This window comes from Podarcis muralis, chromosome 2 (assembly GCF_964188315.1).
Source record: "Podarcis muralis chromosome 2, rPodMur119.hap1.1, whole genome shotgun sequence".
Classification (NCBI taxonomy): Eukaryota; Metazoa; Chordata; class Lepidosauria; order Squamata; family Lacertidae; genus Podarcis; species Podarcis muralis.
The window spans coordinates 24,611,939-24,892,532 of record NC_135656.1 but is presented as its reverse complement, the minus strand read 5'-3'; the positions used below and the strand labels follow the sequence as shown (position 1 = coordinate 24,892,532).

The window sequence follows — 280,594 nt, the reverse complement described above, 5'->3', positions numbered from 1 at the left end:
ATATGCATCGCGTAATTAAGAAATTAATTTTTATTTACAAGACATTTCAGATAACAGCAGGTCCAAGAGGACAGTCGGTGAATTTATGCCTGTTCTGAAGGTCAGTTGGTGAATTTATGGCAGCCAAGTCGAACCACACCTAAGACAGATCACTCAAGGAAGTGAGCCAAACCACAGAGGACAAATGAGGCTACAGATTCACAGAGCGAACTGAAGACCGTTACACAGCAGATCACTCGCGGCTGAGTGAGCCATCTTCACCACAGACTACAGTCGAGTCACAACGTAGCATTCAAGGAATGAAGTATCTATAAAACTTCTGCGAGTTGCACACTTCCTCCCGTATACTCGCTTAAAACAATCCTTCTCTTTCACACACATACACAGTCTCTCTTTCTCTTAATACACAAAAAACAAATACTCTCACTTTCTCACACATATGGCTTCTTGCTTGTCCTGTGGGTTTGTGCTTCTAGAGGAGGAGACACAATCAACTCTGTAGGACTCTCGCTTGCCTTCTTCCAATGTTTATGTTGTACTGAACTCCGTTGACTGGGAAGCTGAAGGCAAAAATGGGTCTTCATAGATTAGGTTAGTCAAGTGTCCTGAACCCCCGGCCTACCTCGAAGGAAGTCAGTATGCCAAGTCCAAAACTCGAAAGTCCAGGGGTCAATCCACACAACCGATGTTCAAAGCTCTGGAAACAGAGTCCAACGCCAACCCAAGTAGCCAAGTCTGAAGTCCAGCAGTCCGGATACAGTCCAGAGTCAAACCCGAAACACAGTCCCATGGCGGTCCAGGAACATCCAAGCCAAGGTCCATCAACATGGGCAGATGAGCAGGCACAGCCCCTCTTTTGTACAGTGGTACCTCAGGTTACAGACGCTTCAGGTTACAGACTCCGCTAACCCAGAAATAGTACCTTGGGTTAAGAACTTTACCTCAGAATGAGAACAGAAATCGCGTGGCAGCGGCACGGCGGCAGCAGGAGGCCCCATTAGCTAAAGTGGTACCTCAGGTTAAGAACAGTTTCAGGTTAAGAATGGACCTTCAGAACAAATTAAGTTCTTAACCCGAGGTACCGCTGTATCTTACCGCATCTGGGCTTGTTGAGCCATGTGACCCTCAACTGCTCCAAGCCTACAGCTGAGGCATCACACACCTCACCCCAGAGCTAGCAAGCCCCACCTGGCCACCTAGGGAGCTGGGCTATGGGCCCTTGCCTGCCTCAGCCTCCTAGAGTGCCCCTCCCACTGCTCCCTAGAATCTGAGAATCTTTCCTAAGGGTGAACATGCTCCGAGTGTCCATCCTTATGTAGTTGAAGTGGTATTATCATCATCATCATCATCTTCATCATCATTATCATTTTATACCCCTCCCAATCACTCTGGGCGCCTCCCAACCGAATATTAAAACATGATTAAACACCAAATATTAAAAACTTCCATAAACATCATGCAAAAGGAGGAGGTATCAGCAGCTGTGGCGCAACTCCAGAATTTTTCTTAAAAAATATTTTTAAAGGTAGCTTAAATATATATATATAAAAGGAAGACTGAAAATCAGGCCGGACACTTAAGTGTTTGAAGCAGGAAATAGCATTTAAATGAGAAGGGTGCATGGTGCTGCTAATTCAATTTGTGAGCTCCAAATAGGAAACAAAGTCCAATTAGTTTTGAAGTCTTAAACCTGAAGGACTGCTTGGCCCAGGTTCTAAGATCAGTTGAGAGCCTACTGTCTGTCCATAAGAGATGTTAGGCTGAGAGGATCCAGGAACAGGGCCTATTCAGTGGTGGCCTTGCACTTCTGGAATGCCCTCCCGAATTATGTTGGTATGGTCCAATCCCTGTGGCTTTTTCAGAAAACCCTTACGAGGTTTTCAGTTCACTCTGCTTTCTATTAATCTCCATCTAAGTGAAGCTGTCCTGCTTAATTTAAAGGGTGCAGCACAGATATGAATCTGATTAATGTTGATATTGTTGTTCTTGTTTATAATTATTCAGGATTCCTTGTGAGGACAAAGTGGTTGGAAAGGCGGTTGTGTTTTGTTTTTTTAATTAATAAAAATAAATGTGAACTTTATGGCAGAGTTGTACATACATAAAAGCCGTCTGGAAAGATTGTGTTACCACAGAAATATATTGCAGGTTATGAACTGACCTATGCACTCCAGTCAATCCAGAAAAAAAAGATTGCCCAAATTTTGTAAATTACCTTCCCGTTCCATTACATGTAGAAGTTATGCAACACTACGGGGGAAAAACATTAGCGTCTCGAGGGGAATGTGTGACAAACAGTGGTTAAACTGGCACATTCTAAAAGACTATGGGAAAATAGAAATTCCTTCCTTTAGAAACAATTTAATACTGGTTATAGTTTACTGGAACATAGTTAAATCTTTTGGGAAGGTTGAGCAGGAAGTATTGGCTCTTTATAAGATAATAGCCTGCTTGGAATTACATGCAAGTTCTTGTACTTGTGTGTATGTTTTTCTCTTTCTTTCCCCTGTTTTTGTATGTATGATATTTAAACCTACATTTTATACTTCTGTTTTAATATATTAACTTTCATATTATGCCAGCACAATTATGTAACTTTAAATGCATTAAATTTAATGGGCTGGATTCACCTAACAAGGGCTCCTGCTAGCACAACGTGGCTTTCTCTCTCTCTGTTCAAATGTGCCTTCTGTGTCCACCCCCCCCCCCAAAAAAATCAGTCTGTAGGGTCAGGAGGATTCCCCACAACAGCTTGTAGGGCAGAAGGAGAGTGAAGATCATGCCTCTTTGCAGACTGAAATGCTTTTGCTGATGGAATGATCAGAAGAGTGTGATGTTGAATTCCACCCACCCATAAAAAAACCAAGATATTTTTGAACTGCATGCATGAGACATTAATGTTGTTCTAGGGAAACCTTTGGTGTTTGCAGATGTTAATGTAATGTTGGGACGATATTCGGGTGTCGTGGGACTTTGCGTGGTATGAGATGTGTTTGCGAGAATAGAAATGAGTTCATGTCCTCTTGTTATGATGTATTGACTCTCCTTCTATTGAAAGAAATGTGTCGGTCCTAAAGTGTTTTCACTCTGCACAGTTTAGAATTTGGAGGAAGAGCATCCGTGGAAATTATTGGTGTGGGATACCCACTGTTCTACTTCTTGTTTTGATTTATGTATTGATTATTCACAGAATCACTGACTTGTAGAGTCTGAAGGGACCACATCCAATTCCCTGCAATGCAGGGATCTTTCACCCAACATAACACTCCAACCCATGACCCTGAGATTAAGAGTCTCCTGCACTTTGACTGAGCAATCCATAAAAAAACATAACCAGAGCCAGGGGCATACAAAGTGGGGGACAGAGGGGGTAGGCCGCCCCGGGTGCCACTCTGGGGGGTGACAAGATGGCTCCTGCCTTCCCCCAGCCGTAGAGTGGCCGAGGGCGTGAGCAGTCGTTACGGGCTGCCACTCTCATGTGCCATCCATACGGGCGTCTGTACGGGTTGTCTCTCCCACGGCGACCGTATGGGCTGCCACATGTGTGCACTCCGTACAGAATGCCATTGCGCAGCAGCCCATACAGGCACAATGCAAGCGGCAGCTCATAAGAACGCCACGCGCGAGCAGCAGCCCGTATGGAGTGCACATGCGCGGCATCCTGTACAGTCGCCACACATGCGCAGTCCGTACAAGCTGCCGCTTGCGCGAGGCGGGTGTACGGGCAGCCGCTTGCCCAAGGTGGCCACATGGGCTGCCGCACATGGGCACTCCGTACGGGCAGCCCTGCCATGGGTGCCAGAGAGGGTTCCTCCACCACTGAACAGAGCCTGCTGAATCTGGCAAGGGGCTCATCTTGCCCCACATATTGTTGCCACAGTGGCCAACCAGATGCCTATGGGAAGCCGACGTTTGTCGCCTTTATTACGTTGGAAAGCATAGGTCTTAAAGGAAAAAAACTTCCAACCTAATGTGATTTCAGCTTGCTGTTAATGCCTGCTTCATAGACATTACCAGAAGAAGATATAAAAGCTCAGAAGCTGGCAGAAGAATGAAGAATGATAAGCATTAAGCAATGGCATCAAAAGCCCTCTAATGCATAATTTGGCTGATGCATGGGGGGGGGGGGAGCAGGCTGAAAGGATGTTGTCCACCACAGACGTATTTCCCCTCCTAAAATGCCTCCATACAACCCTGTAATGCCATCACCATTTGGCAAGAGGGGAACATTGGAGATGAAAGAGTAGCAGCCAATCATGTGAGAAGGAGCCTCTCCCCCAACAACTGGTGTTGCTGCGACTCATTTGGGTAGGCATCTGCACAGCTCCAACCTCACCACCAACCTGACCCTCCCCTGCTCAATCCAGGTAAGCTCACAGCGACACCAATGTCAGGAGGGAAGCTCTGGCCCACCACATGGGCTGTTATGGCTATACAGTGGTACCTTGGGTTAATTCGTTCCGGAGGTCCGTTCTTAACCTGAAACTGTTCTTAAACTGAGGTACCACTTTAGCTAATGGGGCCTCCCGCTGCAGCCGCACTGCCGCTGTGCAATTTCTGTTCTCATCCTGAGGTAAAATTCTTAACCTGAGATACTACTTCCGGGTTAGCGGAGTCCGTAACCTGAAGCATCTGTAACCTGAAGCGTCTGTAACCCAAGGTACCACTGTATAATAAAGGCAAGGAGAAAGCGGTGGCACTATGGTCTAAACCATTTAGCATCTTGGGTATGCCGATCAGAAGGTTGGCAGTTCGAATCCCCACGATGGGGTGAGCTCCTGTTGCTCTGTCCTAGCTCCTCCCAACCTAGCAGTTCAAAAGCACACCAAAAAGTGCAAGTAAATAAATCGGTACCACTCCAACTGGAAGGTAAACAGTGTTTCTGTGCGCTCTGGCTTCAGTCATGGTGTTCCATTGCGCCAGAAGTGGTTTAGTCATGCTGGCCACATGACCTGGAAAGCTGTCTGTGGACAAACGCTGGCTCCCTTGGCCTGAAAGCGAGATGAGCGCCGCAACCCCATAGTCGCCTTTGACTGGACTTAACCGTCCAGGGGTCCTTTACCTTTACCTTTTTACCTTTTAGAATGAAGGCAACTACAAAATAACGGATATTGGCAAAATATCATCCGTGAAACTGTAGCTGTGTTGTGCTCGTCAGCAGTGGCTATCGGTTTATTATTATTATTATTATTATTATTATTACTATTTACTTAAAAAGAAACTTCACATTCCAAAGCTCACACAGGATCTGTTGCATGCCAAAATTATACCTTTGAGCAACATTTTAATGAATAAGGAATGAACCCCTTAAATTACAGTTTGCCAGCATAAAGAAGCAGTAAATGAATGAATGAATGAATGAATGAATAAGAAATAAATACATTTATTCCCCACCTTTATACCCATTGGGCTCAAGGCAGCTCACGGGTAAAAATGAGAACTGCTAAAAACATAGAACGAGCAATCAATAAAAACAATTGAAACAGTAATAGAATCAAAACTATATACATATACAAAATCTATTAAAACAAGAAAGATGATAAAGATTTATATTATATTATATTATATTATATTATATTATATTATATTATATTATATTATATTAATGTTTGTACCCCACCCATCTGACTGGGTTGCCCCAGCCACTCTGGGCAGCTTCCAGCATTTTCAAAAACATAATAAAACATTAAACATTAAAAACTTCCCTATACAGGGCTGCCTTCAGATGTACGGCACTAGCCCGTTCATTAAAAGCAGTCAGTTCCCAAAAGCCTGATGGAACAGAAAAGTATTCAGCTGCCACTGGGAGGACAAGAAGAAGGAACCAGTCTCACTTCCCCCAGAGAAGGAATTCCAAAGTTTGGGCACTGCCACCGAGAAGGCACATAAAATAAATAAATAAGGCAGAAGTGCTGGCAAAGCCTTTGCGCATCCATCCTCAGTGCAGTGTAGCACATAACCATGCCTATAATCTTAATGTCATGTGATGTGAGCAGCCCATAGGCAATGTCCGCGGCAGAGTTCTGCAGATTCAGCTGATCCTGAAAGCCTGTGCAATGTCTGAAGTTTCTGAAGGCGTCCTGTGTTTATCATCTTTTGCAATTTCCATATTTTAAAACCATCATAAAGCACATTAAATCTCTGCAGAACTCGGGGGCTTTATCGTACGTTTGTCTCACTCAGACAGCAAATGGGAATGACTCTGGGACGGAAAGGAGCTCTGTGGGTCAGTTTTCAGCTATCAAGGTGATACTGTCTAGCTTTTTCATGGTGACTACCTGTGCTTTGTAGTCCTGTACAGTGGTACCTTAGGTTAAGTACTTAATTTGTTCCGGAGGTCCATTCTTAACCTGAAACTGTTCTTAACCTGAAGCACCACTTTAGCTAATGGGACCTGCTGCTGCTGCCGTGCCACCGGAGCACGATTTCTGTTCTCATCCTGAAGCAAAGTTCTTAACCTGAGGTACTATTTCTGGGTTAGCGGAGTCTGTAACCTGAAGTGTCTGTAACCTGAGGTACCACTGTACTGTTAAGACAGACAACTTCTCTGTGGAGAAATCTGCTTAGGGGGTCAGAATTCCACAGAGCAGGCTAACAGGAGAGAACCTAGCCCAGAAGCAGGGGAATATTATTCTTTTACTGCCTGCCATTTGCAAGCAGGAGAAAAGATCTGGAGGGCAGCAGCTTGCGGAAGTCTGCTGTAACAACTATAAAGGTAAAGGCTGTGGTCTAAACCACTGAGCCTCTTGGGCTTGCCGATCAGAAGGTCGGCGATTCGAATCCCCGCAACGGGCTGAGCTCCCATTGCTCTGTCCCAGCTCCTGCCAACCTAGCAGTTTGGAAGCACGCTATGCAAGTAGATCAATAGGTACCACAGTGGTGGGAAGGTAAATGGCATTTCCATGCGCTCTGGTTTCCATCACAGAGTTCTGTTGCGCCAGAAGCGGTTTAGTGGTGCTGGCCCCATGACCCGGAAAGCTGTCTGTGGACAAATGCCAGCTCCCTCGGCCTGAAAGTGAGATGGACGCCACACCCCATAGTTGCCGTTGACTGGACTTAACCTTCCAGGGGTCCTTTACCTTTTTACCTAACAACTACTGCACACTGGCCCACTCTCATTTTAAAGTAACGTATTAAGTGCGAGGATAAGCATTGTGTCAGCTTATTAAGTGCGGGGATAAGCATTGTGTCAGCTTAGGAGCAGAGAGTGTGAGGGCCTTATAATCTATTCAGTATTACAAATATAGATGTATTCTAGTCCCACTCTGGCAAGCCCAGGAAGTTCTCCCAGGGTATTAGACTGGCACAAGCTGGATACCAGTCGTGATGGCTGTATGCTCCATAATCAAAGGGAAATGGGTCTCTGAATAGCAGTTGCTAGGAGACAACAGCAGGATAGGCCTTTTGTCCCTCACTTTATCCTCATGGACTTCCCTGAGACATCTAGTTGGCCACTGTAGAAAACAGGAGACTCGATTAGGTAAACCTTTAGTCTAATCCAGAAGGCCTCTTCTTAGGTTCTTAACCATTGACAGCCCCCCCCCTTTTTTTTTTTGAAGATGATGATGAAGAAGAAAATCCTCCATTGATCCAGAGAGAACATGGACCTCCCAGCTAAGCCTTAGGATGGTAAGATCATTCTTTATGTCCTGTCAGATGACCAGAAGAAGATGGGTACCTGTGCTTTGATAGATGAAAAGGAGAGGGCATTTCCACGACTGCCACTTTCCTCACTGTTAATGACAAGGTGAAACTAGCATTTTGTGAATCTGTTAGTTCTGGTTTCTCTCAGTTTCTCATTTTTCCAATCGTAACTTCAGTTCTCTGCATTTCCACATCACTCTGTGGTGTGTGTGTGTGTGTGTGTGTGTTTAAGTCCGATACAGCATTTTGGTGTGAATGTCTCCTAAATACTTTCATATGCATCTTCTACACATTCTTGTTGTTTTCCCCAATATAACGCATTTTGGAGGCTTTTTTTCACCAATATATGCATTTCTATGCACATTACTTGCTTGGAGAATAGCACTGCAAAATTTGGAGAAGTGTGAATTTTAAAGGGTGGCTGTGTTTCAGTTTGTGTATTGTTTCAAAAAGTGTGAATTAGGTAAGTCCACATTTAAATGAGAGATTAATTGAATTCCCCCACCCCATTCCTAGCTCCAACTGCTCTGAAATTTTCACTTCAGCACACCTCTTGAGAACCCAGCTGTCCTTTGTATCTATTTGCCAAAGCTCCCCACAGGTCAACAGAAGTTGGTGTAGATGACTTACCTTTGCAGCTAATTGTCCATTTGTCAACTGTGGCTGTTGTCATAATCCGGCTCCTTCTACCACTCCCAAACAAGAAAAATGGGCCTTTTGCTTTGCATCAGAAATGGTAGCTATTGAAGAGTCTGTGTTATTTATTTGTATTTATTATATTTCTTAGTTGCTTTATGTATAAATAAAAGTCTCAAAACAACTTAAGAATTTCCAGATTGCTTTTCTTTTGTCTCGCAAAAATAAAACTAAGACAGGAGGAATTGCTAGATTCTACTTTGTGGTTTATAACCAGATCAATGTGTGTGTGTGTGTGTGTGTGTGTGTGTGTGTGTAGCATATACATTGCGACAAGCTATAAAACCCTGGGAAAGAGTTGTAATTCATAAAAGTAACAGGAAATCAAGCCCGTTCACATTTTAAGTTGCCCTAATACAATCTTGGGAGTGAGGCTAGAGGAGAGGAGGGAACTTCCAGGTAAGTAATGATGGAGGCAAATCTTAGTGTAACTGAAACAAAAGAAGGAAAAAGTGAACTTCCAGCAAATCAACCTTAACTTGCCAAGAGAAACAAAACTCGTCAGCTGACTCAGGGTATTAGAGCTGCAAAAGATATTTGAGATACACTGGACAGGTCTGCCAGACAAAGACTTATTTTTATTAGACTTGTGAATCTTGCATTTAGTTTAATAGGATGAAAAACACATTCTTCTTTTTGCGATCTGGAATCTGCCAAGGTAGACAGGTCTGATGCCACCAATGGTTTAGCTGTTCCTTTAAACGACTTTGAAATTGTTATGAAGTCAGAAGTGCAGTGCTAGAAATGCTTTGCAGTGGTTCTCAACCTGTGGGTCCCCAGATGTTGTTGGACTACAACTCCCCTCATTCCTGAGCTCTGGCCTTGCTAGCTAGGAGTGATGGGAGTCGTAGTCCAACAACATCTGGGGACCCACAGGTCTCTAATTCTGGATCCAGGCAAATGCCTCAAGTATCTCAAGGAAGCTTTGGGTTTCATTGCAGGCATGTCAGTCTTCTAATGTCAGGAAGATAGAAAATACCTGGTGTCTGCATTCAGGGGCTAAGGCGCTCATGCCCCTTTGCACAAAGATCAAACCTAGTTTGCAAAGATGCAAAACAGTGTCTGCTGCCACATCTTCTTGTTGCTGGTTATGGGTCCAACCAAGGCAAGGTCTCGCTGTCAATCAGCTCCATTGACAGACTGTCCCTGTCTGGACAAGCTACACTTTCTCATTCTTGCTCTCCTGTGGAGGGAAGGTGATTTTGGTAAGCTGAGAATGCCAAAGTATTAGCCTCGTTCTGTCATTCTTGTATGCGTAGAGGTGGAGCGCTTGGGTGTGGAGGGAGGGTGCACATGTGAGAAATGTACACCTTTCGGTGTTGCGACTTTTAATCTCTAAAAGAGCACGTGTTGATAACCCTTGGTGCCATGTGATGCCACGCTTTATTTAAATATCATGTGGAACCCAAGAGCGTCTGAAAGTAAATCAATCACAATGAACCTGGAGAACAGATATATATACAGTGGTACCTCGGGTTAAGAACTTAATTCGTTCTGGAGGTCCGTTCTTAACCTGAAACTGTTCTTAACCTGAGGTACCACTTTAGCTAATGGGGCCTCCTGCTGCCGCCGTGCGATTTCTGTTCTCATCCTGAAGCAACGTTCTTAACCCGAGGTACTATTTCTGGGTTAGTGGAGTCTGTAACCTGAAGCGTCTGTAACCCGAGATACCACTGTATTGAGAGATCCTCATTACAAATAAAATAGCAAGCACCAAACTTGTACATTTTTAGTTTCCATGGCTTCTTGTGTTTGTAGCTTTTGTAGGAGCACAAGAACAGGCACGTTTGAGATTTGCATGTGAAGTTGGACCTTGGTACTGTATATTGTACAGTGTGTTGAGTTCATGTTTGTTCAAATGATTTTATTACTTCTTGCTACGGATGGAAGAGAAATATGCTTTGGTTAGGATTTTAACGTGATCCTACCTAATTTACACTATCCGGAACAACATGCAAACCAAAATTCAACTTAAAATTCACCCTTCTCTGAATTTTGTAATGCTGTTCTGCAACCAAGTAATGTGTACAATAATGTGTCTATTAGGGGAAAGTGTGCATAGAAATGTATATATAAGTGAAAATGATATGAAATGCATTATATTAGAGCAGAGCTTTCCAAACTGTGTGTCGCAACACGTTAGTGTGTCAGCTGCCGTATGTATGCATGTCGCTTGTAGCCGGAAATGGGTTAGTATAACCTCTGGTTTGCTAGTAAAACTGAATTACTGTGTCGCAAAATGATGCATATCTAAAAAGTGTGTCACCAACATGAAAAGACTGTATTGGAGGTCATGGCATGCAAAAATGTGCATACCAGGCAACATTTCATGCAGAAATGTGTATACTTGGAGATATTTGCACTGAAATGCAGACAGAGCTTCATGAGAACTTTCTGGGGGGAGAAAAATGCAAACTGATGCAGAAACGTGGAAAAGCAAACTTAAGATTGGGAAACTGAGGTAAACCAAAATTGGCCAGCCCTACTTCTTGCAAGATTGATGTCAACAACGCACTGTATGTACAAGAACTAGAAGTGGGAGGATGCTGAGTTTATCCTAGGGCAATGCTCAGCTGGAATCAAAATACACGTGCAAAGGTACCCAAGGCACCAATGTATGAGTAATTGCACCCTTTGTGGGGGTGGGAAGAAATTACCATTTTTAACTGAAGACACAAATAATGTGGGGGGAAATCTTAAATCACAACATACCATATTTCTTCCATGTGTAAGACAATATTTCCCCCCAATTTTTTAAGTTTAAATTTGGGGGTCATCTTATACACAGAATACTGCAATTAAATATATAAATAAATACACGTCGTCATCCATATTCTTTCCCCTCAACCTCCCCTCACTATTGGCCTCACGACAAACTCTGGTACCTCGGGTTACAAACGCGTCGGGTTACAAACGCTTCGGGTTACAGACTCCGCTAACCCGGGAGTAGTACCTGGGGTTAAGAACTTTACCTCAGGTTGAGAACAGAAATAGCGCCATGGCGGCAGCAGCGGGAGGTCCCATTACTAAAGTGGTGCTTCAGGTTAAGAACAGTTTCAGGTTAAGAACGGACCTCCGGAACGAATTAAGTTCTTTACCAGAGATACTACGGTACTCTCCCCAGCAGCCCCCACTCCGGACATTGTCCCTTCCACCATAAATACTAAGACAAAAGTGCAACACACAGGCAGGAGAGCTGGAGCCACAGCTACAGTGGAGTTACACCGAGCTGACAGAAGCAGCCGCCATTACATCTTGTCTCACTGTTTGATGTTTAAATATACGGTTCTAAATATACCGGTGTTTTGAATATTTAATAAAATGTCAAAGTTGTTCTGTTTGGCGTTTAAAATGTTTATTTCTTAATTTTGAGCTCTAAAAATAGGGGCCGTCTTATACACGAAAAAATACAGTAAATGCTGCACTGCAAAATCTCGCAAAAGGGGCGTAAATTTGAGTTGCAGCCTTTGTGCTGTTCAAACCTTTTCTTTCCCCCAGGAGGTAAGAAGTCTAGGGCAGCCCTTACAGGACAAGTTTAACAAAAAACAAGAAGCACAGTGGTAATAGTTTTGGTTCTCCCCCCTATATATGTGTGTGTGTGTGTGTTGAGCATGTGTTGCAAGAGTACAGAAACAAGTATACATGCAGGCAACTTTACATTTGTCAATGCTGCCACTGGCCAGCTCAGGAAATGAAATTCTAACCAAATAACAACCGCAACATTTTCAAGCCAAGGAAAATTCACTGTACGTCCGCTTTGCGTGTTTCATTTATGGGCTCTTCTTCACTCTTCTCCAGCGGCGTTGGCCCTTGTTCAGTGCAGTCTTCTCTGAGCCACCCTGGGGAGGCTGTTTGGACTGCTCTACATCAGAGAGACAAGCCAGAGTATTTTCAAACGAATCCCTTGAAGTTACTATAAGATTAGGGTGCTTTTATGTTTAATTAAGAGAGCGCGGCATATCATTTCAGCAGTGTAATTGTTTCCTGCTATTAAATGGAGCTGGAGGTTGTTTATCTGCTCAACAAGAGACATCAATCCTGAGATGCTCCCCACTCCACCCCCCCTTCTTTCTGGACAATGATGTGATTTTTTTATTTGGCTGCATGATAAATGCAGCTGCAACCTTTGCTTGTTGATGGACTAACCCGCCCACTTCTGACGTTATTTCTGAGCAGATCATTTTATATTTGTTCCATGAGTAATGGTGTTGGTCTCTGTACCTCTGACTTCTGATTCTTTTAGGATCATCCTGGCCCATCTGCTGCACTCCTGAAACACAAGTTTCTAGCGCACAAATCTGGCCTCTCTATAATATTTTAAAGGTATCCTCTGCTGTTCAAATACATAGTTTAATTCAGACATGCACGATATTAACCTCTTCTGGTAACAATGAAGTCGGCGCCTGAGTTCTGTGGAGGGGGAAACAAGAGCCTACTCACCCAGGCAGGGACGCGGGTGGCGCTGTGGGTTAAACCACAGAGCCTAGGACTTGCCGATCAGAAGGTCGGCGGTTCGAATCCCCGTGATGAGGTGAGCTCCTGTTGCTCGGTCCCTGCTCCTGCCAACCTAGCAGTTCGAAAGTACGTCAAAGTGCAAGTAGATAAATAGGTAGCACTCCGGAGGGGAGGTAAACGGCATTTCCGTGCACTGCTCTGGTTCGCCAGAAGCGGCTTAGTCATGCTGGCCACATGACCTGGAAGCTGTACGCCGGCTCCCTGGGCCAATAAAGCGAGATGAGCGCCACAACCCCAGAGTCGGCCACGACCGAACCTAATGGTCAGGGGTCCGTTTACCTTTACCTTTATAATATTTAAAAGGTATCCTCTGCTGTTCAAATACATAGTTTAATTCAGTCAATCACTATATGAACTTCTTCTGGTAACAATGAAATCGGGGCCTGAGTTCTGTGAGGGGAAAGCGAGAGCCTACTCACCCAGGCTCGTTCACTCAGGGTTTGGAGACCACTCAGAAGCAAAACAAGCAAACAAAACAAAGCCAAAAAAAACCACAAAATGGTGTTGCAGGAATCATGCGCACCTCATTTTTGCACTTCTGCTATATTGCCCCAAAGATAAATGATTGAAAGAGGACAGGGCTATTCATGTTGAACAGTTATGTAGCTTGTCAAGCTGAGCTACAACCTGGAGATCTGCCCTGAACCTTGAAATTGAGGGGAGTACATGGCTTCCACCCCCCCTCAGTTCCTTCTCCAAATCTTTCATACACCCAAGCTGTGCAGCACATCTGGAGTTATGTTTGCTTACTACAACAGGCAACAGAACGGAAGGGATGGCAGGAATAAGCAGAGGAGGATGCTGCGCCTGCCTCCTCTCCAACGTTGCTGGGGAATTTAAATGCTGCTGCCCAGAATAGCAGCAAGTAAAATCCGCTCCTAACGTCAGCGACTGATAAGACTTGTCAACCAGTTCTTCCAAAGTCTTCCTAAATTATAAAGCTCCAAAATACAGGCCAAAAGAGAGCAGGTCTTGGAAGAGCGAGGCATACAACAGGCACCACCAGTGAAAAGGCCCTGCTCTGTGTAGCTCCTGTCCTGACATCTGATAGAGTGCACATTTGCCCTCCTTCTTGACATGGGATGCTCTCTATTGGAGTCTCCAGGTCCATACGCTATCTTCCAAAGTCTTCCTAAATTATAAAGCTCCAAAATACAGGCCAAAAGAGAGCAGGTCTTGGAAGAGCGAGGCATACAACAGGCACCACCAGTGAAAAGGCCCTGCTCTGTGTAGCTCCTGTCCTGACATCTGATAGAGTGCACATTTGCCCTCCTTCTTGACATGGGATGCTCTCTATTGGAGTCTCCAGGTCCAGTATAAAGACCATAAGAAGGGAGAGCAGGGACCTTGAAGTTCCCAACAGCTGTTAATCAAGCAAGCACACAGGTCACCTTTGTCACAGTCAGGACGCCTATGTCCTGGCCAGGCTGCCACCCAATCTTGTTTTTGTACAATCTTGTTTGTCCTCAGTCACCAAAATTATATTATCAACATATACAAGCAGAAAAGTTGTTTTCCTTCATTTGCAAGGAATCGTACAAAACCAAGTGGCACTAATAAAGAAAAGTTCCACGGTGGCAACAGAAAACAAACTAAAAATGCTTTTGCAGTTCATCAAAACTATCCAGCAATATCAAGGTATAGGAAAACTGGTGCTATTAACAGAAATCCTTCTAGTTGGTTAATTGGTTTGGCAACTTCCATGCACATGACGTGTGATGCTAATTATTTTCCCCAAGAATTGCGGTAAATGATAACTAATCAGAGGCAGTTACAGATAGGTAGCCGTGTTGGTCTGCCATAGTCAAAACAAAAAAAATTCCTTCCAGTAGCACCTTAAAGACCAACTAAGTTAGTTCTTGGTATGAGCTTTCGTGTGCATGTGTGTATCTGAAGAAGTGTGCATGCACACGAAAGCTCATACCAAGAACTAACTTAGTTGGTCTTTAAGGTGCTACTGGAAGGAATTTTTTTTGTTTTAATCAGAGGCAGCTAAAGTTGCAAATGGCAATAAAATATCTGTGAAAGGAAGAGGAGCAGGTTTGCTCAAGTGTATTGCAGGTAGAAATACTGTTTGTAATGAAGTGAGAGCAGTAGTTTACTTGCTCAAATTAACAAATAAGAAAGTTTTGAGAATTTAAATTCTAGATTAAAATTGATTACTTAATTGAGAAGGGGGATTGTAACAAAAACACTGGGGCCTAATTTGAATAGTAGAGTGCCTGGTATCTGGTGGGCAGACCAAAGCACTCGTCAGGAGAACTATGAGATTCAGGTGAGGGTCGTATGCCTTTTCAATCCCAGCTGGTATATGCCCGGCTTAGAAATGTTGCCTCCTTGGTAATGGCGTTGCCCTGAGTAAACTCTCCCCCCCCCCTTCCTTCTCAGTTGTCAACATCACCACCCCCCTTGCAGTGGCTACTTAAGGCCATTTGCCTCTTCACCTTCTGCTCTCCCACTTTCACTGCTCTCCAGGTTCTGGGAGAAGGGGGGGGGGTCTGGAATGCTTTCTAACAATAACATGTCAGTCAGCAGCTCTGGTTCTGCTCCTCCCCCCCTCCTCTTCTTCCATGATCTCCCAGCTTTGTCCCTCTCCTATCTCTGAGCCGTGACCTTCTGCAAACCACTGTTATAAATCCATACTGTCTTCCTCTTCTCAGGAAGGTTGAGGAGGAGGAGGAGGCGGTCTTCACCATTCCTCCTCAGTCCAGTCCCTGACATAAATATAGATATAAAGATATAACTAAAGATATAAAGATACTGTTTCTGCACCTAACCACCTGTTAGGACTGCTGAATGACTTCCTCAGGACGAGACTTCTGCCTGGCTCTTTAAACGTGGTCTTCCTTTTGGGATTGTCCCTCCATGGCTGCTTTCTGGAATTTGTCCTTAGCTCACTTTGGACTATGATGTGACACTGTTGAGAGCTTGTGAGGAAACAGCAATGCTTTCAAATGTGGTGTGTGTGTGTGTGTGTGTGTGTGTGTGTGTGCAAGAGAGAGAGAGAGAGAGAGAGAGAGAGAGAGAGAGAGAGAGAGAGAGATGAAGTTCCCACCATCAGTGTATCAACACAGTTCTACACGCTGGATGCTCACGGGCAAAATCATTACCAAATTTGTTTTGCAAAGCTAGTCAATTAAGTGGCCAATTATTATACATTTAGCAATCAATAGACAGGTCAAAAGTTGTCAATTAACTGGTCATTTGAATGACTTTATGAGCAGAAACAACATAAGAACTTATCTAGCAGATTACCAGTAGATAAAGAAATGGCTTATTCTTTTCTTAGGTCCACTGTGTGTGTTTGTGTGTAAAACCACTGTCTTATCTCTGGTGGGGCTGCACAACCTAAGTATTTGTAATTTTTCACAATGCATTCCTCTCCCAACCACCAGATTCTTTGCTCCAAAAAGTGCTGGAACTTTTTGTTTTATTAAAAATTACCCATGCTTCTGAACACAAGTAAATGTACAAAGAAGATGATCAAAACCACAAGGAAACTTACAAACAAGATAATTCGAATCACAATTAAAAAAAAAAAAAAACCTAGCAAGGGCAAGTGATTTGGGAGATCAGACTCCCAAATGAATGGGGTGGCATTTATCACCAAAGGTTGGTTCACACAGGCGTTTCCAAAACTTAATGGCTGTAACATCAAATTAACAACAACAACAACAACAACAACAACAACAACAACAACAACAACAACAACAACAACAACAACAATAATTTATTATTTATACCCCGCCCATCTGGCTAGGCTTCCCCAGCCACTCTGGGCGGCTTCCAAAATAATATTAAAATACTGTGATACATCAAACAGATTGTGACTTGTGTGCTTAAATGGGTCACCACAGATCTGAAAGTCGAAAGGAAACTTCTCCAATGATTTTAATTACTTTCCTCATATTTTTTTTCCCCTGATGGCATAAGTAGATTCAGGCCTTTTTTCAGCCAGAACTTGCCAGAACTCACTACCGGCACCTCTCAGATGCCATTCTAAGAGACAGGTGTTCATGGTGAGTTCTTTTCCTAGAAAAATAGCACTGCTTATATTCATAATGGAATGTTGAAACTATGAATGTATTTTCACCCCTCAAGTCCTGGAAAGAGAAGACAAAGGTCACAGCAGATTTACCAGACTCTAGTCCATGAAGTAAACAGTTACCAGTGATTCCAGGACCAGGGGAAACAGAAAACAAATTGAAGCCATCTGCAGCCACAATAACTTTATAATCCATTGAAACCATCTTTCCATCACTCAAAACACCTGTGGTGTAGTGGTTAAGAGCGGTGGACTCGTAATCTGGGGAACCGGGTTCGCTTCCCCGCTCCTCCGCATGCAGCTGCTGGGTGACCTTGGGCCAGTTACACTTCTTTGAAGTCTCTCAGCCTCACTCACCTCACAGAGTGTTTGTTGTGGGGGAGAAAGGGAAAGGAGAATGTTAGCCGCTTTGAGACTCCTTAGGGTAGTGATAAAGCCGGATATCAAATCCAAACTCTTCTTCTTCTTCTATTTCAGGGATGGGAGCCCTGTGGTCCTCCACTTGTTGTTGAACTACAACTTCCATCATGTTCTTCAGCCATTGGCTGATGAGAGATGTAGTCTGGAGGTTTCCCCAATCCCTGGTTTACCGGTTCAAGAATTATATTTGGGGCTTTCCATCTGCTGCCCAACCTACCCCCTGCCCCCCATGAACCAGCTATTCTAATTGAGTAATAGTGAATACTTCAGTTTAGCACTGGTCATCTGGAATGTTTTCCATGACAATGTTTTGTTCCAGTTTTTTTGGCGGGGGGGGACCCATTACGTAAAATTCATTTGGAAGGGCTTAGCATTTTCTGGTGCTTTTTCTTTGTTGGAGCTGAGCAATCATAATAATATGCCCACGCCTCAGACTAATTTTCAGCCAAACAAACAAAAACTAACAACAATAGCAGCAGCAAGAAAGCAAAAACTTATTACTGATGTTCTATTCAGAGCCAGATTTGTTCTGTAAATTCTGCAACACAATAACAGATGTTGGCCACTGATTAAACAAACAGGAGCTGAGACACAAGAAAAACACCAGTTTAACTTCAAAGGTAGCTTAGCTTGGAGCCTGACATTACATTATATATTTTTTCTTCTTCAAGAGTTAAGTGGGAACGAGATCTCTTTATTGCCAGACTTTGATGATATCAGATATCAAGATAATTTTATGCCAGGTCTCCACCTGAATAATTAAAAATATATCTAAGAAGGTTCCAATATCAGGGATTAGAAATAACTCTTCTAGGCAGAACAGTATTTGTATACTGGCTGGAACAGATTATTATGGGACATATAAGACGGCCAAATTTATTAGTTTGACTTTAAGGAAACAGAAATTGCTTAATATTTTAGATGGGAATATGTGTTAATGATTATAGCCTTGGCAGATGGTAGGGACATCGATCGCAAAAGTTCCACTGACAGCCCGGGTTGCTGTACCTTCTTGATAAACTGTTGTAGCCCTGGGGAAAGAAAGGGGTCTAACAAAACTTCGCTGAGGAGAGGATCTTTATCTGATGTAAGGCTGATGTTTAACCAGCATAGAAGAAATCTCGCCAGGTGACAGTCTCTACCTTGTGTTGACCTCCCTAGACACAAGGCTGCATAGGGTACACATCATGGGACAGTAAAAATCTTGAAGAGGAAAGCTGCCTGCACTTATTCTACCAACTGGGTAAGCCCTGGCAGCCAGACTGGAATACCATAGAGCAATTGAGCTATAATTTTGGCGTTGAAGACCTTAAGGGCAGAAGGGATATGCGAATTACCTCTTATTATGAAAAAACGCATTATGGCCTGCATAGACATCTTACTGGCATTCACCGCCATTGCACGGTGCGTGGACCAGAGAAGCCTATGATGGAATGTAATTCCCAGATAGTTGAATTTGAATACCTGCTGCATGGGTTTACCACCAAATACCCAGCTATAGCTCTTGTGTGAATTCCCAAAAACCATTATTTTGATTTTGTCAAAGTTCAGGTTAATGAATCACTGTAACAAGTCCAATTTTTCTAGAAAAAGAGGTGCTGGAACTCACCATGAATGGCAATGATAATGGCAATGGCGCCCACCTGAAAAAAGCCCTGACTATGACAATATCATTATATTCCAATACAGTTTAATGTGTTTTGTATGTATGCATCTTATTGTTGTTTTTATTGCCTGTTATCTTTTATTTATGGCCTGATGGACTAGCAAGCAATAAACTGGGTTGGCTATGTCTAGGAAAGATGCCTTAGACATAGAATAAGCAGGTGTCATTTGAAAAACAGTGGAACCTTGGTTCTCGAACGTAGTCCGTTCCGGAAGTCCGTTCGACTCCCAAAACATTCAAAAACCAAGGTGCGGCTTCCGATTGGCGCAAATGCCCCGGAAACAATAGCTGACAACGGCACCGGATGTTCAGCTTCCAAAGAATGTCCGGAAACCGGAGCACTTACTTCCAGGTTTTCGGCATTTGGGAGCTGATTTGTTCGTCAACTAAGCTGTTCGAGAACCAATATTCCAGAATATTTCCACAAGCTATGGTAGGACCTCATGAACTTTAGATACAATGAAGTTACTGGTGTATATGGGTAGGATAGGTATAAGCCTAGGCAGTTGCTAAATAAGGAAATGTCAGCCTGATAGAATTGATGCTCCATTATTGATTGCATTTATAGATCACCTTTTAGCTGTAACATCTTCACATTTTTATTTTTATTTTATTTTTAAAACACTGAATCTGAGCATATTACCTCTGAGTCTATCACAGTGCTGTGATTTTTGTCCAGGAAAGGCTAGCTGACTTGAACAACCTTCCCCACCCATCAACAGGAGGCAGACAGAGTCCCTAACTGGCTCTGTGTTTGATGGTCAAGCTCTCCTTGCTAAAGTAAGCTCATAGATCTTTTTCTCTATCTTTGGAGAGGAAGGGTTCTGCAGAAAAACAAATCAATTTGAGTCCCAGGCAGATGGGAAGGGAGCAGATTGCTGCTGTACTAGAACAGAAGATACTAAACATGTTTGTCTGTTTACTATGACACTCCATGACTCAGGCACCTCTGTGGATAATAAAACAGGCAAGCATCTTCTATTGGCTTTTTAGGAGTCTGTCTCATTTTGCCCTATCTCTGGGGCTCTGTGAAGCAAATCTTCATTCACCGGCTTGGGGTATGTGGCGATCGCACAGGGTCCCTGGACGTTTAACGGTCTATTGATCCCTGTGCCACCACTGTGCTCACTTCCCCGCTGCCACCAACCAGTTACTCTCTGGTAAAACACTGAGTCCAGTCAGTCGTTAAAAGTGAACCAAAAAAACAAGTTTATTTTACAAACATTAACAAGTTTATGGTTTCTCAGATAATATTAATATCAGTATATTAACTTTTGTTTCTTTACCGACCTAGACCTTCCCCCATCGTTCTGCCTGGACACTGAGGTCCAGTTCCGAGGGCCCTCTGGCGGTTCCCTCACTGCGAGAGGCCAAGTTACAGGGAACCAAGCAGAGGGCCTTCTCGGTAGTGGCGCCCGCCCTGTGGAACGCCCTCCCATCAGATGTCAAAGCGATAAACAACTACCTGACATTCAGAAGACATCTGAAGGCAGCCCTGTTCAGGGAAGTTTTTAATATGTGACATTTTTGTGTATTTTTCATCTTTGTTGGAAGCCGCCCAGAGTGGCTGGGGAAACCCAGCCAGATGGGCGGGGTACAAATAATAAATTATTATTATTATTATTATTATTATTATTATTATTATTATTATTATTATTAATCATTTATCATTTATCATTTATCATTTATCATTTATCATTTATCATTTATCATTTATTATTATTATACCTTCTGACTGATTATCTCAACTGACTCCTCTTAACAAATTCTCCCACTCTCTCACACCAGACTAGCCCAACCCACAGACTTATCTTCTCTGTCTGTTGTAACTCCAGACTGTCTTCTCAACAACTCTAACTCCCTAAAAAACCTCTGTGCTTAAAACTTATACACAGTTAACTCTGCTCCCTGGGTTCCCATTGGTTAGTCATTTTACAATTAGTTAACCCTTTCCCTATGAACCCAGTATGATGTCACACACATAGGTGGGCAAACGCCACAAGTAGCTCAGTTGGTAGAGGAGGAGATTCTCAATCTCAGAGTTGTGGGTTTGAATCTCACACTGGGCAAAAGATTCCTGCATTGCAGGAGGTTATGGTAGATGACTCTTGTGGTCCCTTCCAACTCTATGATACTGCTTCCCAAATAGGGTGCTTCGATTTTAACAGCACTGTTTAATTCCTGATCTGTTTTCAGCTCGAATAGTAATTTTACTCTTTTTCCTTTTCGTTCTTCCTTTTTGGTGTGACTAAACTCATGGTACAGAATACTGGCACCTCTTTTTCTTTTTCTTTTGCTGCACATGGCAGCCATTTTGTGCTGCCACCCACATCACTTTTATCAATACTGTAGTAATGGCACCTCATATATATCTTTTACCAAAAAAAGTGCTGCTTCAGCCAAGTGAGTAGTCCTAATTTTTTCAGTCCCAAATGTTGAGGGGTGTTCATTGGAACCATTAGGGGGGTGAGGGTTAAATATTCCTTTACCCCCTCACTGCCCCAACATGATAGATTACATTAAGACACTTCGGTATGGAAAGGGAAAAGTTGAAGAGTTGATTTCTTGAGAAGCGATACAGACCATAGGGAAGGGAATGTGCAGAGCACTAGTGACTTGGGGAAATTGTGCAGGTGTTCCATAACATTGGGTGTTCTGAGGGGAAAACAAGCTGAACAGAGAAAAAACATGAGTTGGGAGATGTTGTGTTCAAAATGTCATGCAGGTGCCTGATAGATACATGAAATACAGATTTCAGTTGTGTGGGTGTTGGGAGTTTTCAGTTCTTATCTCTTCTCTGCAGTAATGTAAACAGCTAGTGTTCTAGCTTGCCATTCCTCAAAAATACCGGGGGGGGGGGGGGTGGAGTTACAAACTCAACCCACCAGTCACTGATACTGTTCACTTTTTATCCAGCTATTTTCAAATTCTATTGACCATGAATTTGGTGCACTAGGATTTAAGATGCACCCAACCTCCTTCCCTTCAACATGGCTCTCTTTTTTATTTATTTTACAGTGGACTTGGGTCTGTTGTTTCATGTACTCATTTTTCTCCCTAGGTGTCAGAGAGCAGAGATAATAGGCTGTCGTTTTATCTGTATGAAGAGGCTGAGTAATGAAGACAAGAAGAGTTTGGATTTGATATCCCGCCTTTCACTCCCTTTTAAGGAGCCTCAAAGCGTTTAACATTCTCCTTTCCCTTCCTCCCCCACAACAAACACCCTGTGAAGTGAGTGGGGCTGAGAGACTTCAAAGAAGTGTGATTAGCCCAAGGTCACCCAGCAGCTGCATGTGGAGGAGCGGAGACGCGAACCTGGTTCCCCAGGTTACGAGACTACTACTCTTAACCACTACACCACACCGGATCTCAAATGTTGGTAGTTCTCAAATGTGCACTGAATATCTATTTCCATACAAGATCTGTTTAGAATTTAAGCTGAATTTAAAACAATTCCTCCATAAAGCTGCAGTTTAAAATAAACAGACATGTTACTTATGTTTTAAATGCAACGATTTCCAGAGGGGTGATCATATTAGGCAGCGTTGCAGCAAAAACAATAAACTGTCTTGTGGCACTTTCAAGACTAACTAATTTATTATGGCATCTGCTTTCATGGGCTAAAGTCCACTTCACCAGCTGCCCGAAGTATTATCCTCAGTTGCAGACATATACACATACAGTATTGGAGTGGGGGTTGTAAGCAGTAAGCAGTGAGGTCAGAAGAAAATGAATTATCACAGTTTGTACATTTTGCACTACATTTCTATTTGACCTCGCTGGTTACAACTCCTCCCTCCCATTAATATATACCTGCATTATCTGCAAATAGAAGTTAACACTTCATAGTTATTTAGCGGATTAGGTTTGGAGGCATATTTTAAACTGGTTTTAACATCATGTTTTAATTGGGTTTTTTTAATTGCTAATTTTATTAGTTAAGCTCTTGCAGTTCTTCTTTAGCTTTCCTAGCAAACAAACCTGCTAAATTAGAGTGTCACAAAGCAACTATATAACTACCCCAGAAAAGCTCAAATGGGGATGACTGTCATTCCTTTTTGTGTTCATTCATATTTTTTTTATGTCACACTAGTGATATCTCCCATAAACTGCACCACACACCAAGATCTGGGAAATGATTTTCTCCTCTATTAGATGTTGTTGCTTTGTAACGAAAAGAAAATGCAATCCCACTGTAACCATCAACTGCTTTGTCTCCCCGCCACCTCCACCTCCCAAAGTTAATTCACTGGTGCACTGGAATAAATTACTTCACTACTTCAACCACCCTTCCGGCCCATAGACTGGCGTGGCAAATGGCAAAGTTCTCTGGTGAGAAGAGCTACTTTCCTTAAATACTTATTGCCAGTGCCGGATTTATGTATAAGCTAAACAATCTATAGCTTAGGGCCCCACTCTCTTGGGGGCCCCCCAAAAAATGAAGGGGGAAAAACTGGATGTACATTTCCAAAATATAAGATAAAAAACAAATAAAACCTACATACAGCAACAGTGTATTGTGTTGTGTAGGCTCATATGATGTAAGTAATGGGCCCTGCCTGCTAGCCTGCTCCCTAAAATATCACTGGTTTGTTCACTTCTATCCCAATTACTTTGATAAAATACAGTGGTGCCTCACAAGACGAAATTAATTCGTTCCGTGAGTTTTGTCATCTTGCGATTTTTTTCGTCTTGTGAAGCACGGTGTCGGGAAAGTTTTGGAAAAGCTTCAAAAACCACCAAAGTCTTTAAAAACCTCAAAAAAGGCTACCACACCGCGTTCTATGAGTTGCTCCTCGAAGTCAAGTCGCAACTGTATTAACGGTGTTAAGAAAAAGGAAACAAACTTGCAAGACGTTTCCGTCTTGCGAAACAAGCCCATAGGGAAAATCGTCTTGCGAAGCAGCTCAAAAAACAAAAAACCCTTTCGTCTAGCGAGTTTTTTGTCTTGCGAGGCATTCGTCTTGCGAGGTACCACTGTACATATTTTGTTATGTGCAAATGGCTTTAGATACCTATTAGGTCCATAAATTACCATATAGCATATATTCAACACAAAAAACAGTGACAATTTGTTGCTGACAAAGGACAGCTGGACATACAAAGGGCCCCATTACCTTCAGTAGCTTAGGGCTTCATCAGACCTAAATCCGGCCCTGCTTATTGCTATTCCCCTCCGATTCCATTTATCTCCAGAGCTCCCAGGGCTTTTAAAAACAATTCACCTGTTCTGCTTGAGTGCAGTGCAGTCTCTTGCGTAATGATTGACCTCTTTTGTGAGTGCTGCAATACCTTGACGCTCGGGCGGCAGCTCGGTGAGAATGTCTTCTGATGTCGCATCGCTCACCTCGCTCCCCCTCCCTCAGCGTTCCCAGAAGCAACTATGTGATCCTTTTACGTTCTAGCCACAACCGTTCCACCCACCCACCACAGATTACAATGCGCTAATAAGGATGGCTGTTCTCGACATGCACAAAAGGTAAGTGCTTTGCTGTCAGCTGAATGACACATTGCTGCTCTAACAGGATACATACCCAACAGATCTACAGCCCTTATACACCCAGCTGATCACTGCGTCTGAGGGAGGGCCTCCCACAAATGTCATCAGGAGGTCCATTCTGTATGATATAGGAATTGGGCCTTTAGCACGGTAGAATTCCTTTGGAATACCCTCATATTAGACAGGCACAATCTTTGCTGCCTTTTCAGCACCTATTGGAAACATTCATCTTTTTTCAATGAGCTTTTTAAGTACAGTGGTACCTCAGGTTAAGTATTCAATTCGTTCCGGAGGTCCGTTCTTAACCTGAAACTGTTCTTAACCTGAAGCACCACTTTAGCTAATGGGGCCTCCTCCTGCTGCTGCACCGCCAGAGCACGATTTCTGTTCTCATCCTGAAGCAAAGTTCTTAACCCGAGGTACTATTTCTGGATTAGTCGAGTCTGTAACCTGAAGTGTACGTAACCTGAAGCATATGTAACCCAAGGTACCACTGTAGAGACCTTTCTCCTATTCTGTTTCTGCATTGGATTTAAAATTCTTTTCCCATATGAAAGTGTTTCTAACTGGGGTCTTTTTAAAATCAGGTTTTTTAAAATTTATTTTCATTTTGAACTCCTATCATTTTCTTCTCTCTCAAAGTTAATTTGGCACATCTTGCAGTGTAACTTATTTCAGCTGCCACTGTCACAGACAGAGTCCGTTGCCTGCATCAAGTGAAGCGAACTGTTATCCACAATAGCTCTTGCCACAAGGAACTTAGGGTTGTATCTAATGTAGTGCTAAGTAATTCACATAACAGAAGGATTTACGCTTGCACAATGGAATTCCCCACCCCCTTCCCATCATGCTCCCTAAATGTGTTCTGGATTCTTACCAACACTCCAGAGTTGATTTGGAGAGGGTGTGGTCTCTGAGGAGAGGGAGGGAAATCCGACTGCACAAGCATAAATACAGGTACTTGCACTGATGGGACACGTTAATTGGATACTGCTCTTCATCTTTCTAACAGCATGTGTCTTATTGTTATTAAGGTATTTTCACTTGGATTTGTTAGGATTCTCACTCTAAACCAGGGTTTCCCAACCTTGGGTCTCCAGCTGTTTTTGGACTACAACTCCCATTATCCCTAGCTAGGAGGGCCAGTGGTCAAGGATGCTGGGAACAGGAGTCCAAAAACCAGTGGAGGCCCAAGTTTGGGAATCCCTGCTCTACACTGAAGACTAGGACCAGAGCTACTATAATCTTCCATTATCTGTGATTTTAAAATTAACAACTCCGCTTCCTTTGAGCAGCAAATTGCAATTTTGCCAAATTGCAATTTTCATTTGAAAATCCTTTCATTTTGTCATGTCGCATGGTGAGCCACTATTTTAAGAACTCAAGTCCAAAGGACCTTTGGGCATGCAGAGCTTCGTTTTGCTATTCTTTGGATCTCTGTTTGGGTTTATTTTTGGCTTATGTTAACAGGTGCTGTCCGTGGTGCTGAAGATAACATTCCATAATTCAAACGTGGGGTATTTTCCGAGTGGGGCTTAAATAGCTTTGGCTGTCCAAGGAGCAGACATTCAGTGCAACAAACTGGGCAGAATCAAAGCACACTCTACACTCCAATACCGGGATACTGAACCTGGTCTCAAATGGATCAGGGAGCTGCTTAACCCACATGTGAACCTACAGAGTTCCCTCCAGGTATCTGATTCAAAGAGAGGATTGCTCATTTCCAATCAGCCCTATTGCATCTCAGCACAAATCACTTCCCTGAGCTTATCTCTTTCCACTCAGGACAGGAGTTATTCTCAGAACAGTTCTTCACACAAAAACACATAGACCGGTGGGCTCCTTTGAGGGTGAGCAAACTTTTTAAAACTCTAAACATAAACTGTTTCTGGGTGCAAGCCAGTGTGGTGTGGTGGTTAAGAGCGGTAGACTCGTAATCTGGGGAACCGGGTTCGCGTCTCCGCTCCACCACATGCAGCTGCTGGGTGACCTTGGGCTAGCCACACTTCTCTGAAGTCTCTCAGCCCCACTCACCTCACAGAGTGTTTGTTGTGGGGGAGAAAGGGAAAGGAGATTGTTAGCCACTTTGAGACTCCTTAGGGTAGTGATAAAGCGGGATATCAAATCCAAACTCTTCTTCTTCTTCCTGCAAATTTCAACTCAATACAAAAGCGCATCTCAGCAACTAGAGATTTAAACACTGGGCATTAATGGTTGGGGAACACCTCTTGCAAATTGTGCTTTTTAATCTTACCCTCTTCCCATTTAGGAGAGCTTCACGCCATATAGCACCCCCACCCGTTTTCTTATCTAGCGAAACAGATATTAAGTAATATCATATTATAAAAGCATATTTATTTGAAAAATTATATCGCTTAGGATAATTAAACCTCTAAGTGGTTTACATAAAAAGTGGTTTACCAAAACTCTTTAGGGGGAATCCTAATGGGGGGGGGACCCTGACAACAGCCCAATGGGGCCTGAGCATGCTCAGTGGCCATGAAATTGCACTGGGGCAAGAGGACAGTGAGGAAGAAATGGAATGGAGTATTGTGGAGGAGGGCATGGTTGATTTGATTAGCAAGAACACTGATTCAGAGCATGGCAGGTTCTACTCGCTTGTATATAAAACATTACAAAAATGTCACAAGTCCTCAGTGTGCTCTGATCTAAAGGAAGTCAAACCCACATTGCTCTTATCACTTGGCAAGGTGGGGAGCATGTACCATTACAAAAATTTTAAAGATGAAATATCATAGTATCACTAAAGTGGGTGCTAGTACTCTGGACTGGACTGGACTGAACTTTGCTCTCGCTTGCTTGCACGCGCTCTCTCTCTCTCACAAACACACAAACACAAACACATTGCCTGCCTGGCATGGCAAATAGGTCCTGTGCCTGAAATTTGGTTCCTGCTGAGTTCTGACATGAATTTGAGCAAAACATCAGTGCTGACTTGCAAAAGGCAGCATCTCTATGCCTTTGCAAAATTTCGTTTCTGATTGTGAATGCTGCAAATGCACATCGGAAGGCATTGTGCCTCTGAGGTATGCCATCGCACAATTCATCAACACGAAGCTTCAGCAAAGTTCTTACATCCCGGCTACATACACACACACACTGTGATAATCTCCCTTCTCCATCCCTCACACCTTCCCCCAAATCTGTTTGGCAGGATTGGGCGAAACCTCAAAAAGACTGCATGGTGAGTTGAGGGGGGAAATCATTCTGGCAAGCAGAAAAGCTTGCATGGATGGAACAATCACCTTAGTGTGACATTGAATTCCACCCTAGATGTATTTAAAAAGTGAATATATGGGTTGGATTCAGCTAGACAGTTGCACAACCCTCACATGGCCCAATCCTGCATTATTTCGTTTGATTGTGTCCTATTATGCTCAGGCCTCCATTATAGCATGCTGGATCCCTAGCACTCTCTCCCCTCTTTATATGGCAGCCACAGTTTCCCTCCCTCTCTCCCTCTCTCCCTAGGATAAGTCGATTGAACTGTCAGTCCAGGCCATGCTGTGTTTGTGTAGGCCTGTGCATGAATGTGGGCAGGGTCACAGCCCAAGGGTACAGTACTGTATACACTTTATATGGAAAAGGACCCAGGTTCAATCCTCATCATCTCCAGCTAGAGCTAGGAAATACTGTGTTGGAGACCAGGCTGAGGAGTACTGTTCTGATGAGGAATGGTGGGATTCTGAAGCTGCTCGGGAGCAGTGGGACAGTATAGATTGGGAACAGTGGTTTGCAGAGGGGCATAGTTCAGAAGACAAAAGATGGGACAAACCAGGGGGTTGAGCAGCAAAGTGAAGAAGAACTGGAAGAGAGAGAGCCAGCAGACTCTCTCACGCTAGAAAGCCTATCAGTCCAAGGTCACGTAGAGTAGATAAGGTAGTGGTTGTGAGATCAGGTTGCAAGGCGAGGAAGTTATGAGGGTGGGGATGTGGGTGTAGACATTAATTGGGAGCACCTTTACTCTGAGAATGGACGCTTTGTTCTTTCGCGGTGATCATCAAAATCTATTTAAATGGTAAGGGACTATTTTGTTTTGTTCTGCTTATCCACGGGCAAAGGGAGTGAGTGAGCTGCATTCCCGAAGCCTGACATACTGTTCCCTGAAACTTTGAAGTGCCACTGCCAGTCAGAGTTGGAACTATTAAGCTAGATGGACCAATGGTTTAAGGCGGCTTCCTGTGTTCCTACACATATTTCACAGCTATTAACTGCCTTTCTATTTTGTAATAACTGCAAACCTTTGCTTTCCATATAAATGGTTGTCTGTGTTCTGTTGCCAATTTCTTCCTCATCTTAAGTGTGCAGGGCAACTTCTCCTGCAGTGTGGGGTTATTCTAGGCCCAATATCTTATAAGACATCCTTCTGTTGATGGCATGCATGTGTGCTTGTGTGGCACATGTGATGAGGTTCATGTGTTAACAAGCAGTACACGGGGAGAAGGAATATGACACAATTTAACTACTTCTATCATGCATTTATACGTGGCTGGCGCTGTGGGTTAAACCACAGAGCCTAGAACTTGCCGATCAGAAGGTCGGCGGTTCGAATCCCTGCGACGGGGTGAGCTCCCATTGCTCGGTCCCTGCTCCTGCCAACCTAGCAGCTCAAAAGCACGTCAAAGTGAAAGTAGATAAATAGGTACCGCTCCGGCAGGAAGGTAAACGGCGTTTCCATGCGCTGCTCTGATTCGCCAGAAGCGGCTTAGTCATGCTGGCCACATGACCCAGAAGCTGTACGCCGGCTCCCTTGGCCTATAAAGCAAGATGAGCGCCGCAACCCCAGAGTCGGTCACGACTGGACCTAATGGTCAGGGGTCCCTTTACCTTTATCATGTATTTATGCTGTTTGCGCTGAATGAAGTGGGGTTTCGAAGTTTGCCCTTACAATATAATATTTTTACTCTTTGGGGACATCTAGTGGAGTGACAGATTTGTTACATTGCTACATCAGGAAGGCTTCATCCCACATACAGTGCTTTAATTCAGAAATTGATTAAAAGGCCTTGGGGAGTAGGGCTTCTATGCCAAGTGTATAGCTTTAGCGTGTCAGGCACTGTGTGTTTCTCTTGGGACTGACCATGATAAGCATATGGCTAAGGAGACAGGTGTTGGCATAGCGGGTGCATTTAAGTGCAAATAATCGTGGATCATCTAAATTTTCACTCGTGTCAATGAAGCTTCTTGGTGCTCTGCTAACTTCCTTGGAATGAGCTGTTGTTTTGCGTTACACTTATGGGAGTAGTAGTCAGCTATGTTTTGCTCAGAGTAAACCTGCTGAGATTAACGAGCACGACTCATAAATTAGATTCGTTAATTTCAGTGGGTCTACCCTGCCAACCTAGCAGTTTGAAAGCACATCAAAGTGCAAGTAGATCAATAGGTACCGCTTCGGCTGCTCTGGTTTGCCAGAAGCAGCTTAGTCATGCTGGCCACTTGACCCGGAAGCTGTACGCCAGCTCCCTCAGCCAATAAAGCGAGATGAGCGCCGCCACCCCAGAGTCGGCCACAACTGGACCTAATGGTCTGGGGACCCTTTACCTTTACCTTTACCCTGAGCAAAAACTCTGTTGAATACCACCCGTAGTGTTGGAGATGATAAAAGGCACCTCTGGTCTGCTCAGTCCACCAACTCATCGCAAATCCTTAGTTCAACCTACACAACTGAGACCACATATGCCAAGTATAGGTACATTACCAAAATATATTTTTCAAATTACATTCCCATTTCAAAGAGGCTCAAGAGGAGGAAGCATAGCTCCCTGACACAGCACAAAAGAAGGGTCAACCCCCTACCATCTCCAGTTAAATGTTATTTGGGGTTGGTGGTTATTTCAGTTTGGGTATAACTATAAACTGTATATTATAGTTATTGTTGTTGTTGTTGTTGTTGTTGTTGTTGGTATCTATTGATTTATTGGTTGGTTTGTTGCTTGTATAGGATATTTTGGTTTTTAACATTAGATGTTTTGTTGTCTTTTTATATATGTTGTAAGCCTCCCAGATGGGCGGAATATAAATTATTATTATTATTATTATTATTATTATTATTATTATTATTATTACTACAGTGGTACCTCTGGTTACGAACTTACATTTGTTCCGGAGGTCCATTCTTAACCTGAAACTGTTCTTAACCTGAGGTATCACTTTAGCTAATGGGACCTCCCACTGCTGCCACCGCGCAATTTCTGTTCTCATCCTGAAGCAAAGTTCTTAACCTGAAGCACTATTTCTGGGTTAGCGGAGTCTGTAACCTGAGGCGTATATAACCTGAAACGTATGTAACCTGAGGTACCACTGTATTTAGTAGCAGGTGGGGGGGGAGAGAGACCTCCCTCTCCCTCCCTCCCTCTCCTTGCATCACAGCCCTGATCCAAACTGAATTCTCCACACAGCTATATTTAGCCAAAATACCCCTAGAGACTGTGACTCTTGAAAGAACAAAGGCTACCTCTGTATTATAATATGCATGCAAGTGTGTGTGTTTTCCAGATTCACTATTATGTCCTAAATAAAAGAGTTGTATACCTGTGCAAAAATCTCCCTTGCCTGTTTTAGCCGTGAGAGCTTCTTCCTCCTCCTCTCCCATTATTTCCCAGCTTTCCCCCTCATCTACCTCTGCGATGTGATCTCCCTCAAAGCCCTGTTGCAATTCTGAACAGTCTTCTTCTTTTCTGGAAGGGTCGGGCTGGGGAGGCGGTCTCCACCACTCCTCCTCTGCAGTGTCTCTGACATTTACTCAGCAAAAGGAAAAGAAAAAACTTATCCTCTTATCTCCTCTATTATTGTTACTGACCACTTGCCCAAGGGAAAAGGCTGTAACTCACTGGTAGAGAACATGCTTTGAATCCAAAGATCTCAGGTTCAACCTCTGGCATCTCTAGGTAGGACTGGGAGAGAATCTTGAAACCCTGGAGACCGACTGCCAGTCAGTAAATACAGTACTGTGCGAGATGGACCAATAGTACAAAGCAGCTTCCTATTTTACAATGCGTGACGGACACAATTTTGGCTTTATGTACTATCCCCAGCATGTATACCCTGTGTAAGTTTAGAGTCGCCTGTAAATACTCTGTAAATACTCTGTATACCTGAAGGAGCATCTCCACCCCCATCGTTCTGCCAGGACACTGAAGTCCAGTGCTGAGGGCCTTTTGGTGGTTCCCTCGCTGCGAGAAGTGAGGTTACAGGGAACCAGGCAGAGGGCCTTCTCGGTAGTGGCTCCTGCCCTGTGGAACGCCCTCCAAGCAGATGTCAAGGGAATAAACAACTATTTTACTTTTAAAAGACAACTGAAGGCGGCCCTGTTTAAAGAAGTTTTTAATGTCTGACCCTGTATTGTTTTTAATATTCGGTTGGAAGCCTCCCAGAGTGGCTGGGGAAACCCAGCCAGAAGGGGGAGGGTGTGTGTGTGTGTGTGTGTGTGTGTGTGTGTGTGTATTTACTCTTCTTGATGGTAAAATTGCACCATTCTTTGGTGTGTGTGTGTTTTTAAACTGTTGATGGGCCCATATTTATAATTTTTCTTTGACCATTTTAAATTTATTTCGTCTCTGCTTGGATCTTTCATATTAGCATGTTAGCTTATGCACTTGATCCCAGTTAGCAACAGAGTCGAATACCATGGCAGCATCAGTCTCGAGGCACATTCAGTAAAGCCCCAGAGCTCAGACTGGGCCAAGCTGCTTTTGCCAAGCATGAGGCTTTCTTACTAAGCAGCAGACTAATATTTATTGTGCATGCAATATGCAACAGTAATAGATTATTTGAGGAAACCGTGGAAGGGAAGTCAATCACTAATGGAATGTATATTGGAAAATGTTGGTGTAATTGTATTTTATTTTTGGATAAATAATAATAATAACTATAAATCGAGCCAAGAATCCCCGCCAACAGTAATATTGGAGAAACGGGGGGGGGGGGGGGGAGAGACAGGTTTTTTCCAAAATGCTAGTCAAAAGAGCAAAACTGAAAATCTCTTGAAACTGGCAAGTTCCATTGAACCATGACATGAGTTCTATTATAACTCAAAACATTTAGTCAACTAAACATTTACTCAACTATTTGATGAAGAAAGCATGCAAGAAATCGGTTTTCTGTCAATAAAGATGGTAATTTAACATTACTATGTTGAAGTTCTTTTGCTCAATACTGTTAGGAGCTCTTTTGTCTATTTGTAAGCTAAATGGAGACAGTCTTACTACTTAGATCCCTAGTTGAGAGCAGAATACAAATGAAAATCACTGAATCCAACTCTAGAAATCTTAGAAGAGGAAGTTAAGGAGTGATATTAAAAACAACAAACACTGGGATTAGATGGATTTATTTAAAAAAAAATTGTAAAGATGCAGCTAAGGAAAGTTGGAGATATCCCCCAGATGCAGAGAAAAACTGGAATAGCAGCTATTCCTAAGCCTAGAACAGGATGCACGTACAGTGGTACCTCGGGTTACATACGCTTCAGGTTACAGACTCCGCTAACCCAGAAATAGTACCTTGGGTTAAGAACTTTGCTTCAGGATGAGAACAGAAATTGTGCTCCAGCGGCACAGCAGCAGCAGGAGGCCCCATTAGCTAAAGTGGTGCTTCAGGTTAAGAACAGTTTCAGATTAAGAACAGATATCGAGAACGAATTGAGTACTTAACCCGAGGTACCACTGTATCTGGAATCTTACAGGCCCATCGTTCTACTAAACAAAGATGCTAATTTATTCAAACATCCTTGCCAAAAGCGTTAAGTGCTATATTAAGAACCAAAAAGGTTTGTTCACAGTGGACAGAGGGTTCAGTATATACAATATAGCCACAGAACCTGCCTCTGAACAATGGCCTCCCTGGAGGAAAACTGCCATGGCATTTATCTGAGGCACTTTGTCTATACAGTGGTACCTCGGGTTACATACGCTTCAGGTTACATACGCTTCAGGTTACACACCCCACTAACCCAGAAATAGTGCTTCAGGTTAAGAACTTTGCTTCAGGATAAGAACAGAAATCGGGCTCTGGCGGCGCGGCAGCAGCAGGAGGCCCCATTAAGCTAAAGTGGTGCTTCAGGTTAAGAACAGTTTCAGGTTAAGAACGGACCTCTGGAACGAATTAAGTACTTAACCCGAGGTACCACTGTACTGTACTTCAAACTGTGTATAATCTGTTCCTTACATCCTTACTGCTCACAGGAAACTCTGCAAGCAATTTAGCAACTCCTGTCTATCTCACTTTTAATACCAACAGACAACTCCTTTTTCAAGATTCGGAAAAGTATGGTTCAAAGAGTGGGGAACTCCATTCTCACGAACAACTAACTCAAAAATAAGGGGTTGTGAAACCTACTTGGTCCCACCTGTTTCAAGCAAGACATTTGTGCCTCTGACAAATTTTCAGCACTGGGTAATGAATAGGTCGCATATAGCTGTAAAAAGTTTTCGCATTATATAACACGCTGCTTGGTATTGCAGGCAGACGGCACAGAAAAGGTTGAAATCTGCATGGCAAGAGGATCTGTAGGAACCCGTTGTCTGCAGGGGAGAAAGCTGATCCAGCATCTGGGGACAACAGCAGCCTTTCAACATGGGTTAGAGAATGCTCATTGATATCTGTCCAAAAGCTGACATTTGTCCTCACTGCAACTGCACAGCGTTTATAAAATCCTACATCCCAGTGTTGGAGGGCTTATAGGAAAACAAATACAATACTGAGGCCAGTGTTGAGAACAAATATTTAGTGCTTCTACTTGAACCTTAATGCTCTCTTCAGAGACCCTGCTCTGAGGGTCCTCACCAAAAGAAATGAGGTGGAGGACCACCTTTTTGTGGTGGCACCCGTTATAGAACAGCCTTCCCAGAGAAGTTTGCCGGGCACTATCTTTATGGTCGTTTAAGGTCCATAAATAACAACACCCTAGAGGTCCTGGGCCCTAAGGAAGTTAGATTAGCCTCAACCAGAGCCAGGGCCTTTTCAACACTGGCTCTGGCCTGGTGGAACGCTCTGTCTCATGAGACCAGGGCCCTGCAGGATCTGATTTCTTTCCGCAGGGCCTGTAAGACAGAGTTGTTCCACCTGGCCTTTGGCTTGGAGTCAATTTGATTCCCTCCCCCTCTTTCTTTTTTTCTTTCTCCTCCTATGATCAGGCTGCATTTTAATTTTAATGTCGTATTTTAATCTTGTTTTTAAGTTGTATTCATTCAGCTTGTTTTTATTATTGGTTGTTAGCCGCTCTGAGCCCGGCCTTGGCTGGGGAGGGCGGGGTATAAATAAAATTTATTATTACTATTATGTCTCCCACCCTGCCAAAATCTGTTTTCCAGGTGGGGCTATACCAGGGTTTCCCCAACCTGGGTCTCCAGCTGTTTTTGGATTACAATTCCCATCATCCCTGACCACCGGTCTTGCTAGTTAGGGATGATAGGAGTTGTAGTCCAACAACAGCTGGAATTGGGAAACCCTGGGCTATATGAATAGACAGAGACCAAATCCAAATAAGGCAAAAGCGTCCATGAGGGTGATCTTTACAGTGGTACCTCAGGTTACATACACTTCAGGTTACATACGCTTCAGGTTACAGACTCCGCTAACCCAGAAATAGTACCTCGGGTTAAGAACTTTGCTTCAGGATGAGAACAGAAATTGTGCTCCGGTGGCACAGCAGCAGGAGGAGGCCCCATTAGCTAAAGTGGTGCTTCAGGTTAAGAACAGTTTCAGGTTAAGAACGGACCTCCGGAACGAATTAAGTATGTAACCCGAGGTACCACTGTATTTCACTGCTGCAGCAGGATCCCTTGCCCGACAAGTAAGGAGGGGGGCAAGAAATGCCCATGGCGTAGAACAAAGAACCCTTATGCATCTTCTCAAATGAAGAACTTTAAGCTAATTGGTGACATTTTGTTGTGGCCTGCAAGCACTGCTCACGGCCACTTATCAACAGCTACATTCCTACCCTATCAGGCTACTTTTGAAGTAGACTTTGCTCCACAGTGGGGGCTCCTCTTGCTTATCTTCAACCTCCCTCCCCATCTGTCTCACAACTATCAGGTTGCATAAACATTAGACATTCAATTGTCCGCCCTTGGCCTTGCTCAAATGCAAGCATTGTTCAGACAGCTGCGTTGTTCCAAATTAGTTCTTCACAGGTACCGGGTTAATATCTTTTTATTCACATGAGCCTCTTAACTAAAACTTACGCCAGGTATCCCCAAACGTGGCCCTCCAGATGTTTTCGGACTACAATTCCCATCATTCCCGACCACTGGTCCTGTTAGCTAGGGATTGTGGGAGTTGTACTCCCAAAACATCTGGAGGGCTGAGTTTGGAGGTGCCTGACTGATGCTTTTCAATCTGGGTCTCTCAGTTTTAAACTAGGGTTTGTTTGCTTTAAAAAATAATAACATAGTTCAATATTAATGGCACCTTCAATATAAAAATTTTAAAATAATGATTGCTGCTGCAGGACATTCATGTTTGCTGGAGATCTTCAGTCATTGGGACATTGGTAAGAAATATGCAAACTAAAAGGGAAAATTACACTAATATTACACTAATGTGGCATAGTAGCCTGGTTGGCTCAGCAATGTCATGAGGGGAGGAGAAGGGACCAGGTGGGAATGAAGTGGTTCTGAACTCCTCTCTGCGAGCCCGCACATTTGCTTAGCTCCATAAGCCATAGTTTTGCTTACTCATGATTCACAACCCAGACTAGCATCTGCCTGGCTTGTTATTTGCAGCTGACATGGATGGCACAATTTTATAAAATATTACGGAGTTTACTTGCAAGGGACAATGGTTCAAAAGTTCCTGATAACTGGAATAATAATTCCCCATATTTAATGAACTGGTATTTCATACTTTGGAATGTTGCTTGCATGGCAAGACACTCTTTGGTTAAAAATGGTAGAAAGGTTTGTTGTTGTTTTTTACTAGTTTGCAATTACACATATGGTGACAGCGTCAATTTGATTTCTTGTAACTACTACAGCTATATAATAATAAACATAACAAATATACATGATTTCTACTCAAGATGCCATTGTTTATATAAATATCAGGTGGCAAACTGTTGTTGTTTTCAAATGCAACAGAATTTGGTAAGAAGTATGAGGATGACTACATGTGGCTCACTAGCTCTTCCTAGACTGTAGGGCTAATAAGCATCTTCTACGTTGAAGAATTATTATGTTCAGCTGCTCAGTTTTCCTCCTGCCAAAGTGTCCTGAAATAGCAACAAATTAGACCCCTGTCTTTGAAGCTTCAAGTTTCTGCCTGGAATGAAATTAAAAGGGAAGAACGAAGATTCAGACCTAAAGCATCTGTAATCTTGCTAGGAGTCTCTCTCCACTCCTGTTAGACCTAGGTTGTTTATAAAGCCTCAGATGCCATCTTGCCCACACTTCCTTGGGAGTAACCATCACAAAACCCAGTGGGACTTACTTCTAAGCAGGGGGAAGGTTCTGGATTTACAGAAGCCATCCCAGTTTCTGATTTGATCCCAGAATGTCCCACTTTTCCTTAGGACGTCCCTATTTTGATTGGAGAAATGTTGGAGGGTATGGAGTTATCCGAGCCCTGAGCTATCTGAAGGCAGCCCTGTATAGGGAATTTTTTTAAAAAGTGTTTAATGATGTTTTTATATATGTCGGAAGCTGCCCAGAATGGCTGGGGCAACCAGGTCAGATGGGTGGGGTATAAATATAATTAATAATAATAATAATAATAATAATAATAATAATAATAATAATAAAATAATAATAATTTCATCAGAGAAATGTTGGAGGGTATGTACATTTAAAGCACACAACTTCCCTCAAAGGAAACATGGCAACTACAATTCCCAGAATCCTTCAACTACGGTTCCCAGGATCCTTCCTTTTGTGAGGAGAGGCATGTGCATTGAACGTGCTTTGAATATATGGTGTGTCTCTGTGTTCAAAGAATCGTAGAGTTGGAAGGGACCCAAGGGTCATCTAGTCCAACCCTCTGCAATGCAGGAATCTCAACTAAAGCATACGTGACAGAGGGCCATCCAACCTCTGCTTAAAAACCTCCAAGGAAGGGGAGTCCACAACCTCCCAAGGAGGACTGTTCCACTGTCGAACAGCTCTTACTGTCAGAAAGTTTTTCCATACATTTTGTCAGAATCTCCTTTCTTATAACTTGAAGCCATTGGTTCACATTCTACCCTCCAGAGTAGAAGAAAACAAGCTTGCTCCATCTTCCATGTGACAGCCCTTGAGGTATTTGAAGATGGCTATCCTATCTCCTCTCAGTCTCCTCTTTTCCAGACGAAACGTAGCCAGCTCCTTCAAGGGCTCCTCGTAAGGCTTGGTTTCCAGACCAACTGATCATCTTAGCTGCCTTCCTTTGCACACATTCCAGCTTGTCAACACCCTTCTTAAACTGTGGTGCCTAGAACTGGACACAGTATTCCAGGTGTGGTCTGACCGAGGCAGAATTATTATTATTATTATTATTATTATTATTATTATTATTATTATTACCCCGCCCATCTGGCTGGGTTTCCCCAGCCACTCTGGGCGGCTTCCAGCAGAATATTAAAATACAATGATTCATCCAATATTAAAAGCTTCCCTAAACAGGGCTGCCTTCAGATGCATTCTAAAAGCCCAATACTGTAGTTGTTTATTTCTTTGACATCTGATGGGAGGGCAGATGTGATATCCTGACTTCCCTTCATCTGGAGACTATACTTCTGTTAGGACTGTCATATTTCTAAAAGCCAAAAACATTTGCCGACTTCCACTTTTACCTATGGAGCGCTATGACGGCTCTCATTTCAAAGATCCATGAAGAAGAAGAAGAAAAGGACTTGTCCTAGAAAAAGAGGACATAGAGTGGTACCTCGGGGTAAGAACTTAATTTGTTCCGGAGGTCTGTACTTAACCTGAAACTGTTCTTAACCTGAAGCACCACTTTAGCTAATGGGGCCTCCTGCTGCCATTGCGCCGCCGCCGCACGATTTCTATTCTCATCCTGAAGCAAAGTTCTTAACCCGAGGTACTATTTCTGGGTTAGCGGAGTCTGTAACCTGAAGCGTCTGTAACCTGAAGTGTCTGTAACCTGAGGTACCACTGTATATGGCCACCGTTTTGATGCAGCCTAGGATAGCATTAGCTCTTTTTTGCTGCTGCATCACCACACTGTTGATTCATGTTAAGCTGGTGGTCCTGGTGTTGCTCGTGCTCTTCCTATGGGTGGCCTGGCTTCTCCACCCAATCCATCTCCCCGTTGCCCTAGGGGTCGCCACCAGCATTGGGTAGGCTCTTTAGAGTATAATCCAGGGTGTGTGTGTGTGTGTGTGTGTGTGTGTGAAGAAGAGGCCACCGAATGCATTGCCTGGCAACGCGTCTGGGATCTGCCGCATTCCGACCCGAGGACTCGGCGGGAGAATGTTTCTTTTCTGTCGTTACGTCTAAAGCGGCGCCTGCGGAACGGCGCCTTTTATTTCCATTTCTTCCCTTCCCTCGGAGCGGGGAGGAGGAGAGGAATTCGCTGGGCTTGGAAACTTGCTCCTACCAGCAGACGACGCTCCTTCCTCTCTGCTTTCCGTCCAAGCCCGGCGGAAGGCAGCTCGCCTCCCTCTCGCTCGGCAGAGCCAGGTAAGCTGCCGGCTGCTGCCCTGGGAACGAGGCTGAGGGGGCAAAGGCACGCAAGGGCAGCTGCGCGCCGTGTGCGCCGGCCGCCGCCTCCTCCTCCGCCTCCTCCTCCTCCTCTCAGCCCCCTTGACGAAGCGGGCCTGAGGTGGAGGAAGCGGGGCCGCCGCTGCGTCTCGCCGGCTTGGCTGTTTTGGGGAGCGGCGGCTGCTTCTAGGCGAGGCTGCGGCTTCTCTCAGGTACAGGCTCGGCGGCGGGGAGGAAGGCGCCGTGTGGGGCCGCGCGGTGGCGGGAAGGGAGCGAGAAAAGACGCGGGGAAAGGGGAGGCCAAAACGAGGGTGGAAGAAGAGATATTCAGGGGAAGGAAAGGAGGCGGCGGGTTGGTTTGTTTATTTGCCCCCCCTTTTTTTTGGAGAGGGCGAGCAGCACCCCCAGGCCCAGGCCCCTCTCCTTCCCACGTTCCTTTGCTGGAGAAGCCCCTCGGGGGCTGCAACCCGACGGCCTCCTCTTCGCGAGAGTTGCCAAGGCCACGGGGCTGTCTTGGGCATGTCGGCGCACGCGGCTCCTCTCCCAGCCCAGACAGGCTTGGCTGCTGTCGCTGCAGGTGTATATGGGGCTGGAGCTGTCAATAATTGAGGAGCAACCCTCACGACGGCGTCGGGTTTCTCCGCTTCTCGGCGCGGAACGCAGCGCGTCTTGGCTGGGAGGGAAGGAGTTTGCTTTTTGTAAGCTTGTCCGAAAGCATGCCTTTCGCTTGCGTGCGCTTATGCGCTTTTCCCTCCCTGCCCCTTCCAGAATCGATGCTTTTGCACAACCTCATTATGCTGCCCATAGAAACCAACTCCTATAAAATATTTGACGGGGGGGGGGGCAAACCACCCCCTCCCCAAGTTGATGGGCATTGCAATTCAAATGGAGTGTGATCGATTATGCTGGGCAGGGTTACCGCCCCCCCCCCCACTTACAGTGGTACCTCGGGTTAAGAACTTAATTCGTTCTGGAGGTCTGTTCTTAACCTGAAACTGTTCTTAACCTGAAGCACCACTTAAGCTAATGGGGCCTCCCACTGCCGCTGCGCTGCGGCTGCACGATTTCTGTTCTCATCCTGAAGCAAAGTTCTTAACCCGAGGTAGTATTTCTGGATTAGCGGAGTCTGTAACCTGAAGTGTATGTAACCTGAAGCGTATGTAACCCGAGGTACCACTGTATTTTGTTCAAGTTGGCATCCCGGATGCTGCATATGAATTAGGCATCAAGTGGACATCGCTGCAGTTTTGCAGATAATGAGATATGCACGCAGGGTGGGGAGGGAGAAGAAGAGCAATAGCAAGCCAGGTCCAAGGGATGAGGCTTTAGTAACACCTACTGCTTAAATTAGAAACATCCATTCGGGTGGCATGAGAGGGCAGTGTGCCTCCTCACGTTTGGAATGCAGACTGTGGTGCTTTAAGTACAAATCCCAAGGCTGTTCTTCTAGAGCCACAGCCAGAGTGGATAGCTGTCAAGATATCAATGCAGCCACCGTCAGTTATCTTTTGAATGCGGTCATGCCTACACATACTTTGATTATGGGAAGGAACAGTCCATATCTAGCTGCAGACAAGGAAAGGCCATCTTGTTTTCCTTTGAGGAGCAGCTGTATTTTACAATTCGCTTCTACTGTAGTCGTTCTGGGTTCTGGTTAGGATTTTGGGGACTGATTTTGTTTAACCGTAAAGAGAGGCTGTGGGGAAAAAATAAGACCAACAAGAGCACAAATTAATTCTCTGGTTTCCCTATCACCACCAGCTGCTCTCTCTGCAATGGCATGCCAAGCCCTGAATTGATGCTGCATCTTCCTGTGGCGCAAAGGCATAAGATAAAAGTGAATAATGCAGATTGAACACATGTATGTTAGGGCTGCTGTCTTGTCAAGCCGTTTTGGCAGGAGGTTCCAGAAGCAATAAAAATAGATGATGGGATATGATGTTCTGTTAAATCCTAAAGGACTCTTTCTGGGATGTTTGAAGGGTCACACCTGACAGGAAGACTTGGAAATTTCGAAGAGTTTTACGTGCGATAGCAAGATAAGTGGTAGCTGCATCTTGGAAATCCTCGAGAATATTTTGGTATGAGGAAATTTGACATTTCTAACCAAAATGTACAGATTAATAGGAGGGTGCTCAACAGACAGGTTTATTGAAAAGTGGTGTTTATTTATAATCAGTGGAATATGAAATACCATGATAATTGAACCATATATATTATTTTGATAGGTCCAACATGATGTTGTTGTTGTTGTTTTGTTGTTGTAAATTTAAATCATATCTTCATATGCTGTATATTTTATTATCTAAAAGTAATACGGTTTTTTATGTTTGCGTTTTCACAAAAACAAAAATTGTTTTACAAAAATGAAATATGGTAGATTTGAATTGGAAGAGCAAATAAGAACGGTCAGCTAATTAACTTGCCATTAAATTTGTGTTATCGTCAACACAGCTTTGCAAATATGAATGGTCACTATAATGATTTTACCGTTAATGTAATTGTCACAGTCTGGTCTTGTATTGCATTTATCCCTTATCGCTTACACATTCCCACTCCCCATCTGCATTCCCATGCAACCTTATGTATGTATAGATCGGTCAACTTACATAAAATTGAATGCATCTGAAGTGGAGACTAGTCTGCAAAAGCCTATGCTATATATTACAAGCCTTTCCGTAGCTTTTAATGCAACAGGCTTGCATGGCTAACACGCTGGATATATGTTAGCTGATTGACAGTGATTGCCTGCTTCATGTGGAAAGTTGATTGCATTGACAAAACGTTGATTTTCCTCTAGCAGGCCATAAGCATAGTGTCAGAGTAAGTTTTTGGCAGTACAGTCGTACTTTGGAAGTCAAACGCCTTGCGAGTTGAATGTTTTGGCTTCTGAATGCCGCCAACCTGGATGTGATTGTTCTGGTTGGCAAACGTTCTTTGGAACCTGAACGTCCATCGCGGCTTCCAGTTGGCTGCAGGAGCTTCTGTGTCTTGGTTCCCGAACATTTTGGAAGTCGAACGGACTTCCGGAACGGATTCCGTTCGACTTCCAAGGTCTGACTGTACTGCATAAGAACGTAAAAGCTCTGCTGGATCAGACTAAAGGCCCATCTAGTCCAGCGTTCTGTTCTCACGGTGGCCAACCAGTTGCCCTTCGGAGGCCCACAAGCAAAACATGAACCTTAACTGCATTTTGCCAGTGGTGATTCCCAGCAGCTGTCAGCCAGGGGCACATTGCCTCTGATGCTAACTGTAATATAGCTGTTGTCTGTAGTAGTGAAATACTTACCGGTATGTTGAAGTTTATATTTCAGCCATTCTTTGGCAGTTCATGCCACTAGGGCTGCAACACTCGGCCTTCTCCTTTTTTAAAAAAACAAACCATAATCCCATTAGAACTACTGTTTTATTAATGTGCATATTTGTGCATAATTAATCAGCAATTAATCAATTAAACCGCATAGCTTATTCCACTATGATTTCTTCAGACAAGTGGCCATTCTGTTTGCCAGCAGCTCCTACAGTTGCTCATTGGGCTGGCTCACTGTAAAACTGTGTTTCCCTTGTTAAATGGCAACTTTAGCAGAAGCCTGCTTTCTTAACCTTACTTTTTTGCAAGTGACTTCAGCTGAAATAAGCGTAACTCTGAATAAATATTGTTAGGAGTGCTTGTGTCTGAGAGCTGTCAGGCTAGTTGGCATGAGGGAGAGGACATTTTCAGTGGTGGCTCCATACTTTTGGGTTGAATTGCTGGCTGGGGTTCTTCAGGCTTAAGGAGAATCCCAAAACTCATGTTTTTACTACCACTTCTTTGAAATATATTTTTTGTGGTTCCCTCCTCCCCTTTATTGTAACTGTCTTTTGTTGTGTTTTTATTGTTGTTCACACTGTATTTTTTATGGTTCACCATATCAAGTAGGCTTGGACCCTTAATGACAGTTTAGAAGTATTTTAAAAGAAATAAACGAATTAGGAGTATGTTACTTTAAATAGTTCATATTAATGTTTGGACTGAAAAACAAAATGAGCATATGACTGAGGTACTATGCTCTTTGTACTGCATCTTTTAACTGATTCCTGCCCTGTAAATTGTGATTCTACTTTTAAAGAGTGCACAGCTTTTCCTAATCTCTTGACGTATTGGCAATATTCTGAGCAGATTTAAGAGTAATCCTGTTCCATTTGCTAAAAAAACAACAACCAGGCAGTTGACAGAAAAGATGGGATGCGATCTGTAATACTCACAGGTTGATCATGTGTGGATATTGGATTAAGAGGAGGGAGAATGACAATGTATTATCTTGCATCTTTTCCTACAAAGTACAAGTACGATTGTACGTGAGAGCTATACAGGCTAATTTCAATTAACTTGTGTTACCAATAAACTATAGACGGATTTTAGATGAATCATTTTGCTTCTTCCGTTGTGTAGTCTATATAGACCTTGGAATTTTCTCTCTCAGAAGCTGTGGGTGAAAAGCATTCAAACAAAGACCTACAAAATGCTTGTAGGTTACCCCTAACATTAGCTCTAGGTTTCTAAAATCATATTAGCAAGGAGGTTTTTTTGTGTGTGGGGGGGTAATGTCTCTGGTTCACTGCACTGCAGCTGGGCTGACTGATTGGCTGAGTACCTTTGCGTGACCTCCATGCTACACTTCCCCCCTGCTTTCTTCAGATTTGCATCGGATGCCGCTGCTAATTTAGCATTACAGCACCACGTAGAAAGGAATGAGAGGTTCCTTTGCCGAAGTCGCCTGTACTTCTTCTGTAAGCCAATACTGTACATGTGAAGTTATCTGGATCTTTAACAAAAGGGGGTAACTAGAATACAGTTTAGTTCAATAGAGGCTTCAGTCAAACATGACGGGCATTAAATATGTAAACAGAATGCCTCTGTCTGGTCAGGAATTGTCTTTCTTGAAGTAAAGTGTATCTGCCTACTATAATGACATTTAAGTCTGCCTTACTGGCCCCCGGATGAGGTTTCACACAGTTTCTCCTCCTTGAGTGCTTTTATTTCAGTACGCCCAGATTGCAAAGTGCTGTGATCACAATGCTGCGTGTCCACAGAGAGACTCTAAAAGCCTCTTTCCTTTTTGTGCAAATTGCCTCATCCAGCCAATGTTGTCAGTTTTGTCAGAAATCCCTTTAACCCGAGTTCTTCACAGGCCAGATCCTTATAGAGAGGAATTGCTGTCAGATTACAGAAATGTGCTTGAAGGATAACTTCCCTTTCAAGATATTGTTGTTGTTGTTGTTGTTGTTAAAAACTATTCAAAGAGGGGAAGCAAGATTAGTGATGTAAATCAACATTGATTTCATATAGCAAATGTGCCATATCTGTGCACATATGGTTAACTTTCTGCACCATGTTTTAAAGAGGTTTTGGGCAGGAGTGACAGATAATTTTAAGCTACAGAGGTGAGAAATAAGTTACGGTTTGTTTGCTCATCTTTGAGATGACTTGTTGAACAAATCATGGTAAAAACAAACCATAGTTGAGCATTACATGCAAACAGCCTGTGAGTTGAACTGAAATAAGCATTTGTATTGAATGCTCTGTTGGAGGGGGGTTTCCAGCTGGTGGCAGAGGACCGAGGACGAAGAATGTTCCCTAACATGCTCCTCTTGTTTACTTGCATGTGCCACTTTGAACAATCTTTTCTGGTTGCTTGTCTCACTGTCACCTTTTTTGTCTGCAGCTTGAAATAAAATCCGATTTCATTTGAAAGAAGCATTTCCCGGTCTCTCATCAGTGTTCGGACTAAGTGATTTGGCTGTGCCTGAACCCCTGGCGGGCTTTTGCCCATAACAATTTGGTGACCCCAAAGAGACCACACTGCTTGATGTTACCAAGGCCCTGATACTCTTAGACCTGACAAAAGGAGCAACACAGGTGAGTTCACATTCCTGTGGTCTTTTCTTGGGAGTTTGGACCTTTGTATGAACCGCCAAGTTTGTCCCTAAAATTGAGAGACACTTTTCTGGTCTGATTTTGGAAACCTCTGGACCGGTGGGGTCTGGAATCCATGCATGGGTGGTCTAGTAATGTATTTGGTTTAGTTCTGCTTAAATGTCTGTAGCTCAGAGAGTTGGTTTTGAAACAGGTTTGAGACATGTAAAAATAAATTGGTGATCACAAGTTGAAGTTCCGTAGCCTGTTGAGTAAATTTTATTGGAAAATCCATGGATTGGGTCAGTACTGTGTGTTTTGTTGGTACTTTTAATATGTATTTATTGTACTGAGAAATACAGATTGTGATGTGTATATATACAATACCATTGCCTTGCTCTTTGAGTCCTGAGAAGGCAGGGGCAACCTTTGGTTTTGACCTCTTGATCTCTGGGCAAGACAGAGATATTGTTTGTGACTGCTGGATGCTAGAAGTTAGTGGATGTTGTGTTAAGAATATTTGTTTCCTTCCTTTAAAAAAACCAACCTTATATTTGTTTTATTCCTTCCTTGTTTCTCTAGAGAGGGGTTCCCAGCGGTCCATGTCACTTGAGTTGCAGTGGACAGTTCATAGATTCTTCTGCAGATGTCATGACTTTCAAGTCTGGGATGCCAGAAAGATGTTGTAAAAATAATAATAATTAGAAGTCATTGGCTCCTTATATTCTTTTAGAGGCACACTTTTGCCAACATCATATGCAGTAAACAGAAAATCAATATAAGGACTTGTTTCTTCTTTTTAGGATAACAAGATTCCAGAGATTACTAATGTAGATGTGTCAGGCAGGCAGATTGATAAAAGTGTTTCTAGGCAGCGGTCCGTCGTTCCCCATGCCAACCAGCTAGTGGTGAGTGCTTTGAAATGATGCAGAGCAGCAGGAAGACTATGCACAAAATCCAGTCCTTGCTTGAAGCTTTACTAATAAGCAGAGCAGTCTGTTGTCAGTGAGCTGAGTCTCTATCTGTGTAATTTCATTGCCTTGGTAGTTTCGGTAGCAAGAGAGTAGAGTTCTCAGATTTTGTCTGTCTGTGGCTTATTCAATTAAAAAGCAATTAATAGCAAGCATTTATTTCAGGAAAACTTAATGATTTGATAAATTGTTTGTTTTTGTGGAGACTAGGTCAGGAGTGGAGCCATAGTTGTATAATGTTTGCGATGGGAGTAACATTTAAAAACACGCGCACACTTCAATGTTGTTTGGCACTGTTGTCATTCAGTCACACTTGGCTTCTCAGAAGACAGTTGATACGCAGTATTCCTAAGGGCAGTGCATTCTCTTTCTAAATCACAGGGATTTTCAATCTTTTCCTTTCCTTTTCTTTTTTCAAAGTTCCTGAGGACGGAGGCTTAGAAGAGATGCAGACATTAGAAACCTAACCATGCCTTGTCTGTAATGCTTACCATAGAGCACCATTAAATTCATTGATGGCATAATAAGACATGGTAAGCCATCTACCATGGCGTACCATGGGTGAGCAGTGCGCTAGCGTCAGGCTGGATTGCTCCTTCTGCACTCCTCCATCACAGCAACAAATAAGCAATTGTAACAACTGTACGTTTTCTTTTCATACGCTCCCAACATTTCCCGAGAGGAATTCGGGACACTCCCCATCCCACTGCTTGTCTTCCCACACACACACCCGCCTCCACCTTATCTTCCTCTCTCCACCACTGTTTGTGGCCTGTGGTTGCAGGCAAAGACCATGATGCATGGTTAGGGAAAAAACAATGTTGTCCAGGGTTGTAAAGACTGCAGAGAGGATAATTGGGTGCACTCTTTCCACCTTCCCAAATCTATGCTTCCAGGTGCCATAAGAAAGCTGCAGAGATAGTGCAGGATAGCTCGCACCCCGGAAATGATCTCTTTCAGCTTCTGCCTTCTGGAAGAAGGTACAGGGTTATAAAGACTAGGACTAGCCGCCTGAGAAACAGTTTCTATTCAAATGCGATTTGGGTTTTAAAAGCAGTGTAAGGTAGTCTCTATGGGAGTATATTGTATTTAATTATGGGGTATCAGAGTTTTTAGGGGGCTAACCAGGTTGGGATAGCAGGCTTGTTGGTTTCTCAATGTCTGATGTAGATTTTCAATTTCGTTGTTCTATATGGGACAGTGACAATAAAGACTATTGTATTGTATGATGCGGTAGAGGTGGAGTTTGTGGTGCAGCAGAAGTGTGTTGTCAGCACGCTTCTGGAAAAGCCCAGAGCCTTGGCTAGGGCAGCACCAGCACAGGTGGAGACTGTGGCAGTGGTGGTGTTGGCCAAAATGGGACATCCAGGATTACCTTCAGAAGCTGGGGTTGCTTATGTAAATCTGGGATGTCCCGGTAACATTGGGGCACTTTTTTTTAGTATTGTTAAGTCCAGTTTTACAGCGGTACCTTGGTTCTCAAACGTAATCCATTCCAGAAGACTGTTCAAGTTCCGAAACGTTCAAAAACTGAGGCGCAAAGGGCTGTCTGCAAATTCAGTTGAGAAAATTGAAAAACACTCAGCGGAAGCTGTTTGACTTCTGAGGCGCATTCGAAAACAGAAGCATTTACTTCTGGGTTTTTGGTGTTTGGGTTCCAAAACTTTCATCAATGGAGACGTTCGAGAACCGTGGTACCACTGTAGTAGCTTTTCCTGTGCTTGCAAAGCTGGCTGGAGAGAAGAGTATTTCTGATCATGTGCAAACATAAAGCTTGATGGAATTCTGCTAAATAAATATAGTGTTATAACATCTGGACTTGGAGGGTTGTTTGTTCATCACAAAATTAACTGAAGTGTGGGGATACGGACCCTTTTTGTGTTCACCACCCATATTTGTCTTTAAAACTTCCACAGGCCCTATGTTATGATACCAAAAGGTTTTTTACTTCTACCAAGTCTCCCCTCATTTCCCCCTCCAATTTAGACTTTTAAATTATTCTTTCTTGATTGCTCCCTTAGTTTCTTAGTTTCTGTGATGTCTTGCTTAAAATATGTGATTCACCCCCGCCCCATTTGACATTTACAAAAAAATAATAATTGAATTTTGTAATAAATGACTCAAAATAGTGTAGAATCTTTGATGGAAAACTCTTATGGAAGGCAGCCTTGGGTAGTTATGAAATTATTCAAAGCTCCTGTAAGAGTCTGCTCATTATTCTACAATTAATAATATGCACATTGGGCATTTAAAAGGTACAAATTCGTTTTATGTAGCACGCCTCATGCTTTTTGCTTGCTTTTCAGGCCACGTGTGAAAAATGCCTACAGATGCTCCGAGACATGTGGGAGTGTGGCGACAAACCAGAGCTCTTTTATACAAGAACTGCCTAGTTAAATGGAGGACGAAAAAGAGCAGTGTTCAGGTGAGCTGAACAGCAGTATTCTAATGTTTATGGCTGTCTGTGTTTTCTAGATTTATCTGAAAATGTTGCTGAAGGTTTAACGGCATTGCTTTAATTCTTGGGGCTGTGTTTTAAAGAGATCTTTCAGATTTGCCCTTGGGTTCCTTCATCAAAAAACAAAATTGCTTAAATGTGATGGGCTATGCTAAAGGCAGTGTTTTAGTTAGCCAATTTTAATCCTTTGTGCTCCACGTTTTCTAAAAAGTGGAACTTGCAAGTATAAGGAATGTATACGATGATTATCATGAGCTCAGTAGGAAAACAGTGTAACCATGTGAATTGCTGTAATCACACCGTCATTTCAGTACTGCCACAATCTCAGGAGAAGCCTTGGTGCTTTTCTACCCATGCTGCAGCTGACTGTGCTTTTTGTTATTATGAATCATCAAGGGCACACTGACTGCGAGACAATATTAGGAGCAATGCTGTAGACCAAGAGCTGTTCTGCAAAGAGCATTTGCCAATGGAACTGCCAGAATGGGGCAGAATCATGCAAAGGACATGGGTGCTGCTAGAGTAGAATAGACATGCCATATCCTATACCCTTTCAATCTGCAGTGGGTGTAGCTGTTGACAGAGCAATTTTGCACCAACCCCAGACTTGGTGTAACAAATTTCCCTCCCGCTGGTTCTCATTTAAGTCTGTTGAGATGCTGTACCCACTAGTCATGATTATTTGCTTCTAAGGGTTTTGAATTTATCTGAATAATGTTGATTAATTTGATGTACTTCTTTTATACTGAGCAAGTTTGTGCAAAGGGTACAGTCCTGTTTATTATGCATATTTAAGCTTATTGCCTACCATGGGGTTAGCTACAGGAATGCAGCCTTAGGTGGCTACTGTTAGTTACTGTTACCCATTTAACTTATTCATTTCATTTGTGCAGGAAGTCCTACTTCCACTTTTCTTTTTATTTTGGCTAATATTAATGAGCATGATGTATCCAAACAAGAAATATGATGAGGTGCCTGATTCTGATCTTTATTCTGTGGATCACTCCAGCATCTCTGAGTTAATTGTTGGCTACACACCAGCGAATGATGAGACAAGAAAAATCATGCACAAAATGTCTGCAGAATACTTTACAGAAGGTATTGTGAGCTTTCATTCTACTCTGTTTTTTGTTTGTTCCATAAACGTGTTTTGCCTTTTCCCTTTGCATTTACTTGGCAGATGCAGTTATCAGAATGATTTATCGGGTACGTTTTCTGCATGGAAGAGTGTTTCTCCTGTATAAACACTACATTCTCAAAGCCTTTGACTTCACATTTTGTTCATAGTATCTAATCCTACACGACTACTGAATCCCTCTTGCATCCAGCACAGCGACATATAAGGTCTCAGACAGACATATTTAAGGAGGAAGGTTTCTTTTCTCTCTCACTAGAATCTTATCTCCCAATGTGCTGTTCTCCATTGTTTCCCACTATTCAACTTGTCATTGATGTTAGAAGGCTGCCTCAGAGGCCCTGAAGAATACAGTGTTCTCATTGCTGCATACCAAGGGAGTTTTCACTACTATTCCTGTGCCACTGCCTGAATCACATTAATAAGCCACATAGCAGCTATACCTTCCAGGAACAAAGAAAACAAGTTCAAGATTTGTCTTTCTCCTATTGGAAAAACTGGGTGAATATCCCTCCAGGGATGTTGGCATCCTGAGTCTTAAGTGACCTGCCCCCATGCCTTATGTTACTTGAGAGCAAAAGATCTGGGCTCTGCCATTATATTTCCAGTTGCTTGAGTAGAAAACACTTGCACTTCATTTGCCAGGGGCTCAGAGCCCTAATCTATAGAATCGGTCCACGGAAAAAGCACTTTTCTATTTTTGAAGCATACAATTGCTAGGCTCATGTATAGGACATGATATTCATACGAGTTTACAATTTTCACTTTGCTGTCTGTTGCTTTGAATAACTTCAGGGGTTCCCATGCTGCCTGAAAAGCTAGAGCTGCCCTTTCCAGCACATACTGGTATTTGTAAAAACAAAAACGGCCTTCTAGGCTGTGGGCTAACAAATGAGGCAGCAGCTAATGTACTGAATTGTCCTTCTGTTGATATAGATGTCCATAGTTGAGAGTAGCTAAGAGAGACTTTTATATTTTGCAGGAATAATTACAGAAGAATTTCTAAGTGAGGAGGGAATGCAAGAGGCTAATCTTCGTAACCCTCGAAAATTTGTGGGTGTGATTTTCAAGGATTCTATGTCCTACCATCTCAGATTTCCTCCTGCAAAGGTTCCAGTATCTGCAATTTATATGGAATCCAGAGGTAATACCTGTATGTATGTATGTATGTATGTATGTATGTACAGTGGTGCCTCGCAAGACGAAATTAATTCGTTCCGCAAGTCTCTTCGTCTTGCGAGTTTTTCGTCTTGCGATGGACGGTTTCCCATAGGAATGCATTGAAAATCAATTAATGCGTTCCTAGGGAAACCGCCTTCAGACCAGGTCCGGGGACAGTCTGTCCCCCGACCTCTTCTGAAGGCTGGGGGGGGGGGGAACAAGGGCCTTTCTTCCCACCCCCAGCATTTTAAAAAACCCCGGGACAGCGGAGGACGTCTCCGCTGTCCGGGGCGATTTAAAAGCCCCTGGGAAGGCAGGCAGGGGGGACAAAGACTTTTGCCCCCGCCTGCCTTCAGAAGAGGTCCAGGACCTCGTTCCGATGCCGGGCGGCAGGGGGAGGTGTTCCCGCCCCGCCGCCCGGCATCGGGGCATCGTTCCGATGCCGGGCGGCGGGGGGAGAGGTTCCCGCCCCGCCGCCCGGCATCGGGGCATCGTTCCGAAGCCCGGCGGTGGCGAGAGGAGGTGTCCCCGCCCCGCCGCCAGGCTTCGGAGGAGGTCCGAGGACAGCGGGGAAGACGCGCTGCGCTTCCCCGCTGTCCCTGAGATTTCCCTATGGGCTGTCGTCTTGCGAAGCAAGCCCATAGGGAATTTCGTTTTGCGAAGCGCCTCCAAAACGGAAAACCCTTTCGTCTAGCGGGTTTTCCATCTTGTGAGGCGTTCGTCTTGCGAGGTACCACTGTATGTGTACCCCTTATAATATTACAGCTTTAGTCATGGGAGCAACTTGCAACAGTAATTTTCAAGACAGTTGTTTTTGGTTGAGCAACTGCTAATCTTTTTGCTGATGCTTTTTCTTTGTTATTTTATTGAATGTATTTTTTGAAGCTGTCTAGAGTGTTTAGGTAGAAGAGTGCATTAAGTAAGACAACCAAACCCACATTTTTGTTCCCATAGCATAGAATCACTGGGCAAAATCTAGCTCGGTGACAATAAAACAAATTCATAGGGTTTTGCCATCAGAATTTATGTCAGCCTTTTTGCTTTTGGCTAATTAACAGAGAAAGTTTAGGTTTCTCATCTTAGAATTTGTTTTTCCACAGCCAGCTGCCCAAGCCCTTCCAAGATATGTGAAGCTGAAACGTACTGGCGCAATGGATTCACTGCTCTACAGATCAGTATTGATGCAGCAATTATACAGGTAAATGAAAAGAATGAGAATGTGAAATGCCCTGAATCATTGTTGTTCAAGAAGAGTTGATATATTAAAAATCATTGCACTTTCTTCCTTGCATTGTAAGGCGTTTCACATAATGGAGGGCTTTTGCTCAAATGAATGGCAATAACATTTGCCTTCATGGTGACTATCAATCAAGTGTATATGATGATTTCCATAAAGATATCAAGGCCAATGGTTAGCCAAATATAAAACGTTTTTTTCTGAGTTATGCCATATACGTCCACCCAAATGGGTATTGTGGATATACGTGCAAGCAACATTAACTGTGTTATGTGTCGATAAAGTTGGTTAACTGGATATTTTCGATAAGATACAGCAGACAGGTAGGTGGAGAGTATCATCATAAGAAATGAGAAAACAAGAGGTATGGCACACATGACTTACAAGATATGCAGAAACATCAACCTATAACTGAAACCATTAGAGGCACAAGGAGAACCAAGAATAAAAGGCTCTGTATTACATCAAGAAAATTTTTCAACCAATTAGATGTTACTTATCCCAAATTTCTTGAGAAGCTTGGAGAAGGGACAAATGTAATTTTTAATTTTTTTATGTATTCGATAAAATCTCACCAAACAGAGGCAAAAAAAGGTGGCCTTTGTTTCCCTTTCAAAAAAACAAACACATGAAAATCATATTACATGAAACATTTACCCACAGGTAATGCAATTTTCTATACATCACTCCGCCATCATGTCAAAAACAGCATTTTGAATTGGACATGGAAGCAAGACTGGAAGCCCATAAACACAACAAAGCACTTGAGAATCTCACAGAACTCAAAAAGAACTTACTTCTACTGCACTGTATGGATGCTTTCTGAGCATTTATCATTTTTGCTTGTGAATGTAACATCCCATGCCAGTTTTGGTTTGGTTTAGTTTTCATGTGCTTGTCTCATGAAGTTCTATTTTGCTATTTGGTTTATATGGGTAAAATAAAATAAAAATAAAATAAGGCCGTTCTTTGTTTTGTTTTGCTTTTAAGTGGATTTTGGCATGTTGAACTAGTTCCAGGAATGCTTTGACATAGATATGAATCAGTTTTTGGAAAACCTGAAAAGTTGGTGATAATGCAGCGTCACAGGTTGCAGTATGGACATGTTTTCTGTCTGAAATTCATTTTTTATTAATTTATTTGACTTTTCCTCTGCTCAAGAACCCCAAGATTCATAGAGTAAAATAGATAAAGCAAGCAAGCATTGAAGAAATCAGTTTTGTGAAACTCAAAAACGTTTGAGTTCCATGGGATATAGCTGGATTACTAAACTAGGTTAAAGCACACATATTGTTATATTTGTTTTAATGATTTTGGAATTAAAGTTTACTTAATAGGGGCAGCATAGAAACTGATTTTAACATTCCCTTCCTTTTCTTTCTTTCTTTTTTAGCTGAAGACTAATCATTCGCTATTGGAAGACCTGAAACTAACAAACGCGGTCATGATGGGAGAGTCTGCCATTATGGAAATAGACAATTTCCCTCGTGCAATCATTTTAATTTATTTAGTAATTGCCTTTTCCCCCTTTGGTTATTATTTGGCAATTCATATCGTGGCAGAAAAGGAGAAGAAATTGAAAGAATTTTTAATGATCATGGGTCTCCACGACACTGCCTTTTGGTATGTATGTGCCTTAGTTCTTTGATGTTAAGTAAACAGCATGGATAGTAATGCAAAGCCATGTTTTAGTGTGATTGCGTAGGCTCTCAGAGACGAGATCATAGCTGCTTTGCTCCTTCTAATCCTGCTACTTTGAGCTAAGCTGTGGTTTGGGTTAGCATGGTTTACAGCATGTGGTTTGTCTGGAGGAGACTTACCTTGAGCATTTCTCCTCCTCCTACCACAAACATGGACAAACAGATCACAAGGGCTTAGCTTACTCTCAAAGCCATTGTTGATTTTTCATATACCACCATTATTGATATGAGCTCTGCCAAAGGCTCCAAAATGGATCCAATGGTGCATGGCAAAGAAAAACCTGTTATCCTAATGATGCTGCCACCCTTTTGCTCAATATGAATTACAAGAGGCCTTGCAAACTTTTTCCCCAGGCCTGGATCTTATACCTCATTTCCAGAGGTCAACTAACACTTAGATTGGGTACCATTATGTAGCCCTGGTCTTGGGGGGGCAGGGTTAGTTCTGACTGCTGCAGTTCCTCTGTTGTGGAGAGGTCTGGAAAGGAAACCTCTCTCTCTCCCCCTGCCCCCACCCCCATCAATGTTGTTTTCCTTATCTTGAGCCAAAGGATGATGATTATGATGATGATAATTTATTATTTATACCCCACCCATCTGGCTGGGTTTCCCCAGCCACTCTGGGCGGCTTCCAACAAAAGATTACAAATACATGAAAACATCAGTCATTAAAAACTTCCCTAAACAGGGCTGCTTTCAGATGTCTTCTAAACGTCTGATAGTTGTTTATTTCTTTGACATCTGGTGGGAGGGCGTTCCACAGGGAGGGTGCCACTACCAAGAAGGCCCTCTGCCTGGTTCTCTGTAATGTTGCTTCTCGCAGTGAGGGAACCACCAGAAGGCTCTCGGAGCTGGACCTCAGTGTCTGGGTTGGACAATGGGGGTGGAGACACTCGTTCAGGTATACTGGGCCGACACAGATAGTTGGCAAAGGTTTAGATACATTGGCAGAATTTCTGAGACAGCTGTTTTGAAAGAGTTCGGAAGAATTATGTACTTTAGAACCTTTTGGATTAAAATGTTATTGAACTCATTTCAATATCTGTGCCACAATGTGCTCCATTCATTTGAGATTCACGCGAGGGCTCATTTTAGGGCCTTATCACTTCGTGCAGCATTGAGTAGCATGTATTGCATTTGGCTTCAGTTTGTTGTTCTTCATGGTCTCTGGGGTATCGCACCTGAGTTCTGCACCTATGTTGGGCAAGTTCAGGATTTTCCTAGAACTACCCTTCTGTTTGGATAGAGCAGTGAATTGAGAGACAGGGCAAGCACCTTCCAGTTCGGTTCTCTTCTGGCTGTTCTTACAATAACAGCATTGATAACTTCCCTCTGTCAGTTCCCTTACAAAATTTCTTCTAACACGATCCTTTGCATGTTTACTCAAAAGTAAGTCCAACTGTATTCAGGTTGGCCAACAGTAATTTTGTCTTGTTTTGTTCCAGCCCTGGTTTGTTAGCCTACGTTCAAACCACCCCAACAATGATGTAGAACCTTTTTGGCTTTAGATGAAATGGAGAAATATTGCTGGGTGTCAAAATCCCTGGCCCACCATTTCCTGTGAGTTCGTGAAGATGCTAAATAGTATGAGGGACAAAATAGGCCAATGCCAAAGGGGTGAACGGTGGTCCCCCCAAACCACCTTCTGGGGACACTTCACCAGTGTCTCCAAGCCAAATGGTGTCTCCAAGCCAAATGTTGGACATAATGGCCAGTGACATAAAAAGCCACTGAGCATTCTAGTATAACTAAGAGGGACCCCATTACTTCCCTGTCTATTATCTAGCGTAGATAGTTGGCAAAGGCAATTTTAGCCCCAAACTATATCAGAACCGAGATTGGAAGGCTTTGGCCTTCCTAGAAAGTTCCCAACTTGCTCTTCTCAGGTACAGAAACCAGGTTTGAGACGTGCCCAGATGACCATTCAAAGGACTCACAGAAAAAGTATCTTTATCTGTATAGTTGTACAGATGACCTTGAAATTCATGAACTTTCATTGTGTTTCTCCTCTTTCTAGGCTTTCTTGGGTCCTACTGTATACCAGTCTGATATTTGTCATGTCCCTTCTCATGTCGGTCATTGCAACATTCTCTTCGCTCTTTCCCAAAAGTAGCAGCTTTGTGATATTTCTTCTTTTTTTCCTATATGGAATATCTTCCGTAAGTGTGTGTATGTGTTCGTGCTCATTGTCAGTATATTGAGAGTACTGTGTTTTGGAGTCCTTCTTGCTATATTGGCATAAACGATTTGTTTATGATATGTTTTTTTCCTCTGCTGTGAATAGCAGTAGGTACCCTACCTCTTTGACGTAAGAGGTCCTGAATTTGCTTATACATTTGTTTATACATTTTGGCAGACATTATTTTTCATTTGCTGTTGAATGTATTCAAATGGCTACTTACCACATAACCCTTCCCTGATATTAGAATGAACTGCATTACTTATTCACTGCAGTCTTATTTTAAGCTGGCAGCTTTTAAAGAGTTATTAATTATCCATTAGCCAAGGGTACAGTTCATCTTGGAAACATTACCACTGATTTTTAGTGGGCCCGGAATATTCCAGTAGTTCCTGAGTGTTTTAAGTCTTTTGACTTTTAAACAATTTATTGCAGGCATAGGCAAACTCAGCCCTCCAGATGTTTTGGGACTACAACTCCCTAGCTAACAGGACCAGTGGTTAGGGATGATGGGAATTGTAGTCCCAAAACATCTGGAGGGCCGAGTTTGCCTATGCCTGATTTATTGTTTCTTGATGCTTGCAGGCATTTAAATAAATCAATGGTGGGTAGCAGAATGCACTCTGTGGATACTAAGATTAATTTATTTACAAATTTATCATCTGTGAGGCCAGGGGTTTTGGTTTTTCAATTTCAGAACAAACATCTTCAAACAATAGGCTATGAAGCTGGCTTGTTTATCTAATCACTGTCCATTTCAAACCACGATTCCTCGTTTGCATGTCATGACAAGCCACAAGTTGTCAAAAATGAAATGTAACTGGCAAAGACCTTAGCATGCGACCCCAGGTTTTTGTGTGGTCTCATTTCTGTTCATGCACACAGTAAACAATGGTTTAACATCATGTGCAAATTCAGCCAGCATATCAAAAGCTATAACACTCTTAGGAAAAGATCCTCAGGATGATGGCCAGTTGATTTCTTGGATCAGGTACATTATAGATATTAAGAGAGCAATACGTTGTAATTGTTCCAAATTGTCTACACAAATTATGATTTCAGCAATTTTAATCGAGGTTTCTTGTGCACTGAAATAAATGTTCTGTTTCTGTTCAGGTTTTCTTTGCATTTATGCTGACCCCTCTCTTCAAAAAATCAAAATATGTCGGTACGGTTGAATTTCTGACCACCCTGGCTTTTGGTTTTGTGGGCCTGGCAATCGTCCTGCTGGAGGATTTTCCAAAGTCATATGTCTGGTTACTAAGTCCTCTGTGTCAGTGCACATTTTTGGTTGGTGTTGCACAGGTTAGTAAAGTTCCCTATTTAATCAGTGCTGGTATATGGGTTTCCATGAATAGTAACTTCACTATCGCTTAAATACCAGATAGGATAATAAGATTTCACCTCAGTGTAAAAAATGTGTGACACGGAGTTGTCATTTCTTAAACTTGCAGTGAACATGTTGCTTGTTTATTATCAATGGTTTTCTCATCAGCTAACATTGGCAGATATTTTGGGGGGGGACCAGAGCCAGAATAAATCTGCAACCCACACCCAGCACTCTCTGGGATGAGTAAATTTGGAATAGCTGGATCTTGGGCTCAGCCAGGGCTATGCAAGCTGAATTCCCTCATCTTGGCTCAGCTGGAGATATGCCAGTATAAGTCCCATAGCCAGCTGAAACCTGCTGAATTGAAGTCAGGTCAGGGTAAGTCCCCCCCCCCCCAAAGGGCATTCTGTGGGTATGGTAGGGGCAGGGCAGGGGAAGACTTAGCGTTATTCCAAACTCCTTTGAGCTCAGTCACATGACCTAGTCAAACTTGTATTTTAAAGGCTTGTTTAAAGCCTGACATCAGCCCTACTCCTGAATGGAGTTAGGAATAAGATGTTCACAGACGTGTCCGGGATTTCAACTAGTGTCCCAGGGGAATTTCGGAAAACCGGCCAAATGTTAACAACTTCCCCCCAAATAGCTCAACAACCCTGGGATATGTCCCAAAGCATTTTTTTTACTCTGGGACAAATTACACTGGCTTCCTGTCATTTGCATCGCTCTAATTAGCCTTTTCCTTTTGCTATTATACAAACCAATAATAATGTGTCTGCACAATTATTGATGTAGGAGAATTAATGGTTTTTGTTTTTGTTTTTGTTTTGTTATGTATTTTGTGTTCTCATTTTGTATTTTTATCTTGTGAAGCGCCTCGTGATCTTCAGATGAAGGGCAGTATACAAATTTAAATCATCATCATAATAGTCTTTAAGGTGCCAGAGGACTTAAGCAAAAACAACAAACATAGATAGCCCTCCGAAAGGAGGTTTCTGCTGTAAACATTTGTACTAAGTGTACTGTTTTGCCGCTGTGAGAATGTGACTGCTAACCTTTTCCCAAGATAGTCAGTGGTTAGGTTCACCACCCATGCACTATATAAACCTTTCTCCTTCCATGTTCTGAGTAACCTCAGCTGGAACCTGCTAGGGTCTGCATTCCAGCAAAATACGGCAGGTAGGACCAGAATAAGTGCACATTCATACCCTTCTATTCTCCTCTTCCCCTCCCTCTCTTATGCAAAGCTAAGTAGAGACAGGCCAGCTGCCTGGCTTGGATTCTCAGTCATGGAATGTGGGGGTGGGGGGGGTTGAGTGTGGCATTGTGGCCTTGTTGCTTGGGCTAGTGTGCTTGTTTACATCCCTGCTTTCCTCACGGCGCTACAAGCCAAGAGGAGGCAGCCAAGGAAGCCATGGGAATTGGGGAAGTTGCAAAGTTGCACTCCCCACTCCCAACTGTGGTGGAGGTATTCTGGTCCCCTCTCCTGTTGTATCATTGCTAGGCTGACCAGAGCAGGCATGGCTTGAGGTGAGGCCGCTGAGGTCTGGGTGAAATGATATCATGGTCTGGAGGTTCACCATTCCTGTTACAGGGGCAATGTTCAAGCTCTCATTTCCCATGGAACATGTGCTTACTCTGTTCCCCATGGGATGCCATTCACTCTACCTGCAACAATCATTAATGGTTCATTTTGAAGCTCATTGTTTCCTCTCAAAAATGCAGGGTGTTGTGTGTCCAGTTTCACACAAATAACAACTGTAACTTCTTCTTCGTCGTCGTCTTCTTCTTCCTCTTCTTCTTCTTCATTTATTTATTTATTTATACCCCGCCCATCTGGCTGGATTTCCCCAGCCACTCTGGGCGGCTCCCAACAGAATATTAAAAACACAATAAAACATTAAAAACTTCCCTAAACAGGGCTGCCTTGATGGCCAGTTAGAAAAGTTCCCCTGATAATATTAAATAAAGTAATTCTGTTCCATAGTATCTATAACTTCTATAGTCAGTCAGTTTTATTGCACATAGCCAAAGGCTGCTGCAATGTACACAGAATCATTCAAGAATTAAAAGGAAATACGCTGGATTACTATAACTTCTGTATTTGTTTGCAGGTGATGCATCTGGAAGATTATGAAGAAGGAAGCATTTTCTCAAATTTAAGCCATGGTCCTTACCCTCTAGTCATTGCACTTTCACTATTGGCCCTGGACAGCATGCTTTATCTACTCCTAGCACTTTACCTGGATCAGGTGATTCCAGGTATGATTGGTTTTAGCATACACGCACGTATGTGCTAAACATTGCCTAACACAGCATAAAGTTGGTAGCATCTGGTAGGACAACATCCGGTCGGTTCAATGCCCACCTGTATAGGTGCATCCCTGTTCTAATAGTTAAGTGGGAAATTGTTCAGTGGGTTATCCCCATCCTTCATAAGAGAGAATGAGAAAGCATAAATAGGATTCCACCCCTGGATCTTGAGCCAGAGATGCTCGTGGGTGAAAGAAGGATTTATATGCACCACTAGTATTGTGCAATGCAAAGCATAGTGCAGCTGCACAGACAGCAGATGTGTATTCCCGAACAACTGTCTGAAGGCATTTGACACAAATGCATTACTGGAGGTAAGCTGGTGTGCCTGATAAGTTGCCTGGGTGGGAATCTGTTGTTACTGCTTGGATGGGCTGGGGCCTTTGCACATGCCCCAGAATTATGTGGTTCTTTTAGCTTTGCTTAGCAGGTGACTATGCAGTGTGTACACTCGAGGTGCAAGTGCACAGAGGGGGTGAACCATGGCATAAACTGGCGGCTGTAATTAAAAAGAGATTGTTTGGGAATTGAGAGGCATGTATGCTGACACCTAATTAGGCGTGTGATAGTTTGCTATCTGCCAACACCAGCATGAGCCTCTGTTTGGTCTTCATTAGCCCTGGCGAAAAGGAAAAGAACCTCCTTTTGATTTACACTGTCATGGTGGGGACTGAATCAATAGCCATTTGCGTTTCCTAAGATTGAACACTTTTACCTTCAGTTTCCTCTGTATCTTAGAGCCATATATAGCATGGACTCGAGACAACTGAGTTCTGATTGGTTGTTGCCAATGGAGGCTGATCCATTAGGGCAAATGGAGCTCTTCTCCACCAACTCAGTCTACCATCAGCCAGTCCCCGTCCGTCCCCCCCCCCCCCCCCGCCTTACAGCCTGTCCTGGGGGTGGCACTGTCTGCCAGACTGCTGCTCCTTAGTCTCAGTGCTGCACTTGCAGAACTCGGCAGGGAGGAGGATGGGGGCAAGAGTGGAATTAGTTGGCTCTGCTTGGCTTTGGCGCCACCTGCTGTTGACCTCCCTGTCTCCCGTCATACTAATCCCAATGGGCACTACCCACCGCTAGTTTTTGCCTCTCGCTCTTACCCTCTAGGTTGGCCCAGTCTGTGGGGTGAAATTTGCATGGCCGTGTTGCGAGAACGTAAATAAATTTGAAACAACTTTCCCAGGCAGCTGTTCAAAATGGTTCCATAAATACTTCCAAATATGTGTTTCTGTTGGGTTCAGAAAAGGCAAATACACGTATCTCCTGATTCATTTGAGCAGAGCAACTGGGCATTAGTTTATGCTGATAATTGAAGGACGTGCATGCTCTGTAGTACTGACAAACTTTCCTTAATAAAGACCTAAACCCCGAATAAACCTTACAGTTTTCTCAGCTATCTAAAAAACCGGTAAGCCATAATTGGAAATCAGTGAACATAAAAGCACCTAGCATTGATATGCTTTGATCAGCCTGTAGTTAATATTTACAGGCCTTTCTTCCTCTCTCTTTTTTTTATTTCTCAGGAGAATATGGACTGCGGAGAAACTTTTTTTTCTTCCTGAAACCATCGTTTTGGTTAAAGCGAACCAGAAATTATAAAGAATTGTATGAGAGCAGCATTAATGGGACCTTAGATTTCAATGAGATAATTGAACCGGTATCCTCTGAATTTCAGGGGAAAGAAGCTATCAGGTATGGACTGATTATGCTTCATTCTAGCTTCTGTTGCTAATGTCAGTTAATAATACATCAGGGCATGGGACACGGATGGCACTGTGGTCTAAACCACTGAGCTTCTTGAGCTTGCTGATCAGAAGGTCAGCAGTTCAAATCCACGCGACGGGGTGAGCTCTCATTGCTCTGTCCAAGCTCCTGCCAACCTAGCAATTTGAAAGCAGCCAGTGCAAGTAGATAAATAGGTACTGCTGCAGCGGGAAGGTAAACAGCATTTCTGTGCGCTTTGGCACTGGTCACGGTGTTCTGTTGCACCAGAAGCTGTTTAGACATTGTGGCCACATGACCCAGAAAGCTGTCTGTGGACAAACGGCAGCTCCCTCGGCCTGAAAGCGAGATGAACCCCGCACCCCATAGTTCCCTTTAATTGGACTTAACCGTCCAGGGGTCCTTTACCTTTACCTTTTTTACATCAGGCAAGTCTGAAGTAGCAGTGATTCAGTGATTGGAATGTGCAGCTACTGCAAGTAGCAATTATTTTCATGGTTCAACTAATGTCGTGTAAGAAATGTTATGTAGTGGTTTCCGCATGTTACTGTGAACCAACTAGTTCTTTTGAATATGCAGGTTAGCTTTCACTGCAAACCAAAGCAACCATTATTTATGGTAAAATAAATATTGATCCCTTTATACTGTTCACTTTTTATTTTGCTAGGGAAATTCTGCCAGAGTTCTGTGTTACCTTTTTATAAAAAAAATTAAAAAAATAAAATTAGCTTGTCTTTTTTCAGAATCAACTGTGTACAGAAAACATTTGTTAAGAAAGGTGAAACTGTCGAGGCTCTAAAAAGTAAGAATTTCATCCCTCTGCCACAAGTGGGAGTCCTTGTACTTCGGTTGCTGCTGTTTATTATATAGGGACAGCAGAAGCAATGATATAGCACTTGAACAAGCTTCTCTTAAACCTCACTGATTATTAACTCTTCTGGAAGTTTAAATATATTAACTAATATATGTTATATTATGTTGTGATAGTTTCTTAAGGGTGAGTGGGACTGTACTCTGTATGGCAGGGTTTCGAACATTTAATAAGGAGGCATGTAGAAGCACTTTCTTACAGCTTTTATCTCTGTCCCTCACCCCCACCCCAAATCACTTCATTCTTCTTTCCTTTCCTTTCCTTTTTTTAGGTTTATCCTTTGACATATATGAGGGTCAAATAACAGCATTACTTGGACATAGTGGAACAGGAAAAACAACCTTAATGCACATTCTTTGTGGATTGTGTCCACCTTCTGATGGTAAATAATCATCAAAATGTGTCTAGTTTATCTGATCTGGGGACTAGTAAAGAAAAAGAAAGAGTCTTTCTAGGAAGAATTAAACAGGTAGAACTACTTGAATTAATTCATAGAACAACGAGTGCTGCATCACTCCTGCAGAGGGCCTTCTCGGTAGTGGCGCCCTCCCTTCTGATGTCAAGGAGATAAAGAATTACACAACTTTTAGAAGACATCTGAATGTAGCCCTGTATCAGGAGGTTTTAAATGCTTGATGTTTTTATTGTGTTTTTAGATATGCTGTAAGTGGCTGGGAAAACCCATCCAGATGAATGGGGTATAAATAATAAAACTATTATTATTATTATTATTATTATTATTATTATTATTATTATTATTATTATTATTACTATTACTACTATTATTATTATTATACAGCTAAGTCCCTGCTGCAATTCCAGTGGTCCACACTTACTATTTTTTGTCTTAAGATTTCTTTTCTGCATCATTGCCTATCTTAATTGTATTTTTTCCCCATTAGGTTTTGCATCAATCTATGGATATAGAGTTTCTGAAATAGATGAAATGTTAGAAGCAAGAAGAATAACTGGAGTTTGCCAGCAGTTAGATATATATTTTGATGTATTAACAGTGCAAGAAAATTTGTCAATAGTTGCCTCAATTAAGGGGATACCCCCCAATGATATGATACAAGAGGTGAGTTAATTGGATGCAAGCTGCACAGTGCATGCAATCATGTTTAATTAAGGTCAACATATTATATTTAATGTTTTCTAAGCAAGCTTGGTAGATGTCCCAGTAAATTGAGGTTACCGCTAAGTACTTTTAATCCTTATTTTTAAAGGTCCAGAGAGTTTTACTAGATTTGGATATGCAGCCCATAAAAGATAACCAAGCAAAAAAGTTAAGTGGAGGACAGAAAAGGAAGCTGTCAATTGGAATTGCGATTCTTGGAGATCCAAAGGTAAATGGCAGCGGAACTGAATGTCCATAATATTTTGTCTTCCGCATGCAAAATAGATGTTTCTTTGCCTTGCATGTAACAGTTAAGCATCTGTAGAAACATTTTACAGTGCATATTCATTATTCCCATTCATTATCCTATTTCTGCTTTTAAAGTGAAAATGCAAAATAGCCAAGCGTTGTGGTTTATTGGAACTGACTGGGATTTTTACATCCAGTTCTGTTGCAATAAACACTCTTGGTGAGAGTGCTGAATCCTAACCAATAGACCACCAAGGAACTCAATAATGCTCTTGGAAATGTATGTCCATCTCTGTATACCCAACTTGCCAAAAAACTTATGTCCACCTCCCCATACATCTGTCTTGAGACTGAGTGCTCTTGAGGGTCTATTGTATCTAGCACTATTGTTGAGGGTCCTCTTTCAAATCATTTTTGGGCTGCAAAGTTCAGTATTAAAGGAAATAAGTTGGTAGCTTCCAGAATTGTGGGGAGTAGAGGAATAAGCAATTGGGAGTTTTTCTCTCTCCCTCTAACAGCTTCCAGCTGACGAGCCCGGAACCTCAGCAGCTCAGCACTATAATGCTTTTTTCCTGTAGTGTTGACAACTGAAATACAGTGCTTGTGGAGCATCCAAACTGAAAGGCACTCAATCAGTTTGTCATTAGATGGAGCAATGGGGATGTGGGGGGTGTTGTGGTCTAAACCACTGAGCCTCTTGGGCTTGCCGATCAGAAGGTTGGCTCTGTTCCAGCTTCTACCAACCTAGGAGTTTGAAAGCATACCAGTGCAAGTAGATAAATAGGTATCACTGTGCACTTTGGCTTCCATCACAGTGTCCCGTTGTGCCAAAAGCGGTTTAGTCATGGTGGCCACATGACCCAGAAAGCTGTCTGCAGACAAACGCTGGCTCCCTTGGCCTGAAGCGAGATGAGCGCCGCACCCCATAGTCGCCTTTGGTTGGACTTAACTGTCCAGAGGTCCTTTACCTTTTTTACCTTTTAGATGGAGCAAGTAGCTATTACCTCTAGCATGCTGATAGCTCCCTGTTGTACGTTAGTGGTGCCATTTTTGGTACCTATCCCCCAGCACTCAGAATTGAGATGACTGTATGATGGTGGTGAGGATAAGTGCCTGCCTTATTGCTAATAATCTCACTGGCAATTTGAAATGAATACCTAGATATTCAATCTATTGCTTTCCTTGGCCAATAATTCAGGTATTACTCTTAGATGAACCAACTGCTGGCATGGATCCGTGCTCACGGCATACAGTTTGGAACCTGTTGAAAAACGGAAAAGCCAATCGCGTGACGGTGTTCAGTACCCATTTCATGGATGAAGCAGACATTCTTGCTGGCAAGTGCAAAACATTTTGGGGGGAAGTGGGGTCTTTGTTTGTTAAATATGTGTTTGGCAATATGACCAGCTTTTTACTCCATTGGTTATTACTGTATCAACTGGAATAACTGATGGTAGCCTCTGCTTTTGTTTCTAGATCGGAAAGCTGTGATTTCTCAAGGAATGCTGAAATGCCTTGGCTCCTCTCTGTTCCTTAAAACAAAATGGGGGATTGGCTACCGCTTGAGGTATCTGTAGTTCGAAAGCCTGTTTCACTGTGTGTGGTAAAGGCCACAGCCCAGCCCAGGGTTAGATGCTATTAAACCTAATGAAGTCAATATATTGCTGCTCACAGGGCCGGCCCAAGATATTTTGGCACCTGAGGCAAACCACAAAATGGCATGCCCCCTCCCACCCAGGGAAGAACGGGTGAGTGAAGATCTACATCAGAACAAAGAAGGGTGGAATAAAGATCTACCCTGGGATCTGCTGCCTCTGTGTATCCTGCCGCCTGAGGTAGTAACCTCACCTTGCCTCATGGGTGGGCCGGCCCTGGCTGCTGATATTTCCTTTGGCTTTGTTGGAATATTAGAAAATGGATACATACTTATAGATTTTGTTCTTCAGTTGGATTAGGAAAATACAATTTCTCTTGTAAGTCGGCTTTCAGTATGTTATTATTCCTAATTGTTTCTAAAAACAAGACTGAGACTCGCTTTGTAAACAAAAAATGCTTATATTTTGTATCCCCCCTTAGTATGCACATAGACAGGTACTGTAACACAGAAGGTACAGCATCTTTGATCAGACAACATATCCCTGGAGCCAGTTTGTTAAAGCAGACTGAAGAGCAGCTTGTGTATGCCTTACCTTTTAACGACATGGACAAATTTTCAGGTATAACTTAACTCTCTATGAAATTTCTAGTGAATCACATGGATGGCTTTTTAAAAATAAATTGCTGACACAGGAGGAATTGGTTCAGATTGGGACCCCAGTGCAGAGAAGCCTTAACACTTTGGGCCACATTGTTGTCCCAGTCTGGATGACCCCCCCACCCCATCGAATTGCACTGGGGAGGAAAGTTCCCATTGGACTCTCTAGTTTGGCCTTTATTTCAGGCTTTGACTTATGTCCTGTTATGTGGAACAAAGATACGGCAGTTATTCTGGAAGAGGACTGCTGACTCTCAACTCTTTCCCCCAAAAATAGCAGTTCTGGAAAGTAATAGGAAAGTTCCCTGCAAAAAAAAAAAACAACCACCCCCCAAGGCTTCAAGCCTTAGACACACTTTTGTCCCTTACATGAACGCATTTCTGGACTACAACTCCCATCAGCCCCAGCCAGCATAGCCAGGGATGATGGGAGTTGTAGTCCAGAAACATCTGGAGGGCCACAGATGTTGTGCACCCCTCCCTTAAACAGTAGTGATAACACAAGCCATGTTGCTGTTGTGCTGAGAACAACTTAAAGAAGTAAGAGAGCATCATTGCAAAGAAATGTATTTCCAAGCATTAACTTAACTACTTCTTCTTACAGCACTGTTTGCTGATCTAGACACTCACTCTCATTTGGGTGTCATTTCTTACGGAGTAGCCATGACGACTTTGGAGGATGTGTTCCTCAAGCTGGAAGTTGAAGCAGAAATCGACCAAGCAGGTGAGAAGCAAACTGCAGTGCTTTCTCTAGTTTTCTAAAATAAAACACCATTATTATTTAAATGTAGATCTATCTTTCCGCCCAAAGAAGCCCAGTGCAGCAAAAATGATCAGTATCGAGTTTATTAAGGTTGTATTTGCAACTGGTAATAGTGCACAAGATCCCATTCTCGTGATATATTTACAGTGGGAGAGATCATTAAGACTTCAGTGCCAACCATATTTATTGGAAAGCTGCGCTGAACTCATTGGGTCATTCTAATGCAAGGGCTAATATATTGCTCTATTGTATAGAGTTGTTTTTGATTTTCAAGATTCTGGTTCCAACAATGCCGCCCTCCAAAAAAGAAAGCATTTTCTATTTCCTCCTTTTAAGTAATACCTCATCCCTCTGGGTACAGTCCTGGCACTTGGCACTGCCAAATTAATGCGAATCCCAGAGTATAGTGTGGCAAACTTAAATGTAGGGTGTTACTGACAATCATAGTATAAGTGTGGACCCAAGCTTTATAGAGCTGTGGTTTGATCAGAGGGGATAAATTGCCAACCTGTTCTACTCTTTCCCCCTTAGATTTCAGTGTATTTAACCCAGAGCAAGCTGAAGAGGAAATGGATGAGAAATCTGTTGATGAGTTAGAGCAGAGCCTACTACTGCTATCCGAGACGAAATCTTGTGCAGTGAGCAATAAGTCTCTTTGGAAAAAGCAGGTCTTTACCATGGCGAAAGTACACTTCCTTAACTTAAAACGAGAGGTTAAATCAGTGGCAGCGGTGTAAGTATTTCAGCTTCGTGCTCCATAGAATTGTAGAGATGGGAGGGACCTCAAGGGCAATCTAGTTCAACCCCCTGCAATGCAAGAGTCGCAGCTAAAGAGTCCCTGACAGAAAGGCAAGGTCCAACCTTTGTTTAAAAACCTCCCAATTTTTCCCCAGAGGGCAAAGTATGTGGCAAATGGAGCATCATGCCACACCCACTTCTCTTTATATATGTTTACTTGATTAAATGCTGGGAAGCATTGGAAATGGTAAGGTAAAGGGACCCCTGACCACTGGGTCCAGTTGCAGACGACTCTGGGGTTGCAGCGCTCATCTCGCTTTACTAGCCGAGGGAGCCGGCGTTCATCCGCAGACAGCTTCCGGGTCATGTGGCCAGCATGACTAAGCTGCTTCTGGCGAACCAGAGCAACACACAGAAACCCCATTTACCTTCCCGCCGGAGTGGTACCTATTTATCTACTTGCACTTTGACGTGCTTTTGAACTGCTAGGCTGGCAGGAGCTGGGACAGAACAACGGGAGCTCACCCCATCGCAGGGATTCGAACCGCCCACCTTCTGATCGGCAAGCCCTAGGCTCTGTGGTTTAGACCACAGTGCCACCCGCGTCCCACTTGGAAATGGTGGGAGAATGGAAAACTTCTTGTTTACAAGTAGCATTCGTTCCACAAGCCAAATATATATACAGTGGTACCTCTGGTTACGAACTTAATTCGTTCCAGAGGTCCGTTCCTAACCTGAAACCGTCTTAACGTGAGGTACCACTTTAGCTAATGGGGTCTCCCGCTGCCGCTGCACGATTTCTGTTCTCATCCTGAGGTAAAGTTCTTAACCCAAGGTACTGCTTCCGGTTAGCGGAGTCTGTAACTGGAAGTGTTTGTAACCCGAGGTACCACTGTAATAGGGATGGCACACCTTATTCATCCCAAGGGCTGCATCGCCAAACACAGCATTTTCCCAGGAGTTGTGCTTACATAGGAAGCTGATAGCTGCCCGCTGATAGGCTGTTGGGGGGGGGGAGTTTAAGGGGTGAATATAAGAGGAAAGTGTGCTTGTGGGATGTGTTAAGATGCTGGCCCGCTGGCAACTGTCTGAGAATGTGGATGAAGGATATGATATCATTCCTTTAGACATGGCTTGTGTCTGTGTTTTCATTATTAAGTCGTTTCAGTGTTACAAACTCTATATCTTTATCTATTTTTTTATCTATCTATGTATTGTGATTTTTTTTAATAAAAAGACTTTTGAACACCACAGTAGTCTCAAGTTAGGCTCTTCACTGATCTAGAGAAAAGTAATTATTAAATAGACTTACATATAATCTGGATCCGTTTTAATTATGCTTTTTCTTTCCTTTCTTTCAGATTCTTGCTATTCGCAGTGTTTCTTCTTATTCAGATTCTTATGTTCCTTATACACCATTCCTTCAAAAACGCAGTGATCCCTATCAAACTCTCCCCAGATTTATATTTTCTTAGCCCCAATGAAACTCATCACAAATACAAAACCAGCCTCCTCATTCAAAACTCTACAGGTAAGATGTATTTTATAATGTATTTCAATCACAATTTTAATGTGAACTGTCTTGGAATTATTTTTTAATGAAAGGTGGTATGAAAATGATTTTTAAATAATTAAAAACATCCAAGTTATAAAATACAATTGATTGTGATGTACAGTGGAAATAAAGAATAGTATGTGTTAGTTCAGGTTGAAGAGTGGCTGGTGTGGAGCATGGCAGGCAGGTGGCAAACTCAGTCCTCAAAAGCAGAAACAAATCTGGGCATTCACTCTCCTCCCAATTCATTTGCAAATTGTTCTGACAGACATGTTTTGCACCAAGAACCATTCTTCCCCCTGGTCCTGTTAGCTAAGAATCATGGGAGTTGTAGGCCAAAACATCTGGAGGGCCGCAGGTTGGGGATGCCTGGTTTAGGCAAAGCAGCTCTTGCTGCTGTAATAGCTGCTGCTGGTGAAAAGGTGGAGGTATTTTTTGTTTGTTTTAAATGAAGATTTCTGCTATTCTCAAAGGTGAGCAGCCCATTTAAATCTTGCTACTGGGTTTCTGGGGGTTTTTCCTGTTGTTATTCTGTCTCTCACAACTACAATAAACCTACCATTAAAATTATGGACTGGTCATTTCTTCCTCAGAGGGCAAACGGGCAAATTTAGCAGGGGATCAAATAGTTTCCCCCCTCACTGCATATTCAACACAAAAAACAGCAACAGTTTGTTGTTGACAAAGGACAGCTGGACATATAAAGGGCCCCGTTACCTTCAGTAGCTTCGGGCCTCATCAAACATAAATCCAGCCCTGATACTTGCGTATCATTCTCTTCGTTGTCTTTAACCTAGGGTCAAACATTGACGACATCCTCAGATCTCTTAGGAGCCAGAATATTCTGACAGAGATACTCAATGGCAGTGACTACGGATCAGCTGACTCCCATGGAACAGCATTGAATGGCAGTGATTACATCTCATTTGCTCCACATAATGCAGTATTAAACGTGTTGCATGATGACAAGGTGAGAAGAAATTCTGGTCCTCTTGGGATTAGAGACAGGAAGGCCTGGGGGGGGAACGGAAAAATGGGGGGGGGCAGGGTTTTTCCCCGTTTTCTTCCAAATGGGAACAAACAGCTTTTTTGGGAGGAACCCTGTCCCCCCCCCCCCCCAAATTTTCCTGGGGTTTTTTTCCAGGCCTTATCCCATCTCTGCTTGGGATATAGAGAGCTCAAGTAAACTGTTGCGCGTGTGGTTGCAATATGATGGAATTAACTTGCTGGAAGCCAAGTAGGCTGGGTCACTGCCTGGATGGGTGGTTATCTGAGAACCCTGTGTACAGGCCCCTGAATTCTGGGATGGAAGAAATGTACTAAATATAAAGAAGCAATACTTTTAATGTTTTATTTTTAGTGCATAAATGTTTATTAAATGTATGAGTCACCTAATAAAGTGACATTCAGAACATAAAAAAACAGATCCCTCCCCCGGTTGTAAGCGATGGACGATTACTTCTAAGAAGTGGGAAAGAATCCTACAATTAGTCCCAAATTAGAGCCATTGCTCCTTGGAATAAACACAGGGGAGTAACATGGCTAATCACTATTTTTGCAGTGTGATTTGACCACCAACAACCATGCAGTTGCATTATAACATTTGTCAAGGTGGAACTTGTAATGTTGTGACATGCTTTCTAAAATCCTTTTAGAAGCACATGATAGATACTCTATAGTCTGAGGGCATTCTCGCGCAGAGGTATTTGCAAACCTGATGTCCCATAAGTAGTATTATCTGAGTCTTCTCAACGCTTTGTGAAACTGTGTACTTTTGATTCTGGAAGCTAGTTTTTACATTTTTGCGTTTTTTTGTTTGTTTTTTTTGCAGAACTACATGTTTACAGTGGCTTTTAACCGTACAATGGTGCATTCTTTACCTGTTATGATGAATATCATTAGCAACTTGTACCTGCACAATTTAAACGTAACCGAAAGGATCCATGTCTGGAGTAACCCTTTCTTTCAAGTAAGTGAATGCAAAACCCAAAGACTAATAATTGTAAATTGAAGTGGTAAGGGAAATGTAGGTGTGTGTTTTTCTTGGGGATAAGCAACCCCCCTGTTTTGCTCCTTTATTCCTTTATGGATCCACTGCACTCCAGTCTGGTCCTGTAGATATATGCTCAGTGGCGGAGCTTCATGCTCCAGCACCGAGGGGCGGAGAGCAGGTGGGGGCGGGGCTGGTGTGTGTCCTGGGGGTATGGCATGCCGCCTGCAGGGGCATGGCGCCCAGCGCAGGTGGGGGAAACAGCCGCAATGGCACTCCACTGGGATCGTGCTGCCGGGGGCGGTGCGCTCACCCCACACTCCTCTTCCTCCACGGTGTGTATGCTAAGAACTGGGAATGTCTACAACATTAATTCCACCCTCATATTTTTCTTGCTGCAGTTTCACCATTTATATTTATTCGAATTAAGCACACGCACACACACACACACACACACACACACACACATTTTCTTCTTCTTTGGCAATCACTTGTAGCCGAGTAAGGTAGTCTTCCATAAACACGGTTTTAACAATGAGTCTGTAAGTGACTGTGGAGGCCAATTCTGGATCCACACGTCCTTCCACAGTGGGGACATTGGTTTCCAGGCGGGAGTTAATCACGGTGTGGATTTGCCAAGTGTGCCTTCCTCTTAGCACATTTCTCCCTTGAGTCCTGAGTTCGAGTGTCTTCAAAGCCCATGACACCTTTGGTAAAGGCTGTTCTCCAACTGGAGCGCTCGCAGGCCAGTGTTTCACAGTTGTCAGTGTTTATACTATATTTTTTAAGATTTGCCTTGAGACAGTCTTTAAATCTCTTTTGTTTCCATTTTTAAGTTTGGAATAGAGTAGTTGCTTTGGAAGACGATCATCAGGTATCTGCACAACATGACCAGTCCAACAAAGATGATGTTGAAGAATCATTGCTTTAAAACTGGTGATCTCTGCTTCCTCCAGTACACTGACATTAGTTCGCCTGTCTTCCCAAGCGATGTGTAAAAAATTTTGGAGACACCATTGACGGAATCTTTTGAGGAGTTGGGAGATGGCTTTTATAAGTGGTCCATGTTTCAGAAGCATATCACACATGAGCACAGCCAGCCAAACACAGCCAACCATCTAGCTGTGTACTGTGGCCTAGCAAATGTTTGACAACCCTTCTATACCTTTCCAGTAACTAGCAGACAGCAAAAACAGGGTGTTGATTGAGTCCATTTGTGGACACATCCCCTTCCATGTCTGCAGACATAAAATTAATGTTCCAGGTGATTTTTTGTTTTGTTTTTCTTACACTGAAATCTTTTGACTTGCAGGAAATTACTGACACAGTTTTCACACTAGTTCTGTACTTTGAGGCTGTGTTACTAGGAGTCATTGTAACTGGGATGCCGCCATATTTTGCCATGGAGAACGCAGAAAATCACAAGGTAATATATTTCAACCACAGTATTTAAAAAAGGAACATAAGTCTTATTTACTGGTTCCCCCGGTCATCTGGCCAAACATAATATGATATGAATGAGTAGATAATCAGGCCATCTAGTTGTCCTCATGACCCACATTAATTGATCTCACTTTGTAGTGTACTAATCCATAATAGACACAAACATATTATATGAAACTTCGGGAGTTTGCTGCTAGGGCAAAATTAACTCATTACTTCACATTCAGACGACAGGAAGGTATGATAGCTTTGTAATATAAGATGGAATAGTTTTATTGAATATAGCAAAATTAAATGATTGTGGCCACAAGTAATAATAAATCAGTTTGTAATGCAATTCAGAACAGATACAAATATTTTTCAATATAAATCAGTAGTTTTTCAGTTCTTCAGCAGGACAGTACCCTCTCTTTGGTGGTAGAGCCAGTGTGGTGTAGTGTTTAGAGTGTCGGACTAGGACCTGGGAGACCTGGGTTCAAATCCCCACTCAGGCATGAAACTCACTGGGTGACCTTGGGCCAGTCATTGCCTCTCAGCCTAACCTACCTCACAGAGTTCTTGTAGGGATTAAGGGAGGGGGGAGGGAACCATGTACGCCACCTTGAATTCCTTGGATGTGGGGAAGGTGGGATAGAAATGCAATAAATAAATATTTGATAATGATGAAACAGTACAAATAAATTAGTAGTATGCGATTTATGTAAGCTTATAATATTGCAATTAACTATAGTTTCAAATTTAAAAGATGCTGCACGAATTAAGTATATGCCCATATTTGGTTTTTTTTAATGGTTTGGGACCACACTAACTGAAGACCACTTGTACCTGCCTAGCCTTTATGATCAGTCACTGAGGTCCAATTCTCAGCAGTAAGAGATGTTAGGTTAACAGATTACCAGGGACAGAGCCTTTTCAGAAGTCATTGGCATTTGTAGACCAGGGATTAAATCTCCTTCTCTAACCGTATAAAATCCACACGCCGCTCTGGAGGATTTTTATTTATCTTATTTGGGCTTCCCTCTCTCTCCGGCACCAATGTATCTGTCTTTCCTTCTTTGAGCTGCTCTCTACTTACTATATAGCTTTGTTACTAAATAAGACCTATTCTTATTTGATCTGTGTTCATTCATCGCTTACTGGTGTTTTGGCTGCTGTACTTCAGTCCAGGAAGTTCTGGGCTTCCCGGAGGCATCTTGTTGGTGAGAACAGAATACTAGACTCGATGGGCATCCAACAGGGTTTTTCTTACATTCTTACATTTCTGTGATGTGCATAAGCCATTCAGCTCTGTTCATCCCAATCCAAAACTGCTGAAGAGCAGAAATCTGGTTAGGCTAATCTGGTTAGGCTTGGTGCCATTTTCCGTGTTTGATATGTGTTTTAATGTGTTTTGCAGATCAAAGTCTACACTCAACTTAAGATCTCAGGTCTTTATCCATCTGCATACTGGTGTGGACAGGCGCTAGTTGACATTCCTTTATTTTATATTATTCTCCTCCTCATGATGGGTAGCTTATTTGTATTTCACCATGGAGTTTATTTTTTCCCTGAAAAGTTTATTGCTGTGGTAAGTTTTGCTTAATTTCAAATAAATTTCCTGTATTTTACTCATTCTTTGTTGTTGTTGTTGTTAATACATTTGGGTTACTAACCCACTTCTCAAAGGTGGAGACAAGATCAAAAATACCTAAATCTTAATTCCTACTAAAATAGAAAACAATGATACCACTTAGCCCCTCATACTGGTTTCACTATGGCGGTGAAAATCCAGCACAGATGCAAACATCTGAGCGCTTCCCAAACAGTTTCTGTACTGTCTTGGTATGCAGGTGCTATAAACATAAGAATTATTTTCATCTATTTTTTTCTGGCTCATGGCTTTTAAGTATTTGTATGCCATTTCCAATCCAACATGGCAAATTGTGTCTGAAAATGGCAGTAGAGATACAACAGTGCAGCTGTGAATTTACTTTCTAGTAGCTACTCCCATTAGGGTACGGGCTGCTGCTTTCTTCATGCAGATTCATGGGCAATTTTGAGCAAAGCGCATATTTTTACTAATAAAAAGTAAGAACATCATCAGTGTACGCAAGCATGGTGTAATGGTTAAGAGCGGTGGACTCGTAATCTGGGGAACCGGGTTCGCTTCCCCGCTCCTCCACATGCAGCTGCTGGGTGACCTTGGGCTAGTCACACTTCTCTGAAGTCTCTCAGCCCCACTCACCTCACAGAGTGTTTGTTGTGGGGGAGGAAGGGAAAGGAGATTGTTAGCCGCTTTGAGACTCCTTAGGGTAGTGATAAAGCAGGATATCAAATCCAAACTCTTCTTCTTCTCCCTCCCCTGTTTCCCTTATCAAGCGGTCGTAGTACACATGTGACCAGCCATTTTTGGTAAAAAGTGGTCTGTGTTTTCCTTTATCACATGGATCCCAAATCCTTCCCTCCTTCTGAAATCTCCATGTTCAGGCTATAATCCCGAGTAGCCTGCAAGACAAGCCCTGGACAGGAGCAGGGTTGTTGGCTTAATGCATGGGTAGGCAAACTAAGGCCCGGGGGCCAGATCCAGCCCAATCGCCTTCTAAATCCGGCCCGTGGACCGTCTGGGAATCAGCGTGTTTTTACATGAGTAGAATGTGTCCTTTTATTTAAAATGCATCTCTGGATTATTTGTGGGACCTGCCTGATGTTTTTACATGGGTAGAATGTGTGCTTTTATTTAAAATGCATCTCTGGGTTATTTGTGGGATATAGAAATTCGTTCATTCCCCCCCCCCAATATATTCCGGCCCCCCACAAGGTCTGAGGGACAGTGGATCGGCCCTCTGCTGAAAAAGGTTCCTGACCCCTGGCTTAAGGTCTGTGAGGGAAAAATAACAGAAAGGGGGAACTTAAAGGACGCCATTGAGCCCTGTAGGGATTTCCTGCTCGGGGATTTAGGGGAGCAGGGAGTGCCTTAGTTTCTTAACTGCTGTTACCTGTTTCCACCTCGGAACATGTTTTAATTAACACTAATAACTTTCCTTTCCTTACAGATTTTTTGCCTCATTGGCTACGTACCATCAGTAGTTCTGTTCAATTATGTTGTCTCCTTCACCTTTAAAACGATTCAAAACACCAAAGAATTTTGGTCATTCATTTTTTCAGTGGTAAGTTTAATGGCTGTGTTGAAGTTGCCTTTCCTGCTTACCATAATTTTGCAATGAGTATTGTATCAGTTACACCCCCACCCCACCCCACCCCCCCAGTAATTTGGATGTGGCCCAGTCCTGCAAGCACACAAACCCTGTTTAGGCGCTTGGTAGCCTTGGCTACCAAATGCAGGATAGGACTACCAAGAACACATGGAGCGGCCATGTCCTCTGTATGATGACACCGGCCATGCCTTCCCTCCCCAATCTCATAGGTATGCACACACAGTTCCCTCCATGAGAATGTGAAGCCGGTTGTTGAAAGTCCAAGTCTTTATTTTAATTTCTTTTCCCTTTCAGGCAGCCTTGGTTTGTTCTGTTGTCATCGAAATAGCGTTTTTTATGGTGTACTACACAACAGCGGCCGTCCTTCACACCTGTTTTTCTGTCTTTATTCCAATCTATCCCCTTATTGGGTGCCTCATTTCTTTTATAAAGGTAAGTTTTCAAGGAACTGAAATAGGGGTATGTTCTGCTTGTGGTGTGTCCTAGGGGAGGGAATATATTAAACTGCAATGTGAGTGCAGGATAAAGACATATCCAATAGTATTACAGTGGTACCCCGCAAGACGAATGCCTCGCAAGACGGAAAACCCGCAAGACGAAAGGGTTTTCTGTTTCGGAGGCGCTTCGCAAGACGAATTTCCCTATGGGCTTGCTTCGCAAGACGAAAGCCCATAGGGAAATCTCCGGGGACCTGTTTTAAATTGCTGGCGGTCGGGAGCAAAGACTTTCGCCCACAGCCGGCCTTCAGAAGAGGTCCTGGACCTCTTCTGAAGGCCGGCGGGGGGCAAAAGTCTTTGCTCCCCCCCGCCTGCCTTCCCGGGACAGCGGAGACTTCTCCGCTGCCCCGGGCGATCTTAAAATGCTGGCGGGCGGGAGCGAAGCGTTCGCTGCCGACCCCCAGCATTTTAAAATCTCCCCGGGACAGCAGAGAAGTCCCGCCCCGCTCCAGATAGCCGCGCAAAGCTGCCTGCAGTCGCGGGACTGCAGGCAGATCTGCGCCACCATCCCGAGCGGGGCGCTAAGTCCCGCCCCGCTCGGGATGGCGGCGCAGAGCTGTCTGCCGTCCCGGGATCAGCGCAGCTCTGCGCGGCCATCGGGAGCGGGGGCGAAGCCCGCCCCGCTCCAGATGGCCGCGCAAAGCTGCCTGCAGTCGCGGGACTGCAGGCAGATCTGCGCCACCATCCCGAGCGGGGCGCTAAGTCCCGCCCCGCTCGGGATGGCGGCGCAGAGCTGTCTGCCGTCCCGGGATCAGCGCAGCTCTGCGCGGCCATCGGGAGCCGGGGGCGAAGCCCGCCCCGCTCCAGATGGCCGCGCAAAGCTGCCTGCAGTCGCAGGACTGCAGGCAGATCTGCGCCACCATCCCGAGCGGGGCGCTAAGTCCCGCCCCGCTCGGGATGGCGGCGCAGAGCTGTCTGCCGTCCCGGGATCAGCGCAGCTCTGCGCGGCCATCGGGAGCCGGGGGCGAAGCCCGCCCCGCTCCAGATGGCCGCGCAAAGCTGCCTGCAGTCCCGGGACTGCAGGCACATCTGCGCCGCCATCCCAAGTGGGGCGCTAAGTCCCGCCCCGCTCTGGATGCCAGCGCAGAGCTGTCTGCCGTCCCGGGACTGCAGGCAGATGTGTGCCGCCATCCCGAGCGGGGCGCTAAGTCCCGCCCCGCTCTGGATGCCAGCGCAGAGCTGTCTGCCGTCCCGGGACTGCAGGCAGATGTGTGCCGCCATCCCGAGCGGGGTGCTAAGTCCCGCCCCGCTCTGGATGGCGGTGCATATCTGCCTGCCGTCCCGGGATCAGCGAAGCGTTCGCTGCCGACCCCCAGCATTTTAAAATCTCCCCGTGTCCCAGTGAGATTTTAAAATGCTGGGGGTCGGCAGCGAAGCCCTTGTTCCCCCCCCCCAGCCCCCCCCAGCCTTCAGAAGAGGTCGGGGGAGAGACTGTCCCCGGACCTGGTCTGAAGGCGGTTTCCCTTGGAACGCATTAATTGATTTTCAATGCATTCCTATGGGAAACCGTGCATCGCAAGACGAAAAACTCGCAAGAAGAAAAAACTTGCGGAACGAATTAATTTCGTCTTGCGAGGCACCACTGTATGTGGGTTAGCTCCTTCCTCTGATACCCACTACAAAATAAGGGTAGACCTTTTTCAAAGAGCATCATGGAGGTTGCCTGGGCAAGAGGAATGGTGTGAAGAGGGGCAGTTTCTCCTTTCACTGACAGGAAGAGTGGAAGAGGAAACTTACTGAGGCAATATCCCCAACCATAGCAGCCTCTGAAGTAACAGACTGGCATTGTATTAATGTATGCAGTACTACCAACCTTATTATATGCTTGTGAAACATGGATCACTTATAAATGCCACCTCCAACTCCTCGAAAGATTCCATCAACGGTGTCCCCCCAAAATTTTACACATCACTTGGGAAGACAGGCGAACTAATGTCAGTGTATTGGAAGAAGCAGAGATCACCAGTGTTGAAGCAATGGTTCTTCAACATCAACTTTGTTGGACTGGGCATGTTGTGTGGATGCCTGATGATCGTCTTCCAAAGTACTCTATTCCGAACTTAAAGATGGAAAGCGTAATGCTGGTGGTCAACAAAAGAGGTTTAAAGACTGTCTCAAGGCAAATCTTAAAAAATATAGTATAAACACTGACAACTGGGAAACACTGGCCAGCGAGCGCTCCAGTTGGAGAACAGCCTTTACCAAAGGTGCCGTGGGCTTTGAAGACACTCAAACTCAGGATACAAGGGAGAAATGTGCTAAGAGGAAGGCACACTTGGCAAATCCACACCGTGATCAACTCCTGCCCGGAAACCAATGTCCCCACTTTGGAAGGACATGTGGATCCAGAATTGGCCTCATTGTTAAAACAATGTTTATGGAAGACAATCTTACTCAGCTACGAGTGACCGCCGAAGAAGAAGAAGAAGAATCGTGCATTTTAGTCACAGGCAATTATGGGAGCTCTCTTTTACCGTGTCATTTAAGCATCATGAAAACTTTGATAATATAAACTGCAGCTGAATCGAAGAGAAAAAGGGGCGTTCTTGGGCCGCGCTGTCCTTAAATGACCTTAGCCCCGCCCCTGCAGCCAGCCGATTGGCTGGCCCGGGGTATGACGCGACCCAAGGATTCCCCTGATTGCGCGGGGCTGCAGCCAGCCCCGCGTGGGTGGTGGTGGGCGTGAGCCCGCAACTCCCCCCTCCTGATGTTGGGAGTGGCTTTATCTTTGAAATATTCTTGTTATATTTAAAAAGGAGGGGAAGCATTTAAACAGCATGGTTACAATCCAGAAGAGACATCCCATTGGAATAAACTGGTATTTTAAGTTTATGGTATCTTTAATAGTGGTATTAACTGTATTGATTCGCTATAATTCAGAAGAAAAGTTTTATCACTCTTTGGGAAAGCATGCAGATTTTCTGAATTGCAGTGTTAAAATTAAAATTGGCATCATCTGCAAAATACATTGAAAAGAGTTGTATGAATAACTATTTGTTATCTTGTTAGATAGCCCGGAAACTTGATAACAAGATGGAAAGGAATTCAGAAAGATTGCTGGTTTCAGTAGTGGCGGTAAGCATGCTGTTTTTCTTTTGATATTCGGGGGATCGGCTATTTGGTTACATTTTGGAGAGTAATTATTGTTACTGTTTATCATTTGTGCAAACCCATCATATTATTGTGTGTTTAACTTTTTTTGTTTGTTTACATGCAGTATTCTAACATCAAGTAGTATAGTTTCACCTTTTCAATCAGAGGGCATGTGGTGTTTGTTCCAGACAATCCTGGAAATCAGTGTGCTGTGCCCATAGATTACTTGGGTTTTTGTAAGATCCCAGTTGAACTATTGCAATGCTTTATAAAGTGGGATTTCTTGAAAAAGCATTCAGAAATTTGGACTAGTGTAGACTGTGGCAGATTATTGACTGGAATTCACCACAGGGAACATATTACCAGAATGCTGAATGATTTTTCTTAAGACTTCCATTCAGTTTCCGGGTACCATTCAAAGTGTTAGTTTTAACTTTCAGTGGTGAGTCTAGAACTTTAAACGGCCAACTTCTCTTATGTGAGAGTTCTATAATTTAAGAGCTTCATCTGAGGTCCTACTTTGAGTGTCTTTGGAACTTAGGCAAGTGCCTGCAGAAGAGAATTGGCACCCCAATTATGTAGTTTCTTTTCTACACTGCAGTCGAACACATTGTTATCTTTTAAAGTCTTGTGTGTCTGTCCTGATTGCCCATGCTTTACTATAGCTCTTGATATTTATTATCTGGTCTTTACTTGGTTTCTTAATTGTCCAGTTTTAATTCTGATTTTATGAGAAAAAAAAATTTTTTTACATAAATAATTTAATCTACAGGTGGGTCCAGAAAGTGCAATGACAGAGTGAAAGATGTTCTATCAGAATAATTTTACTTTTACGGTGTTTTCCTAAGTACCCCTAGCATTTTCCATGCCTATAAAATTGAATGAAAAAGTCAGATTGCCCAGAATATTTATGCCACATTCTATATCACCTGACTATCATTCAGATTGATACTATTTAAAAGTAGGAGGTTGTATCCAACCAAGTTCTACTAAGAGCAGATCCGTTAAAATGAATGTACCCAGGTTAGTCATGTCCAGCAATTTCAAGGGGTCTCTTCTGCGTAAGTCTCTTCTGAGTAAACTGGAGACATCCCAGTGAATTATTCCACTTGTGAACTTGTCTTCAGACTTGGTAAAAGGGAGGGAAGAACTTCACGAGAGTGGTTGGTAGCAACAAAACCAAAAACCTCACTCCTCCATTCTTCGTAAAAATGTGACCAACTGCACCACCTTTTCAAAGAACAATTAGGATGCTATCCTTCATTCTGGGCAGTGTAATTCAGAAATATTATTTCACGCTTAAGGCTGCTGCTTGAAAAATCAAACCAAGGGTTCAGAGGTCTCACCTGAGGTCTCATACTTAGGAATGATTGGACATTTATTGGTGCAACAGGCCTTGTTTCCAGTGCCAACATAAGAGCAGCCATTTTGCCTGAACCTGCCACCACTGTGGCATGTAAGTGCTGCTCAAAACGGTATTTAGAAGGGATAGGGTGAGACAAACCTATTTATTTCTTAAATAAAACAATAGTATTTATTTTATTGATCTTTGATCAAAACATTTGAAGGTCACCTTTTAGAACTTGGTCCTTTTAGGCTGTTTAAACAAATCAGCCTACAGATGTATGCAGAAAAAAAGATGAGTGTTACACTCTCCTGCAATCTATAATTTTAGGTGGTATACCCATCATGTCTTCAAAGGGCATTTGAAGCACATTCTTTCCCTCACAGAATTTTGGGCATTGTAGTTTACTGCTCACTGTTACGATTCCCAGCTACCTTTAACAAACCACAGTGCCTCAAATTCGGGGGGTACGTGCGCTTCAAATGTGCTTTATATGTTTAGTGTGTACCACAGCTTTACATTACACTGTAGAACGGGAGGAGTGTTAATAAATGTTCAGATCCTGAAGTTCAGTTGAAACCCAGAGAAAGACATGTAAGAATACTGTGGGAGACCTCAGATCAGGAAATATATCTAGTTGTTTTGGACTAGTCTCGATGAGCCCCAGCCAGCATAACCAATAGTCAGGAATGAAATGAATTGTAGTACAAAACAAGCATTCCATGAATGATGAAGAAAATCAGAAACCTCTTTCATGACAGGGAAATGTTCAAGAAATTAAGAGAACAGATTTCAGCAGATTACAATTGGGAAGACTGTGATTTCCAGATTGAACATTTTTTAAAATAGAACTTAAAAAAAAAAAATCACCACAGAGCCTGCAACCTTATCATAAAGGTTTGCACTAAATGTGTCTGCCTGCCAGTGCCATAGTCTCATAACCATACACAATACCATGGATTATAAATATAGGAGTACAGCAATTGGCATGCCCCATTCTATACATTCATGTTTAAGTTTCAATAAACTTGCAGTTACTAATGCAAATCAGCACAGGACCAAAGCTGTTTCAATTAATATACTTTTTTCCTTTCTTCAATTTAGCCTTATTTGCAATGTGTAATTTGGCTCTTCCTTCTACGATATCTTGAGGTGAAGTGTGGAGGCAAATCGTTGAGAGAGGACCCATTTTTCAGGTTTGTTTGTCTTTGAAGTAGCAGTATTCAGAACAGTGTGCACCAACCAAAAGAATCAGCACAGATCGATGCGGAGGCTGAGATCCAAACCTGATTTCAGGATGATATTATTAATAGTATTCGTATTTGTATTAGTATTAGTATTATTTGCACTTATTAGCCACTTTTCTTACAAAATAGTTCAAAGATTAAAAACAATATAAAACCAAAGCAGAAAAAAACCCCATTCATACGTATTAAAAGCCCATTCATTTCTCCACTCATTTCACATGCGCCTTGGATGTGCCTCCTCATGTGAGGAGAGGCAGTCCTTAAAGTATTGAGCCACATAAGGCCGAAAGCTTGATAGGCCCAAAACCAGCACTTTGAATTGAGCCCAGAAGCTAATTGGTAGCCAGTGTCATCATGCCAGAATTTTTATATGCTTGGAGTGACTTGCTCCCATTCATCTCCCATTGGCCAACAAATTCTTCACCAGCTGCAATTTCGGAACTGTCTTCAAAGGCAGCCCCCTCCCTATATAATGCATTGCAGTGACCTAACCTAGAGGTTGACGGGACGCGGGTGGCGCTGTGGGTAAAAGCCTCAGCGCCTAGGGCTTGCCGATCGAAAGGTCGGTGGTTCGAATCCCCGCAGCGGGGTGCGCTCCCGTTGTTCGGTCCCAGCGCCTGCCAACCTAGCAGTTCGAAAGCACCCCCAGGTGCAAGCAGATAAATAGGGACCGCTTACTAGCGGGAAGGTAAACGGCGTTTCCGTGTGCGGCTCTGGCTCGCCAGAAGTGGCTTAGTCACGCTGGCCACGTGACCCAGAAGTGTCTCCGGACAGCGCTGGCCCCCGGCCTCTTGAGTGAGATGGGCGCACAACCCTAGAGTCTGGCAAGACTGGCCCATACGGGCAGGGGTACCTTTACCTTTACCTTAACCTAGAGGTTACCAATGTAAACATCAGAATTTAGGCTGTCCCAGTCCTGATAGGGCACAGCTGGGCCAGCTGCCAAAGCAGATAGATAGCACTTGGTGCCACTGAGGCCCCTTGAGCTTCAAGCAACAGTAATGGTTACCAGAAGCTTGTAGCAGCTCCTTCAGAGGGAGTGTAACCCCACCCAGAGAAGACCACATCCTCTTCATCTGGTCTAACATATAACCCTAGCAGTCATGTCTGGATTAGGTTCCAGTTTATTGACACTCATCCAGTCTATTACAGAGGTAAGACATCAGTGCAGCACATTCATTGCTATGCCTGCAGATGTAAAGGAGTAGGGCTGGGTGTCACCAGCGTATTGCTCACGGTGTACTGCAAAACTCCTGGTGACCCCACTCAGTGGTTTCATGTTGGTGTTAAGCAGCACGGGGGATAAAACTGAGCCTTGCAGAACCCCACACTGAAGGCTCCATGGAGCTGGACAGTTGACTCCCCAAGCACCATCCTTGGCTGTTGCTCCTCTTCAAGCCAGAACTAGATGACTCACAGAATCTGCGAGGGACTGTGCTCACTGCCAGTTCTGCTGCAGTGATGCATCGGATAGGGACATATCAGCAGGGTTGCATGTATGGAACTTTCCATATTATGGACTGGCCTGTTGAGCTGATGGCATTACAGTGGTACCTCCGGCTGCAGACGGGATCTGTTCCGGGGGTCCGGCCAGATCCCGAGGTTTTGCAACCCGACAACCGCTTCTGTGTATGTGGCGGTAGACCACTTCTGCGCATGTGCGCACAGCAAAACCCGGTAAAATACTTCCGGGTTTGCCACTTTCGTGTCCCGAAATTTACGTAACCAGAGGATTACGTAAACGGGGGTACTACTGTATTTCTGTGAGTGCTATGTATCCAGCGGTCCCATGAGCAGAGTTTAAACCTATTTCCCTACCTTCAGAACTCCCGTGAAAGTGAAGCCCTGGAAGTTCCCAGATGTGCCACATAATGAAGATGAGGATGAAGATGTTATGGCTGAGAGGTTGAGGGTTAAGGAGATGACAACCTGCCAGAGCTGTGAGGAGGTAAGTCTTTCCCTTCAGTGAAAAATCATACTCCCTAGTTTGCACCCAATGATGTGCTAAGATTTAGGGAAGCTGGAAGTCTTTCTCCTGGCAGCACAGGAGGAAGACAGGTGAGTGAGGAGCAGATGAGCCTGAGACTTCTGCTTAACCTCAGGCTCACATGTGTGTGCCTTAGGCTCATGTGTTCCTGCACATCACATTTAACCAGGGTTTGCTAATCCTCACTTCAGTGGGCTAATTCACCCCAATATTGTTTTCTGCTGATTTCGGTGTTGGTGATGTAAAGAACAGAAATTAAATTAGACACAGCACGCACCGGGGGGGGATGGAGCTCAGTGCTCGGATGGATTATTTTTTAAAAAAATTGCATTATATAATCTCATTCAGTATTCAACTCTATCATCTTTTGTTTTATTAGAAACCAGCAGTTTTGGTCAGTAATTTGCATAAAGAGTACGATGAAAAGAAAGATTTTCTTCTTGGAAGGAAAATAAAGAAAGTGGCAACAAACCATGTCTCTCTTTGCGTAAAAAAAGGTTTGAGTTAAAGTTAAATTGTTTACTACGGAATCAATACTCTTTTTTAGAAAATACAACACACCCTCTTGTGAGGCACAACTGCAGGTGCTCTTTCTTTTTATTTCAGGGGAGATTCTGGGACTGTTGGGCCCCAATGGAGCTGGGAAGAGCACACTCATTAATATATTGGTGGGAGAAGTCGAGCCAACCTCAGGCCAGGTATTCAAATGCAACCTAACCTGTCTGCTCACTCTTCCTTCTGAGTTTTATTGTGTTCACCATTACAGGAGTTCTCTTTTAATTAAAAAGTTTCATAGCTCAGGCACTGGTCCCTCTTTCTAGATTGAAGAAACTGATATCTCATACCGAATCTACATACAGTTTACGGTTTGATTTCAGAATGAATTGTCCATGCGGCACTCTGCTCACGCCACACCCTGCATTGAGTCGCTTAAGAGCAGTAGCTCCAATGCCAGTCTTCCTACTGCCACAACAGCAGTGTGGCTCACTAGGAAGCGTGATCTGACATGCCAGCCAGCCAGAACAAAAAGCGTACAGAAAGAGAGAGAGATTGTGGTGGGTTGACAAAGAAAGAAGGGGGATTGTCAAAGAGCATGGGGTGTGTGAAGTGTCCCTTTTCTTCAGAAGCTCAGTGTGCTGATGCTGGTACAGCTGTTGGTTTTCATTTGCGCTGAAAAGGGCCATACAAAACTGAAATGGTTGAGCTGAACAAAACAGCGTTACGAGTTACAAACAGACTCACCCTCATCTTGATTCTGGCAGCACTCCAGTAGAAAATAAAGATAGGAAAAATGGATTCCCCTCATGCATATAACACTTTATAAATTCAGAAATAGGCTCGTAGGAGTGTTGGAACTTGCCCAGCTTCCATAGGATTATCATGTATCAGTAAGATGAAAACTCTTCAGATAGTATTTCTTGCCATTATTTTAATTTAGCTCTTCCTATCGTTCAGTATTTCCTTGCAAACTTTATGTAGGAATTTTAAAACCATAGACTGTGTAGTTTATTTTTATGTACACCATATTGGAATGCTAATTACTAATTGGTATAGAAATGTTTTAAACAAATACATTAACAATAATAATGATAACAACAAGGTGAAAATGTTAACTAAGGATTGGTATATCCACAGGTGCTGATGGGAGATTATTCCTTAGGTGAGAATAATGAGGATAGCTCCATGAGATTTGTGGGATACTGTCCTCAGACAAACCCCCTCTGGCCTGATATTACATTGCAGGAGCATTTTGAAATTTATGGTGCCATCAAAGGAATGAATGAAAGCGACATGAATGAAGTCATAAAATGGTAAATATTTTATTTTGAACACTTGTTGTACAGTAGTTTATCTCCCCCTCCCCGTCCTTCGGTATGGGTATCTTACTTAATTGCAAAGTATAAAAGCTTTAATTGATGGTGATCAAATTGTACTTGTAAAACTTAGCATGTCCCTTTAAAATGCAGCTTTCAAGTATTAAAGTGGTACATACAATATTTAACAGATGTGTTTCCTTTACACTTGACAAATGGCTCAAAAGGGAGATAAACCCAGAAAGAAACAAGATTTAGGAACCTCAGAGTGGTGTAGCAAATACATACCAGGAACTGCTCTAAGTTTTAAGATACTGGACAGTTCACAGGGGGTGGCAGGGGGAAAGGATTCTCTGAGAGCTGCTAAATCCATCTTCCATGCCCTTCTTTCTTTATTGGACAGTTTTCACCAGGCACTGTTTGTTTTACTACTTTTGTTCAGATAAATCACATAAATCTCACTAGCACACTGAAAAAGATATAATGAGCGTATAATGAATTTATTGATGTTCTCTCATGTAGGCTTTTTAGAATGCTTAATACTGTAGTGACACCCCTTTCTAGACTACAAAAATGTTGGCCATGTGGTTTTCTGCAGCGTTTCCAGTGCACTTGACTTCAAGGAACATCTTCAGAAAAGGACAAAGAAACTTGGAGCAGGAATCAAACGGAAGGTATTTTATTGCTTTAAAACGTTGCATTTCTAATTCAGGCTACATGGAATAAACGGGCATTTGACTATATGAGCACCCCCTGTTCAAGCTGATGTAAACAAGCAGCCCTCTGTCTTGATGCTTCTCAAACTCCATTCTCTGCCTGCCTCTTCCCCAACAACAATAAAACCTCACCTTGCAAGAAGCGGACATGGTAGCAAGTGGAGGAGAGCTCAATTGAGAATGAAAAATGCCTGTCTCCCTAGGTGATCATCCATCAGATGGGTAGATACTGACATCTATTGTCCAAAGGCAGAAAATGCAGAATTGAGGAAGTAGATTGCCTCTCAATGTACAGAACCTCCTGTCCATTCATGAGATTTTCATGTCATAGTGCCTCTTTCCCCCTCCCTCAACCCCGAGCCCTTTCAGTCACAGTACAGTGGTACCTTGGTTCTCAAACTTAATCCGTTCCGGAAGTCTGTTCCAAAACCAAACCGTTCCAAAACCAAGGCGTGCTTTCCCATAGAAAGTAATGCAAAATGAATTAATCCGTTCCAGGCTTTTAAAAACAATCTCTAAAACAGCAATTTAACATGAATTTTACTGTCTAATGAGACCATTGATCCATAAAATGAAAGCAATAATTAATGTACTGTACTATAAAATCAATAAGACAGTATTGTAGATGATAAAATAAAATAAAAAAATTCTTTCCTGCACTGATGATAGTCATTGTTTGGCTGGGAGGCTTTTATCTATTTCCGCAGTCACACAATCAATCAGTTAATCAATCAATCAATCAGTAGCTGAAATGGGTTCCACACAGTCACAAAAACAAATTAACTGAAAAAGCCTCAAAAACAAAAATGCAAAATAACTAGCAAAAACAAAAGCACCAGACTTAATCCATTCTGGAAGTCTGTTTGACTTCCAAAATGTTCGAAAACCAATGCGCAGCTTCTGATTGGTGCAGGTGCCGTGAAAACAATAGCCGACAACCGCATTGGGCGTTTGGCTTCCAAAAATCGTTCAAAAACCGGAACACTTCTGGGTTTTCAGAGTTTGTGAACCAAAGCGTTTGAGAACCAATACATTTGAAAACCAAGGTACCACTGTGTAGTCGTTGTTTGCTTTTTAGTTAACCTTCCTTCCATCTTCCTTTCTGTGAGTGGTGTGTCAGCTCCTGGCAATTTATGCTGGGTTTCTTGGTGGCATGCTTATCTATTTAATCTCCAGCATTTGCAATTCCACCTGCACAGCAACGTTTTTCTCCCTTGCCAGCTTCCCCCCTCCAAAGTAAGCCTTTTTTCTCTGAGACTCTTTTCTCTTACTTTTCAATGTCACTTGATTCCTCCTTTAGACAAACAAACAAACAAACCCAATCTGTCTTTCCTACTTTCTTCTTCTACTCTCCTCCCAGTGGCAGGCTTAATAGGTTGGAGCCCTCCTCTACCTACCACCAACTTCAGCTCCCCCAAAATGAGACTCTCCCCCCCCCCATTTTGGGGGAAGAGGCAATAGACAGAAAGATTGCCATTGCACCCTCTGGCATTAAATCAAATGCTTGGAGATCCCCTTTGAGGGTTTCCAAGTGTTTGCACACTTTGAGGATTAAAGGCAATGTAGTTTCAGTGTGTACACATGTTTTCTTCATCTGTAGAGCACACGGCCATCAAATTAATCTTTCTTTCCTACCCTCTTGTTTTAGCTATGTTTTGCCTTAAGTATGCTTGGTAACCCTCGTATTACTCTACTAGATGAGCCATCTACTGGTATGGACCCCAAAGCAAAGCAACATATGTGGTGAGTAACACCAAACGACATGGAGAATGTGTTTTAGAATGGAATATCACAGCTTTTTATTTAGAATTACATCTCACCCCTTACTGCATCACTTTCAATGCAGCTAGCAAACCTGGAATAATCATCTGAAAAATCAGCACAGTGAACAAACATTGACAGCAGGAACATAATATAGTTGCAACACAAAATAACACTGATTCTATTATTATTATTATTATTATTATTATTATTATTATTGCTGCTGCTGCTGCTGCTGCTGCCTCCCCCACCCCCAGAATGCCCAGGGTAATTTTGGACAAAGGAAAATGGGCAAAGTAGGTAGCAGCTACCTTAGGGAACCTCAGCTACCTCTGCCACCTCAGAATCAGCAAAAAGTTGAGAAATATAGATATTGTGCTACCCACAGTAAACTCCAATCTCTTAAGAACCCTCCTGCTGATTATCAAGAACTTTCAACTCCACAGTACCAGAAAAGGGAGTTTTGTGCCATTTTTTCCACATACCCCAATGAAAGGATTTATCAGAGTATTGTGTAAATTGTAACCTATGGCCAGTGCGCTGGACCTACCTGTCATCCCTGGAGAATGGGCACAAAAATACTTGGATATGGAGAAACAATTGGGGTGTGAGAGAGATTTATATTTGATTGCATCTCCAGCTGATGGAAAGTCCAGCAGATGACTTTATAACCATTATATGCTATTCCATAGAGGAATACTAAAAAAGTGAACCATTTGCAGGTTAGCCACTCCACTTTTCCACTGTTTATTACATCTGACAGGAAAGCAATTCGTGCAGCTTTTAAAAGTAAAGAGAGAGCAGCCATTCTGACAACTCACTATATGGAAGAAGCAGAGGCTGTGTGTGATCGTGTTGCAATCTTGGTGTCTGGAAAATTAAGGTACCTCCTCCGCGTCTTTGGGATATCTTGAATAAAAGCATATTGGGCTTTTGCATTAAAATAATGTGAAGGGTTTTGACATTAAGTTCCCCTTTGTCTGCCTGCCTGCCTTTTCTTCCCCTTCCCCTCCCCTCCGCCCAAAGATGCATTGGTACAGTTCAACATCTCAAGAGTAAATTTGGCAGAGGATATTTCTTAGAAATGAAACTGAGACATGTGCCGCTTACAGAGAAGAAGGAGTACCTTCAGAGGGAGATTCTGCGCATCTTTCCAAATGGAACTTACCAGGAAAGGTAAAAAAGCAAGTCGTGTAAGAGTTCTGGGTATTAAGCTAAACAAAAAGAAGCTTGATTTCCCCCAACACCCCAAAGTGCACAACATGGGGAGGGAGGATGAAAAGCGAGGATTCATTGGTCAGCTGGCAACACACCTGGCAACAGTGACACAGAACTTAGCCCACAGGTTGGTCACAACAAATGCCTGACTTCCAGCTGATCAGCTCTACAGCAGGTAGCCTTGGGAAGGGATCTCGGAAATAGATTAGAGTGGGAATTTCTCTCCTCTGGTCTTCTCCCGAGCCATAAATTGGGCCCTGATGCAGGTTTAGGCCAGGATTTTCTTGCCTGTCCTCCTACTTAAATTTGGACACTCATTATTGCAAATATGGTTGGATAGTGTTTTCGAGGGTACCAGCATGAGTTTGACCAAACTGCGGGAGGTAGTGGAGGACAGAGGTGCCTGGCGTGCTCTGGTCCATGGGGTCACGAAGAGTCGGACACGACTAAACAACTAAACAACAACAACAAAATTGCAAATATTGCTTGTTACTGTAAATACAGTTATGTGTTTGTTATAGACCCAAAGTAAACTGTGGTTGATGTGGCTGGCAGAAAAGTTTGCTTGGGTCCCTGACAGGCAGCTAAGATCTGCTTGTTATGTTTGGTTTTCTCTTTGCAAATCACTTTGATTGGTACTTTTCTTTGTAGGACCCTCAACTGGCTGTGTTAAAATAAGTTGATAGAACAGACAAAAGCTGCAGTCTGATCCAAAACGACAGCCTGTCCAGGCGTATTACGACATTGTACGCTTCATTCCAGTAACATTGCTTAAGCCACGGGTGGTTTTCATTTCTGCTTAGTTGTTGCTGAATGCGCTGATGCCTGTTTTATCTTTGTTGCAGTTTTGAATCTATTTTGGCTTACAAAATCCCAAAGGAAGATGTCCACTCACTTGCATTATCGTTTTCTAAACTGGAGGAAGGTGAAGTAACAATTTACTAAGTAGAACCTCCATCTGATTCTCAATTTTCTATCCAAACCACCTGTTAACCTGAATTCATCTTAACCTGAATTCATCTTGTCAATCGCCACCCCCATCATCATGTCTCTCAGAATCACAGTTCTCTCTGTAAATAATATATTCCCTTATCCAAACCCCTGGTGAGTGGGTATGTTGCCTTCCTTATTTGCCTTCCTGAGACACATTGAAGTCTGTTAGCTTTTAGAGCATTTAAAGAGGTACAGGATTTCCTCTTGATGCATTAACTTGTTGTCTCCTCACAGCCATACACTATGCTTGACTAGTGCTTGCATCCTTAAACATTAAAGTCTTCTGGAAGATCCTAATGTGCAGAAGAGGTACCTTGGTTCTCAAACTTAATCCATTCCGGGAGTCTGTTAGACTCCTGAAACCGTTTGAAAACCGGAACACTTACTTCTGGGTTTGCAGTGTTTGGGAGCCGATTTGTTCGACAACTAAGCTGTTCAAGAACCAAGGTACCACTGTATACTGTACTGCAAAGCACACAGTGGCTTTCCTGATCACTGGAATCTTAGGGAACAGCAGGGTACATGTACCCCGATGTGTCTGTATATGCGGGAGCCAGAAACTGCTAAGAGCTTTAGGATGTGCACATCTTAATGCTTCTGACCTTCAGATTGATCAGTTTTTTCTATTTTTACTGATGTTGAGAGACAGGTTTCATTTTAAAATGCGTGTCCTTGTAAAGTAATTTTTGATGTATAATTGATTACTGTTGAGGAGTAAGGAGTTCTTTCTATCACTTTTAACAGCAAAACATGCGTTTGATGTTGAAGAGTACAGCTTCTCTCAAGCAACACTTGAACAGGTAATTTAAACAGACTTTTTCAAAAATATAATGCAGCGTTCCACAGAACATAGTTTCACTGTTTTCAAATTTATATTTGGTAAAATTGTTTGCTTCTGTAAGCTAGCTATATTTACAGAAAACATGGTCACAGAAAACATTCATACCTCTCATATCTGGCGATGATTTTATTATAGCTTTCCAAGTTCACAAAAGTTTTGTAAATTAACATGACACATAATTTTTGGACCAAACCATGGCTTAGCACAAATGTGCAAATGTTTGGGTTCTGGGAGCAAATATCATTGTCGCAACACTCCTGCTTCTTCTCTACTAACTAAAGCTAAGTCATTCTTTGGCTTAGTGATACGTCTAAACGCGGGCTTATGGTTTGCAACCAAAGTTTTAGTCTTGGTTTACTGCTTGTGGAGATTTCAAACTCTCTATTAACTTGGGCTACCATTTTGCCTGCAAAATTCTCACATGCATTGTGGTTGTAATTTAACATATTCATGAAGCTCTTACTTGTTTTAGGTATTTGTGGAACTTGCAAAAGAGCAAGAGGAGGAAGACAGTGGTTTTGGAACACTAAACAGCACTCTTTGGTGGGAACGAGCGCAGGAGAGAGTGGTTTTCTGATCTGGTCCGCGTTGTAGAATTTTACCTGTTTCATTCTTCAATTTTTTTTTAAAGGACTGCCCCCCCCCCCGTCTTTGTTTCCTTCCTTTGGAATGTGTATGAGCACAGTGAATCGGAAACATATTTCCAAACAATTCTAAGTATAAATAACACTGATTTCACCTAAAAATGCAAAATGGAGCCTATTCACCTTCTTTGCCTTACATACATCAACATTATAAATGTCTTTTATCTATGACTTGCTCTTTTTATGTGAAACGTTTTGTAGCCATGGCAGAAAGAGGGCAGATTAGAATTTAATTTTTGGGGTACAATATATGCTTTCTACTCTAGAATTTCATATACCAAATTGCATCAGTCAGTACAAGTATGTGGTATCCTCTTTAGCAGAAGACAACTACAGATTTTTAAAATTTATGATTACAAGGCATTTAAATGTGCTGCAGTTCATGAAGCTTGACTTCAAGAACCACCTCTGAAGAAGTTGTAGGGAGAACATTTTGCGACACTACTGAGCAGTCTACAGTATAGTAATCGGTTTATATGGATATTTTTCAGAGGAGATTTTTGCTAAAGACCATACTGACATGGTTCCGGTTCAACCTGGTAACGCCTGTCAGTTTGCACACATTTTTATGTAAGCTAAATCATAAGAGAAAGCAGTTCCCTAGACTAGCAGGTATTATTCAGGTGGCTCAAAGCTCAGGTACACCTCAATTTGTAATAAACCACAAAATAGAATACTTAGCATTTATTTAGTCTTCTTCAAACTTCTGGGGAAATTCATATTGGAATTTTCTTTGTATGCTAAGTGCTCAAGTTGATCTTACTGTGCAACCCAAAGTAAGGAAGTCTGCCCGGGGACAGGAACATTGGCAGTTCTGGCATCACAGACTCCCATTTCATACAGTCCCCATTGTATGATGGCTGAGAAAAGGGGAGCGAGAGCATCAGAAGGCACAAGGACACGTCCATGATAGCCCCACCCACAGCAGCAAATTCAGACACAGCTCCCAGCAGCAAAGGCTGATCCACCCAGTACACACATGACCAGACAACACATGACACTCACACTCACTGTGATACTGTAAATACACTTAGCACCAGCAGTGCTGCAGCTGGGTGGAAATCAACACCTTGTCATTTCCACTTCAGGTCCCTAAACACAGCACTCACACCACCAAAACACACAACAACAGGCAGATCATTTTTTTAAAGCCCTTTATTGTTACGATGGAACCAGCTACACTGTCAAACAATCGACACCTTGTCATTTCCACTTCAGGTCCCTAAACACAGCACTCACACCACTGAAACACACAACAACAGGCAGATCGGTTTTTTTTAAGCCCTGTATTGTTACGATGGAACCAGCTACACAGTCGAACAAAATATCTCTGTGCACCTTGTTGGGAATCCCTCTAGAATGACATGTGTGCATGTTGGCTTGGTGTGCTTACATCTGCAACCTGAGTGGAGTAGCAGAAGTTTATTTACATTTGTATCATAAAAATATATATCAAAGTGGTTTACAGCAATAAAAACATAAAATGGGGCCTGTGGTTGTCCATGGGTGGGCTGGCTCTTTTGTTGCAGGGGGCTCGGTCATTTGCTTACAAAGACAAGCTCCCTTTTTCTGGACTAGTTTTGCTGGGCGGGGTTGCTGTGGGAAGTCCTCTCCGACCCGGTTACCATTTTTTAGTGGCGTTTCCTGCTGGGTCCTGTTATCTGTAGAGCTGCTGCTAAAGAGCCTGGTTGGGATGGAAGCCCAAGAGTAGTGTTAGCTTTGCCCCATGAGCTGTAGAGGTAAACTTTGAACAAAGTGCCTTCTGTTTATGTTCTGTGCAAAATGCCCTTTCACCCTCAAGTTCCAAGTCCACAGACAGAAGCATAGCCTCATGCCGTTTTACCTGTTCTGACATTCTGAGTAGGGTTTGACACGTCACAGGTTTGTATCCAATGTACTGCAGTGGTTGGCTGTCTGCTTCTGCCACATGGATGAGAGAGGGAGGGAGAGCAAACTGGGAAGTCTGGTTTTGACATGTTTGTGTCTTACTGGGTTTCCCTTCCACCAGACCTTTCGGTGGGATTTGCCAGGTTGTAAGGGTGTGGCCAGCAGCTATGGGGTCTGGGCAGATGTGGAACTGTGTCTGTCCCTAACCACGCCCATTCTTCACCAAAAGCACCCCATCTGTGTGCTTTTCACTAGGTCAATTACCAGCAATTATGTCTTCTGCCCTCTCCATGGCCAGGGAGACACTTTTCTGACAGCTTGGACCCTCTCTGCCAGTACAGGGCCCCAGTACTGCCACATCCAAACCCATTTAAATGAAGCTATGCACTATTTGAGTTAGAATCTACATTGTCAGTTTGCAAATTTTAATGCTTTTTTAAAGCAAGTTGTGCATCAGAATTAATGACATTTATGCTCTAGCCCCCATCTCCAAGCCCCTTTCCTTTTGTGTTGTATGGGCTAAATACCAGCCACATGATCTTATAGCACTGCAGGTCAGTTGGGCATAATCAGCATTTCACTAGTTTAGAAGAGAGATTTATTGGGTCAAGTCCCAGAAATATATTGCACTTTAAGGCTGTGTAGGATTACATTATAAACCACTCTGAACAACCACATACTAGTCAACAAAATCCAAATACATGTACATAAAGTGTAGTATAAGGCTGCCAGGTATATAAATTGTTTGTTTTGAATGGTAAGTCTAAATTGTGTCACTGTTGCAAGTTGCACAGAAGCCTATACTGCATGCACAAGTACATTTAAATAGTTTAAATAAATAGGTTTCTTTCACGTTTACAAATGCAGATTGTGAAAACCAAATAGCTAAATCTATTTGTACATTCCTTAATAGCCTATAGCATGTTGAACTGTTGCATCATTGTGGTTATTTCTGTTGAGAGTTTCAACACATTAAGATCTACCACTTTTGGCAGGCAAACTTTTCTGTGTTCAGTTTTCAAGGTCTTTCCTTGACAGTGAAATTGTAGCCACGCACACCACAACCTTGTATTTATTGTGATGTTGATGATGATAACTATGGAAAAACATAACGAAGCTGTTCCAGTATCACTGGGAAGTAATAAAGATCTATGTTTCGTATAGCCATACTTGAATGTAATCAATTTATTATTGGGATATAAAGAGAATTCTTCAAAAATGATAAAGAGGAGATCACATTAGCACACCCCTAGTGTAAGCTGAATTCCATGCAAAGGCCTAAAATATCTGTACTTAATTAAAGAATGTTAACCTTTGACTAAGCACTATAGTATGAAAGTTAAATGCCGGATTCTAGCAGACTTACTGTTGCTTCAGCATGTACTCTTATGAAAAGTCAATTTTTCCATTAGGTTCTAGAGACTCTTGCTATTGCTACTTCGATTCTGACTTTGCTAAATGCACAGTAGAAACGCAAAACTAAGATGTGGAAAAATATGTGTATATATGACAAAAGATCCTCCAAAATCTTGTTCCTATAAAATCATGTTATTTTTGATGTTGGAAGGCTGTTTCTCAAGCACAATTTTCGCTTACATGATTTGTCATGCCTTCCTGTTTGAAGAAAATTGGGAGAAGGGTTTTTTACACAAGTCAAAGTTATGCTGCTATTGTTTTAGGGGGCTCTGTACTTTAAAAGGATGGTTGAGATACCACAAACAGGTTGTTGCTAACTGGTTGGTATTTTAACCAGGCAGATTTCCCCCAGAAGGGGTAAATCTGGATTGAATGGGGGAAAATGCTGGCGGGCATTTTGATGTCAAGGACTATCATTGTGGGGGTGCTTTAAATATGCTTCAAAAGTATGGTCTGTATGCAGCCTAGGAAAGCTTCGTCACTCCCAAATTTACAAAAGAGGTATGTAAGCAAAAACACGTTTCTGAGCAAGACTCTCTTAAATGAGACTTTGGGGGCTTTTAAGAATTGATTTAATCTTCCGCTGCACTAGATATGTAGCTTTGGTTCTCTACGATTGTCTTTAACTTGAAATTGGTAGCAAGGAGGTGAAGACCAGAGTGCAAATTGCTTGGCCTGCAGAGGTATGAACAGCTGTTCTAAAGTTAGGGATGTGAAAGGGGAAAGTCAGATTTGAGGGGAGAGAAATAAGTTGAAGGGCAGGCGTTGCCTATTCTAAAAGCAAAGATGTCTTCTTTAAAGGGCTATTTGCAAGTTGGAAAATGAGCTTTAACTAACAACAGCTTAGTGATTCATGTAAATCAGCTACATTTCTTCTTCCACACCAGGCTTTCTCCTTTATTGGGGACCTGTGCCCCTGGCAAGGAAGCAGGGGGCGAGTGGACACTCCTTTGCCAATTCCTATGGAGACACCTATAAGGATAGAACAGATTGGGGAAAGAAAAATAGTACAAAGGAAACAAAATCGATTTTCAGGACTTCTTACTACATGAACAGTGAGCTGCAAATGAATTATCTGACAAGGAAAGGCTTTTAAGTGGGAGTTGGTTTGGGAGAGTTGGTCGTGGGGAGGGTGGGGGGGTTCCCAAAGATGAAAGAGAGTGTAGAGGCGATTTAGATGGCACTGATTCAGCAATGAGTAGTGCAAAAATGTTGAGTGCAAGAAGAGGACTGTGTGCACATTTCGGATGTAGTTCCTTAATCTTGATGGATGCTAATGGGTGACTAAGTACCCACGGTGGATATTCCGGTGGGCATGCTATTACTGTACAATTTAAAGATTTGAATAATTTATTTGAATTATAATGCTAACAGCGCTGAAGCACTTTTGTGCCGGCAGCTGGAAGCAGAGTAGGAGGAAACTGAAGATGAGGACTAACACAGGACTTAGGTATAACAAGCTGCACTTGAATGCTTACAGCTTCCATAAATCTGCTCTCGTACGTATACATTCCAGTGTTACCGACAGCCTGTTTGCTGGCACTGGATGCCCCCAGCTTTCCTGCTGAGGGACACAGGAAGGAAGAATGGCATCAGACAAGAGCAGACAATTTAAACAGCTCTGGCTGCTTACCCTCACAAACCTCATGCCATCTCAGAGAGGAACTGAGAGATGTCTGAAGGGTTTCCCCCAAATATGGTCCCTGCCCTATGCCTGCACCCCAAGACAGTTTTGATAGAAACGAGAATCGAAAATAAAAGGTGGTGCAAAAGAAAACAAAGCACCCAGCTAAAACTGAGAAGGTAAAATTCCACACTGGGTATTCACCTCATATTGGCTCCCTCTAGGCTCTAAGTGGACCAGAAAGAAGTCTCCCCTCTGGTCTGCCCTGATTGCCCCATCCATAGACCAACCAGGGATGAGCCAATATGGCTGTGAGCAGAGACTGCAAGTGATAGGGTAGCCGGGTCTCAGAACTGAGTGATCCCAGCCACACCGACCCATATCTGACTTCCATCCTCCTGCTCCCTTCTCTGGAGGACAGGGGACTTCGCTTCCGCTAGCATTAAAGCATTTGCTTTATGTGTGTTTGCAAATTATTAGACTCAAAACTATCAGCACTGCATCGCTACTGGAACCTTGTCTTAAAGCACTTTTTGTATCTGGCCTTCCTGCCATGACTGAAGTGTTTGAATTATGTAATCAATAATATTAAAATAGTCATTAAATCATACCGCTGACAGCTTTATGGGGAAGTCAGAAGCTGGATCAGACCAAATGTCTATATAATTCAGTAGTTTGTTCTCACAATGACCAGCCAGATGCCAATGGGAAGCCCAGAAGCCTAAGAGCACTTCACTGCTTGTGATTTGTTAGGAACTTGGTATTCAGAAGTAATATAGTAAAAATACTTTGGCCATCTCATGAGAAGAGAAGACTCCCTGGAAAAAACCCTGATGTTGGGAAGATTGAGGGCACAAGGAGAAGGGGACAAGAGGATGAGATGGTTGGATAGTGTTCTCGAAGCTACCTGCATGCAGGAGGCAGTGGAAGACAGGAGTGCCTGGTCCATGGGGTCACGAAGAGTCAGACACAACTAAAAAACAACATCTGGCTGGGTTTTAGTGTTAATATAGCCATTATAACTAATAATATGTATAGCTTACTGGAGGAATATAGCTAAGGTAATTTGGCCTTCATAAGGTATAATCATGGACAGGATCCTCTGATCCCTTTTTAAAGCCATCTGAGTTGGTGTTTCAACATTTGATGTAACGGAAGCAAATTTCAGTTTGAGGATGCACTGTGTGAAGTACCACTTTTGTGCTTCCCATAGGTACCTGGTTGGTCACACTGAGAACGTAATGATGGGTTGTTGGGCCAATGGCTAGATACAGCAGACTCTTGTTGTACTTGTTTCTTTTCGTCTGCCTAGTTCCAGATGTCTTGAGATGCATTTGGTATTGTGTTTTTTGAGCCGTTGTGCCTATCCCCTCGAATGCTGTGTCTAATCACTTTTGAAACTGCCAGGGGTCTTTTCAGAAGCAATGCCAAACAACACAGGACTTGCTGTTCAAAGCTGCATGCACGGAGCACAACAATATTGCTTCAAACCTCCGAACACAGTTACCTGATGCCTTTTTATTTAACTCTACACATTTGGGACTACAGTACTCCTCCTGAACGCAACAACCCACTTTACATAAATTGTGAATCTAAATTTTCTTCTCACCGTGAAGGTGCATCTCTTCATTTCAGATTTTCAGAAAGGGTTTTTTGGAATCCAAACAAGCTTTTCGTGCTCATGAAGGAAGAGTAGTGGTACAGAGCTAAATAAAAAGTCTCATTATCAGTAATCAGTTATCAGTTCCCCTCGCCCTCCCTCCTGCACCTCTTGTTTAAGGCAAAGAGGCCATATTCTAAGGAACCTCGCTTCAGAGTAACATGCCCTCCAACGCTTCTCGGTTGAAAATAGGGACGTCCGATTCCATAATGATAATTTTAATATTTATACCCCACACATCTTACTGGGTTGCCCCAGCCACTCTGTGTTACTTCCAACATATTTAAAAAATATAATACAGTAAACATTAAAAAAAAAACCTATACAGGACTGCCTTCAGACTGCTTGGGAGGGTGTCAAATAACTCCACACCCTCTGACATTTCTTCAATGAAGATAGGGACATCCGACCATACCCTCCAACATTTCTCCAGTGAAAATAGGATGTCTTAAGGAAAAGTGGGACATTTCGGACTCAAATCAGAAGCTGGGACGGCTTCTCTAAATCAGAGATGTCCCTGGAAAATAGGGAGGGTCTGGAATAAATCAAATGAATACTTGAAGTTAATATCATGGGCGTAGCTGGGATTTTTGTGGGGGGGGGGACAGCAGAAGTTTCTGGGAAATCACGGGTAAAAATAACATTAACAATAACAAGAAGAGGACATTAACAGAGGCGGGACAGGCTTCTGCTGGGTGAAGGAAGAAAGTCAGTTAATTGAGTACCCCTTGGTTAATTTGCACACACACATTGGAGCGGGGAGGGCAGAACCTCAGTTGATTGAGAACCTCAGTTAATTGAATAGCCCTTGGCTACGGCCCATGGTTAATTTGTTTATTGGCCGCAGTACACACACGCAGAAGACGGCAAAGCGAGAGCGGCGAGGAAAGATGCTGGCCGGTCTTTGCCTCTGATTTGGCGGCTCTACCGACGACTTAGGGCAGCTAAGGCTCCCCCCCCCCCGCCCGCCCCAAGGACAGGTGAGTTCGGCTCCCTGGTCCCCTCACCAAAGGCGCAGGTGAGTGAAAAAGGGCGGCGCCGGCGGGAAGTAGCTGCCGCTCCCGCGTTCCCCTCCCTCCCTCCCGCCGCTCGGGGCCTGGAGAGACGCCGCCGCTCGCCGCTCGGCCGGGAGCCTGCGGCCTGACGCAAAGGCCTTCTTCCCACCCGGAGGCAGCAGCTGCGCGCGCAGGCCGGGAGCGGTGGCACGGGAAGGAAACCGCCGTGAGGAGGAGCGACGCTGCGGTGAGGCGAAAGGGAGGGATGCTGGAATCGTCGAGTCGGAAGGGGGCACCCCGAGGGGTCATCTAGCCCAACCCCGTTTGCAAAGCAAAGGGTTCTCAGCTAAAGCATCCATGAGAGGAAAGCAAGCGAGGGAAGGCAGGATACGTTAGTGTGGGGTAATAATAATAATAAAAATAACAATAATTAAAATTATTGCACCCCGCCCATCTGACTTGGTGGCCCCCGCCACTCTGGTGATAAAAGGGAGGAGAGGCTTTTGTGTTTTTTGGAGGGGGGGGGACGCATGGGCGTAGCCAGGATTTTTGGGGGGACGAGACCTCAGATTTGTATTGATTTAAGGGAAGCAGCTTCCCCCCCTCTTGGATACACCCATGGGGCCGGGGGGGGGGCTGTCCCACCACCACAGCAGCAGCAGCAGCTGCACCTTCTCCAGATGCCTAGTTGCCCTTGGCTTGAGGGGCAAGAAACCGAGCTTTGTGCTTTGAAAGGCGTCGCAGAGGCTGGTGCATGGGTTGCCTTTTCGGGCATGGAGCCAGCGCCCTAATGCATCCCTCAAATCGACTCAGTCAGGCGTCGCTTGGAGACACAGTGAATAGGAAAAAAAGAGAGCTTAGGACGGGATGAAGGCCAGCGAGGAAACAGGCGCTGTTTCTCTTATCCCCATTATCCCCTCCTTTTCATTGCTCCTCTGCTCCAGTACCTGCCTGCCTCCTTGAGTTTTAGGATTGCCTGCTGCTGCTGCTGCTGCTGCTTGAATCCTCTCCTCTCTGGGCTGCCATTTAGCTCCAACCCATTAAGCTGCCTCCGCTGCCACCGCCTGGTCTGGCTCCTTGGAGGCTGCTTGCTGCTGCTTTCTATTAATTGTCATCTTCCTTTCCCGGACTGCAGTGAGGAGGAGGACGTGATTGGCACGATGCTACGTTGGGGACTGAAATGCCAACCAGGAGACGGCATGGGAACACCGTGGCTGCGCTGCTTCCTTCCTGGGGTCTTTTAACGGCCTCCTGCTGACTCCTGTTCTTGCTTGTCCATCTTAAGACTTTCACATCCACGGGTGCGGCTTGTGCCAGACGTCATATAGGGTCAGGATTCTGATGTCTTGACTTCGGGATCCCAGAAGAGCTGAGACACAGGGATCCTGCACGTTTCTCTCCCTAGCAGATTGTTTTCAGTCTCCACAGGTTGGTTAATACTTTTAAATTAAAAGGCATTACTTTTTAATTAAGCATTTAACACCTGGCTGTTCTGAAAGGCTGCTGTCCAAGGAACTCGTTTAAGCAGGTGCTGTTGAGAGAGAGATGTAAGGTGGAAACTGTTCAGGTGAAAGGGATTTTATTTTGGCCATGGAGAAAGTAGAAAGGTGTTTTTTTGTGTGTGGGTTTTTTTGTCTCATAGGAAGGATTTTGCAGAGAAGATCTGTTGCTAATTCTGGGCAAGTAAGGGAGGTATGTTTATTAGCCTGAGGTGGGGAGAAGGAGATTGTGCCAAACTATATAAGAGGAAAGTTCTCCTGGATTTAATCCTGGATGAAGGGATCGATCTGGCATGTGCTACAGAAACCTAGCTGGTGTGACACTGTGTCTTATTCTGTCCCGGAGATGTCCAGCTGCATTATCTGCAAAGCATCACAGGTGAATAGATGACTAGGGTCAGGCAAAACAGCTGTATTTCATAGGAATTCCTTTTTCTTTTCTGTTTTTTACCCATCAGTGTTGGGCTGTGAGGAGACACTGAGGTTCTAACCATCTCTGTGGTGGTCTCAATTTTACCATGTTGGAGATTTCTGGGCTGTTTGTCTGAGTGGGGGCTGCAATAATCCACATGAGGCCTTATTATACGAGGAGTGACTCAGGATTTCATAGCCACCATGGCAACCTTTGGACTGTCCTGTTATATAGAGAGAACAGATACATGGATCAGGTCATGCACTTGATGTGTTTGGTGCCTTATCTGGATTGAGGCAGAACTGCTCTAGTGAAGGAACCCTTTAGAATTAGTTCACTGTTGTGGGCCAGTCATTGTTTGGTAAAGTTCAGAATCTTGCAATATCTGATTCCTTCAAGTGTGAGGAAATCTGTTCAGATGGTTGATAGCTATTAGTTTTCAGAATACCTTAAGAGATTCCTTATTTGGAATTACTTGCAACCCTGCCACCGAGCCTTTGGGAGAGGGGGCTTATGTGGATAATCAATATGAACTTGTGATAGGTATGTTGATTGTATGGTGACTTGCCTGCCTATTAGAAAAATTCCAGATTACTACCCTATAAATATGTGGTGAATGTTCACAGTGCAGGAGAGGGGTCGACAGTTGTGGCACTCAGACACAGATGCATTGTGCACTCTAGGAAGAAAAACTAAGGTAAGACAATGAAGTTCAGAACCTCCTCAATAGTGTTTTCGTAAGTGTTACTTATTGTTGAATATATTTCCTCTAAGTAGCTCAAGGCTATATGCACTCCTCCCTTATTTTCCTTACACCAGCTCTGTGAGATGACTTAGTATGTGAGAAAGTGACTGTGCCGAACTTGAGTCTCCCTAATCCTTATATAGCACACTAAGCACTATATCACATTAGCTTTCCTACTTGCTCCATATGCAGGGTGAACTAGATTGGATCTGTGAGGGCTTGTTCTACACACAGGACCAGAACTGTGAGGGTCTATGTGTCTGGGTGATGAGTGAGTCAAGAGAAAGAATTTAGCTTTCTTTTCTTTTTTTTATAATATTTTTTATTGCGTTTCTTTTCATGATTTTGTACATTCCAATCCATACAGAATAAATTAAATACAAGAAACAATTTTTTGATTTTTTTTACAAAAGAAAACATTGTACTTCCCCACACCTTCCAGATCTGCATTCTTTATAATAACCATGTCAGCAATTTGTTACCTTATTTCAAACCTTGTTACCACTTTCAATTATTATGTAACCGTTATTCAATAAATTATATCTCAAATTTGATGCCTTTAAAATAAACATAATATGGTTGGTTCACTTTGTCTTCTTTTCTCTTTTATCACTTATTTTGCCATTTACTTAATCATATTTGCTAAAGCATAACATTTCCAATAACATGCACTATCTTAGGATTCATACAACTTATAATATTTTTGCAAACGACAAGGGTGCCCTCTATCCCCTCTTTTATTTATTTCAGTCCTGGAGGTGCTACTGAACATGATTAGGGAGGACCGGCTGGTACAAGGGATAGAGGTCGGAGTGAAACAATATAAATTGAAAGCTTTTGCAGATGACTTAGTTTTGACACTACAGGAGCCAGAACCCAGTACAAAAAGAGTCTTAGAACTTATAGCAGAGTTTGGTCGGGTGGCGGGATTTAAGTTAAACAAACAAAAAACAAAGGTTTTGACCAAAAATTTGACATCTACAGAAACAGAGGGGTTCCAGAGAGAAACAGAACTAAATGTGGTTAAAAAAGTGAAATACCTAGGGATTCACTTGTCTTCCAAAAACTTGAATTTATTTAAAGACAACTATGAAAAATGTTGGTTGGAAATTAAAAAGGATTTAGAAATTTGGTCAAGATTGAAACTTTCCTTGTTGGGTAGAATCGCAGCTATAAAAATGAATGTATTGCCGAAAATGTTATTTTTGTTCCAAACCCTACAGATCGTGGACAGAGTGGAATGTTTTGGAAAATGGCAGAAGGACATATCTAAGTTTGTCTGGCAGGGCAAAAAGCCTCGAATAAAGTTTAAAATATTAACTGACTCGAAAGAAAGAGGAGGGTTTGCCCTGCCGGACTTGAGGTTATACTATGAAGCTGCAGCCTTCTGCTGGTTGAAGGATTGGCTTTTGCTGGAAAACACTGATGTCCTAGATCTGGAAGGTTTTGATAATGCATTTGGTTGGCATGCATATTTGTGGTATGACAAGGTTAAAGTTCATAAACTGTTCAAAAACCATATTGTCAGAAAAGCAATTTTTGCAGTCTGGATGAAATATAAAGACTTATTAGAGAGTAAAACCCCGAGGTGGTTATCACCGATGGAGGCCAAGGCCAGAAAAAGGCCCAATATGGAGGCTTATTGGCCGAAGTATTGGGAAATAATTGAAAAAACTGGAGACAATTGGAAGCTGCAGAGCCAGGACAAATTAAAAAATAAGGTGCGAGACTGGTTACACTATGCTCAAATTCAAGAGGTTTTTAAAATGGATAAAAAAGTTGGGTTCCAAGTGGAAAAATCGAATTTGGAGACAGAACTGTTAGAACCAAAAACTAAGATATTGTCAAGAATGTATAACTTGCTGCTTAAATGGAATACACAGGATGAGACAGTTAAATCTGCCATGATAAAATGGGCACAGGATGTTGGACATAACATTATGTTTGAACACTGGGAAAGGTTATGGAACACCGGAATAAAATTCACGGCATGTACTGCCCTGAAAGAAAATATTATGAAAATGATATGCCGGTGGTACATGACCCCAGTCAAGCTAGCTAAGATATATCACCTGTCTGATAATAAATGTTGGAAATGTAAGGAGGCAGAAGGTACATTTTTTCATCTCTGGTGGACCTGCCCAAAAGTGAAGGCTTTCTGGGAAATGATTTATAATGAATTGAAAAAGGTATTTAGGTATACCTTCCCTAAGAAACCAGAGGCCTTCCTGCTGGGCATGGTGGACCAGAAAGTGTTAAAGAAAGACAGAACGTTGTTTATGTATGCTACTACAGCAGCAAGAATTCTCATTGCAAAGAACTGGAAGACACAAGATTTACCCACGCTGGAAGAATGGCAGACGCAGTTGATGGACTACATGGAATTAGCTGAAATGACCGGCAGAATCCGAGATTTGGATGAAGAATCGGTTGAGGCGGACTGGAAAAAATTTAAAGACTATTTAGAATTTAGCTTTCTTAAAGCACCAAGGAACAGTTTGAAAATAGCTGTGCCTGTTGAAAAGAGATAAGACTCCATTTGATCTGTGATGGGATTATAATGGTGGTGGTTAACATCAAACAAGCCCTAGAGTAGCTTATAAACTGATTTAATGGGGGACTACTTCAATGTGACTCATTCCTAAATGAGGATACGGTAAATGTTTATGGCCATTTAAATGAGGGATAAAATAGAACTTGTGAATGAGCATCCAGAAAGACCCAATATGTAAGTGTTGGTTGTTTTAACTATTGTTGGGCATTTTTAAAGGTGCAAATTAAAGTGCATTTTTAAAAGTGCAAAGGCACTCATGTAATGCTTTGCTTTTCAGGCTACACATAAAAAATGTCTCTGGATCCTCCGAGACAAATAGGAGTGTGGCGACAGACCAGAGCTCTTTTATACAAGAACTGTCTAGTTAAATGGAGGACTAAAAAGGCTAGTGTTCAGGTGAGTTGATTTTTTTTTATATGCAGTTATGAGTTTGGAGTGCCAAGCTGTGTGCCAGACCACTCCAATCCCTGGATCCAGAGAGTGTTAAATTAAATCAAGGTGTCCTATTCTGGGAATAGACAGACTAGCCTCCTGGTGAAGTGATACCCTGGGTGGTGAGCTGTTAAGGGGTTCAGTGTGAGATGACAAATGTCAACAGACAAAGCCAGAGTTTGGAGTAGAGTTTTGGAATGATGTGACCTAGAAGTAAAGCAGCAAGCTGGAGAAAGGGTAGGAAATGTTCGACTTATGTTTGAATCCAAGGCTTTGGCTAAGGGAGACAAAGACAGAGCTGTGGATAAGGGAGAAACAAGACACTTTTGGGGTGTTAATGCTGTGAACATCATAGGCTCGGTTTATATATGTGTGTAAATAAACCATATATCATAAAGACATCAATCTCTTTTTCTTTCAATTCTAAGAGTTGTTAATATGTTCTTAAACTATTCATATCACATGATGCAGAATTGCGAACCACTCTGAGGTTTTACTGTTGAGCAGTATGTACATTTTGTTACACATATCTCATTCATCTTTACGTTTTGTCGTAAATGCTGCAGCCCCCCCCCCCCCCCGTTATGTGTACCTAAGCTGGTTGTCTTCATTGGGCCTGTGTGCATAAATGCAACTGTGGCTCTCTCGTTTCGTTTCTTCTTTTACCATTAAACTTGTTTGTTCCCTATATACAGGAAGTCCTGATTCCACTTACCTTTTTAGGTTTGCTAATAATAATAAGCATGATTCAGCCTAACAAAAGACATGATGAAGTTCCAGATTGTAATCTTGATTCTACGAGTTGCTCCAGCATCTCTGAGTTTATTATTGGCTACACACCAGTGACTAATATGACAAGAACAATCATGCATAAAGTGACTTCAGAATACTGCCCAGAAGGTACCATGAGTTGTCATGCTGCACGGTCTTTCATAAATTTGTCTTGTGTGGTTTTCCTTCTTGAATTTACTGGGGAAAGTATGTATCTTATTGCATGGATGCTAAAAGTTTAAACCGCTTGAGTTTGTTGCATGTTTTTCTCATACTAAACTTAGAAAGTAAAAAAAAGGATGTAAAGCTCTATAAAACCTAAACATAATTATGTAGCCAAATCTTCACTTCCTTTACTACTACTAGACAATAGAGTGGTGTGCTTTTAAAGCTCAGTTTCACGGTTGTCATTTTGACATTTTAAAACAATTTGTTTATTTCTTATTTGTACTGCATTTATATATTTTTAGTATCAATTCAGGAGCTGTGAGAACTTTCTAAGATACTTTTTGTCTTATCCATTCTTGATATTTTAATTATTAGAGCCTTATGTTGTATTGGGGGTATTACTGGATACTTGAAAGAATTTGGGTATAGGTTTGTGACACAATTTGCATAATGTTTTCTTATGTTAACATTTTTAATAATGCTTTTAGAGAAGGAAAAAGTTGTGGCTCTTGCTGTCAGCAATTGATCTGATCTATGGGGCACTAGCAAGATTTTCTTGGCCCAGCTCACTATATATGTATTTTACACTCTTCCCACCTCACTCTCCATAAGCAGAATAGAGTTGACCCCCTCTGTAGGTTGCTTCTGTGTGAAAGATACGGGCTCTGCGATGATATTGCCAGATTTGGCAGTGCTTCAGTGGGTGACACTTGCACCGTATCTAGCATAAAGTGCACAATACACGACTAACGAACAGAATTGAGCCACAAAGGAAAATGAAAAAATCCTCCCATTTTGGAAATAAAAGAAAGCCATGCTCATCTACAGCAGGGATGGGGAACCTGTGGCCCTCCAGATGTTGAATTACAGCCTTAGCTTAGTGACAGAGTATCTCCTTTGATACAGACAGCCCTGGGTGCAATTCCCAACATCGTAAGGTAGGTCCAAGAGAGATTCCTGCTTGAAATCCTGAATTTGTCAGTATAATAATTATCATTTATTTATGTGCCATCTTTCCATAGGAAGCCACACTCAAGGCAGCTAAAAATATAAAAATATGTATAATTTACTAATTTGCAAAATACAACAAAATGTAAACAGTCAAACAATAAGCTAATTAAAACACGTCACTAGGTAATATACTAAGAATTATAATTCATAAAAGGTCTAACAAACAAAAAACACAAAAAACAATCCCAATAACAGTAAAAAAAACCCCACACCTCTTGAATTAAATAGCCCCTGAACATCCCATCTCCCTGATAGTCTCTGGGCATTCTGAGCAGCATGTCTTTCTGGACTCATGGATCTCTGTCACCTTCAACAGTAACAGTTTCTGTCGCTCCCCTAGTACCTTTAGCAGTAGTAGCTTTTGTAGCTGGAATTGGTCGAAGCCAGCACAGAGATCTCTGAACTAGATGGACTCAGTGGTTTGACTCTGTATTAGGCAGCTTCCTGCAAAAAAGTAATCAAGTAACTTTGCTATTTTGCAGCAGAAGATGCAAAAGAATTTCTGAGTGAGGCAGAAATGGAAGAGGCCAGTCTTCAGGACCCTGAAAACTTTGTTGGTGTCATTTTCAATGATTCCATGTCCTATCACCTCAGATTTCCTACTGTAGGGGCTCCAAGATCTTTAATCCTCCCGACATCAATAGGTAAGTTTAAATAAATGAATAGATAAAATATGTGTGCTTGTTAATTTTAAAGTACAAAACGTAGATGTTTGACCTTGTCTTGAAAATGGAGACTCGAAAAAAGTCAACAATAATAATAGGAGAAAACTGTTTCAATAGAAATAGATATTTAGGAATCCTTTGCACATGCTTATTTTAGGTCCTGTTTGCAGGCTCCCAGATTTTCAAAATACTTGCACAATTGGCATTACTCATTGAATAGAGAAATCTCATTGTGTTACAATTTCAGTTGTAGGAGTGGCTTGCAATAGCAAGATTATTTGCTACTTGTTTTGCCGATTGTGTATAGCTCTGCATGGCTATTTTATTAATTTCTGAGCATCAGTATCTTGATCCTCTGCATGAATTGTAGGGCAATCTATCCATGCTGGTATGGTATCTAGAATGGTGGAGATAAGTTTTTAGAATCTGCATGTATACTGCAGAAACCTAATGTCAACCCAGTTTTGATGCTTTTTAATAATTAACAGAGTTTAGATTTTCCTTCTTAAGCTTTGATTTTTTTCCCCATAGCCAGTTGTTCAACCCCTTCCAAAATGTGTGAAGCTGAAACATACTGGCATTATGGATTTGCAGGCATACAGATCTACATTGATGCAGCAATTATAGAGGTAAATATAAATAATCAGAATGTGAGCAACTCTGAATCACCATTATTTTGTAATAGCTGACATATCAAAAGGTATTATGGGTCCCCCACCCCCTTGTATTTCAGGATATTTTATATAATGGTGTGCTTCGCACATCATGTTAAGCCAAATCAGCAAATGTGTGGGCTCCTGGATAAGATCATAGCTGCTTTCATGATTTAGCTCTCCCCAGACAAACCACGAACTGCAACCAAGGCTGCTTCTGTGGTTTGCAGCTCATGGCTTGTCTGGGAAAGCGAAACCACAAATGCAAGTTTGGATGACATGCTAAGTCAGCAGCACAGTACAAAACAATTAGGGAAGAGCAAAGCAGCTGTAATCTCCTTTCTGAGAGGTTTGTTTTTGTTTGGCTTAATGTGATGTGTGAACAAATGCAGTGAGGTGCTTTCCCCTAAGCCTAATGCATGATAGTAACAGTTCCATTCATCACTCAACGTTAAGTTTAGGCAGTGATTTCCATCAGGATATAATCAGGATATCTGTGTCAACCGTTAATGGCATATAATTTATTCTGAGTGTTACCATATACATTTATGCAAATGAATACTGTATATATACCCCTAAGGAACTATGGCCAGTTATGGATCCCTGTGTATATACGTAGTATAAATATTAAAAGCCATGATTTGAATCTTGAGTTACCTTTCTGCAAATGGAAGTATTCATTCTATTGAAGGACGAAATAGTGGGAGGAGGCAGTTTTTTTCTGATTACCTCCTTTCCTATGCAGCTCACCTTGCATGTTATTTTAGAGAGTTGTGGAAGCCTTTGGAGCAGAATTGAGGGTGGGACATGGGGGTTTTATAGGCATGGGACAATTAGTCAAAATTGCCTCACCCCTCTTCTTCTGCCAGTGGGAGTACCCTCTGAGTGGAGTTCTACTCACATGAATTTGACTCCCATATGTATCCTTTCATAGACACTGTAGCAATTACCAATATGTATCCAGCAAACACTACTTTGTATTTTTTCCCTCACGAACCAAGTGAGAAAAAAGTTTGTGAGAGTCACCATTAAAATTTTATTTATGAAATTTCATAAACCACTATTTAAGCACGGCACATACATTTATCAAGAAAACACTGTTAAAATTCACAAAGCTGTCAAATACCATGGTACCTCGGTTTTGAAACATCATCGGTTTCGGAAGACAGTTCGAGATCCGAAACGTTCAAAAACCAAAAACTCATTACGGAAGCCTCAATATGGAAGCCGCATGGCATGTTCAACTTCCAAGGTGAGTTCGAAAACCAAAGCATTTACGACGTTTGAAAACCGAAACGTTTGTCAATGGAGATGTTCGAAAGCTGAGGTACCACTGTATACATAAAATAATAATCAGTAAAACTTTTAAAAACAAATATAGATACTTAAATTATATGTCTGAGTAGGCTTGCTGAAATAACAGTTTTCAGCTGGCATTTATATGAAGTGAAAGTGCCTGCCTAATGACAATTAGAAGGGAATTTGGAAGTCTAGGCGCTGCCAGACCTAAAAGACTGCTTCACTACACTGGGCTACTAGATCCAGCAATTGCATCCTGCCACACTGATATTCTAGAACTCTGAGAAATGAAGATTTCCAGTTCATGAATATCTGAGTAATAATGAATGCTGCAGAATTTATGTGCCCACTCTTTCATATAATAAAATAATTTGGTACTGATTTTTTAAAGAGGGATTCTGACATATTGAACTGGTATCCTGAATGTACAGTAGGGGGGAAAGTATTTGATCCCCTGCTAAATTTGCCTGTTTGCCCCCTGATGAAGAAATGACCACTCCATAATTTTAATGGTAGGTTTATTGTACCTCTGAGAGACAGAATAAAGTGAATAATCTATAAAGATTGCCATACCCGCTTTTGGAAAATGTGAACTTGGTGAAAGCAGAACATGGCAAACTCTGGGCACTCACTATACCTTGTAACCAAAATGCTGTTGTGAAGGATCCCTTTTTAGTTTCATGGCAGTAAGTTAAATTTGGTATAAAAACTATTTAAAGCAATGAGATTGGTATTTGCAGATTTACAGTTTATTTTGGAAATAAAAAATGCCTGTTGAAATAGCTGCTAGAGTAATTTGAAATCTGATTTTAACATTTCATTTTTCTTAGTTGAAGACTAATAAATCAGTTTTGGAAGAACTGGAATCAGCAAAAGCAGTCAAGATGGGAAAGTCTGCTGTTGTGGAAATAGATAATTTCTTTCGTGCAGTAATCTTAATTTACTTAGTTATTGCCTTTTCACCTTTTGGCTATTTTTTGACTATTCATATTATGACAGAAAAAGAGAAGAAACTGAAGGAATTTTTAATGGTAATGGGACTTCAAGACACAGCTTTTTGGTATGCATATTTCTTAGTTCTTTGGTGTTAATTCAACTTTTGTTCCATTTATTTATCTCATATCACTGCATTATGCTACTCCAGGAAGAAGCAGCACATAATAAGTTAAGCCAACTTAAGAAAGTTCATAAAAGGAAAGTTTCCTGTGCCTTCCTCCCCTGCTGCAGCCATCTGAGACTTGGTACTGGTTTACAAAGCCCTATTATAACAGCTTGGGACCAGGATACCTGAAATATCATCTTGTCTCTGTGGCTGTACTCTGCACTTGTATTTTTATTGGTAAATCACTTTGGGATGTTTTGTGTGAAGTGATTCACAAGTGTGTGTGTCTCTGTGTGTATGTGTGTATGTATGTATGCAAGCAAGCGAGCCTCTCCAGAGGACCAGAGGTCTCTCCAGAATGCTGCAGTGCTCCAGAACATGTTGCACCTGTTGAGGGAAGGGAGAATCACTAAAAATTAGAAACCCTCCATCAACCCTCCCACATTGTTCAGGAGGACACCCCCCAACGTTGCAGTTGTTCAGCAGAATCTCTTATCTGGATCTTGCGTAGAGTTGAATTTTCTCCACCACAATTATGAGTTTAAAAGCTTTCCTGCGGAACAGTCATAAATACTAGTTGCAATAAGATAAATGTTACGAAATAACAAAGTAACCCATTGCAAACAAGCAATGGGGTTCAGTCCTTTATACTTTCCTCTCTCTAGACCCAGAGGGAGAACCTGAATTTACTCATCTTTGCAGAGCTTCTCTGCAGCTCTTCTGATGATGATACTGCTGCTATCAAACACCAACAAACTCACATACAGGCTTAAATTTCAGCTTCCTGCTGTGAATTTCTGGTAATGAGTCATCAGGTAGCTTATCTTACTGAACTGGAAAAATGCCATCCTTTTCTGCTGCTTTTGCAGCATTTTAAATGTAGCGCATTCAAACACAGCATGTTATGTGTTTTTAAACTTATAACTTTAACACCCTACACCCCCCACAACCCCTCTGGAAAGGTTACAGGAGTGAGGAAGGCACAGTGTTTTTTTTCTTCTATGAATTTTTTTGTTTTGTTTTAGGATCAAAGCTAACATCATCATGGTGTTCTTGTGACAGTTTCTCTATGTGAACATCTTTGGTTAATTTAAGTGGTCCCATTTGTGTGCTAACCTTAACCTTAAGACAGTGAGCCAAGCTGCATGTGATATGCATCATATGATCAAGGAAATGGGCATGTAGAAGACTTTGGGGAAATGATTTCCCCATTTTATATATGGGAACACAATGCCAAAGCCTGAGAAATGGCAACACACAAAGCCGCCTCTCTGTCTCTGTCATGCACCCAGAAGAGCTCATACAGCCACACATAAAATAAAAACTGTGTTTCTGTCTCTCCCTAAGTAATCAGATGTTAAGGGACCACGGGGTTGCTATTGCCCTCATGCCTGTCTTACAAGCTGCGTGGAACATTTGGTTGGCTATTCTTGTGAAAAGAATGCAGAACTAAATGGGAAAAGTCAATATGTCCAGTGAGTAGAAGACAGAGGTCAGCTTTGAGCTCCAAAAGGTCAAACACCTCCTTTCAGTTAATATTTGTTGTTGCAACACAGCATATATTTGCATTACAATTCCCATTATAGAATTTACATGTGTAGGCTACTTATACAGATATTAATAAGAGTGTAGGGCCCAAAGTAGTTTTTCAGATATCATGCGTAAACTATTGAGACTGTGTCTTGCTTCTGAGCAGGTATGCAGACGCTCATTCTTCAATCTACAGGTATTTTCTGTGCTGTTACTGTTGGTGATCTTCTCTATATTATCTGTCATTCAACTGCACACTTTTAAGCCTTCATTTCATCCCTACTCTCCATTTCAGTTTGTCTCCATTTATTTCCTCTAGTTTATTTCTCTTCTCCATAGCCAAATCAATTTCATTTCTCTTCTCTAATTTTCTGTTCAATTTTATTTCATTCCCATTCATTCTTTCTTGTAGCCAAGTTTATGAAAACCCCTCTTTCTGCAGTTTATTTGAGATTACCACATGATTAAAAAATACCTATTATAAAATATTGCTGCTGTAATAAAACACTTGTGGAATGACCCCCACTCTGAGGGGTGTCATGCACCAACATTGTGCATTCACTTCTTGTCAAAATTTCAACAATCTTTTTGCCCAAGGTTTTGAGACAAGTTAGATAGAATGTCAATTATACCAGCTGTTTTATTCATTCTCTGCTGCCATGAAAAGTTTGAGTGATTTATTAAAATAGACAATATCCATTTTGCCAGGTAACATCATTGTGTGAAGTGAATGATATATTAGGAAGGGAAATAGAACTACATGCAACTAGAATATATGGGTGAGCGCTCCCAAGATCACCTTGGATTAAATTGGAAATGATCCAGGGCTGGCCCAAGACATTTTGGCACCTGAGGCGAACCACAAAATGGCTCTCCCTCACCAGAGAGGAAGAGAGGAATGGAAATCTACATCAGGAACAAGGGGGAAGGGAATAAAATCAATCTTTCTCAGTGGTTAAATTGGGAGTCAAAGGGGCCAACTTTGAATCGCCAAGAAGCTGCTGTGGAAGCAGCATGGGAGGGGCTGCCGAGGAGGCAACAGATTCAGCCTCTAAGGAGCACATTGCAGCCATCACTGCCACCATGGCAGCAGCTGTAGCAATGGGCGATGCATTCCTTGGAGGCCAGATCTGCTGGCCTTGTGGATCCTACCACCCGAGGCAGTCACCTCACTTTGCCTCATGGGTGAGTTGGCCCTATCGAAGCCCTTCCAAAACCCTTGGATCACTTTTCTGAGCCAATTCAAAGCTGGCAAAATGATGGAACTCCTCCCAGCTTGTGAGGTCTGCAGGGACAAGTCCTGCTCACTCTTCACTTTTGGCCCTGCCAACTCTTAATCTCCAGCAGACCTCACAAGTTCGGAGGACCTCTTATCATTTTGTCCTCAAGTCATATGTATCACTTGTGACCACAGTGATGTCCAAATGATTCCTTCCCAGAGAAGCTTTTCACTGGCAGCAGACAATACATGTACCACTTGTTTATTTCAGTGGAAATGCCCCCATAAGCTCTAAGCCTAACATTAACTAGTTATTTTCTTCCCATGGGCAACCTACCCAGCAAAACATTACTTTTCTTGGTTTGTGGCTTACTATGTACATTGCAAATATTTTAGATGAATATGAAATAATTCATCTTGTCATACTTACTGCGATTCTGTGCTTCATTAATTTCAGGCAAGAGTTATCACTTTTTAATAGTATTGACTAATATTTAGCTTCAACTTAGTAGTTCTTATAGATAACTTTGAATTCATGAGCCTTCATTGTGTTTTCCCTTTTTCTAGGCTTTCTTGGGTCTTGCTCTACACCAGTCTGATTCTTGTCATGTCCCTTCTCATGTCGGTTATTGCAACATTTTCTTCGCTCTTTCCCCAAAGTAGCAGCTTTGTGATATTTCTTCTTTTTTTCCTATATGGATTATCCTCCGTAAGTGTGTATGTATGTGTGCTTGCTCATTGCCAATATGCTGAAGCTACGTGTTTTAGGATTGTCCTTCCTGTTGACATAGAGGTATCCCATGATGGTGTTTCACAGGTACTCACTAATTTAGGGATAATCCTGGGGACGTTTAGGCAAGATGCCATGGATTTCCACCAGAATAATGTTACTTCTACCCAGATAAAATGTAGCAGGTCTAACAGACACAACTACAGCCTCCATGGCAATTCTGCCACCCCACCAATCACAACACTGAATGCTGATAGCTTCCCCATATTAGCCATCCATGGATCTGGTCAACAAGAGTGATGGCAGAAGGAGCCCATCATGTCACCTTAGCTAGAACACATATAAAATATAACCCTGCAGCCCCAAAGTCACCACAACACTGTTCCCAGTATAGACCACTATGGTTTAGTGAGCAGGAGGATAATAGCTGATATGTACAGTGAAACCCTTCAGGAATTGCTTCTTATTGAGAAGGGTTATAAATCCCCCTAATAGTGCTACCCAGGCAGTCTGCAAACAAGCATCTTTTGACAGACAAGCACACAAAGTCATTCAAGGAAGGACCAGCTACTCTGATCACAGCACCAATGCAATGCCTGCATGGAGGACCCATGGATTCTCAAGAAGGTTTAAGCTGAATTGTACAACAATGCTCCCCCAAAGATACAGATTTGGGGATGAGCAAGCTATTTGGAAAGGACAGGAACATAACACATAAGGAAGAGCAAGGACCTCAACAGGCTGCTCCTGGAGGCCATTTCTAGGACCTGCTTTTTAACGCAGCAGAAATGAGCTATGCAGTATGTAGCGGGAGATAGCAGGACCCAACTACATAAACCAGTACTAAGGGAATTCTTAAAGAACCCAGCGCAAGTTTAGTATGCATGAGGTCTCATGTTGTGGGTACAGTCTCTCGCTAAAAGGACTGGAAGATGGCATACCTGAGGCAAAGCAATGTGACAGCCAATTGAAAAAGGTGATGTGTGGACCTTGTGGAACCCATAGAGCCAATGGTTTGTCACTTTTGCTCAGCCCCCTTTATCCCATCCTGTCTGTTTCTGCCTTTAGTGCTGTTTGCCGCCTTCCTTGCTCCATCTGACCTGGCAAGGAAGAGGGCCTATACTAGGCATCATTGGCGTCGAGTGCTCCACTTCTCAGTCTCAAAGGTAGCTGTGCTTCTCATTGCCTCTGCTGGTGTGCGTTGAGGTCCCACCTTCATGGCAAACATCCCCTCTTCCTGCAGAGCGTGTATGTACCCTGAGTTGGAGACAATATTGGTTGCCGTTGAAGGAGAAAAGATTATTGGGAGTTTACACTGTCCATATTGTAGCAGTGGGTGAGGATTGGACAAAAATGGGAGAGATCTGGAGAAGTAATGTTTCAGGCATGGGTTCCTGCCTTTCCCCCCACCCTCCAGGCTTCCGTTTAACTGTGTGTGGTGCCCAATGGTAGCAATGGAAGTTATTGTGCATTATCTCGGACCCCGAGAGACAGGGTATTTGCAAGAATTCTGAAAAGATAAACATGATCGTAACCTTTTTAACTTTGCACAAACAGAAAACATACAGGGCTAATAACAAAGAGGTTTTTTATCATAGTTTCCAGAGTTGTTCTGTGATTTAAGTTCTCTAGACACATGCACAGAGTAGTGTCACTTACCTAGTTGTCTGAACTGTGTTGTCCCTGTCTGAGTCTTATATACTGCTGGTGGTGTGTCATGATTGCCTGCAAAATTTGTTGAATTCCTCTCCTTGTGTAGTGCAGAAGGCAGTAACGTTGAAGTGCCCATTTACTGCAGCAGGAATCTCTGAACTAATGCAGCCTCTTTTGTTCTAATGTTACACCACAATCAGGATTAACATTTTAGTCAGAACAGGATTCCACTCCTTCTGTAGCATGTTATGCCAGCACAGTCATGGCGCTGTGGTCTAAAACACTGAGCCTCTTGGGCTTGCCGATCGGAAGGTTGGTGGTTCGAATCTGTGCAGCAGGGTGAGCTCCTGTTGCTCAGTCCCAGCTCCTGCCAACCTAGCAGTTCAAAAGCACGCCAGTGCAAGTAGATGGGAAGCAGATGGGAAGTCAGGGCAGGACTATTAACATTGGTGTTGTGTGTGGGCAGTAGTCTGTTCCCATCGCCAGTCTATCCACAGCATTCTGCACAAGGGTGGCCCTACATAAAGCATGTTGTTTCTGATTTATCTGTGTTTCTCGGGACCAAACTGCATGTGACAGGGTTGCCACCCATCTGCCTGTCTGCCATTTTTGTTCAGATGCCAAGTGCAGGGAGATGAGTGAAACTTGCCATCACCTTCACTGTGCTTTGTTTCATTAAGCAGTCTTCTTCCAGCTCATCTTTGATACTGGGACAATTGGGTAGAAGAATTGAGCTGGGTAGAATTGCTTGAAGCAATGGAATGTGGTGCTGGTGGGAGTTGGGGAGAACAGACTGTATTTCTTTTCATGTAGTCCTCTTTCCCACCATGACATGTGAATGTGCCTAAGACCCTTATGATTGCCCCATCTCGGTTATTTAGACCAATTTGTCCATTCCTATTTCAGTCCATGTGTCTTTTGCATGTATTCACTTATATGCCCATTCTGTCCCATTTCTGTACTAATTTACTTTCTTTTTTAAAAAGTTTGCACAATTTGCATATAAATAAGTGTTATTGAATGTATTTTATCTCAAAATGTTAAAACTTTTTTGGGATAAGCGCTGTGTTGCAACATTCAGAGAAGTGATTAAAATAGCAATGTTCTGTTCCACACATTAGTCCAGGAGTTTTGGATTAGGTCAATTCATATTGGAATTTGTAAAGTTCAGATTTCTCAAGCATACCTATGTTTAGTTTGGCCCAAAGTCTTCTGGCTCCTAACATTTAATGTATGGAAACATCTATTTATAGCAAGAAGAGAAGGTGACCTGTGGATACTGATTTTGCACTTATTCCGAATTTATGATTATAGCATATGTAAATGGACTGTATATTCAAGGGCCTTTAAAGTCAAATTCTGATCTGCTCTCTGTTCTGCACAATCTGCCCATTATTTACATGAAAGGTTTATATAGGGTGCATATTGTACAATCAGGCCTCTACTATAATGTGTATAGTCCGTACATTTGGATGAAGTTTAGTGGAAAGACCGCTTCTGTGGGCTGGCATCTTTACCATCAGCCAGTGCCTGAATCTATCTGCAATTCCTTCTGCCCCTTGAGAATATGCTGATTGGGTTGAGAACAATACCCCCCCCCCCCCGGGAAATAATAACATATTGTTTATACGGATTTTAATTTTAAACTTCTTTGGGAAGCAATCTTGGCCAGAAAATGGGATATAAATGTAGAGTTCTGCTCATGGGACATCTCATTCATAGAAGGGCATGGCAGGTGACTCAGAAGGCTGTCGTGGGAAGGGAGAATTGGAAGTTCCCTCCCATCCCACTTCCATGAGCAGCAGCTTCTGCAGCCCGTCCTTTCATGGAATCAAAGCAAAATACATAATTGCTTAACTTAGAAAACCTCATTAAATGTAAGAGCTGCACTGTGATTTGAATTGCATCTTGGCCATTCACTGTCTTTCTGAACCTTGAATCTGAATTGAAAGTGATCATTTTTGAAAAGGTGACCTGTTTTTACTGCAAAAGAATCATTCCTTAAAAATCATGTTATATTTTGTTAATGCGCTCCTTGCAACCTTAGATTTCCCACTCTGATTTCATAACCAATTTGGGAAATTTTGATGTTGCAGTTTGCCAAAGGAGATAGTACTCTTAGGAAGAAAATCCTCAGCCTGTTAGCCAGCTGATGTCTTTCATTAGCATATTATATTGTCTTTAGCAAATACTAAGTGATACAATAATTATGATTTTCACATATAAAAATTTAGATTCTAGCAATTTTAATCAAGTCCTATTGTGCACTGAAAATACGCTTTCTATTTCTGTTTAGATTTCCTTTGCATTTTTGCTAACCTCTCTTTTCAAAAAAGTGAACTATGCTGGTTCAGCTCAGTTTTTCACAACTGTGGCTTTTGGTGCTGTGGGCCTGAGCATTGCCCTGTTGGAAGATTTTCCAAAGTCTTTTGTGTGGTCACTAAGCCCACTGTGTGAATGCCCCTTTTTAATTGGTGTTGTACAGGTTAGTAAAGTATTTGTTTGTTACTGTGGCATGCACCCATCACTGTGGTTCTAATATGAGATGTGATAATACTTTAAATCTTTCATCTTGGAATAAAGTATGTAATACACCTAGAACTTGCTTTGAACTTTTTATATATGTGTTTCTAGTTGTTTTCTAATCCGTTATTAAGTAGACATTTTAACCGATGAGAAAAATCAACTGTAATAAGTAACACAATTGTCAGAAGTTCAAAGAACACTGTTTGTTGCAGACTTTTTATGTTAAATTTTGCAGCTTCCTGTCATAAATGTGTAGTTTTCAGTATATCACAAGCAGTCTTTTGCTAGCATAGCAGGAGATCACCTTACGGTCTCCACCTCTGCAGTCTCCCGTGCACCTCAAACATTTTCTCTAGAGGCTCCCCCAACTCTCTGGAGCAGATTTTGAGGATGCAGGGTGGGAAAAAGGAAGGTAGAAGAAGATGGATTTGATATCCCGCTTTATCACTACCCTAAGGAGTCTCAAAGCGGCTAACATTCTCCTTTCCCTTCCTCCCCAAAAACACCCTGTGAGGTGAGTGGGGCTGAGAGACTTCAGAGAAGTGTGACTGGCCCAAGGTCACCCAGCAGCTGCATGTGGAGGAGAAGGGAAGCGAATCCAGTTCACCACATAGGCGCCGACTCCATGGGGCTTGAGGGGGCCCGAGCCCCCTCAAAAATTCGTTTGGGGGGGCTCCGCCCCCCCAATAATCTCCGGCGCCCCTCCAGCAGAGCGCCATCGCCGCCCCTCCCCAGCCCAAAATGCACAGGGAGGGGCGGGCTGCATGCCTCCTGCCCTCCCTCCCGAGCAAAAGCTCCACCCAATTTCCTTTGGAGCTGATTAATAGGCGCAGCACGCTCTCCCCTATTCGCTCACGAGGAGGCGGTGCCACTTTATTTGCATATTCATGAGCTTATTTATTATTCATGAGCTTTCCCGGGCCCCCCCAATATTTTTTATAAGTCCGCGTCCCTGGTTCACCAGATTATGAGACTACCGCTCTTAACCACTACACCACACTGGCTCTGTAGTGGAATCCCGTTGTATGAGCAGAAGTCAGCTTTAAAGCCACTGAGTTTTTCTTCTGGGTCAGATATTAATCCAAACTTTAGAAGAACACCTTCCCACTCCCATCCAGCAGCTATGGTAGTAACAGTGAACTTACCTCCACACTTCTTTTTCTCTTCCGCTTTCCCTGGTGTCTGGAATGCTGCCACAATAGCATTCCATGTCTCTGAAACCCTGATGTTAGTTTGGGCATTTCGTAGTTGGAGGAAATTATGCTTCCTGGGGATCCAGGAAAGGGAAGATCTGGAAGAGAGGAGGCGGATAATGGTTGGGAGAGAGAGAGACAGGCACATTCAACCTCCCCTCCTGCTGCTGTGGCCACAACTGTCCTAAAGGTGGAGGAGAGAGAATAATGGCATCTCACTGCTCAACAGTCTTTGCTGCCTTACCAACCATGAAATAATAGAGGGGATCACAGGGGATCAGCAGTTAAGAATGAATTTAGGACTTGGGGGGGGGGGGTAGCTTGAATGTTCTCTGCTTTAGCTCATAGTTGTCTGCCCAAATGAGGAACTTGGCCCATCACCCCTACTTATGATGGCAACTTGATCATCATCATCAAGGTTTATATAATGTTACATTATTTACCTTACTATTTTAGTAAACTAATGCTGTCACGTAGCTGCAATTTTTATATGTCTTTGCAGGTGATGCATCTGGAAGATTATGAAGAAGGAGCTATTTTCTCACATATAACTCATGGCCCTTATCCACTAATTATTGCTTATACGCTATTGACCCTTGATAGTATGCTTTACCTGCTCCTAGGGATTTATTTCGATCAAGTGATTCCAGGTATGTTAGACTCAAAGAAAAATACAAAAAAACCTGAGCAACATCAAGGGTTTGGTTACATATTAAGTATTGTGACACATATTATATGTGGTGAAATACTCATTTTAAGTGTATCATCATCCTTACTGAAATTGTGTCCATACTAGAAATCTTCATTCTCAACCTCTTTAAATTCATTCTAATCATTTGGGAAATATGTTGCAGAACCAAAATGCCTGGATATGTTATGACCTCTGGGCACTATCGAAATTGCCAGTTCATATACAATGTATGTGATTTACAATCCCCACTGGGATTAATGCAGACTGGAACCTGTTAATCATATACTCCAAACTACCCAAACTATTAGTTATATTTCATAATTCTGGTATATATGCTTCTGGTCTACTAATAAATAATAGTAAATCACCCACATATCTGTCTGTGCTTAAAAAAACCATCCTGATCTGAATGAACAACTATTATCACCACCACTGGCTGAACTCTATTTGACAAAATCACTTTTAGTATCTTCTGTGTTAATTAAAGAAATTTGCCTATAATTTGCATACATGGTTTACTATTCCTAAGTGTGGTACAAGTCATACATCTACACATCATAAATTGAAGTTGACTGGGTGCCTAAGCATTTTGATAAATACAGAAAAGCTTAGGGGTCAGAAAGTTTGAATGTGCCTTTTACCATTCTATGCTGTTGCTCTAATACTCCTGTAGGATTCAGAAATGGTTGTTAATCACGGGCATTTTAAATGCAAAACTTTTATATCCCAAACCTCCTTAGATTTGGAGCCAAGAAATAAATAGCACCTCAATATAAAATTAAAGCAGAATTTCAACTTGCACATAGTGTATATGTATGTCTGTGGCACCAGAGATGTATTTGTAATTCATGCTAAAAATTACATGCCAGTCTGTAGTACTGGAAGATTTCCTGGGTTACAAAATAAGGGATATAGTTTGCACAAGTCTAAAAATTAGCAAACTATAAACAGAAAACTGTCCAAACCTGTAATTATACTGTGTAATCCATATGTTTACAGATTCTTTCTATCTTTTTTTACCCCTCAGGGGAATATGGATTGCGGCGAAGCTTTTTCTTCTTCCTAAAGCCCTCATTTTGGGTAAAGCGAACAAGAAATTATAAGGAATTGTATGAAAGCAGCATTAATGGAAGCTTAGAATTCAGTGAGATTGTTGAGCCTATATCTTCCGAATTCCAGGGAAGAGAAGCTATTAGGTATGACGGATGGTGCTGAAGTTTAACTTGAACCTATTGTCAGTTAAAACAAAAAAAATTCCTTCCAGTAGCACCTTAAAGACCAACTAAGTTAGTTCTTGGTATGAGCTTTCGTGTGCATGCACACTTCTTCAGATACCTATTGTCAGTTACTAATTGTTTTTGCACTTAGAAAGAAACTGGCTGCGTTTGCATGAAACGATAAAGAACCTTGGCTTAATAAATAATTTTGTGTACAAGCAGCATGTACACACTTTCCGATTGCTGCAAGCAAATCAGCTCAGCCTGACATTTGAATGCAGGAGTGTTGTTCATTTCTCCCTAACAAGCAATGCTTGGTAGGCAGCCTTAAATCAAGGCTTGCTGTTGGCTTTCAAATTCTGGTTCATTAGTGATAAGCAAACCACACTCCTAGGTCACATGAAGGGGGGAGGAAAGAGTTGAGTAATCCTCTGCATGTACATTATGGTTTATTAAGCCAGGGTCCTTGGCTTAACATTGCAAGCAAACATGGCTGCTGTGTGAAGTATGCATGCAGTGATAATTAATTTGTCAGTTTTATTATGCACACTCAAGTAAGAGGAGCAATGTGATAGTTTTCATATGCAAATATAGTTTGTCTTTGTCCTGTGAAGTGATACTTCTGTCATTGATTACTGGCAAAGAAAAAAAGTCCATATTGAGAAAAGACAGTGTTAATCAGTTTTGGTTCTATCAAAACATACATTGTAGAGCAGTACCTGTGCAAGTGATCTGAAGCTCCATGTATTGCTTAAGATGCAAATGTTGCATGTTGCACGTACTAATATTTCTTTCCTGATAAGAGTCAACAAGGAGGTCACTGCATGTACAAATCTGTTGCATGTTGACTAGTCAGTTTGCAATTGAGGCAAGGAAGGTCATTTTGCTAAGCACTCAAAGTACTATGTCTTTGCATAGGAACCAGCTTAGTTTCAATCAGAAGTGAGGCATATTCAATCCAATTAACCTTGGGTGCCATTTACCCATATTTTCCTTAGTTTGACAGGAAGCCAAATAGCAAAAAGTGGTATTTGTGGTTTAGAAATGTTCCATTTCATCTTTTTCACTGTATTCTGTGGTTCAGACTCCTCCTCATTGCATCCATTTCTCAAAATGTTTCATGAGAGATCAAACTCTGGAAGAAATCATAGTCAAATTATATGTTCAGGAAAAGTATGTGGTACTTTCTTTCTGGGAAGGGGTTGTGGCATAGTTTCCCAGGAGCATTGTACTACTTTTGAATATGAAGATCACCTTGCATTGTAAACCAAAACAAGAATATTCAAGATAATATAAATATGTGGTACCTGCATATTCTTTGATTTTATCTTGCTTGGTAAATTTTTACCAAAATTCTGTGTTTCTTTTTGAAAATAAATTTATCTTTTCTTCTTTCAGAATCAACAATGTTCAGAAATCATATATTAAAAAGGGTGAAACTGTGGAGGCTTTGAAAAGTAAGACTTCTTAGGTTTTCAACTGTCTGCCACAAGTGTGAGCCCTTGTTCTTTAAGTGTTGCCTGTTTGTTGTTTTCTGACAGTGACTATTTGCATGTCATGCTAAACCGTGGTTGAGCACAACATGCACTAGCAGAAATGAGTTTCAGCAAGACTTGGGCTTGCACACTCCTTCTTTTCCTCCCATATGCCTGGCAGGGTGAGTCCAGAAGATTTTGCTTTTGCTTTACCTAAATCACATCTTAACCATGGTTTAGCATGGTGTGGTCAAGGAGAAATAAACTGCACCAAATCTTAGGATTGTGCACTCCTGTTCAAACTGGGGTTCTTACTTCCAAACTGCTCTTGACCAAACCAGAGGAGGAAAGCAGAGCACATGAGGCCAAGGCTCAATACAAACATGGCTAATGGGAGCAATGATAAACCAGTATGCGGGTGAGTTTCTCTTTACTGACTACTCATCTGTAATCAGTAAATATCTCGATAAGGAAACATCAGTCAAAACAAACTCAATCTGTACACAACTGTGTGTTTGGCTTTATTAAATATTAAATGTTCTGTTAATGGTGGGGGTTTTCTTAAGAATAATTGATAGTGTATGTAGCAGTGGCTAAATACTTCCTGAAGCTTGTAGCAATACTATATAATGCCATTAATTAATCCCCTTCCTTTTTCATTTCTTATTAGGTTTATCCTTTGACATTTATGAGGGTCAGATCACAGCATTACTTGGACATAGTGGAACAGGAAAAACAACATTAATGAACATTCTTTGTGGATTGTCCCCACCTTCTGATGGTAAATATGTGCCTACTTCTGTTCTCTTTCCATTTGGCTTAAAGAGCCTTAATGGAAGAAATCCCCTGGAAGCCTATTTTGTGGTTTTTGTTTTGAAGTACCGTATTTTTCCCTCTATAACACGCAGATTTTTTCTCCTAAAAAGGAAGGGGAAATGTCTGTGCGTGTTATAGAGCGAATGTGTGGTCCCTGGAGCCAAAAAATCAGACAAAAATCGAATCGGGCTTCACGGAGAAGGGAAACCTGAAAAGAGGAAGTTGCAGCTTTCCTGCATTCTGCCTCAGGGTCTTACTGCCCACCCTCCTCTGTTTCCTTGCTGTGTTTGCTGAAACGGAACAAAGAGCAGGGAAAGCCCCTCCCCTCCAGGCAAGTAGAGTGTCGTTCTTTCTAATTCCTCTCTGTGCTCCAGGGCTGCTGGGGGAGAGGGAGAGGGAGGGGGGAGGGAGAGGGAGGGGGGAGAGAGGGGGAGAGAGGGAGGGAGAGAGAGAGAGAGAGATGGCTGGCTTGGGGGGAAAATTTTGCCTTTCTTTCCTCCTTCCAGTTAAATCCCTCCCTCATTCTTAGCCAGCTGCTTCTCTGCACACCCCTCTCATGTCCCTTCTTTGTTTTTCCTTCGCTCCCCACTTAAAATGTGGTTACAAAGCATAGATCAACATGGATCCTCAGGATCTTTGCATTGGGTCACCCCAAATTCACCATCAGATCACATAGCATGTCCATGGCTACAGCCTGCCCCCCCAAAATCACGCACCCACTGTTGCCTGGGGCTGCAATGGTGCAAAAACGTGGTTAAAAAGCATGGATCCACATGGATCCTCAGGATCTTTGCATTGGGTCACCCCAAATTCACCATCAGATCACATAGCATGTCCATGGCTACAGCCTGCACCCAAAAAATCACGCACCCACTGTTGCCTGGGGCTGCAATGGTGCAAAAACGTGGTTACAAAGCATGGATCCACAGGGATCCTCAGGATTTTTGCATTGGGTCACCCCAAATTCACCATCAGATCACATGTCTGTGGCCACAGCATGAAGCACAAAAATGATACATCCACTGTTTCATTCAGAATGTTTTTTCCCTTGCTTTCCTCCTCTAAAAACGATGTGCGTGTTATGGTCAGGTGCGTGTTATAGAGCGAAAAATACGGTATGTAACCCTTGGGATAGGCTTAATGTAGGTTCTGACTCAAGACCCCACTCAGGAAACCTGGGACATTTGAATGTTTGAATAGAAGCCTTTTCTCAACAAACACACACACACACACACACACACACACACACGTGCAGGCAGTGCTATTTATTCAAATAATAGTGGATCAACAAGAGATTAACAATGTAGGGAGCAATACAAAAATATATTTTACTCTAGTTCATTCCACTGTCTCTCAGGGTCCATCTATGCCAAAGGAAGTTTGTGCCCTTAGGTCTTACTCATGGTCGGTTAAGGGATTCGGCCCATAGATGTAGAATTTGAGAGCATCACAATACTGTACAGTCATACCTTGGTTTTCGAATTTAATCCATTCCAGGAGTTCATTCGACTCCTGGAACAGTTCGAAAACCAAGGTGCTGGACGTTCAGCTTTCAAAAATTGTTCGAAAACTGGAACAATCACTTCTGGTTTTCAATCGTTTGGGAGCCGAAACATTCAAGTTCAAAGGTGTTCGGCTTCTGAGGTTCCACTGTAATGAAATCCAGCTAGCAGGTCACAGCAGAGAGGCTGCAGTGCAGCGGCAACTGAGGCGTGCTGCAGTTAAGAACTACAGCAGATGGTGGCCCCAAGGTTTCTGTGACTCCACAGCTGCAAACCAGTAGTAATGGTTAATTCAGCCAGTAAAGCTTAGCAATTCCTCATTTCAAGCAGTGTGCAGGAGAACAGTTCAGCTCTCTTCCGAAAGATTCCCCCTCTCTCTGATCAGGTCTGTGATCCCTGCTTTCCAGAGGTTACTTTTTGGGCATCCAGCATCACTCTTATTGAGGGTAGCCAGCTGACAAGAAGGCACAAATAGTCTTCATTAACAAGTCATTCATTAACTAATTCCAACTTTTACAATAAAACATAGAGTGCAGCTCTAGCCAACATGCTGAGTTTGGACACTGTGTTTTCTCTGCACTTTCTGCTTCCAACTCTTTAGTGGCGTGCATTCTTTTCTCTACAGCTTTACAAATCAGTTCCAAGAGCTGTACTGTTTCTAATGTTTTCTGATTTGTGTGTGTGTTGGTGGCAGTACATATTATTATTTTTTTATCGCTTTTATTTTAAAACTAACTCTGCATGTTCAACGATGTTAGACACCTTGACTTTTGGGGGTGTTCTGCCTCAGGTTTGAGCTAGCTGCCTCTAGATATATATTCTACGCTGGTAGCCATCACAGTGTTAATATTTCTGCTCTTGTTTTTCATGCATTAGGATTTGCATCGATTTATGGCTGTAGAGTTTCGGAAATAGATGAAATGCTAGATATAAGAAAGGTAATTGGAGTCTGCCAGCAGTCAGATATATATTTTGACGTATTAACCGTGGAAGAGAATTTATCAATAATAGCTTCGGTTAAAGGAATACCTCCCAATGATATGATACAAGAGGTGAGTGCAGGCTAATGACCATATTCCATTATGCTTTCATAAATATATTCCATTATGCTACCATAATGTCTGCAAGCGATCTTGAGCCTTAAGGATAGGACATTTAACATGAAATACTTCTTGTCCTTGGTTTAAGGTCCAGAAAGTTTTACTCGATTTGGATATGCACCCCATTAAAGATAACCAAGCTAAAAAACTAAGTGGAGGACAGAAAAGAAAACTGTCGGTTGGGTTTGCAGTTCTTGGAGATCCAAAGGTAAGCAACAGAAGGTCAAAACAGTTGATTGATGCAGCAATAATATGTAATTTGTATACAAGAAATGTGTTTCTCTGCACTGCTTGTATGGTAAAGTAGTAGATATATAGAATCAGTTACATGGCGTATTTATTATTCAAATTTGTGCGCCCATTCTAGTAATTGTTGAAACTAGAGATGGAAGCATCTGACTGTCTTATAGTGGCATCTCACAAAGTTAAAGGATGCAGATTTCAGTCTGAACCCCAGGTCTAGTCTGTGAATTGGCTAAGGGGTATCTGTCTTCAAATCCTAGTTTGTTGGGTAGCTTATTCCAGCTCTAGTTGAAATGGATCAAGGTAGTCTCTTCCTCTTCAGTTCTGACAACATGCTTGCCCATCTCTCAGTAACAACCATGCCAGAAATATGGGCAGGGCCACTGGGACAATCTAGCAAGAAATCTGTGAGCCAAATGCTTGCCTTGCTGGAGCTGTATTTCCAACTGTATGTCATGTGTTGTTGTTGTGGAATGAGGATGTTTTATCAGAGTTAACCACCTATATTTACCTGCATGCATTATTATTTCTTACATCTGTACTACTACATTTGATTGGTCATAATATGGCTTGGTCATAATATGCCCTCAACTTCCTGTTACCAACATTGAGGTTGTTGGTTAACATTTCCTCATTGTTACTGATCAGAGCCAGTTTAGCAGCTGCATATGTATTTAAGTCATATTTAAGCTGCGTATATATTTGAGGCAATCCTACATAACACGAGGCCTGGAGGCCTATTACATCCCCTCCCTCTGAGTGTTTGAAGCCTCCTAGGATAATTCCAAGCACAGTTGTTTGCAGCTCTCTTCCCACTAATTTGTGAAAGCATCTTAGGCACTTTTATACATAACACCAGATGCAGTTCCTTCCCATACACTGTCATAATTGTAACAATTGTTGCAAGCCCCAGAACAGGGGAAAGGAGCCCATGACATGGTCCCTGCGCTTGGTTTTAGGAAAGGCAATACTGGCACGGTTAGAACCCGTACAGGCTCCAGTGTGAGCTAGGGCTTCTGATAGTCTTTTCCCACATCAACATGGCTATGCTGAAATGGTTTCCAGAATAACATAAGAAGTGAGCTAAAGATCGATTCACAGTCCATCAGAAGTGGTGATAGCACTGAATAATGTCTATGTCACTGAATAATGTCTATGTCACAATCTACATTGCTCTTGGAATGGTGCCAACATTTCTCCCCAGAGTTTTTGGAGTTCTTTACTAATGGAAAGGTTAATGAGAATGTGGGACCAATAATGCCAGAATCTCTGATGTTGTTTGATTTGTACTTCTGGACTGTGTTTCTTTTGGTAGGAGTGGATTTGTCATAATTATTATAAGGGGTGGGTGTGGGTATGTGGGTGTATGAGACTTCTCAGTTTGCAGGAGCTGAACAGGATGTGTTTCATGAAGCAGAGTGTTTTAAAAATTATTTTATTTTTAGTATATTCCCAAACTACAGGTAGGCAGACTGAGAGCGTGAAATAAAAACTTACAATAGCAGGAGATAATGTGCTTGAGGAAACAGTAGGGTTGCCATATTTCAAAAAGTAAAAATCCAGACACAAAACTTGTTGAGCTTTTTTCTTGGGACCTTATCTGGTCAAACTGTTCACATATCTGATAGACGTGATGATAATGATAAACAATATTATTGATAAGGGATAACTGTTACTTTCAAAATGAATAGCTAGTCCATTGTTTTCCATGGCCAATATTTAGGTATTACTCTTAGATGAACCAACCGCTGGCATGGATCCATGTTCACGGCAAACAGTTTGGAACCTCCTGAAAAATGGAAAAGCCACTCGAGTGACTGTGTTCAGTACCCATTTCATGGAAGAAGCAGACATTGTTGCTGGCAAGTGCAATTTGGGGGCCTTTGTGTTAGTACCAGTTTGGTAATATGGCCAGCTTATCGCTGTATGAACTGATATAACTGAAGGTACCTTCTGCTCTTGCTTCTAGATCGGAAAGCTGTGATTTCTCAAGGAATGCTGAAATGCCTTGGCTCCTCTCTGTTCCTTAAAACAAAATGGGGAATTGGCTACCGCTTGAGGTATCTGTAGTCTGAAAGTCTATTTCAATGTGTTCATTAATTTCCACTTTGCCTGAATTTTACAACTGACTTAAAAAACACCCAGTTTGGTTAGCTGGAAGTATAATAGCAATGAGTAAACCTGGTAAAAATGAACACTAGTTGGTTCATACTGCCTTATTTTCTTTCTTAACTATCACTACAAAGCAACTGTCGCAAGGTTATAAAAAAGCATTTGACAGAACAATTCTATGTCCATCCACTCAGAGTTCCCACTAAATTTAATACCACATACTCCCAGGTAAGTGAGTACAGGATTGCATTCTGAACAAAATATTAAATAATAATAACTTTTTTGGATCAAGCAGACTTATACCTGCTAGAAATTTCAGTAACATCCACAAAGTACTGAATGGAAATATGATTGAGTGTATCAGGTAGAGTTGCCCCTAAACGCCAAAACCCCTGCAATTTTTTGATTGCCTAGTATCAGGCATGAAGAAACGGGGGGTCCAGTTTGGACTGCCAAGCCATTTCCCCCAAACATTGCCAACCTGCCCATCAGCTACTATCGTTGGTGATGTCAGAGGGTGGGCTGGACCTTCTTGGAAAGCCATCTCTTCAGCCTCTGAAAAGGATCAGTGTCTTCCAAGAAGAAAAAGGAGTCTGCTACCTTTTTCCTGCTGGAGAGCAGCAGCAAAAGTGGGAGAGAGAAAATGCTGCAAAGAGCACTCAGTGTCCACTCTCCTGTGCTCAGTCAGGAGCGTGGATATTAATTTAAAGCAGCCATTCTTTTTTAAAATATATATATAATTTTTTTATTGAATGATTTCATGTTACAAAAACATTACAACCATACTACCACAAAATATAATTGAGAAATAAAAATTACATACATCAATCTTTTGTTTGTTATTTGTTATTTGCCATCTTATTTCCTCCCAAACTTTCCATACAAAACACACACATTCTTTGCAGTAGTTTCCCTCCCCCTTTAAAGTTTGCTGGAGCAACAGCAGCAAGGAGCACTGCAAGCAGAAGGGATTTTGACAAGTGGGCTGGGCAACCCATTTGTCAATCACATTATGTCATAGTGAGATATGTTTGACAACTGGATTGGCCTGCTCATCTGTCAGAGTCAGCCTGCTGAAAAGAACTGACACGTAGAAACAAAAAATGGTTCTCCACCTCTGAAATATATCTCAAAACGTTTTTGTGATTTATCTGTTGGATTTTTAGATACAGTGGTACCTCGGGTTATGTATGCTTCAGGTTACAGACTCTGCTAACCCAGAAATATTACCTCGGGTTAAGAACTTTGCTTCAGGATGAGAACAGAAATCGTGCTCCAGGGGCGCGGCGGCAACAGGAGGTCCCATTAGCTAAAGTGGTGCTTCAGGTTAAGAACGGTTTCAGGTTAAGAACAGACCTCCAGAATGAATTAAGTTCTTAACCCGAGGTACCACTGTAATTTATGAATACTTATATGTAAATTTTGATTTTCATTTGGAATAAGGAAATTAAAGTTTTAACATATGGTTTACAATATGTTCTTTTTGTTACTTAAATAAACAAACTATAGAGTCCCATTTTGTAAATAATAATTAAACATTGTGTGTGTTTGTTTTTCCTTAGTATGCAAATAGACAGATACTGTAACACAGAAGGCACAGCATTTTTGATCAAGCAGCATATCCCTGGAGCCAGTTTGTTAAAGCAGACTGAAGAGCAGCTTGTGTATGCCTTACCTTTTAACGACATGGACAAATTTTCAGGTACACCTCATCTCCCCTTTGAACACCAATGAAAATTGGAGAGCAGATGAGGAAAATAATGAAATTCATGGAAAACTAAATTGAAATGGACTTCAAGAGAAATAACATAGGTTTTGGGCCTGTTATGCAAGGAAAAGAGGTGGTATTTATTGTGAAAGGGGTCAAAACACCCCAAACTATGTTGTTTGGTTTGTGTTTTGTTTTTTGTAATCTTCCTTCCTTTCTTGGCAAGCGTTTAATAAAAATTATATAGTAGCAAGACAGTTCCCAGAAAACAAAACAAAAAAAAAAACCCTCAATTTCAGACACATTTTTGACACTCTGATAAATGAAGGAAAACATTCACCGTTTGTTTCATGTGACTTTGAACTGTTACGCTATATGCAATCATTAAACAATAGTGGCACCAAAGGCTTTTTTGTTGTTACACTCAACGGCAAACAGAAATAAGGCAACATGATTGCAAGAAATGTAATAGCTATAAAGCTCAGTGGGAGAGAATAAACTTTGCATGCAGAAATCTCTGGCACCATCAGGTATGTCTGGGAAAGACTTGTGTCTGAAGCCCTGGAGACCCACTGTCATCGTAGACCAGCAGAGAGACATAATACACCCATCCAGATACCTAATTTGGTACTCAAGGCAGGCTATTTTTCTCTAAACCACACTCGCCTGTTCCACCCCTCATGCCATATATGATATGCAGTCATAGAATCGTAGTGTGTGTGTGGAGGGGTGTCATCTAATTCAATCCCCTACAGTGCAAGAGTCATAGCTTAAGGAATCCCTGACAGATGGCCATCCAACTTCTGTTAAAAAACTTCCAGTGAAGGAGAGTCCACCCACCTCCGGAAGTAGTCCATTCTACTGTCAAACAGCTCTTGCCATCAAAAAGTTATTCCTAATGTTTAGTCAACGTCTCCTTGAACATCTCTGAGGGAAGGTAAAGATGCAACTCCCTGCTGAATTGTTTGCAGGCACTTGCAAAGCCCAGTTTGTTTGCCTGCATGGTTTGATTACATCACGGTGATGTCAGGTGATTGACCCGTCAGCAATCCCATCCATCAGCAATGCATCCAGTCCCTGCTGTAGGTAGGGTGCATCCAGTCCCTGCTGTAGGTAGGGATTGATCAATGGTATAAGACAGCTTCCTGTATTTCTATTTCCAAGCAGTAGCACGGCGGCGGCTGCTGTTGCTACTATTACTACATCTATTCCTGCTTCTTCTTCTTCTAGCACTGTTTGCTGATCTAGACATGCATTCCCATTTGGGTGTTATTTCTTATGGCGTTTCCATGACTACCTTGGAGGATGTGTTCCTCAAGCTGGAAGTTGAAGCTGAAATTAACCACACAGGTGAGAATCAATGACAGTACTTCCTGTAGTACATTACAGTTCAATGATTTGGTGACGAAGGATAAATTCTAAGTTGCCTAACCTGTTATCCTCCTTAGATTTCAGTGCATTTAACTCGGAGCAAGCTGAAGATGAAATGGATGCAAAATCTATGGATGAGTTAGAGCAAAGCCTGCTAATGCTATCTGAGACAAAATCGTGTGTACTAAGCAATAAGTCTCTTTGGAAAAAACAGGTCTCTACTCTGGCAAAAGTTCATTTTCTTAATTTCAAACGTGACATCAAATCACTCACGGAAGTGTAAGCATCTTGGCTTTCTGTTTCTTAGTCCAAAATGTATGAGAGTCAGAAATGGAAATAGGTTAAAAGGTTAAAACAGACCACAGCCCAGAGTGAAGGCTGCATCTCAGATTGGTGCCTTGTGTTGCAGCACCTGATAGGGAAATAGTGAATACAGCCTGTGTGTGTGTGGAGGAATTGCTATTGAGTCTCTTCGCTGCTTCCTATGCTGCACACTAGGGAACGCGGGTGGCGCTGTGGGTTAAACCACAGAGCCTAGGACTTGCCGATCGGAAGTTCGGCGGTTCGAATCCCCGCGGCGGGGTGAGCTCCCGTTGCTCGGTCCCTGCCCCTGCCAGCCTAGCATCTCGAAAGCATGTCAAAGTTCAAGTAGATAAATAGGTACCACTCCAGCGGGAAGGTAAACGGCGTTTCTGTGCGCTGCTCTGGTTCGCCAGAAGCGGCTTAGTCATGCTGCCACATGACCCGGAAGCTGTACACCGGCTCCCTCAGCCAATAAAGCGAGATGAGCGTCGCAACCCCAGAGTCGGTCACGAATGGACCTAATGGTCAGGGGTCCCTTTACCTATGCTGCACACATGTAAGCAGCATGCTGCATCATTGTGGAGAGTGGAAGGTCTGTGTAGTTTTCCCTTATCTCTTAGTGCAAGTTAAATTTGGGACTCAAATAGCTAGCATCCAGAAAAGAGAGAGCGAGCATACGTATGTGCATGCGTGCTTGAGAAACACAAAGGAGGTGTATGCATGCCTCCTAATCCCTATATTGTTCTAGTGTGCCAAGGAGAAGCCAGGAGATAGTTGGGGGTTGTGTGTTCATTTAGCTTTATTATATTAGATTATTTCTGTCCCACCTCACCTTTGCCAGCAATATCTGTGCGAATACTTAATGCGCTTCAAGAGGGAAGCTTGCCACATCCTGAAAAAATGTTTGAAAAGAAGTTCCAGTGAGGAAGTGGTAAATTTCAATCTGCACATTACGAAGCATTCACAAGGATAGAGTCGTTTGAAAAGAAATTGCATCATCAAACGTCACATTTGGCTGCAAGTTCTCTTAGCTAAGGCTTACACGTGAACTTCAGGAAATATTTCCGTCTTATGTTTTAACGATCCAAAGAGAAGGAGCCCGTGGAAGGAAAATAAGTGATTGAATTCATGTGATGCTCCAAGAAGGACAGGTGGCTATTGTTTGAGACTGGGGGCTTATCCACATTTTACCTTTCCTCACTTTCAAGGCATGTAAAGGTAAAAGTAAAGGTACCCTTGCCTGTACGGGCCAGTCTTGACAGACTCTGGGGTTGTGCGCCCATCTCACTTAAGAGGCCAGGGGCCAGTGCTGTCTGGAGACACTTCCGGGTCACGTGGCCAGCGTGACAAAGCTGCATCTGGCGAGCCAGCGCAGCACACGGAAACGCCGTTTACCTTCCCGCCAGTAAGCGGTCCCTATTTATCTACTTGCACTTTGACGTGCTTTCGAACTGCTAGGTTGGCAGGCGCTGGGACCGAGCAACGGGAGCTCACCCCGCCGCGGGGATTCGAACCGCCGACCTTTCGATCGGCAAGCCCTAGGCGCTGAGGCTTTTACCCACAGTGCCACCCGCGTCCCTTTCAAGGCATGATCCGTGTGTTAAAGCTGCAGGTCTGAGCACTGTTTTTGTTTTTAATCCTCTGGAGCTTTCCCCACGCAAACCTGCTCTTTAAAGGTCCGTTGGAGCAAGTGTCAATGTGTGGAAAACCCAACTTGACATTGGCTCTGCTTGAGCACTAAATAATGGGTTTCTGTGGGGAAAGCTCCAGGACAAAATAAAAAATAAAACTCTCAGACACAAGCACAGACCTGTGCCTAGGAAGAGCAGGGAAAAGGTAAGTGTGGATAAGCCATCTGACTACAATGCTAGTTTTTCAATAGCACTCCCTGCCCCTTCACCTTTCTGAACTTTTTAAATACCACACAAGGTGCCTTAGATATCATACTCATGGACTGCTGTCTCAATGTAGCTGTTCACAGGCTTGTACTTTTAGTATGTGGATGAGTGAAATCATTATTTAATGACTTGTCATCCAGAGCAAGGATTGCAGCCAGTTTTACCAGTGGATACAGTTTAAAGGGATTCTTACAGAGAATGCTTGAGCAGGTCAACCTGGTTCTGATCTATCAAGGTCCTTTCCTTTGTTACTGCGGAAGAGTACATGCTTGTCATCCTCAAGATATCTTGAATATGTGTTTTGTATTGAGCAAACTTAAGACAGATTAGTGTTTCCAGTAAAACAATGCAAAGTCACTTAGAGGTTTTACATAAATTAAAAAGCATACCGATTGTGTTAAATTAAATAAAAAATAATATGGAGGATGGCTATTCAGTCTACCCCTGCTCTAAAGGTCACAATTCTTTACACTAATTTGTACCAGCTTTATGTGTACTTTTTTCTTCTTATTTCAGGTTTTTGCTATTAACAGTGTTCCTTGGTGTTGAGATTTATATGTTCAATATGTATCGGCAATACTTCAAAAATGCAGTGGTTCCTATTACGTTTTCTCCAGACTTATACTTTCTTAAACCAAATGAAACTCATCATAAATATAAAAGCAGTCTCCTTGTTCAGAACTTCACTGGTAAATTACATTTCAATTTATTCGCTTTTATTCAATTCACCATATGGCATTTCCTTTTTTTTACTGTATGACATACAGTAGGAATAAATTAAAAGTGTAATTAAGTTTAACAGTAATCAGTGTAATGAATGGTTAGCTTGAGGACAAGTAGAAAAATCAGCCCTCTGGCAAGTCTGGTTTGACCCCCCCCCCCCAATTCAATCACAAATTGAATTTAAAGATATGTTTCTAGAATTGCATCTGGCCAACTTCACGGAACAGACTTTAAATACTTTCATTTTTGACCAAAAACCTGAAAGCTTTACAGCAGCATCAGTTAGTGGGCAGGGTATAAATATTTAAAAATAAAATAAGCAACATTATTTCATAATTATAGTGATTAATGACAGCACAGTGTGTGTGTGTGTGTGTGTGTGTGTGTGTGTGTGTGTGATAATATATACACATATTGTCAGTGCTTCAAGAGTATTGATCTCAGTCATGCACAAAGCAGACCCACTGAAATCATTAACTTTCATTTATTTCAATGTGTTGGGTCTGAGTATGACTTAATTGGAATTCACCCTAAAACTAAGGATATTTTGATGTTTATACGGGACTTCTGGAGAACATGAGCCTTCTTGTTTGCTGCAATACCAGTGCTAACTCTAAAGGTTCAATAATAATATGTAACTTTGGCATAGCAGGGAATGGGGAAACTCTTTGCACCTGTGAGACTAACCTTTCAATTTTATTTATTGTCTCAACCTAGGATCAGACATTGATGACATCATCAGCTCTCTTATACGCCAGAATGTACACACAGAAATATTCAATGGCAGTGATTATGTATCAGTTGCTCCCCACAATGGAGCATTAAATGTATCTCATGCAGGCAAGGTGAGAAGAAATAAAGGTTAAATATATTGGTTCTATGTGGGCATTGGTTCTGTTTGCTGGCAGGGAGTTGGGGTGCAAAATGAATTTTTCTCCCAAGTGGGATAGGGGAGGTTTTGAAATTTGAAGAGGGAACTTGCCTTAGAAGCAGGGTGGTAGGTCTTTTTCCTCACTGTCAACCTTGGTGGCAGCAGCAGTGGTAAGATCAAAGCTCACAGAGTTTTCTTTAATAGCTCTCATGTCATTTCCTTTCTCCCAGACTGCCCTGGTGTTGTTCCATCAGCACATAAAGTGCTAGGGGAAAGGAACAGTGGCACTAGAGATTTGTCGCTGATTATGCTCTTCTTGTTGTTGTTGTTTTCAGAGCTACATCTTTACAGCTGCTTTTAACTGCACCATGAAACATTCTTTACCAGTTATGATGAATATCATTAGCAATCTGTATCTGCACAATTTAAATGTCACAGAAAACATCCATGTCTGGAGTAGTTCGTTCTTCCAAGTGAGTAAATGCAAAGTCCAAAAAAAGTTCTTGTAAAATGAAGTTGCATTCCAGTTCATGACAAGGTGGCCTTTGTGTACATTGGATTGCATGACGTGATCTCCAAAACCAAACACATCTTTAATAATAATAATTTATTATTTACACCCTGCCCATCTAGCCGGGTTTCCCCAGCCACTCTGGGCGGCTTCCAACTGAATGTTAAAAACAGTACAGCATTAGACATTAAAAACTTCCCTAAAGAGGGCTGCCTTCAGTTGTCTTTTAAAAGTAAAATAGTTATTTATTGCTTTGACATCTGGTGGGAGGGCGTTCCACAGGGCAGGCGCCATGCCATGTGTTGTAGTCTCCCAGTTATTCCCTGTTTTGCAGCCCTAGTCAGGCTGCAAAACAGATTTATTTATTAGTTTTAGTTTTCAAACTTTTATTGTACTGTCTTTCAAAAGAATTAAAAATGCAAAATATGCAAAGTTACATAACTGCAAACTAAATATAGCAAAAACAGACTGATTTATCAAGCCACGGTTAGACACCCCCCCAAAAAACACACCCTTAAAATTATATTTCACAGTGGGTTTTTTCCCTTTGTATTCTAATATTGCAATCTGTTATTTTGCAGAAAATCACTGACAGAGGTTTCATAATGGTGCTGGTTGTTCAAGCTTTGACAGTAGGAGTCACAATAACTGGATTGCCATCATATTTTTCCATGGACAATGCAGAAAACCACAGGGTAACTTTGTATTAGAACATACTTTTTAAAAAAGCAATGTGAAATGTCCTGTACATTGGTTCAACACAGTGATTCCTCAGACCAAATTGATCAGAGGGAAAATCAGGAGTCACCATAGTTATTCCCTTGCCACCTATTTGGCATCATAACTTATTTTAACTGATTTCATACATTGTAGTGAATCAATTCAGGGCAGATATGGTTGTACGTAAAAGTGTTCAATTAGAATAAGGAAATAGCAGCAATATTTATAACTCCTCTGTTCAACATAGTTACCAAATCGTATTGTTCAGCTAATTGATTCTATGCTGTCATAACTTGGGCTGGTTGTCATGCTGCATTCTAAAGAGCTTATTTATTGGGTTTGATTAGTAGGATATTCTGGTTCAAATTCATTGCCACACTAGGACTCAGGTTGAAATCACAGATCATTCTGGTGAACTTTCATTTTACCAATCATCAAGAGTCACTGTGCTTTTTCTTCCTCAAACTACGCATTTGCTACTACCACCCAAACTGTCCCGTTATTCAGTCTCAGAAAAAAAACTATACCTGCTCTTAATTTTAATGATGCAACTATGTTTCTTTTCTTTTTCTTTTCTATGTGTCTTGTTTTTGTTTTTTTGCACCATGTATGCCTGTGTTGACCAAACCTTAAGTTCAGAGAGCAAACACAAATTTAAAAACTTCCACCCAACCTTTCATATATTCTCTGCAGATGCTTACATAACTGCTTGTTTCACTACTTACAAAGAAACTGGCATAAAAGTAATTATTTAGATGGAAATGATCCAAAAGCCTGTATCTTCCTTACACACCATGTTTCTTGTAGTATAACACAACTACGGATATATTTTAGCGTTGTACACTGTTGAGGAGTCTTCTGCTAGCTTGCCCAGAAAAGTTAACAAACGTTTTCTCTTTTCACAAATGGCTTTTTGGATCCCAACCTCTGGCTCTCTAAAAACCACAGCTATAGTAACTGCGGTTGCAACCTCTTTATTCATTACATTTACTTGGGAGTAAACCACATGGAATTATATGGGATTAACTTCAGAGTAGACATAAGAGTCTAAATGGGAGTGTGTAATTTCGCTACATGCTGCTTACATTTATCCTTTTTTAAAAAAATAATCTAATTGCATTTGACCTCAATATTCCTAACTAGGACTGTGCAGGCAATGGCCTATTGATCCCATGTTGTGCTGCCAGCCATATAGGATGAATAATAATAAATAATGCTTCTTAATTCCAATGTCTCTGGGTGGGAGGCTGCAGGCATTACCTTTATTTGTTGCTTTAATATTATCTTCAGTGACTGATCTTGGGCTAGGTACTCACTGTTGTGCCCCACTGTAAAACAGGACTAATATGATATAAATGAAATATAGTGCATATATGTGTGTGTGTGTTATGCATTTGATTTGCCTTGTAGCCTGTGGCTTGCCTCCCTGCTTTTGCCAGCTGGAGCCACCTGCTTGCATGCATATTAGTTCCTGCTTTCCTCTTGTGGCACGTTTGACTCTGGATTGTGTTGGCCCTGCTATTGTCTGCCAAACCACACTGCTGAGCTGCTGGACTCCGCCCCTAGCCCTACCCACTCCTGTACAGGAATGTCCCTATTTTCACCCATGAAATTTTGAGAGGTAAGTACTCCCTGGTGTGCAGGACTCTCTGCCATTGCTGTACTTTTCTTTGAGCTGCTCCCTAGTTGTAGATCATTTTAATTTTCTTAATAGGATATGTTCTCCCTCCATCTTGGTTCATTTATCAGTTAGGGGTGTTTGAGGTGTCTTGTTTCAATTAAATTAGAAGGACCCTTGATGTATGCTCCCAGTGCTTTTCTTCTAGAAAACCATATGTTCCAGCCCTACAGATAAGCTAGTGGCCGAGGGCTCAATCACACTTCCATATGTCCACCACTTTCCTCCAGGAAAACCCACCGAATCAGAACAAATAGCAATCTGCCGAAAATCTGGTTGCTGTTTGATCTGATTTAGTGCTGAAGAGTGGGTTTTCCTGGGGAAAGTGGCAAGGCAAAGCCAAAGGCACTCAGACCCGTATCTATAAAGTACAAGAAGTGTGGGTGAGCCCATAGAATGTTTTGTACTGTATTTTTTAAAAAATAGTTCATTCCAGATCACATTATCAAAAGCAAAAGTACAATTGTTGGATTTCCTGCCATTCCCCATATTTGACCTGGATTTTCATTTATTTTTTGCACCTTTGCAGATCAAAGCCTATACTCAACTGAAGTTATCAGGTCTTTATCCATCTGCTTACTGGTGTGGGCAAGCACTAGTTGACATTCTTTTATATTACATAATTCTCCTCCTGATGGTTGGAATCTTGTTCATAGTTCACCATGGGATTATTTTTTCCCCCGAGGAGGCTCTTGCTGTGGTAAGTTTTGTTTTCTTCCAGATACTTTTATCCCTTCCTTGCTCCCCTTATTGGCGTCACCTCAACAACAGAAATCCAGGAGGATTCAGAAATGATTTTCCTAAGGCAGGAAGGAACTCTGTTGCCATGGAAAGCCCCATTGCACCTGTTGAAGGGGCGGGCAGGAATTATTAAACTCCTGCTGGCAGGAATACCTGGCACCTTTGAAGGGAAGAATAGGGCCAGCAATGGAGCCACTGGATCAAAAATCAGTCTGTTTCCCTCGGAGGAACCGATCCACGACTCTTTGCTACACCATCCACAAAGAATAAAAATTAACTGCCCAGGTAGGCAGGAGCCGACAGAACTGCGGATGTGATGGCAAATCTGCCATTCTTCAGCCCTGGTAAAGATTCTTCCCCATGGCACCATTTTATTTTATTTATTACAAAAGCAGAATAACATCGTATTCAACTTGGAGTTCCCAAAGCATCTTACAGAGTACAGCAAGCCACAAGCCACATAATTACTAAAATCAACAGAGCAGCAAAGTGAACATAAAGCAGAAATTGCCTGCGTAGTGGCATTGCCTGCCATTTTACATGCTGCACTCACTGAAGTGTATTTCAAACATCCTGCAATGAATAATGTAGTATACTTATGTTTTTCTGCTCTACTTTTAACCCAGAGAACCATCAACCTTTTGGCTTTTAAATTGGCATAGGAGCAGATGGTAACACTGTAAATGAATACAATGGTACCTCGGGTTACATACATTTACAGTGTTACCATCTGCTCCTATGCCAATTTAAAAGCCAAAAGGTTCCGAGTTCTGATATATCTACAGTGGTACCTTGCTTTACGAACTTAATCCATTCCGGAAGTCCGTCCTTAAACCGAAACCGTTCTTAAACTGAGGCGCACTTTCCCTAATGAGGCCTCCCGCTGCCAGTGCCCTTCCACCATTCGGATTCCATTCTTAGACCGAGGTAAAGTTCTCAGACCGGAACACTACTTCCGGTTTTGCGGAGTTCGTAAACCGAATTGTTCATAAACAGGACTGTTCTTATACTGAGGTACCACTGTATATGAAACATTCCTGCATTGAGCTCTATAACTTGAGTCACCTTCCCTCAGGAAAGGTGACAGACTGTATTCTGTGTTCTTAATCATTTAGTTGTGTTTTCATGTTATGCATAACTCAAATTTAATTTCCCCCCTGCAGGTTTTGTGCCTTATTGGCTACGTACCATCGGTAATTCTTTTCCATTATGTTGTCTCTTTCACCTTCAAAACAATACAAAACACCAAAGAATTTTGGTCATTAATTTTTTCAACAGTAAGTAAAAGTGCAGTACTTGATACATCTTTCCTAGTTGATGCAATTTAGTATTTTAATGGATTGTTATATTTAAGAAATAATTATATATCTTTTTTTCATTTGGGTTGTAGCTCAGTCCTGCAAGCGTACAGTTTGCTGTGCAGCATGTACATGCTGCATGAAACCAAACTTTGCAGGATTAATTATTTGTCTCTTAGGCACTATTTACTGTTCCTTTTATTCTGGGTATTACTTTTCGCTTTCTTAGCAAAAGCAATCTATATAGCTGGTTTTTCAGTTGCCCACATGCAAATGAATGCTACAATATTTTTTAAAGATGGATAAAAAGAAATCAAATGGTGCTCTAATTTTATTGTAATTATCTTTATTTCTTTTCCCTTTCAGGTAGCCTTGATTTGTGTTATTGTTATTGATGTAGCTTTTATTCAGTCGTACGCAATAGCAATTATAATTCACACGTGCTTTTCTATCTTCATCCCAATATATCCTCTTATTGGGTGTCTCATTTCTCTAACAGAGGTAAGTTTGCAGTGAACTGAAACAGTGATAAATTTTGTCTGTCATTTCAAAAGTCTGGTGTGCAGGAGGCAATACATTTGATCAAAATTTCATTCCACATCACTCACTCATGTAGTGACTTAAGACTAGTTATGAGCAACCATAGCTGGGCTCAGGAAACTGAACTATTTTGAAAGTTGGAAAATAGGTTGTTATTTCTTGCAAACAACAACTGTTCATATATAGCATTTAATATAGCAATCTGATTTTAGTGGTATTCCAATAAAAGGGTAATTCAGATTGAAATCCACTTTGTGTTGGGATTCAGGGTGTGTGTGGATTGGGTCGAGGTGTCCTTCCATCTAGCCCTGTTGGCCTCCATCTGTGTTGGAATTACTTAAGCTATTTTCTTATTTTGGTGGACAGGGAGTGCAATAGTTTGGTTTGTCAAACACAATTCTGAATCAAACCAGCTAGTGTATACCCTCTGCTAGTCAGCAGTAGACTGATCTTCTTTACAATACCATGGATTATGAGAGGTGCCATATTTACTCAAATGTAATGCACATCTTTCCTGGCCAAATTGCACTGTGAAAATTAGGGTGCGTGTTAGATTTAATGGCATATTTGCATTCACTAGCAAATGCTTTTTTGGTTTCAAGGTTTTGAAATTTGACGTGCGCCTTAGATTTGATTGTGCATTAGATTCGCTTAAATACAGTATTAGATAGCAGTTCAAGATAGATGTTCTCAGTAGTGACCCCTGACTTTGGAATGCCCTCCCCTCTCAGATGCAAGTTGTACCAGCACTGATGGAATTTCAACACCAGCCTATTCATTCAAGCATTGTACCAAGTGTTGATTCTCACCTTTTTGATCTAGTTATGTTATGTTAACTAGTTATCTAGTTATTGCTTTTATTTAAGTTGTATTTAAATGAAATCTACTGTTTTTCTTGTATTTTGATGCTCTCTTTGAAACAAGGAAAAGCAGGTTTGTTTGTTGTAAAAATGTATGTTTTTTGATGAGCTTCCTGCAAAAATCAGTTTGTGGAAGAAATAATTCAAATAAATTAATTGTTTCGAAAAGCATTGTAAAAGCATTTTCTAAATGGTAATATTATATAAATGAACTCAGAATGACCTGTAGAAATATGAGGTGGGAAATATTGAAATAAGCATTTTCTATATTGTTAGGTAGCAGAGAAGCTTGGTCGAAATATGGAAAGAAATACAGAAAGGCTATTGGTTTCAACAATAGCGGTAGGCACCATATTTTCCCTTAAGAATTCAAGAGATGGATTGTCTGGATACACTTTTACACATAATGATAAGGTGTTATTGTTTTTATTTTATTTATTACTTGCATGTAAAAAAGCTCAAAGTGGTTTACAAAAAGGTGTGGGGCAGGTGAGCATGGTTTGGAGAAAGCTGCCTCTTGGGTCATATTTGATCCCCTGGCCGATCAAGTTTGATCCATGGGTCAAAGGTTTCCCATCACTGATCTATGGGGAAGACATGGCCGTAATCATGGTCATTAAACTGAGCTTAAAGGGTTCTTTTAGAGTTATTTTTCTAAAACATAGAAGCAAGTGTATGCTGATGCAACTAGTCTTGCTTCTAACACTAGCTGAAGATCTGCCATTTTTGATGCACCATTCCTGACCCTCCCACTGTTGTTGTTTAGTCGTTTAGTCGTGTCCGACTCTTCGTGGCCCAATGGATCAGAGCACGCCAGGCACTTCTGTCTTCCACTGCCCCCCGCAGTTTGGTCAGACTCATGTTTGTAGCTTCGAGAACACCGTCCAACCATCTCGTCCTCTGTCGTCCCCTTCTCCTTGCGCCCTCCATCTTTCCCAGCATCAGGGTCTTTTCCAGGAAGTCTTCTCTTCTCATGAGGTGGCCAAAGTATTGGAGCCTCAGCTTCATGATCTGTCCTTCCAGTGAGCATTCAGGCCTGATTTCCTTAAGAATGGATACGTTTGATCTTCTTGCAATCCATGGGACTCTCAAGAGTCTCCTCCAGCACCATAATTCAAAAGCAGACCCTCCCACTACTGTGGCATATAAATGATATTGAAGGATGTTTAGCACAAGCTGAGTTCAGGCGTCCTACTAATTGCTTAAAGAAATAAATAGTTGTGGAGACAACCGACAGATGGGTGCAGAAAGGGAAATGTAATGAAGGTCTTAAGATGCTCCATCAGTCTAATTGTATTGTATATATTGCTGTGTGATGCCTCATGTGAAGTGTGATACATGAAGTAAATAAATAATAATATTTTATTTATCATTGTATTTATATTCTACTTTTTCTTCAAAGAGTTCAAGGTGGCGTACACACTTACTCCCCCCCTTTTATCCTCTCAACAACCCTGTGAGGCAGGTTAGACTAAGAAGGAATGACTGACCTAAGGTCACCCAGTGAGATTCACGGCCAAGTGGGGATTTGAACCCTGGGCTCCCAGGTCCTACTGGGACGTGGGTGGTGCTGTGGGTTAAACCACAGAGCTTAGAACTTGCTGATCAGAAGGTTGGCGGTTCAAATCCCCGCGACGGGGTGAGCTCCCGTTGCTCGGTCCCTGCTCCTGCCCACCTAGCAGTTCAAAAGCACGTCAAAGTGCAAGTAGATAAATAGGTACCGTTCTGGCGGGAAGGTAAACGGCGTTTCCGTGCGCTGCTCTGGTTCGCCAGAAGCAGCTTGGTCATGCTGGCTACTTGACCCAGAAGCTGTACACCGGCTCCCTTGGCCAATAAAGCGAGATGAGCGCCGCAACCCCAGTCGGCCACAACTGGACCTAATGGTCAGGTGTCCCTATACCTTTACCTTACTCCCAGGTCCTAGTCCAGCACTCTAACCACTACACCACACTGGCTCTATCTTACACTGTTTTGTGGGAAGAGAGTGGAGCAATGTGCAATCCAAGAGGGGGGATGCATCTAGGGTCCTTTGCAAAGGAGAAAATCCATTTTATTTAATGTGCTTATTCCTTTCTTCTCTTTTAGCCCTACTTGCAATGTGTCATTTGGCTCTTCCTTCTACGCTATCTTGAGGTGAAATGTGGAGGCAAATCATTGAGAAATGACCCATTTTTCAGGTTGGTATGCCTCTATTTACAGTACTGAAATTACTACACCAAGCCAGTGTTAGTCAGGAGTGAACTGCAACAAAGTATACACATTTAAAGTCTCTTGGTCCATGGAGAAGTGACCACTTGCTGATGTTTAGGGTTTAAGGGAGGGCTAGAGTTATTACTTAGATAGGCAATACTTTTAGGGACGATAGTGAAGCAATTGGAGTCCAAGAGTTTGCCCTGGGATCCTTGCAATGCCAAAACTTTTACTGTTCACAATCTAAGAGTTGTGTCTTTGACATCCTTTCTGACGCTACTTTATTAGGCAAACTAGTGTGTGTGCTTTCCTAGTTTGTGGATATTGTAGCCATCAGCACCAGAGAGTTTATTTGAACTTTCTCCCAAGTCAAACACTTCAATATGCTTTAGAATAAGGAAAACAAAACCTTCACACAGCTTCTCTGAACACCCACCCATCATCCAACCATTTCTTTAGCTGATTGAATATGTATGATTCTTGCACGAAAGAGCATTCTTCTTCTTGTTGCACATAAGAAACTGAATCAGGGATAAATGGGATATTATCAGCGATTGTAGAGTGAATGCCGCCACCTTCTCATTCACCCAATCGCTCTTTGATCTAGCAAAATATCTCACTTGTCTATTTTAGGTGTTTTTCTAGCCAATTCTGTCACAAGGTCACATTGGACAGGGAAGTATCATAGAATCATAGAGTTGGAATAGACCACAAGGGCCATCGAGTCCAACCCCCTGCCAAGCAGGAAACACCATCAGAGCACTCCTGACATATGGTTGTCAAGCCTCTGCTTAAAGACCTCCAAAGAAGGAGACTCCACCACACTCCTTGGCAGCAAATTCCACTGTCGAACAGCTCTTACTGTCAGGAAGTTCTTCCTAATGTTTAGGTGGAATCTTCTTTCTTGTAGTTTGGATCCATGGCTCCGTGTCCGCTTCTCTGGAGCAGCAGAAAAGTCTATATGACATCCTTTTATATATTTGAACATGGCTATCATATCACCCCTTAACCTCCTCTTCTCCAGGCTAAACATGCCCAGCTCCCTTAGCCGTTCCTCATAAGGCATCGTTTCCAGGCCTTTGACCATTTTGGTTGCCCTCCTCTGGACACGTTCCAGTTTGTCAGTGTCCTCCTTGAACTGTGGTGCCCAGAACTGGACACAGTACTCCAGGTGAGGTCTGACCAGAGCAGAATACAGTGACACTATTACTTCCCTTGATCTAGATGCTATACTCCTATTGATGCAGCCCAGAATTGCATTGGCTTTTTTAGCTGCCGCGTCACACTGTTGGCTCATGTCAAGTTTGTGGTCAACCAAGACTCCTAGATCCTTTTCACATGTACTGCTCTCAAGCCATCTTGTATTTGTGCCTCTCTTTTTTTTTTTTTTTGCCCAAGTGCAATACTTTACATTTCTCCCTGTTAAAGTTCATCTTGTTTGTTTTGGCCCAGTTCTCTAATCTGTCAAGGTCGTTTTGAAGTGTGATCCTGTCCTCTGGGGTGTTAGCCACCCCTCCCAGTTTGGTGTCATCTGCAAATTTGATCAGGATGCCCTTGAGTCCATCATCCAAGTCGTTGATAAAGATGTTGAATAAGACCGGGCCCAAGACAGAACCCTGTGGCACCCCACTAGTCACTCTTCTCCAGGATGAAGAGGAACCATTGATGAGCACCCTTTGGGTTCGGTCAGTCAGCCAGTTACAAATCCACTGAGTGGTAGCATAGTCAAGACCGCATTTTACCAGCTTCTTTACAAGAATATCATGGGTATCAATATGGTTTCATGTAGGTCTACCTGATGGCATTATTTCTGTTAGTTCTATCTGTTCAGAGGTCCCAATGAGCAGATTTCACATATATTTCCTTAACTTCAGAACTCCTGCGAAGCTGAAGGCCAGGAAATCGCCAGATGTGCCGTTTGACGAGGACGAGGATGAAGATGTTGTGGCTGAGAGGTTGAGGGTTAAGGAGATGACAACGAGCCAGAGCTGTGAGGAGGTAAATCTTGCTCTTTAGTATCAACCCTGTGAACCTACTGGCACCTGGTCGTATTGTAAGACCTGTATAAGGGGTGATGTGCCTTACCTCTCGTATAGTGATAGTCTGTTTCAAAAAGCACATATTCCAAATCACGAGTTATGCACCTTGTTTAACTAACAATCCCTGGTTAGCAGAAGACATGCTAAGTTTATGGGAACTGAAAGTAAATGCCCCTGAAATCCTTCTCCTGGCTGCACAGGTGAGCATGTGAGGTTGAGGCTTTGCTCAGGCTTGTTTCAACTTGTGCACGTAGCAAGAAAGCATGGTTTAGTTTTCCATGTGCGTTATTAATTAAGCTCTGTTACCTTTTGTTTCACCAGAAACCTGCCATTTTGGTCAGCAATTTACATAAAGATTATGATGAAAGGACAGATTTTCTTCTTGGAAGAAAAATCAAGAAGGTGGCAACCAATCAGGTCTTTTTTTGTGTAAAAAAAGGTTAGTTGTAAAAATAAATAAGCCGGGGAAATAAAATGCACCATCTCATTAAACAGAACTGCACATTTTACGTGTTTGCCTTTTCTTTTTCCAGGAGAAATTATGGGACTGCTAGGCCCCAATGGAGCTGGGAAAAGCACACTGATTAATATGTTGGTGGGAGAAGTAAAACCAACCTCAGGCCAGGTATTCAAGTGCAACCTGAAGCTGGTGTCCCCCTCTTCCATCCAGAACAGGTTTCATAGCTCAGGCTGTAGTCCTTTTGTTTCAGAGGGTTAAAAATGTTATTTCATACTGAGGATCCATATTCTTTTCTGGAGATTTCTTTCCAGCTGGCACGTAAATACCTAAACATCAGCTAGATGCCCAAAGAATATTATGAAAGAGTGGGGTGCCCATTATTGGAAATGTTCATGCATATGAATTTTTAGTGCCTAACTCCTTTTTGGTTTCATAGATAATCTCAGAAGTATGAACTGGGGCGGCGGGGTCACAAGACCTACTAAAATACATGGTTGGCTCATGTTTGCTTTGCTTGTAAAGCTAACGTTTTTAGAGGGGGTACAATGGGTTTTCCGTTCATATGATATATGGCTTAGATTCAGAAATAGGCACCGGGATGTTGTGACTACTCATATGAAGGCTATATCCCAGATGGCTCCTGGTATATAAGAGTGTTCATGTAGTAAAACCAAACTAAATACTCCTGTGCATTTATTGTCATTTTTTTGAATTTAACTTTACATTTACAATCAGCTTTTCTGTATGTTAACTGCAAACTTTATGTAAGAATGTTGAATAAGGACTGGTATATTCACAGGTGCTGATGGGAGATTATTCTTTAGGCGAAAATAACAAGGATAGCTCCATGAGATTTATGGGATACTGTCCGCAGACAAATCCACTTTGGCCTGATATTACATTGCAGGAACATTTTGAAATTTATGGTGCTATCAAAGGAATGAGTGAAAGTAACATGAAAGAATTCATAAAATGGTAAATATATATTTTAAACCCTTTGTTTACATTCAGAGAAGTTTCTTCTCTCTTACTTTGGTATAATGTCTCCCTGAAAATGGTTGTTAGCTTCAACTTAAAAAACACACCACACAGATTCTTGTAGATACACAGATATATCTAGGACATAAATTTGCATCATTTTATTTTTAGGCTGATTAACACTGTAGTTCAGATTCTGCTTTCTGTTATGTATCAAAATCTTCTGCACTAGTTTGAAGGTAATCTGTAGTCAACAGTCTAAGTTACAGACAAAATTGTGAGGTTGCAAGACTTTTCTGGTTGCATCTCTTAAAATACCATTAAAAAAAAACACTTAAGCTACCTGTAGCATACATCTTGATTATTTTTGCAGGGAAGATCAATCCAGTTAAAACCACAAATAGTGTAAAGTTAACCGGAGGTCAAATAATACTAGCTAAAACACAAAATGTCATATGAAGTAATTTACTTGAAAAAGAACTAATGAGCATACGCTAAAGTTCTCTAATACTGGTTTCTTAGAATGTTTAACACTGTATACTTTTGTTTTTCTCCAGCATTTCCCATGCACTTGACCTCAAGGAACATCTACAGAAAAGAGCAAAGGACCTTGGAGTAGGAATCAAACGAAAGGTATTTGATTGTTGTTTTTAAGCTGAATTGCTAAACCAAAAATCCAGGATCAATAAGCCTGGATATGCATGACCACTGTGAATCCACACATTCTTGTTTCATATGAGCGGCAAAACAAACCATTGCTTATTATTGTGTGCAAACCCAGAAACTATGGTTAATCACCAAAGCAAGCCAGGGGGCATTAAGCCAAAAGACATTGCTTAATAACCTGGCTTCTTTTGAAGCTACTTTCTAGGTTTGCTCATAATGGAAAGCTGTGCTAAAAATCTTGGCTTGTTCTGCCACTAGTAGGAAGGAAGGAGCAAAGCAGTAGGAAATGGGCTGCATGATGATGCCCATCACTTGTGCATATCCCAGATTTAAGTCAGGATTTTTGGCTTGGCATTAATGTTCAAATGCAGCCAATGGTGCACTGTATAATGGTCACCCTTCCCTTACTCCCCTTCTCTTTCAGTTATGCTTTGCTCTTAGTATGCTTGGTAACCCTAACGTTACTCTATTAGATGAGCCATCTACTGGTATGGACCCTGTAGGGATACAGCAGATGTGGTGAGTAACCTCAAATATCATGGAGCCTTTATGTGGAAAGCAGTATCACATGTGTGCGTTGCTTATATTATAACCATGCTTTGCTCATTATCTCTCTTCTGCTTCTGAACAGTAGGCTCAGCCTTTTTGTACAGTGGTGCCCCGCAAGACGAAAAACTCGCTAGACGAAAGAGTTTTCCGTTTTTTGAGTCATTCCGCAAGACGAATTTCCCTATGGGCTTGCTTCACAAGACGAAACGTCTTGCGAGTTCTTGCGAGTTTGTTTCCTTTTTCTTAAAGCCGCTAAGCCGTTAATAGCTGCTAAGCCGCTAATAGCTGTGCTTTGCAAGACGAAAAAACCGCAAGACGAAGAGACTCGCGGAACGGATTAATTTCGTCTTGCGAGGCACCACTGTATCTTTACAATATACATATCTTGAAGATACGTGCTTAGATAATCTATGCCATATTATTGGCTGCCTTCCTATTAATACTGTAGGTGTATTCATTTATATATATATATAATGGATGTTAAACAGGGCTAAAACAAACCTTCTCCCATGAAGAGTTTATGGTCAGAATTGGGTGTGGCATTGGGGAACACTATTAGCTGATCCTTTCCACCCTCTTTGCTGTTTCCTCTTTCATGTTGACCAGGCATAGGCAAACGTGGCCCGCCAGATGTTTTGGGACTACAACTCCCATCATCCCTAGCTAACAGGACCAGCTGTCAGGGATGATGGGAATTGTAGTCTCAAAACATCTGGAGGGCCGAGTTTGCCTGGTGTTGACACACAGTGGCTTTGTTCCCACTGGCTGTCCTTTTTCTTTCACAGAACTTCCATGGCACCAGCTGCATGTCACGACTAAGTGCTCATCCAGACTGCCTTTTGTGCCATGTTTCTAAGGCACAGGTTTAAACCTCTGAGCGTGTCTTGTCACTTTCCCCAGGAAAGCCTGCATTTCACCGCTGCATCAGAACAAAGGGCAGCTGGGTTTTCCGTGAGCTGCCATTCATCCAATTCAGCAGTAAAATGTTGGTTTTCCCAAGGAAAGCACCAGGACAAAAAAAAACAAAGCAAAATGCTAAGACATGGGCCTTTAAAGGGCAGACCTGTGTCTGGAAAGTGCAACGTAACAGGAAGTCTGGATGATCCCTAAATGTCAGAGGGAATGTGAGGAAAGAATGTATTTGGTGGCTACTCACAGTATACCACTGCCTGTACATTTCCCATCCTCTGTTTCATCCCCCACTCACTTGCGGAAGATCCAACAAATGATCTTATGCCCTTTAAATGTAACTGCACACCGAAAGAGCAACAATTTGTAACTTATTCACCATAGGAAAGCAATTCGGGCAGCCTTAAAAAGTAAGGAGAGAGCAGCAATTCTGACAACTCATTATATGGAAGAAGCAGAGGCTGTGTGTGATCGAGTCGCAATCTTGGTGTCTGGAAAATTAAGGTACTTCCTTGGCATCTTGAGTGAAGAAGCTCAGATTTTTATTGTTAAAAACGAATTTAATGCCAAAATCTATTATTTTGTTTGCCTGTCTCTCTCCCCCAAAACTGATAGGTGCATTGGTACAGTTCAACATCTCAAGAGTAAATTTGGCAGAGGATATTTCTTAGAAATGAAATTAAGAGAAGTGCCGGATTTACAGCAGAAGGAGCGTCTTCAAAGGATGGTTTTGCGCATCTTTCCAAATGCAAGTTGCCAGAAAAGGTAGAAATCAATAGTTGAAGTTTCTGAGCATTAAAAAGAAAAAGTGCTTATCATTCTTTTTTCAAGCAATCACTTTAAAAATAAAAGCAGAGAGAAAATCTTACAATTAGAAAAGAAAACACTATTGCTAAAATGTATTATTTTTCTATGAGAGCTCTTGTACACTTTGGGCTTTGAGTAATGCTTACTAGAGAAACATACCTTATAGACCAGAGGTTCTGGAAATGTGGTCCAAGGCCCACCAAAGAAACTGGCATAGTAAAGCAACCAGCATTCCCCTTGTCTATTTTGCTATCATTTACCCAGCCATAGCTGCAGAAGGCAGGAAGCTGGCATTCCTGTCAGCATTTGCTGTGCCAAGGATCTGTCCAGGCATGGAGTTCACTACCCCCCACCCCCTTCAGCTTGGCTGAATCACCCATTATTATTATTTTCTTGATGTGATGGGAGCAGAGAGGTGCAAATCTAAGACTGGTGCTGATTTAAGCTCTCTCCTCATAGTGTTTGAGTGAAAGAACCCTTAATTAGAGTGGTACCTTGAGTTACGAACTCCGCTAACCTGGAAGAGTTACCTCGAGTTGAGAACTCTGCCCCAGGATGGGAACGGAAATCGTGTGCCGGCAGCGCAGTGGCAGCAAGAGGCCCCATTAAGAACAGTTCAGGTTAAATCGTTCCGGAGGTCTTAAGTTCGTAACTAGAGGTACCACTGTACTGCTATGGTTAACACATTTTCATTCTCAAAATAGATGGAACTTGGTACATGGAAGGTTTCATCAGTGAATGCTTTGGCAACTAGGCAAGCACCTTGAATGCCTCCCTCTCGTACCATCTAAAACCTTCCTATTAGATAAAACCTCTAGTTTGATTCAGTTATTGTACCTGTTTGGCTACATTGTACAAAATGCTTAACACCTGCAACTTTACTCCAAGCAATTTTGTGATTCTCATTTCTGCTTAGTTGTGGTGGTATGTACTTGTGTATGTTTTTTTGTTGTTGTGTTGCAGCATTGCCTCTGTTTTGGCTTACAAAATTCCAAAGGAAGATGTTCACTCGCTTGCAGAATCTTTTTCTAAACTGGAGGAAGGTGAGGCAACAATTTACTAAGTAGAATCTTCATCACTGGGTTCTAAGTTATCCATCCAAATCTCATAGTAATCTGAATTCACCCTGCCAAACTCCCACATTGTCCCCAAACACTATGTAAACAACACATTCCTTTATCCAAACGTTAGATTACCTACAAGCTTTTATCGTCTCCCAGGCCATTTGCCTTGGTGCGTGTGTCGCCTTCTTCCCTTGCTTTTGTGAGGCATGGTAAAGTCAGAGCATTTTAAAGAGGCGCAGGATTGCCTCCTGAGAAATAAACTTGCCATTCCCTTAGAGCCACAAGGTATGTTTGGCAGGCTGCAGTGTCCTTAAACATTTAAATCCACTGCATTACAACTTGACAGTGGCTTTCCCATTGAGGACAGCTGGGTTCCTGCACCCTGTTATGGCCACTTCTGGCCATACTGATTTTAGTTGACTGTGTGTGTGTGTGTGTGTGTGTGTGTGTATTCTTTTGATGCCTATGATTGTAAATACTTCTTTTTAACATTTCTAACAGCAAGACATGCTTTTAATATTGAAGAGTACAGCTTTTCTCAAGCAACACTGGAACAGGTAATTTAACCGTTTTTCAAGAACAGAGCATGCCAGCCCTAGAAAATAAGTTTGAAACGCGGTGTCTCCATTTACATTTCTTAAATAAAATTGTCATTTTATAATTCATAAATTGGTTACATACCTAATGGTGTTTTGTCACATAGTGGGAGGTGTCATTGGGAATTGATCCCGCAGAAGAAAAACCTCTATGTTTACATGTACAGATGATTTGTAGTATAGCACTGTTGTCTGGTGGAGATTTAGAAACCTATACTAGCTTAGAGCACTATTCTGCCTGACTGGGCAGAATCAATGTATTAATTCATGTATCTTCTTCATTTCAGGTATTTATGGAACTTGTCAAAGAGCAAGAAGAGGAAGAGAATAATTTTGGAACCCTAAATGGAACAATTAGTTGGGAAAGATCCCAGGGGGAGAGAGTTATTTTCTGATTTGTTTCACATTGCAGAAATTCAAGAGCTTCGCTTGTCAGGGTTTTTGCTAAATATTTGTTTGCTGTGGCCTAGAGAACAAATACCTTACAGAGCCTATTCCTGAACAATTGAGTAAACCTTCTTTGCCTTATGAAATACCTTTATTTTGGAATACTCTTACTACTATTCTAAGACTTGCTTCTTTTTTAAAAAAGTAATAATGAAAACCTCTATGATTTTATCCTTTTGTTTTGTTCTGTAGTGATGGTGGAAAGAGGGCAATGTACTTAATATATTGTTTGGGGGCAATTTATTTTTCAAGAAACTCATTAGCTTTAAGAGAAGGACCATGGCTGGGCCCCAGTGAACTCTTTCTAACCCAGTAAATTTAAGCTTCAGGTAAGACCAATCGTCCTATTTCAGTGGGTTAAGGAAGGGTTAACTGAGATGGGACTTACCACAGCGATTCCAAACTGCAGTGCGAATACTAAAGAACCTGATACAACACTGTGCTAGCATCAGCTATCAGCATCAGCACATCCAGTCTGTAGTGCCTAGGGAAGATCATGTTGCCACTTTACAAATATCCAGCAATGATGTGTTCGCAGCAAAGGCAGCATTAGCTGCTGCTGACCTAATTGAATGAGCATGAACCTTTTTTTGCTAGGGTCATTGTTGAAGTGCTTGTTAACACTCTATTGCACTACAGTACTTTAAAAAAAGCAATTGCACTTCCAGAAATCCCCTCATCTCAGTCAAAAAACAATGGGAGTACAATATGGGTTATGAAATAAACCCTGCCCAATGGACTAAACTGTGGTCTAAACCTCCCTTTAAATCCATATCAGCCAAAATAAGGCAACTCACATTGAAACTTAATCTCTAGATGGTACCTAACAATGCAAAAGGTGGTTCTGACACACCCAGGAACCCCACCAAAATGCTGGAGCGGTTGTACCCTTTTGGACATCAGTCCTACAAGAAATAGGCAAAATAACAAAACAGGTACTAGAAGCCACCCGAGAACTGGCCCTACTGAATATTTTCCAAGGCAGTAGGCACATTCACACTCCAAAGAACTCATAACCCACCTATGCTCAGCAGCCAGGATCATCATAACTAGACACACGAGGTGTGAACATAAGCCACTGGGACCAAACTGTCTGGGAAAACCTAAGCAACAAATTGAAACTAGCATGGGGACAAACAAAAGAGGATGCCTTCACCCCATTGTGGCTCCCCTTTATTACATACAAAGCCCAACAAGACAAGAACCCACCGACTGCATATGAATTGATATGACTAACTTGACCTAACAACCCTTGCCCCTCACCCATGCAAACAAAACTCACTGCAGTCAACTGAAGGCAATCAAGCAGGCCTTGCCTCCCAAATCTCCCTCACCGCCAGTGAAGACGAATGAATAGAAAGAGAACCTACCCATGTGACGCTGACACAAAATCTTGCACATAACACTATGTAAAATAATGAACATTTAATACTCCTCCCCCCCCTTCTCCCCCAACCTTTTATTGACTAAAACATTAGCGTCTCATGTCGAATATGACTGATCTGTAGAAAGGACTCTGAACTGAAAACAGATGCTGTTTGTACTCATGTAACCCAATAAAAATTAATTTTAAAAAAGCAATTGCACTTCAGAATTAGTGACAAGGCATTTATGGCATTGTTCTAGCTCCCCCTTTTGGGTTACATGTTCTGAACAACAGTCACATTATCCAGAATAGATCTGGTCAGATGGGTATAGTCAGCATTTCATGAGCTCGAAATAAGTATTTTGCTTGCAGCCAATCACTTTAAGCCACTATGAATTACATTCAATAATGTCAAAATACATTTCAGTATATGTGTAATGTGGTATAAGACTACCAATGCTCCATTTTGTTTTGGATGGTTTAAACCATTACCATTGCAAGTTGCAAAGAACCCTGTATACTGCATGCATGCATACGTCCATTTATTTAAATGGGTTTCTCTCACTTTTCCAATGCAAATTGTAAAGGCAACATGACTAAATCACTTTATACAGCATATTAAAGCATTGCATTATCTTTTGCCATTTTTAATGTCAACACACAAGATGTACTACATGTTTGACAGACTTTTTGTGTTCCTTTTCAAGGTCTTTACAATTTGTAGCAGCACACCCCAGTTCTAATGTTTTGATAACCATGGCAAGCAATGAATCTGTTCCATTGGCCGCTGGAATAACAAAATAGAGGAATAAACATTTATATGATACAATCATACTTGCATGTAATCAATTTCGGATTAGGTTGTAAAGAGAATAAAGTGGAGATCATATTATCACACCCCATGAGAAACTGAATTTGAATGAAAGCCATACCTTATATCTCTTCTTATGAAATTAAAGATGTTCCAGCCACTGATGCACTCTATAGTTTGATGGTTAAATTGTTGGTTCTAGCAGATTTGCATTTGTTTTAACATGCGTGCTTCCGGTAGACTTGGACAGATGTACGGTGACACCGTGCTGGCTTCATGATGGTAGTGCTAACAAATCTTCCATCCAATCTTCCATTTTGCTTTTTTTTTTTAATTAATAAAAAAAATGTAGTACTTGCAGTTTACAGAAGAAAGATTAGTCCTAGGAGCTGCTTGTCTGGAAACAATCTTAGAGAAGTATTGCCACTTTATTTTACATACATCATTTTACTTCAATCTCTAACAATATAAACCCATGAACAACAGCACCAGAAACAGAAATTATGCTCCGTTACAAGTCGTAACTTAGTACAATTTTCACAAATATATGTTCTGTAAATGCAAATATAATTTTTTTCAGATAAAATAAAAATATAATAATCTAGACCTCTTTATGGTTTGGCATTACAGATTAGTAAAGCATTCTTCAGCCTTAGCTGTCTTTCACTCCCTCCTTTCCTTATGGTTTCTATTATCTATGTAAAGTGAGGTACTGTATTAGGTAGTTACAATTCATGAATCTTGTGGGGAATGTGCAACCCGTTAATTTTCCTGCCAGCTTTCATACAGCTTTGATCCAAAAAGAATATGTGCAGAGCAGCTTGTCTGTGCCTGGAAATGTTAAATAGTAGATGAGCTTTTTTCATTCATGCAACCCTTCAGTTCTCTGGAGCTTATGGAGATAAAAAGGAAAGCCTAGAATCGGAAGCAAATAATCTTCTAGAAAGTGCTTCTGGTGAAAGAAGGAAGCATGAGATGGTTGGATTTTAAGCGGCATATTATTTCAATGAAGTTATATGGGTTGATGCAGCTAATTTTGTCCACAGTTCCTATTTCACATACTGTATGAGATGATGATACACTACAAAAGTGTTCGATGTTACTATGAAGTGTGATGAAGTAATGTTTATTTGAATTAAGTTTTAATGGGTGTTGGGTAATATGTTCTGACATTTGTACTACATTGTGATGCATTTGACATGGGAAGTTTTCTGTCTGCTCCTGTGGAAGTTAGTTTACCTGCCGCTTGGGGCCTTAACTAACAGCTGCAATAATTTTTGAATTTTCAGTTTGGCACCATTGGCTGGAGCTAGACTAGAGGGGCCAGAAAAAAGTACATATTTAGCCAGGTGCTGGTTAGTTGGCGACAGCTGGACTTGTTGGTGCTTGGTGTCATGGAGACAGCCAGAAGAAGACAGCAGAGGAAGAGCAGCAGTGAAAAAGAAGGAAGGCCTGGGTGGAGTGGCTTGTGGGAAAAGACTTGCTGGGGATAGCTGAATCACAAAGGCATTTACCCTTTTCCAACCTGATAAATATGCCAAACAGTACAATTTTATGTGCTAAGCTATACATAATGCTTTTTTTGGTTTTTAAGTAGTAAATTAAGCTGAGATGATATAAGAATTATGTACTGCATATATTTCAATTCTCACCCCCCCCCCAAAAAAAAATTTCAAAACATTTTTTCTGGAAAACAAAAAAATTCCAGGGGATGAACATGTCCAGAAATGGTACATTTCATTCTCTACGTATGACCAATATGGGTTTGGGTCACACAGACCTGTATGTAGAGCTATATGTAAAGTCCTCCCATCAAAAGGCTGGACTCCAGTCTCACATGCCAAAGGAGACACAACATTATTCAGAGACGGGCTGCTAGATCCTTTTTATATCCTTCTTGTTTCAAGGGACCAGCACTTACTCCTGTAAGCATCAGTTTCATGTCTAGGTTGCGAACAACTTAAATATCAGCCTGCTGCAGCTGTTGCCATTCAAAGGCTGAGCTCAGAGACGGATCGAAACAATCACGTTCCTGCTCTTTGACAAGTTCTAGGAAAACCTGCACAATACAGTAAAAAAAAAGGGGGGGTTTCTTCAGCTAAGTAGTGCTTGAAAGGCATCACATTTCTTTTCTTTGGATCATTCTGATGAAAATGAAGATAATTAAATTTCAGTCCTATTATGTACAGATGTGACCTAAATCTGTCATTGTTTTTAAGGAAGGGACCCTACTCCATCATGTCAGTTGCCATTTCCTTTAAATATGGCAAATTATTAGCAGTCTCAATCCAGAATGTGTGCCTAACTGCTCAAAAATTGTAAGCTGAACATTTTCTTTAAAAAAACCCCACCCTGATGAACTCCATATTTTTTTAGCTAATCCAAGAACTCAAAAAACAACAAGAAAACACTTCATGCATCTCCAAGGAAGTGGGGAAATCTTTCTACTGTCTGTACACAAACTAATGATCACGATAAGGAAAAGATGCTACAGGGAGAAAATCAAGGGTAAAAAAAAAATCACCCTCCCTTATTCAGGACCTGCAAGAAACAGCTAACTCGCCCCATGGGCTGGTTTCTCCCCCTTTTGTATGCAATGGAATCACATAGCTACACAATATATAAAGCAGAAGAAACCAAGGAATCCACCTGTGGGGCTCCTCCCCACCTCCCAGTTCTTCCCAGGAAGAATCTCCATTTCCCCCTGTTTAGTATGTCAGAGCAATGCCATTCCACTGACTCCAGTAGGGGCAATCTGAGAGGCCAGAAAAATCTCCTCGGCTGAGGTTTTAAGGGTGACCCTTTGCCTTGCCCCACTTCTTTTCAGAGCCAGGCTCAGGAGAACTTCACCAGATCCCTAAAAGTGGTTTTGCAGAAAATTCCCAATTGGATAGATAATCCTTCGTTCTGGATGCAGAGATCCAGCACTGCCTGGGGAGGCACTTGCCAAGCTCTCTTGGCACCATAGCTATCAACTTTCAGATTTGAAAATAAGGGATCAGCAGCCTCAAAAATAAGGGATCAGCAGCCTCACCTGTCCCAGGGACAGTCTACAGGATATCTAACAATCTGGGATAGCAGCGGGAAACGGCGCTGGAATAAGGGAATTTCCCACAAAAAAAGGGAAGGTTGACAGCTACGCTTGGCACTATTTTTCTAATCCAGCAGAGGAAGCCCACGAGGAAGCTGAATTGTGGTGATTGCAGTGCTACAAATTCCACCATGCAATTGTATTTGAAAATCGCATTACCTGCTCCAAGGTGTTCAAAGAAAAGCTGTACTCCTCAAAGCTGAAGCTTCGTTTAGCTGTGTGGATAAAAAGCCAATTATGGTTTGGTTGACCCAAATCAGCTTGATAGGTTCTTTTCATGGGAATGACTGAATTTCAGTGCCAGAGGATCTGCTTTTTATTTAGAAGGTTCTTTCTGGGTTACTGGAGAACCTTTGCCAGTCAGCAAAGACAATGCTAGATGGACCCGATGGTCTGACTCTGCATAAGGCAGCTTTCTATGTTCCCATGATGCACCTTGCACCTTCATTCATGCAAGATGGGTGTCTCTTCAACACCCCAGATGTCTGAGGGTGCAGCATTTGGAGCAAGAGCACACAAATACGTAGAAAATAAATAAATAATAATAATAATAATAATTTATTATTTATACCCTGCCCATCTGGCTGGGTTTCCCCAGCCACTCTGGGCGGCTTCCAACAGAATATTAAAATACAATAAACAGGGCTGCCTTCAGATGTCTTCTAAAAGTCTGGTAGTTGTTCTCTTTGACATCTGGTGGGAGGGTGGGTGCCACTACCGAGAAGGCCCTCTGCCTGGTTCCCTGTAACTTGGCTTATCACAGCGAGGGAACCTCTGAGATACAATATGCCTCTACATTCCCTTAATGTGCTGGGTGTTACACATCTTTCTAGAGGTAGGAAAGGCCTACCTAGTGAGTCGGAAGGAGGGATCTTCTCTGCTGTGCATAGAGGGAAGGAAAGGGGGCAATACCTAAATCAGGTGGGCATTAAAATATCTTCCACAAACAACTGCACAGTCTGTCTGGACGTACCTTCCTCTAACATGGAGAAGGCCTTCGATAGAGGCAGCGCATCTTCCATTGGGATCTTGTAGGCCAACAAAGTGGATATCCTAAGGGCAGGGGGAAATCAACTCAGTCACCAGAACGGCTTTGATCCAATTGGAGTAAGTGTAGTGCAAGCAGTCTGTGTGTAGACAGCCCTGGTTAAAAAACCAAAGTCCAGTATGGGGGAATGGGGGGAGTTGAATCTAGCATGCACACATACATGCACACACACAGAGAGAGGAGAGAAACTTTTCCTGCTGAGCAACAAGACTAGATTTTTATATGGTCTCCTTGTGCACAGCCTTGGCTGTTGGCAGCAGCGTGCTTTGGGCTCTCAAATTTCAATGGCACCCCCCACCTCTCTCACTCTATTCTACAGCCTTCTGGTGCTTCCTTGGGCAGCGCACAGTGCAATCACACTGGTTGCACGCCACCCTAAAACCGCCTCTGCTGTTGGTTTCAAAAGGGAGCCACACGTGAGTTTCCTCATCCACCCATGGATAGAAACAGAAGCCACCTGAAATGGGGAGTGTGGGGCCGTCTCCAGAAATAACACCTGCTCAGTATGTGGCAGGTCCACGTGCTGGTTCATTGGGGCCTAGAGGGATGGGGGACAGGAAGATGCAGAAGGGCATTCTGTCCCCATCTTGTTCATCTGGCCCATTACCAAAAGCTCAAGGAGGGTAAGTAAGAGGGTATACAAGAACATAAAGGGACCCCTGACCATAAGGTCCAGTTGTGGTCGACTCTGGGGTTGCGGCGCTCATCTCGCTTTATTGGCCGAGGGAGCCGGCGTACAGCTTCCGGGTCATGTGGCCAGCATGACTAAGCCGCTTCTGGCGAACTAGAGCAGCGCACATAAACGCCGTTTACCTTCCTGCCAGAGCGGTACCTATTTATCTACTTGCACTTTGATGTGCTTTCGAACTGCTAGGTTGGCAGGAGCAGGAACCGAACAATGGGAGCTCACCCCGTCACGGGGATTCAAACCGCCGACCTTCTGATCGGCAAGTCCTAGGCTCTGTAGTTTAACCCACAGCGCCACCCGCATCCCTCTGAACATAAACTATAGTAACCAAAAATAATTCAGGAAATTATGTGTCAAGCTGCAGGAAAAACACTGCAGTTACCTTTCTTGACGAGCTGCATGTGGGAAGATCTGTAGAATATGAGTATTCAGAAGCTCCCCGTGGTCCACGCCCTTAACTTTTATTTGGAGCAAATAATTTTTGCCAAATTTGCTTTTCAGATACTGAATAGAACCAAGACACCTGCAGAAGGAAGGAATCAGCATTTGTGACATTTGGATTTGGGGATTGAAGATAATGTTTTGTTATAGAAAGTGGTTTTGTTGAGTGTTATATTGGAGTGGATGAAGTTATTATTGTTTATATATAGCGGACATATGAAGAATGGGAAGTTCTTTAGTTTCTGAACTTTATCTTTTCCTCTTTCTTTCTTTCTTTCTTTCTTTCTTTCTTTCTTGCTATGTTTTTATTTTATTTCGATCAATGCTGATAAAAAAGATATTTGATATTAAGTTTTGTATTTTTCTTTATAAACCCTAATAAAATTTATTTTAAGAACACACTTTAAACAGTTATTGTCAAAAACGTAACAAATTATAAGTTGAACACAGCGAGCTTCAGAATCAGAAGAATCTTTATTTGCATCAGCCACTAGCCATAGCAATAAAACAAAATACAATGTACAGTGGTGCCTCGCAGGATGAAAACCCGCTAGACGAAAGGGTTTTCCGTTTTTGAGTTGCTTCGCAAGACGATTTTCCCTATGGGCTTGCTTCGCAAGACGGAAACGTCTTGCGAGTCTTGCGAGTCTTGCGATTTTTTTCGCTCCCCCCCCCTTTTTCTAAGCCGCTAAGCTGCTAATAGCCTTTTAGCCGCTAAGCCGCTAAGCCTTTAATAGCCGCTAAGTCGCTAAGCCGCTAATAGCGCTAATCCGCTAAGCCGCTAATAGGATTGCTTCGCAAGACGAAAAAAACGCTAGACGAAGAGACTTGCGGAACGGATTATTTTCGTCTTGCGAGGCACCACACTACTGAAGATAGAGGTAAAAACTTAACTATACGGAAAACTTCTTATGAGAAGGTGGAAAAAGAGTAAGAAGAAACTTTTGCCCCATCAGCACAACAGCTGTTTATGGCATCCTAATATGCTGGAAAACAAAATGCAAGTTGAAGCTCACCTGAGCTGTCCAGTCACCATGATGGCTACTCTGTCACACACTGCCTCAGCTTCTTCCATGTGGTGAGTTGTCAAAATGGCTCCTTGGTCTTTGTCCTTCAGCGCAGTGAGGATTGCTTTCCTGCAGTCAACATAAGATTTACTAGGGTGGAGTAGGGTTGAAGGAGCCGTAAACAGCCTGGTTCCTAGCAGACATTATTGTCTGGTACAGTGGTACCTCGGGTTAAGTACTTAATTCGTTCCAGAGGTCCGTACTTAACCTGAAACTGTTCTTAACCTGAAGCACCACTTTAGCTAATGGGGCTTCCCGCTGCCACCACGCCGCCGGAGCATGATTTCTGTTCTCATCCTGAAGCAAAGTTCTTAACCTGAGGTACTATTTCTGGGTTAGCGGAGTCTGTAACCTGAAGCGTACGTAACCTGAAGCGTATGTAAGTACCACTGTATTTCAAAAAGGCACTGAAGAAATTCACAGTACTTACTCGGATTCCTAAATGCAAGTACATCATTATAAGCATACATTTTGTTTTGAGTGATATGCTGTTATGTATTGCAAATTCACAAACTTGCTTCGAGATATTAAGTGTATGAGTCACTCACCACACTTGGCGCTTTCCTTTAGGATCCATTCCTGCTGTTGGTTCATCTAATAGCATCACTGCAGGATTACTCAGCATGCTCAGGGCAAAGCATAACTAAAATGAAGGAAATAATAATAACCATTTAAAGTTGCTTCAAACATTTGATAGGATATAGTTTTTTTGGGGGGGAAGTAAGTACAAATACAACTAATAATATTTGCAGAGGGTTCTGGACGACAGATGAGTCTGTGGTGACAGTTGCCCAGGTGCAGAAACCCAGAAAAGTATCAATATGTGAGTGAGAACTGCATTATCCGTCTCACAGTCCACTGTGGCAAAATTATTTGTTTCAGTGCAAAGGAAACAACGGGGGAAAGAATAATGAATTATGTATTGTTTGTGGACTGAAACAACAACAACAGCAAATGCAAAACAAAGTGGTACATGCTGGGTTCATTTCCATTTCGGAAACAGGATGGATAAACAAGCATTGGCAATTTCTGTTCTCATTACCACTTTTGTCAGAATTCTCCTACGTCCCTAGTGAGACCAAACTAAAACATGCCGAATGCTCGGACAGGCAAATAAGCCAGTAAGAGATTTTGATAATACATTTCATTTTGGAACCCTTTTTCCTTGAAGAAACTGAGGTTGGTGGACAAGCAAGGCAATTAGGACTTCCAAGGATAATTTTCAGTCCCAAAGTTTTGAATGGACACACCCTGGTAAGACTGCAGCATATTTAGAGCAGAAGGTCTGTTAAGAACTAAGGTGTGGATATGTTGTTGAAATCACCGAGACAGCAATCTGCACCATGGACTACATTGTTCTGTGATCCTCTTGAATTGCATCTTCTTATTCACAACCAGTCCAATGAACTCAAAAGACAGGCTAATCTCCCAGCCAGCATAACATAATGACATACAATGTAGATGTTAATAAACCACGGCTGGCTCCAGGTTTGCACACTGTATCCACCTGCCATGCGAGTAAGCCGCCCTCCTTGTAGTGGGCCGTGGATGGCCCTGATTTTTAATGTTTTGTATTCAGTGGTCCATGTTTGCCTGAGCTTGAGTCTGGACTAAGAACTCTGAGCTCCTGTGTTCTGATTCGATACAAGATATCCAATCATAGAACATTTCAGGATTTGATTTGCAGCCAATCACGTTAGGAGTGGGAGTGGCCAAGGCCTCCAGAAATGTATATAAGCAGTTGCTTTGCCCCTGTTATCCAGTTCTGTAGTTCAATAAAGGTTCTTGCTGTTATCACTGTGTCTTGCCTCATGGGAACCTACACTTCAGTTAACAGAACAGGGAAGTGGGAGAGAGCAGTTTCTCTCTGTAGACAGGCAGATGAGATGGACTTCCCCGCAAACAACAGCAGCGAAGAGGTGGAGGTGGCAGTGTCGGTGAAGACCAGGATGCAGCAATGTGGGGAAGGAGGAAAATAGGCAGTGCAGTGGCAAAGAACTAGCGCTGACTGAGCAACAAACCCAAGTACCTTGTGATGCCGCTTGGGCTCTAGCCATTAAGGTAAAGGTAAAGGGACCCCTGACCATTAGGTCCAGTCGCGGACGACTCTGGGGTTGCGGCGCTCATCTTGCTCTATAGGCCAAGAGAGCTGGCATTTTGTCCACAGTCATGTGGCCAGCATGACTAAGCCGCTTCTGGCAAACCAGAGCAGCACACGGAAACGCCGTTTACCTTCCCGCCGGAGTGGTCCCTATTTATCTACTTGCACTTTGACGTGCTTTCGAACTGCTAGGTTGGCAGGAGCAGGGACCAAGCAACGGGAGCTCACCCCGTCACGGGGTTTTGAACCGCCGACCTTCTGATCGGCAAGTCCTAGGCTCTGTGGTTTAACCCACAGTGCCACCCGCGTCCATTAGCCAACATTAAATATTTGGCAACCGCTTCAAGAAACTAACAAAACACAGAACTTACTTTCCTTCTCAGTCCAGCAGGTAATGCCTTAGCAGCCGTTTTCAAATGGTCCTGGAGTTCTAGAGCTTGAACTATTCTGAAAGAAAGGGCAGAAGAAACGACATCTGGAGTATTCTAGAATGGATCTCTTTTGCATAAGAATTACAGGGGAGGTTGCAAGTGAATCTCAGGGATGCTGTTATGATACTGGATGGAGATGAACCACGTGTGCTATTTGTCAGCGTAAGAACTTAGTGCTAACTGCCCACCTCCCAAGGAGAAATGTCAATGCTAAAATCAATTAGCTTTCAAAGTCCAACGATTCTGTCAAGTATAGAATGAGACGCTTTGCACTCAGTAGCCCAAAAACTAAGAGATAGGAAGTGTACCATGAAAGCAGGATCTTTTGCTGCCCTTACCGACTGATAGCAACACCAGCTGAGTCTTTCTGCATCCCTTTCACAGCTGCATTAATCTCCAGATGTTCTTTCATGGTCAGGCTGGGCCAGAGGGCATCCTCTTGGGGACAGTAGCCAAGAAAACCGATAGCATTTTCTTCCGTTGCAGCTGCATCAGCTCCTTTCATCAGGATCTGTCCAAAATATTGTGGCCCCATTTAAATTTGTCCAACATGAGTCATCTTTTGAAATATAAAAGTCCTATCTAGGAAATTAAAGGCCAGCCCTCAATCTTCTACCTCCCATGCAAAAATCCCTCCCTGTTACTAGTCCTAGATGGGAATCTGCTATTGATGCCATTGACATACTACTCTTTGTAATGCATTGAAGTTGACTTTTGCAGTGATAGTGCATCTGTTCATGAAAAAGAAGAGTACATTTTAGTGCTCACACCTACCTGTCCAGCTGTTGGATCTGTGTCTCCAGTTATCATATTCATTGTTGTACTTTTACCAGCTCCATTGGGTCCAAGTAGCCCCAAAATTTCTCCTAGAACAACACACATACACTTTTGTAAGGATACTACACATTATCCCAGCAAATAAAATAAAATATTAAAATAAAATAAAATAATTTATTACTTATACCCCACCCATCTGGCTGGGTTTCCCCAGCCACTCTGGGCGGCTCCCAATAGAATATTAAAAACACAATAAATACATCAGACATTAAAAACTTCCCTGAAAAGGGCTGCCTTCAGATGTTTTCTATTTCCTTGACATCTGTCGGGAGGGCCTTCCACAGGGAGGGTACCACTACTCAGAAGGCCCTCTGCCTGGTTCCCTGTAACTTCGCTTCTAGCAGAGAATCAACAAAAGACTCTCAGATGAGGACCTCGGTGTCCGAGCTGAACTGGGGGTGGAGATGCTCCTTCAGGTATACTGGACCAAGGCCGTTTAGGGCTTTAAAGGTCAGCACCAACACTTTGAAATGTGTTGGAAACGTACTGGGAGCCAATGAAGGTCTTTCAGGACCAGTGTTATATGGTCTCAGATAGCTATATTTATAAGAAATATTGCAAGGATACTACACATTATCACAACAAACAAAATAAAAGAAGGGTAGCTATATTCATAAGAAATATTGCACTCTCAGTTGCCTCAGTCATCTTCCCAGGTACTACTCAAAGTCTTTACAATTGGATATGATCATTAGATTTAGGTTTAGGTTCCCTATAATTATTTTAGACTCTAGAGAAGTGTGTTTTTTAATGTTGATTTTTGATATAGTAAAACGGCTTACACAAAACTTAAAATAACTTTTTAAACAGCCTGATTCCCTGGGAGCAACAAATGCTCTTCTTCTATAAGTTCTGCTTAGTTTTAACTTTCTGCAACAGTGAAGAAAATTTTCTTGGGTACAATGGAGAGAAAAGTGACGAATCACCCCACTATTTCCAAAGCCCTGCCGGTTTGCATCAGCCGGTCTGGGAGTACCTTCCACTGAAACCAATACAGTGGTACCTCAGGTTAAGTACTTAATTCGTTCTGGAGGTCCATTCTTAACCTGATGCACCACTTTAGCTAATGGGGCCTCCTGCTGCCACCACGCTGCTGCTGCACGATTTCTGTTCTCATCCTGAAGCAAAGTTCTTAACCCAAGGTACTATTTCTGGGTTAGCGGAGTCTGTAACCTGAAGCGTCTGTAACCTGAAGCGTCTGTAACCCAAGGTACCACTGTAGTGATGAAATTACCCAACCCATCTCCAAGCTGCCATTGGTAACAAGCCCAATCCTGGTTTCCATCTAGGAAGAAGAGGGTCTTTTGGGTTCAATAGATTCAAGTCTGGCTCTGCTTCTGGCTTTCCTCAGTAACACCGCCTTTCTGGGGCTACTGTGTTACGAAAAAGGAGCAATGCAGCAGCGAGTTGCAGCTGGCTGGAAAGCCAGACAGGATGTTGATGTTTGGGACTGTACCGTGGGAACAAAGGGACAGTCTATTCACTGTACTGAGCATCGGATGTTAGCTCAGAGTGTCATCTGACCTGTACTGGAAGTACAGGGGGAGGAGTATTCTATCTTTGCTGTTGGTGTTAAGAGAGTGCAGACACGTTTCTCTGTACTGCTGGAAAGACAGAAATAAAGACATGTAAATACATTTCTGTATGTCTCTTTCCCCTCCCTGGGGATGGCAGGGAAGAGGGGAAGAGTGGTGTGTTCTTCTCACGTTTGAGGAGGATCGCCGATAGAGATCTCGCCTGATCTTGCCGGGAGACGCAGACGGGGAGGTCAACAAGGAACTCAAGCCGGGTGCCTGGAGAGTGGCCAATTCCTCTGATAAGGCTTGATTCCGACATCCTGCCAGTAAAAATGCTGCAACTGGTAGATCAATGGCAGCGAAACTTTCAACAGCAGCTGTGGCCCCATGCCAGCAAAGGGGCACCTGCACCACTCAGAACCCAAGCAGCCAGCAGATCTGGGGTTTAGGATTGGGCTGCCCCTATACTGATTCCTTTCCTTCCTATCTGAGTCCCTTACAGTATATCCAAATGTCAAGCACCCCCCAAAATGACTACAAAGTCAAAGTTATGCTTTTCCTTGGCCAAGCTGTAACAGTAATTTTCCATTGCCAGCAAACCTTTTTTAACACAGAAGGAGACACTTTTGGTGGCCACTTTCCCCAGCGTCTTGCTTTTCTTGCCACAGGAACAAGCCTTCTCACTTCTGTATTCTTTGCGCAAGTTGCTGACTAGGATAACTGGTCTCTAAATAGGTGCAGAAGAGAGAAGCTTGCTTACGGCACATATACATACAGAATAATAATAATAATAATAATAATAATAATAATAATAATAATAATAATAATTAATAAATAAATAAATAAATTGTATTTATATCCCGCCCTCCCCAGCCGAAGCCGGGCTCAGGGCAGCTAACAACAATAAAACAGTACAAAAGTACAGCACAAACAACATTATAAAATTAATTAATTCAAGCCACTGGCAACCATTGGGCCAGAGCTCCGCAAAGATTGCCGAGGGAGGGAGTCAGGCTGTGCCCTGGCCAAAGGCTCTTGTGACAGAATGTTCCACCAGATCGGAGCCACAGCCGAAAAAGCCCTGGCTCTGGTTGAGGCCAGCCTAACTTCTCTGTGGCCTGGGACCTTCAAGATGTTTTTATTTGAAGACCGTAAGGTCCTCCGTGGGGCATACCAGGAGAGGCAGTCCCGTAGGTACCTTTGGTTTAAGTGGGTCAAAGCAAGAACCATGGAAGACATTCTGCTTCAGACAGAAACATAGGAAGAAGTTGACTTATAATAAGCCAGGCTATTTGTCTATTTACTCTCTGACTGGTGGCAGCACCCCAAGATAACAGGCAGAGGATTTCCACGCCCTCTACCTGAATAGTAAAGAGAGGCAGAGGATTAACTCTGAAGCCTTCCTGTACGCAAAGCATGAGCTCTATCAGTGAGCTGTGATCCCACTCCAAAGCTAAATGCCTCACGTATACATCATTGGATAGTACTAACTGTGCCAGCATCCCCATCACACACCTGTGCAATCCAAACAACTGTCAGAACTGTGGCATATTAAGAAACCAGATAAAGATGATGTAAGAAAAGATGATGCTTCAAGACCCAGATCCCAGAATTATTGTTAGGTCAAGTAGCTCACCTTAACATTAATATGTTAATATTAATAAGCCAAAACAGTGGTTCCCAATCGGTGGTCTGCATAACCATTCACATAACAAAAGCTATTGTAGAGATATCAACATTTTCAAAAGTATGGGGGTGCATGGCTTGGCTTTTGAAAAACAGGGTATCTGCGGTACTTAGTTTTCCAGCACCTAAGGTACTGACACTCTTCTTCCGGACACTAATATCTCATCCCTACATAGAGCTCTGTTTATCTAGGAGGCCTCAGTCCTTTTCTCTTAGCATCTCTTCCTCCACTTTTTCCAGCTTTTATAAGAAGTACCCGTGGAGTGCCAAAAATGTTAGGTGTTTGAGCCTTAAAAGCTTATTTTCCAGAGTGACCATAAGTTGGAGCAGGCATCAAGTTACAGTACACAAGCAAATCACTGCAATGAATATCAGAGCAAGCTATAAAGCCTTTCTAAAACAAGGAAATCACAATAATTCTGCTTTACCTCTTCCTGATTTGCAGAGGCCAGTGCACTCTGAACTCTTGCCCTTTCCTCTTGAACATCTCTATCATCGCCCTGACTGTCCTCTTCAGGATTCCGATGGCTGCTCTTTCTCTGTGGAGAAATCCTACAGATCAAAGACACCACACAAAGTGTTTCAAAAGCACTGCACACCAAGGAATGAATTCCATTCTTAAGTAGGAAAGCAGAAAACAGTCCATAAGGAAGCGAGAATCTCTGAACTTAATGTGCAAACTCGTCACAGCCCAGAAAATGCTGCCTTACAAAACTACATCTGCCTTTGCAGATAACTGTCCCAATATATAACTGTCCCAATATATCTAGCCCCCCCCGATACACATATCGGGGGGGGGGGGCTAGGCAGAAACATATGCATAATTATAGTTTGTATATCCCTAGCCACAGTATTATTGTTGTATGAATTTTGTTGTGGTGGTGGGGGACAGTCCACATGATGCCCCAAGTCCCTTCCAATCTTTTCCTTCCTCTATCTGTAGGGGGGGTAGGAGGTATGAGAGCAAGCTCATCAAGCCAATCTCTCTAGGCAATGGCTGTGGCTGAGTAGATAAGCAACACAATAAGCATGATTGCTCTGCGCCATACCACAGATCTGGATCCTGTCCGGAGCCTGGGTGTAGGCTAGGGCCATGGCACGACTCCATCGGTGACCCTGGCGGTGCTCTTAATTGATGTATATCATAGGGCTCCCCCCTACCGGTGGTTTACCCTAATGAGACTCCCTGCAGACGGGCAGAAATCAGGATATAATTTCGCCCTATGCCTAAGGCAAACCGCTCACATCTGTAACCAATAAAGGTAAAGGTAAAGGGACCCCTGACCATAAGGTCCAGTCGTGACTGACTCTGGGGTTGCGGCGCTCATCTCACTTTATTGGCCAAGGGAGCCGGCGTACAGCTTCTGGGTCATGTGGCCAGCATGACTAAGCCGCTTCTGGCGAACCGGAGCAGCGCACGGAAATGCCGTTTAGCTTCCCGCCAGAGTGGTACCTATTTATCTACTTGCACTTTGACGTGCTTTCGAACTGCTAGGTTGACAGGAGCAGGGACCGAGCAACAGGAGCTCACCCCGTCGCGGGGATTCAAACCGCCGACCTTCTGATCAGCAAGTCCTAGGCTCTGTGGTTTAACCCACAGTGCCACCCGCGTCCCTTCTGTAACCAATAAAGTTGTTGCCTATTTTATCCCACTAAGCTAAGCATTTGTGTCTGTGTGTCTATTATCTAAGGGAACTGTGGAGCCCGGGGCCTCGCCAGGCAAATACAAGAACAATAGCCAGTGTAGTATAAGCTAGGCAGAAAAGAGGTGGAGAGGCTGGAGACACAAGAGACATGCTTGCTCTGTGCTGGGCTTTGGGGCTTCCCTGGAAGCTTAATGGGAAAGCAAGATCTGTTGGGAAGTTAATGCTGTTAAGGCCCCTCCAGTTCCGGCCAGTCTCAAGAAAACTGAACTTGAGAATGTGCTGAAACCCCTGGAATCTCTCACCATTTGGAGACTGGGGTGGTGTGTAACATTATTAAGATCACCATTATTATTATTCTATTTATAAAGTCAGCTCCTGGAGCTAAAGATTGATTGTTAACGATGTTAACATTGTTTTAAAGATTATAAATGCTGTATTGATTTGTTAATCATATAATATGGCTTGCTTTAAATGTGACGTTTATCTTATTTTTTAGTAGTTGATTTGTAAGCAGTGTTTTATAGATTGCAAATGTTCTACGGATGATTTGTTAATTATTCTATTTCATTTATGTTGTTATTTGTGATGTTCTATTATGTTCTATCATGTTATCACTATATATATTTTTTGTTTGTAAGCCGCTTTGGGATTCATTTGAATGAAAAGACACATAGAAATATAATAAATCAAATCAAATCAAAACATATATTCTGCCTATGTGAGGCAATTTTTAAAAATCATACTTTAACAAAAAAATAATATCCTCTTTTTTCAGAAGTTTGGCTCTACGAAAGAAAACAAGCACTCTCATGAAATGAAAGATTCCTAAAAATTATGAAGGTGTTTGTTAAAACTTGCATATCCTCTTTAAAACAACAACTGTGAAATGCATCTTCCTTTGTTGTTTAGTCGTTTAGTCGTGTCCGACTCTTCGTGACCCCATGGACCAGAGCACGCCAGGCACATCTGTCCTCCACTACATCCCGCAGTTTGGTCAAACTCATGCTGGTAACCTCGAAAACACTATCCAACCATCTCGTCCTCTGTCGCCCCCTTCTCCTTGTGCCCTCCATCTTTCCCAGCATCAGTGTCTTCTCCAGGGAGTCTTCTCTTCTCATGAGGTGGCCAAAGTACTGGAGCCTCAGCTTCACGATCTGTCCTTCCAGTGAGCACTCAGGGCTGATTTCCTTAAGAATGGATGTGTTTGATCTTCTTGCAGTCCATGGGACTCTCATCTTCCTTTACACATTGCCAAACACATCAAAGCAGAGTTTTTCAAACCTTTCACACTGGTGACCCCTTTTTAGACATGCATTATTTCGCAACACAGTAATTGAGTTTTACTAGCAAACTGGAGGTTAAACTAACCCCTTCCCAGCCCCAGGAGGAGAATTGGGGTTTGGCTTTTGCTGCCCAACTCCCCATGGGATTCTTTGAGTCCCCTAAGTCCATGATTTTTACCTCAGCATGGGGAGCATTCACACGACACACCTACACACTGCAGCCGACACACTAACCTTTCGCAACACAGAGTTTGGAAATCTCTGCCTTAAAGTTTTCATGAAATAAATAAATAAAGCGAACCAAGGGCTGGGTTAAACTAAAAAAGCCCCGCCAGTGGAAACCTGTTCAAGAACTTCCAAAAGTACAACAGGACTACCCCAACTCCTCCATCCATTACTGCATCAAATTGGCTTGGGGAAGGGGTCCAGAGAACCCCTGGAACAGTAAGTGGGAGGAGAGAGAAGTTGATTCCCTCAGGCCAGCATAGATGCAGAGCCATTTGCTTAGTGCTACACTGAATTACTCCCAGGGGGTATTGGGATTCTTAAGCGCAGAACTAGGAAAACTTGCTTTTTTAAAAGAGAGAGAGAGAGAGAGGAAGAGGGAGAGAGGGGGAGAGAGGGGGAGAGAGAGAGAGAGAGAGAGAGAGAGAGAGAGAGAGAGAGAGAGAGAGAAGAACCTATGGATATAAAAAGTGAGGTACAGATGTACATTGGAAGTCGAACGGAATCCATTCCGGAAGTACGTTCAACTTCCGAAAAGTTCAGAAACCAAGGCACGGCTTCTTATTGGTTCCTGATTGCGCAGGCGCTCCGGAAACAATAGCGGAAGCTGCACCAGACATTCGGCTTAAAAAAAAAAAACATTCGAAAACCGGAACACTCACTCATAAGCAGGTTAACCATATGTGTACAAACCTAAACACAGGATCTCTTCTCATAACTGGCCTGCCATATTTTGCCGTCAGACAGCGAAGTAAAAGAATGAGAACCACAATGTGGAAGTAAGGCTAAACAAAACAAAAAACAAAAAAATCAGAAACAACCAATTATGTTCAAGAAGTGTACAGTCCTATAACCAATTTAAGTCACTATATTTGGGCTACAGTCCTATAAACCAGTAGCGGGGGTGGCCTCTTTCCTCTTCATTTGGCCCATGCAGCCATCTGGGGTAAACCAACACACCTGCCAATCATCTGACATCCTAACCATACCATGCCTGGGGCAACTAAGGGGATCTCCCATCTTAACACCACAACACTAAGATCAGAGACAAGCAAGATGCTCTTATCTACAATGTGGTCTTAGTGTTCTAGTGCTCATCAGTAAGATAGGGAGATAAGATTCCCTTCCTTACCATTTAAAAACCAGGTAGAGAGATCCATTGTAGAAAAGGATTTTGTATGATGTAGGTACACTTTCAGAGCTCTGCGCACATCCAGGGAGTGCCAGGCTTGCTCCTTAGGTTATTTTGGATGCAGACGGAAAGTCAGAGAGTCAGATCTTGTTGGACGTGGAACCTAGATAGACTTTTGGAAGGAAGGAAAGGGTCTGAACATAGCGCCACCTTATCCTTGTGGAAAATACAAAGACGTTTAGGTGTAGAAAGGGCTGAAAACTCTGACACTGTGTGCCGAAGTGATTGCCACCAAAAGAGAACTTTGAAGGAAAGGATCCTTAGGGGTGCAAGACATATAACTGATATAATAGAAAGGTTGGAAGTGAAAAGAAATTGTAAAGCAATGTTAATGTTTATTGATGCTGAAAAGGCCTTTGATAATGTTTCTTGGTTATTTATGATGAAAAATCTAGAAAGAATTGAGGTTGGCCAGGAATTTTTAAATGGTATTAATGCGATCTATTTTGAACAAAAAGCAAAAATCATAGTTAATAATGTGGTCTCAGAGGAAGAATTGAGAAAGGAACCAGGCAAGGGTGCCCGCTTTCCCCTCTGCTATTTATTTCTGTTCTGGAGGTTTTGTTAAACATGTTGAGGAAAGAGGAGGAGGTTAAAGGCATTGTAGTAGGATCCAAGCAATATAAATTAAAAGCCTTTGCTGATGATTTGGTTTTAACATTACAAGATCCAGAAACCAATGAGGTGAAAGCACTGGAGCTGATTCAAGAGTTTGGGCAGGTAGCAGGATTTAAATTAAACAAGAGCAAAACCAAAGTTTTAGAAAAAAAACTTAGATAATAAGGAAAGAAAAAAACCTTTTTGAAAGGACAGGCCTTGTTTTGGTGAAAAAAGTTAAATACTTGGGTGTGAACTTATCGGTAAAGAATTTGAATCTTTACAAAGATAACTATGAAAAATTATGGAATGAAATTAAGAGAGATCTTGAGGTATGGTCAAATCTAAAACTCTCATTGATGGGCCGAATACCGGTGGTTAAGATGAATGTATTGCCGAAGATGCTGTTTTTATTTCAAGTTTTACCAATCATTGATAATGTCAAATGTTTTAAAGAATGGCAGAAGGTATTGTCTAAATTTATCTGGCGGGGGGGGGGGGACTAGAATTAAATACAAATTACTTACAGATATAAAAGAAAGAGGGGGCTTTTCCCTGCCAGATTTGAAGATATATTTTGAAGCTGCTGCATTCTGCTGGATCAAGGATTGGATACAATTAGAGAATGATGATGTGTTAGACTTGGAGGGACTGGATAATCGATTTGGATGGCATGCATATCTATGGTATGACAAGGTAAAGGCCCACAGGGGTTTTAAGAATCATGTAATTAGAAAGGCATTATATAATGTATGGACTAGATACAAAGATCTCTTAGTAAGAAAAACATCAAAATAGATTTCACCAATGGAAGCACAGGCCCAAAAAAAGTTAAATATGGAAAACAAATGGTTGAGGTATTCAGATTTGTTGTTAGAGAATCAGGAAGGTTTTAAATTAAAACCATTTGAACAAATTAAAGATAAAGTTAATTGGTTGCAATATTATCAAATTAACAAATTATATAAGATGGATAAGAGAAATGGTTTTGCAACAGAAAAAACCAAATTGGAAACTGGAGTTGTTAGATACTAATGATAAGAATGTGTCTAAAATGTACAGTTTGTTGTTGGAGTGGCATACAAAGGATGAACAAGTTAAATCGGTCATGATTGATTGGGCAAGGGATGTGGAACATAATAGAATGATGGAGGACTGGGAGGGGCTATGGAGGAAAGGGGTTAAGTTCACTGCATGTACAATGTTAAAGGAAAATATGAAGATGATGTATAGATGGTACTTGATCCCTGTAAAATTAGCAAAGATTTATCACAAAAGTGATAATCTTTGTTGGAAATGTAAAGAAAAAGAAGGTACTTTTTTCCATATGTGGTGGACTTGTCCCAAGGTGAAAGACTTCTGGGAGAAGATTTATAATGAACTCAAAAAAATGTTGAAATATACATTTATTAAGAAACCAGAGGCCTTTCTCCTTGGAATAACAGGTTTAGAATTGCCCTAGAAAGATGTTAAGTTATTTTTGTATGCCACAACGGCCGCTCGAATATTACTTGCTAAAAATTGGAAAATACAAGAACTACCAACAGTGGAAGACTGGCAGATGAAGATGATGGACTTTTCGGAGCTAGCTGACCTGACTGGAAGAATCCGCGACCAGAAAGAAGAGGAGTTTCAAGGACTATTTGAACAAATATTGTAACATAAAAAATTAGAAATTACTTGAAAGAAACAAATAGGCCTAGGATAAATTAAGTTATAATTAAATAAATGGGATTCAGAATGTCAAGAAAAGTGAATGACTATAATTGGAAATTGTTTTAGTTTAATAATGATATTGGAAAGCTGTTACTTTTAAATTACAATGAAACTCAGAAGGGAGGGATTTGAGGAAGTCAATCAAGGTGTTTAAAAAGTTGGATTTGTGAAGAATTAAGTTTGTTATTATTGTTTATTTGTTTATTGTTCCCCCCTTTCCCCCCTCCCTCCCCTTTTTTCTTCTTCTTCTTTTTTTTTTGTTTTTGTGTATTATTCTGTTTTGTGGCTTGTGTTATTATGGTTGAAAATTTAATAAAAAATTATGTTTTTTTTTAAAAAAAAAAAAGAGAAAGAAAGCATTTGACTAACCAGTTCTGGGATAAGGGCAGCCTACCGGTAGCACTCAGAATTGAGGAAATGGATGAGACATGTCTTTTGAGTCGCACATCTCACCAGGCACTGATTCTGGAAAATTTATCAATATAAGTAAACAACTAAGGAATAAAAGAAGAGTGGCAAATAAGCAGAACAACCAAACAGAAAGAACAAAGGAAAGGGTTTCATTTGTCTGTCTGTCTGTCTGTTTGTTTGTTTGTTTGTTTGGTTAGTTGGTTGGGTTTTGTGTGTGTGTAAGAAACCACAATGCATGGACAAACAAAGAACTGTAGAACTAAAACGACGATAAGGGAAATCTAAAGAAAATGAGGGTTCAGAAACAAGTAAAAAACTTAGTTGAGTCAGGAGAGCTGGGAGGAATGTACTGTACAGGTGAAACTAGGAAAATTAGAATATTGTGGAAAAGTTCATTTATTTCAGTAATTCAACTTAAACCATGATCATCACAATTATAACAAATAAAGGCTTGACATATCTCGCTTGGCATGTCATGATTCTATCTCATATATTAGTTTCATCTTTTAAGTTGAATTACTGAAATAAATGAACTTTTCCACAATATTCTAATTTTCTAAGTTTCACCTGTACGCATCTAGACAGGAGGAAAAACTGAGGAAGTCCAGCCTGCTCCCCACAAGTCTTTGCTCCTGTCTTGTGTCTCGCAACAAGGTGAACACCCATTCCATTGGATACAACACCCTACGAACTAAAATATCTCCCCTACAAATATTGAATTCATTTCTCACCATAAAGGAAGCCGCCCAGATCAGATTCACTAATGGTCTCTCTCCATCATAAAGCGGTACACTCAACATCTGTAAGGAAAAAAAGGTGATTATGTAGATTATTCCCTCTAATACTGAAGTCAGGTTGTGCCAGTGCCTGTCAGCTTGAAAGTTAGTGTCCCGCCAAATTAAGTTAATTGTTTCTGCTTACTCAGAAGTATACTAGTTTGTGAAGTAAAAGAAAATGACTTCGAACGACAGTGACTTGAGGACCTGTGAGCTTCTAAGACCTACATTATGTCGAGTGTTTCTTGTTGTGGGAGATAGGAAAATTGGGAACTGCAGGTCTATGCAGGATTGTTTTTTATGTATTAAATCTGTATACTGCCTTTCATCTGAAAATTGCAGGGCAATTCACAGCATATAAATACGAGACAAAAGATACAAAACGCATAATAAGGACAAGAACAAACCAAAGCAACAAACATTCCCCCCTTCCAAAAAAACATGTAAAAGGACAGAGGATGTTAGTCAGCCAAATGCCTGGCTGCAGAGGATAAACTACACTTCCCAGAATCCTTTTCATGAGGCAGAGGAGAGGATGGGCTCCAAATGTATGCCCGGTGGTGTGTGTGTGTGTGTGTGTGGGCAGCCAGAATCAATAGATGGGGGGGTGATTCCCAGAGGGCCTGGAGCCCCCTCTCGACGTGGAGGGGTGCAACAGAGCAAGGGAGGAATCCTGGAATTTAGTACCAAAATGTCCCATTGGATCTCTGCGAAAACAAATTTGCTAGTCATTTTGTGAGTAAAGTCGCTCAGGTTTGTTTGGAATTGAATGCCATGATTAGGATTAAGCTATATGGAGGCATCCAAATGGAGCAGAGCTGTTGGATCACTTTCAGTTACAGTGGTACCTCGGGTTACGAACTTAATTCGTTCCGGAGGTCCGTTCTTAACCCGAAACCATTCTTAACCTGAGGTTAATGGGGCCTCCCGCTGCCACTGCACCGCAGCCGCGCAATTTCCATTTCCATCCTGGGGCAAAGTTTGCAACCTGGAGCAACTACTTCCGGGTTAGCGGAGTTTGTAACCCAAAGCATTTGTAACCCAAAGCATTTGTAACCCAAGGTACCACTGTTTTACCGTATTTTTCACTCCATAAGGCGCACCGGACCATAAGGCGCACCTAGTTTTTAGAGGGGGAAATCAAGAAAAAAAATCTTATCCCCCCCCCTCAGCCCCAAAGAGCAAAGAAGCCAAGACAGCGAGCGGGAGGCCCTATTAGCTAAAGTGGTACCTCAGGCAAAGAACAGTTTCAGGTTAAGAATGGACCTCCAGAATGAATTAAGTTCTTAACCCGAGGTACCACTGTATTTTTGTTAAGTGCAGGGGAAGCAGAATCTCCTCTTGGATCTTCTTGACCTCCGTGCAGCTTTTGATACCATGAACCATGGTATCTTCTGGTCTGTCTGCCAATTTCAACACAACACTGCCGCGCATCAGAACCTGCACTGTGATGGTAGAACGCAGTCAGGGAGCAGCCTCAATACTTCAGCCCTGAAATCCCTTGACAAGTAACAACAGCTGTGTATTTCTGGGATTACAGACAGATTACAGATGTGCCATTATGAATCTGGTGACCCATGATGAGCTACTGTTTCCTTAACCCAAGAGCGCAGTTGCAAAGCGATAGCCTAGCGGACCCAAACCTTTTCAAATTGTGTGATAAATTCAGAAACTGGACACCAAATAATGCCGATTTCATAGGTCGAAAAATTGGTCATGTTTGGAACTCCCCCACCCTGCAAAAGCACAGACAAAGCGCACAGACAACACCACATAAAAACAGGAAGCCTCCCAACCCAAAAACATCATTTAAAAATGAAAATAAAATTGGAATGGGCAGGTGGTCTTGGTACATGACAAAGGTACCAAGGGCTCTTTGATGCACTAAGGGGCAAGTTCAAGATACCAGGAATAGGCTGCACTTTTGCTTACCGCCGTGAAACTAAACATAAATTCTGTTGCTGTAAACAGGGGAAGAATTATTATTAGTAGATAATGCACATAGTCGATTGCAAAGACTCCATTAATCAAAGCAAGCACGTTCACCTGAAATGAAACAAGAAAAAGGTATATTAAGCTTTTGAACAGATTAAACAGCTTCTTCCCCTTTTGTTTTCCATACTGAGGCTTAACTCCTTTACACCCCAAATGAAACACAACCAAGTGTGTTTAACTACATCTCTCAACTTACGTGGGGGTTATGTTCTGAGAACAGAGTGTGAGGCCAAAATCACGTATGTCAAAATATAATGGGTTCTATGGTGGGTGGGATTGCCAAAGTCTTTTTTCTTGGATACCTGCCCTGCTTTCTGTCCCCTTTCAACTTTTATTATTATTATTTTTATTTGCCAAGTGCATAAAACCAAATGCTCAGAAGTTAAGTGTGCATAAGTTGAGAGTTACCACTCTGTGGGTAGTGGGTGAATCCCACCTCCCACCCTACTGGAAGATGCAAATTGCTGGGGTGGGAGGTGGAATTCACCCGATACCCATAGAATGCAATCTATACCTCAGGGCTAGCCCAAGACATATTGGCATCTGAGGTGGACCCCAAAGTGGCTTCCCCTCCCTGCCAGAGAAGAAGGGGTGGGGGAAGATCTATATTGGGAATGAGGGGGAAAGAAAGTTTGACACCGGGAACTGCTGCCACTGTGGATTCCAACGCCTGAGGCGGTTGCCTTAGCTTGCCTCATGGGTGAGCTGGCCCTGAATAAGATCTACATTGGGTTCTGTTGCCCCAATGGATCCTGCTACCTGAGGCAGTTGCCTCACCTTACCTCACAGCCACTGGCTTAACAGGCATTATTGAGAAAGGGGCAAAATGATAGTATCCTATTCTAATGGCAAGAAGAAAAGTTTTTTGTGGCAGAATATAAGACAGGTATAAGGTATAAGGGACACGGGTGGCACTGTGGTTAAACCACAGAGCCTAGGACTTGCCGATCAGAAGGTTGGTGGTTCGAATCCCCGCGACGGGGTGAGCTCCCGTTGCTCGGTCCCTGCTCCTGCCAACCTAGCAGTTTGAAAGCACATCAAAGTGCAAGTAGATAAATAGGTACCGCTCTGGCGGGAAGCTAAAGGTGTTTCCGTGCGCTGCTCTGGTTCGCCAGAAGCGGCTTAGTCATGCTGGCCACATGACCCGGAAGCTGTACGCCGGCTCCCTCAGCCAGTAAAGCGAGATGAGCACCGCAACCCCAGAGTCGGTCACGACTGGACCTAATGGTCAGGGGTCCCTTTACCTTTACCTATAAGACAGGTACAGATCTCTTTGGGCAGCTCCTGAAGAAGGGTCCTCACAGTCCCAAGCATGGAATAACTTGGCTCAAATGCAGACAGTTTGCAGGAAGTATTTAGAACAGGGTTTCCCAAACCTGAGTCTCCAGCTGTAGTTGGACTACAACTCCCATCATCCTTAGCAAGCAGGAGCAGGGGTGAGGGGTGAGGGCAGTTGTAGTCCAACAATAGCCGGAGACCTAATTTAGAATACTGCTCAAGTATGCACACTTAAAGGATCACTGCTCATGCTCTTTTCTGTTCAATGTGTCATTCAGTCTTACATTATTTCACATTATTATATTTGAAGCATCCATTGATTTGTCTACTTTAATGGAAAATTATAAACATTTAGAGGTATTGTAAGATTAAGGATATAAGGAAATAAATGATCAGTCAGTGGTCTGGTCATAAAACTTACCAAGATTAAGATGAATGACCAAAAACTGCTAGCATGCCATTTGTTGCGAAACACGAAGGCAATTACATATAGGAATAAGACCATTGACGTGCTGTAGCCAAACAGAAATGACACCTGTTAAGAAGAAGGTTAATATTTATTGTTAAGACTGGTATCTGAAAACACGGGTTTTCTGGGAACTCATTTCATATGACCAAACTATACAGAAGGCCCATTATGTTCGGGTGAGTTTACTCCCTTGTAAACTATTGAGGATCGCAGCCCAAGTTTATTATTCAGTGGAAATGGTTCAATGTTTGTAACATTTGTAAACATTAGTTTGTAAGCATTGTAAACATTAAAGGTCATTTAAAGACTACTTTTAAAAAGTAATGTAAGTAATTATACTCACCAAACATAAAATTGCGGTAGCAGGGACATGAGATCCCACAATGTCTAATAGTCTGAGCCACGGCCAAAGCAGCAGCAGGAGGAGAATAAAATGCAAAGGGACGTCCACCAGAGCTAATCCACACCAAAAGGCAGAAGGGAAGAGTCCTGAGACCCGCAACTGAGAACAAGCTTTTATCTAGCAAAGAAAATTGCAAGAGATAATTATGCCCTTCAGTATATGATATATAGCAGGAGCAGGGACTGAACAATGGGAGCTCACCCCGTCACGGGGATTTGAACAGCTGACCTTCTGATTGGCAAGTCCTAGGCTCTGTGGTTTAACGCACAGCGCCACCCACGTCCCTAAGATACATAATATTTTTCATCAATTACTTAGTCCCCCCTTTCTTTTATGCCCCTCCACAAGAGGTTCAGATAAGATGGGAGTGGTGGTTCCCCACTTGTGGAATGCTCTCCCCAGAGAGGCTCACCTGGTGCCATTGTTACTTAACTTCAGGCACCAGGTAAAAACATTTCTTGGATTTTAAATTGCCTCCTTGTGTGTGGGTGTGTGGGTGTTTTATTTCAACTTTTTTAAAGTAGAGTAGCCATTTAGATTTTTCTTTCCTTCCTTTTATGACAGATTTAAGGTATGTGTTTGTTTATTTACTGTAAGACTCTTTGAATGGCTTTGGTTAAAAAGCGACTAGCAAATTTAATAAATAGAACTAATAAACTTTGTGTTAAACCACAAAGCCTAGGACTTGCTGATCAGAAGGTTGGCGGTTCGAATCCCCGTGATGGGGTGAGCTCCCTTTGCTTGGTCCCTGCTCCTGCCAACCTAGCAGTTCAAAAGCACGTCAAAGTGCAAGTAGATAAATAGGTACCACTCCAGCAGGAAGGTAAACGGCATTTCCGTGCGCTGCTCTGGTTCGCCAGAAGCGGCTTAGTCATGCTGGCCACATCACCCAGAAGCTGTACGCCGACTCCCTCGGCCAATAAAGCGAGATGAGCGCTGCAACCCCAGAGTCGGCCACGACTGGACCTAATGGTCAGGGGTCCCTTTACCCTTTACTTTTACCACCAGGGGACCATTCTAAAGGGTTTGGGCTCTGCAATTTACAAAACGTTAATGGAGAAGGAGATGGCAACTTAAGGATTTAGGGAGGCAGTTAGAAAATCAAGGGTGGGCTCAGGTTTGGGAGAAACCTCCTCTCTGTACCACTTTGGCCAGGATTGAGGAAGTAGCATTGAAGACACTGCTGAGGTGACCACTGGTCTCCTAGTAAGTTGTCATGAATTAATAGGGGTATCAGCTGAAATGTGAGCAGAAACAATGAAGTTCTGAATAGGAGTGTTCTGAGGAAACAAGAGGGTGAGGGGAGGAAATGAGCAACCAAAGACTAAAGAAGGAGAAGTCTGAGAAAAGTGTCCCTTTCCTAGGTGAGATAGGGAAGGAACTACGGGAGCTGGCAACTTAGTATGCCCTTGGATGTCAGACAGAGGGAATGGTGTATCAATACTTCAAATAAATACCCGCTCTCTCCACTTGAATGAATTGGGAAATCTTTGCACTGACTGCAAGAATACTGAACTGATCACCTCTTGCCACACTTACCTACCTGGAGATCATTGCAGGAGGCCCTTCTACAGGTGCCCCCACTAGGACAGATGCAGCAGGGGGCATAGAGTGAAAGTGCATTTTCAGTACAGTCATACCTGGGGTTACAGCCACTTCAGCTTGCGTTTTTTTGGTTGCGGACCACCAAAATCCGGAAGCACCGGAATGGGTTAATTCCGTGTTTCAGCGGCCGAGCATGCGCAAAAGCACTAAATCATGCTTTGGCATGCACAGAAGCACCAAATAGCAACCCACACGTGCACAGACGTGGATTGCGAACGTGCATCCCACATGGATCACGTTCACAACCCGAGCGTCCACTGTAGTGGCATCACAGTTGTGGAATGACCCCCACGAGAAGGCGCACCTGAGACATCTTTTAATGCCCTTTCAGAATTTAAAAACCTTACTACAGTGGTGCCTCGGGTTAAGAACTTAATTCGTTCTGGAGGTCCATTCTTAACCTGAAACTGTTCTTAACCTGAGGTACCACTTAAGCTAATGGGGCCTCCTGCTGCCGCCGCGCTGCCAGAGCATGATTTCTGTTCTCATCCTGAAGCAAAGTTCTTAACCTGGGGTACTATTTCTGAGTTAGCAGAGTCTGTAACCTGAAGCTTCTGTAACCTGAAGCGCCTGTAACCCGAGGTACCACTGTATAGCAGTTTTATCCCCCCCCCCTTTTTTTGGTGTACTCATTTTTTCTCAATTCCGAAATGTATATTGTATTGCTCTTTTTTATCACTGTTTCAGCTTGTTTTTAAAAACTTTTTTTAATAGGGCAGTCTCTACATTTCAAAAACAAATAATAAAACATTCAAAGGGAGATCTGGACTGGGATATAAGAGCTAGCATAAAACTGAAAGTTTTTATTTCTTCCATTGTGGCACATTGGAATCAATAGAATCGTTAGCTCCCCATTGCGATCTCCCAAGGTTTGAACATAAATCCAAGAGCTATATCCAACTCAAATAAGTTATCATAAAAACAAGAATGTAAGGGTGATAGGCCCCAAAGATATGATTCTGTCTTACGCACATTTAACTTGCGCGATTTCAACCATATGCAGTTGAACACTGGCTGATTGACGTTAAATGCTGGTGTGTGGAAAGGGCTTTGCTTGGGAAGTGAGGCAGAGAACTTGGAAACTATTTTTACACTGGATTTTCCTGGTGCACATAGAGCTTTTAAGCTATCTGGCTTGCTTTCTGAGCAAGGCTATCTCCTCTCACCAGTCTGGGATGCTCCCACAAGATCTCATAAAAGTTTGGTTCCAAGGGTTTGAGTTCATGCTTTTTGCCTATACGGGCAACCCTTGGAACTAAACTCCCACATAAGACACAATTGTACTGCAATGCCAAGGGTGCTGTGGGTGCTTGGACAGTAAACTACAGTGGTGCCTCGCAAGACGAAATTAATTCGTTCCGCGAGTTTTGTCGTCTTGCAATTTTTTTCGTCTTGCGAAGCACGGTGTCGGAAAAGGTTCGGAAACGCTTCAAAAATCACCAAAGTCTTCAAAAACCTCAAAAAAGGCTACCACACCGCGTTCTATGAGTTGCTCCTCGAAGTCAAGTCGCAACTGTATTAACGGTGTTAAGAAAAAGAAAACAAACTTGCAAGACGTTTCCGTCTTGCGAAGCAAGCCCATAGGGAAAATCGTCTTGCGAAGCAGCTCAAAAAACAAAAAACCCTTTCGTCTTGCGGGGTTTTTGTCTTGCGAGGCATTCGTCTTGCGAGGTACCACTGTATATGCAGATCCAAAATTGATAGATAATCTACTGAAGTTGATGTCAACTGGAGTGGGGGAAATCAAAAGACTGCATTCATTGCAAGGGAATAAGTTTCATGCATGTTTAATTACTTTACCTTGTAGTAACGACCGCTCATCATCGCAAAATGTGCTGGAAAGGTAGGGTATATAAATACCCCAAACATGCACATGTTACAGAAAAAGATCCATAGCTGTTTGCTACTAAATTGCTGGGAAACAAATCAGAAAGATAAAGTTTATAAACACTGTGTGACAGTATATATGATTAGAACAGCTGCTATTATTCTCTGCACTTGGTAGGCTTAAAAATGATATTTAATTATAGGAATAAAGTTGATCATTGCTTATTTAAAAGTTGTCTTTAGGTTGATGATGTAGTACTGTTAACTATTATAAACTCACAAGAATCAACTGAATTCAGAGACTACAGCAGAGTCTCTGAGTATAAAATCGGCTCAGGTGGTACATATATTATGAGTATTAATATACTGTACTAGAAGAAATTAAAACTAAAATATCAAAACAAATGAATATTAAGTGGACAAACGTTTCTATCAAATACCTTGGAATATATATAACACCAATTAATAAAATGATGTTTCAAACTGAACGCATGATTTTTAAAAATCACAGAAGTTCTGAAAAATGGATGAAATTAGAAATACCTTGGCTTGGAAGCCTATCAATATTAAAGATGAATGCAAATCTATTAAAGAGAGATTGTGTGTGTGTGTGTGTGTGTGTGTGTGTGTGTGTGTGTGTTTTCACACTTATTCAGCACTACAACTAGCCCGCCTCTTCACACTACTGTAACCATTCTTACAATCCAGTTGAAAGACTTACAAATAGAAACATGTGACTCCAGATTCGAATATGGGCAGCGGAGTTTAACATTCGCAGGCGTGCATTGCTGATGATGTTGACAAGCACTGGAAAGCAATTGGTCACTTCCATGTGGCATATAAGTGTGAATCTGTATTTCTGAACCGAGATGAGAAATGAAATACAAGTTAGAAATTCAAGCGAGTCAGTGAATGAATGCTGAGAAAATAACAGCCTGTAATGAAAACAGAAATTCATAGGCCTGCTTTATGTGTTATTTATAATGAAGGTGTCCTACATCACTAAGTGCCTTCAAGTGTGGACCTTGGGCAGCAGATGGGGAAGAGTGGGGACAGGAGCCTGAGACAGCAGAGCAAAGTCTTGTATGAAGAAAGATGGTAATGCTGGTACTGGAGTCTCTGTTGCTGTTTCCCTTCCTGTCGAGGAGAGAATGTTGCCAGAGGCTGTGGAGAGCTCAGAGCCACAGCCTGGGGTGAGGCTGAAGAGGATTCACAAGAGGAGGCAGGTCTGCCATTGTCTCCCAGGGTCAGAAGATGCCTTCACCAGTGGGAACAGATGCACCCACCTTGATGGAGTCTGCACCTGCAGGCTAGACATTCTTACAAGGCTGATTCTTTCAAGGAACGTAAGTGCCATGCCTTAGCTATAAACGGGGTTGTTGTTTTCAGCCAGAACTCACAGGAACTGAGCTCCAGCACCTCTCAGGTGGGATCCATTACCATTATAAGATAACGAGCGAGGCGTTCATGGTGAGTTCCAGCACCTCTTCTTCTGGAAAAGAGCTTGCTGGGTAGGTATACGAACTTGTTGGGACAGCTTCTGTTATGTACTAAGCTTGGATCCTAGAACAATAGGCAAGTAGGATCCTAGAATGCAACAACTGATTGGCTTGCAGGAAAAGACCAATCAGGCTCCAGGAGGAAGTTAATCAGCCTATTAGGCTGGTAGGATCCTAAAATGCAACAACTGATTGGTCTGCAGGAAAAGACCAATCGGGCTCCAGGAGGGAAACAGAACCAGCCAATCAGACGGGACTCATTGTGTAATTAATGTATATAAAAGCCTGGGGTTTGGGGGGCAATTCAATCACTGTTTTACAAGCTGCAATAAAGAGCATGAAATCACTACAGGACTCCGAGTATATTTCAGCTTCATTGCTCTCATACAGTTGTGAACTTTGTGCCCCCATATTTTGGAATCGTGGCCTTGCTTCTAATTTGGCTGGGATGGAGCTAGCTGTTACCTGTTACCTGATGCTGCACCAGTATTATACTCTGCTTAAAGAGCATTTCTCTTTAACTGGGAAAGGCATTTAAAAACAGGCTTGCAAAACAGCAACGCTCAACACCACAAGATGCTGCTTGCTTTCAAATTCAAAACATGTACAACCATATTTGGTTACCAGGATTTTTTAGTATTGTTTTTATGAAGAAACAAGGACAGTCAAAGCTCTCCTTCATTGTCAGGGAGCCAGTTTCACACGATCCTAACCCCCTCCAGCCAGCGATATGGGGCTAAAGATTAAAAAAGGAAACCACATGGAAATGCAAAGAGTAAGTCTGCCCTGACATTTCCTGCCCCTGCACAAGCTGGCACAAGATATGGGGCTTTGCTCCCCAGTTTTATCCCACTTAGGATTACACCCAGGGGGGTTCCCCCCCCCCCAGTCAGAACTCAGTTCTGGCACCTCTCAGGTGAGCACCATTGCCATTTTAAGAAAACAAGGGAGGCGTTCGTGGTGAGTTCTGGCACCTCCTTTTCTAGAAAAATGGTACTGATTGCAACAAAAAATAACTGAAGTTACCTTGTCTTCAAGGGCTACCATTATAGCCCCATTGTGCACTAGTTGGTCACTGACATTTTTGCCAGAGACAACTTCTACGAGGACATTCTGATTCTTCACTGCTTGGATGAAATTGTCAATGCTTGCACCTGAAAAAGAAAACAAGGATTCACAGAATGACCGGAGGACTGTGGTAGAATCTTAATTTCTCAAACAGGAGAAAACCAAAATGAAGTGTAATACAGAATTTGAATTATCTTTGTGTAACATTTAATGCCTATTTATTTGCTAAAATGGGTTGTGTTATCCCACTAGCACAAATGGGCTTCCCACACCCTCTCCTCCCCAAACTGACTTGAGGGGAGGGAAGTTTGGGGAAAACCCCTAAAACAGCATGAAGGAGGAGATGAGCACTGACGGAACAATCGCCTTAGTGCCATCTTGAATTCCACCCAAAATTCTTAATTTTTTATTTTTACTATTGAGGTAATATTGGAATTATCTTATTCTTTTAGGACTGCCAATAGTTCCAGGCTCCATGATTTGACCCCGTCAGTGAAGCAAGCTTTGAAGAGCCATATCCTGGTTGGCTGTAATCAAAATTTTTGTAAGCAAATATCTGATACCTTACACAATCTGGCATCTCAGACAGCCCTGGAGGAATCCTCTTCAGAGGAGGACTTGGCACTCCCCAAAGCTAACATTATAGAGGAGCACGATGTATAATGGGGCAGTGAGACACAGCAGGGGGATTTGGCGCTTTCAGGGATCACGGCACAAGACCTTTCTCCACCAGACCTTTGCTCAAAATCAATGGTAGAGGCTAAACCACTACTGAGTTCAAGGGAGTACGGATTCCTAAAGTTGCAGGCTCAGTCAGCTGCCTGATGCTGAAGTTTTCTCCAGAAGAACATGTCTCGTACGGAACAAAGGGTTATTTGTAAGGAACCTACTCCTTATGAGTAGACCAAACTCCTCAGGCAATCCATAGAGCTATGCTATAGTTGGGGCTCTGGGTGCTCTTAGTTAAAAAGCCTTCAGTTCCTGATAGAGAGCTGGAAAAACATTTTTCACTCGCTTTCTACTAGTCCATTAAAATTGTATGAAAACTTCATTTTATTACATTCATATTCTATCCTTCCTTCCAAAGGGCTGTTAGACATGGTTCCCCCTCCCCTCACTTTTTGCTCACAACACTGAGACAATATTGGATTAAGAGATGATTATTGTTCAGGGGGGTGCCACTAGGGGCGCATTGGAAGATGGCCGACAATAACATCTCTCCGACCCACACAAGGTAATTAAGAGGCTGTGATGGGAGTAAGCAGCCTCCCTGCCCCCCCCCCAAGTGAGTGGGGGGACTGCCCTTGCCTGCTGTGCCCTATACCACCCCCAAACTCAAGGGGGTGGGGGCACTAGGCAGAAAGCCCTTGTGCGGATTTCGGCTCTCCTGGACGCTGTCTCTGATTCGCGCCTCTAGCTGCAGCAAATTCAAAAGAAATAATTAGGTAGAAGCAAATGCACATAATTTAAGGAAGAAGGGGGAGTAAAGACTGCTAATTGAAGAGATCTCTGAGAAAGAAGACGGGTTGGATAAACAGGAATATATCATGAGAAGACACACCAAGGCTTGGTATGTCGGCAACGGGACTGGATGGGGGGGGGGGACTTTCCTTTCTTTTCTCTATGTGATTAACCAAGAATCCCCCCCCCCCAAGTCAGAAATGCCGCTTAAATGACCTAAGCTGATTATTTAAGACTGTGTGGAGATAATCTCTAACCAAAAGCATGTTTTAAGGAGATCGTGGAAAGTTTAAGATCTTTGGGATGACGCAGTAAAAAAACAGCGTCGCCATTTTGGCAAGTTCTGTCGAAAGACTTATGTCTGGGAGGAGGAATGGATCTGTTTTCATACTGCGGGTGGCCTCCTCAGAGGACTAAAGAAGGCAACAGATTTGCGAAGATGAATGATGGAAAGAGTGCTTTTATTTATGGAAGTGATGATATATGGAAACCATCTCGATATGGTGATTGGACTAACGGAAAAATTCACACAGGATTATAACTGGTGTTTACCTGCTTAAGGAGATTATCAGAAGAGATCACAAAGAAAAAAGAAAAATATATGAATAAGATGAGACGTGGGAACAGCAAGATAGGACTGGATAGAAATATGAACATTATTTGGACAGATTTGTGGATATTAACGCAGCAGCAAGAAGATGATTGGAATCCCCTTCAGAACTTGAAATATGGGTACCCCCAACAAAAAATTTAAAATTCGGGTTTGTAATTCGGAATTTATGTGATGTGATTTGATTTGATTGGTCGGTTAATAAAAATTATTTTTTTAAAAAAGAGAGATGATTATTGCTCAATCACTGTGCTTTATGCTGAGGAGAGATTTGTACCCAGGTTTTCCCAGTCTGGCCATGGTGTATTGGCATGTTGGCTCTTGGTCGAAACCTGATTGGGGCGGGGGGGGGGGGGAATCTCAATATTCTGTTCTTCACTCTTACCTGTATTATTAAGGATCAGAAGTCCAGCAGACCCTCTGAAAGACTCCTTTCCTGGCTCAAAATAAAGCCCAGGATGTAGCTCTGCACAATGCAGGCTCCCCCAGATAGTATATAACAGCACCTGGATGACTAAAGGTGCCAGCAAAATTCCAAAAAGGAGCAGTCTGTAATAAAGAAAGGATAGTAATTAAGCAAATGAGAATGATTGCAACTGGTATTGAATCTATTAGTGGCAGCAACCCCATTTCTGTCACTGGCCAAACCAGCCTATCCCCCATTGCTAACCTCTCAATTCTGCCCCCCACCTCAGTACAGTGGTACCTCGGGTTAAGTACTTAATTCGTTCTGGAGGTCCGTTCTTGACCCGAAACTGTTCTTAACCTGAAGCACCACTTTAGCTAATGGGGCCTCCCACTGCCTCTGCGCCGCCAGAGCACGATTTCTGTTCTCATCCTGTAGCAAAGTTCTTAACCCGAGGTACTATTTCCGGGTTAGCCGAGTCTGTAACCTGAAGCGTATGTAACCTGAGGTACTCCTGTAGACCAGCCCCCTCCAACCGCATGCACCTACTAATCCCCATTTCCACCTTCCCAACCCCATTTCTGAAGCTGCTTCTCTCTTCTACACTGCAGTCCACTTGCACCCCCACATTCCCCTTTCACCCCCATTTCCATGCCTCTTCCTCCCCCTCATTTTCTGCCCGCTCCCCTTGATGGGAACAGGGATGAAGGTGAAAATAGTGTATGATTGTGGCTGCAAAATTGGAAGGGTGGTTGATTCACAATTGTGGTGTGTGTGTGTTAGTGGTTACAGTGTGGTGGAGGAGGCTAGCGATGCTACGTATACAGTAACCCAGATTGCGACGGCTTTTAAGCAATTATCTTGGCACTTACAGCGTTCCCCAGAGTTTGCTCTCGCGCTTGAGATTTAAAAAATGCATTCTTGCCATGGCGCAAACTTGTTGCCTCCAGAGTTCTGATCCGCTTATGGTTGCCTTTCCCGTGTCTGAGAGCAATAGCAGATCTTGTTCCATTTCGTCAGCACCCTTTGGCCCCTCTTTGTAATCAAATTTCAAAAGCACAAAATCAGAACTTTGGTATTGGCCAAAGGAGAGACTACTTGCTTATACAAACTCAGTTCTGGCTTCTTCTGATGCTGGGTCAGTCAATCCCCTACTTCCCCCCAGCTCTCCTCGCTGCTGCCACCACTACTGCAGATGTTTTTCCCCTGTCATTGATAAACCATCCCAGCTCTCACTCCCAGATTCAAAAAAAAACAGGGAAAGGCAGCTGTAATGCAACACTTTTCCAGGGACAATCCTGGATTCACAGAAGCTGTCCAGGTTTCTGATTCGATCCCAGAATGTCCCGCTTTTCCTTAAAGGTACCCCTGCCCGTACGGGCCAGTCTTGACAGACTCTGGGGTTGTGCACCCATCTCACTCAAGAGGCCGGGGGCCAGCGCTGTCCGGAGACACTTCTGGGTCACGTGGCCAGCGTGACATTGCTGCTCTGGCGAGCCAGTGCAGCACACGGAACGCTGTTTACCTTCCTGCTAGTAAGCGGTCCCTATTTATCTACTTGCACCCAGGGGTGCTTTCGAACTGCTAGGTTGGCAGGCGCTGGGACCGAGCAACAGGAGCGCACCCCGCCGCGGGGATTCGAACCACCGACCTTTCGATCGGCAAGTCCTAGGCGCTGAGGCTTAGGATTTTCCTTAGGATGTCCCTATTTTCATCAGAGACATGTTGGAGGGTATGGAGTTATGCAACCCCCAAGCCAAGGAGATAAGTAACTATACAGAAGACATCTGAAGGCAACCCTGTATAGGGAAGTTTTTAAACGTTTTATAGAATCATAGAATCTTACGAGTTGGAAGGGACCCAAGGATCATCTAGTCTAATGCCCTGAAATGCAAGAATATATGTTTTATTATGTTTTATATATATTTATTGGAAGCCACCCAGAGTGGCTTGGGCAACCCAGTCAAATGGGTGGCATATAGATATTATTATTATAAAATAGGAGAAGTGTTGGCGGGTATGCTCCCACGATGGTTGGATGCCAACAACAGATATGGTCCCAAACTCATATTTTCCCTGCTGTAGCAGGGAATCACTACTAGAAAGTATGTTATTTGGAACAGCATGTTACCTTTCTCATCAATCATCTCATTTCCCTCCAGCTTCAAGAAGACATCTTCCAGAGTTGTCATGGTAACCCCATAATTAACAATTCCTAGTTCTTTCTGGCGGTCCATGTCAGAGAACAGATCTACATGACAGGGAGAAAGAAACTCAAGTGCTTACTTCTAAGTTCAAGATTAGCATTTCCAATCTCCATTACGGCCTTGTGCAAATCCTTTTTATTGTACTTACAGCCCAAAGTAACATTTTGAGGAACATCTCCATTAATAGCACACTCAAAGATGATAGCTATGATATCATTTACATATTCAAGATGATAATTACCTGGAAATTTATCCACATTTTCCAAGGGCAGTATATAACTCAGCTCATTTTCATGTTGTGCTGATAATTTGGCAGCAGGGATGTATTGCTTGACCAGGGATGTTGTTCTCTCGGGGTCATACAATTCATTTACATGCATCCTGTTCGTATTCAGAATGGATTTAGATGGACACCAGTTACCAAGTATTGCATTCCTTTAATAAAACTTATCTGAATCAAGTATTTATGACATTACTAAAACCATAAGAGTTCTGCTGAAAGAAACAGCAGCACAGCATCTTTACAGCCTGATCTCTCCCTTTCCTCTTTTTGGTCTGAGCTTGGACCAAGAGACGTTGAGCCAGAAAGGAGGAATTTCTTGACATACTTGGATTTTTTAAAAAAGAAGAAGAGTTTGCACAATTTTATAAATAAAATAGATAAATATCTGCGATTGCCCACCAGAGATTGCAAAATAGGTAAGAGTACAAGATTGCCAAACTCAAAAGTACCTTAAATGGTAGCCAACACCCCATTTTTTCTTCAAGAATAAAGATGAACCAACACAAGACAGCCTGCCCTGAGAGATAAATGCTTTCCGGTCTGGAAGGAAAAACACATAAAGTTCTGGTTTTACTTATCACATTCTGCAGAAATAAATTCTTCCCCATATCCACATCAGAAGCAGGAAATATCTGGAGGGGAATGTGCAGTGAGCTGAGATTCAGAAGGGTGATGCAGAAAATAAAACGAGTTCCAGAAATGCTGCCTTAATTTCAAACAATCCTGTTTCTTTACATGCACACGAATCAGAGGCGTATGTTGCACACACAAACAGGCAAGCTGTACAACCGTCACAGCAGGTCTTGCAAGCAAATCTCTTTCATTGGGGTAGGGTTAAGTCAGCATAATTGTCCAGGTCACAAAAAGCAGTCTGGAGCGAGTCAGAAGCTGAAGACCAAGGTGCAATCTAAGGGAAGCTACATATCAGGAACCCAGAATAAGATAGGAAATGCAAAACACATTTCAGCTAAGGCAGAACTTGTTGATCAAGGCTCAGCTGGAAGAGATCTATTTACTCCTTGTAACCCAGGTGGAGCCAAGCTTGGAAAATGCAAACACTTGTCCCCCAGAGTGATGGGAGGGATTATTTCACCTGTCCTCCCAGTACAGATTATTTTACAATCACATGTCAATTGTTAGGGCAGGGCAGTTGATGTCATGCAAAAAGAGATGCAACAGATAACAGGGAAAGGATCCAAAAGCTAATGAAGGTGATGGAATGAGAGAAAAGATTGGTCACCCTCAAACAGCTGTGAAGACTGCATTGAAGAGTAGTAGCTGCAACCCATTAAACCAGCATTTCCCAAACTTGGGTCTCCAGCTGTTTTTTTGGGACTACAACTCACATCATCCCTAACTAGCAGGACCAGTGGTCAAGGATGATGGGAATTGTGGTCCAAAAACAGCTGGAGACCCAAATTTGGGAAACACTGCATTAAACGCTTAGCCCAGGCATCATCAACCTTCAACCCTCCAGATGTTTTGGACTACAATTCCCATAATCCCTGACCACTGGTCCTGTTAGATAGGGATCATGGGAGTTGTAGGCCAAAACATCTGGAGGGACACAGGTATGGGATGCCTGGCTTAGCCAGTGAAGCAGAAGAGGTAAGAGTAATTTGACATTTCACAAAGGCATTGGAATTTCCAAGGCTAGTCCTCAGCACGCCTGTTACTCCTGGAATAACAGGAACTTGGTGAATGACAGCATAGTGAAAGATGTGAAGGAATCATCTAGGGTGCTATGTGGATCACCTCCTTTACGCAGTGCAACGGAGGAGCTTTTTGTTCCAACAGATAGAAATAAGGATAGTGCAGATCAGTGCGGGATAAGTTCCCAAGTCACATGGTCTCGGTTATTTCTCTCTCGCTTCATGCCTATACTTGTCACACTGTTTTTACCGTGAGACATTCTACTAACCAGCAAGAATATCAGCTTCATCCATTAACTGAGTGGTGAGCAGAATCACCCGACCTGCTTTGCGCTCATTCAGGAGGGCCCACACTTGGTGTCGAGAGTAAGGATCCAGCCCTACAGTTGGTTCATCTAAGAATAAGACCTGTAGGCAGAACATGCGATGATTGCATTTTCAGACTCGGAAACCTTGAGAAATTAGCACATAGCATTCCATGTTGAAGTGGATTCTTTAAAAAGAATTAATGGCAACCCAATTGGGTCAATGATATTTTTGAATGCCACCCCAACTGTGGAGTGGTGCAAGAGCGCAGGGGTTCCGGGATCTTACCCAGAGTTCACTTTCCTTGGAATGAGGGACAGCAAAGACTGTGGTGCCTTTATAATATATGGTTTATATCAAGTAGTGGGTTGACAAAGCAGACGACACAGAGATTTCTCCAAGTGGTTCTTTATAGTAAGCTGGAACTGAACTGAACTGAACAGCTCAGCCGGCCTGCTTTGATAGGCAGCTGGCTGTCAACATTGTAACAACACCACCCCAGGGTTTCCCGCCTAAATTAACTGATGTGGACCTGAGTGAAAACTATATACAGTGGTACCTCGGGTTAAGCCAATGCAATTCTGGGCTGCATCAATAGGAGTATAGCATCTAGATCAAGGGAAGTAATAGGGCCACTGTATTCTGCTCTGGTCAGACCTCACCTGGAGTACTGTGTCCAGTTCTGGGCACCACAGTTCAAGAAGGACACTGACAAACTGGAACATGTCCAGAGGAGGGCAACCAAAATGGTCAAAGGCCTGGAAACGATGCCTTATGAGGAACGGCTAAGGGAGCTGGGCATGTTTAGCCTGGAGAAGAGGAGGTTAAGGGGTGATATGATAGCCATGTTCAAATATATAAAAGGATGTCATATAGAGGAGGGGAAAAGGTTGTTTTCTGCTGCTCCAGAGAAGCAGACGCGGAGCAATGGATCCAAACTACAAGAAAGAAGATTCCACCTAAACATTAGGAAGAACTTCCTGACAGTAAGAGCTGTTCAACAGTGGAATTTGCTGCCAAGGAGTGTGGTGGAGTCTCCTTCTTTGGAGGTCTTTAAGCAGAGGCTTGACAGCCATATGTCAGGAGTGCTCTGATGGTGTTTCCTGCTTGGCAGGGGGTTGGACTCGATGGCCCTTGTGGTCTATTCCAACTCTATGATTCTATGATTCTAAGTACTTAATTCATTCCGGAGGTCCGTTCTTAACCTGAAACTGTTCTTAACCTGAAGCACCACTTTAGCTAATGGGGCCTCCCGCTGCCGCCGCGCCACCGGAGCACGATTTCTGTTCTCATCCTGAAGCAAAGTTTTTAACCCGAGGCACTATTTCTGGGTTAGCGGAGTCTGTAACCTGAAGCGTCTGTAACCCGAGGTTACAGGGGTACACAATACCCCTGGTGGCCAGGGTGAGAACTTCAATACATAACAGTTTATTTACACATAAAGTGGTACCTCGGGTTACAGACGCTTCAGGTTACAGACGCTTCAGGTTACAGACTTCGCTAACCCAGAAATAGTACCTTGGCTTAAGAACTTTGCTTTAGGATGAGAACAGAAATTGAGCAGCAGCGGCGCGGCGGCAGTGGGAGGCCCCATTAGCTAAAGTGGTGCTTCAGGTTAAGAACAGTTTCAGGTTAAGAACGGACCTCCAGAACAAATTAAGTTCTTAACCTGAGGTACCATTGTATATACAACCTGAGTCTACGATGGATATGGTCACAGCATTAACACCCCAGAAGGTCTTGCTTTTCCCGTAGCCAAAGCCTTGGATTCAAACAGAAATCAAACATGGCTCTCACTCTCTGACTTCTGCCTGCTGTTTGCTTCCCGCCCAGCTCTCTCTCACATACCTCTGGCACTTGTCCTTCTCACCACCAGCCAGGTGAGGGAAGGGGCCCACTCATTTGGCCTCTGGTACAAAGCCCACTTCCTTTGTTACCCTAAGGACCCATACTTAAGGGCCATTAACTCACCAAGAAGCTGGCCTGGCTATTCCAACAGTTGCATCCTCCATTACATTTTAACCCCTTGCTGGGTGCAGGGTTAACTCACAACAATATAAACAGTTATGTGGCTTTAAAAAATGTTTTGGGGAAAATAATTTTATATTATTATTTTTTAAAAAATTGAAGCTAATCTTGTACTAAATGTGAAAGCTTCACTTTACATACAGTGTTTGGGGAATGGGAATTTAGAAAGGAAGTAAAGATAAGACTGAAATTAGGGAGTTTCATGACTGACCACAGATCAGTGAGAGATCTACACACTCCATTGCTTTTGAGAGGAAACAGTAGATGCATTACAAGATGGAGAGTACTTATGAAATATGTTCAACAGGTCCTTTTGTCCTGACCTTGCTTCACCTACCTGTGGCTCTCCCAAGAAAGTAATCGCGAGAGATAATTTTCGCTTTTGCCCACCACTTAAACGATTAGCTTGGGTGTCTTGAATGGCATCGAGATCCAAGAGGGTCACTAGCTTTTGCACCTGTAAAGCATATAAACACATGTTTCAAGCACCAAGATGTTGGATTCTTTCGGATTTCTTCCTATCTTGCTTTTCAGTCGCTTGCTTGGTTGAAAGCAACAAGCTATTTTATAGAGGTTCGAATCTTAATGGAATATTATGCAACCTCTCATATTTGAAGTATAAGGCATTTCCAGATGAGATGTTGTTCCTGGAATTAGGATCATTTGCTCAAGCAGGTTTTTGGAAGAACCCAAATGGCATTGCTCCAGACTGTTGTATTCCAGGGTTTGCTTGGTTATGCAACGATGCTTGTGCTATTATTATTTTTTTTATGAATGCCAATGGGATTACAGTACAGTTTCATGTGTGGACTGGAAAACGCTATTGGTTCATCTAGTGAAGAGTGGTCCATGAGGCAGTTCGGTATTGCTCACGCTGCATTTTCTGGATGCACAGCTGTCACTCAAGGAGCCCTTCAAGAAGGTTTAGAGTTTGAAATCAGCTCTTGAGAAGCAGAAAGTGGGATTGCATTAAGCCCCTGCTCCTTGTTCCCTCCCAAATACATCAACACTAGGACTTTAATATGCACCGGCTGCCTGAATATCTGCCGCTAAATGTTCTACAACATGGTCCATTCCTACATTATTTTTCAATCATGTCTTTTTCTGCACCCATGCTGTGATATTTAATAACTAAGGAAAAGGCATTGCACACAGCATCCATTAGGTGACTCCTGCTGCAACATTCTGCCTTCATTTTTGCCTTCAGTCATGCACCAAGCATTATTTTGCAAGTCCTTGTTTTCTATAGATTTCAGCTGGGCAGGAAAACCTTAATAATTTCAAACTGCTGATCAGGATTTCATTAAAACAATGAAAAGGTCTGGTCCACAACAAGCATGGATAAAGTACACCAGTAGTTTGCAACATCTAAAAGAAATAATACGAAATGATTTGTTGCCAACTGGGAAAAAAGAGGTCAAAGCGCCACTTTTCAGCACTTTGTAACTTGCTGTAATCGCGGCCATTTTTACTGGATCAGTTTAAAATGTGGCACTTTTGTAGACGGCATCAGGTAGATTGTAAATGCCAAGTTTCAAGTTATGAGCCCAACAGATGCCTTTTTATCAGCTATAGAATTTTGTGGCTAATCATTCCTGAGCCTTGTTTCTGCTACTAATCTATGCACTCTTGTCTTTGCCTTACACCCAAAAATAGCTTTTCTTTTATCAATTTATTACTGTTCTGCTTTGTTTAGTATGTGTAATTGAAAAGTCAAAAATACAATGCTTAAACAAACAAAACTAAATCAATACAAGGTATATACTTGTGGTAAACATCCATTTATTCAGCTGGGAAAGTCTGTCAAAAAATTAAATTCATTTGTTTCTGGAAAGAGCAGATAATGGGCGCCTGTCGTATCTTGACCATAATACTGTTCCAAAGAAAGGGGGCAGCCACATGAAGGCGCTGCTCTGAGTTATACATATACTCAGCAAGAATCTCAACATACCCTCCAACCTGCCACAGAGGAAAATCAGGGTGCATGTCACATGACTCAAGAGCACAGCCGCCCAAAATGGGCATCTGTTGAGGCCACACTCTTGTGGGAGCCAAAATAGTACATCCCGGGATCCAATCAGGAGCTGGGATGGCTTCTGTAATTCTGGAGGTCCTGGTCAAATCAGGACAGTTGAGGGGTTTGCCTCAACTCAACTCATCTCAAGAGAATCTTCAAATAATTCCTCCATAGTATGATAACAAAGACAGTGCTGGAAGAATTTTCATTTGTGTGGATCTCAAGGCTTACATATTTTGTTCAGTTATTGAATTAGTCCCAGTCTAGTGAAAATTTATTGCACCTCTCCCATTGCAATTAACAGGATTTAAATTGGTCTCAACAAATTTGTCCCATTGACTTCAGCGGGACTTAAGCACAATGAGTTTTCTCTGAATTAGGCTGAGTAAACCTCAAATACAAAGCAGAACAAAAGATAAGGCAGCAATCCCTTGCCATGAACCTGTTTTACAAAGAAAATAGACAAAGAATATAGAGAGGCGGAACAGAAATACTTGCCATATAAATATATCCTTACCTCATTCTCAATATCATTGTTTGGAATCCCTTTTATTTTAGCAAAAGTCCGTAAATTTTCTTTCAGTGTTAGGAATTCAAATTGCACATTGAATTGTGGGCACACAGCACTTATCTCCCTAATTTGTTCCATATCTTCCCTTGCTGATATATTGTACTTGAAGATGGTCGCAGAGCCTGTACACATAAGCAAATAGGAAGCAAATAGGTAGGCTTAATAAACAGAGTAGGCTGCTTGAATTCTCATAAAAGTTTCAACATATCCTATTAACTGCTGTCCTGCTAAGAGTGGAAATGAGACCTAGACTGCAATTTTAGGTATGATTGTTTGGAATCCTCGCAGCCTCAATGACAACAACGAATCTCAGTTCTCCACAAAGCACATAATTAAACTACGGAAGTTGCCGCCATACAGTATAGCAATGGCCCCCAACCTAAATGGCCTTAAAAGGGGATTTGGACATGTTTTTGGCTGCTAGTCGCAATGGCTAGATCAGAAGAATAACTGTTGGAGAACTGCTATTGCCCCCTTTGTGCTCCTCCCAGTGGTGTGTGGTGGGCCTTTGTGGGAATCAAATGATGGACTTGATAAGGCTTTGGTCTGATCAAGGGGAACCTCCTCCTGTTCTTATGGATTTGGGTGGCAGCCTCCTTCATTTTAAAGTTCTGATACGTACCATCAGATGGCTTCAGAAGTCCACTAAGGATGTTTAGCAGTGTTGTTTTCCCAGCTCCACTACAACCAAGAACTGCAGTGATTTGACCTTCATAAATATCCAAGGACAAGCCTAACAGAAGAACAGAAGTTAGCTCTTAAAACGGCCAAGGTACACGGAGGCTGCATTCCTAAACCCTCTTACTAATAAGTTCCATTGAAATCTCACTTCTGAGTGAACCTACAAAACTTCCCGTCATGGCTCATTTTTAATTTCCGCACATCACATCAAGCACTAGGGATGCTGCCAAAATTCTCGTTTGAATTTTCGGATGGATTCTTGGAATTTCATACTGCAGAATATTGCTTCTCCATGGAATCAATCGGGAATTAGGAAGAAATCTTCCACTGTTACACCTCCCCGCCCCATCCTAAATTTTGTACAGAGAGCTGTGCACGTATAGTCCTGATGTCAGTTTATTTCATTTGTCTCCACTTTTCAATATCTGTATGAATTTTTGGCATGCATTGATAAAGCACTGCAAAAAGTCATATGATTGCATCAAGAGGTGTTTTTGTTTTTTACCACTGTGCATGCAGTGATATGTAGTATGGGGGGGGGGGAGTACAATACAGTAGTAGAGTACGTGTTTTACATGAAACAGGTCCCTAGTTTAATCCCTAGCATCTCCAGGGCTGGGAATGTCAGTGCAATAAGCCCTTGTGATCTGCTGGACAGTCAGTGCAGATGAGCCAGAGGTCTGATTGGGTATAATACAGCTTCCTATGTTCCATATATACATGTACTTTTGTGAGCTCATAAAATAGTCCAGAAATGCTGCTTGATGTGTTTACATAGAAGATCGGATCCAATTGTTTTCCAATTATCATGAATTCCTGCATTGCAGATGGCTCTTGGGTCCCTGCCAACTCTTAAGATTCTATGATGGAAACGAGACACATATAAAAAAAATTGTGAAAACACTTTTTTAAAAAGGTTTTGAAAAATGTATTGAATTTGCCATAGCTCACCATCACCATCTAATGTAAGATTGTATAATGCACTTCACAGCACACTTAATTTATTTATTTGTTTGTTTGTTTGTTTGTTTGTTTGTTTGTTTGCAGCTATACAGTATAGCTGAGTCCTAAGATTCAATTTACCTTCTGTCCACCCCAGCTGTAGGTTTTGTCCTGAAGTTATCCACTTCTAAATTGTGGATGTTAGTGACAGTCTCAAGAAGTCATGTCTCCTCAAGGGTGACAAATGAACTTTATGAAGATTATTTTTGCATTTGGTATTTCATGTGCAAATGAGTAAAAAAAAAAAAGGCATAAAAGGTTTTGGAATATGGTTTTTGTATGCAGTATTACTGATGCACATACAGTATGTGTATCAGGATTGTGGAGGAGGGATTAATGAACCAAAGGACATTGTATCTGCCGCAAGCTGTTGATGGAATGCTCAGGGATGTTTAAAAAATAATTTCGTGTGTGTGTTTGTTTCTCAGTTCCACGCTTTTACATGCATTGTGGTATTTTATGCATCATGACTTGCAGTTATTTTTATTGATCATAGTTTAGTAATCATTGTAATTGTTAAGAGTGAATTTTTGCTTAATTATTATCAGCTGAGAGTTAATTTTATGGTGTACTATTAGATTCTAATACATCAAATAAAGTAATATACAATAATCTAAGTTGTTCCATTTTAAAGTTATGTTTGATTGTGACTTTTGGTATTGGATCAAATTATTAAAAGGTATGTGTTCTTTGTTGTATATTTTGTTGCTGTAAACTGCCTTGTACATAGTAATACAGTGGTACCTCGAAAGACGAATGCCTCGCAAGACGGAAAACTCGCAAGATGAAAGGGTTTTTGGTTTTTTGAGTTGCTTCGCAAGACGATTTTCCCTATGGGCTTGCTTTGCAAGACGGAAACGTCTTGCAAGTTTGTTTCCTTTTTCTTAACACCGTTGATACAGTTGCGACTTGACTTCGAGGAGCAACTCATAGCATGCGGTGTGGTAGCCTTTTTTGAGGTTTTTGAAGACTTTGGTGATTTTTGAAGCTTTTCCAAAACTTTTCCGACACCGTGCTTCGCAAGACGAAAAAATCGCAAGACGAAAAAACTCGCGGAACAAATTAATTTTGTCTTGCAAGGCACCACTGTATAGAAAAGTGGTACAGTATTCATAGGGAGTGCAGAGGAAGCAATTCTCCTAGCTGTTTATGAATGCAGAAGCAGTTGAACATGGGACAGTGGTGAGCCCATGAATCAATAAAGGAAGAGGGGAAATCCATTATTTCCTACAAACCGCCTCGTCCCACCATAGCAGTCAGTGCTCAATAAATGTAACTGCATTGAGGGGAGGTTAGATATTAGCCACAAAGCTTAGAGTGGGCAAGCCTGCTGAAAAGGCAATGGAAAACAAAAAGAAACCAGACCACTTGTCCACATTAGGAGGGTTGACCCCTGTGCTCCAGAGCAATGTTTCACAAACGTATAGCCAAGGTTCCTTATTCTGCTTCCAAGCCCACAACCGATTGTTAGTTTCTCCTTTTCCTTCAGTAGGCGGTGGAGTCATTCAATCTGCACACACAGTTTCATGCATGCAGCCCAGTCCCACTACGGAACGGACGAGAAAACATGAACAGCATCTCACCTCTCAAAGCTTCTGTTTCCTTGCTCTTCTCTTTGTAAGTTTTTTTAATGTTATTTAGTCTAAAGGATTCGGAAACAACGAATGGTTAATACAATACTGGATTTTAGTTACAATTTAGTCACAACTATCTCCCTGGCGGCGTATCATCTCTATGGAAATGGTCACGCTGTGCAACTTTGAAACTACTATTTCAAATTCAGACCAGATATTATCTTTCTTCCCTATCAATGTTGCACATGGGTAGAAAGAATTCTTAGACATACCGGTATGCTCGGTTAGTTGTCATTCCCAATAAACAACCTCATCCACATACTTGAGACTCCTTGGCATTCTGTGCAACAGAAGTATATATTTCTGTCTGCATCGCTCTCTTGTGAATAAAAACAATGTTCCCCAATACCCTCTGAAAACAAAAACCAAATATTCTTGACTTCATACAGATCCTTGGCGTAGGGGCAGGATTTCTGCGTCAATTTGCTCAAAAAATTATTTAAGGCCACGCCCTCCTTAACTTTTACCTAATGGCTTCCTTTCCATCAAATTCAGGAGGCACAGGCTCAGCATTGTCACTGAAGATATTACCATGGCTTGGTTCATTTGTAAGAGCAGTGCTGGTATAGCTTCCTCTTGATTTAAACCAGTAGGACTTCTTCAGGAAAAAGAAGGGAGGATAGGGCACGCCATATTTGTCTAAGATACACATATAAAAAAGGTTTTATGCATCAAAAGGTTCTATTAATTCTTGGTATTAAACATGTAACACACTTCAAATTTATCAGCCCTTGCTACTTCTCTATAGCACAGTCTCAGTGACCAACATTTAGGGGAAATGGACGTTGCAGCTTACTTAAACAGTCATTCATTCAAATATGTAGTGGTTGTGGAACAAGTCACATAACTTTAACCAAATAGATACATCGGTTGCATTCAGGAAATCATATCTTGGCTTATTAAGCCTCAGCCTCTTTCCTGTTCCCTTCACACGAGTCACATTAAACTCAAAATGTCTCTAATTGACCATAGCTTTGTGTTTCATCTGAACTCGGAAACTATGGCTGCTAATTTCAGAACAAAGTGGGATTTTGCCTTGCTCTAAAGCCAGTAAACGTCATTTTCTGGTTCAGGCAAAACAAGAAACTATGGTTAATTAGAGACTTCCTGGTTTGATTGCTCATATCTTGCAGGGAAAAGCAAAACGGTTGTAAAATGCGCTTTTAACTGTCCTAGATGAAAGCAGGGCTTGGACCTAAAAGCTAACAAAGTTTCTTTAAATATACCTTCATAGAATCCATATTTGGATAATGCTTATGCTTTCAGAATCTTAAACAGAATATATAAGCTACTACATCTCAAGCAAGGTCTAGTACTGCTGCTCCAATCATGCTATTTCCCTTAGAAAAGGCATTAATTCATGGAACTTTGAAGTGTCAGGCATAGCTCTAATGGCTTTAGCCCAAACGTAGCAGAGTTTTCCTGCACAGCGAAGAAGCTAGTTGAGGTGGAAATGACTAGTCAGCTAGACTCAGAATAACTATTTACAGGATTTATTAAAAGGAAAAATAAAACCAGCAGAGTTTCTGCATACAAAACAAAGCAAAATAAATCCTCTCTCTCTCTCTCTCTCTCTCTCTCTCTCTCTCTCTCTCTCTTAACCATACACAGCACTCCTACTCCTAACACACCTAACCCCAAACTGTTCTAGCATTCCTAGATAACAGAATTGAGTGCTGGTCGTTAACCAATCAGAGTAAGTAGTTTCTAGGTCAAGCAGACCTTGGCTTTCTGCCAAGAGTAAATTGACACTGCCTTGAGTTAATTGTATGAAGCCAGAATCTGTAAGTTTTCATGAGAACCAATTAACAGAAACTGAACATTAATCACAAGGCTTCCTAAATTACAGAAGTCAATTCCAAAGAAATAAATCAGAGGTTAGGAAATGCAATCTACAGAGATGCAATCTTCCAGCCAAAAGCCATTTCTTCTAATTTTTGTTTTGCCCACCCTTCTCACAGCAGTCACAACAATTTAAGATATTTAAAAACAGTTAAAGACAAATTACCATACTTTTCCGTCTATAAGACGATGTTTTCCCCCCTTAAAACAACGCTTAAAAATTGAATTGTCTTATACATGGGTAGTGCAGAGGGAGGACTGTGGAAATGATTTCTGTCTTGAGTAGTAGATAGTTACTGGTGTTATTGCGGGTGATAGGCTGCTGCGACAATGTCCGCTTGTGATTGGGTGCTACTGTGACAATGTCCATTTGTGTTTGGGCATTGCTGTGGCAATGTCTGCTTGCAATTGGTCACTGCTGCGAGAATGTCCACTGGCGATTGGTTGCTGCTGCGACAATGGCTGCTGGTGATTGGGCTCTGCTGCAGCAATTGGGCGTGTGATTGGCGGCTGCTGGTGTCGATCGGAAATACGATAGAAGGCTTCTGCATTGCGTTCGATCGCAAACGTTTGGAATTTGGGTGAGCTTTTTTTGGCATTCCTCCCATTCTGGACAATTTCCCCATTTTCTTAATATTGAGTCCCAAAAACTAAGGGGCGTCTTATCCATGGGGGCGTCTTATAGACGAAAAAGTATGGTTATTGTCACAAGAATAGGGTGGATCCTATCCCTATGTCAAAGACCAGAGTACATCTCAAATCTCAAAGGCCAGGAGGTACACCTGCAGTATGTCAGAAACTCTTCTTACTGGGACTTACGGATATACAGTTAGAAAAAGACTATGGAACTTTGCTACAATATTGTGATTGTGGCTGCAAGTCTTTTATATGCACAAAGATGGAAGGGCCCACTATTACCAACAACAGAAGAACAGCTGTTAAAACTAACAGACTTAGCAGAGATGGAGAAATTGGCCTTGTTTAATGCATTGTGAACATTTGTTAAAGACTGGAACTCCCTCATGGACTTTTTGCATGAAAAATAAAATACTGAAATCTGAATTTGAGGATTGAAGATAATGTTTGTTTATAAAAAAACAGTTTTGTTTGGTGTTATATTGGATTGGATGAAGTGACTATTGTTTTTATATATAGTGGACAGATGAACAATTGGAAGTCCTTTATTTTCTGAACCTTATTTTTCTCTCTTTCTCTTTTAATCTCTTTCCTTCTCTTTTTATTTCTTTCCTTTTCTTTCTCTAGCTCTCTCCCTTGCCCCTCCCATTTTTGTGTTTTTATTGTATTTAGACAAAAGCCTCGGTTTGATTTGGTGGTTGTTGTTTTTTTAAAGGAAAAAGATATTAACTTTCGTATTTTTCTCTATGGAACTTAATAACATTTATTTAATAAAGAAACCATACAATGAAAGTGCCATCTGGGAAAGAGAAGTCCACAACTTGGGGGCTGCCACGGAGAATGCCCCTCTCCTCAAAAAAACTTATGAGAGCAATGGAAGTACAGTTGTACCTCGGTTTACGAGTGTCTTGGAAGCCGAACATTTTGGGACCCGAACGCCAAAAACCCAGAAGTAAATGCTTCCGTTTTCAAACGCGCCTCAGAAGTCAAACAGCTTCCACTGCATGTTTTTCCATTTTCTCCACTGAATGCTTGCAAGTTTTCTGCGGACTTCCCACAGGTATCTTGTTGGTTACTGTGAGAACAGGATCCTGGGCTTGTTGGCTCTTTGGCTCTTTTATGTTCTTACCAAGAACATAAAGGTAAAGGGTAAAGGGACCCCTGACCATTAGGTCCAGTCATGACCGACTCTGGGGCTGCGGCGCTCTTCTCGCTTTACAAACCGAGGGAGCTGGTGTTTGTCCGCAGACAGCTTCCAGGTCATGTGGCCAGCATGACTCTGGCGAACCAGAGCAGTGCACGGAAATGCTGTTTACCTTCCCACCGGAGTGGTACCTATTTATCTACTTGCACTTTGATGTGCTTTCGAACTGCTAGGTTGGCAGGAGCTGGGACCGAGCAATGGGAGCTCACCCCATCACGGGGATTCGAACTGCTGACCTTCTGATCGGCAAGTCCTAGGCTCTGTGGTTTAACCCACAGCGCCACCCGCGTCCCTACCAAGAACATAAACCACTACTAAAGTCAACAGATGAGAGGGTCTGTGGGGAAGGAGGCAAGCCTTTCAGATATTTGCTTAGGGTTTTAAACACTAGTGGTGTGAAACATCTTCAACTGGGCCCAGAAACAAATGCAACTGATGCAGCTGTTTTAAAGCAGCAATTATGCAGATAGCATGCTTGTCGTATGCTTACCGGGTATGACCTTGTCAAAATAGAGGGCCAGCAACATATATAAAGTACCGTCAAAAACCAGGATATATGTGCATGGTTCATGCATTAGGCTAGACAAGGTGAAGTTTCCTCCATATTTTTGAACATGGAGAATCTGTGGGGGGAAAGAACAACGTCTAAGTCCCCGTGGGTCAAAACTGGAGGAAGAAAAGTTTGAAATGGAATTAGCCCCTCGCTGCCTGCCTGTTGTTTAAAAGCTAGCCCCACGTAAGCTAAGCATGGATCACAGTTAAGTAAAATAGAATAGAATAAAGAGGAGCACCTGTTGTATCAGTACAGTCATACCTTGGGTTACAGATGCTCCAGGTTTTGTTTTTTCAGGTTGTGAAACCCAGAAGTACTGGAACAGGTTACTTCCGGGTTTCAGTGGTCGTGCATGCGCCAAAGCGCTAAATCACACTTTGCGCATGCGCAGAAGCACTGAATCGCAACCCGCGTGGGTTGTGAACGCTGCGGATTGCGAACATGCATCCTGCATGGATCACGTTCACAACCTGAGCGTTCACTGTATACAGATTTCTGTACATTCGCTCTCAGAATACCATAAAAGAGGTGAATGGAAAGGGCAGGGATTGCCCAACACACTTTCCTGCATAAAGGAAAGGGTAAATGGGTGCTCTCCCCTCAGCTCTCCATGTGCAGAAGCCATCTGGACCAGAAGCTGGACCTTACTTCAGTACTGGTGATGGGACAACACCACTGCACCTGTGGGCAGCAGGTTAGTTTCGGAGGCACAGGGCATGACATGTGGCACACACAGCAATGTCCTCCCCTGCTTTACACTGTGCATGGCAGCACTGGGGGAGGAAGAGGAGTGCTGGGGGAGCTCACCGCCCCTGGCAGCGCAATCCTGGTAGGGTGCCATCGCGGCTGCCCCCCTGCAGTTGGCATGCCACACCCCCTGGGATGTGTGCCAGCCCTGCCCCCACCAGCTCTCCCGGTGCTGGAGCATGAAGCTTTGCCACTGCATGGCAGGGCCAGCCCTGGAAAATGCCCGTGCTACCATGATGGTTGGGATCTTTCTCCACCACAGGCGCCAACTCTATAGGGCTGAGGTTCCTTCAGACCCCTTCCCAAGTCTGTTGGGATGGGGCTGAGCCCCCCCCCCCCCCGTGCTAGGCCTCCTCCCACTACTGGCCTCCTCCAGGAGGTGTCACTAGGCAGGCTGAGCCACCCAGTTTTGCCCCCTGTTCCACCCTCCGCCTCAGCCCCAGGCTGAGGGAGAGGAAGCCGCAAGCCCCGGGGCTGAGGCAAGGGGCAGCCGACAGCTACGCCTTTGCTGGGAAAGGGGGGGGGCATGGTTTCTACCATTACCCTGCTGAAGAGAGTCGTCAGGAAGGGTTAGGCTGTGCTGTGGCATTTGTTGCATCAGGTACAGGGGCAAAGAAACAGATGCTCTGCTGTGAATGTTGACACACAGAGAGCAGGAAAAGAAATAAGGGGCTGCAGGCCAGCATGGTAGGGCAGGGTGGGGAGAACTGACAGGGTTTCACTTTCCTGTTTTTGAGAGGACAGAGCTGGCCCCCTGCCTCCATGGTTAGCCTCCTCGCAACCCAGTGTTCGTCACATGCGCAACAGGCCCCACAATGTTGGGCACAACTCGGCACCTCTGCTCTCCACTGAAAACATGCCTGAAAATCAGCTTCACCAAGGTTGGGGGGGGTAGAATGTTGTTTTCCATTCCAAATAAAGCACAGTGCCCTACCTTTGACAGCTCAACACCAAAGGCGAAGGGGCAGAACACACTCAAAGTCCATTTCAAAGCTGCAGGAACTAAATTGATCAACAGAACAATGCTGATGGCTCCAAGAGTAAACATCAAGAAGAAGACAACAAATGAAGTGGTCTTAGGCTTCTTTAGGAGAGAACTGACCATGAAGCAGAAGCATATCTGAAAAAGAGGAAACAACCAGTTAGCAGGAATTGAGTTCGATACTATAGTGCTACCTCGGGTTAAGTACTTAATTCGTTCCGGAGTTCCGTTCTTAACCGGAAACTGTTCTTAACCTGAAGCACCACTTTAGCTAATGGGGCCTCCTGCTGCTGCCGTGCCGCCGGAGCACAATTTCTGTTCTCATCCTGAAGCAAAGTTCTTAACCTGAAGCACTATTTCTGGGTTAGCGGAGTCTGTAACCTGAAGCGTATGTAACCCGAGTTACCACTGTAATTTAAAGAGATTGGATTGCTATCGAAGTAAGACGTGTTTTGAGCAGACCCACTAAAATCAACAGACTTAAGTACCAGTATTTTTCGCTCTATAAGACGCACCCAACCATAAGACGCACCTAGTTTTTAGAGGAGGGAAACAAGAAAAAAATATATTCTGCATCTGAGGCCTCTCCCCTCCTTGTGCTATGCATTTGAGCGCTCCTGAGCCTTGCCAGGGGCTGCCGATGCTGCAGCTGCTGCTGCTGCTTCCAGCACATCAAGGGGCTTGCGAGGAATAGAGCCAGGCAGCCGGCTTAGGGGGCAGCCGGGCTCTCAGGAAGGCTCAAGAGAAGCCCAAGGCAGCTGGGGAAAACAAGAGGAAGAGGAAGAGGAAGGAGGAGGGAGGATCAGGCTAAGGAGCCGCTGGTCCGCCCGCCCGTAAGGCTCCCTTCCGTCCCTCATCCTGCTTCGCTGGGAAGGCAGCACAATAAGAGCAGCTCTCCCTCTTGCTGTTCTGGCTTCTGGGATAGCTGTGCAGCCTGTATTCGCTCCATAAGACGCACACACATTTCCCCTTACAGTGGTGCCTCGCAAGACGAAATTAATCCGTTCCGTGAGTCTCTTCGTCTTGCAGTTTTTTTGTCTTGCGAAGCACGGCTATTAGCAGCTTAGCGGCTATTAGCGGCTTAGCGGCTTTAAGAAAAAGGAAACAAACTCGCAAGAACTCGCATGACATTTCGTCTTGCAAAGCAAGCCCATAGGGAAATTCATCTTGTGGAACGACTCAAAAAACGGAAAACCCTTTCGTCTAGCGAGTTTTTCGTCTTGCGAGGCATTCGTCTTGCGGGGCACCACTGTACTTTTTAGGAGGGGAAAAGTGTGTCTTATGGAGCGAAAAATACGGTAAATTGGTGGTCAAATGGCAAATGCAATTCAATGTAAACAAGTGTAACTGATACGTGTCTGGTGGGGGCATATTAATTTTACATATATGCTCATTAGGTTAATCATGACTGATCCCATTTGCCAGTAACCTCCACAATCTGTTACATGGGGAGGTTGTGCACAAAGGGCTACAGGGTGGAGGAGAGGAAGTCCCATTACACAGGCAGATGTCTACTCATGCAATGTTGGATGTCACTTGAAACCTGTCCATATTTTTTATTTTATTTTAAATTTTAAAATAATGTTAAGAGATACAAACAGAGAGCAAGCAGGGCAAGTTCTTCACCGACTGCCTTCTTCAAACACAGGACCATTTCCCCAAAAGGGAATATTTAAACCTTACTTATCCTGAGCCATTGTTGGCATAGTGTCTCAAGAAGAGGTCTAAATGATTTCTCTGCCCCATAGCATCTCCGAATTCCTTCCAACAATCCTCAGAAGGATGTTTGGTGGTGGTGGTGGTATTGTTTAAAAAAGATAAAATCTGGGAAAAGGCACAGTTGGCTTACCCTACGTTTCTTTCCAACTCTGTACAGAGGGCATCCTTACTCAGAGGACAAACCACAATCAAAATGTAGGAGAAAATGTTACAGTGGTATCTCTGGTTATGAACTTGATTCGTTCCGGAGGTCCGTTCTTAACCTGAAACCATTCTTAACCTGAGGTACCACTTTAGCTAATGGGGCCTCCCACTGCGGATGCGCTACCAGCATGCGATTTCTGTTCTCATCCTGAGGTAAAGTTTTTAACCCGAGGTACTACTTCCGGGTTAGCGGAGTCTGTAACCCGAAGTGTTTGTAACCCGAGGTGTTTGTAACCTGAGGTACCACTGTATTTGGAATGTGACAGCTAGCATTCTGCTGGCTTAACTGCAGCCAGGCCTGTGTCTGAAGCATGGGGCCAGAGTCTTGTTTCCCCCATAAAGTTCCTAGTTGGCTGGGAGGCATGAGATGTTCTTGGCATGACAACGTAAGTCTGGCAGGGTCCTGGCAGGGAGCCCCTGGCCAGCTTAGCCCTCCAAGGCCTGGGGCAAAGTACTCAGCTGCCCACCACCTGCACAGGCCTGACTGCTGCCACACACACACGAATTAAGTAAGTACTTTATAGAATAAAATTCACATACTCACACATGATATGCCATAAAGGAAGAGCAGAAGGAATACTGCAGGAAAGGTGCTTGCAGTCAAATAGGAAAACATCAAGGGAAATGCCAACAGACAGGACAAAATCGCAACGTACACAGCATACAGCAGACCCCAGGATAGCCTAGGATGGAAAAATCCTGTTAGTCTTCTTGACAATTTGAACTCCGGCACGTGATTGGGATAAAGGCTACATACATACACCTCTCAACTTAGATTACAAAAAAGAAAACAAACAAACAAACTAAACATGCAAACATAAATCTTGACTTCCCTCCACCTCTGTGTGGCTTCCTTTATTTCTTTTCCTCTTTTCGCTGTGTTATCAATATTATTTTTGACTATCTCATCTTACACCCATTTCTTCTTAATTTTTAATTCTATAAGTTTCATTCATTGCATATTGATATATTAATACCAGAACAATGTTTTTTGATGTATTCCTTCATGCAAGTCCACTCCTCAGTTTTTGGTCTGATTGGCCTCTTGCGTGTTGAGTCCCACAGTGCCACCCTCCACCAAAAAAATCACACATCACACAAAATTTTTTGTTTAAGGTTTTTGGCATAATTTTGGCCACAACTTTATTCAAATACAAAAAAATGTGAGTGGTTGCTTAGGCATTGGTTATGACTATCTGTCCATGCCCAGGGACAGAGCTGACTTCCGGAATTCCAGCGGAAGCCAGCGTGGGAAACAAGTATTGGGTGAGAAAAATGAAGCTGGGGCACAGTCCCTCACTTCTCACCCTCATGTTCCGTTGGGGCTTGCACGGCCCAAGTCCGATTCCAGGGACAAGGACGAAAAGAATGGCAAGCCCCTGGATTCCTTTAACGGAATTCCCTTTTCCGCAGCACCATTGGAGGGGTAGGCACTTACCCCTCCACCAACCAATTTAACCAATGCCTAACCGCCAACCTTACAAGTTGTGACGATTTGCTATGCAGTAGGCAAAAACCAAATGGCACCAGCCAATCAGCCAAGTGGCAAAATTCCTACCAGGCCCCCGCTCAAAGGCGAACGACCCCTTGACAGGCATAGCAAGGTCAAATGATCCAACCAAAAAAACCCCCCTATTAAAGGGAGGGTGGGCGGGTGATCCGATGCAAAAAAGGCCAAGAGGACGACCACGTTGGGCGTCCAGTATTTAAAGCCTCCGACTCCACCTCCAAATTGGCAACATACAAAACTCCCCAGTAACCCAATTAACCACTTAAATGCTTGAATTTAACCCAATCTACCCAGTAACAGCAGGGTGGCCTGTATCCCCCAACCGCAACACATGCTCTCATTTAGGGGAGAACATGATTTACCACTGCTTTAAGTCTTGCTGATTCTATGTACAGTGGTATCTCTGATTACGTACTTAATTCGTTCCGGAGGGCCGTTCTTAACCTGAAACTGTTCTTAACCTGAAGCACCACTTTAGCTAATGGGGCCTCCCGCTGCCGCTGCGCCGCCGGAGCAAGATTTCTCTTCTCATCCTGAAGCAAAGTTCTTAACCTGAAGCACTATTTCTGGGTTAGCAGAGTCTGTAACCTGAAGCGTATGTAACTTGAAGCGTATGCAATCTGAGGTACCACTGTATTCACAAAATCTTATTTGCCATTCTCTTACTGAGGGAGGTTTTTTTTTCTCCTGGAAGGGATCAAATGTTTAGGCAGATGGAGCCATGCTCTTCACCCTTGCTAATGGCAGCTGATGATGTAGAGCAAGAAAGGGGAAATAAACAACCCAATGGCAACACAGCCAAGGTAGGAGTACCAGAAGATTATGCTGAGGGAAAATAACTCAGGTTCCCATTTGAAGCAGCACCTCCATGTTCAGTGTTGTCTAATGACCTAAGAGTGCCCAAGGTGGTAACATTTCCAGTCCAATCTCTATTATGATTAAGGAACTATAGTCTAAAATACAAAAACTCAGATCTAGGGGCCTCGTATCATTCTTTTATTCTTTTTCTCATAGGAAGCCAATCCCATAGCTCACCAGAATGCTGTGTCTCGTAGCCCCATTGTCTTCATCATCTCCTTCAATTTCCGTTTTTCTCCTGAAACATTTTGTGACAAGAAGTACAAAAATGGAGAGAAGCACAAGACTGTAGCCAGAAAGGTCAGGTTGTGTGCTAAGCTATCTGAAGGAGTAAGAGAAGACGATCTCATACGGATGCCACCAATAGATTTCATTTCGTCCCAAACAGAATGATTGGTGATCAGCTAAAAATTAAAATTAAGAAGGCAACAGTGTTAGGAAAAAGTCGTCGAACAATTCCATAACAGTTCTGGAGTATTTCACAATTCTCATTGCCACATGAACCTGTTGCTTATCCCCTTTTTGCAGACATAGCTCAATGGCAAAAAGGTCTTCACATGTCGCCACTCTGGGCGGCTTCCAACAAATTATGAAACCACAGTACTACCAAGAAGGCCCTCTGTAATGAGGGAACTTCCAGAAGGCCCTCGGAGCTGGATCTCAGTGTCCGGGTTAAATGATGGAGATGGAGATGCTCCTTCAGGTATACAGAAGGTATATATTTAGGACTTTGTTTAGAAGCAGAAGTTGAATTGCCTCCCAGCCCCAGAAAACACAGATGCAAGGAAATCTAGGCTTGGGCAGTCACAAAGCAAAAGGCCTTGTGACAGAGAGCCCAGCTTAATAAAACTATAAGGGACTCGTTGACAGTAAAAAGCTCCTAGAGATCAGGCTGAGCGCTTGCAGCTGGGCCTGGGTGAAGTTTGTCAGACTAAACCAGTGTTTCCCAAAGTGGGCAATACTGTTAGGTTGAGGGTGAACATATCAGACGACGCAGCGATTCTTCAAACAGCTCTTGTTTATTCACAGGCCAGGACAGAACTGAACTGAAGGGTTCAGTCAGCCTGCTTATATAGTGCTCCAGTACAATGTAACTGTAACAATTTTCTAAAACTATCCAATCACTGAATGCCACTTTTGATCCCTTATTTGCATAACTATCTACAGTATCCCCTTGCTGGCCCAGGGTGAGAACTTCAGTACATAACACATACCACCCCCTGGGGGGCACTGGGACGATCCCGGGGGGGCAGTAGAAGCCTCTGGTGCAATTGGGGGGGTATTGAATAAAAATAAGGGAGCAGTGGAAGCATAAAGAAAGAAGAGGAGGAAATTCTCAAAAACCATTCATACATGTTTCATCTGTTGTGCAATGACGCTTATCACCAGGTTGGGCACAGTCGTGGGATGGCAACAATGCCTCCCCTGGATCCGGCGATTGTGCTGGAGGCAAGGGGTTTTCCCAGGCTTCAGTGAACCCTTTTCAGCTTCACCCAGGCCTAGGAAGTGGATCGCAGCTTGCTTGCTTGCCTACTTATAACGTCAAGCTTCAAGGTGTCTTATTTACAACAGCATCTTTCTTTACTGTGTTGTAGGACGTAGGTAGAAATATAGATACATAAAAGAAGGCAAATTTATCACTGCATCTTTCTGTTTGTTCGCTTAAAGAAGGTAGATTTCCAGGGAGCAGTAGGCCAAATAAGTTTGGGACCCTCTGGACTAGACTATATAAGCCTCAGGGATGGAGGACCTATGACCGTTGAGATGTTGCTGCATTCCAGCTTCTGTCTTCCCTCATCGTTAGCCATGCGGGGCTGATACAAGCTGGAAGCTAACAACAATCAGTGGACCACAGATTCCCCATCACTGACTCAGCTGAGGTCTGGGAGCTGCTAAAACAATTTGTGTCTTTCATTGATCCCAGTGTCCTTTCGACCTGGTTCTGGATGGGGTTACTCCACCCTTTCCCTGAAATTTGAGACTCACCTGGCCCGATCAGGACACCTTCCTGGTAGTGAATATGCAAGAGGGAAAGTAAACAGTTTTTAATGGTACTCAAGTGTACAGTTGCTACTCATTTATTAATGCACAGTCCAGATGTTTTTCTTCAAGTGTGTACTTGTGTTGCAGAGGGTCTATTTCCCCATATATACAGAAAGCTGGAGCCTGGAGCTGTTGTATTGTCAAGGAAGCAACTCAGACTTAAGGCTGGGCTTGGGTTAACTTTGTTGTCAGACTTCCACATTTTTATATTACATTTAATATATATCTTGAAAGGGAGACTAATATGATACAGCAGTGTAATGCCTCAAATAATAAAATAACGCTACTTACTTCAATAAGAGCACTGTCAATGCTGGACTGCAGTGATAGAAATCCATGAAACCAGTATTTTGGATTTTTACAATAGTCTGATGTATAGTTGTAACAGAAATCTACAAGCAAGAAGAAGAAGGTGGACAATGTGTTATATGCACATTCTATTAGGTTCCCTACAGTCAGGGAAGCATTGAAAATGTAATTAAACCAGATTTAATCAGAAGGGAATATCAAATGTTCTAAAAGATTCTTGGCTCGGTAAATCCTATGAAAGGTCTGAAGGAACGTAATTTAAAAGCTTTCCAAAAGTCTCCTAATCTGAAATTTTCTTCGGATTTTGATGTTCTGAATTATCTGGTCTCATTTCTGAAGTAGGACATATATGTTAGAAATGCTTTATCACCTCCTATTCCACAGGGTTCTGGCCTAAAAGTTATGCATGCTCAGAGCAGGGACAGAGGAGAGGAGCAGGTAGATGAATATGTGTGCATGACTACTTTAAATATCTTCCTACATGAAGAAAAAGAAGCAGAAGTATTTAATTATTTATAGGTCTATGTATAGGGACGCGGGTGGCACTGTGGGTTAAACCACAGAGCCTAGGACTTGCCGATCAGAAGATTGGTGGTTCGAATCCCCACGACGGGGTGAGCTCCCATTGCTCGGTCCCTGCTCCTGCCAACTTAGCACTTCGAAAGCACGTCAAAGTGCAAGTAGTTAAATAAGTACTGCTCCGTTGGGAAGGTAAACGGCGTTTTCGTGCGCTGCTCTGGTTCGCCAGAAGTGGCTTAGTCATGCTGGCCACATGACCTAGAAGCTGTATAACAGTAATCGGCCAGTAAAGCGAGATGAGCGCCGCAACCCCAGAGTCGTCCGCAACTGGACCTAATGGTCACGGGTCCCTTTACCTGTACCTTTAGGTCTATGTATAGGATAGATAGGCAGCTGTCCATTCTACATTAAAAGCTTACTCATCTTTGTTAACTTAATATGTGGGTCCAGATCTGCACCCGCTTGCACAGTACACCTATGAATATCTAAGAAATGGAATGTAAATACAAAGGCATATTGGATTTACCGATTTCTTCAACATTAGCGCTTGGAGAAACCACTCTAGGAAAAGAAAATCTGAGTCGATAAGAAGTGTCGTCCTGAAAAATAACTCCAACATATTCATAGTCATCATCATCATATTCATTCTTTTGCGCGGCTTCCATTGCATTTTCATCTTCTACCGGTTCTACTCTTATGCCTTTAGTACAAAAGAATTGCAGTTACTATATGAGCCTCCATACAGAGAGACTGAGTGAGAGAAATGGCTTCTTGTGTAGAGGCTGCAAGCAATTCAAGTGTATCATTATGACATGGGCATCTCACAAGATTATAGAGCTTAGGACAAACTCGGCGCTCCATATGTTTTGGGACTACAACTCCCATGATCCCTAGCTAACAGGACCAGTGGTCAGGAATAGTGGGAATTGTAGTCCCAAAACAGATGGAGGGCCGAATTTGCCTATGCTTGGCTTAGGATAAGGAAACCACAGACAACTTTGCATGCTGCAATCTCACTCCCTAACCACCTCCCTCTTGCATGCCTGTGGGAAGCTGCCAATGTTACCCACTCCCCCCCCCCCAAAAAAGGTGCAGCCAGGGCAGACCAAAACACTGAGGTTCTCTGGTGGTCCCAGGTCCCCAGTTGAAGAAACACTGTTCTGCTATTGACAGATGGCTTGATTCCTCAGAAGAGGCCTCAATCCTGCCTGAGAAGGGCTGTTTGACAAGGGAACCCTCTGCTTTATTCACTCTGGGGGGACAAAAGGGTACTCTGCACGTGGACAAAGACACTCATTATTTGCCTATCTAGATGACACTCCTGTCATAGAAAACAGCCTCCAGAGCTCATCCATTTTCAACTTAAGCCTTACTAAAGAAATAACGTACCAAAATGTTTTAATAGATAGTATATACCTTTCATGACAGAGGTGGTTTTTACTTTTTCCATGATTTCCATTGCCATCTTTGTTCTTGGAGTATACAGGATTCTAAGTTCTGTATAATTGAAGGAAGGATCATCTAGTTGACCAAGGAATGCCTGAGGTATTTCATGAGCTGGCTCAGAGAATATCCATGCTGTTGTTAGGTAAAATGTGAGGAGGAGAACCAAGACCGAGAACCACTCCTAGAAATAACAAACAAGTCACTGACTAGAACAATACATTGGATGTTTTAAGCTATGAGAATTTTGTTCCTATGGGTTCCTATGGTTCCATATATAAAGTTAAAGGTAAAGGTAAAGGACCCCTGGATGGTTAAGTCCAGTGAAACGCGACTGTGGGGTTGCAGCGCTGATCTCGCTTTCAGGCCGAGGGAGCCGGCGTTTGTCCACAGACAGTTTTCCGGGTCATGTGGCCTGCATGACTAAACCGCTACTGGCAAAACCAGAGCAGTGCATGGAAACGCCGTTCTCCTTCCCGCCACAGCAGTACCTGTTTATCTACTTGCACTAGTATGCTTTCGAACTGCTAGGTTCGCAGGAGCAGGGACAGAGCAACGGGAGCTCACCCCATCGCGGGGATTCGAACCACCGACCTTCCGATCAGCAAACCCAAGAGGCTCAGTGGTTTAGACCAAAGCACCACCTGCATCCCCATTTCCATATATAGTGGAAAGGGGATGAGGGAATGCCCCATGCCCCTGTTGAACACAAGCATTCTTGTACACATGTGCACGAACACGCACATATCTATAACCCCAACAAATAGATTGGATTTGCCCATAAAGATGGGGTCACTCCTTGAAGAGCTAGAAAAATGGAGCTGAAGCGTTTTCTACTCAGAAAAGCATGGGCAAATGTCTGCACAGAAAACATGTGGAACATGGGCATTGTATTCCGGGGTCCTTCACCTTTGTTCCAGAGAAAGCGTTATGGGCCTCCAATACCTCCCTTGCATTGCTAGGGGAAATTGTGATCTTCTGGGCTCCATGTCAGCTCCTCAGGTAAGCATACCTGGGGAGAGCCTTCTACAAGTGGGCAACCACTGCAGAAAGGGTTCGTTCTCATACTGCCGCCCTCCAGACCTCTTGAGACACACAAAGACAGGCCTCAAATGATGATCACAGGGTCCGGGTCAGTTCATATGGGCAGAGGCAGTGCTTGAGGTATTGCGGTCTTGAGCCATATAAAGCTTTTATAGGTCAAAACCAGCACTTTGAATTTGGGCCCAGAAACTAATTGGCAGCCAGAGCAGTTGGGCCAGGAATGGCTTTATATGCTGAAACCTTCTTGCCCCAGTGAGCCACTGAATTCTGCACCAGCTGAAGTTTCGGAACCAACTTCAGAAGCAGCCCCAGGTATAACATATTGCAGTAATCTAACCTAGAGCAGAGAAAACAGAAGTTAGGCTATCCTGGTCCAGATAGGACCAGATGGGCCACCAGCCGAAGCTGATGGAAGGCACCCCATGCCACCAAGACCGCCTGAGCCTCAGGTGACAGCAGTGGATCCTCAAGCTGTGTACCTGCTCCTTCAGAGGATGTATAGTTCCATCAAGAGCAGGCAGCCTCCCATTCATCTAATCTAAGGAACCACCCACTAACAGTGCCTCAGTCTTTTCTGGATTGAGCCTCAGTAATCCAGTCTATTACCAAAGCAAGGCACTAGTCCAGCACTTCTACTGCCTCACCTGCAGATGTAAAGGGGAAGTATAGCTGTGTGGTTTTGACTGTTTTAAAATGACCATTACAGATCTTCCTGTTTGGTTAATCCTAGTTTTCCTAGACTCAAGCAAGCCTTTACAGCTCTCAGTTTCCAGATGTTTTCATTGGCTATGACTGACGGCCAAGATTATCAGATTCTCCTGGCGTAGCATAGATGTATTTGGGGGAATATGTGGATAGAAGATCTTCCACACTACATTTTATTTTGTCCTTTGTACCTGGAACTGTATTTTAAATGTGTAGAATTTATTGGGATTACATTCAGAATCCATCAAAGAAAAGATTTGTTTTCTGTTGGCAGACCTTTTAATGACTTATAAGGTATCTCTTTTTTTTTGTACTGACTTCCGTAAGGCTCTGGGTGAAAGAGTTTTCAAGGCACAATGATGCTCTGATATTTATTTGAATTACTCATAGTTGTTTTTCCTAATCCTTTGTTGTGTTGCCTGTTTGTTTGTTTTTTTTGAAAAAGCTTTTTAAAAATCTATTTTATATAAGTAGTATTTGCAGTATTTGCATACCATTGAACTTGTCTGCTTTTTGGAAAGGCCTTTGTTTGTGTGAAATACAAGCCTGACTTGAATTGGAGCCAAGGTGGTGTATTCCAAAATCAACTTACTACACTTATGTAACCCCTTAAAAATTCTGCCAACGTTTTGCTGTTCCAGCTAGGATAGTTTAAGGAGAGAAATACCTCTCCCCCCCCCCCCCATCTTTTTAATTTTTTTTTATTTTTTTTTGCAAAAGCACAATTAGAACCATGTCTTTTAAATGTAAGAATATATTGACAGTGCTTATCACAGTGGCAATGCTATACTGAACAGAGCTTTATCATTACAGTGGTACCTCGGGTTACAGACGCTTCAGGTTACAGACACTTCAGGTTACAGACTCCACTAACCCAGAAATAGTACCTCGGGTTAAGAACTTTCCTTCAGGATGAGAACAGAAATCTTGCGGTGGCGGCACGGCAGCAGCAGGAGGCCCCATTAGCTAAAGTGGTACCTCAGGTTAAGAACAGCTTCAGGTTAAGAATGGACTTCCAGAACGAATTAAGTTCTTAACCTGAGGTACCACTGTAATAGCAAATTAAAACTAACAGGAGAAGAGGATGAAAGGGAGAAGTACTGCAGCTATCTTTAAGTTAAGAATTAAGTAAGGGTAAAGGGACCCCTGACCATTAGGTCCAGTCGTGGCCAACTCTGGTGTTGCAGCGCTCATCCCGCTTTATTGGCCGAGGGAGCCGGCGTACATGTGGCCAGCATGACTAAGCTGCTTCTGGAGAACCAGAAGCAGGGCACGGAAACGCTGTTTACCTTCCCGCTGGAGCAGTACCTATTTATCTACTTGCACTGGTGTGCCTTCGAACTGCTAGGTTGGCAGGAGCTGGGACCGAGCAATGGGAGCTCACCCCTTCGCGGGGATTCGAACCACCGACCTTCTGATTGGAAAGCCCTAGGCTCTGTGGCCACCCACGTAAATATGATGTATTTATTGTTATTTTTAGGTTTGAAGTTATTGTATAAATATGTTATTAGTAGCTTTTTCTTTTAAGAGGCAGCAAAGTGGGAGAATGGAGAAACAAACCAGAAGCGGAAGTTGGGGGGAGCCTAGGAGGGGAGGGAGGAAGGATTGCATAGTAAATGTTATGAATGTGAGATGTGTGTAATGAATGAGAAAGAAAAATGAATTTAACAAATTCAAAAAAGAAAAAAGTAAGAGGGAAGGGAGGAAGGCTGCTGGCAAAGCGGCGTGGCTCCCTCTCCACCCCACCCTGCCCAGGAAGCAGCCCGCCATGTGCAGCTTGCTCCACCCCTAATGGGGTGGGACACTTGCCACGGCGCCCCCCTAGGAATGCTTGTCCCTCCCCCCTGGGACGTTTGTCCCGCCCTCATGGTCCCGCCCCCGGGTGCACAGCATATGCGACGCTCCGGGTGCCGCCAGCAACATTGGCCTCTGTCCCTCTTTCCTTCCCTCCCTCCTCTGATATCCTCTCGGGCCTTTGCCTCCCAAAGGCTTGCATGGCTCTTTGTTGCAGCAGCCCTGGCTACAAGCTCCCCAGGGCAAATGGCAGCTCTGGGGCTGGCCAGGCAGCTCTGTTTGGGGCAGGCGGGGCAACTCAGAGACCAGGGGCAGCGGCGGCTGCAGCCTGGAGGACTCCCAAGGACAGGGGAGAGGCGAGGAGGCTGAAGGAACACACCACAAAGGAGGGTGTTTGGAACGGGGTGAGGGGCTGCAGGAGCTGCAGGCAAGGGATGACCTAACTGGGCTTCAGAGGCTCGGAGCGCATTTCCCCACACAGGAGCCTCAAAAAGAATATAGTTGGTAAAGGGAGCCGTGGACTCGAAACGGCTGGAAACCTCTGATATATGCTATGGCCCAATTCCATAGGATCCATTCAATTACCATAGGTAAACTTTTACCCAGTTACAGCAAATAGCCATACAGGCGTCTGTCTGTCTTTATGATTGATTATATTTTGTTGGACTGTTATTCAGTATAATAATAATAATAATAATAATAATAATAATAATAATAATAATAATAATTATTTATTACTTATACCACACCCATTCTGGGCAGTTTCCAACAAAATATTAAAATACGATGGTCTGTTAAACATTAAAAGCTTCCCTAAACAGAGCTGCCTTCAGATGTCTTCTAAAAGTCTGGTAGCTATTTTTCTCTTTGACATCTGGTGGGATGTCTTTGACAGGGCGGGTGCCACTACCAAGAAGGCCCTCTGCCTGGTTCCCTGTAGCTTTGCTTCTTGCAATGAAGGAACCGCCAGAAGGCCCTCGGCGCTGGACCTCAGCGTCCGGGCAGAACGATGGGGGTGGAGACGCTTCTACAGGTACACTGGACCAAGGCCGTTTAGGGCTTTAAAGGTCAGCACCAACACTTTGAATTGTGCTCGGAAACGTACTGGGAGCCAATGTAGGTCTTTCAAGACTGGTGTTATATGGTCTCAGCAGCCGCTCCCAGTCACCAGTCTAGCTGTCGCATTCTGGATTAGTTGTAGTTTCCAGGTCACCTTCAAAGGTAGCCCCATGTAGAGCGCATTGCAGTAGTCCAAGCAGGAGATAACTAGAGCATGCACCACTCTGGCAAGACAGTCTGTGGGAAGATAGGATCTCAGGCTGTGTACCAGATGGAGTTGATAAACAGCAGCTCTGGACACAGAATTGACCTGTGCCTCGATGGACAACTGTGAGTCCAAAATGACTCCCAGGCTGCGCACCTGGTCCTTCAGGGGCACAGTTACCCCATTCAGGGCCAGGGAGTCCTCCACACCCACCCGCCTCCTGTCCCCCCAAAACAGTACTTCTGTCTTGTCAGGATTCAACCTCAATCTGTTAGCCGCCATCCATCCTTAATATGCTGATACTGATGCTGATAATATGTTGGGACATTGGGCCAAAAAGAGGTATATAGGTAAATGATAATAAAAGAAAAAAATAAGTGGACTATAATTTATCCTACTATTTCTTGCATGTTTATTAGAACATCCTTGGAATGATATGCACTGACAAATCAAATAAATTTTCTGCAATTAACACAGTAACTGAAAAGGCTAGTTCCCCATTGCAACTTTACGAGTGGCTTTCTCCCCTTGACTTCACTGTAAAACAAAATGGCAATGGCAATGGCAATATAGCACACAAGTTAGCTGTTTGTATTCAAACGCTTAATTAATTTTCACAACTTTAAATTTTAAAAAAGAACAGGAGAAGAAATGCTGAACATTTATTTCCCCTCGATTAGCAATTTTTACTTGCCTGAAAGCTTTGCATCCTCATCCTCCATTTCAGAATTATATTTTTCCACAAAAGTGCAATTGTCTGTTGATACACACTTCTATTCCTGTGGCGTTGTCCCTGCATTTTCAAGCCTGCTTAAAATGAAAAATAAGCCTGTTCAGTCAGAGGTTACTCACTCTAGGCAAAGTGCAGCACTGGGCAAAGGAATAAATTGCAACACAACCCACCCTCCCACTTATTTGCACAATGTTCTGTGCGTATATTGATTTTCCTAGCTGGGTATGTGTAGATACCATGCAGAGTCCAGACTAGCTTCTCCCAACTTGGTGCTCTTCAGATATTTTGAACTACAACTCCCATCAGCCCCAAGGAGCATGGACAATGGTCAGGGATGAAAACATCATACTGGATATTGGGGGGGGGGGTTGACAGGTTGGGTCCTCCATCATGGAGGGCACTTATTGTGGTGAGATCACCAGCAACTGCCTCCTTGTTGTGGGGCAGGACCGTTTGGATGGCCACAACACCCCATTGGTTGCCCCTCTGTTGCTGGGGCAGAAATTTGGTCAGTTGGGTTGGCTATTGGCTGCTGCACGTCGCTGGAGAGTTTCAGTTTCTTGCGACGTGCAGCGGATCACCCGCCCTCCTCTCCCTATATTTAGGGTTGTTCTTATGGCCTTGCTATGCCTGTCTAGGGGTCGTCTGTTTTGGAGCAGGGACCCGGTAGGAATTTTGCCATTTGGCTGATTGGCTGGGCCCACTTGGTTTTTGCCTCATGTCTTTAATGACAAACAGATGTTAGAGGTAAGAGGTTAAATCAAACTTTATCAACGCGTGCATAGGGAAAATCCAGTTAGTGTCATGCCAAAGTTGAGTTAGGATCTCCATAAAACATGTTCCTGCACCCACTCAGCTGCTCATCATGTTTAACCATTCCTGGACCTACTGCTGCCTTTGACCTTGAGTTATTTCGCACCCATCCATGAACACAACGGGATGTTTGAGCATCAGATACCAAATACTCTAATAGGTTTGAGAGAGCATCTGAGTTCTAACATTCTTCTTCCATGTAGTGTTTCAATCTCTAGGTCAGTTTTCCCCAAACTTAGGTCTCCAGTTGTTGTTCGACTACTACAACTCCCATCATCCCTAGCTAGCAGGACCAGTGGTCAGGGATGATGGGAGTTGTAGTCCAAAAACAGCTGGAGACCCAAGTTTGGGAAACAGTGCTCTAGGTGAAGATCCTGCTCAAAATGTGTCAATGCAAGTATGTTGGGATTCCCATCCTGTTGTTCCATGGCCCCGAATGAGATTTTATTTTGGAAAGAAAAGTAGGTGGGTTCATTTTTAACACCTGATTTTATTGGCCATATTCACATATATATTGCATTTTATGTAAACTGCTTAGAAGTTTTAATTAAGCAATATATAAATCCTGTTGGGGTTGGGAATAAACGTAGACTTCACCCAACAGAAGGCAGTGAGAGAGAGAAACACAGCGAGGGGCAGAATGGTTGCATAATCTCCAGCTGTCAGAATATTTAAAGGGACAGAGGCGATATTGGGTACGTGATCTGGCAAACCCATTCTTAGGTGGCGAGTCCAACCAGCCTACTTCAACTATTCATCTGCCTGCAGATTCCATTTAGGACAGCAGGGAAGAAAAGGTAGGAAATATGACTCAAGAGAATATTATTCCAATCAAATTCATAAACAAGCCAGTGACCAGCTTTACCAAATCAAGTGAAGCTGCTAACAAACCTAATAAGGAACACCTGTCAAAACTTTGCAATGCTTTATATAAAACTAATTTGGGATGGCAACCTTAATACCTCCACATGGATGGTAAAACTCTTAGCATTTGCAGTTTCAAAGCTAGCTTTCCCATGGTTTTACTGCTCAAGTGCTTTAACAACAAAATTGTGTTAAAATATTTCTACGGGTAAAAGAAAATTCTAGGTCAGGATATTGCTGCAACAGGAAGACATTTATTTTAGACTGACCTAAATAAATCAAATCACAGGCATACCAATCAAACTCTGCAGAGGATTTCACATAGTTGGCAAGTGCAATCCTATGCAGATTTACTCAAAACTAAGACTCGCCAAGTTTAAGGAGAGTTACTCCCAAACAAGCATATAGGACTGCAATGTTAATCCACAAATGAGTCAAGCTGAGCTGGCAGAGTTTAGGTACATAGGTTCAAATATCCAGATCACTTATCAGTTGATATCCAAGCACTTTGAGTAAGTGAGTTTGCATTCATTCAGTAGCAATTCTCCCCTCTTTCCCTTTTTGCTCCCAAATAACTAGGCTTCATCAGGTATTAATGGCAAGAAAATGCATCAAGTGGCAAAGAGAAAGCAACATTAAAAAGCTTACCTTAAAGCAATCAATTTAGGCTAAAACATCAGCAAAGGATTCAAAGAAAACTGCATAATAACAGCAATGTATTTTCTTTGTCTCAAATATGAGTTATAAAGCCTCCAACTACTTTTTCTGCTTCTTTGTGCCTTTTCTCTTTCCAGTCCATAAATCCAGCCAGAAAAAGCAATGGCCATTCACAACAACTTCGTGTTTTTGTCCTCCAGTAGTTCCTCCCCTCGAAAATCTTCTCCCAGGACAGTTGAAGAGATTTCTTTGTTCTGACAAGACTTAATCATTCTTGATACAGCTGGACCGCTGATGGAAAACTGTGCCCCAGAGTTTTGCACAATCAAACAGCTTTGTAAATATAGTCTGCCTGCAGCAAATTGAAAAGGAAGGAGCAATGTATTGCAACGTGGGAGAGTACTTTTAAGTGCACTCCAATTTCTGAGCAGTAAGAGGTCTCAGATTCCCAAAGCATGGCTTGTGTTTGGTATAACTGGAAAGAACGTCATTTTAGACTACCACCACTCCATGATATAAGGAGCATAAGTAAACGGCAGAGCAGAGACAGAGGAACCAGGTAAATAATGAATTCCTTGATCACCATGGGAGAGCAGGGTTCAGTGCATTGTGATATCCAAGTTTAAAATCAATCAGCATAAAACAATTATTCCACAATCTACTAACAGAGCGGTCACATCAGAAAGAGAGCTTCTGCACTTTTAATAAGAAGCAGTTTGGGCAGGTGTAACTTAATTGGGCTCTTTTTCACCTAGCTACCTTACCTGGCAGGCCCACAAAACTAAGTTATTGTTTGATCTAGAGTACTACTTGAGGTTATTAGGTTCCCCCCTTCTATAAGGGGGAAATAACATATTCCTTATGATTCCTATCGGGCAGTAAGAAATCTTCATTCAGAGTTGCAGTTAGTGGGATAAAAAAACACATACCCAGAATCACAAATTAGCATTGCTTTTCCTGAGAGAGCTATATATGGGCTCTGTCTCTTTCCTGGGCTGTTTCTGATTGTGCTGGGTAAAAGCAACTCGAGATCCAGATGTGTGGTCTCATTGCACTTAATATCAGCTGGCCTCTAGTGGTAACTGGCAGTAAATTATTCCACAATGAGCAACAGCCTACCAGTTCTTAACACTTCACTTACCATATCTGTAGTAAGGAGGAGGAGGAGGAGGAGGAGGAGAAGAGTTTGGATTTGTTATCCTGCTTTATCACTACCCGAAGGAGTCTCAAAGCGGCTAACAATCTCCTTTCCCTTCCTCCCCCACAACAAACACTCTGTGAGGTGAGTGAGGCTGAGACTTCAGAGAAGTGTGACTAGCCCAAGGTCACCCAGCAGCTGCATTTGGAGGAGTGGAGACGCGAACCCGGTTCCCCAGATTACGAGACTACCGCTCTTAACCACTACACCACACTGGCTCACCAGTAAAATATGCACCTAGGGCAGATTTGTCATGTACCAATAGATCTTAACTGTCCCCCAAAGGGGGGGGGGACTGATTCTACTCCTCTTTTTATTTCCAAGATTTAGTTTTGCTGCCATCACCCTGCCTTCCATCTGGAGCAAAGCGGTGTTAGAAAATCCAGTTGTGTGTTTGAACATTTGTTTCCTAGTCATTTATTACTGTATTGGCCTGAATATAAGCCATACCTTTCAATTTTTTTCAGGGGGGGGGGGGAGAGATAATATCAGAATATAAAACGCTCCCTTAAAATTCCGCAGGCACTTGCACCCGTTCTGTTTTACTGTATATGTCTGTTTCAGCAGCGATATCGCAAAAGCCAATTTTTGTAAGGTCACGAATTTAAGCCGTGCTTTAACTTTTCACTGTCAGAATTCGGGGGGGGGGGGGAGTGAGGCTTATATTTAGGCCAATACGGTAGATTGTCGACATTTTTAGTAAATTGGGCTGCAAAATGCATCTTCAAACTGGCCATCCTGTCAGAAAGCCATTTCTTCACTCGGGGCTGTCTTAACCCATGACGCTCAGGGAAGCAGTTGCCTCAGGCAGCAGTGTGGGGACAGCCGAGTGGTACAGCAGATCTGCCCCCCAAGAAGAGTGCTGTTTGCCGCCTTCTGCAACACTACTGCTAACCCCCTCTACTATTTCCTCTGGAGACACCCCCCCGCCCCCCCGCTCCTCTCTGGTCTCCTCCCCCCCCCCCCGCAGTTTACTGGAGCATCCTTGAGCTACCTCAGGTGGCTGTGGAAGAGATGGCAATGGCGAGTGGGTGGCATTTTCTGTTTTGCCTCAAGTGGCAAAATGTCCTAAAATGTCCTAGCCCAGCCTTCATTTAGGTTTTAGCTGTGCTCTGTGCAACATGGGTCTGAAATATTATTATTATTATTATTGGTTGTATTGCACATATACATAAATCAAAATGCACAAACTTAAACAAACAAAGAAGAAAATACAAACACTTATGTAGAGAGAGCAAAAAAAGAAAAGAATAAAAGCAGAAACTCCAGAAAGGAAGAAAGAAGTAAGAGATATAAATATATGCCTTTCGTAAGTACATTTAAATCTTAAAAAGAAAAGAAAAAAGGGAACATACATAGAACAACATTAATTCATTCTTCAATAAACTAAGACATTTAAAAAAAGAAAAAGAAATACACTTATTGTCGACTTCCGCCAACTTCACAACAGTTTATTATTTCTAATTAAAGTCTACCTGTCTGTATAAATCCCCCATCTTGGTATCAGGGAGTCTTTTCCTTTGTGGCGTTATTCTAAACACAGCCAGATCTTAGCTGATGAACCTTGGTTCATCAAGTAGTTATTTAGGTAATCCCATTCTTTTTAAACTATCTTGTTAGACTTATATCTTATCATATCTGTCAGCTTCACGAGTTCCAAGTTCTCACACAGTTTGCACAACCATTCTTCTTTGGTGGGTATATGATCTTCCTTCCAATACTTAGCCACTACATGTTACATAAAGAAATAGTCTTGTTTTCTCTTTAGGTATATTGTTCGTCAAAATTCCCAAAAGAAATTCTTCCGTTTTTTTGTTGAATGTAATTTTTAATAACTTCTTCATCTCCTCATAGGTCATGTCCCATAACTTTCTAATCTCTGGGCACGCCCACCACATACGGTAAAAGGTTCCTACTTGATTTTTGCACCTCCAACATTTCTTGTTATAAGTTTTATTAATTTTTGCCAGCTTTACAGGGGTCCAATACCACCCTGTATTGTGTTTTCATGAGATTTTCTCTCATTAAGTAACAAGCTGTAAATTTTATATTCTTTGTCCATAGTTCTTTCCAGTTATCCAATTCAATTGTGTGGCCTATATCTTGTTCCCATTTTATCATAACATCTGAAAGAATTTGTTACAGGGAGGGACTAAGACTCTAATATATACCTGTGTGGTGATACAAATCTTGTTGGGCAGTGAAAAAAATGGCACTTTAATGTGGTTGGATGGATGAGGGAAGCTGGAGGTGGGTGGGAAGGACCCTACAATGTAGTCCGATTGCATTTTCCACATTGAGGTTTCCCCCCCAGGAAATGCAGCTGACCGCAGCAGCAGCGTGGGAGGGGGGAACGGGGTGATTATATGTGTCCCCCATCCACTGGAGTAAACAGGAAACTTCTTGTGTGTAAGATGGATTTCATCATTAAAAGTCTATTGGTTTTCTTTTACTGTTTGATAATGTCTGCTGCGCAATATCTATTGAAATATTTCATTGGTGTGTAAGTTTGCTTACAGTGAACGTGTGTAAACATTGTCAAGGCAAATCTCCACAACCAACATTAATCTAGACTTGACCACAGAGGCAACCTGCCAAGAAATGTTTGCAGTTTAAGGTGGGGGTGGAGGGACTGCAGGGAAAAGACATTAGAAACCTTAAACTGGGCAGAAGAGCAGCGGATGGAAGCTTTCTTTCAAAAAGAGTTGAAAACACTAAGCAATTTTGAAGGATTACCTCAGCCCAAAAGGGTGGAGGAAGGAAAGAATAGCCAGCTAGCAACACAGTGTTGCTCTGGGACAGGATAAGTTCAAAAAAACCCCACTTCTTTTAAAAGTCTTGTAGGGAACATCCAGCTGTTGGAAGTCCAGGCAGTATAGGTCAGAAAAACACACAATAAACATCTTGTTATTCACTTATTGGCAGAATTTTGTTCACATACCACGGTCAGCACTGGGACGATGAAAGAAGCCCTCCAGACCTTGTTGGACTCTAGTTCCCTTCAGCCAAGCCGGTGGTCAGGGATGATGGGAGTTGTAGTCCAGCAACATTTTTAGGGCCTCAGATCTCTCACTACAGTCATACCTCAGGTTAAAGTCGCTTCAGGTTGAGCGTTTTCAGGTTACACTCCTCGGCGACCCAGAAGTAACGCGTTACTTCCGGGTTTCGCCGCTCACGCATGCACAAATGCTCAAAATTACGTCACGCACATGCACAGAAGCGGCGAATCACAACCCACGCAGATGCGGGTCACGTTCTGCTCTGGATGCGAATGGGGCTCCGGAACGGATCCCATTCGCATCCAGAGGTACCACTGTATAGCTTTTGTGGTGGGCACCATCTTACCATCAAATCTTTTTTACTTATTAATCAGTCAATCTTTCAATTTGTGCCAAAATGTGTTTCTATTAAAAAGAATTTTTAGCAAGATACAATTTGAAAGAGAGAATATTAAGAATGCTGTAATGCTACAGTGCCTAGTGGAATGAGTGGGAGGGCCAACCAATCCAGGAATCCACTCCTTTACTGCAGGAAAATAATCATACAGTGGTACCTCAGGTTACATTATGCTTCAGGTTACATACGCTTCAGGTTACAGACTCCGCTAACCCAGAAATAGTGCTTCAGGTTAAGAACTTTGCTTCAGGATGAGAACAGAAATCGTGCTCTGGCGGCACGGCGGCAGGAGGCTCCATTAGCTAAAGTGGTGCTTCAGGTTAAGAACAGTTTCAGGTTAAGAACGGACCTCCAGAACGAATTAAGTAATTAACCCGAGGTACCACTGTACTTACAAAAAAAAAAAATAAGGTGGTATTTCCAGGAGGTCCCACAATGGCTAACAGAGGAAACCATTGCCAAAGCATAAGAGCAAACAGAACACAATGCAGAGAAATGTTCACCAGAGCTAATCCACACCAATATGCAAAAGTCCTGAGACCCACAACTGAGAGTGAGTTTTTATCCAGCAAAGAAAATGAAAAGAGATGGTTTTACCCAGTGCTTTTTTTTTCTCTTTAAAAATATGTTATGGGGTACTCTCATTTTCCTACTCATATTGATATACTGCTCCTCAATGAGGCCAAACTTAAATTCACAAAACGTTTACAGGTATGCGTACCCCTGCATACCCCCAGAAAAAAGCACTGGTTTTACCTTTCAGTATTCCATCTAATTACCGGTAAATGGTCACAGGTACAGTCAAAGCTCGGTTCCCAAATGCCTCCGTTATCGTATGTTTTTTCTCTGGAATGCTGAAAACCCGGAAGTAACTGCTCTGGTTTCTGAACGATTTTTGGAAGCCAAACAGCTTCTGGGGAGTTTTTCTTTCTTTCTTGTTCTCTCCATTGCCTCTGCTGACCGCCCTTTGATCCTCAGTTGTCGAACATTTCGGAGGTCGAACAGTCTTCCGGAATGGATTACGTTCGACAACCGAGGTTTGACTGTATAATATGTGCCAAGATACACAAAGCTAATAATATGCATCAATTATTCACAATAATTTCCTTTTCCTTTTTTTTACCCCTGACTCTTATGACCATTTCTTCCTTCCTGCTCCTAGTGCATTTTTTCAGTTCTCCAAGTTCTTTATCTTTGATCCCGTTCCATTCTTTAAGGTTCAACATCATCATTAAGCATGTTATTCCAGAACATTACATGGAATTGTAATGTTTTTCCATATGCTTATTGGGTTGGTTTCTACATATTCTTTTCTAATATGTTAACTTAATCAGTGTTACAATAAGACCATATTTTTCTCTATCCGCTCAAATTCTGTAAAGGGATATACTTTCCCCCCACTTCTTAGCAATCATTCGTTTTGCAGCTGTTGTAAGATTGATTACTATTTCTAAGTCATTTTCCAAAATAATATCCTTCAGATAACCAAGCAAGGAAACTTTAGGTTCTAAAGTTCATGAGACATCCTGACATATTAGTCTGCACAGATTTTGTAAAGGCTCATACTTTGAGACAGTTCCAAAAGGTGTGTATAAAATCAGCTTTGACTGAACCACATCTCCAGCAAGTATAAACTCTAAGCCTGCATATTAGATCAAATTTAGCATTTTTAGAGAGTCTTACAACAATTTTCCTTTGAATTTTCTGCCATCAGTTTAAATGGGACATTGTCCCAAATCCATTTCCATTCTTCCCTCAGTATTACACCTGATAATACTTTCCCCCATTTTTTTTTTTCATGTATGCATCTGGAATCTGAACTAAGCTTGATCATGAAATTTCGCAAGGGTGCCTTTATCTATATGACTGGTGAACAAAATTTCACACTTATTCTCTTTTCTTAAAGAGGTGTGTTTATGAATTAAAACTTGCTCCTCTAACCTAAAAATACTAAAAGAAAGCAGGCCTCTTCTTTCTTCCAAAGTTGTTAGAACCCCTTCAGATGTCAAGTCAACCTGACCCTGTAGTAACATCTTTATAAACTCTCTGATTAATTGTGGTTCTTGAATCAAATATTCATTATAATATAGGGCCGTTGAAAGTGATAATCCAATAAACATTTAGATGGGTGAAAACTGCTGGAAAAATGGGCAGAAATGACTGGCAGAATCCGAGACCAGGGAGAAGGGTCAGCGGAAGAAGATTTGAAGAAATTTAAAGACTATTTACAGAAATATTGCAAAATTAATGAATGTTAGAATGATGTTGGATAGAAATTAAGTGGTTTCCAGCTGTAATGCATTAAGAGAATATGGAAAAAAAGGTTTAGAAATAGGTTTAAATTTATTGATAAGGATTTGCTGAATTAACAATTTGAATTGGAATACAAAAAAGGGAGGTATGAGGAGGTCTGGGAAATAAGTTAATGGAAAATAAGTAATGATATTTTATGTGTGTGTTTTTTAAACTATTTTTACTTTTGTATTTTTGTTATTTTTTTCTTTTTTCTTTTTGATTTTTATTGTATTATTATTGAAAACTTTAATAAATATTCTTTTTTTAAAAAAAGAAAACTGCTGGAAAAATGAAATTAGAACCTTATACTGCACATAGCCATTCAGTTAGAGCTGTGTGTGGAAGGTTTTTTGGGGTTTTCATGACCGAGTTGAAACCTTGTTTCTTTTCTTGCCTCAGCCAGAAGGGTGGAGGGAAGAAAGAGTAGCCAGCCACCTCCATATGGTGTTGCTCTGGGACAGGATGAGAAAAGTAGAAGGCAAACAAAACAAAACTCCTCTAGGGAACATCCTGTTGTTTGAAGTCCAGACAGGCAGTATAGGTCAGTCAGATAGATATACAATAAATATTTTGTTCTTCAGTCGGAGCTGTTTTATGTGGAGGTTGAAGCTGGGACAAGAGAACAAGATTCCTATAAAACAAGGGGAGGGAAGTGAGGCAGTGTAGTGTACTGGTTAGAGCGTTTTACTAGGACCTAGGAGAGACCAGGGTTCAACCTCCATTTCCTTTATGGTTAGCGTTTCTCTGGCCTTATCCCCAGATGAAAATGGTGCGTCAAAGACAATGTTAGTTTTAAGAACGTAAGAACGGTCCTCTAGTCCATTTAAGGGAACCTGCCATGTGTTCAGGAGGAATTATGCAACCGTTGGGACAGGAATTCAGCATTTCCTGTTTTGATTTATAAATCTATTCTGTCCCTATGGAGGTGTTTCGGGACTGGTTTTTGTTTTGTTTTCAGAGATGCACAATGTTCAGTCCTCAACTCCAAACTCTGGATATAAATCTCACATTGCTGCCAATTTACATCAGCTGGATAGGAAGAGGTTTTGTCATTTGGAATCATTACAAAAGTTTCTTTCATCGATTGCTAGTATGGGTGGAGAACCACCCTCCAGCTTTGTTGTGCTACTGATCCCCCTGAAGGGAGAGGAGTGATATTCGACCATCCCTGGAGGACACTGGGCCCACCCACCATTGATTTGCAACATCTGGCCTCAGCACCAGACTTCTGGGTGGGGTGGGAAGGCTAAAGGGGGGGGGGGAATTGTTGGTTTGATGTGAATGGTTTTGGGACAAATTATTGCTCTGTTTATTATGTGAGTATGTTTTTAAATGACTGTTACTATATTATATAAAATATTACAGATCCTCCAAGTGTCCCTATTTTCCAGGGACGGTCCTGGATTTACAGAAGCCGTCCTGGTTTCTGATTGGACCCTGGAATGCCCTGCTTTTCCTTAGGACATCCCGATTTTCGCTGGAGAAATGTTGGAGGGTATGGAGTTATGCAACCCCCGAGCCAAGGAGATGAGTAACTATGCAACCTTTAGAAGGCATCTGAAGGCAGCCCTGTCTAAGCAAGGTTTTTTTAAAAAAATGTTTTATTATGTTTTTATACGTGTTGGAAACCACCCAGAGTAGCTGGGGCAACCCAGTCATATGGGCGGGGTATAAATAATAAATTGTGGTTGTTGTTGAATAGGACATCCCTATTTTCATTAGATAAATTTTGGAGGGTATGATGTTAATGTATTAGTGTATTATATTATTGCCCCCACTTCCCCTCCTCATAAGGTATTATGTACTATTTATCTTTTCTGCTGTCTCTTGGAGACCTTTGTGTAACAAGTGATTAATAAGTCTAATAAATGAAATGAGAAGTGGATTCTATAACTAATAATCTACGCAACGTCTGCTTTCTTTTACCACGATGATATTTGAGAGGGCACAATCACTGGGGGGGGGCGGGACAGGGGGACAGGGACGGTTTAAACAAAATCTCTGGTGTTAATTCAGCTAAATGTTGCTAACTATGTACCGTAATTAAGTTCCATTGAGGCCACTGAAGACTAACAGTAGCTGGATTGGAGCCACTGCCCTTTGAAAAGGATTGATTGAAGTCCTAAATAATTGCTGAATTGTCAGTTTGTCTTCTGTTCCCTGTAAACTACAGACAAAATAACAAAATGAAGTACTGTACGGCCAAAGTTAAGCATGTTTCAGTTTCATTGAATAATGTGGGAGAGTTTGTGGTGTCATTATAGGACATGAAAAATGCTGAACTCTGGTAGGATCTTTCAGCGTAAAACTTTAAGCATAGATTTAACATGTATTTAACATCTATTTCACAATAGATGTTCATACAAAATGCATGTTTACAAAACTATTGTACTACCAAACTAACTGTATGCTTGTGAAACATGGACCACTTATAAATGCCATCTCCAACGCCTTGAAAGATTCCGTCAACGGTGTCTCCAAAATTTTTTACATATCACTTGGGAAGACAGGCAGACTAATGTCACCAGTGTCAAAGCAATGATTCTTCAACATCAACTTCACTGGACCGGTCGTGTTGTGCGGATGCCTGATTATCGTCTTCCAAAGCAACTACTCTATTCCAAACTTTAAAATGGAAAGCGTAATGCCGGCGGTCAACAAAAGAGGTTTAGAGACTCTCTCAAGTCAAATCTTAAAGAATGTAGTATAAACATTGACAATTGGGAAACACTGGCCTGCAAGCACTCTGGTTGGAGAACAGCCTTTACTAAAGGTGTCATGAACTCTGAAGATGCTCGAACTCAGGACAAAAGGGAGAAACGCGCTAAGAAGAAGACATGTTTGACAAACCTTCACCGTGATCAACTCCCACCCAGAAACGTAGGTCCCCACTGTGGAAGGATGTGTGGATCCAGAATTGGCCACCACAGTCACTGTTAAAACCTTGCTCATGGAAGACAAACTTACTTGGCTACGAGTGATCGCCAAAGAAGAAGGTGGTAGCACTTGACCTTTTGATAGGAAATGCTCTGCAAAAATGGGGGGGTCAAGGAGGGTCAGGGGAGTGAGAAAAGTCTGTATTTTCATCTGAGGAATGTTGGAGAGTACGGCCTTCCTGGGTAGGGAAGATTGATAACATGGTACAATAGCAATAGCAGCAGCAAGAAAAGGAATCTCACCTTACAGGAAAATATCTAGCAATACAGTGGTACCTCGGTTCTCGAACGTAATCTGTTCCGGAAGACCGTTCGAGTTCTGAAATATTTGAAAACTGAGGGTCAAAGGGCCATCTACAAATTCAATTCAGAAAATTGAAAAACACGCAGCGGAAGCCGTTTGACTTCCAAGGCGCGTTCGGAAACAGAAGCATTTACTTCTGGGTTATCGGGTTCTGAAACGTTTGTCAACGGAGACGTTCAAGAACTGAAGTTCCACTGTACAAGGGATATAAGAAGCGGACAGATGTAAAGACACCTCACTTTAAACTTTTAAGTAGGGGAAAGACACACACACACACACCGTTTAGCACATTCACTAACTTTGAAAACATTAAGGGAAGTGTAGTAAGAATGAGGCCTAAGGAAGGGCTTTGCAACTCATCTGAGGTTACACACGCCAAAACCAAACCAATTGCTTCCAGATCACTTTAACCAATTAATCCTGGATTTGGCCCTTACTAGCACAAAATTGAATCCTCACTCCAGTCCAGTTGGGGGTGGAATTCCAGTGACCAAACGTTTGTACAATAGTTTCCTTTGAATAGAACTTTCTGAAAGTGAGAACAGAAGTGAATATACAGGAAAGGAGGAGGAAAATATTTTTTGGAGGTCATCAGGAAGGCAGCTTTGCTCTACTAACCAAAAGGCCATGGAAACGGAATGTTCCACAGTGGGACCGAATTTGTTCTCTTCCACACACACAAAACAAACCCCTAAATTTTTCTAGCTTTGTCTATTGTCCTCTGACAAGAAAACCATTATTGTGTAGCCACATTTGTACTTAAAAAAAAAAAATGTTGCACAACGTAATGCAGATTCCTAGAAAAACCACAGAGGAATATTTCTCTTTCCTTAGTTCCTGGGAGGATAGAAGTGATCTTTAAGACGTAAGACTGGCTCTTTTACAACTGAGTTGTAGATTTTGCATAAAAGCCTCAGCAAAATCTGCATTTTTAATGTCTTCGCATAGTCTGCCACCTTCTGGTGATATGTTAAAATTGCAAGGCTTGCATTTCCATATACTGTGTGTGTGTGTGTGTGTGTGTGTGTTTATACATAGATAGATAGATAGATAGATAGATAGATAGATGATAGATAGATAGATTATACTGGTATATATATCGTATATTATACTGGTATATATTGATATAGATATATTATACTGGTATATATACTGGTATTATTATATATATATGGCTGTGTACACATTACAATTTACTCTTGCTCCAGTGCACTCCCACCACTGGTGTTTGAAGCCATGTACACATGCTGCCAGTGGCGTAGCGTGGGGGTGCAGGGGGGGGGCGTCCGCACCGGGCGCAACATCTGGGGGTTAGGGTTAGGGGGCACAAATCCACGGGTTAGGGGGCGCAAATCCACGGGTTAGGGGGTGCAAATTACTTGCCTTGCCCCGGGTGCTGACAACCCACGCTACGCCACTGCATGCTGCTAGCCACAATCCATATACATTTGTAGTTTCTTGAGAAATGGTGCCCTTTTCCCTCAAACCAGCTTCCATCTGATTTGGAAATGTAAGCTGTATTCAAGTTGCAGTTAAGCTGAATTGTGTACATTTGAGACAGCCATTGCCTACGCATTGGTGACAGCTTCACAAAGATGAGTTTGAGGGGTGTGAAGGGTAAACTAAGCAGGTAATAATATACAGTGGTACCTCGGTTTAAGTACTGTACTTAATTCGTTCCTGAGGTCTGTTCTTAACCTGAAACTGTTCTTAACCTGAAGCACCACTTTAGCTAATGGGGCCTCCTGCTGCCGCCGCACCGCCAAAGCACGATTTCTGTTCTCATCCTGAAGCAAAGTTCTTAACCCGAGGCACTATTTCTGGGTTAGCGGAGTCTGTAACCTGAAGTGTATGTAACCTGAGGTACCACTGTACAATAGCTCAGAAGATGCTGCACTTGACTAGCTGGCTGAACGATGGGTGCGCAATCTCATACAATCAAGCAATCATCTCACTAATTTGCCTAAGACACCTGCTGCTTCAACACATTGCACAATAAATGGCAACTATATATTGACCTACCGTATGAAAATACATAATTCAAAAGTATAATGGCGAGTGCGAATGCAAAGCAATGAATTAGCATAATATATATGTTTCTCACCGACATCACGTTTGATCAGTTGCAACCCTAGAAGTGGTGAAAGGGTCTGAGAGAATACAACCTCAGTACAATACAAACAAAACAGACTTTAAATTTCAAAAACAATACCTAAAAGATGAATAACTGCTAATCTAAAAGAACTCTGTACAATCTGTCAGTGGCATCTTACACCTCATGAGTTAAGCAAGATGTAGGTGATCAGGGGCAGATTATTTACATATTTTCTGGAGCGGAGTAAAAAAAAAATTAAAATGAAAGTGTGGTTCTCAGCATAGTGCAGGAAATTCTAGGATACATTATCTCTAAAACCTTCAGTGTAACCCCTTTGTGTGTGCTGAAAACAGGAGTGGGAATGCCAATGTACAATTTGTTGTATGTTAACAGGCTCATTGCTCAGCTTTGGGAAGAAAAAATGAGCTTTGCCATTAAAAGAATGGTTACAGAAAGTACAGAAAGCCACCCTAATGACTAAACTGACATATCAGAGAAGAACATCACATAGTCAACAGCAAGACAGATTCACAGAAAGATGGGCATTATTTATTAATTTCTGGGCCAACATCTATGATAACACAGCTCCATCTATGTTTCCCTCATGAGTTTGTATAAGCCCTCTCTTTTTTTGAAGCATATCTATACAGTTCTAACTTCACCTGTTTAAACAAAAGCAAATCAACACCCGAAATCAATATCAAATCTTAAAAGGCTGCGATGATTTGAACCCACACATTTGGAAACCCAAAGCTGTCCCTGAGCCTGAACAAACAAAAGCTAGCAAACAGACAATAAAAAGAGCTCAGCTGCAGACTTCTCTGTGGCTTTTAGATTTTGCTGCTTTTATCTAGTGTGGGTTGCTTTGGCAATATTCTTCCATTTTGACCGTATTTTATGACCTTGAAAGCTGCCCAGGGAACTTGTTTGAAGGGCTGGGTGAAAAAAGATGCCAAAGTAAATCATTAAATAATGAAGACAACCATCACTAAAACAGCAATAAGGGAAAACATAAAAGCCGCAGAAATGGTCCATGTTGCGAAAAGGCAAATGGACCTGCTTGTTTTTATGAAGAGCGCAGAAGAAGGCTCCCCAAAATTTCTAGACCTCAGTGGGCTCTCTTGGATTTTTCAAGAAGTGAGCTCCAACCCTTTCGGTCACTTCTCGCCCCAAGAGACAGACAGAAAGTACGTTTAAAAGTCGGATCCGAAAGAATTATTCAGCGCCTTCCAAAGCACATTTTGCTGACACAGAAAGTGGGAAAGAATCAGCGCTTTTTTCCAGCTGGAACTCGCTGGAACTCAGTTCCATCGCCTCTCAGGTGGGCACAATTGCCATTATAAGAAGACTTCATTGTGAGTCTCAGCACCTCTTTTTCTGGAAAAATAGCACTGGAAAGAACATCGGTCTTTCAACTTCCTCCTTCAGCTCTCTGTATTTTTTCAACAGAGAAACCAGTAACATGAATGAGCAGCAGCGAGTGGGCAAACTGAGAAGCTTTTGTGGGGCCAAAGAATTACCTCAGAAGTGTTCGTTGTACAAAAAGGCGCCATGTTGGTAGCCTCAATCACAGAGGTTTTTCCAGTTGTTTCCATATAAAGTAGTGGGGCGGGGGGAATGGCTTCTCGGTGTTTGTATGTTGATCCCTGTTTACACTATTATGTTTAAAAGTACACCAGAATTTAGTGGCGTTGGATATTTTGGGTCCCAAAATGTCCCCGCCAGCAGTGGCTGCATAAAATCCTTTAGTCAGAACTGAGCGATGGGCAACACACTGTCGTGAGTCAGGAGCTGTGTGAGGAGCCAGTAGTCAAAACTGAGGTGAGGACAAAAGCATACCCTCCAACATTTCTCCGATGAAAATAGGGGTGCCCTGTTCTGTAACAACAGTGGTACCTCAGGTTAAGTACTTAATTCGTTCCAGAGGTCCGTTCTTAAACTGAAACTGTTCTTAACCTGAAGCACCACTTTAGCTTGCTGTCGCCGCGCTGCCGGATCACGATTTCTGTTCTCACCCTGAAGCAAATTTCTTAACCTGAAGCACTATTTCTGGGTTAGCGGAGTAAAGCAGTAGTAAAGTAGTAGTAAAGCAGTAGTAAAGCAGTAGTAAAGTGGTAATAAAATGGTAGTAAAGTAGTAGGAGGAGCCAGTAGTCAAAACTGAGGTGAGGACAAAAGCATACCCTCCAACATTTATCCAATGAAAATAGGGGTGCCCTGTTCTGTAACAACAATTTTACTACAGTGGTACCTCAGGTTAAGTACTTAAAATGGTAGTAAGGTAGTAGTAAAATGGTAGTAAGGTAGTAGTAAAGTGGTAGCAAATGGTAGTGAAATAGTAGTAAAATAGCAGTAAATTAGTAGTAGAGTGTTAGTAACCTGGTAGTAAGGTAGTAGTAAAATAGTAGTAAGATGGTAGTAAAATAGTAATAAAATGGTAGTACGGTAGTAGTAAAGTAGTAGTAAAGTAGTAGTAAAGGTCTCTATTTTCATCAGAAAAATGCTGAAGGGTATGCTTGAGTGTACTTTTCTGGGTGGGATATTTCCTCAATAATGGCTCTTGCTTGCTTGGATGAAGGATAGAGAGGGGTGTTTGTGTGCGTAGAAACTACCCTGCTGTACAAAGGTGAAATTTGCATTCATGAAATTTGCTTCTGGTCCTGCCCACCACTGTTATGTGGCCCTCACAAAGTCGCCCAGAAGCGAATGTGGACCTCAGGATGAAAAATGTTCTCCAGCACTGCCCACAAGCAAGAAAATATTAGCCCTTACTCGCTCATTTGAAAAGGGAGCCAAGGAGCTTGCAAGAAAATGTCTTTTCTGTCCGATTATTTCGACATTTAAAAGGTCAACATCTTGACCTTTTTCTATTCTATGCATTAAAAAAAAGAAAAAAGAAAAAAAGCCTGACATAGAAACAACAGAATTCAGTCTTCACTTCATATGGAAATAGGGGCATCTCAGGTCAGGTATATAGTTGTGCAATCTTCTCTAAACAGCTTCCCCTAGTGAAATCGGTTATGATTAAATGGGCACAAGATGTTGGACACAATATTATGTTTGCTGACTGGGAACAGTTATGGACCACAGGTATGAAGTTTACGGCATGTAATGCCTTAAGAGAGAATATTATGAAAATGATATACAGGTGGTACATGACCCCAGTCAAGCTAGCAAAAATCTACCACTTGCCCGATAATAAATGTTGGAAATGTAAAGAAACTGAAGGTACATTCTTTCACCTTTGGTGGACGTGCCCAAGGATTAAGGCTTTCTGGGAGACGATATATAATGAATTGAAAAAGGTATTTAAATATACCTTCTTGAAGAAACCAGAGGCCTTTCTCCTGGGCATAGTTGACCAATCGGTGTTAAAGAAGGATAGAACTTTCTTTATGTACGCTACAACAGCAGCAAGAAAACTTATCGCAAAGTATTGGAAGACACAGGATTTACCCACTCTGGAGGAATGGCAGATGAAGGTGATGGATTACATGGAATTGGCAGAAATGACTGGTAGGATCCGAGACCAGGGAGAAGAGTCAGTGGAAGAAGACTGGAAGAAATTTAAAGACTATCTACAGAGACATTGTAAAATTAATGAATGTTAGAATGATGTTGGATTGAAATTAAGTGGTTTCTAGCTGTAATGGTATAAAATAATATGAAAAAATGGTTTTTTATAAGTAAAAATTTCAAGGTTATAATAATTTAAGATTAAAGATCTGGGTAGAATAAAGAGGGAAAGAAACTGCTGAGCTAATAAATTGAACTGGAATACAAAAAAGGGAGGTATGAGGAGGTCCGAGAAACAAGTAAATGAAAAATAATGTGATGAAAAGATTGATTGTTTTTAAATATTTTTATTTTGTATTTTTTCTTTTTTCTTTTTCTATTTTGTAATGTAAAAATCTTAATAAAAATTTTATTTAAAAAAAAAATAAACAGCTTCCCCTAGCATCTGTTTCTAATCTGAAAAGTATTCTTGAAAAAAGAAATCTGTATTTTGGAAAGAAATTGAATACTATCTTGCAGATCCTGTGCAGTTCGGTCTGAAAGATTATCTGTCTGGTTTACGCACAAGAGGGCGCCTGGGTTCTGCATGCAGAACAGATTCATTTACTTTCAAAGCTCTAGTCTGGTTGATATCTTACAGGTTGCAACAGAGTCCAACGAGTCTTATGTGGCACAGGAGAGGGGAGAGGGGAGGAAGTTTGAGTCATGGGCAGCACATGCTGTATATATGGCAGATACCCACAAAATCCCAAGTGACAGCTGCCAGCAGAAATATCCACTTTTTAATATGTGTAAAACAAGCAAATGGGGAACCCCCCCCCCACTAAAACTCTTTATTTGATGGGAGTTTTATCCTTCTCCCAGGGAAAAAATCTGGGTCGATGTTTGCTCTGATTTATCACTAAAGAGCAAGTTTTCTGGGGGGAATGCAGAGGGGCAAAGGCAAAACTGCTCAGACCTATAGGACATGTGTTGGACCTACACTATACCTGAAGGAGTGTCTCCACCCCCATCGTTCTGCCCAGACGCTGAGGTCCAGTTCTGAGGGCCTTCTGGCAGTTCCCTCACTGTGAGAAGCAAAGCTACAGGGAACCAGGCAGAGGGCCTTTTCGGTAGTGGCGCCTGCCCTCCCATCAGATGTCAAAGAGATAAACAACTACCTGACATTTAGAAGACATCTGAAGGCAGCCCTGTTCAGGGAAGTTTTTAATGTGTGACATTTTTATGTATGTTTAATCTTTGTTGGAAGCCGCCCAGAGTGGCTGGGGAAACCCAGCCAGATGAGCGGGTTACAAATATTAAATTATTATTATTATTATTATTATTATTATTATTATTATTATTATTATTATTATTATTATTATTATTATTTGGCAGGGGAATAGTGGAAGTGTGGCTGAGCCCCAAGTAGAAGAGAAGAAGAAGAGTTTGGATTTGATATCCTGCCTTTCACACCCTTTTAAGGAGTCTCAAAGCGGCTAACATTCTCCTTTCAATCCTCCACCACAACAAACACTCTGTGAGGTGAGTGGGGCTAAGAGACTTCAAAGAAGCGTGACTGGCCCAAGGTCACCCAGCAGCTGCATGTGGAGGAGCGGAGACACGAACCCGGTTCCCCAGATTACAAGACTACCGCTCTTAACCACTACACCACACTGGCATTGTATGCATTGGGGTTTATTTATACACTTCTTCATTATATTTTATACCATTTCCCAGGCAAAAACCATTTCCCTCTCCCAAACCAGCTCAGAATAATTAAAACGCAACACAAAATCCTAGTGGCAAGCACTGTACATAAATAAGACACACTCGCTAGTGTTCATTCTTCAGATTTGTGATAGGAGTGGTTGAAATCAAGTGATCTATTTAGATAAGAGCTGTTGTTCGCCTGCAGGCCTAAGTCCCACTGGTTTCAAGAAGGAATTAGACGCAAAGGTACACAGAGGACTGCAGCCTGAGTGGGTAATGGAGGCATCCTTGTCGCTAATAAACATGTAGGCAAATACATATATTTATAATCTTTAAATTATAAATTATCCCAAACTGCGGGAGGCGGTGGAAGACAGGAGTGCCTGGCGTGCTCTGGTCCATGGGGTCACGAAGAGTCGGACACGACTAAACGACTAAACAACAACAAATAATCTTTAAGGTACCATGCAGTCATTTTCCAAGAAGCCTGATACAAACAAGCAAAATAGTTTGCATTTATTTATCTCTTGTTGGCAGAAGTAAACAAATCCTAGGTGATCTGATTGCATCCCAGACTGTCTGGAAGGATACAGTGGTGCTCGCGTTGCCATTGAAATCTGAACCAGATCAACATCACAAGGGCAAAGCACTTCAAATCTGACATTTGGGTAGATTTGTTCTTGTGGCAAAAAGCAGGAAATGCAATGTTAGAAATATCCTTTTATTTTTGTTTCTGTTTTAAAAAACCAAAACCCTTCCTGCCATTTTATCCGGATATCAAATCCAGAAGCCCTTTTAACATCTTCCCCATCTCCCTGTGCTGATGAATTCATATTGTGGTTTGGGTTTTATGCCCTGTCGTGCTTGTTGGGCAGTTCAAGGTCTTATTTTTGCGGATCTGGGAGGATTGGGTGATCCGGAGCCAGGAAACACTGATGGGACTATGGGATGCCCAGTGAATTTCCCCATCGGTTAAGGAAAGTATGACTTAGCATTGAGGCTACTGAGCACCTTCACTGAAGCAGTTTTGGTTCTTTTTAGCCTCCAAGGCCAAGCTGCCCTTGTCACTGAATGATGAGAATATATAACCCTCCGCCGTTAGTATCGTTTCACCATCCTTTTTGTTTTGTTTTGTTCTGAAACCCCTTCCACAGCTACCCTTTGACGCAAACCTCAATGTGTCACCCTTTTGCTTTGCCAAAGCAGCTGCTATTATTCCAGCACAGCTGATCAATCTTCCTTAATATAATACTCCCCACCAACGAATGCACCTCCCCTTCTCTTACTGGAACATCCACTGCCTTTGGCGGCTCAGTTTTCACACCCGTGGAAAGCACCTCGAGTGCCAAACAAAAGCTCATTTACCAGTCCCAACACATGCTTTCCATTAGTAAAGTCATTAAATCACACATATATTGAATATACCAACTACAGGCTTTATAATAGGAGCAATCGGAAACACCTTTTAATTTCAAACTCCCCAATAGTCCATGCACCCCCAGGGCTGGGGGTTGATTTCTTTCAAGCCCACCTTCTCAATTATTGGGGGGGGGGTTGTTTGTTTTTTAATGGAGCCTACATGTAAACAGTAAGGTAAAGGTAAAGAGACCCCTGACCATTAGGTCCAGTCATGGCCAACTCTGGGGTTGCTTTATTGGCCAAGGGAGCCGGCGTACAGCTTCCGGGTCAAGTGGCCAGCATTACTAAGCCACTTCTGACGAACCAGAGCAGCACATGGAAACGCCGTTTACCTTCCCACTGGAGCGGTACCTATTTATCTACTTGCACTTTGACGTGTTTTCGAGCTGCTAGGTTGTCAGGAGCAGGGACCGAGCAACGGGAGATCACCCCATTGCAGGGTTTCGAACCGCCAACCTTCTGATCGGCAAATCCTAGGCTCTGTGGTTTAACCCACAGTGCCACCCGCATCCCTCGTGTAAACAGTATGTTTTACCAAATGCTGGAGGTTTTCAACCTTTTTGAGTCCACGGTTCCCTTGACCAACTATATTCTTTCTGCAGCACCCCTGTGGGGCTCAGGAGCCCAGTTATGTCACCCCTTGCCTGCAGAGCTGGCAGCTCCTCACCCTTTTTCGAAGACCCTCCTTTGTGGAGTGTTCCCTCAGCCTCCTCTCCTTGAGAGTCCCCCAGACAACCTCCATCTTTGCCCCTGTTTTCTGAGCCATCCACCCTAAAGTGAGGTGCCTCCTCACACTGCCCTACAGGGGCCTGGGAAGAGGATGCCCCCAGCCTTAGTGGCCCTAAGTAGACTGGCCAAAGGGGAATGTGAGGCCAGCACCTTGGTCACCTTGGAGGAAACACTGGGCAACGGCAGGCCTGTATGGCAGAAAGGCTTCCCTTCAGCGCCAGGCACTCAGTTCCCAGGCAAGCCTTGTACACAGAAAGCACAAGAAAGGCCAGCAGGACACCTCCCTCTTGCCTGCCCATTCCCAACAGCAAGGGCTGGTGCACTGGCTAGCTGGGCTCCCTCCCTCACTTGCTTGCTTACTCTGAGGCCACCTCAGCTCCTGGCAACCAGCAGCCTCTGGCCAGCCTGAGAGGCGCCATTTGCCTGGGGAGCTTGTAGCCAGGGCTGCTGCAACAGCTGTGCAAGCCTTTGGGAGCCAGAGACACGAGAGGACATTAGAGGAGGGAAGGAAGGAAAGAGGGACAGAGGCCAGTGTTGCCCACGGCACCGCTGACCATCATTCAAGGCAGGGTGCCATGGCACACTGGCTGAAAACCACTGGCTTACAGCATAAACCTTGTGGAAGGAGGTGTCCACTAGGGCTGGTCCTTGTAACCATGGCCAAGGACAACAGAACAGATTATAATTCCCTTTGAGTCTTATGGGGCCATTGAAGTGATTTGGAAAACTCAGGTTTAAAAACCTTGTCACAGAGAGGTTCCCACACCCACTATCTCGTCTTCACTCGGGGGGGGGGGGGGGTTGGAGCAACCTTTTTACCTCTTCATAATTTGCAAGAATTCCAAGGGGGAAATCCTGTGTCCCCACTCCAAACTTCCCTCCCACTTCCATGGAACATTGTCCCTATTTTATTTCCTTATTTATTCATTTATTTCATAAAATGTATACACGACAGACCCTCCAAGTGTCCCTATTTTCCAGGGACAGTCCGGGATTTACAGAAGCCGTCCCAGTTTCTGATCTGATCCTGGAATGTCCCGCTTTTCCTTAGGACATCCCTATTTTCAGCAGATAAATATTGGAGTGTATGCGACCCTCAACCCCAGGAGATAAGTAACTATGCAACCTTTAGAAGACATCTGAAGGCAGCTCTGTATAGGGAAGTTTTTTACATGTTTTATTATGTTTTCATATATGTTGAAAGCCTCCCAGAATGGCTCGGTCAACTCAGTCAGATGGGTGGGGTATAAATATTAGTAGTAGTAGGATTGAATAGGACGTCCCTATTTTCATCAAAGAAATGTTGGAGGGCATGACACCGCTTAATTATAGAAAAAAACTTGAAATGGTTTACATATGTGGAAGTCTTCTGCCAACTACCTTCTTCCCCAGGTAGCAATTCTCACCCACACCCCCAACGACTCAGCACATTGCAGTTAGATGGGAATGACCACTGAGCACATCCAAATCTATTTTGTACTAGGAAGGAATAGGGAACCTGCAACCCTCCAGAGGTTGTTGGACTACAACTCCCATCAGCCCTTGCCGCCATGGCCATTCATCTGGAATGATGGGAGTCCAACAGCATCAGGTAGACCACTGGCTTCCCCCCACCCACCCCCAGCCTGTTTGGACCCACAGGTTACCTGGCAATCAAGTCCCACTGGAGTGCACGATCCCAAGGCAGATGCTAGCACATAAATCCAGCAATCTGGCAGGCCAACAGATAGAAAGACCAAAGTTCAGTCAGGCCAAGTTCCTGCCTCTGCAGCTGATCCAGGGGTCCGTGAACTTGGAGGTTAGTCCCACACTAGTCCCAAAGAGCTCCCTGGAACATCCAAGCTATGGTCCAACCAACATGGGAAGTAGAGCAAACACAGCTCTGCTGTCCTTCTGTACTTTGCCAGCTGATTGCGGCATCTGGGCTTGACGAGGCATGTGAGCCTCACCTCTTCTGAGTCAACTCCAACTGAAGAATCACACACCTCTTCCCAGACCTAGCAAGCCTCACCTGGCCACCTAGGGAGCTGGGCTGTGGGCACTCGCCTGCCTCATCCTCCTAGAGCAGGCATGGCCAAACTAGGGTCTCCAGCTGTTTTTTTGGACTACAACTCCCATTGTCCTTAGCTAGCAGGACCAGTGGTCAGGGATGATGAGGACTGTAGTCCAAAAAGTGCAGGAGACTCAAGTTTGGGAAACACTGTCTTAGAGCGTCCCTCCCACTGCTCCCTAGCGTCACAGCCTGCTATGTTCATGGAGACACCCCTCTAGTGCTGGGTCCTGCTGTTCTGGTGCCTGTACACTGACCCCCATTCCTTCGCCATCCTCTGTCACCCTGAGAGTACTTCCTACACCAACTTCTCCATCTCCAGCTTGCCCCGATGTGTGCCCGTGCCAGCTACAGCGCTCATTGAGATCCTCTTCTTCTTCTCCCTTCTTCCTGTTGTCCTGCCAGTTCATGGCATCCCCTGGCTTAAGGGTTAGTTGTTTTTGAAAGATGGGGTATATAAGATACGGAATGGAAAGGAGGAAAGGATGGTCAGGAAAGTGTTGCAAAGAGAGGAAAGAGCAAAAAGGAAACAGAAGGAAACACAAAAAGTGCTTGGTACAAAAGTAGCTCTCCCTATAGGTGGCTATTTCAGTTTTAAAATTTTGGTTCTAATGGTGTTTGTTTGTTTGTTTGTTTGTTTGTTTGTTTGTTTGTTTGTTATACTGCCCTTCATCCATAGATAACCAGGGTGGCTCACAATTGAATGTACTATACTTATGATCTATAACTTAGATATTGCTTAGCCCAAAATTTCTCCAACATTTCCCTCTCTCCAAAAACCAGGGGTCAGCAAATTTTTTCAGCAGGGGGTCAGTCCACCCACTGTCCCTCAGACCTTGTGGGGGGCCATACTATATGGGGGGGTGAACGAATTCCTATGCTCCACAAATAACTCAGAGATGCATTTTAAATAAAAGCACAAATTCTACTCATATAAAAACACGCTGATTCCTGGACTGTCTGCGGGCCAGATTTAGAAGGCGATTGGGACGGATCCGGCCCCCAGGCCTTAGTTTCCCTACGCATGCCCCAAACCATTCTCCATCAATTAATATAAATTGCATTCAAAACTCATCAAAGGGTTAATTTTTTTGTATGTGCTTTCCTTAATTCTTCCTTTCTTTCTTTCCACTACTTTTAAGCTCCCCATTGCATTTGCACTGGAGTAAAGCACTCAGTCTAAGGCCATTCAGCAATTAAATATGTTCACAAGGATGATTCTCCAATAGCTGCCACCAGCCTGCGTTTGATTGAATCAGAGAGATAAGCAACCCTCAGACATACTGCTTTCAGCGGAGTCACTTTGTACACTCTTCAGTGATTCACCAAGTGTCAATAGATCCATTGATGTCATATTCATTGTGGACCAGCCCTGAGGGGACAAGCAGCAGTGTGAAGCATATTTGACACTAGCTTTTATGTCGAACCTTTTCAGGCAGGTCTTCTTTTCAGTCCTGGCTATTTACCATTTGTCAGGTAGTGACAGAATGTGACAGTTCCGCTACTGTTGTGGGAAACGGCACCAGAAACCTCATGATAAACAACACCATGGAAATGAAGAAATAGCAAGTGCCATCTTCAGCAGATACCAGCGAAGTCTTATTACAGCAGCAAGAAATAGAACCATAAAGGTGTATTGTACACAGAGTGTAAGAGCTGGCGTTTTTGTTTTTACCTATGGGAACCCTAACACGTCGAATAGTGAGGTAGGCAGGCAGGGAGGAGATAAATAGATAGATGATAGATAGATAGATAGATAGATAGATAGATAGATAGATAGAGAATTGGCCTTCACTGGCTCACTTATGTAGCTTTCAAAATTGCTAGACTACAACAGAGGGGCCTCAAAGGTTAGTCCCCTATGGGATGTCCCCCCCCCCCCATATCACTCAGAATCAGAAAGCTGAACTTTAGGCACAAACAAAGCACCATGCTCAACAATCATCCTTTTATCCTGTCCTTGAGGGAATACCGTATTTTTCACTCCATAGGGCGCACCGGACTATTGGGCGCACCTAGCTTTTGGGGGGGGGGGAATAGATAAAAAAAAGTATTCCCCCCTCCCCAGCCCCAAAGAGCAAAGAAGCCAAGACAGTGAGCAGGATCCATCCCGCTCGCTGTCTTGGCTTCGTTTTTAGCCGTGGGGCTGGGCGGGGGAAGCCCGAACTTCCCCCGACCCCAGCCCCCAGAACGGGTCCGGGAGCGGCGGCGAGGTTGCGCGCAGCCTTGGCGCCGCTCCCGGAGCTTGCGGGGCTGGGGGTGCGCTCCGAAGGCTTGTGGATAGCTGCCTGAAGCCTGGGGAGCGCAGCCCTTTTTACTAGCTCCATAAAGAGCTGCTTTCTAGCACTTTCAACAATTTCACACTGAAAGTCCTCTGTCAGGGGCAAAATGCCTCTGAATACCAGATTCTGGGTTTCACAAGTGGCCAGATCCCCTACTGCGTTCAGGTCCCCTTTGTGGGATTCCTGTATGCATCTAGTTGGCCTCTATGAGAACAGGGTGCTGGACGTGATCCATCAGGGCTACTCTTAGTCTTTTGTCTGGAGTTATGGTTCTCCTGATAAAGTTAACATTTGAAATGGATTGCAACAACAACATGGGAAGGAGAAAGGGAAGGGAAAGGAGAAAGAGAAAGAGAAAGAGAAAGAGAAAGAGAAAGAGAAAGAGAAAGAGAAGGAGTACATAGAAACTTTTAAAAAAGTTTTTATTTATACTTTTCAAGTTTATACTGTTACGGAAAGGGGGGGCATGTCTTCTTCACCTTCTTCTTCGCTACAATATATCCATTTATTCCCAATTGTCAATGTCAAAAGGGACTAAAATCTATGAAATCCATAGAAAATCAACGTGCCAATTTGCTCAATTTCTCTAGGACTCCATGACACCTCCCCTGTCCTCCATAATCCCTCAAGCAAGGTGTAAAGACCCTAATCCTGTCAAATCACTCTGCCAAGCCTTTCCTGCGGGCAATGCCAGGTGGCAGACCATGCATACATGGACCATTGTCTTCTCATCACCGGTAATCAGGATGTGCTTATCTGCGCATATCTCCAGCTCTGCATATTTCCCCTCCCTCCTCCATATGTTAATCCTGTGTAACCCAACCTCTTCTTAATGTATTCATGATGTAACTGGGATGTATTTTGCACTGTATTCTGGGACATGGAGGGAGTTTCAAAAGTTCATGTCACCCCTTTCTCGCTGTTCAATCTCGTCTTGAACCTGTTGCGCAATAAACTTGGATCTTCTGCAGTTTGCTCCTGTGCCCGGCTGAGCTCATTTTCTTCCGCAGGGACCCGCGGACTTAGTCCGACGAGCTGGGTGGCAGAGTAACCCCGCACCCAGATTTTAGCCGTAACAATACATTTCATTATTTTTGCAAGTTCAGACCCAGAGACCTCCCCCCTAAATAAACACACAATTGACTCAAATTTTAGTTTTGGTTTTCGGCAGAATTTAGGCCACAACTTTATTGATTACAGAAAAGTGAGTGGTTGCATAAGCTCTGGTTCGACTAGCTCCCTGCACCCTTGCAGGAAGCGCTGACCCAGAGCTCTATCATAGGTCAGCCAAGGGTGAACACTTGAGGTAGGTGAAAAGCCCGGGAACAGACTCTGTTCACTCCCCAGATGCTCCCCTGGACTCAGGCACGGGCACAACCCCCTCTTGGGGGTTGACTAAACCAACTTGAGTCCCTGGATTCCTTTAACGGAATACCCTTCACATAGGGATGGCAAGACTGTTCTCCCATCCCTATCACCTGATCCAGTGCCTATCCGCCACACGAGCACCCACGCTCGCCGCCAACCACTCACTCCTGTAACCAATCCCTTAACCCCACTGACACTGCTGTCAACCACAAATCATTCCCAATCACTGACAGATGAACCCCATCAAGCCTGTAAAGGGATGCATCACGGAAGGTAATGCCCTGGTGACAGATCACCATCCCACCCAAGGCCAGAACCTTCTTGGCCACTGCGCTCTGGACACGCTTCCTGGCCCTCTCGGTGGCAGCTGGGCATTGGCTACCTCGCCACACACGTCGCTGCAAAAGCTGCGACCAAAAAATTTTGAGTCCAGGAAGAGCTGCCTTCAACTCTTCCAAGTCCTCCTGCATGCGGGTCCGCAAGCTCAAGCCGGGAGCTTCCGGCAAATGGTTCTCACCCAGCTGCACCACCATTGCCGCAGGCGTGCCTTCCGTAGACATCTTCACCCGCACCATCATGAGAAGCTCCTCCCAACACATTCCTCGTCTGGACACCCAGGAGATGTGCACGTGGTCGGGAAGTCCGAGCCTGCGTCCAAATCCAGACTCCATTGCCCTTCTACTGGCCCAGTGGACAATGCTGTGCCTGAATATCCAGACGTGCAGGGCAGACAGACCTAGGAATGAACAAAATAATATTAATAACCGTACTTCAGCACTGCTTCCGTACATAACCCCTGTATGTATCAGACTTCTAGTGGCCCACATCCTTGATCCTGTCAACAGGCCCCAGTGCGCCGCAGTGGTGACAGTACCAATGCGGAAGGAATGAGGTGCAAACTCACTGGCCAGCAGGTCACACGCTGCAATCGCCTTACACATCACTGCAGCAAACTGTCCCTGATCTTTGAGGGGTTTTGCTTTACATTTTCTTGCTATTAAAATCCTTGCTGCAGTTGAGGCATACATGAGTAGTGGTCTGTGTTTCTTTTGGATTTCTGGTGTCATGAGTGCTAATAAGAATGTCTCCGGTTTTGGGGGGAATGAAGTCTTAAACATTTTCTTTAACTCATTATAAATAAGGACATCCTGTGCTTCATCTTATTTAATATGTTCAATCTGCTGGGATACTGTGGGGACTTCCCCTCACCCACCCACAATGCTTAAAAAGTAAGGTGCATTCCTATCCCGGCTTCACTGTGTGTGACACTGAGAAAGTTGGGAACGCACTCATGGGAACTTCACAATACCAGTGTGGGAATGAATGACTGCAACATTATTCAGCCACTGTAGTAGAATATATACAGAATATATACAGAGATACATATGAGCAGGTTGATAGCAAGCTGCATCACAGAAGCTTGAACGAAAGATTCTGGAAGGTTCTGGTAAGTGATCTGATTTGGCATTCTAGGAAGCGGCAGTTGGTTCAGAGTCGCAAATCATTACAAGTAAGAAGGAAGGATTTCCAGATATTTCCATAAGACACTGAGGGCTAATGATTAGCCGTCATGTCACCTTGCTTACTGCCACAGAGGTTTTGAATTGAATCTAGCCATCTCAAAAAAAAAAAAAGCTCTGGTAAGAAATAGGCTCAATGATACTTGGGCTAAATACCTGGTTTTCAAAATCAATAGATCCTGTTAGAAACAGAAGAAATACCAGGATGCAAGGAAGGAAAGAGGAACAGTATTTATCCCTCCCTCCCTCTCTCCCTCAAAAATAAATATAGTTTTAAAATTAAACTTGGGAGACCAAAGGCCTAGTACAGGATTGGGCAACCATTTTCTGTCACGGGCTGAAGGTAGGTGCTGCAATCAACTCAGTGGCGTAGCGTGGGTTGTCAGCACCCGGGGCAAGGCAAGTAATTTGCGCCCCCTAACCCGTGGATTTGCACCCCCTAACCCATGGATTTGCGCCCCCTAACCTGTGGATTTGCCCTAACCCCAGATGTTGCACCCGGTGCGGCTGGCCCCCCCTGCACCCCCCACGCTACGCCACTGAATCAACTTACAGCTTTGAATCTTTTAGGATGAGATGTTTTCAAGGTGTTGTATCTGAAACTCAATCAGTAGTTGCATTTGGAAGATTTCACAGCCAACCACCATGGCAAGCAGTACTTTTCCAAAGGTGCTCCATGTTTAGTTTTCTTTGCTCTTGCCCACTGTAAGATGCTAAGTCTGTATATCTGCTCCATGGGTCACAAAGCTCCTCCATTTAACAACATATCCACATCCCAGGTTTTATTCCCAGCATCTCCAGGTAGGGCTCGACATGTTTGAAACTCTGAAGAGCCACTGCCAGTCAGTATAACCAAAACTAAACCAAATACACCAATGGCACCAGTATACCTGAAGGAGTGTCTCCACCCCCATCATTCAGCCCATACACTGAGGTCCAGCGCCGAGGGCCTTCTGGCGGTTCCCTCACTGTGAGAACTGAGGTTGCAGGGAACCAGACAGAGGGCCTTCTCGGTAGTGGCGCCTGCCCTGTGGAATGCCCTCCCAGCAGATGTCAAGGCAATAACCAACTAGCTTGACTTTTAGAGGACATCTGAAAGCAGACCTGTTTAGGGAAGTTTTTAATGTTTTATGTTTTATTGTGTTTTTAACATTCTGTTGAGAGCCGCCCAGAGAGGCTGGGGAAACCCAGCCAGAGGGGTGGGGTATAATTATTATTATTATTATTATTATTATTATTATTATTATTTCCAAGAAAGTCTTATAAGCTTCCTATGTTCCTATTTATAGGACCCTGTTTGGACACAGGGTGTATAGTATGAACTGAATATGACTGGAATGCCAAGGCAACTTGAATTTCAACTGTCATTGACCAGCTGATGCTGCCATCGCCTTACATATGTCTAATATGTAAACACATAGATGCCTCATCCAGTACAGCTGGTAGCAACCTTTCCAGCACTGAAATTTTTCAGGACAGGTCAGACTTGTATTGCCTAGGGCCAAAGGCATATGGTGTTCCTAAGGGCCTCTCCATAAGATTTTAGGATATGGGAAAGATTATATGGAAGGAGGCAATCATTTAGGCAGCCTGAACCCAAGTCATTTGGTTATCTAAATATATTTATTTGGGTTTTACTTGAAAGTATTGTTACGTGATTGCCGTCATTTAAGATGGGGTAAGTTGAAGAATCTACATGACCATATATACACAAATAACGGGATTTACTAGATATGATTTTTATTACAGAAAATTATGAACCACTTCTATTAATAAATAAGTAAATAAATAAAGCAACTCAAGTAAATCAATAGCATACTTAAAAGGTAAAGGTAAGGGACTCCTGACAGTTAAGTCCAGTTGCAGACAACTCTGGGGTTGCGACACTCATCTCGCTTTACGGGCCAAGGGAACCGGCGTTTGTCCGCAGACAGTTTTTCCAGGTCATGTGGCCAGCATGACTGAGCTGCTTCTGGCGCAATGGAACACCAACACCAGAGCAGCACACGGAAACACCATTTACCTTCCCGTCTGAGTGGTACCTATTTATCTACTTGCACTTTTGGCGTGCTTTCGAACTGCTAGGTTGGCAGGAGCTGGGACCGAGCAATGGGAGCTCACCCCATCGCGGGGATTTGAACCGCCAACCTTCTGATCGGCAAGCCCAAGATGCTCAGTGGTTTAAACCACAGCGCCACCCACATCCCCCATAGCATGCTTAAAACAGCTAAAAACAACCACAGCCATACTAAATGTCTGACCAATTAAGCTACAGTTAAAATATAGCATGGGGACAGTAACAATGTTCATAGTTAGAAGTTCTTATAAAAAGAAACGACTTCGCTTGTAAGTGAAACAAGAGCAAATCATCCTGGGCAGGCAAGCTCAGCAGGTGGGAGAAGCCTGAGTCATATATCCCAATCAACCACCAGGAAAAGAGGGCAGAATGCAAAGTCTCTATTCGTGATCAGAGGAGGGAGAAAGAGAGGGGTGAGAGGAGGTGTTCTACAAAATATCTGTCTCTGTCTCCTGTTGCTCAGATCCCTAGCAAATACTGGTGACGCCATTTTCACACTGGTTCCTGGAGAGTCCATCGCAAGAGTGTGATGAGCACTGAAGACCTCATGTTTGGTTCAGGATCCGTGATCCTCCACAGCTCCTCTGACAGAAATGCCAGGCTCTGGACCCCAGAAGGAAAATTGGTGCAGGGCCCTGCCCATCCAAAGAGATGGAGCCTGAAAAAACCATCAATATATGCCCATTCCAGGTAAGTTTTCCTTTGCTACAGTTTCAATCATCTTCTCTTGCGGCGTGTCCATATAACTTCGCATTCCTTCCACTCTGTAGAGGTGTGTTGAGCACAAGTATCTAAACAGCAGTCTTCCCACCTGGGAATGTTATGGGGCAGGGCTGGTCCTCAATCATAGACTGGATATTCATGTGTTCAGTCAAATGCCTGAACATGTCTGTTGCAATGTCTGTGGTATCCTGTAGAGCAGCATTCTTCCATCTTGGCTTCCCAGATTTTGCACTCCAGTTCCCATCATCCATGACTATTGGCTAAACTGGTTAGGGGTGCTGGGAGTTGTAGTCCAACAACATCTAAGGATTTAAGACTGAAGAACAGTGCTGTAGAGAAATACTGCAGGTATGGAATCAACGTATTCTGCCCTCCACTGTGCCCCAAATGCCTACAAACACTAGGCAAATGTTATGCACGCTTGTGTATCCATATTAGCATGTATGCAAACCACATTTCAGCTGCAAACCCTTTCACTTTGTTCAAGTGTCTTGAAGAACTGCTCTGGAGCTGATAAAGAATACGTTGAATCAATACATATTTGCAGACCCTGTGATTATTATTTTTATAGAGCATTTATGTAAAGAATATATTCATTAAGGCCATAGAATATCCTTTTAAAGAGAACAAATAATGTACTAACCTACATAACTAGGGGCAAAATCAATATACAAAATTAATTTGACCCAGGCAGGCTATCAAAATGCTTTATAGAGCTGACATGATTCAGACTTCTTTATTGTGCCAAAGGTTTGACCCAGGTTTCATAAGGTGCCTGGTTTATCATTTTGAGAGGGTGTCCTCTCTATGAAAACAACCGAGGCTGTGTGTGCACCCGCAGTGTCAACAAATGGAGCCCTATCGTTCTAAGTCCTTTGTGTTCTTTCTCGCAAACTCAGTTGCATCAAGGGAAAATCGGCTCCACGTGTTTACAAAGGAAAAGGTCAGTTTAAGGAAACAGTGCCAACAAATGTGCTCTGAGAAGTTTGAATTGAGTCCATGAACAGACATACAAATATGATTTTCATTCAGAGACACAGAGGAATCCATGAAGTTTTCCTCCCTTTTCCCCCCTAGGAGGCCCCATTTCCCCAAAGGTTTGCTGCTGTTACTCCTCCACATGTTCTCCCTAGCATGGAGATAAGAGGGAGGTACAACCAGCAAGGGACAAAAAACAACAACCTTATAGGTCCATCTTTCCTGCAAGGAAGAGTTGAATACACACCACATATTTAAAGAACAGCCCTACTTCCCATCACAAGAACCCTGGGATAGTTTAGCCCTCACAAAGCTACAGTTCCCAGCACCCTTGAGAAACTATAGTTCCAGGGATTCTTTGAGGGGAAAATGTGTTTTAAATGTATGCAGTGTACCATGGGTAGGCAAACTAAGGCCTGGGGGCCAGATCCAGCCCAATCGCCTTCTAAATCCGGTCCGGGAATCGGCGTGTTTTTACATGAGTAGAATGTCTCCTTTTATTTAAAATGCATCTCTTGGTTATTTGTGGGGCCTGCCTGGTGTTTTTACATGAGTAGAATGTGTGCTTTTATTTAAAATGCATCTCTGGGTTATTTGTGGGGCATTTTCCCCCCTCCAAAATATAGTCCGGCCCACCACATGGTCTGAAGGATGGTGGACCGTCCCCCTGCTGAAAAAGTTTGCTGACCCCTGCTGTGTACGCAGGGGAATAGCAAACTGAGAGGCGGAATCCTTTGCGTTTCAGCCGAAACGACCTCCCACTGAAGGGGCCACAAAACACTGCATTGCCTATAACGGTTGTACAGGATATATGAAAATAGACTGTGTTGTTACGAAAGCCATTGGCAAATTTTATAGCACAACCTTTGAAAATCGTCAGGTTTTCAAGTTAATGTTGCCACCAAAAGAGGCTGTTTTAGGGTAGCATGACTGGTTCAGCCACACTGGGCACCACCCTGCAGCCCAAAGTCCACCACTGTTACCAACCAGGTTGTGTAAATTCTTTGTTCAGGAAAGCAGGTCAAGCATGTGTTGTACCATGCATGTTGTGCCCACAAGAAACAAATGGAACTTTTTCAGTGGGCTCAGTAGGCAGACAGCACAGCATTAAGGTTTTTTTTATTTTAAAAAAGTTTAAAAACACATAAAGTTGAATAATAATTGCACAGCTCATAGATATGTTTTTTTTAATAAAAAAAAACACTGAGACAATGTTCTATATCTAACTGTGGGTTGTTTACACACAAAGAGGCGCTCTGAGTTCTGCGGTGAGATTTTGATCCTGACATTTCAGTGATGAACCTTGAGGTCAAGAGGATTCAACAAATCCCAAACAGCAAAACCTGAAAAATTCTCAACCTTTTGTAAACTTGCATTTCGGCTCTGAACGTGCAGCTAACTGTGGGACCTGGAACTCTACGTGCAGCGGCTGAGGAGATTTCTCTGACAGTGAGAGTGCTTCCAAGCTGGCAACCTTGCAGAGAGCAAATTTACAGCACTACCTCAAGAGCACAGCCTAGCCAGGGATCCCACAGACATCCTGCTCCCAAGGCAGTTGTTCTGGGGTTGCTTTTATGTGCAAAATGACCCTGCAGTGCTTCCCCTCCCCAAGTTCTTGTTCCAAACTGGCATTTAAACGCGTTGCTCTCTCTGCCATTTTGCTTGAGAAAAGCACTGGAGGGCTTCCCAGGAATAAGAAAAGCAGACACATAGTGGTACGGTGATCTTCCTACCCTGGCATTTCCCTCTTAACTGTATGTCCTGTAGCATAGTTTTATCTGCGGGTGAACTTTGCCAAGTCACGTAGGCTCTGCACTTCAAGAGAGGTTATTATTTATGCTCCTAACTGATGCATACATTTCTGAAGAGGATTTAAGTGACCTCAGACCAGTGGAGGCTACTCCATGAGGACAAACAGGGCATTGCTCCACCGGTCTGCCCCCAAGCGGCCCCCACCTGCCTGCAGTGTGAGAAACTCAAGATATATAAGCTAGGTATTTAACACCTGTCAAGCTAGCAAAAATGTACAGAATGATCAGTAAAGCATGTTGGAAATGTAGAATGAAGGATGGAGAATTTTTTCACATGTGGTGGACTTGTGAGAAAATGAAAAAAAAAATGGGATATGATTTACAATGAATTGAAAAAAATGTTTAAATATACTTCCCCCCCCAAAAAACCAGAAGCCTTTTTGCTGGGGTTGATAGATGAAATAAGAAAAACAGATCAGAGATTATTCATGTATGCTACGATGGCTGCCAGAATCTTAGTAGCCCCAAAATGGAAAACTCAGGAAATACCAACAATAATGGAGTGGCAGACAAAAATGGTTGAATATGTAGAATTAGCAAAACTGACCCACAGAATCCGTAACCAAGAGGAAACAGAGTTCAGAAGTGAATGGAGTAAATTTGTGGAGTATATACATAATGATTGTAGAAGTTTAAAGACTGTAGTAGGACTAAAATAAATCTTATGACATGAATAGGATGATGTTAAGAATCTGTGAAAAAAGGGAAGATTAGTATGAAAACTTCTGAAGGGAGGGAGGGAAATCCGTGCTCGATAGAGCGTTGAGAAAATAAGTGTACATAAGATTGTAGAACATTAATGTATTTATTTTGTTTTGTTTGTGTTAAAGAAAACTTAATAAAAAGCATTTTTTTTTAAAAAAAAAAAAGATATATAAGCTAGGCACCAAATGGGTTTACGGTCGCCAAAACGGAACATCAAGTTGCCATTTGGGGGCCAGATGGCTCGAAAGTTGCATTTTTCAATACGGCTTTTGGGTTCCTGGAATTCCTTCTTGTTGTGCAGATAAAATATCATGGACAGAATTCTAGAGGATGTGTTGTTAGTGCATGAAAACAGTCAAGGTCCAAGAATCCCCAGGCATGCACCTCCAGATGGTGGAGACGTCAGGTGGCATCCTGACACCAGGGCATCTTCACTTGGTCGCAAGTGGCTGATAGGTAAAGGTAAAGGGACCCCTGACCATTAGGTCCAGTCGTGGCCGACTCTGGGGTTGCGGCACTCATCTCGCTTTATTGGCCGAGGGAGCCAGTGTACAGCTTCCGGGTCATGTGGCCAGCGTGACTAAGCCGCTTCTGGCAAACCAGAGCAGCGCACGGAAACGCCGTTTACCTTCCCACTGGAGTGGTACCTATTTATCTACTTGCACTTTGACGTGCTTTCAAACTGCTAGGTTTGCAGGAGAAGTGGCTGATAACCAGGTGCAAAATGCGCCTGCCAAATTTCGAACGCTGTCTGACTGCCTTCTTTCTTACATCTAGTCCAGGGTGGTGGTGGCGGCAGCCCTGCCTGTTGGTTTAAATTTCTCCCCTAGTGATGCATATGGTGGGGCAGAACTACTGAGCCACCCTCTTGACAGTGGTGCTGCTGCTGCTTGCACAGAGTGAGCAAGGCAGGGCACTGGTGAGGTTGGGGACTCTCGCCAGTGCACCTGACCTGACCTCACCCCTGCCCTAACCAGGTAAACAGCAGCAATCCCATGTCCAGGAGGGCAGTAGCTGTGCAGCCCTCTGCCCCATTGCTGCCCCTGTGTCATATGCCAATGAAAACCCTGCCCCCGATGCTGCTATTGCCTGCATTGGAAAATATAAAGGCATAGCCTATGTGCTGCTGTGTGTGGTTTGTTCTACAGCAAGGCAAATAGCTTGAAATGAATTTTTATTGGTAAAGTGATGTGAGGAGAAGAGTTAGCATCTCTCCCCTGCAGCCCCGGCCGCTTGTGTAGTGCTGTGGTCCCAATCTGGATCAGGCCTTCTTGCGACTGCTGTCTGTAGACACTGAAAGGGATGGAGATGTATTCACACACACCTCAGGTATGCATTTCTCATTCATCATTTCAAAGCCTCCTCCAAGCATTGGAGAACCTTGAAGCATCTCTGTAAAGCAGGAGGCGTATTGGATTTGCACACCATCTATCTAAAGTGTCACCTAACATGTCACCTACCTGACAACTGCACATGTAATCTAGCTAACATTTCATGCTGCAGAGAGCCCAGCGTTCCTCTAGTCTGAAGAGTGGTCTGTTTAAATTTATGATCATTATAAATCCCAATGTTCCATATGCCCCTGTATGACTTCTCTATAATACGCCCCATAAGGTTGCCCATTGTTATTCCCATTTAATGGGTTGATAATTGAGGCTGAAAAATCGTGACTTGTCCAAAGTTATCAAGTGACTCTGTAATTGAACTGGGGTTTGATCTCAAGTCTCCAAAGTCCAGTGCATTTATCAACTGGCCTACAAGCTTCTCCCCGCAGAATATTTTACACTGAAAACAACTGCAATTAGTTATAACTTGAAAGCTATTTCTTCTGCAGTCTTCCTCATTATCAAGTCTGAGCTGTGGGGGATAAATGAATTTGTTAAACACGCGCGCACACACACACACACACACACACACACACACTGTGACACTTTTATACTATGGCAGTAGGTGTAGCTGGGTATGTTCCATATGTACATAGGATTCTTATTTGCTATGCTCCAAAATCTGAATTTTTAGAAAGCAATTATTATGTAGTAGTTATTTATAGAAGTGTGTGCACAGCGCTGCTGACAGCATTGAAATGAGAGGGCGGAACGTCAGAAATTACTCTTTAGTCGAAATGCAAACTCACCTTAGCCTCTTGGGATTTGCAAGTAAGGAAGCGTGCTCTTGTGCTAAGGTCCTTCTTGCAGGTTTTCCACAGGCATCTGGTTAGCCACTGTGAGAAGAGGCTGCTGTACCAGATAGGCCTTTGTTCTGATCCAGCAGGGCTTTGCTTATGCCCTCCAGATCAGTGCTTCCATGCATGGACCTCCATCTCTCTGATACACTGTGAATGCACTCTATAGCATACCCACTTGGCCCTTGTGGCTCCGCAATGCAGGGGCAGGGGCATAAACACAGCCCAACTGTGAATAACTGGCCACCATTAAGCATCTCTTTGTTAAGGAACATCAGGTATAGTACTTGTACGAAATCCCTACAAGGGTACCTGACAGCACTACTTGCAAGTGAGTCGTACACATTAACACATACTTTTTTTTTAATGTGCGGTTATTTCTAAATTGCTTATTTTATTTATATTTCGGTTAAACATTCTCTCAGCTCGTGTTCCGTGTTGGCTTTCATTAATCTTTTGAATGACTGTATGAGATGTGTTCTTTGTAAATGGCAAAGCAAGCATAAATACAAAATGTAGACGTTTAAGTGAACAATATTTTGTTTGTTTTTTTGTTTACATGAAATGGGATATAAGCATATAAGCATGTGTGTGTGTGTGTGTGTGTGTGTGTGTGTGTGTTTATTTCACACATATAGTGTGTGTAAAGGTAAAGGGACCCCTGACCGTTAGGTCCCGTCGTGGACAACTCTGGGGTTGTGGCGCTCTTCTCACTCTATAGGCCGGGGGAGCCGGCGTTTGTCCACAGACAGCTTCCGGGTCATGTGGCATGACAGCATGACAAAGCCGCTTCTGGCGAACCAGAGCAGCACACGGAAACACCGTTTACCTTCCCGCCAGAGCAGTACCGATTTATATACTTACGCTTGATGTGCTTTCGAACTGCTAAGTGGGCAGGAGCTGGGACCGAGCAATGGGAGCTCACCACGTCACAAGGATTCGAACCGCCAACCTTCTGATCGGCAAGCCCTAGGCTCTATGGTTTAGACCACAGCACCACCCATGTCCGTGTGTGTGTGTGTGTGTGTGTGTGTGTGTGTGTGTGTGTGTGTAAAACACATTAAATCCCTACCCCCTTTGGATTAGAAGCCCATGGAGTCACATCCGAGGCGAGAGAAAAGAGAATAAAAAGAAAAGGGCTTTTGCCACGCTGCCGATCCTTGAGGAGGGACAACTCTTCAGTGTAAATGAACCTCTCAAAAGTACAGAGCAAGAGACCCTTGAGCCAGCACAGCATGGGAGCAGCAGCGGGGATCCGGCGAAGGATAGCAAGCTGGAGGCCAAGGGGCAGCAGGAGCCAGGTAAGCAAGAGCTTGTTGTGCCCAGAAACTTCCTCACAGAACTGGCATTTATAGCTACTGTAGGAGAATAGTAAAGGACTCCTGGGTGGTTAAGTCCAGTCAAAGGAGACTGTGGGGTTGCGGCACTCATCTCGCTTTTCTGGCTGAGGGAGCTGGCGTTTGTCCACAGACAGCTTTCTGGGTCATGTGGCCAGCATGAGTAAAACGCTTCTGGCGCACAGAACACTGTGATAAATGCCAGAGCACACAGGAACGCCGTTTACCTTCCCACCGCAGTGGTACCTATTTATCTACTTGCACTGGTGTGCTTTTCAACTGCTAGGTTGGCAGGAGCTGGGACAGAGCAACAGGAGCTCTGCTTGCAGCTGTTATAGTAACGTGCAGAAAGGTGAGGTCCCTTCCAACTCTACAATTCTATGAGAGAAAGAGGGATCACTCATACCCGACCTCCGCTCCTTTGTTATCAGGTATGAAAGATTCCTCCTCTGTTGCCCATTGCATGGAGAGATGTGCAGCCTGCCCACCCTGCCCCAACAGGGTTTCCTTTGGCAAAACCCACTCTTTAACGCTGAATCGGAACAAATGGCAATTCAGGTTTTTGCAAGATTGTCGTTTGCTCTGACCCAGCAGTAAAGAGCAGGTTTTCACGGGGAAAGAAGAAGACGAAGAAGAGTTTGGATTTGATATCCCGCTTTATCACTACCCGAAAGAGTCTCAAAGCGGCTAACATTCTCCTTTCCCTTCCTCCCCTGAGGTGAGTGAGGCTGAGAGACTTCAGAGAAGTGTGACTGGCCCAAGGTCACCCAGCAGCTGCATGTGGAGGAGCGGAGACGCGAACCCGGTTCACCAGATTACGAGTCCACCGCTCTTAACCACTACACCACACTGATGCCTGGGCAAAAGACAATTAGTAGAGCATGAGACACTTAATCTCAGGGTTGTGGGTTCAAGTCCCACGTTGGGCAAAAGGATTCCTACATTGCAGGGGGTTGGACCAGATCAGGGTTTCCCAAACTTGGGTCTCCAGCTGATTTTGGACTACAACTCCCATCATCCCTAGCTAGCAGGACCAGTGGTCAGGGATGATGGGGATTGTAGTCCCAAAACAGCTGGAGACCCAAGTTTGGAGAACCCTGGATTAGATGACCCTCGTAGTCCCTTCCAACTCTTCAATTCTGTGGTTCTATGGACCTGCACTTAGAAATGTAGGGCAAATGTAAGTGTGGGTGAGCCCTCAGTTTACATTTCCCATGTAGCTCTACAAAACATGCACCATGGCATCATCATGCCTTGAGTCTCCCTGTCCCCGGTAAGCAGTAGCCAATGGCCTGGGGCATTACAAACGAAGGGGAGAGAAGATGGCGAAGGAGCTGCTGCTTTCAGCGGTAACTCTCCATAACACACAGTCTCCACGACATGCAGACAAGCTAATCAAATTCCAGAAGGAAAATTGTCTTAGGCACAAATAATAATAATAGAAAAAATCAGCCAACTCCCAGTGGGTTGTTCAGTTTGTTCCACCAGAGAACAGTCTGCTGGCATAGTTTTTTAAAAACAACAACAATAACCCAGGAAGTCACAGTTCCCAAAGCCTTTGAGAGAAAAAAATGCAGAGTCTCCGTCCAGATTGCAAGTCCTTGTTCATTCAGAACTCTCGTGGCAGCCAGCAGGCAAATATCTGAAATATTAGACATATGAAATGGTAGGATTTCACACCAGGATGGAGTTAGCAACAGATGGTTCTAACAGGCAGACAGCCTCGTGCAACTGCCAAGCTATTCAATAGATTGCAAAGGCCTGACATATTGCTAAGAAACAGACAGGGGACCACACTGCAAGGAATGCACAGCTGTAGAAAAGGAGGTGTTTGGGTTCGTTTTGTACAATGCGGTCTCTGGAATATGAATTTCATGCAGTATGAAGAATCCTGCTAATAATCATCATAAATAATACACACACACATACACACACACATGATTTTTCTCCTATATGCGTGCTGCCAAAGTCCTCTGGGCACATACGAGCAATATAATTAAACACATACCAAGGAATAAAGGAACACTGCCTGCTGAAATTCTTACCTGGGGAATGCAGAGGAAGGATATACCTACTTGCATTAAACTCAGCTCCTAGCCATTAGCCAGACAGGGAGCTCTGCAATTCTCAAATGCTTGCAAGCCCCCTCCTGAGAGCTTGTGTAAATTAGTTACACAGATTCGCATAAACACATGTGAGTGTTTCTAGTTGTCCTAGTTAACTCACCACTCCCTGCATCCTATTCTTAATCATTTAATGGGCTAATGGAGAGGATGCTGTACAAAATCTTAAAAAATACTTATTATTTTTCTTAATTAAGAATTGTTACAGGCAGTAGGCTCTGGCCATAACATGCATCTCCTCTTTTCTAGTCCTAACTACAGCAGTACCTCGGGATGCGAACGGGATCCGTTCCAGAGCCCCGTTCGCATCACGAACAGAACACAAGACGCGACAGTGCGTCAGCGCGTGCGCGGGTCATGTTTCGCCGCTACCGCGCATGCGCGCGACGTCATTTTGAGCGTATGCACATGCGCGAGCAGCAAAACCTGGAAGTAACGCACTCCGTTACTTCCGGGTTGCCACGGAGCACAACTCAAACGCCCTCAACCCGAAGCGCATTCAACTCGAGGTATGACTATAGTATCTCATATTCCTCCTTATCACACAGCTTGCCTTTCTTGGTCTTTGTGCTCCCACAAATTATAACTAATAAGACCACGTTTGCACTGTACATTTAAAGCAGCATCATACCACTTTAAACAGTTCATGGTCCGCCCTCCACAAAGAGCCCTGATTTGTTCAGGTTGCAGAGAGCTACAATTCCCAGAGTTCCCTGGGAAGAGGGATTGACTGTTCAACCACTCTGGGAATTGTAGCTCTGCAGGGGGAATTGGGGTCTCTAAACAACTTTTCGCACCCTTAAGAAACTATAGTTCCTGTGATTCTTGGTGTGAAGCCCGGCTGTTTAAAAAGCAGTATGAAATGCTTTGAATGTATGGTGCACATGGGGCCATAATGAGGGCCGTGAACAGTGCTGAGCACATTCTGGAAATGCTCTCGCTAGGTCATAATGTTCTTGCTACTAGTATAGCCAGCGCTCAGCGTGAACAGGTGGAGTTCTTAGTGTGAGGGGAACTGAGTTCAGAGAGATCTTGGTGAGAATAGGGAAGAGTAAGGAAGGATGGTTGCCACGGATGATTGACATGGAGTTCAAATAGGGGTGCTCACTTGATAAATGTGGAAGTATGCTTCCCCCCATTCCCAAGAGGCAATGCAGCAGCTTTAAACTTGTAAGCGCAACGACGGTAGTACATGGGGAGAAACTGCCATTGTAAATACAAATAAAGAGTTTGCGGGGGCCCGCTAGGCCAAAACATTCCTCCCTCGTGAGTCTCCTGCTATTGGCCAGTCTTAAAGTCACCACATATCTGCCATCCCAAGCATTTTAAAGCACCATCTCAGTGCTAGGCAACGGAGAGAAAAGCCTTTAAAAAAACCCAACTGATTTCCATGCCTTTGCATAAAAGCAGAACCCAAGTTCCTCTATCCGCCTTCCGCCTAATGAAACGTTGGCAATTTGTTGTTGTTGTTTAGTCATTTAGTCATGTCCGATTCTCCGTGACTCCATGGACCAGAGCACGCCAGGCATTCCTGTCTTCCACTGCCTCCCGCAGTTTGGTCAAACTCATGTTAGTAGCTTCAAGAACACTGTCCAACCATCTCGTCCTCTGTTATCCCCTTCTCCTTGTGCCCTCCATCTTTCCCAACATCAGGGTCTTTTCCAGGGAGTCTTCTCTTCTCATGAGGTGGCCAAAGTACTGGAGCCTCAGCTTCATGATCTGTCCTTCCAGTGAGCACTCAGGGCTGATTTCCTTCAGAATGGATAGGTTTGATCTTCTTGCAGTCCATGGGACTCTCAAGAGTCTCCTCCAGCACCATAATTCAAGAGCATCAATTCTTTGGTGATCAGCCTTCTTTATGGTCCAGCTCTCACTTCCATACATCAGTACTGACACAGATTGCCTTAAATACTGTTTTGTGGGTCTATGAGTCACCTGTCTTTATCCTATATTTAATGGGTTGGCCAAAAACACCTTTGTGAACGTGTATGTTAAAACACAGATTAGTGCTGCATCCACACAGCTATTTGGATGGATATATAGCAGGCCTTATCAGTGTCGTAGCGTGGGGGGTGCAGGGGGGCTGGCCGCACCGGGCGCAACATCTGGGGGGGCGCTCGCACTCGCAGCTCTCTGCCCCTACCTGGCTCGAGTGCTAAAATCCATGGTTTAGGGGGCACAAATTACTTGCCTTGCCCCGGGTGCTGACAACCCACGCTACGCCACTGGGCCTTATCTCAACAGTGAAAGGCAAAGTCTGTGCCAGCTGTTTAACAGGGAGGAAAAGCTATGCTACTTTGCACCGTGCAGTTCAGGACACTGTTATCTGGAGATTCTTCTGCCTTCTCAGCCAAGAGAGGCTGTAATCCTGGGCAATTACACTTGATTCAAGTGTGGAGGCTGTTCATGGAAAATTGGGAAGAGAGGCTGCTGCTCCTCAACATTTGAGGTGGTGGTGTTTTTTGCAAAGGAAATGTTTTAAAAGAATTCAGACAAAAATATTCTTTGTTGTTTTTGCAATGCTTAGTGTTCTTGAAAGTTACAAGTCGGTCATTTCTTCCTACTTCCATGAAAACAAAAAAGCGGCTAGCTTTTAAGCCTGGGTTTGTGTGTTGTTGTTTTTTCCCAAAGAGGGGGAGAAAGTGTTGCGAGAGGAGTTTCTTATATCTGTTGGATTATTTTACTTTTATACAATTATTGTTCTCGTTAAAAATAAAAATTGGGGCCAAATAAAACATCATGTCCGTACTGCTATTACTAGCACCAAGGGGAGGAGATATTCTCTACTTTTTCTGCTCTGCAATTAAGATGCAGTTTCAGCAGGAAGGCTATTCAGATCTTTTAAAGGGCGAAAGAGGAAAGGCTTGCTCTCTGTGTGTGTCATCTTCAAGGCAGCCACGTGGGGCTGCTAATTAGTAGTAGTTGTACTAGCAGAAATTGGCCTGTGAAAGATTCTAGTCACACATCTCTGGTGTCAGTTCTTGTTTGACCTTAAGCCTTGGGTGTGCATAAGCAAATTGAACATTAAGGTATGTAAGATTTGATCAAATCCAAGTTTGCCCTGACTACCCCATTCAGTCTGTCAGCCCTAACTTTATTTTATGCAGCTATTTAGATCATTTTGCAGGCCGCCTGCTGTAAACTCTCTGTCCTGGGGCTGGACCAGTTAGGGTGGGGAAGCTTAAGCATTTTACTTTGTGGCCATCAATGCAAAACCCGCTGTGGTGAAAGGATAACAATTAAGAGAAGGAACTCGGCCCAAAACAACTGGCCTCAGTGCATACGGAAATCCAAACTCACTTAAGTATATAAACAGATTCGCAAAGCCAAGAATCCCTCAAAATATACTTTAGAAACTGGAAAAGATATATAAGTGGCAGGCAGTGGGTAATTTATGAAATGTGTAACCTCAAGGTTTTTGTCATGCTAAACCAGCTGAGATGTTTGTCGTTTACCAGGTTGTAGTGAACGGAGGGTTGCAACACCTCTTCCCTGATATCTTATGAGGGCAGAATATGAGGGCAGAAACCTATTTTTCGTTCTATAAGACGCACCAGACCACAAGACGCACCTAGTTTTTGGAGGAGAAAAACAAGAAAAAAAATATTCTGAATCTCAGAAGCCAGAACAGCAAGAGGGATCGCTGCGCAGTGAAAGCAGCAATCCCTCTTGCTGTTCTGGCTTCTGGGATAGCTGCGCAGCCTGCATTCGCTCCATAAGACGCACACACATTTCCCCTTACTTTTTAGGAGGGAAAAAGTGAGTCTTATAGAGCAAAAAATACAGTAAATATAAAGAAATGCAAATAAGTAATTAAACATTACTGTTTCGTAACTCGAAACAATTGCAAAGGGCATGTGAGTCTCTCACATTTTAAACTGAAGGACTCCTCAGGCTCCTCCAGGAAAGCTGAGGATGGAGAAATGCAATTCAAGAAAACTGCCTGTTCTTATTTGTCAGGCTTGAAAGAGGAGCCTGTGATGACTCTCCAGCAGCTGTCTTGTCTCTCCATGAAATGTAGTCAGACAAGGCCGCCCACTCCCATGTAATGGGTTCGTGTTCCCCCCAGTCTTCACTTTGCAGTTAGAACCCAGGCTGCCTGTTGGCTCTTCTTCCACCTTCCCCCACTTGCCAAGGCAAACTCAATCGCTGCCTCCCACAACTGAGAGAAAGTACACCCTATGAGTGCTTCCCCTGCTCATTGGAGCCAATAGTGTGACAGGGATGTTGCCTGGCCACAATCTAGAAAGCTAGTTGATCTAATTTTGTCATGGGACACCAACAAAACGACCTCTACCGCAACAGCTATGCAGTACATCTTAATCAGGCCTGCAGGAGTAGCTGTGATGAGGAGAGTCAAAGTTTGTTTTTCCAGTTTTAAACAAGACACAGTTTCCTGTGTTGTCCAAGCTCAGAGAACAGTGGTTTGCTCAACTCAACAAAGTACAGTTTCCCCCACTGGCAACTGTATTTTGTTTAAAACGGGAAATGAAAGCCTACAATCTCTCCCCCCCCCAGCTGTGAAAGATGATGGAGCACGCAAATCTGAGGCTTGTACAGACCCATTTGTGGTAATGGGAAACCTTGGTTTCCTGTTACGTCTGAACCAAGCCTATGTCTCTGCTTATGGTAAATGAAGCCTGATTCCCATCCGAAAATATATGTAGTTTTGCAAGTGAATGTTACTTACTGCTTGTAAGTTCAATGGCTTAACGAAACAAACTGCCAAGCGTGACAGGAGCTAGGACGTTATCTCAATTGAAACTTTAGCAAAAAGCAGGCATTCTCAGCTGCTATTCAGAGGAAACAGTGAAAAATATCATGGCAGATATTAAATGAAGAGTGTTGTGAACTGTTGGTTTATGAAGTCTAGACGGGTGGGAGGGTGTTACCTCTGCATAGCCCATTGTTTCAAACTCATTTCATATCAGAAGCATCTGAAATGAGAAATGAAAAGGGGGGATATCTAATTCCCTTGTTCAAACAGATACACTGCATAATTTTCTCTTTCAAAATCCCATCTTCAAACATCGCCTTGGAGATCAGCCGCTGCCTGTCTTTCACACAAATCATAACATGATTAATCTATTGACACTCAGTCTATCTTTTGCCGTCAATCACCTGCATCTGCTTTTCTCTGAGAAAACAACCTGAATGTTGTAAAAATGCTCATTCCTCTTGGAACAGAATATATTTGCTGAGCATCCTTGAATAGTCATTGGCCCATTATGGCAGGGACAAGGAAGGTGTTGTCGGACCACAGGCCCATCTACTCCAGCATCCTATTCTCACAGAGGCTAATCAGGTGCCCGCAAGAAGCCTGCAAGTACTACATGAGCACAACAGTATTCTTCCCCCCTCTTGATCTCCATCAGCTGCTACAGAGAGACATACCACTTCTGATAAGTACATAATCATCATGATTAGCATTACAGATAGCATAAATTTGTCTAATGCCATTTTAAAGCCATCCAAGCTGGTGGATATCATTAATTACATCTTCTGGTAGAGAATCCCATAATTTTACTAGGAAGTTTAATATGAACAAGTACTTACTTTGTCTGTCCTGAATTTTTCAACATTCATCTTTGTTGGATGGCCCCAGATTCTATTGTTATGAGAGAGTGTTTTTGTACATAGCATGCGTATAGTGGTGCCTCGCAAGACGAAATTAATCCGTTCCGCGAGTCTCTTCGTCTTGCGGTTTTTTCGTCTTGCGAAGCACGGCTATTAGCGGCTTAGCGGCTATTAGCGGCTTAGCGGCCATTAACGGCTTAGCGGCTTTAAGAAAAAGGAAACAAACTCGCAAGAACTCACAAGACGTTTCATCTTGCGAAGCAAACCCATAGGGAAATTTGTCTTGCGGAACGACTCAAAAAACGAAAAACCCTTTCATCTAGCGAGTTTTTCATCTTGCGAGGCATTCGTCTTGCAGGGCACCACTGTAATTATAAACTGTAGCATTTTCATCTTACTTGCTTTTCTCTGAAGTGAAAAAAAAGCCTCATATATTGCAACCTTCACAGGAGAGCTGCTCCGATCCCTTGATTATTTCGGTTGCCCTTTCCTACAACTGTGATGATATTATTAATAATAATAATAATAATAATAATAATAATAATAATTATGCAGTGATCACAACTGCACACAGTATTCCAAGTGTGGTTGCATTGTGATATCTGCAGTTTTAATTTCAATCCCCTTTTCCTAATGTTCCCTAGCATGGAATTTGGCTTTTTCAAAGCAGCCACACACTGGATCGACAGTTTAATCAAGCTAGGCACCATGCCTCCGATATTTGTTTCCCGATAAGCCATTGCAAACTGCACAGAGCAAACATGTCTCTTTTGTCTCCAGTTTCCAGCCTGCTTCCAGCTCACTCACACACAACTCTGCCTATTGTTCTCCTGTGTGGCAGCAGGGTGAGGAACGGCCAACCGTTTGCTCTATGGCACAGAGCAACTTCTTTGGATATGTAAACTGTGGTACTTAACTTGCCAGCCAAAGTCATCACCTTCACAAATGAACTGGTTTGGCTGGTTCCCTCTGCTATGCACACAGGATGACAGGTTTATAAAGGGCACAGGGTATAATCCAGATTACCCACCCCCTACACACACATACACACTGCTCCTAACAATGAGCTACAAACCCAAAACAGTTCCCTAGCAGACCCTACATCTTATACACCTCCACGGTGAAAACTGTCCCTTTATCTCTCCTCTCTGCTTCCTGTTCTTTCACTGGTTTCTGATCCATAAGAGGACTTGTCTTCTTATCCCATGTCTGCTAAGCTTACTCAGAATGAGCGGCTTTTATCAGAAGCTTTTTGAAAGTATAAGCGGCGGTATGGAAGTATAACCAACAAGTAAACAGCTGTATGAAAATCAGACCACCTGCAAGCGGCAAACATGTGAAAGAAGCACATGTTCAAGGGGTGCAAGGAGGCCTGGAAAACCCACCCTGTGCTGATCTGTGTTGAAGGGAATCAGCACCGGGTGAGTTTTACAAGCACCTCTGCTCCCATCTTTTGAAGCTCTGCTGGAATTCCAAGGGTGCCCATGTCTTGCAAAGCCTGCCTGGTGCTGATCCTTTCCATCTCTGATCCAGAAGGTGAAAGGATCACCATAGGGTGTGCTTTGCAACACATGGGAAGCCTTGGAAATCCAGTGTAACTTCAAAGGAGGGGCGTGGGGATGCTCCCAGGGTGCAGAAGAATTCCCCCCTTCTTCCCCATGCTGCTGTTACCTTGCTAAGTGACGGGGGTGGGTCTGGATTTTTAAACTTACTGCAGCACCAGTGGGAGGGGGCCAAGGGGAGAAATAATTATTTCTCCTCTTCCTGCTGTTGTACAGAGTCACCGGCAGGGGGGTTTGTTGCTTGAAGGAGGAGGAGGGGATTTGTTCTCTAGCACCCACCCCAAGCACCTTTTGTTGTGTGTGTGTGTTTTAAAGAAAACAATAAATTGTTATTTATACCCTGCCCTTCCCGATTCAGAAAACTGGGCTCAGGGCAGCTAACAACAAATTTAAAACACTCAGTTGATGCAACTAAAAATAGCATAAAATACAGTAAAAACGTGAATAACAATAAATTCAGAATTCAAAAATCAATTTAGGGGGGAAAGCCATCCAATAAACATTAGATGATCAAAAGTGATGGGCAGGCCTTGAGTCTGCCCCTCTTCACAATTTGTAATGGAATTTATTGCAGAACATTCAATAAAATTTGTCACCTGAAGCTCACAGTCAGGGAGACGCACCAGCCACAAGTGGTAAAGCTGGATCCAAGAGTGCATACCCAAGCTACATACCTGCTCCTTCAGGGGCAGTTTGAGTCCTTCCAGAACAGGTTGTCTCCCCAGACTCCCCAGACTCAAGAATAGCCAACTAACAGCACCACCATCTCATCAGGATTCAACTTCAGCTTATTGGCTTATAGACCTCATCCAGCCAATTACTGCCACCAGGCACTGATGGAGGTAAACATGGATATACCTCCAGCATTTTCAGATCGCCTGCACTGAGATCTTTGTGACCTTGTCAATAACTCAGCCAGGCACGCTATCTTATCTCCCAACTAATTGGTATGCCCGGAACGAGTCGAGAAAATTAGGGGAATTATGCATGAGTTTAAAGCTATTGTTGGTAGACTATTTGCTTCCATTGTCTCACAGGCATTCTGCTTGTATCCTGTGAAAGCATGTGGGGTGGACGAGTTCTTCCCAGACTGATTTGGAATGGATTAACTAACTAAAACAATTTCCAAAATAAATTGTTTTCAGTAGATGTGCCAGGCTAAAGTTCAGGTCCACCATGTTCCTTATGGTGTTATCTGAAGCATCATGGGGTCTATAAACCTCCCCACACCAAATCCTCTGCCAACAGCACCCTCTCCCTTTTCCTGAACTGTCTTTATCTAGCTGCAGTGAGGGGCTCACAGCTGGAGCCTCTGCTAGACCCTATGTGCTGCCAAGAGCTACTGAGAATCATGGGGACTATATGACTCCTACTGAAGAGTCCTTATGCCCACCACTGACTAGTAAGTGTAAGTCAGGGGAAAGGCAGCAATGGCAAAACCTCACCAGATCTTTAGATTAAAGCAATCCCCTCCCAGGCTCACCCAAAATTAAGAGCTGACTCAGTATCAGCTCACAGGAGTGTTGAGTTACTGAAATTAATATTTCAAATCACTCTCCAAAATAGGTTTTAGTGCCACCGCTTAGCAAACAATATTTATAGATCCAGGATGCAGAACAAGAACACCTGACTTGGGACATTTCTCAGGCTCTAATTGGGAGGACAAATTGGGGGTAAAGGACAAGGTGAAGAAAAAAATATCCCTGAACTCAACTGTAAGTTAATGCCAGTTCACAGAAGTGAAGGGCAATATACAGATGATGGACACTAGACACAAGAGAGTGCCCATCATTTGCAGTGAATACAGAAAAGGGGGATCTTGAATTTGCCAAGCTGAACATCTCCAAATGCTGGACACAGATGATATTTCCTTTCCTTAATTAGGCTGGTAACAGCTTGAATCAATATTAACACATGCAGAGACTGGCGAATAATTTCCCACCTGCAGCAAATATAATGATGTCCCCAAAGTCAACATGACAACTGGCATGAGGAATGTTTCACAGCGGTCAGAAAGATTAATCAATATAATAAGAGGTGTGATTTTGTTTTGTTTTCCGTGTTTCTTCATAAGCCACAGAATGTGCTGCTGTGAGCTGCATTCCACTGTTTAGTGCCAGCCAGGTAACGTTGGGCAGAACTTCATCTGCCTTGAAGAACTAAAGTCTCTTGGCCTTTTTGATAACTGCTTTAGTGCTTTATGCATCCCATTTCCACCAACTTCAGGGCAACAATATAAAAAGATAGGAAGCTGCCCTCTACTGAATCTGAGCATTGTCCCTCTAGCTCAGTCTTGTCAACATTGACAGGATTTCAGATGGTGTTGTCTCTCAGCCCTATCTGGAGTTGCTGGGAAATGAACCAGTGACCTTCTGCAGGCAAGGCTGATGCTCTCCCATTCAGCTATGGCCCTTCCCCAAGATATGTGGTCAATATCTTTGTGAGGACGCTGGGCAAAACTTTCTGCTGGACACTTCTGACTTATTTAGGGGGAGCAGGTGGGACGCAAGTAGGTGTACAGGTCCTACAAGTCCCCCCAACACCAACATGAGCATCCTTGCCTTTCCCCAGGTTTGCTGGTTCCTAACTAGCTCTGACATTCCTGATTTTCTCGCCAAATTGAAGATGTTCCTTTTCCATGCGCGCACGCCCAAACACACACCAATATTACAAGGAGCCCAAGCACAGAGGCCGGGGGAAAGACACTTTACCCAAACCCAGGCAGTAAAAGCCTGGATGTGTGATGAGCAAGCACCATAATAACTAAACACATTGAGATCCCACTCCTGTCACTAACTCAGGAGGAGAGCAAGGGGCAGTTGTGGGTACAGGCTTAGAGACTTGAAGGGTAAAGAAGGCAGCCACGAGTTGCTTGGTACAGGAGCTTCTCCCCCCTCCCCAGAGCTGCTTGCTTGCCTGATTGATTTTAATAAAAGTTATATACCACTTACTATAATAAAAGGGACGCGGGTGGCGCTGTGGGTAAAACCTCAGCGCCTAGGACTTGCCGATTGCATGGTCGGCGGTTCGAATCCCCGTGGCGGGGTGCGCTCCCGTCGTTCAGTCCCAGCGCCTGCCAACCTAGCAGTTTGAAAGCACCCCCGGGTGCAAGTAGATAAATAGGGACCGCTTTATAGCGGGAAGGTAAACGGCGTTTCTGTGTGCTGCGCTGGCTCGCCAGAGCAGCTTCGCCACGCTGGCCACGTGACCCGGAAGTGTCTTCAGACAGCGCTGGCTCCCGGCCTATAGAGTGAGATGAGCGCACAACCCTAGAGTCTGGCAAGACTGGCCCGTACGGGCAGGGGTACCTTTACCTTTACCTTATAATAAAAGACCTGTAAGCTGTTTACAATAAACCGATGTCCATAAACAGACTCGCTCATCAAAGCTTGATGGCACATTAGTAGCAAAATATATTGTGGGGCTCCTACTACATCCCAGGCTGCTTTCTTTCCTCAGAGCCTCAGCTACCCAGAATTGACCGTCCTCGACAAGCGTCTCCCAATCAGGCTCCTTCAGAGGACACGGCGCAAAGCCGGCTGAAAACACCCCCGCTAAGCAGCATCCTAGGGCAAAGGAAGCACGAGGTAACAGCACTGACGATAGCATTCGCTCTTCCTGCTGTCTCTGATCCTGATCTGACTCACACACGCACACCCCTCCTTCCCCAGTGTAGGTTAGAATTCAGGTCAAGGTTAAGGGCTTCTCATATAAGCACTGGTTTATCAAAGGGGCTGCACGTGATAATGAAATTTTACCGAGAGTAAGCCAGCTTTGATCCAGAGAACTGCACATATCAATCCATGTGCCAAAGTGAGGTTTTGGGTTTGGGTTTCTTGAGTGCCACCCCCTCTCCTGAATCCTCTTTTGAAAGTGAAAGAAACCTTAAAAGCCAATTGTGATATGGCGTGGCTGTGCATAATATACCGGGATGTGCACAAAAGATAATGCTTCGTTCAGAGTCTGCTTCAGCACTTCAAAAATGAGGCCACTTCATCTCATATTGCTTTGGGTATCTTCAGTTTGAGTCAAAAGTAGAACCTCACTTTGGAAATGTGAGGTTTTGTATGTCCCTCTCCCCCATTAATAATAATAATAATAATAATAATAATAATAATAATAATAATTTATTATTTGTACCCCGCCCATCTGGCTGGGTTTCCCTAGCCACTCTGGGCGGCTTCCAACAAAGATGAAAGATACATTAAAATGTCACATATTAAAAACTTCCCTGAACAGGGCTGCCTTCAGATGTCTTCTGAATGTCAGGTAGATGTTTATCGCTTTGACATCTGATGGGAGGGCGTTCCACAGGGCGGGCGCCACTACTGAGAAGGCCCTCTGCCTGGTTCCCTGTAACTTGGCCTCTCGCAGTGAGGGAACCGCCAGAAGGCCCTCGGAGCTGGACCTCAGTGTCCGGGCAGAACGATGGGGGAGGAGACGCTCCTTCAGATATACTGGACCAAGGCCGTTTAGGGCTTTAAAGGTCAGCACCAACACTTTGAATTGTGCTCGGAAACGTACTGGGAGCCAATGTAGGTCTTTCAAGACCGGTGTTATATGGTCTCGGCGGCCACTCCCAGTCACCAGTCTAGCTGCCGCATTCTGGATTAGTTGTAGTTTCCGGGTCACCTTCATAGGTAGCCCCACGTAGAGCGCATTGCAGTAGTCCAAGCGGGAGATAACCAGAGCATGTACCACTCTGGCGAGACAGTCTGCAGGCAGATAGGGTCTCAGCCTACGTACCAGATGGAGCTGGTAAACAGCTGCCCTGGATACAGATTTGACCTGTGCCTCCATGGACAGCTGTGAGTCCAAAATGACTCCCAGGCTGCGCACCTGGTCCTTCAGGGGCACAGTTACCCCATTCAGGACCAGGGAATCCTCCACACCTGCTCGCCTCCTGTCCCCCCAAAACAGTACTTCTGTCTTGTCAGGATTCAACCTCAATCTGTTAGCCGCCATCCATCCTCCAACCGCTTCCAGACACTCACACAGGACCTTCACCGCCTTCACTGGTTCTGATTTAAAAGAGAGGTAGAGCTCTAACCAACATAGGGAGATGAATAAATAGTACTGTATCTCATTTTTACTTTTTGATAGCAGTGGATGAAACTTGCAGGCATATAGCCCCTTCTGAGGAGGTGAAACCTGCCAAATTTCCGACAGATAGGTGCGGGGGGCTGGGAGCTGTACAAAGGGAGTCAATGGTTTTTCTGCAAGTAGTTTCACTCTCCCCATCCCACACATTGGGGGGGGGGGGCATTTGTATGGAAATGGACTAAAAGCCTAGACTTGTCCTTAGGTAAGTAACCTGCGGAATCTCGAAGAGATAGGTGCTGTGGTTATGGGACTGAGGAGTTAGGAGGAATGAAGACTTGTTCTGTTCTGCCCTTTGAAATCAATGTGATTGGAAGGAGGAGAGGAGAGCCCTGGCAATGTTATTCCCTTGTTGTTGGAAGCTAGAACCTTCAGCTACAAAACTACACTATACCTCCCCTGCATCCTACCTCCTCCACCTGCCTCATACTTTAAGAGCTTGGAAAGAAAATGTAAGCATTTCTAACAAATACCACGAGACTCGCTCTCTAGGATGGATCAAATGAGTGTCCCAACTCACTTGCAGCCACTTTGGAGAAGTCCTGCTTTCCCATAGCCTGAATCCCTCCATCAGCACTTCCAAGCTCCTCGCCTGATCACAAAATGACACCACAGCTCCTCTGTTTATGTTACAGCTGTATTTCTAGGGTTTCCAAATCTTGAAACCTCTTTGGAAGCAGCCTCACTAGATCAGAACCAGCAGCATTCACATCTGCCTACTGGCCCAGAAAAATGCAGATAATGTCAGTAGGGGTGATCTCAAGGTTCACTCTAAATCTCTTGTTGACCAGCTGGGGGGGATGTCTGTGTGCGAGTGCATTAAAACAAATAAATGTATTTAGGATTCCAAGGAGGCAGGTACACCCCTTGCCCTGCCCTGCCCTGCCCTGCCCTGCCCTGCCCTGCCCCCCATGATTTGTGTTTTTTTATTAATAATAAAAAACAACAACCAAACATCTCCCCTTAAGAAGAATATTAGCACAGAAAAGCTAGAACCATTCTTGCTGGTGTGGAGCTTGTTCTGTGGTGTGAGTTTTTGTTAAAGTGGGGTGTGTTATGTACTGAAGTTCTCACCCTGGGCCAGCAGGGGGATACTGTAGATAGTTTTCACTCAGGTCCACATATGCAAATAAGGAAATGAAAGTGATGTTCAGTGATTGGATAGTTACAGAAAGTTGTTACTGTTGCGTTGTAGTTGAGCTCTATATAAGCAGGTTGGCTGAACCCTTCAGTTCAGTTATGTTCTGGCCTCTGAATAAACAAGAGCTGTCTGAAGAATCACAGTGTCGTCTGATATGTTCACCCACAACTTAACAGGGTGAACATTCAGAAATGGCGCCACTTGAAGCGATACAATCCTCCGGACTCTGCTAGCTCCTTCTGCTATATTTGTGAAGCAGGCCTCACTCTGCCTCTAACTGACAGATATGACAGCTCATGTGTTTGTTTGTTTGTTTGTTTGTTTGTTTACTTGTCTGATTTTGACACTAGAGCTTTTTCAAACACAATCTGGAAGAAGAATTCCTGCAAAGAATAGCGAGGAGGACAGTCCGCCGGCATCTGTTTGGAGAAATCAATCCCCACAAAGTCAACCGGTTCGGGGCAGGCTGTTCACCTTTCCATGCACTGGCAACTACGGTATGTAACACATGCTTCTAGAGCTTGTAGAGCCCCTTGGCTTACCTGCTTTTTTGACTGGCTTGCCTCCCGTCCTTTGCTGGCCTTTTACATCTGTCTCTTCAGTTGACATGTGAGTTTCATTACATGCATAATCATTACAGGTTGTTATTTGATAACCTGAGCAGGTCAAAACTCCTAGCATCATGTTATCATATGATTAGTCTCATGAATCTTTGGTGCTTAGCATGTTAAAGGTAAAGGTACCCCTCCCCGTACGGGCCAGTCGTGACCGACTCTGGGGTTGCGTGCTCATCTCGCTTAAGAGGCCGGGAGCCAGCGCTGTTCCGGGTCACGTGGCCAGTGTGACGAAGCTGCTCTGGCGAGCCAGCACCAGCGCAGTGCACGGAAACGCCGTTTACCTTCCCACTATAAAGCGGTACCTATTTATCTACTTGCACTTGGGGTGCTTTCGAACTGCTAGGTGGGCAGGTGCTGGGACCGGACGACGGGAGCTCACCCCACCATGGGGATTCAAACTGCCGACCATACCATCGGCAAGTCCTAGGCACTGAGGTTTTACCCACAGCGCCACCCGCGTCCCCGCTTAGCATGTTAGGCTATTACTAAAGCAAGTGTGCCTATCTGTGTGGCGGACATCACTTAGGATAGAAGCTTGGCCCAGAGCAAGAATGTAGTTCTTCCTCCTCTCTTCCCGCCCTCTTACCTTAATCCTGTTGCTTTATGGCACCACAGCCCAGCCACATGAAATGCCAAGCCACGTTGATTTCACTGGGACTTTGAGTTAGTGCTCTCAGAATGGCAGTTTGAGATTTGCTTCCCACTCTCGGCTGTAGGCAAACTTGCACAATTCACAGCACATGTGAGCAGCCTAGCTGTGTGAACGGAGCAATAATACTGAATCTGCATACTCAAACAAAATGGCACCTCCGGTTCTGTAAAAGAGAAAATTCTGATCTCCTCCTCCCTGTGCACAGGAGTTGTGAGTTTGCAGCTCCATCGTTATGTACCATGCTTACGCAAGTAGGCTGGTCTTCTGCAGGAGTGAGCCAATAGTTCTGCAGGGAAATGGATGGTGAAAATGCATTTGACTTCAAACGCACCCATTCTCTTCTTCTCCTTCCAGATATATATATATATAAATATGGAGAAGAATACACACACACACACACACACACACTTCTAGATGTTCCCCAACCAAGGGCTAGAAACCTGCACTATAAAATAAAGCAGGATCATGCCACTTAAAACAGTTGTGGCTTCCCCCAAAGAATCCTGGAAACAGCAGGCTGTTAGAAGACCCTCGCTCCCTCTCAGAGCTACAGTTCCTAGAGTGGTTTAGCAATTAACCCCCGCTTCCAAGGAAACTCTGGGAATTGTAGCTCTGTGATGGGGAATAGGGATCTGCTAACAACTCTCAGCAGCCTTAACAAACTCAAATCCCCTGGATTCCTTGGGTGAAGCCATCACTGGCTGAAACAGTATGATGATGCTTTTAATGGATAGTGCAGATAGGGCCATAGTAATCACCTGGGTGCAAATAATGTGTGCTTTCCTTCCTTTTTTGCTATGCAAATAACAGCCCCAGGGAAGTCTGAGCAGCCTTTAGAGTATAGACCAAGGGGCTAGTGAGAAGGGCAGCGGGGAAACCACTAGCATAAGAGCATAATAGTCCTGCTGGATCAGTCCTATGGCCTATCTAGTTCAGCATCCTGTTCTCTCAGTGGCTAATCAGATACCCACAGGAACCTGAGCCCAAGAGCACTCTCCCCTTCTGCGGTTTCCATCAACTGGCATTCAGAACCATGAAGGCAGAGCATAGACATCATGGCCTATGACAATCCCAACAAAAGAAACACCACTCCAAAGCTGCTATTTCTATTTGAAGGAAAGATCAGGCTTTTAACTGCACATTAAATTGCATTCATGAAATTAGCATCATGTCTACTCCGGCCCTAACTGGCTGTAAGCAGCTCAGAATGGGGATTTGCACTCCCCATATGCATTGATCATGCTATGTCCTCCATCACAATCCTCCCTTCAAATATGGCCTCTGCAATCCCTTGTAGGAGATGGAGACTTTCACCTTGCCCAGCAACTTACCTATGACTGCACGGATGGTGAGCAAGGGAATCGTTTGCACCTCAGAGTCTGACTTAAAGTCCATGCAGCTGACATTCCCAGAGCTGGATGAAGTGTCTGCAGAAGAGCCCAAGGCAAGTGACAGGAAGAAACCACCGGATCAAACCATAAAGCCTAAGCTGCCCCCCTTGGTTAAAGCTTCAAGATCTCGCCTCTCTGAAAACAAGAAGACTTCAGGTTGCCGTCTTCCCTCGGTTCCTGCTGTAATTGCATCTGCATCGCTAAAGTGGGGAAAGTTTTAATAACTTCTTAAGGCTGCTGACATGGATTCCATCAAAGCATGCCCTAGTATTCTGGTCTTGGTATCTGGTACAGACCACAAATGTTCAGACACTCTGAAGCCAAGCACTTATTTGGTACATGAACATTGCAGGGAAAGAATATTTGTATATATTGAATCACCAGTGGAGGGGGAGAAATCTAAATGTTCCATTAAAGAAAGTACCATGGGCCTCTTCGGTGGGCAAAACTGAAACCATTTTAATCTGTTGCATGAGCCACCAGGGTAAAGCAAGGATGTTTCTCTAAGGGTGCAAAGTACACCTTTTAGTCTGAATTTGGCACTTGTGAATGTTGTCCAGGAGGGATACAAAACTGAAGAGTGTATTGTGGGGGTTGAGGATATAAATGCTAACTAATATGTTTTATTTTTGAATTACAGACTTGGGAAATATTAAAAGCAATTTAACTTGTGAAGATGCTTGACTTTGTCTACATATCATTCTTTGGACAGCTCTAAACAGATTTGCCCTAAAGGGTTTCTAGTTAGGTGGGCAAGAGCTCTTTTGGTCCAAGATTTTCCGCAATCTAACAAAACCTTTTCATCAGGAAACATTTAACCATAGCTGGCTCATTCCCATGGACAATCCATGACAGTTAAAACTGGCTTAAGGTTTAGTCTAAAGGTATACACAGATGGCATTTCAAGGACTGGCTGTAAAATGGGCACTTGCTAGATTCTGCACATGCCCTTGCTAATTCTCCAACTGGTCCTGCAGCTCTTTCCCAAAGATGACAGCAAGCAGAGACCCTGAGCATGCCATATAATCTGCATTATTATTAATTAATTCATGAATCGCCTTTTCCACATGCTTTTGCAAATATATCATAGAAATAGGTTAAAAAAAATGAAAACTGTACCAAGAAATAATCAAAGTTCGTTTTTTAAACACAAAGCAAACAAAATGAACACCCAAGGCAGAGAGACCTGTTCCTCCAGCTGGAAAACCATGTGGAGACAAAAAGGTACTCAATTGCTTCTACAAAGTGCAGATAGTTATGCCTGTTGTATCTCAACAGGAATGCTATTCCACAGAGCGGTGGCAGCCACACCCTTGAGTTGCTGTGGACATTTCAGGCTTCTGGTATTTTAGACACTTGAAGGAGAATCTCTCCTGTAGAACACAGTGATCTTCTGGGCACGTGAGGGATAAAGTCAGGCCTTTTTTTCCCCCCAGCCAGAACTTACTGGAACTCAGTTCCATCACCTTTCAGGTGTGCACCATTGCCATTATAAGAGAAAAACAGAGGAGTTCATGGAGAGTTCTGGCACCTCTTTTTCTAGAAAAAGAGCACTGGGTAAGGTGATATTTCAAGCAACCGGGTCCTGAGCTGTGTTAACAAATACCAAAATCTTCAACTTGGCCCAGTAGCAGATGGGCAGCCAGCAAGTCAAGAGCCTCAGAAGGATTGCCAGCTCTGCCCACCGGGAAAATCAATCAGAGTGTTCAGGGATCCATCCATAAACCTCCAGGGGCGAATCATCCTAATCAGTTCCTCCATCCCTGCGGGGGGGAATTGGTGCCATCAGCCCAAGCTTCACCAGGAAGTCGCCTGACTATGACAATGCAGTCACAGACCCCCCCCACCCACCCCTTTTCCAGGCCATCATCCTCACCACCAGGAGCGAAGAAACACAAATCAGTGATTGTGTGTCAGGCTAAAGATGGCCATTTGAGACAGCCTCATGGAGGCCATGAAGTCCCATACCGGACCAGTGAGAACAGCCTCAGTATGGACATTCAAGTCTCACAGGACAATAATCCTAGGTTCTCCACACCAGAGGTTGCTTCCACCAGCTCAATCAGGGAAGCAGATGGGTGGGCAGTACACCAGCAGCACCCCCAATCTGTCTTTTTGGCCCAACACCCTCAAGCCCTCGAGGCCAGTCCACAAATGGAGAGGTCTCACGATGAGCAAGATAGAAGTAGCTGTATTTTGAAGGCTTCCTATTCTTCTGAGTTAGCTTAAGTGTGTCCTGGGTTTGTTATAGTGGGATTTGGGCCAATCTGACCTATTTCCTCTAGTCTAGAGATCCCCAAGAGCCTACTTATCCATTGGGCTTGCCTCCAGGCCTTTGTGGTCTGATTAGTTCTTAGGCAGGTTTGGTAGTGGAGAAGACTAGGCTGCTTTGGATGCAGGCGAGATCTGGAATTGCAGCTTCAAGAGACACTTCGTTAATTCTACAGTGGTTTGCTTAATTATACCTCTCAATAAAGCAAAATGTTGCCATCTCAGTTAAAAAAACACTAAAAACCTTCAGTTGAAGCGACATTAATAGTGAGTTATAAAGCAAAATCGCAGTCTTGTGAGCTATAATTGCCCTGTAATCTTCACCTCATTACTATGTCTGTAATAGTAGTAATCACCCCAGGTACGGTTTTGTATTCCTGCTTTTTCAGCAAAGGTGGAAATTATGATGCAAATACTTGGGTCTTTCTTAAATTGGAATTATACTCTGGGAGTAGATCTAAATATTAGGAGATAGATAGTACCTGATGTTGCTTAAATAGTTTGATTCCTAAGAGTCCTGTAGTTATACCAGACAGCACAGCATCATTGTTTCAGGACCAGCTTGCACATCATGGGATGAACTTTAGCAACTAATGTCTGACAACCGTCCTATTTTTTCAATGCCGGGATATAGCAGTAAGTCTCGTGCCATGAGGGTGGGGGTCACTGCCTTTTACGAGTGGTGGGTTTTGTTCAGGGTGGTTGGTACAGACCTGTTTTAGGATTACCAGTGGGGTTACCCCTTTCCAAACAGCCCTGGGTTCCTGTCTCCTTCAGAGT

At 43.0% G+C, this 280,594-nt stretch overlaps 4 protein-coding genes across 20 annotated transcripts; 3 read left to right on the top strand and 1 right to left on the bottom strand.

Moving 5' to 3' along the window:
* The first annotated feature begins 38,833 nt into the window (after nucleotides 1-38,833).
* LOC114588407 (cholesterol transporter ABCA5-like) lies at nucleotides 38,834-94,616 on the top strand. Of its 6 annotated transcripts, none has more exons than XM_028713683.2 (40): nucleotides 38,834-39,116; nucleotides 44,843-45,036; nucleotides 48,311-48,429; nucleotides 49,356-49,560; nucleotides 50,580-50,741; nucleotides 51,859-51,956; nucleotides 53,389-53,618; nucleotides 55,713-55,854; nucleotides 56,991-57,179; nucleotides 59,316-59,463; nucleotides 61,038-61,206; nucleotides 61,980-62,038; nucleotides 62,379-62,489; nucleotides 63,010-63,185; nucleotides 63,334-63,453; nucleotides 64,672-64,810; nucleotides 64,950-65,040; nucleotides 65,550-65,689; nucleotides 66,332-66,451; nucleotides 67,022-67,223; nucleotides 68,590-68,759; nucleotides 69,581-69,753; nucleotides 70,615-70,752; nucleotides 72,086-72,199; nucleotides 73,613-73,783; nucleotides 75,249-75,362; nucleotides 75,705-75,842; nucleotides 78,917-78,982; nucleotides 81,450-81,541; nucleotides 83,417-83,540; nucleotides 83,959-84,076; nucleotides 84,186-84,277; nucleotides 85,215-85,390; nucleotides 85,992-86,067; nucleotides 87,758-87,852; nucleotides 88,634-88,753; nucleotides 88,897-89,046; nucleotides 89,934-90,013; nucleotides 90,826-90,881; nucleotides 91,395-94,616. In XM_028713683.2, exons 3-40 carry the CDS (start codon nucleotides 48,325-48,327, stop codon nucleotides 91,497-91,499), a joined length of 4,974 nt encoding a protein of 1,657 aa, XP_028569516.2. In that variant the 5' UTR covers nucleotides 38,834-39,116; nucleotides 44,843-45,036; nucleotides 48,311-48,324; the 3' UTR covers nucleotides 91,500-94,616. The 6 variants fall into 6 exon arrangements, with proteins under 6 accessions (XP_028569516.2, XP_028569544.2, XP_028569552.2 ...); XM_028713693.2 differs by lacking the exon at nucleotides 38,834-39,116 and adding an exon at nucleotides 39,185-39,349; XM_028713703.2 differs by lacking the exon at nucleotides 38,834-39,116 and adding an exon at nucleotides 40,764-41,218.
* A 4,677-nt stretch (nucleotides 94,617-99,293) lies between these two features.
* LOC114588342 (cholesterol transporter ABCA5-like) lies at nucleotides 99,294-152,564 on the top strand. Of its 6 annotated transcripts, XM_028713573.2 has the most exons (40): nucleotides 99,294-99,550; nucleotides 100,284-100,576; nucleotides 104,636-104,754; nucleotides 105,486-105,690; nucleotides 107,223-107,384; nucleotides 107,937-108,034; nucleotides 110,188-110,417; nucleotides 113,776-113,917; nucleotides 117,888-118,076; nucleotides 119,813-119,960; nucleotides 121,029-121,197; nucleotides 122,617-122,675; nucleotides 123,364-123,474; nucleotides 125,888-126,063; nucleotides 126,200-126,319; nucleotides 128,078-128,216; nucleotides 128,324-128,414; nucleotides 130,029-130,168; nucleotides 131,405-131,524; nucleotides 131,623-131,824; nucleotides 134,263-134,435; nucleotides 135,187-135,314; nucleotides 135,676-135,813; nucleotides 136,433-136,546; nucleotides 138,779-138,949; nucleotides 140,154-140,267; nucleotides 140,655-140,789; nucleotides 141,965-142,102; nucleotides 143,774-143,865; nucleotides 145,753-145,876; nucleotides 146,239-146,356; nucleotides 146,451-146,542; nucleotides 147,177-147,352; nucleotides 147,913-147,988; nucleotides 148,446-148,540; nucleotides 149,864-149,983; nucleotides 150,095-150,244; nucleotides 151,250-151,329; nucleotides 151,852-151,907; nucleotides 152,234-152,564. In XM_028713573.2, exons 3-40 carry the CDS (start codon nucleotides 104,650-104,652, stop codon nucleotides 152,339-152,341), a joined length of 5,004 nt encoding a protein of 1,667 aa, XP_028569406.2. In that variant the 5' UTR covers nucleotides 99,294-99,550; nucleotides 100,284-100,576; nucleotides 104,636-104,649; the 3' UTR covers nucleotides 152,342-152,564. The 6 variants fall into 6 exon arrangements, with proteins under 6 accessions (XP_028569406.2, XP_077780174.1, XP_077780171.1 ...); XM_077924045.1 differs by lacking the exons at nucleotides 99,294-99,550; nucleotides 100,284-100,576 and adding an exon at nucleotides 100,639-101,756 and having other exon boundaries at nucleotides 107,226-107,384; XM_077924044.1 differs by lacking the exons at nucleotides 99,294-99,550; nucleotides 100,284-100,576 and adding an exon at nucleotides 100,640-101,756.
* Nucleotides 152,565-154,280: 1,716 nt separating this feature from the next.
* On the bottom strand, nucleotides 154,281-223,159 carry LOC114588380 (ABC-type organic anion transporter ABCA8-like). Of its 7 annotated transcripts, XR_013391791.1 has the most exons (40): nucleotides 222,760-223,140; nucleotides 220,396-220,508; nucleotides 214,868-215,078; nucleotides 213,978-214,151; nucleotides 212,915-213,015; nucleotides 210,758-210,984; nucleotides 208,757-208,895; nucleotides 206,242-206,427; nucleotides 204,498-204,630; nucleotides 200,793-200,964; nucleotides 200,275-200,333; nucleotides 197,631-197,741; nucleotides 196,955-197,130; nucleotides 194,758-194,877; nucleotides 192,356-192,494; nucleotides 190,884-190,974; nucleotides 190,393-190,532; nucleotides 190,076-190,195; nucleotides 188,817-188,979; nucleotides 187,924-188,087; nucleotides 185,426-185,553; nucleotides 183,622-183,759; nucleotides 182,874-182,987; nucleotides 179,409-179,585; nucleotides 179,018-179,131; nucleotides 177,256-177,369; nucleotides 175,279-175,347; nucleotides 171,325-171,416; nucleotides 167,906-168,029; nucleotides 166,392-166,518; nucleotides 164,212-164,303; nucleotides 163,776-163,948; nucleotides 163,378-163,453; nucleotides 161,454-161,548; nucleotides 160,855-160,974; nucleotides 159,780-159,920; nucleotides 158,635-158,714; nucleotides 157,821-157,876; nucleotides 156,404-156,629; nucleotides 154,281-156,309 (listed from the first exon to the last, which is right to left on the bottom strand). XR_013391791.1 is itself a non-coding variant. In XM_028713649.2 (39 exons), exons 2-39 carry the CDS (start codon nucleotides 220,498-220,500, stop codon nucleotides 155,433-155,435), a joined length of 4,791 nt encoding a protein of 1,596 aa, XP_028569482.2. In that variant the 5' UTR covers nucleotides 220,501-220,508; nucleotides 222,760-223,143; the 3' UTR covers nucleotides 154,281-155,432. The 7 variants fall into 7 exon arrangements, 4 of the variants coding, with proteins under 4 accessions (XP_028569482.2, XP_077780169.1, XP_077780168.1 ...); XM_028713649.2 differs by lacking the exon at nucleotides 156,404-156,629 and having other exon boundaries at nucleotides 154,281-155,462; nucleotides 222,760-223,143; XM_077924043.1 differs by having other exon boundaries at nucleotides 154,281-156,629; nucleotides 220,396-220,511; nucleotides 222,760-223,141.
* Nucleotides 223,160-249,524: 26,365 nt separating this feature from the next.
* On the top strand, nucleotides 249,525-278,191 carry LOC114588334 (uncharacterized). Its single transcript, XM_028713498.2, has 6 exons — nucleotides 249,525-249,687; nucleotides 252,108-252,334; nucleotides 259,130-259,344; nucleotides 272,102-272,229; nucleotides 275,234-275,380; nucleotides 277,450-278,191. Exons 2-6 carry the CDS (start codon nucleotides 252,174-252,176, stop codon nucleotides 277,762-277,764), a joined length of 966 nt encoding a protein of 321 aa, XP_028569331.2. The 5' UTR covers nucleotides 249,525-249,687; nucleotides 252,108-252,173; the 3' UTR covers nucleotides 277,765-278,191.
* Nucleotides 278,192-280,594: the final 2,403 nt, after the last annotated feature.

Excerpts from the sequence above, each read along its gene's own strand:
- LOC114588407 (XM_028713711.2), top strand. The coding sequence starts at position 48,325 with ATGCCTACAGATGCTCCGAGACATGTGGGAGTGTGGCGACAAACCAGA. Across the intron at positions 83,541-83,958 it reads CCTGCCAGAGCTGTGAGGAG|AAACCAGCAGTTTTGGTCAG; the intron begins GTAAGTCTTTCC and ends TTGTTTTATTAG. Across the intron at positions 90,014-90,825 it reads GTTTTCTAAACTGGAGGAAG|CAAAACATGCGTTTGATGTT; the intron begins GTGAAGTAACAA and ends CACTTTTAACAG.
- LOC114588342 (XM_028713573.2), top strand. The coding sequence starts at position 104,650 with ATGTCTCTGGATCCTCCGAGACAAATAGGAGTGTGGCGACAGACCAGA. Across the intron at positions 121,198-122,616 it reads CAGGGAAGAGAAGCTATTAG|AATCAACAATGTTCAGAAAT; the intron begins GTATGACGGATG and ends TTCTTCTTTCAG. Across the intron at positions 140,268-140,654 it reads GGTCATTAATTTTTTCAACA|GTAGCCTTGATTTGTGTTAT; the intron begins GTAAGTAAAAGT and ends TTTCCCTTTCAG.
- LOC114588380 (XM_077924043.1), bottom strand. The coding sequence starts at position 220,500 with ATGCAGGGACAACGCCACAGGAATAGAAGTGTGTATCAACAGACAATT. Across the intron at positions 163,949-164,211 it reads CAGATCCAACAGCTGGACAG|ATCCTGATGAAAGGAGCTGA; the intron begins GTAGGTGTGAGC and ends TATTTTGGACAG. Across the intron at positions 156,630-157,820 it reads CTTTGAACACCTTGGAGCAG|GTTTTCCTAGAACTTGTCAA; the intron begins GTAATGCGATTT and ends TGTATTGTGCAG.
- LOC114588334 (XM_028713498.2), top strand. The coding sequence starts at position 252,174 with ATGAGCACTGAAGACCTCATGTTTGGTTCAGGATCCGTGATCCTCCAC. Across the intron at positions 259,345-272,101 it reads CAAGGGGCAGCAGGAGCCAG|AGCCTCAGCTACCCAGAATT; the intron begins GTAAGCAAGAGC and ends TTCTTTCCTCAG. Across the intron at positions 272,230-275,233 it reads TAGGGCAAAGGAAGCACGAG|AGCTTTTTCAAACACAATCT; the intron begins GTAACAGCACTG and ends TTTTGACACTAG.